Source organism: Melozone crissalis, unplaced genomic scaffold, assembly GCF_028551555.1.
Source record: "Melozone crissalis strain CALT ecotype California unplaced genomic scaffold, PUWL_Pcris_2 ptg000004l_1, whole genome shotgun sequence".
Lineage (NCBI taxonomy): Eukaryota > Metazoa > Chordata > Aves > Passeriformes > Passerellidae > Melozone > Melozone crissalis.
The window spans coordinates 39926882-40184926 of record NW_026535782.1 but is presented as its reverse complement, the minus strand read 5'-3'; the positions used below and the strand labels follow the sequence as shown (position 1 = coordinate 40184926).

Genomic DNA, 258045 nt, shown 5'->3' with positions numbered 1-258045 from the left:
ATTACAGACCAGTGGTCACTGCTGTCCTGGACCTCATGGAAGCCATTGTCTGGCTTCCTCTGGGCTGGACACCCCACAGCAGCAGGTCCAGGGTCCCACCAGAAAGCAGAGCTGTCCTTATCATCAATTATATCTGTCTCCAAGGAGCTTGTTTTCAGTTTCAAAGGCTATTACTACATAATAAGCTTAGGTGGCATGGGATGGCAGTTTGTTCTCTCCTTTCCTTAAGGAGAGCACTGGGATCTACATTAGAGGTAACAGCTGTAGTGGCAGCCAGCTCATAGCAGTGGCAGTCACATCTCCACTGCTCCAAAGTCTCCAAGACAGAGAGAGAATATTCTCATTTACCATCAGGTGCTTCTTCACTATATCCTAGATTTCTTATGGTCCAACCACACAGCTTGTTGATCCTTGTGGTCCTTTCACTGGAACTGCTGCCACAGCAGCTGCAGCTTCTATTTCTGTGTCACGAGATGATACAGCCTGCAGGTAGGTTGGTGTTTCTGTAGCTTTTACTGGAACTGCTGCTGCATCACAAGAATCCACTGCACCAACAATATGGTTGCTGGTTTTCTGTTTAATGAGGATTTCTAAACTCAAGTGTGTTCTTTTTTTTAATTTCTCTTTTCTCTTACAGCTTTACTAAGTTGCTCTCTGCTAGACCCAGAATCAAGAAATAAACCACTTGCTTTTTTTCCAAAATGAAACACCAATGCCTTTCACACATTCAGAAAACTGATTTATCTGCAGGATCCTGCCCCCTCATATTTTTATTATTGTTGTTCTTTTAAGTAAAAATACTGTTTCCAGAAGAATATACCTCTAGCTTTCTTTCCTCAGGAATGTGTATTTAAGAGCTGTTATCAGCAGCTCTGCCACATCCTTGAGAAGTCTGAAGTACACTTTTCAGTGAAGTAAACTGTTTGGAATGACTGTAGACAGGAAGAGAAATGCCAAATTCACTCTAGGAAGGCTGTGTGCATTAGCTTCAGGTAATTAGGATCTCCTTTGATGGGACAGTAATATTAATTTGTCACAATTTCAAGGCAGAGGAACTGTGATAATGAACTTTATCCCATACGTTTTTATTTGCTCCCTGTGAATTGCTCAAGCCCCACTTACTGGAGAATTTGAGCCCAAGAGACACTGAACTCCTCTCCAGAGCTTTAAGAAATGCTTTGAACAAATCTGACCAAAAGTGCAAGATTTCAGTGGCAGTAGGAAGTTTTAAAAATGGTAACAATTTTTATGCAACAAATAGTTACTGCTCCTCTAACTGGAAGCACAGCATTTTTTACCCCAGAAGTGGATTTAGGTGCATCTTTTGCTCACTTGCTGAGATGAGGAGTGGTCTTCCAACACCATGTTTTGTGCCAGAACAACATAAATGGCATGACTGTGTATCTCAGAGGTAGCTGATGGAGAAAAAACGTTGGCTTTTATCTCACTTAAGCTAGAAATCAGGGCAAGTCATCATGTGAAAAAAGTCAAGGGATTTACAGGAAGGGATGTGTCACGGTAGTGTGAGTTCCTCAACCAAAGGTGAGGGTGTTATCATCCCTGCTGTTCAGAAGAATTTTCTCAATGAGAAATTTAACGCTGACACAAGTTCTGAATGACTGGTGATTTTTATGGCCTACAGAATATTGTAACATTCTTTAAGCTAATACATAGGATAAGACTGTTGCCTTAGAGTAACTTCAGAGAAAATTCAAAGCCTCAAGAGCTCTATTTAGATGGAGTTGCAAGTTAGGAAGAAAAAGCAGAGAGAGAAAAAGGAAAGAAGATTTGCATCCTTGCTAAGGAAGAGCAAGCTGCTTGGAGAAGTTTTTGTGGGAACATCTTTTGAGCCTGGAGAGAAGATGAAATATTAAGACATTAAACATCAGCTCTTAAGTAGGTGCATTTACCAAGCAGAATATGGGTCAGTTGTTCCTTTGGGTAACAGTAGCAAAATCAATTGTAACTAACAAGATAAGAACCCTTTTCTAGTTACATCTTATTTTTTACTTAATTGTTAATAATTGTTTCTGCTTCTGGTGTCAAGATTTCTTGCTGGAGCAAGCATGCAACTTTTGTCCTAGTGCTAAGGGTGAGCTCAGTAGAGTTTGATAAATAAGCTGTAAACTTCTATAGTAGTAATGATTCCAGGTGGTGTGTGAACTCTGTCTTAAATGACATTAATTTGGGGATGTCAGCCCTAGAGATATTTTCTCTGCCAAGCAGTTGATCCCTAGGAAATTCCTCTTTGCAGGTTTATTCTTTACTTTTCTAATAAGGAAGAAAAAAACAGGGGAAAAAAATTAGTTACCTTCTAAGTGATCACAAGAAAATTAAAGCCACTGAATTACCAAAATAACAAGCAATAGGACAAAAAACAGTTGACCTCACATTGCACCAAAGAGAGTTTCAATTGGAAATTAGGAAAAATTTCTTAATCAAAAGGGTTGTCAAGCAATGGAACAGGCCACCCAGGGAAGTGGCTGGCTTACACTCCCTGGGGGTATTTAAGGGCTATGTAGATGTGGCATTTAGGGACATGGCTTAGTGGTAGCTAGGGAACTGCTGAGCAAATGGTTGGATTCAATGAACTTAAACTTGTACTTTTCAACCTGAACGATTCAATAGGTTTTTAAAATAACCTTTTAGTTGAAATCCTAGAGGATTTTGTAGAGGAGTACCCAGTAATATGCGTGGGCACACACACACTTTTTTCCTTAAAAATACAAGCATATAGAAAGGCAGCAGACTTCAATGAACTGACAAAGAAACTTAAACTGAGGAGCATCTGCCTGTTACATGTTGATTGTGACAATCACTTAAACTGTACCTAAGCAGAATTTAAAACTGAAGAGGAGCTGTCTTTGAAAAGCACAGACTTCTTTAATGGTAGCTCTTTTATGATTCACACCTGCTCATTTGAAAGTGTAAAAACACCTAGATGTTTACAGAAGTTGAGAGGGATTATGTGCTCTGGGGAGTTGTCCCTCACTTGTTCCTCATTTGCACTATTTCTTTAAAGATATTTGTGGCATGGGATGCTTATCTCCGATGAAAAGCCCGTTCCATCAGGCCAGCAACCCTGGAGGCAGCCGAAGATTACCAGGCTGTCTGAAACTTTGGAGTCAGGTTATTGTCTTATCTCTGCATTGTTGTCTGCCGGTTTTATTCTCCCAATAGCAATGAAAGCCACACAAGAATATGAGTCATGATTTCCTGTAGCTGTGCCACCCACCTGTAAAACGAGAAAGAAAGACTAGCCAGGTAGGGAGTTCTCAGTGTGAATTGCAATTTCTACACTTAAAGCGGTAGTAATGCTGTTTAATGAGGTAAAAGGGTCTGGAAGTAATTCTCAGAAGTATAAAAAGTAATGTGCCACAGATTTGCCCTCTCAAGGGTCTCTTTTGTGGGTGCTGACCTTGGAGAAGATGAACACTCTTGGTGTCCTTGAGAGTGGACTCAGGCAGAGTGCTGGCTAGAGGAGCCTTGGTCACTTGCCATGGTGATATTTCCTAGTTTTTAGTGAAATATAAATATTGTGATAATTATAGGAAACCTATTTTTATTAAATGCTGTAATATATTTTAAATTATTATAGTTACTGTTCAGGCAACACCTGTCATGCAGTGATCATCCTCCCAAAAAGGAGAATTTCATGTAATACATATATGTAGGTGGCAAAGCAACCTTCTAAAAGTTATTAAAACATACAACATAATATTTGCTGTGACCTTGAAGAAATATTTTTCTTTTTTGTTCCTCGTTTCACTTTCAAGCTGGTTTTACCAAAACTTCAATTTCCTACCCAAGTGTTTCAATGCCTCTCAGCACTTTGGAAACTGCTTTTACTGATGTAAGTTCCACTTCATCCACCTAGGTAAGTACACATTACCACAGACAGCTGAGAGTGATTGCATAAACAAATTACTACATTTTTAACATTCATACAAGCTTATGATCAGAATAGTCAGAAGCATACTTTGCATGTGCAGTTCAGCATTTTCATACTTCCACGATTTTATTTCCAAGCCAAACTGCCTTCAAAAAAGCAAAGCTCATATTTATCACTGAGAATTAACTACATACTGAACTTGCAGATTCAACACAAAGCTGCTTTTGATTTGCCACAGTATTAAAATTAGCATCTCAAAAATTACATATGAAAAACGACTTTTCATACATGAATAATTTAAACAGACAAATGAAATTCTTTAAAACTATTTTTTTTCCACCTCAAGTTGGAATTTCAGAAGACATGACATGAAGTTTTTGGAGCATATTAAAACAAGTGTAGAATAGCAGCAATAGAAGTGATGATTTTAAGAATAGACTGGATGCTACATACCCAAAATGCCTGGGAAAACAAACTACATTTTCTGTATAACATTTCTATTTCAGATATAATTTTTCTGACCTTAAAAGAATTACCCCTGACATTGGAAATAATTGTACAGTCCACTCTTATCTAAACCCCTCCTCCCTGTTTTAAGAGACTGAGTTATTCTTAGTGTCATGTTGACTTTTTAGTCTTCCACAGTGTTAAAAATAGGTTAGAAAGTGTTGTAAAATAGTTGATAGATTGTTAAGCATGTACTGTTAGTTAGGTTACGGTAAAAGGGGTTTAAAAGGGTAGTTATAAGAAACACCATACTCAACGTACCATAACACACCTAAGTACAGTGCTCCACCCAAAGCGAAACGAGCCAGCCTGGACAGAATTGTCATGGGCCAATCAAGCCCCTTAAACCTTCATGCAAATGAAGGATACAAAAAGAAACCAATCCAAAGGGACAAAAAACAGGATAAAAAGGGGCTGCTGACCCACTGAATACCTGCCGCTCCATCGGGGACATCGCTGCTCAATAAGACCCAGTGCCGGCCTTGCAGCATCCTCGACGGGAATGCTCCTGGCTCGGCCCGCGGGCCCCCTTGCTTCAGGCCTTTCTTTTTCTTATAATAAATGCTGAAATCACTTTAGTACCGGGAGCCTGCTCTCGTTTTTAACAACAGGACTTAGCGTTTTACAAATCTGAAAATATCTTGCCTCGAATGCCTGTGAAGTGGGAGTGAGGCAAATCATGCTCAGAGGTGGTGCAAGGGGAGGAAGGGAGGAGTGGAAAGCAGCAGTACTTTACAGTAGTCCAGTAGTCCTGTAAGGCCATCACATTAATGGGGAGACAGGAAGGGAAAACACTCAGTAGGGAATGAGGATGTGCAGAATGAAAAGCGGACACAGTGATAAAACCTGCTTGAGAACAACTGGCTAAACTGAGTCAGGAGTCTTGTAAAGCTTGCCTCAGAAATTACTTTGCTGTGACGAGAAAATAGCTCTTCTGCCTTTAAAGAGTGGGGAAAACCACCACAATTTTATATAGACAGCTTCTCAGTTTGTTCAGTAATGACTAAGTTCAGCACATGTGGCATCATGAATAAGTCAGCCAAAAGTAATACTGAACTGGCAGAATGAAAACGTTAGGATAATGATCCATATGGGAATACCAGGCAGTTTATGACTTGGTTTATCAGGTTTTGTAATTTAATTTTTGTAACAGTTTCTTAGAGACAGCTTTCACACACGGATTCATGAGACACAATGACATCATGTGATCTGAGTTAATTCAACAGCTCTGCAAAATAAGACACTGAGTTTTGTCACATAATGGATCCCCATATAATGGCCTCACCCATTAATGTAAGGCAAGAAAAAGAGCACATATAGCTTTAGAGTAGACATGCATAATGATCCCATCATGCTTAAGAAGGATAAAATCATCCAAGAAAATTGTAGCTGTTACAATAAGCAATGCAGCTGTTGGAATTGGAGCATGGTTCTTTACTACATGATGTAAACATGTCAACATTATTACATGTGTTCTTAAAATGTTACCTTTTATAATTCTCCACTGTTGTGTGTGTTTTTTTCCACAGAGCTGACCGCATGCAAGTTGCTTACAGTGATCAAGGTGGAGTCTAAGGCTTATTACTCATCTCCAGTTAAAGACCAGCTTAAGGTATGGTTTAAGGACTGCAAAAAACTCAGTGCAATTCCTAGGTTCATGGAACAGCACATGTAGTATCCCACTTTTTAGTTTGATTCAGCTGTTTCTGAGAATCACTACAAACTATGAGACAGCATATTTCCTGTTCAAATAACTGGAGACCCATAGTCTTGAAGGTCTATTGTAAAAGCATATTAAAGACCATTACTTATTTTACTGCATTATTTTAAATTCTTCTAAAGAATTACTAAGAATAATACCATGTGAAACAACTAAGTACAATTCAAGCATGTAAACATGAATTGAAACAGAAGTTCTCTTTTTATTTGAAGAATACACTGTGTCACTGTGTCTTTTCAAAAGTCACTTTATTATTTAGCTCTTACTAAATATAGACATTACTTTTATTTTTAAAGCTATAAATAGATGCTAGTGTAATTCATCAATTAAGGAAAATCTATCAGGAATTTGGGAGCTGTCCCTTGCCCAGAGATGTGAAATGCCTGCTTTATTTCTTCCAAATGAAAGCTTAAACTCCACAAAGTCAAAGGTGACCTTTTAGTGTGTGCCTAAATGTGATTGCAGGGCCAAAAAAAGAGTTGTTTCAAATTATGCAAAAGGACTTGTGCAACTGGACTCTATCAGTCTCTCTGGGATGCTGAAAGGCTCATTTAATAAAGAATGAATGGGAAATATCTCCTATGAGATGGATCTTTTACAAGCTTAGCTGAATATAACAGTGCTGCAGTTCCTGCAAGTGCAATGCATACATTTCTGATGTCATATGCCTAATTTTAAAGAATAGCATAATACCATATCTGAAAGGTAAACATTAAATAAGTTGAGAATAATAAATGAAAAGCAGCCATCAGTCATCAATAACAGTATCTTGGGGATCCTGGAAGTATGGAGGATCCAACAAACCCCTTGATGACTCATATATAGCTGTAAAACTGTGCTAATAAATAGCTCCACAGAAACAAACTAGTAATTAGTGGGGATAAGCAGTCATGCAGAGTGATCTGCGTAAGGTGGAAAACTAAGCCAATTTGAACAAAATGTATTTTTGTAGAACAAAAGGTAGGCTGTCTCTTCCAAAGGATAGACTGTATTCTGGAAAATACCAATTCTGGAAAAATCCTAGCTATCATGTCCCAGTTAAGAACCAGTTTAGTGCAAGGCTCCCCTGTGATAATATGGCCAAAAGGGTGAATGCAGTCTTTGAGTACCTGTGCAGAAGAATAGCAAGCAGCACTATGGAGAAGCATATTCCAATGTTACATACAGAGATAAATTTTGTCCAGTGCTAAGCAGCCATGTTTTCAAAAAAAAAAACCAACTGCCAATGTTCCAGCCAGCAAGACACCTTTACAGGGGAATTTGTCTTTCATACAAACAAGAATTGACTTGCTGCATTTTAAAAGACAAAAAAAACCTCCAAAAAAAACCACAAAAAAACCAAACCAAAGAATGCTGGGCTTTAATGGTTAACAGCAATGATGAACACTGGAAGAACTGAATAGTAGAAAACAAGGCTAAACAAGTTGAATTTAGAATTAAGGTACAATTTCTAAATAAGCAAATATGATTTAACCATTTGAAAAAATTTCAAAATAAAACTATGGATTTTTCATTATGCATCTTCAAATTAACACTCAAGTTTTTCTGGCAAATATTTTATGGTAAATCGAGTTAATTATTGGATTCAATGCTGGCAAAATCTACCATCTTGCACTACCATAGTCTTAGGCCAGCTTATCTATCACTTGATTAATGACTTGATTTTAATGTTACTGGTAACACTTTCATGCAATTGCCTGCTTATTCAATCACCATGTCATAGACTGAAAGGGAAGAGGGAAATTTGGAAATAAAACTTCAAAAAGAGTGAGTGGAAGTTACTTCTGGAGATAATACAGAGGAAAAATGGTCCAAGAGTAAAGCAGTGGGCAAAATCTAGATGTTTTCTCAATGCATGTATAGCTCCCATATAGTGAAGTTACAAGTAGCAGCAGCCATTTAGGTAATTGTTTACTTTGTGTCTGACTGCCTTCTAGCCAAGCTCCATTCACACTCAGACAGCTTTCTTATGAAGATCAATGAACCAGCTTGCAGCTGAGGGAACCACATAAACCTAAATGCCTGCTATAGTCCAGAGCTATAATGTGACATGACTTTTCTTTCACAGTGAGCTTGTCACCTCCAGTTTAATTCACTTAGGTGTTACTGTCATAGCTGTTGTTCAGGTATTAACAAGTTTAATTCAAGGTTGACTTTCTTATCCATCAGGAATGGGTCAGCACTCAACTAAAAGCAGTTACATGCTGTTTGGGGTTTGGCTTTCTCTACTAGTGACTATTAATGCTATGATTGCTAGCAGAGCAGCTTCTGTGCATTCTCTGTAGCTTACTTTTCCAGAATCAGATGCTTATTCAGAGTATAACTCTAATTTCCATATTCTTCCTTGAAATTATAATGATGCAGCAATTTCTTTCTGCTTTAGTCTTCCTTTCATTACATTATCTGAAATGCCACTGTTTCAATTTTATATTCACTTACTCCTGACCCAATAAATTTACCTATTTCACTGACTCTGCACATGCATTCTTCACTGCCTGCTTGCTCAATAGGTCATCTGCCTTCACTCCTAGCCATCCTATTTAGAGTACCTTGACTCCTTAAATTTCCACAGTTTAGGGAAATATGGAAATGGACAGGGATAAAATTTTATTTATTCTTTACTACCTTTCATTTCTGTATCAGCTAAGGCAACTTCTCATCTCTGTTCTTTGAATATGACCTCAGATTAAACAATGGAAGACACATTCTAGATGTAGTTCTAAGGTAAAATAAACACCAGTATTTCAATACTTTTCTTGTTCTGCATTTTACTAATACCTACATATCTATTCTATTACCAAGACCTAAAAATGCTAAGACAGGATGTAAAATACTTTATTTCATCACTGCTCAAGGCAAAGCCCTGCAGTCCCCTTTTTATCTTAAATGATAAAAGCTTTATTGCCAGTCAATAAAATGCACTGTGCCAAACCCCAAGTTATTTAGCATATTAAATATGACATTATGGCTACAGTAAATAAAGGTGAGTTTAAAAACCAAACTTCTTCCCTTCTGCATTAAAACTTCTTGTCACAGACAAGAGAAGTTAAAATTGGCCCCCAAGCCCTTATGCTGCAAAGCCATCACACTTATTTCAGAAGATTCAACCAACATGTAAAATGATCTGTAACGGATTTGGATGCTCTTCAGCTCTCCTGCAGGTTAAGCTTCAATAAAGGGAGTAATTAGATGCATTTAACATCTGCTACAAAGTCACCAACATGATTTTTTGAAGCTTTGTACCAAGATTCATAATTGTATTCCCAATCTGTTTCCAAGTTAATTAAACTGAGATGGAAAAGAAAAATGCTGCTCATGAGTGAAGTGTAACTACTTTCAGTGAAAATACTGCTCCTTTCACACTTCTTTTGAATGAGTGTAACATTGGCCCTGCTGAAAGGCTCATTGTTGCTAGTGTGATGGATCAGTTTCTAGATTTAAGTGCAAGTAACCACAACTATCAATGCACTTCTAGACACCTGAACAATGATACCCACATTTTTGCCTAAAGCAGTAAAATCAGACACATTATATGGCAGGAGGGTGTGCATGTTCCACATACACCCAGCTGCTTTAGTTTCAGCAAACTACTATAAGATCAGGACCAAGGCCATTGGCTTGCCTCTGACTGATTAATGAACATGCACTTAACAATCAGCCACAAACCTGCTCTCTTCCACAGCAAAATGAATATGCTATTCCAACTTCTGCAATGTGAAGCAACACAGACCAATCAGACATTCAACTGTAGATTCAAATAAGAGCTTTAATCAATGCACAGACAGTAGAGAATATGGTATTCTCAATTCCCCTCAGAAGATAAAAAAATACGTATTTTACAAATTTATAAAATGTAAATTTTCTTTTACAAATAATATACAAATGTTTTTTACTATCAAATGTATAAGACATTTTTATGTTACAACTGTTACCTTCTCTTAGAATTATGTATTCCCTGAACTGTTCTCCTTAAAAAGACAGGACAGTATAATAAATCCATAAGTATAATGAATATATTGCTCATGACAGTGGTAAATGCTGAACAAAATAATTCAAAAGATCTTTTTATCCATCAGATTGCTAAAGTTCTCATGTGAACTATATTACCATGAAGAAATGTTCTGAGTGTTAAATTTCAAAGTGAGATTGAACAATACCATCAGTCAAATAAGTCTCCATGCTCTGACAAAGATGATAAGAGAGAAAACAATCCTTACAGACAAAAAAACCCCAAATTGAGGTATTGGTAATTGAAATTCATCCAGAAAAGGATACTCCTCAGAATACTCAGATAGGTAATCTATAAAAGTCCTAAAGAAGAAAGACCTTTCACAAGGGCATGTAGTGACAGGATAAGAGGGAATGGTTTCAAACAGAGATTATGTTTAGCTTAGGTATCAGGAAGAAATTCTTTACTATGAGGGTGGTGAGGCACTGGAACAAGTTACCCAGAGCAGTTGTAGATGGCTCACCCCTTGAACTGTTCAAGGCCAGGTTGGATAAAGCATTGAGGAACCTGAGCAGCTCTGAGTAAAAAAAAACTGTCTGAAAGCTGTACCTGCCCATGGCAGGTTGGAACTAGGTGATCTTTAATGTTCCTTCCAACCCAAGCCATTTTATGATCATATGATTCTATGTTAAGCCTTTTGTATTATCTGATACCCTAGCAGTGCCTAATGGTATCACTGTCGCCATCTCTATTTGCCTCACTCCATCACTTGCTGAAGTAGGTTTGTCTGAGTCATGTAACAAACTGTTCTTCTCCAGAGGCCAAAAGGCTTGCTGGGGAAAAACCCCACCATGCAGTTCAGTAACTTTTGTGGAGGAATATTTGATGAGCACCTTGATTTTGTAGACAGTTGGAACTAATATTAAAAAGATCTCTGAGGAATAGAGTGGTACAACAGGAAAAACACCAATAAAGTTGCTGTATGTTTTGAATCTCACTGCAGGACATTCTTCCTCAGGTGGGTCAACCTGCTTGAATGCCTAAAGTCCTGCAAGGAAGGAGATACCCAGAATGCACAGGAGAAACCAAGACCCTTGTCTTCCAGCCAAACATCCAGTAGCAACTGACCTGGTTCATTTTGTGACACTGACTCAAACAGGGACTCTGTTCTCCTTGGCCCACTTTTTCATGACGCGAACAATGTACTCTACTTGAGAATTACCAGTGCTCTTCAGAAGGTGCAGAACTTCCCGCAGAGTCTCTCTACAAGGGTGAAAAGCAAAGATTTAAGCGAGGGTTAGACCCAACTGATACAATAAACTGCTCACATCAAACTATTTCACAAAACATAGGTTCTCTGAGACAGAGAAGTCCATTCATCTGCAGTGCTGGAATAGGTTAAAATGCACAATAGATGCGATCCCAGAGACAAAAAAAGCGATCAACAAAAAAGTCTTGTATACAATTGTAAAGAAATGATAAGTTAAAAAATAAAATCATCAAAATGTAATTAGTTTAGTGTCCGCATATGTGTGTATTTGTATACATGCCCTCACTCTTGCAAAATTGTTCCCCAGAACAAACCAAACTTAAAAAAAAATCTTTAATGTTATTTGCTAGTCTTTAGTATGGCAACATCTAGCTTAATGCTGTCAAAGCACTTTACACATAACACAATACACATAAACACAAATAACATGGAAATCAACATTCCTAATAGAATAAACCTATTACTATTATACCTATATAAATCCTGCTGCAGCTTGCCAGTTAGTTTACAATAAGAACTTAATTGCATAGTTTGAAAAACAGGCAAGTTATGTGTATTTTACTGCATCTGCTGCAGTGATTGTTAAAAGGACACTTGAAAGGTATAGTAGTTAATGAGATTATTCCAGCAGAGAAGTGAAAAGAAGGAAGGTGTAGAAGCCAAGATACACACCTACCAGTCATGTAGGAAAGAGCAACTTTGGCCAAAGACAATGGCCATCTGGCATCACAGCAGAATATTCACAAGAGAGCAGTTCTTAAATACAGCTTCACTACTCTCTCTCATTCCCCCATCCAGTGAAATGGGCCGAAAACAAAATTATCAGTAACACAGATGATTTCCTTTAACCTTTCATCAAGTAAGTATATTTGTGTGACACAGTCAGTGTCTTCAGAAGGTAAATTTTAATGAAAGCACAGTCTCATCTACTCTTTGTTTAGAGAAATCATGTCCCTCCTACAGTGCTCAGTAAATGTTTCCTTAGTTCTGTTCTATGCATTTTAAAATGTCATGTGATAGTTTTCCATTCTTATACCATCAAGATGAAATGATGTTGTTTTCCCCCAGTTCAGGAACATACAACTACACTTATAACCTACCTTTTCCGAGTGATGATGACTAAAATGTTTTGGTATTTTATAGTCCACAGCACTTGCTCATAAATTATTCTCTACCATATATTCTATTACTGTTGGTGTGGAAGATAGACTTCCAGCTGAAGACTGCATATGGAGCCTCTGGATGGAATGTCTATTCTCTGAAAGCTCAATAAAAGATTGGAAGGTGATATGTAGTCCTAAAGCTGAGATTATAATTCTGGTTTACAGCTAGGTGAAAACAGGAAAAGAGCAATATAAATTCAGATACAACACAGAATACTCACTTTGCTTCTCGTCCAGCTAAGATCATTTGAAATATACCCACACAAGCACCTCTCTTGCCTTCCCAGTATTCAGGATTATTATCCAGTCTCTCCAGAATATCAAAGGCTTTGGCTGAATAGTAAAACTGACGCATCTGCACAGAAAGTGAAACATTATTCCTGACCACCTTTCAGAAGGGGATTAAAAACACAGAAGCCAGTTTTCTGAAATCAGCAGTAAGCTGTAGAAGCAAAGTGCATTTTCCAGTTTTTCTGCAGGCAGCAAGTGACACAGAACAGGGACACTGCAGTTAAAGAAATGGGAAAGAGGTGGTATTACAACATCTTTTTTTTAGGTGCCCTTATCTAGTGTTGTACCAACTATACCAAAACCCTTGACAGAATATCTACCTCCAACTAGTCCAGACATTTGAAAATGAAACCACATTTCCTCATGTAGACATGGCCACATATTTGTTTATCTTCGGCGTTTAACTTAATCTTTTTTCTTCACTGTTATAATACAGTACAAAAGAAGACTCCGTGACTCTATAATCCCTAATTTTCCTTAGCATAGGAAAATCCCTATGTGTACCCTATCTTTTTTCTGCCTTAGGTTCTCTACTTGTAATTGGGAACCAGGAGCAAGTTGCTTGGCAACAGTCAATGCAAAAGGAGTGACCAGATTAACTGTGGCTTTTGAAGTCAGCACTGCATATCTCATGTGGGCTGTATGAGTGCTCTCCACTTGAGCAAGCCTGAAGGGCAATGGTGTTTGTGACTAGCATTTTCCCATGAGAGATCACAGAAGACAGACTGAGCACAACCTCCTGTCCTTTGGTAGCTGGAAGCCTGCAGAGAAAAAAGTGCAGGCTGTGGGAGCTACATTTGGAAACCTTAGTCAGAGAAACACTGGTACTACAGGATGAGTAATAATTCTCCTTTCTTCACATAAATGTTGATTTTAACCACTGGTGACTGGCAAACACTTCAATGTATGGGAAGTTAAGATAGTGAGTATGAACACTATCAGATGCATCAAAAGAAAAAGAAAAATTAGAGTACTGATCTATCCAAATTAGTATCTGATCTAGTTCCACTAAGCAGGTACAGGTTTAATGTTCTCCTTCTATCTGACCTAAATCTAGGAAATGCTTCGCCCCAAGTCATGTGCTGTTCCCCATATGGACAAGATGGACATAAAAAGCATCAAGAAATTAGCATGAAATACTGTGTGCCAGCTTCCTCACTGACCAATTTCTATCAGCACAGCAATGAGGCATCCAGCTACACCACCTCTCAGGACACTGCTGACCTTGTTCCATTCATGTTCATTCTGTTTTCCATTGAGCAAAGCCTAATGCAACTGCCTTCTTAAGTCACATCTCTGGTGCTGTCTGTGGATCTCCAATATAATGTAATGTTTCAGAAACAACTAAAAAATGCCACATAAAATCAAACAACATGGACCTTGCTATTTAGTTCAAGAGGTACAATGGCTGCTAGTGTAGAAAGACAAATTATATTACTAAAGTAACAATTTTGGAGCAGTCATTTACGGCCATATGTAGACATATAATTAGGCTGAAAAATTTAGCTCTATATATGCAGCTTTTAAGAGCTCTAGATAAATCCAAAATATGGAGATACTTCTCCTCTTCAGGACAAGAAGGTTTTGGAAAGAATTTAGACAAAGCAATCAACTGATTCAAGTGAGACTTTAAATGATCTAGAGAGAGATTTTACATGAGGTCTGATTTTCAACCTGCTTTCGGTTTGCAGTTATGGGAAACACCAGAGGCATAGTCACTTGCTTGAGCATCTAGACTTTTAGGGTGAGATGGTAACTGAGTAGTTGAAAGAAATACAAGCGATAATTCTTTCAGTTTTAGAATATTGCTTTTGAGATCCCAAAGAGTATCTCCCATTGCAAACTGTAAGGAAAACACAATACTGTCCTGGAAAAAAAAAAAAAAAGCAGCATGAAGCATGAGGCATCTTGCTGAATCTATGCTAGATTTTTTTCCTTCAAAGTTTTTTGTCTTTTCTCCCCATAATGAATCCCTAGTAGGAGAAGCAAGTGTTATCATTATTGATAGCTCAAACATGCAGTAATTTACCAACAGTTTAATCAATGGGTTCTCTACCAAGAACGCCTGTAGGTTAAAATACTGACTAATCCTTGCCAACTCATTCACAATATTAGACATCCTGCCATTACAACAGAAAATTCACTAGTGATGACAATGATAAAAACTATCAAAAAATGACTGTTGGTACAATCACTGAATTAACATGTTATACACCAAGCTCTAAAGAGAAAACTCACTTTGTAACAATCATTTGCAATGAGCTGCAATAGGTTAAAGGAGTCCCCTGATGTTTCCATCTTCAGATAGAGTTTCCAGGCTAGCTGTGGTTTCTTATTCATAATATCTGCAATAACAAGAAAAAGCTGGAATTGTGAAAAGAATATGCTATGCACAATATTCAGTGGCAGGTGGAACAGATATTCCTGTATTTCTTTGTTTAATGTAAATGTCTCAGCCATGAGCATGAGGCTGGGAAGGGGAACTCGTCCTTATCTTCTGATTTACTAGTGATAACAGCCAATTCAGCAGAGCATAGCAGCGTCAAAAGGAATAATTATAGTGTTTACATCTTAATTTATATTTCACAGATACGCAACAAGAACAACTCTCATGATTTCAGATGTGATTAAGGAGTAGAATGAAAAGCATCAGAGAAGTTTTTTAGGCAGGACAAATGGCAATCCATTTATGTGGTAAGATTTAGAATTATGTGTCCTTACATACAAAAAAATGTTAATTGGCACCCAAGTGAGGTCTTTAACACTTGGTGCTCATGTCAGTCTAAACCTTCAATTCCCATGATTCATAACAAATCAAAAGGAGAAGGCAGAGGTTGAAGCCCCTCCAAGCATAACAAAACTTGTCATTACTAAAAAAAATGTTTCTAAATTCCTGAGATCCCACACTGGTTTTAAATTTGTGTATATGACTAGAATTTTTCATTGGTCTTTAACTTTAAACATCACAGTTAGAAATAAAGGAGTCTGAATCTTCTATCTCGATGAGTAGAAATTCTACTAGAGTGTTTAAACACAAAGGTTCTATTTCTTGGTGATAAGAAGCCATTCTCTTGAATCTATGGTTGGTATTCATAATTCCAGGTTCATTCAAACACTGGGAGAAAAGAAAATAAAAGTAAGTTTTCCTTTATTTTTCAAGCCTTAACAGCTGCTCTGAGAGTACCTGGCTATTCACACAAGGATCACTGTAGTGTTTTTTCAAAAGAGGGACTGTTTAGCTTGTTCTATCTGTGTCCACTGCGTCTATACTTATATTGCAGGTAGAATGGGTGGTAATCAACAATAAACATATAACACCAAATCACAGAATTTATAGATTCTTCTCATTTAGGAGGCAGCAAGACTTCAAATTGGATTTATCTCTCATCAGCTCCAAATACCATATACAGTGGTAAACAGCCAGTTCTCAATTTCCAACACCAATCTACCTAAAGCAATGCAGTTCTGTGCTAATCCAATGGTTTTTGACCTTCCCTTCAAGAAGAATTTGGTATAAATAGTACTATCATACTAAACAAATATTACATTCTGTCATGTAAAAGGATGCCCCTTGGAAATATTTCAGCATTGAATTGTTTACTACTCAATCCCTAATTATACTCTGACATTAATGTATTATAATGTGATCTGTTAGTAATTTACATACTTGACACAAAAAGATAACTATGTTCATCATTCCCATAAAAAATTCAAATAAAACATTCATATATAAATCACTCAAACACAATCTGGTACTGCAGCTAAATTAAAAAGGAAATAAACTAGCACATTCTAAAACAGAGTCATAGATAGGCATCCCTATGTGTGATGTGCCTGTCTGGAAAGATCACTTTAGGAGATGCTTACTACATCTGCAATATGGCATAACATCCCAAAACATACATATTTACATTCCAGGTATAACTGCTGAAAATGGTTTGATAAGAAAACATTTTTCTATTGAGGCACTGTAAGGAAAACAAATTAGCTCAGGGAGTCTCAGACTTGAGTCCTCAGAAAAGCCCACTTCTATATTATTTTGTATGTGGCACAGCAGTTGTCTCTGCACTGAGGTGTACTCTGCAGTGTTTTAAAAACTGGTAAATAAGATTTGTTACAGAATATTAAACACAGCAAACGTTTCCTAGATTCAATGAAATTCAAGGAAAGAACTCTTCTAAGAGCTTTTGGAAGAAAAACACATGCTGGAGATTATAAGGATATCCCTCAGGCACAGGAGCTTGGACAACATGTAGAGTAACATGGTAGGAAGAAAAATACCGTGTATGCTTGCCTGATCCTTCTCTTCCCTAGACATCTGACAGTGGCTAACCTCGAAGGCAGACAGACTCTTGAGCCTGACCCAGTATGAATGCTTCTATTTTGTGTTTTACTGTGAACATTTTAGAGTTGTAACTCAGTCTTGTAAGACAGAAAGTCTTCACTCATGCAATTGAGTAGACAATTGAGAGGAAAAAGGGTCACTGGTCAGGACAAAGCTGCATTGACAGTACTATAACAGCATTGCACTGAAGCAGTAATTGCTTATAAAAGCCAGAGGTATGAAAGGTGCAATAACCACCCACACTATAACTAGTGCAATCAGCTTTTCACTTTCATAGTCCTGAATCCTCCTACAACATTAAATTCAATTAGGAGAGTGGATTGCCAGGACTGACGCAATAGAGGAGGATCTGTATTCTGCAACGCTGAAAGTAAAGTGACTCACAGCAGCGAGCCAGCCAGCTAAGGTAAACAAAATCGCTTTTTATCTTCTCACTCTGGATCAAAAGGAACACCTGCAGGAAGAAGGAAAAGGAAAGATTACACACGCATGTACTTTTAAAAAAACAGAAGGCAAACCTTCCTCATTTCAACACACAGATAAGATTTAAGTCACACAAACAACTGGTCCTGAGAAGAGTTTGGGTATGCAATTGCAGTGCAGGGGGCATCCCTCTGTGTGGAGTAGGTGGAGGATTCACACAGTGCCCTGTTTGTCAGGGGACTTGTGCAGCTTCAGAACACCAAGCTGTGCAGAGGGTGCGGCCTACCCTGAACAAGCGCCAGTGGGCGGCCATGCAACACAAACGGCACAAAAGAACACTGGCCTGTGGGAAAAGCTATTTGGAATGTGTTTGTTTAGAAAGCAATGCAAGCAATTGTATTAGCATCTTCTTGAAATACTACAAGTTTCACATGTAGATGAGACTTTCCTTCCATACATGTCAGATCATTCCAGGTCTGCAATAAGCCATTTCTAACCATTTCAGTTTCAGTAAAATTCTCAGGCAAAGCATTCATCTTTTGTACCTTACTGAACAAATACAGGTTTGTTACATTCTGCATAAAAAGGGATATGTGGGGGAAGTTATACATTTTAAAATGTACTCTGGCTTTTTTCAAAGGAAGAAAAAACCTATTTATGCCTCTCTCAAGTATATTTGTAACTATACTGGATGCTACTGACAAAAATCAAAATACCTTTATAGGAATAGATGCATGTACTGGAACAGCGAGTTATACAAATTACTGACATTTCTATTGCTTAAACATTCCTGATCCCCTAATTTAGAGGGGGAGGAGAAGGAGTAATAGGGAAGAAATTAAAAGAAAGCAGCATTATCACTGTAAGTAGCACTTTATCACGTTTTATTTTATTAAGTCCAGGGAGGTATGTTTTTAAATAACTTAGTAAGTGCTATATGTAGATGATTTACAAGTTTATGAGACATTGGGGAAGGCTGAGCTTTATATGGAACTGTCATCACGACCCAAGATCAGACATGAGGCCAGATGAATCAATGTAATTATATAATTCTGGTATTTAAATGCATCACCTATATAACATAAGTTTCTATAGAACAGCTTCTAAAAAACATAAGAGGAAAAATGTAGATTAACAGGAGTTTACAACTTTGTGTTTCTTTGTTGCCTAGTTGCTGCTAAAACTTACTTAGAGCATTATCATTTTTATGGAGTTAGAGGAATGAGCATAGCCTGCTAGCATAGTTTTGAAAGATTTTCATGATGCTAAGTGAATTGAAAGCTTGTTGAATTCAAATAGATATTCATCTTCCTTACAGTCTTGGATGCCTTTCTTAAAGAGAGATGCAATTTTGGGTCACAGAAACGAAGGGGTGAGGGTGCTGGATGGGAGGGTAGGTATGGGGGGGAGAGACAAGTTGTAAAGCCAGGGGGGCTCTATTATTGACAAACTTGGATAGTCAAAAAGTTAGAAAGACTGGAAAAACAAAACAAAACATAAACTCAACACCAACCAAACCTCTAGGATTCACTTTAGACTATGTGCTAAGGGATTTTTTCTGTGGCTTGTCTTCTTTTCTGGTCTTGTGGAAAATGTTGCTTCCACCTGCATAATAGTATTTACTTTTGCATATTTTAGTTGTAATTAAGTTTCTGCTGCACACAGACATAAAAAAGTACTGGGTGTAGAAGTTAATCTCTTCCAGCTGCATATGAATGCTGCTGAATAAGATACTGAGCACTTCCTCTTTTCCTCCCACATATCCCAGAGGAAGATTTAAAAAAAAAAAAAAAAACCACAAATTTCTAGAGACACCTAGAAGCTCTTAACTATTCAGTGTCTTTTACTTAGCATGCCCTACTCAGTCTGAACAGAAAGAGTGCCTGGGATCCCAGACAAAGCGTAGAAAATCTGATTAAGAGGCCATTCTTTGATCAATTAGAGGTAGCTGCAAGCACTCTTGTGATGCACCACAAGCAGCATGACTCCCTGTATACCTCACATTACAAGATTAGCAAGATAATCTTTTCTGAATAGTGCTCACTGAGAGTTTCAGTTCCCCTGAGAAGGGGAAGAAGATGTTCCACAGAACCTGCTTATTTTCAATCAACATGAAGATCTGAGTGAAGAAAAGGAAGGAAAGAGGGGAATATGGGGGAAATGTTTCCATTGGTTTTTTTTTCAAAAAAAATAAATACATACCTCTTCAGCTTCACTAAAATTGCCCATTGCAGCTTTGGCTTGGGCATAGTTGAAGTTAAAAGTGTCATTGTTGTAGAAGTAACTCTGAAAAATATGGACAAACCCCAAATAAATACAAACAAAAAACACCTCCTCCCATGATAAAACAACATTAAAAATACATCCTCCCTGCCTCAGTCAGACCATATAAAGAAGAAAACGGGAAGGAAAAGAAAATCCCACATTAGGAACATACGGTATTTTTAAACAGTGGGCAGAAAAATTATGGACTAGCTTTTCCATCCTACAGTCATGACTACAAACACTGCTGACACATTCCACAATATTAACTATGAGAGATCTGGAAAATCTTCCAAGCTTAAAATTGCAGTGGCAGCTTTTGTGGGTATAATTTTCACCTGGGGCATGTGAAGACATGCTGTGCTGGCATGGCCTCTTTCACTTCCTAAGCACTTATTCACCACTAGGGTGGGTAAATAGGCAGGTGACTCCCTTGAGTCTTAAAGGCAATTTAAGACACACAAAACAGTTTGTTCTTCCAAGACTTGTCAAGGTTTATCAAGAGATCCTGGGCATCTGGTTATGTGATGGACGCTAATCTGACAAAATGGATCTCATGTTGGAGGTGAAGCCACAGTACTGGGCTGTACCAGGCAGCACACCAGGTAACAGGACTTCTTTAAGCAAGCCTTGCTTAAAGATACCCTTCTCTCTAGTTCAAGTGCAACACTGAGTTTTTCCCTCCCATAACACTAGATATGAAACATCTGGTTTAGGGCACATCATATTCAACTAGCTGTATCTTCTCTGAAAAGCTACATGGGTCAAAGCAGGAAATGTAACTCAAGGTACAGGTTAGGCTGGTATTTGGAGTTGGTCTGGTCACAGTCAGTCTGAAGTATAACTCAGATGACCAAAAGTCAGCTGTGTTCTACATTCAGCACTGTCCCACACTGCTGGACCAGTAGAGCTGGCAGCGGTAAGATAGAACACAATACCAGATGCAAGCATGAATGGGATTGAGAATCCCTGCCCAGCAGCAGTGCAGTGCTTATGAGAGAGCATGGAGAAATAGGTGGTTTATCCAATATGGTTACTGCATGGAAGCATCTCTGTGTGCATAACAGCAAGGTGTAGGGAAGAGAAATGTTTTTCCTTCTACAATATTTATAAAGAAAATGGAACTTGTGTAGGAAGATCTAAATTTTGGTTTTTTCCCCTCTTCAGAGTGAGAAGGAAGTAAAAAGCATAGTTGGAACTGCAGAAAAGGTAAATGAAGCAAGGCACAAATCCCTTTCCGAGTAGTATCTTGTTTTGTGATGTAGGGATACAGAGGAACATCTTCCTTTCACTGTCACAGGCAGTCTACAAAGGGTACTGATTTAGTTCACCCGCACACATCAAGCTAGTGCCTTGAAAGGAAAGGTGAGGGATTGCCACTATTTGCCAGATGTCCAGGTTTCACCCAAACAGTCTACAGTAACATGCACAAGCCAGCAAATACAGCAAGCTGTGTGACAGCATGAGGATGAACCAATTGGGGTGAACCATAAGCTCAGTTTGTGAAAATATTTCAGTGCCCTTATGGTGAACTAACTATGGGTTTCACCATATGAGGATTACGACACTTTACTGCATTCTTTCCCAACAGTAGTTTCATGTGAATCAGCACAAGTCCCAGGTTAAGCAAAACTGGTGAGCCAGATGCTACTTTTACTGCATGAATGCTTTCTTCTGTTCAAGTAGACACCATTGCATTTTTTAATTAAAATGGAAAAGAACCTTTGTCAACAACCAAACTCAAAAAACATGTCATTCTGTCCTGGCCATATAAGTGTTAGAGCCCAGACCTACTCCAAAACCAAAACCAGAAGAAATTAACAAGTGCTGCTGATAATACATTCACAGCAGCTAATTTTTTTTTTTATTATTTTTTAACCATATTGTCTGTGCTGGACTTTACTCTTTTATGGTCTTATTAGAGATCTTCAATGTTTTCATAAAACCCATTGTCCTCTGAGTGACACCCACTTCAATAACATACTCAGATACCCAGCTTAAAAATGAAGAATTCCCATTGTGGCCACAACTCAGCAGAGCCTGAATCAGGTTGTTTTTTACTCAGTTAATCCCTGACAGTGTTATAATGTCACCCTTGGGGCAGCTGGCAATACATTTATGTCCTCTGAGGCTTTCTTACGCCTAAAGCAGTGTTAATTGATCATGGATGAAAGTGGTATTTCTTGAGAAAATACCAAGCAAATAATCTTCAGAGAGGGCAGCTCTATTTTAAGAGCTGCAGAGATTCAACTGAAGTTTATTCCTGTGAATGAAACACAAAAGTAAATCCATGTACATCTTGCCTATAACATGGTACAGAAATAATAATTTTTGTATTCCTGTGACCTATAAAGAAGAGAAATTACTTAAGTAAATCTAAGCATGTCTAGTCTCAGCTGCAAAATTATGAAAATGATCAATTACTTCAAAAGGAACAAGAAGGAAAAGTTGTAGTAGGCAGTAAATTTTTGTCCCATATACCTTGGAGGTGGTTTGTAATCACATTTAACTTTGACCTTTTCGGTTTAGAACTAGTTGTTTAAGAACCTTTTCAAGGAAATGGAAAGAGCTGAACTTATCTGTGGAGTAGTTAATTGCATTATAAATGTAGCAAATACACAGAATTAATTCTCTGGAAATTACCATCTATACCCATTGGCAATAAACTGAGACCAGATGACTGGCTCTAACTAGAAATCCAACTTTTAGATGGCTCAAGAAAGGCAAAGCAATTCTTACTGTTAATTTCCTTTTCTTCAATTACACACATACTCCAGTTTGGAGTGGTGGTGGTGGTGTATCTCTTCATTCCACTACAATGGAGCTATTCCAGCAGCTAAAGCCACTGGGATGTCTTCAAAAGTCTCCTTTTGAAGTTTAAAAACACTACACCATTTTCCCCTCACCAGCTGCTTTTGGGCTCCATTACAACCACATGATTTTCTTTAGATCTCATATGCCTTAAAACATTGTCGTTATGCTCATCCTGTGTATTTCCCAATTATTTTAATAATTTCTTTTAAGATTCTCATTCCTCTTCCTACTGTATTATATGGTAGAGACAGTTCATGTTATTAATGTATAAAATATTGTACAATCCAAACTATATCTTTTGACCATCCTGGCCGGGAGCAGTTGTCTTATTACATATAGTTCCTGGACGCGTGTTAAGATAAATATCGACGCTTTAATGTAGGAATAGAAGCTTCCAGGGTGATAATCGTCAGCTTCCCGGGGTTGCCAGGCCCATCTGAGAATGATTATCGCCCTGTCAATTGCATCTGTCGAGATAACCCTGATACACGTGAATACATGGCTTCTCCAGTGTTGACTGACAACATCGAGACACCTGGACTGGATCTTTGTCTACCTCTGCACATGTAAATCAAGGATGATGCATGTGAAGAGACACAAAGAGCATTTGGTCATCTCTGCCTCGGGCAGAATAAACTGTATAAAAACTCACTGAGCGAGGCAGCATTGGTGAACTGGGGAGACTCTGACACTCAGAGGTCAGATCCGTGTTCACCCGGCGCCGATCCCGGGCTCGACGCTGACTCTTTGGCTGTGGTGGTTTCAAAGACCAAACTTCGGTCTCGCAGACAAATTAATAAATCTTTGATAAATTTTCTTGTAAGTTTGGCACGTGATTTGATCATTTATAACACTACCAAACAGAGAGTTGTTTCAACTCTACTTCCAAACCACTGGAACAAGACTGCAATCATTTAATCCATAATTACACTCCAGCCTCCCTCTTTCCTCACATCTGACTTTAAATGTGTATCTGTAAGTTATACGCATTCTATGGGTATGCTGCATGTTGACTTCAAGCTTCTCTTATTTTGAAAAATGCAACATGGCCTGCAAGGTACTCAGATAACTTTCACAAAAATAACGTTCCTAACTTACTGCTTTGGTAATACTGCCCTATTTTAGCCCTTCAGCGACTGCTTTCTCCGTAAAATGGAAATGTTATTCCTTTCAGAGCCCTTCATGTCTTATCTTACACAGTCTTGTTCACTAAAATATTGTCCCCAATTATTAACCAGTGACAATAATCTCCATCACTTACTTGATAAGTCTTAAGAAAACATTTGGGGTTTTTTCCTCCATGCTGCTCATTCCATAAATATACACTTTTTTTTCATTGTTTACCTTTAATTATATTTCTTACCTTCTGTGATGCCCCCAGAAAGCCTGATAATGATTAGATTACAAGTGTGATGAGTCCATCATGCCCACCATGCTGCATGGTACATTCTAAATTGCTTCTTTACATTTTAATCCATTTACTGTACTGACCACTTATGTCCTGCTATCACTCCTGTGTTTTATTTTTACTGATTTGTTTCTGTATCTTTTTATGTTTCCACTGTGTCTCACATAGTACAGTTTAAAAGTAGTGATTTCATACATTACAATACTACCAATACAAAATAATGATACTAACCTTGATTGAGTTGAGGTAAATTAGGACATTAGGAAATTGTCTAAGAAGAAAGAAGCAGGAGGACATGCACTGTCTCCCTGGAATGGTATCTAAAATTCAAAACAGAAATGCAAATTTGTAGAATTTAAAAACACATGGTAATGGAAATCACTGCCAAGATTGCTGGCACCTCTGAAAGCAGCTAGTTTCTAAAAATAGTGTAGCTTGCCTTTTCAGGCAAAGGACCATACTGGAGGTTAGGAAAAACCATTTGTTCATCTTGTCAACTCTCTCTACAGTATCCAATAACTTTTGCAAGACTTTGTTCAACAGCAAACTCCACAGAGACAAATAACAATTTTACCACAGGCCTTTCCTGTGACACAATTTATATAGTATAATTTTACCATGAATTATTCTTATTTGTAGGAAATGACTCTTTATACAAAGCCTGGGTTTGCTATTCTGACACCATTAGCCTTCTTTCTTTAAAATTATGCTTTTCAGTTATCCTGGACAAAGAAACTCTACATATTTTAATTTTAGTTTGAGTTAGAGAGTAAACTTGTTATACTGAAAATATTGTTATAAAAAAGAATTAATACAGGAACGGGTAAAATACTAAGTGATATCAGACAGTATGGAAATAAATGTCCATGCATGTGGATTACTCCAATGCTCACAAGATGTAAAGCCATAAATAAGTTAGACATATCAGTTGGAACGAACATCACTCAACTTTGAAGCTGTCTATGTCATCATAAACTCTGCTGTAACCATTTTATGCTGTCACCTACTCTGACATTGCAAACTGTGTCACTGAAAACTATCTCAAAGCTTTTTTAGAGATTCTGAAGTGAGCTTACTAGGACTAATTTTTGTAAGCCAGCTAGCAGACATGGATGAACTCAGGTAGCAGCTGGGAAGGCTTAAATGGAAGTGATATCAAATCAATACTATTCCACTACATCAAGCAATCGTTGGAGAGGATGCTGCTCTGTGCAGTTTGAAAAGGTGACAAAAGATAAGATCTAAGGCTACCAATATCCCTGAGATAATCTGCTTCTGACTGTTGGTTATCATCAATCCATTCACATAAAAAAATTAAAATAACTTCTCCGTATAAAGAAATTTCATGTAACAAAAGACCAATATTTTGACTCTATACCGCCATACAAAATTGAGCATTCAACTGGAAAACAGATTATTCTCCCTTAAATATGGTAGGTAGTAATTATTCCTGGAAAGCCCTATATAAGATGTCAAAATACATTTCAAAGAAAAGCAAATATTCTCATTTTTTATCTTTTAGCACTAGGATATACTGAGCTTGGATGTCCTGTCATTTCCATATGGAGACAATCAATCCTTATCTGTGTCTGAACTATATCATTCAGTTCTCCAACCTCGGAAGATTATTTGGTTATTTATGAAGTGTTCACTTGGGAGCAGAAACTGGCCTGTATATTTATTTGTCCTTTTTTACATGCAGGTATAGTTTTCATGACAAATATGTGCCTTTACTGGACAATAACAGAAACAGTTTTATAAAAAAGAGCTAAGATGCATTGATTAACAAGACTAGAGATAGGTCAAAAATGCCTCTTTTTTCTTAAATTTGATTTCTGAAGTTCATAAAATCACAATTTATTTTGAACAAAATTTAAGAAATGCAAAACATGCAAAGAAGACTTAAAACTGAGGATGCATTTTTAGTAAAAATCAATCACAGTAACAAAATATTAGAAACAAAATATTTCCATAAATGATTCAAGTGTTTCTAAATTTTAGTATTTATTCTTACGTCCACATTTTGGCAGAAAGTTTTATTATCCCAGCACACCATCCTCTACATACTTTACTGAAAGATTCTGTTTAAAAAACCAAACAAGTAAAACATCTGTATATCTCATACAACTCAGCAATGAACACTACCTAGTGACAGAAAAACTACAATTTTCTAATTCACCCCATGTGGCTCATGCAGAAAGAGGAAAAATTTGCCACTTGAAAAAATTACTCAGAGTGACCTAAGAGAACCTTAAAGAAAAAAACTGCATGAAGTTAAGAAGAAATGTTTCATTCCTCTCACCCAACATCAAATATGCCTGAGTTGGTCCTAAAAGAAGACCACTGAAAACAAATGGGGTGCTCTTTTTCATTATACTTGCACTGGTTTTGGGTAGTTTGTAAGACTTATGCTAAGCACCAGAAACACTGCATTTATTGGGAATATTAATTTGTTTTCACTGATGTTCCTCTTGCCCCATTTCCTCCTTAAAAGAAATCTGATCTGTTTAATGTCCCACCCAGTCGATATCCTAGCAGAAAAGAATGAGAACTAGCTATAAAAATCTACTTATATCCTCCTTCATAATGTCATTTCATGTCATTAGAATTAAGAATTTTTATCAAGCTGAAAAAACCCCAAGCTGCTGTTCGGGTGTTATATCTGCTGCTGGAGAATAAATACTGACTCCTACACTCTAAGTGCTGCTTGGATGCTTTTTACTTTTTGTTTTGTCTGTCCCCTGTTGAAGTGCACAACACCCAACATGAGATAAAACTTTTACATTTAATGGAAATTACTTGCACATTAACTCAGTTTACTCCATGTTCCTTGAACTTCCAAGGCAGAGATCTAATTAAAAAAAGCAAAGGGCTTAATTGATGACTACAAATGACTTTACAAATAAATGACACTGTGTTTTTCCTAAACTCCTGTTGTTGCTTTTATTAATGCAGTCAATGGGATTTCTACAGTTAACAAATGCAAGCCACAAAAAATATTCCACATCTTAATTTTAATCCATTATTTCTTGATAAAACACATTAAAAGAAGAAGCCTTGTAGACTGTTGCTGTTTAACCCCAGCTGGCAACACTAAGTACCACTCAGCTGCTTGTTCACTCCATCCTCCCCTCCACTAAAAAACAGTAAAGCTTGTAGGTTAAGACAAGAATGGTTTGATAATTTAAATAAAATATTATTATTAATAATAATAGTAATAATAGTAATGAAAAGGGGACAGAGAGAGAGAGAGAGAGAGAGAGAGAGAGAGAGAGAGAGAGAGAGTGAGAGAGAGGAATAAAACTTGGGAGAAACAAATGACCCAGAATACAATTGCTCACCACCAACCCAGGCCCTCCCCAGAGCACAGTAAGCCCGCCCCTCCCAGCCAACTCCCCCTGGTTCCTGTACTGGGCATGGTATTCCACAATATGAAATAACCCTTCAGCTCATTCAGATCAGATGTCCTGGCCATGCTCCGTTCCAATTTCTCATGCAGCTCCTCACTGGCAGAGCATGGGAAACTGGAAAGTCCTTGACTTCGCAACAACTAAAACATCGCCGTGTTATTAACATTATTCTCATACTACATTCAAAATGCAGCACTGCACCATTCTCTAAGAAGAAATTTAACTCTATCCCAGGCTAAACTGGAACATAGGCCCAGTTGCAAGCAGAGACACAGCAATGGATTTCCTCACTCTAGCACAAAACTACCTGCTTCTGTATTATAAATCTGCAAAGCAGCTAAGCAACTTGATAAAGCTCTTAAAGGTCCTTGGAAGGACTAGCTGGATGGGAAGTGTTGAAGCATGATGTACATGCTTTAACAGCATGGCCGGCTACTTAGGAAAAGCCCAAGTATACAACAAGCAAGAATTCTGTTCTCTGTTCTAAATCCAGCAAATCAAATAACAAGTATTCAACACAGTGGCTAATATGCTAAGCTACGTAAAAACATAAAAGCTATTATATTGTATCAAGGTGTGTCTAGTTCAGTTTGCTGGCTGAAAATATGCAGCTATAGAAAGAAGATATTCTAATTTCACATATAATACATACTGTGGTATGTAATGGCACTTCTGCTAAAGTTTATCCCAGCTTTCAACAATCTACTGAGGACTTCCTAATCACTGCTGAAAATTTTGTGTTAAGCAGCCAATGGCCTTTTCATCGACAACTTTTTTAATACATTCTGGTTCTCACAAGTTTCTCTATCAAATAATTTGTGTTATCTGAAAAAGTAATTAATGCTGTTTATTTTAATTGTCGTAAGTGACAATATACGTCAATGGTCTTTGATTTTTGTATTGTACAGTAAATAATTCTTCCCTATTCCTCTTTTCCTTGTCATTTATGATGTACATAATGAAACTCAGTTATCATTTTCAGCCCATGTATTCTGCTTTATTAATCTCTCCTTTTCTTCTACTTCAAGAATCCATCACCTTTCTTTGATCATCCTTGCTGTATTTATTGTATCCTTTCTTGATCTACCATTTTTTAAAGAAATGTAAGAACCAGAACTGTAGACAGTATTCAAGGAAAGGAATCACATTGTATACAATGACAGTAATTATTTTTGTTTTCTCTTTCCTCATCAATTCTTAAGATCCTCTTCAACTTTTCTGATAATTTTGCTAAATTTAATTTGCATATTATTACCCAGTCTTGTATAGTCTTTCACATCTTTCATCATTGTAGAAGCTTTTATTTGTACTACTATAGGTAATTTTGTACCATTGGCAAACCTTGTCATGTCATTATTTGTCTCCTATAGCTCATTAATTATGAATACAAGCCCTTTCTTTAGAGAAACAAAAGGTTCTTTCAAGTGTTCAAATCAGGTGCATTTTATCCTTTTCTTCCCTATAAATTTTCTAATTTTCTGCTAGAAATGAGGAAGGTTATTATGTATGTAGCTTCTCTTCTTAGGATTAGTACTGTGGACATTTTTTGAGGTATTTGCTATCACACAGATTTTGAATTTGATTATACTCAAATGACTGTAGTACAATTGTAATTTCATTATAAAATTTCAACTCAAGTGCTATGTAATTCAATATTGGTCCAGAGTTACCTGTTCACTTGTTCCTTCTCTAAGAAAGATAGAAACAAAAAGTTCATGCTGTTTATTATGCCATGTAATTGCATTTATTAGGTCGATATGGGCAGAACAAAAGTCTCCAACTATTATTTATCTTTCTATATAAAATCTGTAATCTGTTTAATGTGCCACTCACTCTTCCTATCCAGGCTGGCTGGTGAATAATTTGGCTTCAATATGGTGAGTTGCCTATCTAAACATATAATTGAAAACAATATTATGTTACTCACTGATAAAGAAAATATATTTATTTTGAGAGAAGTTTTCTATAATATTTAGAACCATTTTCCCACTGGCATAATCTACTTATCTATATTTATGTATGTTGATGTACAACCTATGTTTATTTAATACAATCCCTATTGTACATTAGATCCCATCCCATTGACATTAAATACATTAATATCCTACATGTTACTTTCCTCCTATCATATAAAAAAATTATTTTAGTTTTTAGCTTCCTCTTCTAAAATCAGGCATTTCACTTTATCCAATTTCTTTAAAAGCATCTAATATTTGTATAAAAACACTTACATACTTGGGCTTCATGTGCTTGGTTTTTCATTATATCCTACCTAAACAGAACTGTTTGCCTCTTCTATTTCCTATGTACAGTTTGATGATCTCCATCTGTTATTCATTTGAGGTTAAACAAAACCCCTCACACTATTTTACCTTTAAAGGAATTGCCCTGAACTGTGTGGTCTTCTTTATGGCATTTCCTCCCACAAACTTTTAAGAAGATGCAAAAACAATTCTTATGTGGAAGTACCACAAGGGTCAGATACTCACAGTACTGATCCTTCCTTTTACCTCTGATTGGAACCAATCCTTCCCATAGGTTTGTTTTTTTCAAGTAATCCACCTTCCTAAGTGTACTACACTTCTACTGCCATTCCCCCTACTATTGCAAGGTTGAAGTCTCAGCCTCTCTATCTTTATTTTGCATATGAGTTTGAAAGTATTTTACAGTAAAATTCAGACTTTTGGCTTCCCAACAATTTCAATTTTGGGCTATATCTTCGCAAGAAATCCTTCCCTGACTATCTTTTCCCTGACTATCTCTGTATTATTTTTGTCCATTTGTGCTCTGGTCACTCATCACACCTGCATGACTGTTACAGGCATTAAGATGTTCCCCCTAACCGAGTCCTCCACTGCTATAGCTCATATTGTTTCTTCTGTTTTCTGGGATCCCAACTCTAAAGAGATAGCTTCTATACAAAAGGAAGGAGTTAGGGAAATCTCCTCTATGGAACCACTTCCAGCCTTCCAACATGAAATTCTCTGATGCATGACCTCAGTAGTACCAGGGCTGCAAGGGGAGCAGAATAGAATGGCTCAACAGTATTTCTGAGTATTTCTTTCATCAGTGATGCCACTCTGTCTCTGGAGCTCCTTCTCTTTAGTCACCATGGACACAGGAGACAGCATTCACTCTCTGAGGACCATGAGTTGCCTGCACCATAAGCATGCACAAGTTATCCACCTAAGGAAACAATACTAGGTGACAATGCCTACAAAGGAAACTGGGAAGTCCCATTAAGTCTGTATTTCTATGTTACAACTACTGACTTCTTTTCATTTGGGAATTTTGGTTTCGGCAAAGAGAAGGGAAAAGAAGAAATTGGTTTGGTCTATTATTGAATAAGTAAAAATAAATACTGAAACTATACTGATCTTGGGGCATGGTGGTGGGTGGGTTACAATGCCTTTTTTTCTCTCTTATTCAAGCAAGAAGTTAATCCCAGAGCTTTCATTTATCCCTGTAGCCAAAGTCCTCTTTACATTTTTATGACCCTCAGTTTCAGAGCACACTCCATGCTAGGACTCTATGTACTCAACAGGCTTTCATTAGTGGTCCTAGATTTGTACCTGTGTATCCCTGCCTGTAAGGTTTCAGCTGCTCACTTCATCTAATTAATTAGGCTGGTTCCTTCTGTTTCTCTAATGGGATTATTAGGCAAAGGCAAGCTGCCATAGAGTCTCTCAAAAAGACTTGCAGTTTGCAGTAAAGCCTCTTCTCCAGAGGAAGTCATACAGTAAGGTTTGGAATTGAAACTTCTAATTTAAACTTTCAAATTTGTTTTAGACCTTTTGAAACTCATCCTATAGAAACAAAAGCCTAGCAATATTCCTGCTAACAGCCAGCAGTTAGACACAGATATGATGGTATATACTTGGATATTTTAAGATTGCTTACTTAATGGAAAAAGAACATTTCAAACATACCACATTCACTGGCTGATTCCCCCACCAACTGGAAGAACTGTTGAGCAATTTTCAGATGATCTCTCTGGAAGAAGAATAAAAAAGAAATCCAAGATGAGTTACAGGGCTGATGCTACAATACACAGTGAAAATACAGTCTGAGGAACACTTAGGGAGCAACTAACAAATAAACCAGGGCTGAAGCAAAAAGAGAAAAGGTAAATGTGCCATTCCCTGTGGCTCGATAAAGAACAACACCATACAAAGCAAATGGGGGTTTTGGAAGTAGAATAGAGAAATCAAATTCATCTTGATCTACTATCAAGACCAGCAACAGAAATTTGCATTTCACTCATTCTGGACTGATTACTGTACAGGAGGTTAAGACACACAGAGATCCTGCAATCTAAGAAATTACTGCCTCTTTCACTCCATTCCAGTTTCTACAGATCTGTTCACATTGTGTTGTTGGAGAAGTTGGAGAACCTCATGGCTTTACCCACCGAGCCCATTTCTTGTCCAAGTGCTGCATTTACCACCCCTTTGAGGATGTACTCCTGGAAAAAAAAAAGTTAAAGGGATCAGAGAAGACATGGTGAAGATTTCAGAAGACACATAAAAGCCTATGTGTGCATTATTCTTCATTAATTCAACTCTGTCACAACTGGGTTTGGTAGGCAGCTCATTAGTGTGGTATTGCTTAAGCACTGTACTAATTTAGTCCCCCAAAATACATTCTATTTGCTAGGTAGTTCCTTCTACTAAATATGTTAAATGCAAAGGGGTACTGTGTTTTCTGGTAAGTCTTATGGTCAAAGACAATGCACCAGGAGGAATATGGTAACATCCTTTCATGCCCTCTTCATCATCATATCACCAAGAAGTGTGTAATTGTTATACCAAAGCACAGATCTCCTTTCAAATACGCACATTGGTTAACCATAACCACTGACATCCTTGCTGCAAAATTCATAGTGTTTCTCATCAGGGCAAATATGTTAAGAGGTTTGTGCTCTGTGGCCATGTTACTCCAGTGAAATTAGAAACAGAAGTTGAGTACCTTCTAACCTCTAGTAGGAGAAACAACTATAGTTTAATTCTTCTCTGAACAAATTTTTCTCAGTGTGTAACAGACTCTTTTGTCCTACCTAAATCTTATAATTAAGAGTTATATCTATAAATCTGTTTTAGTAGGTACTCTTGATAAATTAGGACGACCCTGTTACAGAGGTAAACACAGAAGAAGAGAGACATCTTTCAAGAGACCAAGAGACCAACGAGAGAATGTAAAGAAATATTCTGAGAGTACTACCCAGGATAGTAAGAAATAATTTTTGCACACCAACTGTCTTAGAGATGCCAAATTATTATCCTACAGGCATTGTGACAAAGAAGAAATTTGAGAAGTACTCAAGTAGGTTTTACGAGTAGTTTTGCAAGTGTTAGCAGGGAGTTCTTTAAAAGTGTGAGTGAGAAATGGAAAAAAAAAAAGCACAAAGATTCTCATTTCAAAATGTGATCAAGAATTAAAAGCCAAGTATATTGGGACAATATCCCACAATAGGAACAACAGCTGCAGAAAACCATTCAAGTAAGTTTTGCTATACTGAAAAATGCAAGGAGTGTAAAGCGCCATCAAAAGATACTGCTCACTCCTCAGCACAGAATCACCGGATCTGTGTTTTTGAGGTTTTCCTTTTCCCTCCCTCCCTCCTTCCCCCCCTCTCTCCATCTAATTCCTTACATAGACTCATGAAAGGTCCCTTTTATGCCCAGCTATGTGACCTTTGGAAAATAAACAGCAAAGAGGAATAAATCAGAGACGAAAGATGCTGGAATAGCCACAGAAGAAAATTACAGTAGCAGCCAAGGAACAACTGTACTTTTCACTCATGGCAGCCAAAGTGATGGGATTAGAAAATACCATTCATTAAAACTGTTTAATCTAATCTAGCTAATTTCAATTGAAATAGCTTCAGGACAACCTATATGAGCATCTGAGCTAGCAAATCTAAGGGATGAAAGCCACACCAGGCAGACAACCAGCTATAGTTGTAAGGGAGCTTTTACCTATGCAGTAATGATCCATTTCCCAAAACCAAGGCTGCACACATCAGAGCTGTATTCTTAGCTAAACCCAGGTGGTACAGTAATAAACAGGCTAAAGTACTCATATAGGCCCATATAAAATACTTCATGCATGTACATTGAATTTATTGTTGATGAAGGGCTGAAAACACAAGGGTTTTAAGAGTGGAAATGGGGCAAGCTGTCCTCAGGATACCAGTTTTGTAAGTGGCAGATTTCATACTGGTTTATAACCTCTGTCTTTATGTGTCATGACATCATTTTCCAATTACCTGTGGAGCTGTAGGTTCCAGGTCCTTAATCAGGTTATAAGCCTCCTGCACATCATCTGAAATGCCAGACATTAGAATGCATGACAACTCATAGCACACTGTATTAGAACAAGTCACTCATCCTCTACAACAGTCCCCAATAGTCATAGACTAAGAAATAAACCACTTAGACAGGAGGAGAAAGGTGATGATAAATCATTGTGCATTTCTATCACAATGGTGATAGTTTTCTAGAACTCAAATAACAAACACAGAGTAATATCTTCTTTACCACTACAGTTTTCCTAGCAGAGATGGTTTGGTCCCTTTGTTCATAATGCAGTGGCTGCCTTCTCAACAGCACAAGGTCAAAATAATAAATCCATCATCTTCCTCTATTTTGTTTTCTCATATTTATTTAGCCCACAAAGAGAATAGGCTAACATGATGCTGTAGGAAAACTTAATCTTTTCCTTAGTAATATTTCAGCATCTGTCCAGCAGATCCAAATTAAAAAGGAAAAAGCACTACTAGTATTGAAGTTTAAATGTGAAGTTTAAAATCTAAAAATAACTTCACTTCCACACAAGAATTATATAAACTGAATAGATCATAAACTTTCCCTGAATTAAAAAATATGTTGGCACTATGGTTGGCTTTGTAAATCAACCTAGTGAAGATCCTCTGCTACTGGCAAAAATTTTGTTAATACAGCATTACACCAACTGCCCATACAAATAAGCCTTATCAAACATAATTCTTTTCACTAGAACATAGAATCCATGCAGCCATTGAAGGCAATATGCACTGGAGCTGCCAGGCTCTCATCCATAACCTCTGCTTTCTTACCTACTCCCTTGAACAGTTCACATAGTAAGGCAGCATTACCTTTGCTTTTCTTTTTTCCCTTTTTTTTTAAATATATTTTTGGCTAGGTCAGACCACCACCACCACAAAAAAAAAAACCCAAAAAAACCAAAAAAAACCCAAAAAACCCCAAAAAACCACCAAAAAAAAAGACAGTAACTCTTATTTTTATTAATCCAGTGTAGACTATCAACACAGGACTATGCTCTTCAGGCTCCAACAGAAGCGACTAGCAAATCTCACGGCAGCAGACTACAGCAGGATACCAGCTGACCTCAAACCCTGCTAGAAGTCACTATGCTGAAGAGTTAAAAAACAGGATGCATTTTCGTGCTTCAGTCATTCCAGTTCAGAGCATATATCATCAGCACAACCCTACGTTTATCAGAAATCTTTTCAGTTTTGGAGAGACAGCTGTTGTCATCCGAAGTAAGAATTTCTCACTTTCCTAAGAAAGTTGCTATCCTAGCAAGACTTAAAAATGGAAACTTAGCCAAACCAGAAAAGAGGTTTTAGTCCAAATTCCCCTTGATCTTTGTCAGTACACGTGTTATTTGTATATCACAGTAAAGAGAAGAATCTAACTAATGAAAATTAGTGCAAGGTTAACAGCATATGAGTGAACATGACTGATTTTTAACTGATGCATGAGATGTACTTTGTTTCCATGTAAGTAGAACTTAATTTGACACATCAGTTATTATTAACAATATTGCTGTGCAAGATAATTGGCAATAGTACCAATATTGCCTGTAAGTGACACTGGTAATAATAATATTGGACAGAAAGGTGGCTGGGTACAGCAGACATGGATTTACCAATGCCAAAATGTACTCAAGGTGTGACTGATTGTGTGAATAAGGAGATAAAGGTTGATGCTGTATACCTTGACTTTAGCAATGTCTTTGAAATGATCCCTCATACAAACTTGAAAGATGGGACTGGCTAAGTAAAACTGTAAGGGGATGGAAAACTGGCTGGACTACCTAAGAACAGTGACCAGTTGTACAAAATCCAACAGGTGGCTCATCACTAACCAAAGCCCCCGCGACTGATACTGTTGAATAACTGATTTTTATTAGTGATCCAGATGATAGCATGGAGTACTCTAAACAAGGCTGCAAATGATGAAAGATTGTGAAGAATGCTCCCAGATATGGAAAAGCAGCTCAGTAGGCTGAAAAAATGGGCTGAAAGAAATCTGATGAAGTTCAGTTGAGGCAAAATTGCATCTTGCTTGGTTTGAAACATGCCTGAGCAGGTGAACTGGCTAAAAAGCAATTTGGCAGACAGTGCAGCCTTGCAGCAAAGGAGGCACACTGGATCATATTAGCATGAATGGAGCCATCACAGCAAGGGAAGGAATTCTTTATTTGGCACTTCTGAGGTTACACATGAGTATTGTGTCCAGGTTTGGGATCTGACAATCCACACTGACTTTGAAACCCTGGAGTGAGCCCACCTGAGGGCTCCCATGGCAGGAAGAGGGCTGAGGAGAAACTGAGAGAAATGAGTTTGTTTAGCCTTCAGAAGAAATGACCTCAGGGGAGATCTTCCCACTGTCTACAATTAACTGATATGAGGATATAGAATAGATGGAAACAGGTTCCAAAGAGTGAGAGAAAGGCAATGGACTCAAGGTAGAACAGAGGAAGTTCTAACTGGATGCTTGTCTGGACAAAGCTTTATCTAATTGGACCTGCCTTGAATCACACAGCTGGTCAACCCACTGTTGAATAAAAGAACACAATGGGAGAATAGGAATAGCTCTGAAAAACTCAGATATAATTCAAAGAAGCCGGCAAATACAGGAAAGATACAAGCAGAAAATCCTTACCAACTGATTCTGGCTACCAACATGCATTCTTTAGGAATTGTAAAGTAGATTTTAATGAAATATATTGTTCACAGTCACTTTGGTTCATATTTTGTTTGTGCTGTATTTACAGAAATGGTTGTCCTTGCCTTTACAGGACATATGCCTATCATTCTCACATATTCAGGCAGAGGAGAGGTCCCCTCACTAGAAACAAATAAACACTACCATCCCCAAAGCCATCCTCTGCAACCCAAAAACTCCAATACTCTGCTAAAGTAGGCTTTTTTGGAGTGCACAGTATTAAAGCCTTCTCTGCAAACCATGGGAACTGTTACTTTGCTATTTTACAGAGTGAAAATAAATTGGAAGGGAAGTGAAATAAATTACATTTTACTGCAAAGAAAAAAAAACAACATTGAATAAGTTGTGATAAGATGAATTAATGTCATGCCTGAAGCTATGAAAGAGCCAGAGGAAGGTGTATTTACCTTGCTGGAGATAGTAAATCACAAGATTCAGTCTTGCCTCAGGAATAACATCAACCAGAGGAGGCAGGACTTGCAAAGCCCCTTCTCCTCCTCGGAAAACCACCTGAAGAGAAAAGCAGCATACTGATAATCATGTATCAGAATCTCTTCTCTGATAAGTTAATTCAAGGAAATTAATCCTTAAATTCCTGCATAAACAGTACTAAAAGGTCAGTGGCTCTGGCATTAGTTTAGTTCCTGCGTTTATATAGCTGTAGATTATACAGTGTGACAATCTTTATTCTGAAAAATAGAAGTATTTAATCCATATGTAAAGATTAACTTATTTCAGCTTTTAGCAGCTCAAAAGAGTGATACATTATATATCAAAGATTTAAAAGAATAACATAGTCTGAGTGAAGGGAACACATACAAAACTATAAACTGCTTATGATGTTTTCATATGAAAAAATTAGGCTAACAACTCCACATTTATTGACACAGGACTGAGTGACACAGGATCCTAAAATGATCAGGAGCAGTTGGTTATACTCTGGTTTCACATGATAGTTCCGCCAACAAGATCTAATGTACTTATTCAATAAAGCACTGACAAAAATACCAACATACAAAATAACACTAACTTTAAAAAGTCCAGTTTGAAAGCAGTTTTAACTCTTGGAGAAAGAAATGTTAGCTTGTGATGACTGCTCTTGAAAAATGACAAGGCAAGTAACTACCTGTCATTAAAGATGAGCAATCTACTGTTACCAGTTGTTCAGCAAAATAGCAATACCACTGAAAGAAAAATTAACCATTAGTTCCTCTTAGTGACTCTTTTACTGCAGAACACAAAAGTATTTTGCTTTTACGAGAATCTTTTTTCCTAGAACTCCCTGCTTAGTACTTTTGGGATGAAGCCATTTTCATGAGCTATCTTTATTCCAGTCAAATTGTTCTGGTACTAAATAGAGCTCAGGGTCATTCTGACTTGTTTCTACAGTGTCTTTACTGAGTGGGCTACACAAAGTATCTTGCATAGGTACCCTTACACAACATACATTATTTTAATATGCCTTCAAGACTAAAAGCAACAGTATTATTATTTTCTTGACACAGTCTCAAACTGTCAGGGAAAAATTCCAGGAAAAAAGTAAATAAATACACTTGATAGCACATTCATTATACTGGTAGGATTCCTGGAATGGGACTTATATGGCAGCAGAGACTCAATCAAGTCTGCAATTTTTCAAAATATTCCAATTTATTAATCATCATGAAAAGCTCTACAAGTGAGTGCAGTTCATATTAAATCCCAGAAATGCTTTACTTACCAGATTGTGCTTAATGAGCTCCTTGCCAAATTCAAAAGATGATGAGGCACTGTCTGTCAAGTTTTTGAGCTCTGCCTGGAATTACATACATTCCAAAATTTTAATATAAAACCAAAAAAGCTCAGAAGTCTAAGTGGAGCTACAAATGAGCTTCAAAGCTGACACCAAAACATCTCCATTGGTGTTGGATGACTAGAAGATTTTGCCTTTCCACTTCTATCTAATTATTTTAGCAATTGCGTAATACATATAAACACAAAACCAAAAGGGCACTGGGAAAATGGTAAGACCACTGGGCACATATGTGGACAGACGGGTTAATGTCAGGGAAACTGAAATAGGTGACATTTCCTATAAGAACAGAGTGGCAAGGTAAAGGCCATCATCAACATTACTGATTAAGACAAAGGAAAAGAAACATGTATGGAATCTTAAACTAAAATAAAGATGAGTTGAAGGACTGTCCAATAGATACCTCTGCAGCCTTTCCATTGTAAAGTCGGAAATGGTTACAAGCCTTAAGGTTAAGAGCAATGGTGCTGTCAGGAACTTGCTGAAGATAAACAGCTAGCACTTCCTGTGAGACATCATAGTAATCCAGTTTGTAATAGCACAGGGCCACATATACATTCAGAGCCAGGTATTCCCTGCAGGAAAGTGGATTAAAGAGAACCTTTAAATCCCACCAGATAGTTTAACATTTCCCCACTACATCGCATTAAAATCAGTAAATAAAAAGAAAGCTTTCACAACTATACATATTTTACAAACACATCAAAACTGGGGCTTCTGAGAAATGCTTAGGGCTTCTCTAGTTTGTCAGCTAGGACACATTCACAGTATTTTTTTCCACAGCAGCTACTGCAGCTTTTAAAAATTACCAACCGAACTTTTGGTTTGCAAGTCTGGGAAATAGCGGCAACTTCACACCACGGAAACGTGCAGAACATGAGCATCATAATTGGCCTGGCAGAACATGATTTTCTAAGCAATATACTCAAAGACATTTAATGTGCCCATAAAAGTTTGTACCAAGTACAATTATTTCAAAAAATCCTTGTCATTACAAGCAGTCAAGCCAGAAGAACTGGACAGAAAAAAGACAAGCATTTGTGAAAACTCTAAGTAAAAGGATAATCGTTATGAAGGTTACTCATTTAGCTTTGAGTGATTATTTCTGCAGGACTTGGAGGTTAAAATCTCTTTCCCAAGCATGACATGATACATGCATCATGATGGATTTCTCTGAAACGTTCAAGAGGAGATTGATAGCAGTATTCTGGGACAGCAGTTTCTATTTTCTTAAAAATACTTCCAGCCACTTAGGAATTCAAATTGTTCCTTGTTAAATTCTGAACTAAAAATTTGCAGAACATGACAGAAAAACTCATCAACAAGTATCACAGAAGATAAACAGAGAAGGAAAGAATTTAAGACTTAAAGGAATGCAAGGAACTCTACATAAAACCCAAGAACTGAACGCTTCTAAGAAAGGCTAAGATGTGTAGGAGAAGTCAATAATTCAAGTCCCGAGATTGGCCATCAGAGGGGAAAAAACAAAAAGACAAAGCAGGTACATAACCATATATAATTTCAGAAGAAAAAAGTAACAAAATAAAAAAGATATCAGAATGAATTAACCAATAATTTCAGAAGAAAAAAGTAACAAAATAAAAAAGATATTAGAATGAATTAACCAATAATTACACAAAATGAAAACAAGAGAGAGCAGACTTCTTTTTAAATGTGGGGTTTTCAATAATATTTTGAATGAACAAAATTAAGGAGCTGCAACTGGTGCGCATTCTGTGATGAGAAAGGGACACAGCAGTTGTTGAAAATGTCTACTTTCAGAAACCAAGCAACGATTTGGAATATAAATGCCACCAATAACACAGATGCTCCAATAGGGATTAGAGATGCACACCGATTGTCCAGCAGAATGCGCTTGTAGATATCAATGGCTTCTTGGTAGTGGGACCGCATGTAGTGGATGGATGCCAGGCTCAGCTGATCTTCTGTAACATCCTGCAGGTTCTGGTGAGAGCTCATCAGTTTCTTTTCATCACTGAACTAAAAAGAGTGGGACACATTGTCAGAAGAATTCAACAAAAAAAGCTTTTTAATTAAACAGGTTAGTTTTGTCCTTGCTGGTAAACACCATTAAATATCTGGAAAACTGCTGTTACTTTAAAGTTAATTTGACCAGTAGAGAAAGACAAACATAAAGAAGCAGGTGAGTTCAAATTGAATAAATGTTAGGCCAAAACTAAGCACACATTTTCCTTTAAGGTATGATTTAGATATAATTACATGTCATGTGCTTTGATGGATAAGAGGGAAAGAGCTGAATTAATTCTTTCACAAATGGAATTTCGCAACACAAAATTTCATTGTAATTATTCAAGCCAGCAAAAATTTTGCTGTTTGTAGATCCAAATCTAATGTCTCATGCATAGCAGAAAAACACAAGACTTGCAAACACACAAGCCCTAATTTTACTAGTCTTCTTAAACAGCACTAACAAGTTCACTTCCACCAGCCTCCAATTTCTAGTTTCATTAAGTAAATAATTATTTTTAAAAGCATTTCTGAATAGCACATATAACACACACACAGAAGGCTAAAAACAAGGAACAGAGTTAAACATGCCCATTATATTTGTATTACAATAGTGAGGTTGAGGCTATTTACCAATTGGTCTGCTCAAATCACTTATTCCACTGCTTCCCTTTGCTGGTTTTGCTGATTCAACAGTAATTATGAATTTCTCTTAGACACAATTTGTAATATTATATATTTCTTTTTCCACCTATCTGCTAGTTTTCTTCAAATGCTTCTCCTCTCTCTTTGAGCCAATCACAAAGTTAAAGGTAAGATATGTTGCTTAACAGAACTAAAGGCATTGGGCTTCGTAGCTTTGGTGAAACCATTTATTTCCAATGACTTACTAGATAAAGAGAAGTTGCATATTTCCTAGTTCATCACAGATGTCTGTAAGCGCCAATGCCACTGAAAAAAAGGCTTTAAGATTTCTCTCTTAAAACTAACAGATATCTAAGTAAAGAGATTCTGACATCAAAGCTAACATTCAAGATTTATACATCCTTTTAAGTCAGTATCATTAGTAGCAGAATGTTTCTTATGTATTCTGGTACAGGATGGTATAAAAGCTAATTTAAGGGAAGATACCTATGTGTAGTAAGTGAAATAAGCACTTAATTATTGTTGAAATTAAATTAAATTTCATGCTATTAACAATATGATTTCCTGGATACTGAACCAGGACCAGTAACAGCATATACACCATTTTGGTCAAATTGCTACATATAAAAGAGCTGCAAGTTAGGAAAACTTGGTACATTTAGGAAAAAAAAAGTAAAATAGTGGCTTCTGCATTTCTGATTCTATTAAGGTTTCAGGCTCCTCATGATCAAAAAATATCACTACATTTCTATTGTGCAACTTATGTGAAGTGTACTGGTAATACTTTCCTTAGAAACATGCTGAGAGCATCTATTCTGAGATCATGTTTTCATACTTGCTTTCTCCTCCACATTTTAATACAGTAGGGTGGTTATGAAAGATGTTTGTTCTTCTGCCACCACAGGCATTTTAATTATTCTGCCAGGCTGCCAGCATAAATTACACATTAGTAAATTGAAAAGAAAACAAACAAAGCAGGAGTGAAGGAAAGACATCATACCTTATGTGCCAGGTGAAAGAGTAAACGGTTCTGGAGACCACTCTTAGGTGCTGAAAGGGAAATTCAGTAAGTATTATTATAATGAACTACTCGCAGTGTATCTCTTTATATTTTTAACTTTCTTTCTCAATAGATATGAATGCACCCTTACTCTTTCATTAGCTAGCCCAAGTACAGATCTTCACTGAGAGCCTTTGCAGATCATACTTTGGGGGAGGTTCTACCAATTTTAGAGTGGTTTAGAGGTCTTCCTCATTCCTGTCTTCATTCCCTGACTATTTCTTTTTAAATCCCTGTTGAAAAAAAATTTTCATTGGCCTCTACCTTCAATAAGACTTAAAACTTCTATGAATTGCATTATTGTTTCCCTACAGCGATTTCTCAATCACTCTCTTTTTGTGGGGTTTTTTGTGAGACTTTTTCAAATTAAAAAGCAGCAGCAGGTAAACTCAAGGCTCCTTCTATATGTGTCACATTTGAAATAAGTTTGGATTTATGATTCCAGGAATCTCGATAACTTCTAGTGTATTGAAAAACCCAGTGCTGCTACCATTTTGTTAGGTATGCACATTACATGATACCTCTAATATTTCTTCTGTCCTTAGGAATGAAAGGCACACAAAAGAATTCTATGGACAGAGCAGATAAGATTCAAACTAAGAGATTAAAGAGGGATCTTTTCTTACTAGAGCCAGTAAAGTGAATGAAATTTCTTGCTCCAGCAGGATTAGGAATTCCATTGATTTCACTCCATATGACACAAATTGTAAACTGCAGAGTTTTAAGTCACTACAGCTTTTTGCTTCACCAAGAGCTGCACATGTCCTGGTCAAACAGAGCTATTCATTTCTTTTGCAAGCAATCTTCCAAAAAGCCTTCCCTTGTTTCCTGTGCTTATCCTAGCCTAATGAGCACTCTCATTCTTGCTCAGACCAACCAGCTGGCAAAGCATGTTCCACAGAAGGGGTGTACATGGAATCTTTACAAAAAGCAGAATTACTTACTGTGTTTATAAGGCCACAAAAGTGCAGAGTTAGCACAGCAATAGCCTGTAACACAAGGCTGTAATTCTTCTGACATCCTAAACCATAAAAGAGGGCTCAAACCACCAATCCCTCTTCCCCACCACCCCCTGAAGATGGAATTTATTTTTAAAGCAATTTAGGGAGAGATTTCCAGGTTTCTTATTCTTTTTCCACATAGTAGGTAAACTTTGTAACACAGTGGACAGTGCCAAAACCCAGGCCATTCTGATAAGATTGTCAGCACAAGGCTGCCCACCTACTTCTATAAGCACAGCAACTATTTCTTCTCTTTTTTCCTTAGCAAGCTGTGTTATTCAACTGTGTTTCTAGAAAAATTAGGACAGTTAATTGTATTTTTAATGAACTACTAGAATAGAAGACCAAAATACAAAGGTGGTATGAAAGCATTCTCACAAGACCACAAAATCTTGTAAGATAGTTCTAACAGAGCATCAAGTTGTTGAGGAGCTAATTGTCTTCAGCCTAGGATATACGTGGGAATTAGGCTATTTATTAAATAACAGAAAGTTTCTGATTTACAATAAATACTGGATAGGCAGCTGTAGTAGTATAACTGACATGATAGTATGTATATTTCATCCAGCGAGTTAGAAAGTGAAGAGTACCTTAATTTAAATGCATGCTTTTTACTCTACATGTTCCCCAGCATTAATTGATAGGTTTCTATATCAAAGTTTAGAAGGGTTGCACATGGACCCTACCTGTGCTTTTGTGAGAAGCTTCAACCACAACCATCCTTCACAATTCAAAACATTTGGTCATCAAAGACTCCAAAAATACAAGCAGGACATATTGTGGGATTTTTACTGAAAATAACATATTGTATAATCAGAGCACCATGGGTAAAGACACCAATGTTCCTTTTTTGAGTAGGTTTTCCTTTTTTTTTCCCCTTTTGAGTGTGTTTTAGCATTAATTTCACTGTGAAAATTGTGACTTTGCAAGCAATACTGTCAAGAATCTAAACCAAGGAATTTTTGTTTCATTGGTCAACCAGGGAGTGCAGGCTACCCTTGCAAACCTGGCATCTGATCTGACATCAAAATTGTTATTTACTTCTTGGCAAAAGCTGGAACGTTACCCCACATTATTTAACACTTAAAACCTGGCGAAAGATGAAATCTGAGTTTTGATGGTGTGCATGGATATATTTAGGGTGGAAAAGTGTCCTGCTTCATAAGATATTATATGATACTAGCTATCTGATATTCTTTAAAATAAATTGCTTAAAATCCCACACAAATATAGCCCTGTCAATATAGTAAGCAGAAATATGGAAACATTCAACATCAGCAGTTTCTTTTCTCTCAGTGTCAAATACATTCTTTAAGGAAGACAAGGCAACATATGAACAAGGTCAGATTAGTTTTCAGAAAGAATGGGGTCATGAATATTGGATAAAGACGCTGTCAATCACTAGAGCAGGAAGTGATACAATTGCCTCATCAGAGACAATGATTTTTAAGGGACATTTAAAGGACATTAGTTTGCTTTTTATTATACTGAATTTCATTGTCACTACAAGGAAGCACAATCTCCTTTGCTTGTTCTACTTTTTCAAGACAATGACTCTTTTTTTTTTTTTAAATCAGTACTAAGAAATCTTAGGATCATAACCTACATGATATAATGCTGTATGGCAACAAACTGGACCCTGCTTCAGGTCTAGTATTGGCCTTGTACTCAAGCACTGAAGTAGCTGGATGAGATTTATCTCTTTACACCTAGGAAAAGCATTGATATTCCTTTGCCAGAATTTTTGTCATGATCAGTGCTGTTTTTCCAGGCACTTATATCATAGCTGTCATAAATCTTAAAAGTGTTCTGTATATCTTTATGTGCTGACACTGACATGCACCTACTGAAGTATTTGGTAAAATTTAATAAGCAATTACAGTAAGAATGAAGACATTGTTGAAGACGTCTTCACTAGTTATTAAACAAAATGTCAAACTTACTAGAAATGGCAGCTCAGATCTTTGTGGGTTCCATATTGCTGTCCCAGGCAGTAAAATGATGATGAAATAGAGTCATGGACAATCTGGAATTTGTCCCCTCTCATAAGAGTGCAAGGCACTGCTGGCCATGCATCCAGCATTAACAAATCCCATCTAGCACATAATGCATATTCTATAGCATATTCTTCACACATCGACAGGCACAGAACACATGTTAAACACACCTGGCAGGAGCTGGTAGCAATGGAGCAGGGCTTAGAAGGCTCCATCCTGATGGTAGAAAATACCACCAGAGGAAACCTTATTCTCCTTGTCCCTGAGAAACAACACTCTGCTCATCTGAACACAGTAGCTGAATGAAGCACTCTGTGTCTGAAACTAAAGCTTCACTGGTGGAGGGGGAAAATGAAAGGGAATGGGAAAAATGTTAAAAAAACCCCATGGGCCAGCAGTGAGGTTTACATTTACACCCATTTGAACAACCCAACTGTTCAGAATTTTCTTAAATGAAATTTATGGAGGATATTCACTGAAATTTTCCCATTCCTACAAAACTTAAATGGCAGCTCAGCTATGTTCAGTTACTTGCAATACACACACATTTAATTTCAGTCATCCTAAGCACAAAGTAAATTAAAGATAATCAGATTAATTACTCCTGGGCTGTAGCTTCCACTATACTTAAAAAAAAACAAAACAAGAAAATAAGGTTAGTAGCTTTTAAACATGTGATATTTTCACTTGTGCATTTTGGAAGTTCCATTTATGAAATGGCTGCTTCAAAACCTCAGCTAAAATGCACCAAAAATAATTGCTGTTCTCAAGACAGAGAGTACAAGCAACAAAGCAGATAAAAATCATGTAGCTGAACATGCAATCATAAGAAAAGAAAAACCCAGGAACTGTTCTGTTCCTGCTTATAACTGAACATTTTCACTAGTGATAACTATTTCACACCTGAAAAACACTATTTCACAAATAAGAAAAACTGGTTTGGAAAAGATCATTGTTCTTACTAACCCATCTCGGCTTTTGTACAATATTGCTCGTTTCAATATAGGCTGTAAAATGAGTTCTCTGTTTAGTTAAACCACATTCAGATCTCACACATGTAGAGATGTGAAGAAGCAAAGTAATTACAAAGCTTTTCCCATCAAAAATTGGAAGGGATAAAAAAACCCCAACTTTAATGAATAGTTCAGCAATACAACCCTGTCTGTGCATGAATCTTAAGTTTAATTCTAAGATTCCATTTATCCTGAAGAGACTGTTTTTCATAACAGACTTAACTGTAGCCCCACTTATGTGCACATTTTGTGGTTTAAAAGAACAATTTTAGTTCTTATGCTTTAGTTCTTAGTTTCTTTTCTTAGTGCAAGCCAACAGCTTCTGAAAGCACTATGCTGGCTTCTAAACACTCGGATCAGTTGCCAGGATCCCAGTCCAAGTGTGCCAGGCTGAGTTTCTGTTCTTGGGCCTTTGAAAAGCAAAGAACTGTAAATGCAACATAAGAGTATTAGTTTGTATAATGAAAAAATAATAATTTGTTATTATTAATATATTCTTAATCAAGATCAATAGTTTAAGCCTCATTCTCTCAAGACAAGATTGACTACTCAGAGCACAGAAAACATATGTTCAGCCAATGCATGAGAACACAGATGCAAAAGGAGTCAGCAAAGCATCACCTGACAGCTTCACTATGGGATGACTACAAAACAACAGTAGCTGACTCGGAAGTAACTCTACCTTCACCTCAGAACTAGGAACATTAATGAGTGCAATGTGAGCGGACAACAGGGGAAAAGGAGAAGCCAGAAATACCTGAAAGGATTTTGGAAGAAAGCCTAGAGGAGGTAAAATACAATTGTAATGAAAAACCTTCAAGGAGGGATTTTTCTTTATTGCCTTTTTGTTCTACTTCTTAGGTTATATTTGCAGTAATTCTTTTTTATATGACTTTTTATATTCAGTCTTATTCTTTCCTGAGAGGATCATAGAATGGCTTAGATTGGAAGGGACCTTAAAGATTTCTAATTCCAACCCCTGCTGTAGCCATAAACACCTTGCTCAAGGCCTTGTTCAGCTTGGCTTTGAACATTTCCAGGGATAGAACTTCTCTGGGCAACCCCTCACCACCTTCACAGTAAAGAATTTCTTCCTTGTATCTAATCTAAACCTACTCTCTTTCATTCATTTCATAAAAGCCATTCCTCCTTTCTCCTATCACTAGATGTTTCAGTTAATGGTCCTTGTTCAGCTCTCTTTTAAGTCCTGTCTAGGTACTGGAAAGCCTCAATGAGGTCTCCCTGAACCCTTTTGTTCTCCAAGCTGAAAAATCCAATTCTCTTTGCCTTTCTTTGTAGGAAAGGTGCTCCATCCCTCTCATCATTTTGGTGGCCTACTCTGGACTCGCTCCAGCAGGTCCATGTCCTTCCTGTGCTGGGGACCCCAGAGCTGGATGCAGCACTGCAGGTGGTGTCTCACCAGTGCAGAGCAAAGGGGCAGAATCCCCTCCTTCATCCTGCTGCCCACGCTCCTTTGGATGCAGCCCAGGATACAACTGGCTTTCTGGGCTGTGAGTGCCACTGCTGGGTTGTGTCCAAGCTCTTGTCCATCTGCACTCCCAAATCCTTCTTGGCAAGGCTGCCCTTAATCCCTTCATGCCCCAGCTGGCGTTGATACCAGGGGTTGCCCCAACCCAGGTGCAGCACCTTGCACTTGGTCGTGCTGAACTTCTTGAGGTTCTCACAGATTGACCTCTCAAGCCTGTCCAGATCCCTATGGCTGGCATCCCATCCTTCAGGTGAGTGAAGAGCGCCACTCAGCTTGGTGTTATTTGCAAACCTGCTGAAGGAGCACTTGATCCCTTCATCTGTGTCATTAATGAAGCCATTAAATAACTCTGGTGCCAACGCAGACCCCTGAGGGACACCACTGGTCACTGATGCCCACTGAGCTGTTGATCACTATCCTCTGGATCTGACTGTCTGACCAATTCCTAATCCACCTAACAGCCTACCCACCAAATCCATATCTATACAATTGTGAGAGAAGAATGTTGTGAAGAACCATGTCAAAAGCTTTACAGAAGTCCAGATAAATGACATCAACAGCCCTTCCCTTGCCCACTGATGGAGTCACTCCATCACAGAAAGCCACTAAGTTGGTCAGGCAGAACTTGCCCTTGGTGAAGCTGTGCTGGCAGTCCTTAATGATCTCCCCATCCCCTCTATTCCATGAAGTTTGAATCAAACAACAAGCTAAGAGATCAATTCATGTCTATTATAAAATAAAGATAAAATCTTGCTCCACAAGAGATTGTGGACTATGTATCTGTATGAATACATTAATTACCTCATGGCTTTTAATGATAGTTTCCTAAATTTTAAGTATCCTGCTAATTTTTCCTCATTAATGGAATGATGGTTAACAACCATTTCCTTAAGCAACAATAGTATATGGCAAGAAAGAACTTGATTTGATTTCAAGATATTTACATGTTTGTGTTGAAAATCTATGCCAGAAAGCTAGCTGATACTTATACTCCCTTTCACACAGATATTCTGTCACTGTAGAAATAGAACTATAGCTAAAACTAAATTAGTTCTCCTGAATTTGTTTTAGCAGTATGCTACTTTCATGGGTTTAGCATAACTGCAGCAATAAACAGCATGCACTACACAAGAATTTAGGCAAAATAATCCCAAAATAGCGATGGTAAAGAGTCTAATATTAACACTACCTATCATTTTTTCAGTGATATTCAAGGCAATATTAGATAAATGGTGTACTTCTAAAGACTTTTCCTCTTCAAAGGAAGTATTTTTATTTTTCTTCAAGGTCTTTGCAAAACTGTGAAAGAGAGCACAAGATGATATGGCCTCAGCTGTCAACACTATATTGCAAACAGCCACCACTGATGCAATCCCAAATTGTTAAAAAAACCTAAAAGAGGATCTGACTTAAAAATAAAAAGGTTTAAACTCAACATAAGAAAGATTGAAAGGGGAATATACCACACTTATAAGCTTACAAGTGGAGAAAGGACAAGTATTACAAATCCTCAGCTGTGACTCCTTCCCCACCAAGCTTAAGTAGCCAGAAATCACCAGGATTACAGTACTCACAACAAAGGTCTGCCACCTCATTGTAAGAACTGGCATGCTGTACTTCTTAAACAATTATGTAAAATCAAGAATTGATCAGGAACTGAACTAATGTGACCACTTCATTATTTTCTGTTCCTTCCCTCAGCTCTTGCTTTCTTAATATTCCCACCCTTGCCTCCAGCACCCAAGTACCACTAACTGCACCCCTTGCTCTGCCACTCACCATATTACTACTAATTAATCTGAAGGGACATGACAAACAGCAACCTTCCCTCTCCTCCAGCTCACAGTTAATAAATGTGCATGCCAGCTGTGTATATGTCATCTCTAGAATGGATTGCTGTAACTCACAAGATGTGAAGCTGATGACAATGGCTCCAACTAATACAGGATGCAGCTGCTTGCTTCCCCCATGCTTTAGGTCACAGTGACATCTCAAAGCTCTATTGCCCATTTACTTTTAGATTCACTTCAAGTTCTAGGTTGCAATCTCCAAAGCTCAAATTTTGGTACATTAAAGATTAAATTATTTGTGAATATTAGAAATTTACACACCTCTGGAACAATGCAGATCACAAAGCTCTGCATGAGGTTTTTTTACAATTGAAAATAAAAAACCCATTTCTAGTTGTGGGATTCAAGCTCAGCATGATCTTTTCGAGGATTTTAAAGGGATATGAGAACCTAATTATTTTTTTAAAATGCTCCAAAGCTATCCTTTTGGAAGACTTTCTTTCACAGCAGAAGAAAGTACACTACTATTTTCTTCCTACTCTATTTTGCAGTCCAAGACAAGAACACTAATGAAAGAACAGAGAAAACCCATCCCTCAATAAGAGTTTTATCCTAAGAAGGCAGGTCAGAAGTGGAGTGGGATATCACTACTACTAATTTTACTTAAAAAGCACTGAGATACTATGGTTATAGAAAACAATCTAAATCACTAAGATACGTGAAAAGTGACGGGCAACAAAATTAAACTACAGAAACATTTTTAGGCAGTAAAAATTGCCCTGGAATCTAATTTTCATTCCTCCTCTTTAAATGAACCCATGCATGTTCAGATTTAAGTAGAACTGTAATAATGTGACTATTGAACTCTATACCTGGAAGAACCAGATACCTAACATCAGACGTACAAGGCAACAAGATCACCTACTAAGTCACTCAAAATACATAAACAGAGCTCTTGTCTTCATCAGGGAGAATGCTTAGCTCTCTCAGATGCTTATTTTTTTATGATTTCATGATTTAATTTGCTTCATCTGCACTGGCTCAGGGACACAGAATCAGTCAAAAGAAAAGGAATCTTTTGTTGCTGGTTGGCATATGCTGGGTTTTGCATTTAGAAATTAATAAGAGAAATTATTTTCCAGATGCTTCTTTTAGTTCCAGCTGCTCCACACGCCCAAGGTATTTTTAGGAAGGAAACTGCATCATAATTCTCCCGTTAAAAGAAAGTTAAAATTAAGTAACCCCCAAACAAAACCCCAAACCCAAAACACTTTGCTCTAAAGTATCCTTTATTGCATCCTTTTCTGGAAATTACTTTAAGTGTTCAAACCAATAAGCAGTCTTTTGCAACAGAGCACCACATCTCACCTTTCAAGGCTGCTTGTTCTGCTTGAGTGTACATCCCCAGAAAGAAGTAGGTACAGGCAAGGTTCACCCAAACCTCTGGTTTGCAAGTTGCTTGCTTGGTTAAAGCCTCATATTCCTGTAACAGAAGAGAGGGTTGATTTTTAAAAAATGTGTTATAGTGCATACTTGTATTAAATATAATTCTTTCTTCCACAATTTTACCATGTATCATTAAATTACTGACATCAAACAATTTATTCTGAAGTTCACTGCAGTCCTTACAACAAAACTATTATTTTAAGCTATGTCCCTACTTTTTTGTTTTAACAATATAACGGACCACAGGAACAAGCAGTGCCATAAATCATCACATAAAAGGAGGACTTCTGTCAATATTGAAGTTACAGAGATATAAAACATATTTATATTGTAAATATATTATAATAAAAATATTATTTACATATATAAGCCCCAATATAAGTAAGCTATTAAAGCATCAATATAATCAACTTCTGTTGCTTTCCTAAGTTCTCCTCCAGTCAAAGCCTGGGAGCCATAATCACCAGGGAAATCTCTTTGTGAATACTTACTGAAGCAAGTGTTAAATGTGTTTTTGTAAACCTGTAGGTAGTGTCTTAGTGTATATTAAACCTGTGGAAGTGTGTGTTAAGTCTGAGGTTATGTAATATAATAACATCAAGTGCCGGAAGAAAAATTTTTTTGTACAACTAATAACTAAAATAAGTATTTAAAATTATATTTCATTTTATCACATTCTTTTTTTAGTTCCTATTTTTGTCTATGTTTTATAATTACATATTAGTACAGTGGTACATATATATAATTTATAAATGTATAGATGTGTGTATATACATTGGGAATGTGTTCTCAAAAATTTTTTACTAAAAGGGTACAGCAAAATTGCTTGGAGACCACTGCATTAAAATGCAAGCCTAAAAATTGGTATTGGGCAAATTCAAGATCTCCTTATAGATGAAGATTAGTAATTTGTAGTAAATATTAATAACCTGTTCCTAACTTTACCATTTCCCATTTTAAGATCTATAGCCAACAGCTACAGAAAGGCTCTTGATGTCATATTCTGATATTTCTTACACATCCACATTGACTACACATCCTTTAATTCTGCCACACAAACTCCTTCATTTCTTGTTATTTGTGAAACAGCAAAACTTAACAGATCAATCTTTCAATCTACTTCTTTTAAACAAAAAAACTTTGCAGCCACTAAACAATTATACTCCTGAAGATAAGCATCTTTTCTCAGAGTAACAACAGGTACTAAAAACAGAGGCACGGAGATCTCTAAATGCCATTTTTTTCCTGTGTCACAGTTCTGATAGATTCCTAGGAAGGACCCTCCCAATGGAAGTGCCTGCTGCTGGTGCTCCTACTCTTCATCCAGCCATGGAGGCATGAAGCATAAAGCAAAGCAGGCAGGGTCATGCAAGGTTCTCATCAGACCTGCTGTAGGAATGTCATCCATGCACTCCAGATCACTGCAAGCCACTCATCCCTCCCAGCAAAACAGCCTCTTGACTCTGTACTTGTTTCCCAAACATGAATTGGAAGCTCCCTCTACCTAGGGAGAGTTTAGCAGATTGAGCCTCTGTGGGTGGGAGACTTCTTACCTCTGGGGAAAAAGACAGATATATATATATATACACACATATATATGTATATGTATATAATGAGCCATGCCCAAAGTACAGAAAATCCCAGTAACACAAACATGCTGATAACAATAAAGTTCAGAGCTTGTAAGCATAAAGAATTAATTTTTCTTTGTTGCCAAATAAAAGTAAACTGCACTCTGAAACAGAGAAGAAACTCGTAAGAAGCACCTTAAAAGCCAGCTCAGTCTTGCTAGTATTTCAGGGACTAGCTGTCCAACAATATTTACAATAAATAAATATAAATATCATAAACATCATCATAATAATGATTAATATTTTTTAAAATAAAACATTTGCATAGAGGCCAACCTTTCCTACTGAGGCCAGTTTAATCTTGAGGTAGGCCTGTCAAGGAGCTCTGAGATATAGGCCACTGCTGTTTATTGGGACCATCTGGAATCTTTCAAAATTCATTCAGATTAAATGCACCCAAAGGTCTCTCTTGACTAGGGCTTCAGGCAGCTTAATTAAAAAAGACAAAGTGCACAAACACAAGTCATGTTATGGCCTGGCCCTTCAAAGTAAGCAATATATAAAGAGTGTTCTAGCAGTACCAATGTGAATATATGGAAACATTAAATAAAAATTAGGACTATTAGTGCTCCTTACCCTGTAGTTCTGGGCCATGTGTCTGGACTATGTGTTGTTGCCCCTTTCCTCACTGAAAGCCATTCAATATCAGTCTTTCAAAGATTACTTCACAAGAACTTTCCCCCCTCCTTTCTCAATAAACCAACAAACCCAAACAAATTAAATACTCTCAAACCTGTCCTAAGAGTCAACCAGTGGCATGCTTTTGCCATCCAGCAGCATTAACAACTCCTTGCTATTTTACTGTCCTCCTCCTCATACCTCTATCACTAGACACATGCAGTTTTCCTCAAAAGCAGGCTGCCAGGTCAATTGTCCACAACTATGGACATGTACTGACCATGTGGAGGGCCAGCTTAATGCCCTTATTACATGTCTGTGTTCTTCAAGCCCATAAACACAGATGCTGAAGAGCCAATAAACAAGCCAACATATATGGCTGCTCAACATGTGCTCAAAGAGATACTTATTGTAACCTGGCTACAGACATCATAGAGATGCCTAGAGAACTCCCAGAGATAAAAAAATCCAGTTCTTACTTTGTCTTCAGCTATCAGGAACTGGAATGTACCTGTATTCTCACACTTCTCACAGAATTATTCAAGCATGACCAGATACTGCCCATGGATGAACAATTACCCTAGTACAGCCCTGGTCCTTCCATGATTTACAATTTGACTAAAATTATCCTGAGCCAAGCTGGCAGGAGGTCCTGATCAGTGAAGTGGTGGAATTGCTCCTACTTCTCTGCCAGGTGGCAGAAGATTGGAGAGACTGTTGCTGGCTGGTTGTAGGATTTTGACAGAAACAATGCATTGAAGGCTCTGGCCCAGGGATCATTCTTTGCTCTCATGTATGCAGTTGATGAACCAAAATGGCATTAGCATGTCCAGCAGCTGCACCATGTGTGCCTAGAAGCAGAGGGTACAGACTGCAAGTGTGAAACTTGTTCTTGAATCCAACCAAGAAAAGTACCTGCCTATGCCAATTTGTCTCATAAATTTTTAAAATATAGGTATAGATATAGGTCTATATATCTATAGACATAGATCTAGATCTATAAATTTTTAAATATCTGTATGCAGATTCAGATATTTAAAAATGTAATAAACCATCACTTTCTTAAGGCCCCAGCTGATTCAATTTATAAGACCAGGCAGCTCAGAAACAGAATAATTGGCCTGATGCTCTAGTTCTGGTACTTGGATGACACTGGGAAATTTTTCAGAAGATTTAAGATTGGAGCCATGAACAAGTGGCAGCTGCTGCAGAAAGACAGATGAGTTTTTTCTACATTTTTTCCCATTATGAACACTAGATGTGGAAGATTCCAGAAAACTAATTAGATGTCACCACATACTAGTAAAGCTCTGGTTGCCATATGACGCCAGGAAGACACAAGCTACTCAGTAAAAAATAAATCTGTCCATGAAGGAAGCTAGTCAGTCCCTCAGGAAGAACTGCACCATCACTGCTGAAGAGTCAAGCCCATTGCAATAGCATTTGTAAACTGGGGTACAGCAGGAGGGATGATCCCAGCAGACCAGTGAAAGTGGCATAACCTTTGAGAAAGGCATCTGCTGTTAAGAAGAGGAAAAGTATGACCCCAGTGAGGCTGAGGTTAGTGCCCTACCCAGAGGACACTTAACTGTTGTTGGTGTGCCTGTGATAAGAGAATGTGAATTCTCTCACTTGAATGTGACAGTGATTTCGCTGTCATTTTCTCTGAAGATATTCCTGGAGCTGGAATGGACATCTGTGTGTTTTTCACTTATTCCCTGTTTCTCCTGGTGATGCATGATGGCCACCTCATCACAACTCCCAAGCTTCTCCAAAAGTTGCTATGCAACCAACACGCCTGGCTCACTGTGAAAGTACCATCATTAATAAAAGCATGGAAAAGTGTGATTTCTGAAGACCCTCATCAGGTACATGGACCATGAACTGTTATACAGTGACACATACTATGTGTTGTCACCTGCAGGAACACACAGCAGTGTGAATCATTTAGGTTATATGCAATGTCATTCTGGATAATTCAGCAGAATCTTTGACCCATAGTATTTTATCTACAGTGCTTTTGGCACTCCCCAAAGAGTGCTCCAAGATCTCAAGGATATAGATTATCAAGGAATTTGTCCTTGAGAATACAGCAACAACACCTCTGGAACATAGCAGATGAGATAGCAGCATTTTACAATTCAACATGGATTTTGATAACTAAAAGGCAGTTCAGCCTCCACGGTGGAATGAGACCTACAGTCTTAGAAATTAAAACTAGAGTGTTCTGTCCCCAGAGAAACTACGTTGAGATGCACAGGCTCATTTCCCACGTCACCACAAAATTACAAAGCTATCGGACTTATCACTGTGCAAAAAAACCAGCATTAAATCCGGGAAGACAAGCCCTGTGATCTCTCACTTAAAACATACACAATCAATCAAACTACAAATCGCTCATACAAACCTTTTATTGTCCCTTCTTGGGCAGATAACCAGGAAAAAGGCGGCTATGTTGCAGTGTTTAAAAGCCTGAATCAAGAGCATCACCTAGTGGTGAATCAAACACCACATGCAAAAACTAATTAGGAAAATTTAAAAAAAAGCAGTCGCCTTTTCGTTGAAGGAAACATGTAAAATCTACTCTGGCTATAAAAGCATCCACTGGGTATTTCTCAACCAGAATTTATTTCAAATTTATTTTCAAACTGCTTCTTATTTCAAAGAAATTGCAAGTTATTTTTCATCTGTATATGAACATTTTTCTTTTTTTAAACTTGCACTGCCTATTAACACCCAATACCTGAATGTAAATTAACTACAGCTACTGATTGTTGTATTCATAATATCTAAATCCCACAAGTCTAAACATGAATATTAATTTACTGTGATGTTCTGCACTACTTCTATACTGTGTTCACCATCCATTTGATTCACTGAGCATTTCTAATAACTCTAACAGATGTTTCAATTTTTAAAGGGCAGAGTGCCTTGTGCCTTTCTTACTTAGAAGCTTTAGAGTTTTCACCTCATGTATGCATTCTTGTGCATGTGACCATTTATCTAAGAGAGAAAATAAAATCATTGTTCTATAATCTATTTCTTTTCTTTTTATTATCTTTTGTTAATACTTTAAATTAACATCTGTTTTTAATATTGATTCTAGGGAAAGCAAGTTCAAAGACTGCAAAACCAGCTATACTTGAGTTACACTTCACAGTGAGGGGACACAGCAGAACTGTAAGAGGCAAACATATTTGAACAATTACCATATATTTTAGTGACTTAAAGCTTTTAGAAAAAAAGACCACCTCATTTAATTAAATTACCTAATACAAGAAAATGCAAAGAAGACCAATAAAGTACATTAAATAGTCAGGAGCATCAACCTCTAAAGAAAGAATTTTTTCATACCTGTCACAGATAAGCTACACAATGAAGACAGAAATATTAAACCTGAAAAATGAAACTGTGGAAACCTAGCTGCAAAAAGGGAATGATGGATTTAGGACATGAACAATGACATTCAACAGAACAAATTAAGCTACCGACCCTAGTATGAAATAAGTCAGTACCTAATATTTAACAAGTTCTATTTTCATAGGCAAAATACCATTTTCCCCCCAATCCAAACTGCTTCCCAGAGCATCTGCCTCATTACTGTACATTTGTACCTTAACTGGCCAGCAGGGCTGTTCCCTACTACAGACCATCTTCCTCCTGCTGCCATTATTTTATCACAACATCCCAGTTTCCAACCTCGGGAAGCAGGATTTCCCCACCTTACCTCCAGAGCTCTCTTGTAGTCACCCAAATGAAACGCGCAGTATCCAATCCAAAGGCTGCCATCCTCCTCCTCCTCCTCCGCCACGTGCTGCTTAAACTTTGCAGAGAATAAAGAATATAAGAATTTTGTCAGCTGCCAGAGTTTCTAAAGCCCCACAGATAACCAAAGCAATACTAGGCTATCATATATCACGGACGGTTTGACAGCTGGGGATGCTGCTGGGATGGAGCTGCTTTCACATTTCCAAGGGCAGCAGCAGGCAGCCCTCACAGGCCAAACCCGGCTCTGTGAAGCGGGGAGCAACAGATGCCGCTGCAGGGCCCCAAGGGGGCGAGAGGGTCCCAAGGCAGGGGAAGGGATGCTCTCGTCCCGCAGCCCTGAGGGCACAGCGACGATACCGCTCTCCCGAGGAGAGCCCGTCACCTCCAGCAAGGCGATCGCGCCGGTGAAGTCCCTCTGGGCCAAGAGTTCTTCCAACTGCGGCACCTCCTTCCCTTTCTTCCTCCGCCTGTCTCCCGGCGGCGGGGTACCCCCCACGGCCGGCTTGGCCCGAGAGAGCATCTGGGCAGAGAGCAAGGAGGAGCCGGCTCAGAGCGGGCTCTCACTCGGCGGTGCCTTCTCCGCCGCGTCCCCTGTCCCGCCGCGCCTCACCATGCTACCATACCTCACCGCGCTGCGATCCCTCACCCATCCTACCATCCCTCACCGCCCTGCGATCCCTCACCCATCCTACCATCCCTCACCGCCCCGCCGCCCCTCACCATCCTGCGATCCCTCACCATCTACCATCCCTCACCGCCCCGCCGCCCCTCACCATCCTGCGATCCCTCACCATCCTACCATCCCTCACCGCCCCGCCGCCCTCCACCATCCTGCGATCCCTCACCGCCCCGCCGCCCCTCACCATCCTGCGATCCCTCACCATCTACCCTCCCTCACCGCCCCGCCGCCCCTCACCATCTTGCGGCCGGGCCCGAGCTCCGCGTTGCGCCGGCGGCGCCGTTGCCGGGGTAACAGCGGGATGGCGGAAGGCCGCGGCGAAAGGGCGCCGGCTGGCGACCGGCGCCGTCTCCAGGGTTCCGCCTCCCCTGCGGCGGGCGGTGATCTCCGCGGCGGCCGCCTCAGTGAGACGCGCGCTGGTTCCTCCCCCAGAGCCCGTGGCGCTTCCTCTCCTTGCCTTTGGGCCCTGGCCTGAACATCCGGGGCCTGCGCTTGGGTCACAACAACAACGCCATGGATTTGGGACAGAGTGGCTGGAAAGCAGCCGGGTGGAAAAGGATCTAGGGGTGCTGGCTGACAGCGAGCCAGCGTGTCCAGGTGGCCAAGAAGGCCAGTGGCATCGTGTCAGATAAAATGTGGCCAGCCCCTGTACACTCGTGAGGCCACACCTCGAACCCTGTGTCCACTTTTGAGCCCCTCATGACAAGAACGACATTGAGGGGCTGGAGCTTGTCCAAAGGAGGGCAGCAAAACTGCTGAGAAATTTGGAACAAAAGTCTAATTGTCCCAAAACAGGGGTTTTTTTCACCCGGTGTTCGAGGCCAATCCACACACAGAGTCAAGGTCTTTGATGTATTTACAGTTCTGCACAGAAGGGGGTGCTGAGTGGCCAGCACACAAAGCCAGCATGACAAAACTTCTCATTGTTTATCCATTTTAGCAAACAAAGGCATTAAGGTCCATTATCTGCAAATTACATAGTTCCCTTAATAATCAGTATTCTTCTATTGATTAATGAGTCTCTCACTTTTAATGCTGATTAGCCCACACAATCTATTGGGTCAGTGGCCATCAGTCAGTGGTCACAATTTACCCACTGCCAATTACCTTGTACCCAGCTGGGGCTGATTCAGCACAGTCACTGAGCTGTCTTTATTAGCTTCTTCCTTTGCTTGGGGGTTCTGCCAAATGTCCTTATGGCCTATAAATTCTACATTCCTTGTGTCCACTATCAGTGGTACATCCTCATTCCCAAGCTTTGTTAACCTCCATGTAGGTCTGAGATAATTGGAACATGTCAAGCCCTAAACCCTGACAAGGCAGTTCTACCAATAACTAATTTTTCTTTCTAACACCTGGACATCACTTAGAGTTTGCTTGTTAGCTGCTCCCTGTTTCACAGATTAAATCTCTTTTTGATTAGTCTTGAAAGTATACAAAGGTAAATATCAAAGAACATATTTTCTTAAGATTAATAATGTAAGGATGAGTGGCTGAAGAAGCTGGAACCTGGAGAAAAGGAGACTCGGATGAGATCTTACTGCTTTCTACAGTTACCTGAAGGGGGGGTTTAGCAAGGTGAGGGTTGGTCTCTTCTCCCAAGTGACAAGTGGAAACAGCTTCAAGTTAGGTTGTTGGAGGTTTAGACTGAGGTTTAGACAATTAGGAAAAAATTCTTCACTGAAAGGATGGTCAAGCATTGGAACAGGTTCTCCAGGGAAGTGATGGAATCACAATCCCAGGAGTGTTCAAAGGACAAGTAGATAAGGCGCTTAGGGACATGGGAACTGACAGACCATAGAGATCTTTTCCAACCTTCTATGATTAGAAATGTCAGTGCAGAGGACTAAAACATTACACTACTGCTGACAACTCAACTAATTAAAAAACACATATCCATGGACAGAACTAATGAGGTATCTGCATTTCTACCTTTATCAGGAAAAAACCTCCAGCTTTTGTTTTTGGTATGAATAAACATATCCTGTCAGATTGCAATCATCTGTAATGTAGACCAGCAGTAAAGAACTGTGTGCTGCTTCTTCAGAGTATGGGTTCCATATTTACTGTGTCCCAATCACTTCAAGATAGCTCGACCCAGCAATGATACACCCAGCTTGGAGCTCTGAGAGATTGCTCTCCAACCAGAAACCACTGGAGCACAACAGCACTGTGACAGTGTCCCTTGATGATGAATGTGCTTTCACACCTCAGGCCACAAAGAAGGAAGGCAGATAATCCACTCTCCCACAAAGGATTTCTCTGTAAGAAATTTATTTTTAATTACTTAGTCAAAGTGATAAAGAATGTTTGCTAGTGATTTAGTCTGCTTTTATAGCTCTTCTCTATTATGTAAGGTATTATTTCTGTCAGGAGAAAATTAATTTCCATAAATAATTCTGAAATTATTTGCTCTTTCAGAGATTTGATTTCATGTGGTCAAGCAGATAGTACAATTAGGTAAGATCCTTTTATTTTTTTTTAAGAAAAAGTAACTAAAAATTCAATTTTACTACATTGCTTTCTTCTGGTTTTTAACAGATTCTTTCAGAAGACCCCGTTGTTCTAAGGATCAACATAAATACAGCTAAAATATTAACTCAAATGAAAGAAAGCTCTCAGCTGCTCCAGTGGTTTCTCCCATTTCCAAGTGGCTCCTGAATTTGTATGTGGTGGATCCAAAGCTGGAGAATGCCCAAGAGCTAACAGAGTGTCAGTGTGTTAGGTGTGGGCACAAAAATGACCATGTCATCTGTGATAAAAAGTGATAGCAGCATCAAATTGACCAAAATATTTTTAGCATGCCTGATGTAGAAATTTTTACTAAGATGCAGTACAAAGTAGGTGGAAATGTTATAGTTTTTCCTCATTTGAAACACTAAGATGACAATTCATAAATTAAAGACAAGTCAAGAAGTTTGTCTACTCTAGAATAATACTGGAAAACTGCTACAGTTCTTACCTCCACTATTCTTTTAGCCAGTGCCATTATCCTGAGCCTATGAGCTGTAAAATTATTAATGATCATGTTTATTTCCACACAGAATTGCTGGGAGAATGGGAATTTACTCACACTAATGGCAGCAAAAGGGAAATCATGCACTCATGACTAAACACCAAGGTAATCATCAGAGGGTGCAATGAGTGTTTAAATAAAAAACCAGAGACCCGAAAGTGAGATTTAAGAAAAGGAGATGAAGGAAATTTTAAAAAATGAAAGAAAGCAAGAAGTGGAAAAAACCTTATCATAATATAAACTAAAGCAAGAGGTTAGGACATGACCTTTGCATCAGCAACAATCATGTACTTCAATTTCCACAATATCTGGGTAAGATCATGTTCTTTCAGTAATGATGCTTCACTGTGTTCTGTGTCTTGTACCTTTGAAAATGCACCTGACAACATCTGACATCTCAAGATAAATGATACACAAAAGTGAGAACAATGAAATGCTCCCCTGCTACAGCTACAAAGGCAGTCCCTTGAGATGAGAAAATGGGAAATGATCCCTTTTAAGCAAGGAACTTGAACAATACTTGGTTCTTTTTTTTTTATGGCTCCAGCAACTTCTGAGTCTTGATCTACCCTGGCTGAACCACCCATGATGAGAGAAGCTGAAACACGTAAGTTGATGGATCATGTGTGCCTTTAATGCTTTTGTTCTATTACCCAGCTCAGGAAGGCAAACAAAATTCGTGTCAGTTAAAGACCTCCAAATGGTGACATGAAAATTCATCATTTTTATCTTTGTTTGGAAAGGGGAAACTTTAGTTTTCATTCCTGTTTATGTCTGTTATTTTTATGGGTCTGTGGAAAATGCACCTTCAGAATTTTTCTGATATTTCCAGCATGTACCTGTCATCAAGATTCAGTCAAGTTAATAAAAAAGCTGTTCTTGTATTTGATTTTAGCACTACATTTAGGTAAGTTTTTAGAAGTTTATATATGTAGAACTGAAGGAGGGGAGGCAAGACAATCCACTGGTCCAGTATGAATCAGTGATAGAACTGAAGATGGAATGCATGGAGAGCTGTGTCTGCACAAACTTATCCAAGCCAGAAAGCCACATCACTGCAGGTGCTGTGTCCAAAAGAATGCAGTGGTACTGGCCCAGGACATGTGCTTATATATCTGCACAATGTTCCACTGCCATCTGGATTTACAGGATCAAGTGGACACTAGCTTGAATATCTCGTAACTCCATCCCAGCACATAGTATAAACACGTGTAATGTTTAATAGAAAGAGGTTAAGGAAACTGAAATATATGTCCAGGACATAAATTATTACACATTTAAGCCATTTACCTTTGTAAAGATAAGCAGAACAGATGTTTGCCCATTAAGGATAGCTTACATTTGTCTCTTTACAGAGATGTATCCTGCTGATACATGTGTAAAAGAGGCAAATCAGTATGCTGAAAAGGTGAATGTGTCCTGTCACTCTGGAAGCAAAGTCCTTTTGAGAAAGAAAACAGTAGTTAATAGGAAAGACTTCCTACTATTTATTTTTGTAGTATACAAGTTAGGTGGATAAATAATATTCATATCAAAATGTATATATGTGTTGGGAAAGAGTTAACAGGAAGAAGACTTTCTTAATTGAGCTAGATGTTTATGACACATCACATATTTAGCTTCATCTTGTGGTAGTGGCAACATAATAGATCGATAGGAAGATGGGGCCACCACCCAAGCTGTTGGTAATATGATGCAATTCCACTTTCCTTATCCTTGTCTGTAGTGTTCCTCTTACTAGATTGGTAACTTCTGATGAGAACAGTCAGTGCTTTGCAGTGTAATTTCATTCTAATCTGTGCCAGCAACTAAATTATGGCAGGAACCTGAACTCTCAATAACCCATGGCAATGGCTATATTATCGTGCTCTACTATCAGGATCATGCATCACATGACCCACTTGTTTTTATGTTGATTTACAAACTTGTTGCTTATCAGTTACTGGTTCCAAAGGATAGTGTTTGCAAAATCTTTCTTTATGTTCTTTTGTAGTAAATGAGAAAGAAAAAAAGATCAGTTCTGAAAAGTCAATATAGCTGCTATGCAGCCTCTATACGTGTATGCTATATCTATGTATAGAGCTGCTATATATGTATACTATACAACTACATTAATAATAATTTACATTATTGTCCTCTAAACCTAGATAGTAGAAGTGTTGTAAAAATAATTTAAAATATGGGAAAACATTATTTCATATCCCTTGTCTCGTCTCTCCTATTGAAAGTTAAAGACATCTTTATATTCTCCAGCTGACACCGTTAAGTTCCTGACATTAAATAAACACAGATGTTACAGTCCTGTATTTTTTTCTTTTCTGTCTGTAACCATATTTGTGATTCTAACTTCTAACAAAACTGAGAAAAGGGAAGCTGAAACATTTCCATTTTATTTTTCTTCAATCTGATTTTTGGAATCTTTTTAAAGACTGGGTAGAAGCTGTTAAAGTCCCAGACAATCAGTATAATTTGGAATCAGAGTAATAGTGGTTAGAACTTGAAAACAACATCAGTGTTTTTCAGCATTTATCCTGTTGGCTAAGTATGATGAACTATGCAACATATAATGTCTCATGCATATTTCTTATTAAAAATTCTGTATTTTGTGCAAAGAATGTTGACAGCCTTGCTTATTCAAAAACATAGACATGATAGATTTTGTGCCACTAAAATAAAGGAAATTTGTTTTCAGAGTTAGTGAGAATTAAGAACATCAGTACATCTACTGTTATTTTTATTTAGAATATTTTCAGATTTTTTTTGTCTCTCCCTTTTTCACATTTCTCAGTTCTGCAATGCTGGAGACTTACAGCATCTCTTTTATTTTAATGGAACCTCATATTCTTGTGTACTGTCAAAGTTCCTGGCTCTGGAGAAAATAAAAAATAATGTGCAACTGTGAAAAACATAAGCTGATCCCAACAATTGTCATTAAGGGAAATAATTGTAGTAAAATATTCAGGGAAAAATTCCATTTTGAAGGACACTGTCAAAATATGTTATTCTGCAAAATAAGATGATTGTATCACAACGCATGCTTCTTTACAAACTAGTGGCTTGAAAAATGTTACCTTGGTTGTCTTTGGTACCAAAGAAATTGAAGGCAAACTGACAATATGTTTGTGTTATTTTCAGATTTATTAGGACTATTGTTACTAAGTACCACAAGTAGCAGTTTGACTGACTGTAGGTACTCGATACTGTCACGTAAGTCTTTGGCTCTTCTGAGATTTCTGGAATTTTCATTCTCTGACTATCCTTGAATTTTCCAGAAGACAGAGAGAACTTCTCAGAGTAGTTTTAGATCAGGAAGTCAGTGCTGATTATCAGTTGCAAATACGCCCTATAATATCTAGTAATTTATTATTCAGTAAATCCTAGGGCAGAAGTAATACAGTGCTTTAAAGTACTGCAGAACCAGGCACTGAAAGTCACTTTTCACTAAAACCAATGATACAGTTCTCTGGTGAGTTAATTTGAGGTGGTATTTCTAATCTAACACTGACTATCAGATTGCCTAAAGAGAGCTGTATTGATGTTTTGTGTCTATACAATATATGGACAGGTAATGTTGCGGAGGAGCTGAATTTTTTTCTTCAGACAAATAAATACAAGACCTGCCTATCTGAATCTGAATCATCCCTGTGCTGCTGAAGCCAAAATAAGTGATAAACTACAGTGATTGAAGGGGAGACCTCCACGAGCTGTTACGCATGCTAGGATTACAATGATGAGCGTCTCAAGCTGATGTTCACCTAAGAACTGACTTCTTGGATAGACACTTGCACATAGTGAAGATCTGTAACACTGAGGATCTTTTTTACCTTTCTGCCAAGATTATAGCAGTAGCTGATGCCTAGAAGCAACAGCTAAAAAGAATTGCACTGGGGACGTCAGATGCTGGTTTTTAGCACCTTATTCCTTCGATAGTGATTAAATCTCAGAACTTTTATGGGGGAATAAATAGTTCTAGAAGATGTGCTTTAAAAATGTTTTGTGGATTGTCAGGAGAGGTTACCTTAGGCGGGATATTGCTGGTGTTTGAATTTCTTGCTCTGTTTCTCCATGCATGAGAGACACTCTTTCAGAGGAAGGCAGAGTTATTTACATGTGCTTTCAGGATGCTCCCATTACCTGTAGTTATGTTGTAAGCCAGTATTTCTAGTTAAAGCTGCAGTCACCTTCAGGAGTCATAAAGCTTTCTTTTTGCCTCCAACACATTATTTGTGTTCTGAGCTTCTGAACTTATCCTTCATTGACTAATCTTGGAAGTGTGAGAGCTGGCTCATGGTTGGAGAAAAGTTACTGAGATAGTGGAGAGAGTGCTCTAGAGAGATATACAAGGTTTTTTTGAGTAGCTGTCTGGTTTGTGTCACTGTTAAACTCTTGGATTTATAAACTGCTAGGTCAGACCTTAATTCCTTCGAATTAGATGAGTTTGGCTCCTTGGGAGCTTAACTGTGTTCTGCAGCCAGGACACTATGAATTGACTGGCATTTGTATCTCTTCTATTCCTCAGGGCTAACAATGCCTTAAGCAGAGGCAGCAACAAGGACAAACTTACAGATGTTTTTTTTTCCTTGTGGCAAGCCTATCAAATATTGTCCTTTAAACATCTGACTCATTTATTTACTTTTTTTTCTCTCCACCCTTATGAACATCTATAGCAACAGTAACTGTCATATTTACAGTGCAATGACACAGCTTTTCTTTGTCTCTCTTATGCCATGAGGCAGATGTTGCTGATCAGTCTGCCAGGCAACTGTGTTTGATGTCCAAAGCCCCAAGGTACAAGGGAAAGTGCTGTTTGGCAGGTTTCATGGAGAGTTTCATCCTAGCTGCTGCCTCTTGCCACATTCCCTGCTGCTCCACGTCACCAGATTCTTCTGTCATGGGAATTCATTGAGAGAATACATACACACCAGGCAATTAAAAAGTTTATAAGTCAACAATTAAATTTATATCATATTTTGGCTGGGGCTGTGGCATTGTGATGGTGTAGGACAAGGGAGAGAGTAAAAAGAAATGCTGTGATAAGGCTATCATTGATTTTACTTTCATTTTAAAGGACAGTTTCAACCTGCTAAGAAAACCAAATAAATACATTAATAGCTACGATGTCAGGGAGACTTCAGTGCCATTAGGTACTCCCTGTGTGACCAGCTGTGTAAAATACTCAGTTCTAGTTGCATTATTCATGCTGGCTGTTTCTCCTAGGTAGGCTAAGAAGAGTATAAAAATGCAAATCCTGCTCTGCTGAAGTTAATGATAAATCTCTTATTGACTTATATGGGATAAGTTTCAAGGACATTGGAAATACCTATAAAATGAGCCAGTGATGAGCAGATGATCTCCACAGGAAAAGCCATGGTCCATTCCCAATCTGTGGCTCTAGCCAACCAAACTAGTCCACATGTTTACATGACAGACTGTTAATTTAGAATTACTGTATTATTAATTACAAATGCTAGATTAAATATGCAGAGATGTTTATATGCTACTTTTAAATGCTGGGTCATGGTCTTCTCTGGGTATTAGAGTCAAGCAATAGTAATTTGGTATTAAAACAGAATCACTTAAAAAGGTCTGTGCAAATATATCTGAAGTGTATTCAATACCTTCTAAATATAGGCTTCAAAAGAAGCCATGAAATTGCAGTATTGTTTTATACCACAAGCCCTGTTACTTATATTGTTTCTGATTATTTTCATTATTTGTCTTAAAGTATTTCAGGAAGATAGTAAAACTTAACTGATTTATTATCTGAGAGCCTCAGTGTAGGTTTCAGTAGAAAAAAAGAACCTCTTGTATGAGTGCATAAACACCCCATATTCAGCAAAAGCACACTTTATACTTTATTTAAATTTGTCTCCTTTGTGCCTAGAATGCCTAGAATTTTCCATAAGGCTTGTGGGTTGGTGGCGTTTGTTTGTTGTTTGTTATTGTTTTGTGGGTTTTTTTTTAGTGATGGCATTTAAAATTTAGCTTTGGTCCTGCAGATCTGAGAGTCTTTCAGCTTTGCTAATCCTTACCTGATGCGAGAGGCTCATCACATAAAGTATGAATATCTGGGGCCCCCATTTGAGGGGGTGGGAAAGGGTGATGAGAGCAGGGGCAGACCCAGGGCACTTTGGTGCACAGTGCTGAGCGAGCATGAGTGGACAAACCTTGTACCGAGTCTGTAAGAAGAAAGAAAGGCTTTGGTCTGAAGGTCTGCAAGTGAGACATTTTTGCCAACACAAAAAGTACTTCACTGTTATAAGCTAAAGGAATGAAATTGGTAACTTATCTCAGAAGAAAATACACCCTCAGTTTATGAGCTCAATCAGCAGAGATGGTGTGGCAATGTAATCAAGAGATGTAGGGCAATGCAAACATGAAGTAACCATCTGTTTTCCTCTAGGCTTTAACAGACCTTATATTTTATTTCCATTTTGGAGAGTTGTCTTTATGGTTCATTTGTCCCCTCCTCTTTCTTCTCTCAGCTTATGCATGTGATGAAGAGTTAGTGCACTTATCATGCAAGGTTTCTGGTAATGTTTCAGTTTATAGCCTCAGCCTTTCCATGAGCAAACATTCTCAGCAACCTTTAGCCTCTCTCTTTTCCTGAGTTTTGTTGCTGCTAGTTTTCACCTTGAAGTGCCACCTAGTACACTGGAGGGACGGGCAGAGGTGAAGGCAAAGAAGGGGATAGGGAAGTGCAGGAGAGAGAATCGCACAGCCTTTGACTCTACGGAGTGGAAATCTCTTTTTTTCTTTCTTTCTTTCTATCCAGGAACAAAATCAATGTAGAGTATCTGAAAGAGAGTTAGAAGACAGAAAGAAGTGGGAGAGCACACACAATGGGTCTAAACTGAGCAACGATGAAGGAACTGGTATTGGTGCTGGCCATTTGGCCTTTGTTTTCCTCACTGCAGCTGCTGAAGAAAGTGGGTTCAGATCGATGTAACAACAGCTATTATGCGATCAATGTGATGCTCATGAATTACACGGATTTCCCATCAAGTACTGATAGTGTGAGGCTAACTGTGGAACAAGCAATGGAAAGGGTACAAAAGGAATTCCAGATGACAGGTAAGTCAATGGATGTTGGTTATCCCTCTCTTCCTGTGATTTCTTGTCACACTTTGTGTCATAGTTTCCTACTCATCTGACCTTTAGTAAGGTGCATTCCTTGCTTGCCCATCTTATGTAGGACTTATGGAAATAATGACCTCTCTTTGTATAAATTGAAGTGCTCTACAAGTGGGCAGAACCATATATATTTTCATGGTGTTTGGGCAGACTCTTCCTGTGTGCTTCTCTGGAGATGTTCAGCTGGGTTTGGTAATGTGGAAATTATTGAACAAGATCAGACAAGACCAGTGATCCATCTCGTGCAGTAATTGGGTTGCCCTTGCTTCCTCTCCTGACTGGATTAGCCTCTACTTTCTGAAAATAATTTTCCTCTTGACTCTATCTGTTGATCACATCACGATCTGAAGTGTGAAAAATCCGCAGTCCATATTTTCCTTCATTTAGAGTCATATAGCTTTTATTTATTTTGATATCTTACTTCTCCTTTCAACATCACCAATCTACTGTCACTCTCTAGAATATTGTAGGAAAAAGAGATTCCAAGGAAATAATAAAAGAAATATTATCTATTCCCTACCTGCCCTCTAGATTAAAAGATTTTGTCCAATTTTATTGGAAAGTGGTGTCTCAGTTACTTCTTACAGAGCCTTAAAAAATTTGTCTAGTAATGGTCAACACTAAAAGTACTTTTTACTAAACAGAAGTCAGCAGTCCACCTTGGAATGGACTTCACAGTCATATCCATAGTAGTGGGGGCTGGGTTGTAGGTAGACGTTGCAGAAGCAGGGAGATCTCAGAGTATAAGGCTGCTCAGACCTGTGTCAGAAGGAGAGGGATAATAGTGTATTAGTGGTTACCTGCAATTCATGATGCTGTTTGCTTTTCTGTTTGTGTTGCAGGAGAAGATGTTACAGTGAATGCCACCTTCCACCTCTTTAATTCATCATTCTATGTCTCCCAAGCCTGCCGTACTAGCACCTGTGAAGGTGTGGAGCTCCTCAGAACCATTTATGTGAGTAACAGACTTCTTTCCTTCTGCCTTGGTGTGCATGTGTGTCTCTGTCTTTCCTTCTTAACCTTTGATCCTGCTATTCAGTTCCAAAGAAATTTGATAGGGAAGTGAAGTTTTTAAAGAGATGTTCCTGTATGTTTTGTGAAAAGAAGTAGGCAAATACTGAAGAGAGGTTCTATGAATGCTTCCAAGAGACTGCCTTCAGCTTTTGACTCCTTTTCCTATGCTTAAGTTACCTCCTTTTTATATCTGCACAATTCTTTGTTGTGGTCAGACAGCCAAAGCAATCCATTAAAAAAACCCCCAAATAACAATTAATTAAAAAAACCAAACCAGCAATGCAAACTCTCGAAACGGCCTGAGCAGAGCAAAAAGGTCAATTTCTAACTGGATCAGATCCTGATTTGGTTCACCATCAGTTTACACAATACACAAAAGAGAGAGCTGTGGTGAGGATGGGGACGTGGGCAGAGAAATCCTTAGGCTGGCACTGTTACCAATGAAGTGGTTATGGAACTATGCCCAAAGGGCAAAGATGAAGTGCTTGCTTCTCACTAGAAATCACAGAAGTCACGTGAGAGAAACTATGTGAATACTTTAATATGAGGAAAAGCTTCAGTTAAAATCAGTGCATTACAAGAAGCCAAGTTTCTGAAGATTTTCACACCTCTGAGTGAAACTTGGTCAGTCCAATGAGAATTTTTAAGTCTACTAATCTATGACTATGCTCTAGTCCTTGCTAAGAAATTGTCCCTCGTGACACACAAAGATACAGGTCAGGCTTCATTTGATGGTCATGGAAGGATTTTTTAAAATAATAGTTTCATATACACTTATGTAATAATTTTTCTGGTACACAGGACCTTGTAATACCAACCACCCTGTCTTCAGCAAATGCAAACTCTTCTGGGGTGTTTAATCTCAAAGGTGCAGCTATAACAATATTTTAATCCTTACATGCTGTCTATGTCTTAACAAATGTTGTACTCTATCTTTTTTTGGCTGTCTGTGATTTTTTCCTCCTCCCCTTCTTGTTTGTTCTTTTAAACTTTTTGTAGCTCCTCTCTTCTCTTGCTTTTGCTAGGTAAATTCTGTGACTCCTCATATCCTACAAATTTCTTCATTCTCCCATCCTTCTCTCTCTGCCAGTCCTCTGCTTTATCCCAAATGACCCTTTTTGATTCCTTGCAGGAATCTGGCAACCTTGGCTGTGCTGTCATAGGACCCGCTTGCACTTATGCCACCTTCCAAATGATCTCGTAAGTACCAATTCTTCCCCCTTATATTGTGATGTTAAAGATGTCAGCTGCTGAACAAAGTTGTTTTGTGAGCAACAAACCTGCAGAGACATTGGTTTAGAGTACATCAGACACCTCGAGGTCTACAGTCAAGGCAGTAAGACTTTTATGCATAGCCACTCTGTTTGGTAGGTGGGGAAAAAACCCTTCCAAAGTCCAACTTTAGTAGGGAAATTGCTAACTCCTGACAGTAAGTTGAATGATTGATTGATTGAGGAGCAACTGGAGAGCAGCCCTGCAGAAAGGGATCTCGGAATGCTGGTTGGCACCCCCAGAGTCAGCAGAATGCCTGGGCAGCACAGAGGGCAAACCCTACCCTGGGGTGCATCAGACACAGCATCACCAGCTGGTCAGGAGAGGTGTACTCAGCAGTGGTGTGGCCTCACCTTGAGTATTTTGTGTAGTTCTGGGCCCCATGAAATTTCAGAAAGATGTGAAGGTCTTTGAGTGCTTACAAAACTGGTAAAAGGGCTGGAAAGCATATTCTTGGAAGAGCTGAGGGCACTGGGTTTTTCTGGTTTGGAGAAAAGGAGGCTGTGGGGAGACCTTGTTGCTTTCTACAGCTTCCTGAGAAGGGCAAGTATAGAGGGAGGTGCTCATGTCTTCTTCCTAGGATTCAGCAACAGGACAAGTGGGAATGATTCAAAGCTGTGTGTATAGGTTGGACATTAGGAAGAGTGTTTTCAGCAGGAGCATGGCTGAACACTGGAACAGCCTTCCTAGAGAGGTGGATCGTACCTTAAGTTTGTCAAGTTTAAAATGCATTTGGACAATGCAGTTAGTAAGTTCTCTAGTGGAAGGTGTCCCTGTCCGTGGCAGGGTGTTTGGAACTAGATGATCTTTAAGGACTCTTCCAACCCAAACCATTCTACGTTTCTATGAATAACGTGCTGTAGCTTTTGGTCAGTACTGAAATAATCAGGACTGTATGATTTTTGTAGGTCCCTTTTAACCAAAATAATCTATTCTCTTCTATTCTTAGTCTGTCAGGAAAAAATAAAAAGCCTGTTTAATTAGTGAAATACTCTCCCTGTCATTATATATTACATCATCTATGTCTGTTTCTATTGCAATAAGTAAAACCCCTGTAGTTGAGTAAGTGAACTTTACCTGGAAAATAAAATTTTGTCACAATAATGCCAACAACACTTACAGCCATGGTTTTTGCAGGCAAAATTCCCTGTTATAAGAAAACAGCATACAAGAACAAAAGCATTTTGAGTTTAGTCTGGTAACATCGCAGCATCCAGAAATATACTTTGGCCCTTAAAAGCTTACTGTCTCTGTATATAAAATGATTTTTGTTTCACAAATTCCTTGTCAGCAGAGGGTTGCCTTAATTTTTTCTCCCTGACTGCTGCTGTTGCACAGCTCCTAAAATACACCTTTGTGAAACAAAAAGATTTTTCTTTTGAATTGTAGAAGTAAAGCTTTTTTGATAGCAAAAAGCTGTCACCCTGCAGCACTGTCCCGATAGGGAGATTAAATCCATCCCATGGGAATGACATCCAGGTAGCAGAAGCTTGTCTTGAGCCTTTGGACTCCTGTCATAACCCTTGGGGCTGAAATGGTGTGTGGTACCCAAAAGGATAGGGGTGACTGGGAACAGTGCAAGAAGATGCCTAGAGCAGTTCAACAGGGCTTTTTGGTACCAGTACAGGCTTGAAATCTGCTTGTGACCTTGAGGAACCTTCTGATTCTGGTTCAAATTCACTGTGTTAAACTAACTCAGGGCACAAAAGGAGAGGGAGGTGAGGAGGGAAATCAGTAGCTGCCTTGGTGCAACAGCAATCTGTTCAGACTTGTCCTCTTATCTCTTTCTTCAGACTTGAAACAATACTGAGCCTGCCTATGATCTCTGTAGGGAGTTTTGGACTGTCCTGTGACTACAAAGATAACCTAACCCGCCTTCTGACCCCAGCCAGGAAACTGAACCAATTCTTCTTCCATTTTTGGAGACATTCTGAGCTGCCATTCAAAACCACAACCTGGGAATCTGTCTACATTTACAAGAGAACTGAAACCTCAGAGGCATGCCTCTGGTAAGATCTGGATCCACCTCTGACCCAGCTGTTGATAAATGCTGTCTCCACCTTCAGACATGGTTTCTGCAAAGTGTTCTCTCAGTCCTACACTCTGAGAGGTGCCTTACTACTACCAAGGAACGAGAGAAGGAAAAGATGGATTGTAGCTTTTAGCTATAGCACTTACCTGAATGTTTCTCTCAGTCTGTTTTAAATATTTGCAAGCCTTTGCTTTTCCTTTGGACAACATAACCCACATGTTATGTTGTGATGAAAATACTTGTTTACAGCCTCCTTAGTATAAATATTGTGATATGAGAGGCTCCTCCACAGGCTCCCCATAGATGCCTTTTTAGGTCAGGGGTCTTACTAAGCTTCTAAAATATTTCTCCACATTAATGTCCTCAATATGTAGGTGCTATTTCCAAAATTCAAGCTTTACATTTCTTCAAGCAAAATTACCCCAGTGATGCAGAGTTTAAGCTATATTCTCACCAGTTTGGAGCAAAGGAGACAGCTTTCATTTTGTGACCTGAAACATCAGGTTGTGCTTGGTTCTCAGAAATGCTGGGTTTTCTCCTTGCCTGAAAACAAAGGCTGCTTTTAGACAAATAGACTCTTTAATATACCAGTACTTATAAATACTTTTCTATTATTGAGTGTTATTTAACTTTCGGCTCATGTGAGTGTGTCTACGCTACTTTGATTTTTTTTCCAATTTTGGGATATTAAAAGCTGATTTATTAAACAAAATTTAATTTCTCCTTTTTATAAATTTTATAAATGTAGCTGAGAAGTAGCAAAGAGTTCATGGAAATAACTATTATATGTATTTCTAATTTATAACCTGAGAGACTTGCAGAATTCTAAGCAAAATTTATCACTATATTTGCTTCAGATTGATAGAAGCATACACTTATGTATTATTTTGGATACAGAATTAAAGAGTTTTTTTTCTGAATTAGGAAACCTAAAACCTGATCTCCATTTACCTCATTTGTAGGTATTTATGGACTTTTATTTTTTCCTTCTTCTTTCTTAGTATAGATAGCAACTTGATCACATGATATAATTGCTATGATTACCTCTCTTTGATGCTTTGAAATATCAGTGCACTTTGTTCACCTCTTACTACAGGCCCTACTCCTCCACATTTGCAGCTGTAATTGCCAATGCACTACACACGCTTTAGCTAAATCCCTTTAATTCTGCAGGTTTCATACCTTTCAGTGAAATAATTGCATGGAAGCTATTTCTGACCTTTCCAAGCTTTTCTTATTTCACTTTTTTAAATGCTTCTGGCCAGGACCTTCTTTATGACTTCAGAATTGTTCGAGTCCCTTTATTGCTGAATTAACAACAAAAAAATTAATTTTGTATCTGCCCACTTTTCATCCTAATTTAGTTGTAACCATGTGTCTCATCCTGCCTTAATAGAAACTGTCAACGTGAAGGTTTTTGAAGTCTAATTTAAAAAGATCCATTTTCTCTAAAGCACAAGTATTGCTGTGTGAGCTAATTGTTTTTTCCCATATACATACAAAAATAAATGAATACCCACAGTGATAACAAAATCAGGTTATGTTTCAACTATGCATATGTTTCTGTAAATTAGCAGTTAATGATTCTGTTCCTAGAGAAAAAAAGGAAGATAAAGGTATTTAGTAGCTCATAGGACTGAGCTCTCCGTGCTGGTAGATCAAAGGTTATGTAGTTTAAAAATAAACAGAGTTCTTTTGGTTTCTCCTCTGCATTAACTTTATTTCAGAGAGAATATCTCTTCTCAGAAAAAAAATATTGAAGCAAGAGTAAAATTGAGGAGCTGACTGTTTTTCCTTAATCTTTTACCAAATTTTACTTGCTTGCTTTTTATGCTGAGCTCATTTTTTCCTTCAAATTTTAAGTGATTCTGCATAGGTTTCTTCTTGCTGCTTTTCTTCCTTTGCTTCTCTCACAGTCAGGGTACATGTGTGATTTTTATCTCAGTTCTTTCTGTAGCTCCTGTTTAGTCCTTTGGACTTTCACATATGCCTTCTTAGATTACCACTGATGTGTTAAATAGTAGAGTGTCCTGGCTCTGCCTCCCTGTTAATCTCACTTCCTGCAGTTTCCTCATATCCTTGATTTATTTTTTCTTAATTGCTAATGTCTTATTAGATTATTGCAATTTCCAAATTCACCCTTTCTATAACCATGCTCAAACACCTCTGGTAGACTTTCCAAGCATTTCTGCATCTTTCATGCCATGTATTGGTTCTTTCACTTTTATTGCTGCAGAAAAGGTTTCATACCAGCTTATAAACACTCTTGTGTGCTCTGAACAGCCTGTCTTGCACATCTTAGGAAAATGTGAGGAGTTGGCAATTTCCTAACAATATCCTTGCTCCTTTGTGCCAGGTACATGAATGCTTTAGATGCTGGAATCACAGAGTTCTCTGAAAAACTCAAGTTCAAGGATATTTTGAGAACTCCAGAGCTGCTTAGAAAAACTGTGAAAAATCCAAACCGGAAGAGCAATGGTAAGGAGGGGTTGAGGCTGCACTGTCCCAGCAAGTGAGTTGCTTTTCCAAGGAACTCAAACCCACCCCTTAGTTAGGTTATAGGGGAAGCCTTTCACCAGAAATGATGGAAACAAAGATATACCATTTTACTTGGATGTAAAGATAAAATGGCACAAAGTTCCTAGATTCCTCTCTTCATCCTCATAAAATATAGGGGAATATCCTGGTTCCAGAGAGCTTTTGGGGTAAATTCTCCCATCTAAGCACAAGCTCTTTTTTGTGAGAGATTCAGAAATCCAAGTATCACAATTTCTCTAAGAAGGGCTTTAAATATTACAAGAATATAGATACTGCAAGCTCTCTATCACTCATGTGTTTGCAGCCGTGGTACATTTATGGACCTCATTTTGATATCGAGGGGCACTTCTGGAAATGACTAATCTGAACTAGAAAAATGAATGAATAAATACCTCATCTTCTCCTAAGACTAAGCACCTGGCATCAGCAGGCCAAGTGACTGTGAGAGTAATCAAGCTAATGGAATCATTACTTGAAGGCCATTTAACCTAGAAATGTTCATATTGAGTAGCTGTTATGGCACCACAACTCCTAATGCTTATTTGAGTGGGATAATGGTAGTGCTCTGGTGCAATCAGACAGAAAATGGGGCAGGTGTTGAAGCACCTTTTACCACTTCCCCTCAGATATTGTGGTTTTACTGCAGAGAGGCTGGAGCTCTGTGCCTGGGCCCCAGTACATGACAGATAATGTGCCTTAGCCCAGAGTTGCTCTACTGCCTGCTACTCAAACATGGGGGAGCAGGCAAACATCCTCTTCTTGTCTGAAAATCTCACCAATCTCTCTCCATTTTTGCCCATTCTGTAGTGATCATCATGTGTGGCTCTCCAGAGAATGTCAGCTCAGACCTAGGGACAGAGAAGGTGGATAATGACATCGTTATCATCTTGATAGATCTCTTCAAGTAAAGTATCACCTTTGTTTTTCTTCTTTTCTCTGCAATTTGCTGATGGATATAGGTAATGGGAATAGTCTGAGTGGAACTGGTTTGTTGAAGAAATGCTCTTTCACAAAATGTTTTCTATTGCCATCTTTCCTCACGTCTTGCCATTTATATAATGTGCGTAGTGTTTAATTCATGGCTTATCCTCTACAAAATCCCTTTTGGTTCATATAATATTTTTCTAAGGCAGTGACAGAGCAGGTAGGTTTAATGCCTTCCTGGGGCTCCTCATTGCAGGAAACCATGAAAGAAGCACAGAGTCCAAAGTCAGAATGGACATGAGATATAGTCCATTTGAGATATGGTACATTTTTCATACACTCTGCTCAACCAGACAATTATGCAAATAGGACTTACAGTATATTTTTCTAGACTCCATTTATTCAGTTTTTAAATTATTTATGTGATATAACTGTTCTCCCAGTTTATAACTCTTGCACTTTATAACCATCTCCTCAACATCTTTATAACCACAGAAACATAACTTCTCAGAGTAGCTTCTTAGCGCATACAACCTTGGTTTTCTATTGTTTAATTTTCTCTTAACATTGCTAATTACAAATTCTTTATAGAAGATGTCTGACATAAATTGGCTTTACCAATGGTATCCTCAAAAGCCTTGGCTATATACGAGGACTGAGAACTGATCACTGGCCCTAAACCTAAGTGACACAGCAGAGATTACACAGTAGATACCTAAACCAAGTGGTTTTTTTGGGTATAATCTCAGTTGCCATAGTGAGTCACAGTCTGGGAGAAAGTTAAGTGCCTGGGGCAGTCTGGTGAGATGGATGGATGGATGGATGGATGGATGGATGGATGGACGGATGATTGCAAGGCAAATATGTGCCCATGCCTTGATGTTACTTCACTGTTGGTGTAGCAAAAAGATTCCATGAAATTCTAGGGCCAGTGGGACTTCCCAGCTCTTGTGTCTAAAGGTGACCATAACAGGTCAGTTCTGAGAAACTCTGGGTTAATGATTTCAGAGATTTAACCTTTGGTTCCTAAGTGGACCCTGTTCAGGTTTTAACAGGACCTTCTCTATCCTGTACGCTTTCAGTTTCACCATATCTATTTTTCAGAAGTGCCTTTAAGAGCTTTTGCATTCCACAATTTTATCCAGGCATTAGAAATTCCCATTTGCTTTTCCTGAGGCAGCTGACCTCAACTCTTTTTCTTTGCAAATGCATAATGGGAACAGTGTATGTGAGTGCTTTACCACTGGTGTTGTAGGTATAGATGTTGCATTACAATAGGTGAGGGTGATTAGGGGATTTTTTGCTGTGATATGCATCCTTCTATATCAGAAGCCAGCTGCCTCAGGCTTTTTTATATGCTGCTCTTCTTAAGCTTTCTACAGACCCCTTATTTTGCTGAGTATCTCAAATCACACTATTCTTCTTAAAAAAACCCCAACAAAATACAGACAGATATATTAGATGAAAACTGAAGCTGTAGGAGGCAGAAGAGGCAAAGTCCCATGCTTCTCCAGGAGTGAAGTGCCTCTGAAAAAGTGATAGATTTAAATTTTCTTCAACTCTGAGTTGTCTGGCAAGCAGGAACACAAACATAGTCTTTAAGTCTCCCTCAAGAGAGGTGGGATGCTGGAGGATTATCCAATCTGGTGGAGATTAATGAGGTTTTCTTTTCAACTGGCTAGTTCAGCCCAAGCTTGGATGAGAAACGTTTTGAAGTTCTTTAGGGTGAAAAGTGTGTTGTAAAAATCAGAAGGTTCAGGGAAAGGCAGGTACAGGGCTCTGGTGTAAGAATCCAATCAGATGGCCAATCAGTACTGACTGACAAAATAAAAGGATGATCAAACATGAATAATGGGAGAAGGCTCACACAATTATTTTCTTTCTCTTAATCTAGCCATAGCAATGACAGATGCTGCCAGTTGACACTAATATCTATTCATAAATTCTTCTTTAACATGTGTATCTGGTGGTGGCCAATTTGTGAAGCATTTCCAGATGGCCTGTCAGGGTGATGGAACCAAGGATACCTGAAAGCTACAACATCTTCTGCTTGTTTTAGCAGAGTTTTCAAGTTGACAGTTTCCTCTGATTTTCCTATCTCACTGAATTTAACAAATGAATCAATAATCTGCTCTCTGCACCTCTGTGATTGTTTCATTCCCTCCTGTTAAATGCTTTTAGTGCAACTCCTGCTGTGCTCAATTCTAGCAGGAAATATCAAAATTAGAAGAACAAGCAAGAAGAGTGCAGAAGAGCTCAGAGACAGGCACAGTAACATGAAGAAACTATGATTGCGGTATTGTGGATTCCAAAGAGGAACTGAGTTTTAATAAATATAAACTCCACTTGAAAACAAAAGAGGAAGTAAACAGGGTAGAAAACAAAGAGTTGCAATAATAACCATTGTTCTCAACAACCTTTGAGTGTCAGATTGGCAGATCGCCTTGATATTACCTTTTAATATATTTAGGCACAAAAGCTAGCATCAGCGAATGAATGATATAAAGAGTTGTGTGCATTATGAAAATTTATTTTTAGAACTACTGTTTTAACCTGTTAAATAACAGAGCTGTTGGGAACAAGTGACTGATTAGCATGGATACTACTGAGCCTGTTGTTCAGTGTTCATAGGGTTCTTGTGCTTTGCTTTGCAGTAACATGTACTTCAAGAAGAACATCTCAGCTGATTACATGCACAACGTACTTGTCCTGACTCTGCCACCAGCTAATTACAGCTACAATACTGTAATTAGAGACTATGTAGAGATGGAGGAGGACATCCTGGTAAGAACACTATTTTATATCTGATTATTGCATTTAGTTCATTCCTGTTCATGTATGAGGAAATGAAAACTAAAAATGCAGCTGTAATCATGCCCTGTCATGCTTCTAAGGTGATATTCCTTTATATTATTGTAGGATGGTATTTTGTCCTGATGTAATGATGTCAAAATATAGTATCATAAGGCAAATCTGCAGGATGTCATGTTCCTGCTTTGTGAAGTTCAACTCAAACTTCTTATTTGTTCTGCAAGTGTCATATTCATGGGGCATGAGGGAGACTTACAGGCACATGCTTTTACCACTCCACATCTGAGTGACTGACACTCTTACATGTAGCTGCAAGGCATCACTCAAGAAAGATCTGTACATGTAATTGAGATGTGAGCATAGAAAGTTCAGAACTAATAATTGTTGACTAATTTGCGCAGATATGTCTAAGAGATGACAACCATTGTAGTTTCTTTCCAGTGGCTTTCCAGATAAGCTTCAAAAACAGGAAACTTTTTTTTTCCATGGGAAATAAGGGTTTTTTTTTTTAATTTCCAGAAAAGCAGAACCTGTGAAAATGCTGTATTTGTTTAGTGAAACTAATACTCCCGCCATCTGCCCAGGAAAGGAACCAGGTTCTTCTTGTATAGTTTTTCCATCCCAGGATTTGTGGCTTTGAGCTCCAGCTCTCCAGCAGGCAGCCTGAAGGTTCTGGCTGGATTTACAGGGCTTCTAGATCCCCCAGCCTGGCCTCAATTCTTTTTTGGGTGCCAGCTCTATGGCAGGCTGCTGGAAATTCTGGCATAGCTCCTTGCCCCTGAGCTGTGGCCACTGGGAAGCCCAAACTTGCTGGCACCACACTGAATTATCTGCACAGAAACTCATATTCAAAGCCAGGGTCTTTGGAACGCACTTAGCAAAGCAGAAATGCCAAGAACTTGCAGTGTAGGATTTCTTGAATCCTTTGCACCAGGATCAGCATGCCAGACCTTTACCTAACTGGCCTCTTATAAGTTTTCAGCACCTTCCTGTCTTCATACATCAAAAATATATTTTGTTTGCCTTTCTTTTTTGAAATGAAAACGCTCACATGGCATTGGCATCTACTCACGCAGTGTTCAGCAGATTCTGGTCTTCTCTGCTGGAGTTTCTACCAAATGGAGCCAATCAAGGTTATTATAGCCTTATGGCAGAAGCAAGAACTCTCAAACAGTCATTTTTATTTTCTTTTGGTCTAGATGGAAGATGATTTTCTTGCTGGCTATTTCAATGCAGTGTTGCTGTTTGGACATAGTGTCAAGAAATTTGTCATCTCACAGAGCCCAATGTCACCTTTCAATTTAATCCGTGAATTCCGAAATACCACTTTTGAAGGTAAAAAACAGTACTGTCCTTTGCAGGGTTCACTAAATTGATGAGGGGAAAGAAATTTCATTTTAAACACTCTTAGGACAAGTCACTTCTACCCTAAAAGAAGTCCAAGCCTTTCAATGAGTTTTATTCCAGACTTTTTTCTTTTTATATAATTTTTACAAGGATGCTGTTTTCAGTATTTGATGTTCAAAATGACTCTGAAGTCACTTGGCTGAGCTTTAATGAAGTAGTCTCAACCTTTTCCAGTTTACAAAGCCATGTAGGCCTGGGTGCCTGCAGTGTGGGTGTAGGCCAGCTGACAGTGGGTTGGCTCCTCTTAGTCAACTTTCTTGTTCCTCTCACAGGTTGTCTAGCACTGGTGGGCTTTTGTTTTGTAGGCCATGGGCTTAAAATCACAGAATTCAATCATTAGGAAAAGACAGAGGCAAAACTTACGCAAAGAACTGAAAATGTTATCTCTCTGGGAGTATAGTCCCAGTTGTTGCTTCATATCAGAGATCTGTACCAAAGCGATGACTCAAAGTTTTGTGTTTATGCCCCACCTACATTCAGCAAATATGTGTGTAGAAGTTTCCCTGATTTTTCTAAGATAGGAAAGGTTGCAGGCTTATCTTTGCTTTAACCATAGTATCTAATACCTAGCAAAATATAGTTTACTAATTCCTTCTGGAGACAGCATCCCTTTCTGAATGTCAGTAAACTTATCTCTTCTGTTTAAGTTGAAAAGTTAAGTTGCACAAACGTTTTTACTCATCCAAAATACAGCACTATAATGCTCATCATAATTTATAGGTTTAGTTAAAAAAAAATTCTGAAAGTGATAGGTTTTGAACAACCTTCATTTTTTTCTGTGATGGAGTCTGGTACAGTAGGGATTTCATACAATAATTATTTTGATATTAAGAAGGTAGACCTTGAAAAAGTTAGCATCAGTTTTTGAGGTGAAAAGGGAGAAAGTAGTGGCAGAACTAAAATAATGCTGATACTGAACTTAGGAGAAATAAAACAAGTCATCATCAAGAGCAGCGAAAGGACAATCTGAAGCTGATTTAAAAATCCTCTTATAAAAAAAGGGTAAAACAAAAGTGAGACTTTCAGGAGTAGTGAAAATTGGCTAAGTTTGTGCTCATGTTGAGGCAACTGACTTATGCAGTCAAGCTGAGTCAAGCTGTGCTGAGGGATTTGGGAAGTTCCACCTTAAAATCCTTGTAATGTGCTACACAGGCAATTTCTCAATGTGCACATTTGCTGATGTACAGAGAGAGGAGGCTAAAGGCAAAAAGAATACGGTAAAAACATTATTAGGCTTTCAAAAGAATAAAGGGAATGAAAGTATCCTTGTATTTCTTTTACTACTGATAGATTCAAACTGCAAGTGGAAACAGACTATTTTGCTTCTCGCTTCCAAAATGGTCTCTTCAAGGGAGGTGACTCTGACATTCTTGGTATGCTGAAGAAATCTGACAAATATATTTTGTTGTAGCTAGAGGGAGACTTTCCTCTTCAGTGCTGTCAGTTCAACACTTTTTATTGGATTTTGTAGAGAAAGTGTAGTGTGGTATTAAAAGAAAAGTTAAAAGCACCACACTGAGCTGATACGTATCTAGCACATACCTGAAGAAGAAAAGTACCCTAAGTATCAGAAATCCTTTTATTTATCCCATCCCTCCTGCCCCATACTTGTGTTTCTGAAAATGCAAGTCCTCTAACAAATTCCTTGTGTCTGCAGGTGTAGTAGGTCCTGTGATTCTGGATGAATTTGGAGACATTGATACCAATCTGACCGTGCTGTACACATCACAGACTGCAAATTATGTACGTATGTGCAGGGTGCAACTGTTCAACCTTATATATGAAAGGAGAAACAGAATGCCCTGTACTGTTGCATAAGAATGATGAAAATAACTGCAGCAGGTGTGGTGGAGTGCCAAGGCGTTCTGTGCATGCCAGAAAGGGGTCATGTGAGGTGTACTGGAGACTGACAGGATTGATGTAATCTGGTGATTTAGTAAGTGAAGTACAGCTGGTATTTTGTGGGATTGGTAAATTTATTTTCAGAGAGAGGGGAGGAATGAGAAAGAATATTGCAGCCAAGCATATGGCTACACTGAGAAATACACCACTATAGCAGGAAAATTAATTTGAGTTTGGGCAATACATTTATTAAGGGTAGTCTGGAACAAGGGACAAAAGAGGGAGAACACAGCTGCTGACTGCATTTCTTCCCTCCTCCCATCCGTAGTTCAAACCTCTCCTGTATTTCAACACTCAAAGCAATGGCACGTGCGCGGCAACTAACAGTCCGGATTTTATTTGGAAGAACCACAAGCTGCCCAGTGATACTCCAGGCACTGGTGAGACACCTATTAAACCTACCACCTACCTCTTTGAAGACAAGTCGCACAGTCCTGAGATCCATCTGCTGTGTGATCCAGCATGCTACTTTCACACTGCCCCCAGCCAGTGATGCAAGGAGCTGGGTGCAGAACAGCGTCTTTCCTTCTCCTGCCTCATCCCCACCATGTTCTCTGTCCCCAGTCCAGTTCAAAACCTTAATTTCTGTTTTGGTGCTGATACTAAGTCTCTTGAAATACTGTACCAGTGATTATGGGGAATATCATGAGGTATTTCAGAAGTCACCCCCAAATGAATAGTCTTCCCTAGAATATGGTAGTAGTGTGAACTGCTTGAAAGAGTGTCCAGGAAAGGCAGCAGAATTAAGGTTATGATGAGTTATCTGACTCTGCATTTCTGTATCTGATGGATCATGGTGGCTTCTTTTTGCTGCTTTATCCTTGTTGCAGGGAGCTGGGGAGAGGATGCAGCACTGTGCAGATTCAGGTGGCTCTGAGAAGAGCTGACTCTTTGAAGAAAGACCATGGGGAAACTAGGTTATAGCTCTGTTTACACCCATACTTTAAATCTAAAATCTCAGAAATCACCACCTTCTTTGCTTTTAAGTTTTTGGTGACTCATGGATAGAATGGATGAAGCTCCTTGTTATTCAGCATAGCAGAGCACAGCCTTAGCAGTCTGATCAGACTGAGATTGTTTCCCCCTTTAAGACTGCTGCCACATGGTGATTGGCAATGGAAGGGCATATGCTTCAGGGTATGATATGCAGAATAAAAATTATTGCAGTGGCAATAATTGCAAGGGTTAGTGCACATTGGGTTAGTGTTCACCTGAGTCATTCCATCAGTGAGAATCCAGAGATGCTGCTGTTAAAAGTCTCTGCTAAAGTAGTCCCATCAATTTGCTGTATTGCTTGCCTCCATTAGGGAATAGGCAAAGCATAACTGGAGAGATCTGGAAACATCTTCTGCTAACTAAGAGTCCATTCACAGTAAGGTGGTAAAATTTAAACATTTTTATTCCTCAGTAAAGTAAATCAGATGCCCTAAAATTAGGCTTTATCCCTTATAAGAGAGGCAGGAGTAGTGGTTTGTTGCCAGAGACCCATGGGAGTTACCAGGAGAAGAGAGGCAGGAGCTTTGATAAGACTCTAGTTAGTTCTGGGAAGAACAGCGAGATTTCAGTGGAGCTTTCATTTTTCATCTCTGGTCAAATCTCTGGTCTCCCTTGGTTTGACTATGAGTGCTTTTTTTTTTTCAGAGACAGCAGCACTGCACACATCAGCCACAAGGTCTCCCTGTACCAGCTCCATGAGCTTTGTGCTTTCTGGCTCCTGTCTTCTTGATGTTGCTCCAGTCCCATTCTCATCCATCCCTTGGGCCCCATAACATGCTGTGTTGTCAGTGGATCTTAAATATCCTTCAAATATTCTCTTCAGTATGTCCTTGCTTGAAGCTGCTTGCACAAGGGGGAAAGAGAATTGCAGAAAGCCAATGTCTGCAAATGTCAGTAGCTTAACATCTAGTGCTTAACTGAAGCCTGACACTGTGGCCAAGCCATACTAAACTTAAAGTGAAACTGCCACCCAAAGGCACTTGATTATTTTGTTTCACATTTAAAAAAAAAAATAACCTTCCTTCATTGTGATTCTAAATAAATATATCCCCCCCAAAAAGGAGAATGGTCAAAATTTAAGTAATCACTGTGTCTTGATAAAGCCAGTCAAAACTTTCCATCCTGGAATATCTTTTTTCCTCCAGGCAGGTGACCAGCAGTGGCAACCAGAGAGCCTTGCTTCTTCCTAAGCCATAACTGAGAACAGCTGACCCAGTTCTGCTGCCTACCTTCCTCCTAGTATTCCGTGAAAAAAACGGGGGCTCATCCATATTTCCCCCTTATTCAGAAAGTTTTAACCCTCATTCTAAACATAGATAAGATCATACTTCAATAAACAAACGTTTCTGGTTCCAGAGGACCAGTTGTCTCCCTCTGCCTCTTGTAAAACTAAGAGCCAGAAGGTGGCAGCAGAACCTCAGGAAAGGGAAATTACGGTCCCACAGCACTTCCACGGAAAATAGTAATCTGTTTGTTGAAGCTGTATGCCACAATTCACAAACCTGAAGTTTCAGACAATTTTTATGCAAAATTATTTTGCCCGTTCTCATTTATCTCTCATTTTATAGTGGTGACTTAACTTGTGGAGGAGAATGATAGTACTGATGATTTTCATCAGAGAGCATCAGACTAATACTAAAATACCTTGAGGCCCTTAGACGTACTGAAAGAGGCCCTGATGAACATACTGAAAGAAAGTGGAGAGATGTGACACCCAGAGCAAGAAAAATCAAAACAGAAATCTGGCTCCAAATTCCAGAGGAGTTCATAAACGGAATCCTATGTCAGATACAGGCACAAAAATTGCTATGTTGAAAATCCTTCCTCAACTGCTGCTTGATTCTGAAGGCAGCTAGTGTGTGTACATTTGGTTCTTATTTCTTTACTAATTTTGATATTTTTTTCTGTGTCCCTTCATTTCTGTTCCTGGGCACAGACGGAAGTATATTAGCCTCAGTAAGGCTGAATAATTCAGCTCTTTTACTGTCCTTGATCAACATGGCAGTCTGCAAAACTGGATTCTCCTCTGCCTTTTTTGCCTGAGACATTTGCTCAGTAAAGCAGGTTCACTCTAGTCATGTGACCACCAGCTGAAGCTCTGTGATAATGGCCTGTTATTCTTCAAATGAAGTTGGTGGCCACCAACTTTCCTTCCCAAGCTCCAAGAACAGACACGAGAGAGGCTTCAGTTTGCTTTTCCACAGTAAGACAATCAACATTAAAACCTTATTCAGTTCCCAGCCTTGTTCATCCTGTGTACCTGCTCAGGATTAGAACCCTTGTGGGCTCTGTAGGTTTGGGGTCTAAGTCCTCAGATGCCTGAACAACATGATTTTCAAACTATTTGGCTCCTAGCAGCTTCCAAGGATACTTTACTGGCTTTGTGCTGCCACCAGATTAATTTCCCTCTACAGGATATTAATTTCCTACTGAAGAGTACAGTCCACACAGTAGCACCATTGCCTGGGTGTGCCCACAGATTGCCCATTCCTCAGGTGGGGATGTAAGACTGCACTAATCTGCGTCATGCTTCATCCCACATTGAAAGAGGCAAGTGTCGTTCCAAGGCAGTGCTGGACTTTACCAAAGCCTCTCAATTTGGATGTGACCAAAAGAGTATCCTTGGTCAACTACTGTGATTTCCATGTGTGTGAGGGTAATTTCTTAAATACAATATTGTTTTTCAGCCTCCTCCATGAAGTTATCTTTCATTTTTTCTTTTCTGCAGGCCCACACATCTTGACTATTGCTGTCTTTACACTCACGGGAATTGTGATTCTGGTTCTGATCATCTCTTTGCTGATTCTAAGGTACCAACCCCTTTGGCTTTCTGTTTGTTTGTCCTTGAACAGTTTTCCCACTAGGACAAAGCCTTTGATCCCTCCTTGAAGAGCCCTTCATTAGCTTACCTTGCAGACCTGTGTGGTTGTCCCGAGTGTGAACTCTGGTATATGCCAAGTAGTGCTTGCATCCATGGTGTTGTTATGACAGGTTAATAATCAAGGGAGAAGATGCAGCAAGGCTCAGTGTTCTTGCATCTGCTAAAAAGCTCTGATTCCTATACATACACAGAAATATGTCTCATACCAATCTTCAGAATTTTTCCACTTTACTACCCATCTTTGGCTTTCTTGGGATTCACTTATATTTCTTTAATGTATTGGTGACATAAAATCTCAATCTAGAAGGTGGTGTTTCTCTTGAGACATCGTTGAGGTTTTGGTGTTTTCATTGCATGGATGCATTCCTTCAACTCTTTCAATACCCTGCATAAAAATTTTTCTAACAGCTTGGAATTTCATGCAGCATTATCATTATGGAAAAGGCAGAAATAGAAATAATTGATGCCTCCTTTTGATGGAAGAAATCCCACCACAGTTCCAAAGTGTAGGATTTTCTTTAATCTTTAAAAAAATCTTCTTACCTGTGCCTCCCTTTTCAATCTGTATTTTTGTTATATAGTGGAGAACTTCAGAAAAAACACGAAAATAAGATCTTAAGAAAAGTTTATTAGAAACAGATGCTATTCAGGCTCTCTTATTTTGAGTAGACCAATCTGAGTTGCTAACTAAAACAAGGGAAAAATTAAAGATAAAGATACACAACTCTTATACATCCAGTTGTACACAAGATACGTAGGAGCTAATCATTGTCACATCTAAGCACTGACATACAAACAGACAGTAAAGTTTGCAATGCCTATGAAAATTAATAAACAAAAGCAGGGACTTGTAAAATATTCTATACTTCTCCATATTTGCAGATGCATAAAATCTAAATATTCTGTTTAGATGATTAGATTATTGTCTACATATCTTTGTGATATTCCCAAGCATCAAATATAGAAGAAATTTCTGAGACTTTTTTAGAATAAAACTTGCACTTTTAGTGTCAAAACAATGGTAAACTTCTCAAATATAATTGCTACTGAAGATTATCCCCTAACAAGTAAAGAAGAGAAATTCCTACGAAAATCAACAAAATGCCTCATTATTTGTTCTTTATCTCCTATGTTTCTAGCACACTTGAACTATTCTACAGCTACCTGTGAAGTTCTGACTGCAAAGTAAAAAGTCTAAATCCTGAAAAACATGTAACTAAATATTAGACCTAGTAGGTTTTAATTCAGTTTGATATGTTCTTAATAACCAGCTGATACCAGTTTGAACTCTAGTGCATCCTAATGACACATAGACACACCTTCCAAGGTAGAACAGAGAAAAACAGTTCTTATTGCAATTGTTGGTCTTCATTTTCTTAAGCAAATATATGCTAAAAAAACGTAGTGAACAAGGGAATACTTGTGTTATTAGTCAGTAGTATGGGTTCTGCCATTTGGAGCATTTGCCAGCAGTTATCAGTGTGTTAGGATTCTCCTGTAAACTCTCCAGTCAATCCTGTGCAGTTTTTTTAGTTGAGGAAGGGCTTGCACAAGTAAGGAGACAATTTGATGAGCACTAGCTCTCTTTGATGAGCACTAGCTTTTCTCTAAGACTGCTTGCTCTGAATTTCTGCAGGGGAGACAGCAGTTTCTTTCTCCCATTTCCAAGGACTCTTCCCTCATTTTTATAAAATGTGCAGAATACAAGGGACACCCACAAAAAGGCACTTGATCACTCAGCACCTCCTCTCCTGGCATTGTATTCACAGCAGTTCTTACTAACCACTGTGGATGGCAGGACTTCCTTTGGCTTACATTTGTTTGTGGGACCTCTCTTCCAAGTACATTTAATAACATGGAGGAGAAAACTGTATAAAATCCAGATGGTCCTTTATGCTTTAAATTCTTCTGACCACCCCCAAGACTCTGGCAATTGCCTAGCAGTTGTTCTGCTAAATCTGTTCTGTTCTGCTACAGAATGGATGAACATTTAGGCTTTCCCAAAGCTAGGAGAATTAAGGAGTTTCCTCAAACTGGAAAACTGGATGAGAGCCACAAGGCTTCTGCTCAAGTCTCATCAACCTGTCACACCATCCTTGTGTCATCCTGATGCTAGATGCTTCCCTGTCCTAATCTGTTGTGGGTTTCGGTTCCCTGGGAGGATGTCCCAGAAGGCTTCTCTTGTTCTTCAGGAAGTACAGGAGAGATAATGAGCGCCGGTGGAAGAAATGGTCCCATATACCACCTGAGGAAATCTTGCCTCTAGAGACCAGTGAGACAAGTTATGTTAGTTTAAAGGTAAGAGAAGCACAGTGTCCAAAGCTGGATCTTGGATTCTGTCTCCTAAGAACAATCAATGCTGGGGTTTTGACATGTTCTGACTACAGCAACCTATGGCTCTGGTAGGATGAGGACCTGTTAATTTTTGATTTTTTTTTTAACCCACACTTGCTGTATTGAAGAAATAGAAATCATTCCCCATCTATTGCTCCCTAATAGAATATACCTGTTCCTATCGGTAAAGCTCATTTTATGATGGGGGAATGGGCGGGGTATTGACTTCCAGTATCTGTTATAAATGATTTCCTGTGCATTGTTATGCCTCTATAATGCCAAAGAGCATGAAAACAGCAGGTGGAGGGCCTGGGAGTGGCATGGATGTCCCACAATTTCTGTGGCATGTAGTGACCCTCCCTAGAGAGAGAGGTTTATGCTTCTCCGTGTGGCACACACAGACATTACTAATCCCTCTGGACCTGTCAAGTGAGGAGTAGGTGATAATTGCAAGTTAATTATTCTTCTTTGTTCTCAGATTGATGAAGATAAGAGACGTGACACCACCCAGAGACTTCGCCAGGGCAAGTATGACAAGAAGGTAACCTGACTGCAGTGTCCATGCTCCCTTCCTCACCTTTAGGAGGGCACGTTTTGGGAGGAGGTCATTCCACCTCCCCTGACCTTGCAGAATGGTTAGTTCTTATGGAAGGAGTAAGCCCTTTGTTCCCGATCTTCTGCTATGTATTTTGTTTGCTGACAGAAGGCTAAATATTAGACTCCATGAACCCCTAGCCCTGGAGTACAGTAGCATAAACACAGGGACCAGAAATCTGATACATTCTGGTACTAAAGAGGTGAATAAGTTAATGGAGGACAGGCCATTTACATGGCAATTCTTTGCATTCAGTAGAGCTATCTGCCTGATTGAGGAATATTCTTGTTGAGTTAAAATCTGCACAACTGATAGATCTAAATCCTTTGAAGAAAATATAGCTCCAGTAATTATTAGCTGATTAACTGAAACTCCAACAGTGAAGCAGTAGGCAGGTGTTTCTGAAGTATTTCTTTGTATGGACATTTCTTGGAAGAGAAAGACTAATTGCTGTTGTACTAAACATATGACTTTTTTTCTCCCACTGGTATTTTTCCTTCAGGTGGTGATCCTAAAGGATCTCAAATACAGTGATGGAAATTTCTCAGAAAAGCAAAAAATAGAACTGAACAAGGTAACTGTTGCACATAGAAACTGGACACAGCAGGGTGGGATGGAGGCTATGAGTGAAGTCATTGCTTTCCACTGTCAACTCCAATAGCCATATGCTTGTGCATGTTTGTGAGGTGGACAGGTAATGAATTCCTCAAAGGATATTGCTTGATGAACTTTATCTTTGTTATGTGATCTCATCACCACTTCAGAGTCTGAATCGTGTGCCAGTCAAGCTGAGGATGAATGAAGTAATTCATGTGCTGTCATATGGCCTTACTTAATCAATTTTTATAGCTGATGCTAAAAGGCACTGCACTCTTTTGGCTCATATCATACTAATTCATCAGTAGTGGAATGTTGTAGTTAAATCTTATTATTGAATGCCAAGTGCAGCTTTTTAAATATAAGTTATTCTCTGCTGACTTCTGCACACAGACTCTCTCAGCATGGGAGATTAATTTGGCTGCAGTACTGCATCTTTTTTTGAATGGTTTTCCTATTACACAACACTGCTATATTGTGAATTCAATAAACTCTAAAAATACCTCAAAGTAAACTACTGTTGTCTATTTAAATGGACAAACTCCATAATATCATGCAGCATCATTAAATTTTTATTACTCGCTCATTTACTGACTGATTCACATCATTCTGTCACTCATAATGGCTATTCTGGTCAGCTGGGAGGTTTGATAGAGAGGCAGTAATAGATACTATATTGGGCTCTAAAATTAACTTGCAGTACCCAACAGCAGCCACTCTTATCTCCCTAATCCAGAAGATTCTGGAATGACAAATGTCTTCAAGTACTTCACTCAGTGCCTTAGCACACTCTGGTTTAAGGGAAACTCATACATCTTATCAGGGCCTGAGATAAAAAGCCATGTCATACAAATATCCATGTCCTATGTTTCTGTACTAAAAATGATTGCTTTTAAAAACAGATTAAATGTCTCTGCTACAGCTCCTACAGATTGATTATTACAACCTGACCAAGTTCTATGGCACTGTGAAGATAGACACCATGATCTTTGGGGTGATTGAATACTGCGAAAGAGGTTCTTTGCGGGTAAAGAATTTTAAGGGTCTCCTTCTACCCCCAAATTATCAAATTTCAAAGTAAGAAAAGAAATCCCCATCTCTCTGTCTTTGACCCTCATGCAGCAGCCATGGACTGAGCAAGAGGTGGCAGGTTTCTGATTCTAAGTTTCCTCCCCCTTGCTTGGCCCTCTCCATCCCTCCCCAGCTTCTGCTGTGTCACTTTGATGGTTCTCAGCAGCAAGAGGACGAGGTGAGGGGGAGCCAAGGAAAAGTACAGACCCAGGCCACAGTAACAGCCAGTATTGGTGTTGTATATCCTATTGGAAGTATATAGGATTTAACTTGTTCTTCATTTTCCAATCTGTAACTGTTGTCTCTGCTGATGTGCTTGTGTACCACAGAGTATGCATGGGCAGAAAAAAAGAATATATTCAATATTAGTAAGGGAGAAAAATGGCAAGTTCTGCATTATAAGGGAAAATAACCCTTATTTTTTGTTTATAAAAAGAAATGGTAAATTGATGCTGGCAAGAATATGGAAAGACTTACTACTTTATTACTGGTTTATTACTACCAATATTATTTCAGTTCTAATCATGAAGTGATAATCATGAGCTCTTCTGAGGGTATATATTGTCTCTGCTTCTGTGATCATACAAAGACTGTCATCAGTAGCAGTGGTCTCTGGAACACACTCACAGCAAGGCAGCAAAATGATTGTTCTCTAAGTTATTTTCTGGTAAACCGGCATACTTATGGAAGTTTACCTTTATCACTGGATGTCATCATGGCTGAAAGAACTGTAAATGACTGGCAGGCAAAGATAAAGCAACAGTTTACTTTGAACTTGTTAGGCTAGGAGTAAATTGGTAGGAAATGGACTGTGAGCACAAAACATGGAAAATCCTCTCCCTTCCTCTTGCATAACTTGACCATTTGTTTCTCAGCTATTTTGTGTTATTAAAAACTTGTTTTGAAAACCGATTTTGCAACCTATTTTAATTGCAGAAACCTTTCTTTTCTGTAGTCCCCACTTTTCTAGCTCTGTCTGAACTTAATATATATTTAATATTCCCTAATTTTTGAGTCAACTTCTGTTCTAGTGCATGTACTTTCTATAAAAACCAAAGTTGCTGGTTGAAAGGCATGCAATTTGTGCACCCATATCTCATCTTCTGCTTTTTCCCTGAAAAACCTTTCTTCTCTTGACAGGATGTTTTAAATGATAAAATATCCTACCCTGATGGCACGTTCATGGACTGGGAATTTAAAATCTCTGTCATGTATGATATTGCCAAGGTAAGTGGACTGCTGACAGTGCAATGTAATTCAGCTTGTCCTGTCTTGCAGAACTGATCCTCTGAGGAGTGTAGCTCTCAAAGTTGTCTTCTCTCCTAGAGCTGTATGCCCTTCCAGTCTGTTTTCCTCTGGGGACAGTTATCTGAGGCAGGAGAAACCAGTGGCTTTCAGACTGAAGGAGGAAATAGGGGCCAGAACTGGCCTGGGGCTATTTATAAATAAACAAATGAAGTGTACCCCAAAGAAATGTGGCCCAGAGATCAGAGGGTTACAATCTGCTGACCAGTGGTTCTGATAAGTAGGGCTTATGCCGTCACAAGCTCTGCAAAACACACTGCTTTGTGGCCTCAGGTAAAGCATACAGAGCAAAACTGTATTTTTTCAAATCACAGACTTATTCTAATATCTATGCAGACATGGGATCAACTTTTTCTAAACAAACTGTTCATGTACCATCCTCATTTTCTCATTAGAGTGAGACACTGGTTTCTCACTACAGCTATCAATTTCAAGCAGTTGGAGAGGGAAAAAATTAGTCATGTACAGAAACCAAGGCTGGTTTTCAGTAGCCTTCAACAGATCTTTGCTTTTTAGGTCCTTGCGGTACGAAAAATCAATATGCACGGTAAAGGAAATTCTGTTCTACATTAGACACTTGTAACTGTTTAGCTAGTAGGTAAGGACCCTTTGTAATTCACTGGTGTAAGAATTCATTATGCCTCTACAGATAATGTAAAGAACCCCCTCCACAATCTGATCTTTTTGCCAGGGCTCAGCTGCTCTCCTCTTCCTATAGCTGGTTTGAGTTGAACAGGCCTCCTATTTCCCTACATGCACCAGTTCAGATTTGGTCTCCACAATGAATGACTCCACTGTGTCTGTTCTAAAGAGATATTGAAAATCTTGTGCTTTATTAAAGCCCACTTAATCCAAATTGTCACAGTTTGTTGGCCTTGTTAATGACTTTCAAGTTCAGTTTACGTTCAGTTAAAGTTTCATTTTAAGTAGCAGCAGAGGAATTTCTCTTCCTCCTCAAAACCCAGAGTATTTTTTAACCCTTTGCACCCTCAGATCACCTTCAGATGTTTCCTTAGAAAATAATGATTAGTACTGTCTCTGTTTATGAGGAAAGAGAAATCCCATTCCCTCTGAAGGGAGTGACCAAATGCCCAATGACTGCATTTATGCTGAGACTGCACAGCCAGTCATTTGCTGCACCATTGGTAAAGGGGACATGGCACCTGAGGATGGATTGGCACAAAGCATCTGTTATGTGGAATGGCTCCTGAGCATTATTAGCTGTGTTAGGAGAGATGGTTCACAAACTCTTCATGAAAACTTGTGTGTACCTAGGATTATCAGGAAAATTACTGTTGTTTGGATGACCTGCCAACTCTCCTATTCCTTGATACTATGGTGAAGCTTCTGGGACCTACACATTTCCATGAAATTCTAGTATTGCTTTTTCCAAACCATATCTTCTTAACCTCCAAGCACCATGTCTATATTTACTTGAATGGCTTCTCTTTTTAAAGAAGTAATTTCATGCCCTCTCAACTCCAGTTCCTCTCATCTCAGTATCTGTCCTTTTCAAGTCCAGCTGCAGCTCTCCAGGCTATTAAAATACTTATGACCTGGTGTTCCTTTGCCTTCCTTTTGAGATGCTTCTCCCTCTCCACACCACCACTTTCATTCACTCTGCTTTTACCATGGCCCAAACAGTCCTTGTACTATGCTTGCTTGAGAAGCTGCTGCCTATGTTTCTGAACAAAGGTTGAGTCTCCTGTATTCCCTGGAGCAAACAGCCAAGTGATGACTATTCTTGGAGCAGTCTCTAATTCAATAGAAAAGGTGATGTGGCCAAAGAGGAAGCCCTAAATCTATTCAGTTTACTTCCCCCCCTCCATATTTTCTTTCTTTCTTGCTATTGTAGCTGCCTCTTGGATTGATGGGACCACCTTATAACTACATGGATCTGGCCATGTGCCCAAAGAGCTCTGATGAAAGGTCTGCTGAGAGGGAATTGCAGTAACCAAGCCTTGTAGTTATTAGTGCATACACTGTCGTTGCAATACTATTTATTAAATAAGTGGCTGCTGCAGGATATTGTGCAAGGGGTTGTAATATTCTTGCATTATGCCAGGAAAAGGTTTGTCAGTCAGAACTAAAGCTTCAGAGCTCCGGGGCAAAGGTTACAAGAATGCTCAAATATTTGGAACTATTGTACTGAAAGCCATTATAAATTTTGAAAATCACATTGTGGGTTTTTAATAGGTTCTGTGTTTTCAGGTAGGTGCATATGTTAGTGGGGAGGAAAGAGGAAAATTTTATCAGGGACATTTACAAGACCTTTGCCTCCAGAAGTTGTTAACAAGAAAGCCTCGGAGTAAGGAAATCTAAATTACCTTTGCCTGTCATTTGATGCTGATACTAATTGGGAATTCTGCTGCAGTAATGGAAATATTTTGTGGCTTACGAAAGTAGGAGCTGAAAGAAGGCGTTGCTGGAGGAAAAAGGGCCTAAAGCAGGCAAAACATCCTGGGTAGTGTCATCAGGGCTGCATGCGAAAAGCTGCTTAATCAAGAAATGTGTTCCTTGGGTATAGTGTGCACACAGTCTCTGTAAATTTGGCATGGTCTAGATAGCTCCAGGATAACCAGTCCAACAACATTCTCCAGAGATTGCATCTTTTGCAGGCAGCTTGTGTCTCAGATGTACATCTACTCTGCCCAAAACTCAGCTTGTATCTCAGTGATCTCTTGTAGCATTTGCTGATCCATTCCCAATTAGGAGTAACCCAGTATTTGAAAAGAAAACCCAGCATGTCATACAGTGTATCATGACCACATGAGCCATGTAACCCTGATGGGATTCTACGAGTTATAGAAAAGGATGAGCTATACATGTAGGAGCCTAAGTGGAAGATCATTCAGAGAAGAAACTGAACAGATATAACATACCTGTTCTGACTTCCACAGGATAGAAATTGCACTTCATATACTGAGCACAAAGAAATGAGGGCTATAGGAAGAAGAACAACCAGCAGTAGGTTATAAGTTGGTGTGAGTTTAAGTCATTCAGAAGAGTGAAATGGAACAGAATAAATAATAGCAAGAGGGTACAAATTAGCATACCTACTCCCTTCTTCAGTTGACACCTACTTAATAATCTTTGCCTGCTGTGCCTCAGTGCTAGCCCCTTCTCATGTATTGCACCATATTTGAGTGTCTTAGGCTAGATAGCTAATTTAGAGGCAATGAGTAAAAAGGGGCGAGCTACACACCTCTGTATGCCTCTGTGTGTTGTGAGTCAGGAGTCTGAATCTCAGGAGATAAAGATGAAACTGTACTGGCCAGGCCTCATGCTCGCTTCAGGTTTAGCTCATGGATAACTGCTGTGTATTGCCTTGTACAGAGAAAACCATAAACAGTCAGGTCAGCAGAGACCTTTATGTCTGTCTAGTCCAATCCTCTGTCTGATCTAAGCCCTAGTGCATCATCTGACACTCTCTGCATTGACTGCTCTGGAGCCCTCGGCTTAACAATTACAGGATCTGCTGCAATGTTTCAGAAAACATTTCTGGTGTATGGTGATCTTCAAAGACAATACAGACATAAGAAGCAATTCCTCTCACACGTCTTGTGTCTCTTGGATGAACGTGTAGTTGGAAGCACTTTTTGTGTGACATTCCAAGAAATCTATATTAAATTTACCCAAAGACATTTATTGTAAGTGAAATTAAAACTTTTGTGGGAGGAAATACATTTCCTTAATTACATGTGCTCTAATATTGACAAAACGAAGATGGTATGTCAGGTTGTTGTTAACTGAGAGTTAAGAATGGCCTCCCATGACCCACTTCCTCATTTCTCAATATTGACTGTTCCTAAGACCTTGGAAAGTCTCCTTTGTAAAATAATAATATGAAAGGGAATTGTGATTTATGCATATCCATTGCAGATGAAGTCCATCTAATTACTTGCACAGATACTATGCTAATATTCACATTCTTGTTGAGTCTGGTAACATCTGAGTGTCCCACATGTAGTTGTGCTTTCTTTCTCTTTTATTCTCAACCACAGGGAATGTCTTATCTGCACTCAAGCAAAACTGAAGTCCATGGTCGACTCAAATCCACAAACTGTGTAGTAGACAATCGCATGGTAGTGAAGATCACTGATTTTGGCTGTAATTCAATTCTGCCTCCAAGGAAAGGTAAAAAAATGCCTGACTGGACTCTCCTTCACAGTTTCCAACCCAGTGGAATTTTCTTATCTTCATAGACCAGTAGGGTCTAATTATGTCTTGTACACAGTAGAAAACAATGCAACTTTGATTCATATTATAGCAGTTATTATATGTTTTTAACTTGAATAGCACAATGGAAGAATTACTAGCAGACAGTGTGAGAACAAAGGAAAGATGAATATTCAGCTTTTAGTTTAGAAAACAGAGATTTCAGTTGTGATTGAGATGTGAGAAACATTTTCAGTATCCAAGTCCTTCATGCAAACAGCTCTTTCCAGCAGTAGTACTGAAACTGTGTGAAGAAAAAAAAAGAGTTAATTTACCATAAATCTTGTAATTGACTAGATACATGTGTTACCACAGTGCTCTGTGGTATCATTTAAACAGTAACAGACATGACTCTGATAATCCTTGAAAAAATCTGTATTGATATCTGATGATAACTCTGTTTCTTATTCCTTAGTTAGGAATCTCATAATATATGCTCAGCCAGATTGAAATAATATTAGTAGCTTTTCTCTACATTTTCTATTCACCTCACATTCATAGAATATTTCTGTAAAATAGAACACTCCTTTCCACTCATCTTTTCCTTCTTACTTGATCTGGAGTGAAAAGATGAGCCCATCTGAAATTATGTCATATGAATATGTAGAGTAGAGCTTGAGATATAATAAACACAGCACTGTGCTGCAACTGCAGCATATGACCTGAAAAGAAACTGGTTGCAACAGGTTTGCAGAAAATTTTTACATTAAGACACAAACATACTTAAGAGCAGCAATAAGAACATTAAAAAAGACTAAGAAAAGTTAACTGAACATAAATGTTCTATTAATTCTTCATTTTAAAATTTTAAGATTAATTTATTATTATTATTATTATTATTATTATTAGTAGTAGTAGTAGTAGTAGTAGTAGTAGTAGTAGATTGTAATGTATTTATCTTCTTTTATTGCTTGTAAACAGACTCAAAATTTCTGGCTACTCAGTCTATGTCCTTGATGAAAACTTAGTGTTTCACAAGAGATCCACAGATTCATTGTGGTTGGATGTTACAGCCTAATATCATAACACTGTCTTCATGGTCACTGTGTTCAGGTCTCTGTTATGTTATGTCACCAGCATGTCACAGCTGTTGTACCATGGCAGCATTCTGGTTTTGAGGTACAGCGGTGCTCATTGCACTAGAAATACAGATTAATAATTTCTGTAGAAGGCAAGTAGTTATGAGCAGGTAATATTATGCCAGACTCAAAAGCACTTGAAAATTATTTCAATAGCTTCATGATATCAAGGTCATTGGGAAATATTGCTGTCTTTTTATCAGACACTGTGTATAAAAACTCCTTGCACCTCCTAGCTCAATAATTTATGGCTCAGAGTATTTTTATTATAGCACTGGCACTCCTTGGTCTTATCCAGATACATAGGCTACTTCTAAGAAGCCTTTGACACGTAGCTAAGAAGAGCAATTGCCATTGCCAATAGTTCATTGCCAATAAACATAACTTTTCTGAAGGTGTAAGAGTCTGCATCTACAGTGGTAAGTAGCAGGGTCAGCAAATCCCAGAAAATTGAAAACTACATCAGAGTTTTATCTAACCTGTATTGATGTCAGCTTCTCAAGAAAAATGCTAAAGTAGGAAATACGAAATACCAGTGGGCTCTGGATTGGATATGCAAAGAGGATAAGGAAATATCATTATAGCCAGTGGATGGTCTGAGAAGGACCACCCTTTTTTGCAATTGCTTCTCTCCTTTTCCCTTTGCATCATTCTGCACTGCCATCTGTATCTTCAGACCTGTGGACAGCTCCTGAACATCTCCGGCATGCTGATGCATCTCAGAAGGGTGATGTGTACAGCTATGGGATCATTGCCCAAGAAATCATCCTGCGCAGAGAGACCTTCTATACCAAACACTGCTGGGACAACAGAGGTAATTCCACTGGTTTCCCATCTATTGCAGCCTTCTGGGATGGTTGTAGCTGTAACTGGCCCATTCTCCATGTTTTGTGAAAGGCACTGTCTCTGATAACTGCTTGAACAGCTGCTCCTTTCTCTATGGTGAATGAAGAGCCTGTTTGAAGGATCTCACTCTGGGGACAAGTGTCCCTTCTTCTGTAACTAAAGTTTGCATTGAGTTTTCTTGCCCTTTATCTTCCTTCTCACCTGGAGCCCAGCATTACAGAAGTTAACATTATACAATGCTGTCCAGACTTACTGTAACATTTAAAGGCCTCAAAGATTTTTCTATTTTGACTTAGAAACAACATGTAATATGCCATTTATTTTAGGCAGCATAAATCAGCATTGTCAACACAGAAAAACAAAAACTCAGCTGCATGACACAAGAACAGTTGGCATTTAAAAACTGGCAATTCAGACTTCATTCAAGCTGGTTATAATTAACTTTAGCAATTTAACTTCTGTCAGAAAAATCATCTCCTCCTGTAGTGCATCTATTAAACCCTGTATTGTGCATTTTGGGACATTGTTTTTGAGTAGCTGTTGTGGTTTTAACCCAGCTGGGAATTAAGCAACATGCAGCCACTTGCTCAACCTCCCCTCTCTACCGTCCTTCCCCCTGCTGGAATGAGGAGGAGAATCAAAGTAAAAGTTACAGGTTGAGATAAGAACAGTTAAATAATCGAAAATAAAGAAACCCCTCACTGGCAGGGGACCTGAAACAAGTTTAAAAAAAAGTCCTTGATTTAGGATAAATACAGCTTAGCAAAATACCAAAACATCAGTGTGTTACCGTTCTTATTCCAAAATCAAAACACAACATGCTGACAGTTTCTGAGAAGAAATTAACTAGCCTAGCTAAAACTGGAACAATATCCACTCCTTTCCAGCCCAGTCAATCCCAATTCCCAGAATCCAGGCATTATTATGTACTAAAACTGACAGAGAAACATGTGTGGGTTTGGGATTTTCATAGTGACTAACAACAGTTACTAACAACAAATTTAGACATAGCCTTTACCTCTGAGTCATTCTGTTAGATCCGCCTCACATTTGTTAAAACACCTAGAGCAGCAGCTCGACAGCCTAATAGCCCTTTTACTGAGTCACTTTTGAGAATAATTTCTGGGACATGTTCATCATCCTACACTACCACAAATCTGCGTTCATGTTTGGGAAAACACAGTTTTTGACATCACCAACTCTATAATAGAAATGTAGATCTAATGGAGATTAGAAATGTCTGTTCTCCTGAAAACAAACTGTTCAGGATTCCATGCTTAATGGAAGGTAGAGAAAATAAAGCCTTTCTATTCCTATTTCTTGGGAATAGGCAGGCACAATCCTTACAAATGCAAGAATTTTACAAATATTGCCAACATGGAGAAAGTGCAATGCCCTGCCTTGCTCATTTTGACTTGTGAAGCAAATCTATAGCAAACTACATTCTTTTAATGGCTTGTTGAGCATTTGCAGTCTTTCTGTGTTGTGTTAATGGTATTAAGTTATCCTCAGACATAGTGTTTCTTTGGTTTTCTGAGATGTGGTGGCATCCTCACTGCTCTGTTTTTGACCCTGGCTATCACAGTCAGAACCTGGTTCCTTGTTTTATCTTTGACCTGTATCTTAATGCTGTATTCTGTCTTTTTGGAAAGACTGTCCCTTTCAAACAGCAAGAGGGCAATCCATGGAATTTAAAGATTTTGTAGCACCTAAGCTAGGTACCTAACAGCACCTAACTGATGTTGCTGGAGATGGTTACATATTAGCATGTGAGGTAAAACAAGAAGAAATTTACTAGATGTGAAATCTGTTTGCTAAGTCTGGGTCCACTGTAACTTAAAAAATAATCTGCTTTGTAAATTTCAGATGAAATTTTACATTTTCCATTCACCAAGGAGATTGTTTTCTCCACAAAACCTTTTTTCTATAAAAGCATTATTAGATGTTTAAGATACACATTGCTGGTCGAATGGCTTCTGGTCTTATTCTTGACTTTTGTTTATGCAAGTTGAGTAAAATATGTTCATCAGTTCATCAAATTTCATGTAACAGAAAGGAATTAGTTTTATTACATATTGCTGAAGTGGCTCCTCATTTAAATGCCTGATTCATTCATTAGCCAAGATGAGTAAGACAGTGAACCAACTTATTCAAACACTTCTGCATTTTGCTTATGGCATCATCTAACTTTGGAAGACAGTAGCTTAAACTTGGGGTGACCATTAATTTACAAGTGTCCAAGATAAAAAGAGGGGGAAAAGTACCAAATTAGAGTCAGTGGTAGTGGACGAAGAAATGTCCCTGTTGTATGTTAGATTCATTTGGTTTTTAAGTCACAAGAGAAACTCTTTCAATGTCTAGGCTATCAGAAGTTAGTCTCTGCAAATTAGAAGACATTATATTAATATTTCAGGATAACTGATATAACTGCTTCTGCAGGCTTAAATGACAGTAGCAAAGATTGTGTTCAGACTTTAAAAGACTTATTTTAAAAAACCTCATACCTGAGCTCCATCCACCAACTTAACAAAATTAAACTCTCAGTTAGTCTGTGAGCCAGTTTTCTCAACATGAAAATATGCATCAATCAACTTAATGTAGAATAATATTGCTGCTAATGAGAGAGAAGAAGTCCCATTACAGGTATACAGAACTGGATTTCTAATGTGTAGAAGTAGGTCATAGTCCTTTTCACTGACATCTCTGCAAGAAGCTGTTCCCCATCTGGTTACTCCACTCTTCTCAGAAACACCTCATTCACTGCTCAAGACTGTGAAATCTTGCCACGTACCAATGCTCAATTCAAGCTGCCTTTCTTGTCCACTACTTTCTGACTAATTGCAGTATTGCTAATAGGTGCTGTTACTTCCTCTCTCAGGTGTGTGTCCAGGCATGGAAAGCCAGCACATTCCTTTTGCAACATGAGCCCTACATAGACTTTCTTGTCTCTTAGCCCACAGAAGACTTCTCAGCAGTTTCTCCCCTCTATAGCATTTGAGGGACTCAAGTTTTCTGCTCCTTCTCTAGTCTGTAATTTCTGTACCAAAAAGTCAGAAGCTGCTGTATCATTTTGGTGTGATCATGCACATTGGCATGTTTAGGCATCTGTAGCTGCCCTAGACCAGTGCAATTATAGATCTTCCTCATGTCATTATATGCTTCCTTCAGCAAAATTGTATCCAAAATATAATCAGACATTATTAATATAAATTATCTGTTCTGATTCACAAATCCTTTTTAATTTCCCTTAACTCCAGAGGTTAAAAATTACTTCTCTTTTTTAAATACCTTCCTTTCCCTGGAATTCTTGAAGTCTGCAGGAAAAAGACAAAGGAAGATGTTTTTGCTTTAGCTCTCTCTTACTGTGCTTAAATTGAGTTGTGCAAATGCAGCCTGATTTTGATGTGTTCAGAGTCCAAATAACTTTTATAGAATGGGTTTTATGACTAGGAGTACAAATGAGTTAACAAACGCAATGCTTTTAACCCATTTCTATGAATAGCTTAGTTTTAAGGAAGTTAAGCATCTGCAGGATGATTTGAACTGCTCTAATGAGTGGCGTATGTCTCCACACTTTTGATCAAGTTGCAATGGGCTTTTCACATTGTTTTTGACTATAATTATGCTTCATGCTGAGAGGCACACTAATAATGCCCAACATTCATTTGGGAAGATGCCATAACCACAGTGTCTACTGTGACCAGTAAATACTCATGTACATTTCTATTTGTTTTGCTTTCAGGGACCTTCAAGCCAACCTTTTTTGGTCTTGTGCCATATATTTAGAAAAGCTTCAAAGTTGAAATTCACATCAAAATTAGGGAACTGTGCTCAAGAGTTCTGTTTGTACAGTACCTTGTAACATCATAGACTGCTATAGACAATGACAATGTCCTTCTTATGCTTTTTTGTTTAAAACTTTGATCCTTTTTTTGTACTAGAGAAACTTTACAGAGTGGAGAATTGCAAAGGAGTAAAGCCTTTCCGACCAGACCTGACCTTGGAAACAGTGGGAGAAAGACAGGCAGAAGTAAGCTAATAATTAACAAAGCCATTTTCTGGGTGAAGAGTGGAAGTCCTGGCCAAACTGAAGCCTATGATCATGGGAAGGTGGAAGCTATGCCTTTTATTCCAAAGGCCCTAACTTGTGGGAAGAAATTGCATTCTATAGCTGTTAGCAGCAATGTGGAATACGAGTAATGGAAATTATTTCACTGGAAACAAATAGACATTTATGCTCTCACTCTTCTGACCTATTTTAGGTATCTTTGAGATGGCATGAATTACACCTCAAGTATACCTCTTTTCACTGGTGTAGTCCCTATGCCTTCTTGCGTGGATGAAAATGTCTGTATTGTAAATATTCACATATTCATCAATCAGCCCCATTCTTTTTGGCTGAATCACCAGTTTCTGAAAAATCCCAAACATGGGATATTGGAAATTACCACAGCATTTACCACCATGTCAGTAACTGTGTCTGACACCAGTCTGCAAGACTGGATCCATTCACTTGCCTTTCATTTGTGTATTGCAAATTCGAGTTAAGATCATGTCAGTAGTCATCACAGAGTTGAGATGCCTGCAATGAGTGTTCTAACCATAGGTTCAAGACAGTTAGTCACACAATTTAATATGTTGCTAGTCAAGAATAACCAGAAATTCCATAATGAACTAGTGCTGTTTAGCACTACTCTCTGTCAATATCCATTACTCAGGTAGACTTTTCCTTAAATTTTTGTTTGAAGGTATATACACTAGTGGAGAACTGCTGGGAGGAAGATCCAGAGAAAAGGCCTGACTTTAAGAAAATTGAGAGTACTCTGGCTAAAATATTCAGGTGAGTAGCAGGGGCTTTTTGTAAGATGCTCCAAACTCCTCCTCTATTAGAAAGCTCATATTTTAAAGTGTGTAAATTGATATGATTATGATTCAGTCAGTGAAAATCCTTAATGCCTTCATTTAGGTTCTCTTTTATTCTTTGGCAGAAAAGTAGGTGAGCATGTGCATATGTTATGTATGCATACATCTGTGTACAATTTCCTAGTTGAGTGAGGGTGAGATGGGCACCATACTTCAGATTGGTACATTATGAAAGTAGCAAGCTGGATAATTAGGGATTTTTACCAATCAAGTAATTCTGTCCTTGTCTCAAGTCAAGAGTTGGATAGTGACTCATGTAATTTAAGTTTTGGTAAATGAATGTACATAGATGTTTGAATGATGATTTGAAAGTTTGGATGGTCCCAAATTAAGCTGACTAGAAATGTTGAGTTGTAACACACAAGTATTAATTACAGGGCTTTGGTGGTACAGGGCTTTGTGGGGAAATAATAAGGCTGACAGCTGGATAAACCCAGTGGGGTTACACAGGCCTTCCACCTGGAGAATGTTGCATTGTTCCTGCAGAACATTGGTCTGAATTAATTATTTCAATGAACAAACTATGAGCTTTTAATCACTTCTCCTGGGATATTGCTTCCAGTTTTTAAGGCTCTCCCAATCAACAAACTCCAACAGCACCATTTTACATTTACATGGGCAGGACAGCTGTACTATGCATAGCAATGTATCAGCTGAATAAACTTTCTACAGCTGAATATAAAGGCCTCCTGGTTCAGCTCCTAAGCCTCCATCCTACAAAAGCAAAGAGGTTACCTCTTGTCACATGCAATATGGGTGGGTCTAAGATGATGAATCCCTGATACAAAATTTGTTTGAAGTAAGAGTGATTTTGAAGTCCTGTTGGATACAATACTAATCTGACTTTTCCAGTCAGCCTGGTCCCAATTACTTTCAGACTGCTTTGGTGAGTGCAGGCTGCCCAGACAAACATGGTTTTCAGTGGCTCATGTTACCACACTTCTGCTTCCAGGGGTTAGTAGGCTTGAGTCTGCAGGATTTTGTGAGTAAAATTAGCCCTGGGGCTGTTCATTGTTCCACTGTATTCTTTGGTCTTCTAAACAGACAGCCCCAAATTGTCTAAATTCTTCTGCTGCAGTCCCCATCTAAACATTATGTGCAGTTTTCTACCTTCTATTTTTAGCCTCCTCTCAGAATCTGAGCTTCCCAGTTACTTTTTATAAATGAATGTTCCTGGGTTACCTAAGGTAATCTGGAATAGACAATATTAGAGGGTTAGGTGATTGAAGGATGCTTTAAGAATTACCAGCTCCAACTGACAAGTGTGGATTATAGACTTTCAATTCATCTACATAAGGCCTCTAAGCAAGCAAAAGAATGACACACTTGAGGCACTTTGCACTCTAACTACAGGGAAGTCAAACACTGGAGAAGTTGTCTGCTGCTGCTTTTTGGCCTCCTTTTAACTGCTCTCAACAATGTCCATCTATCAGTCTTTCTTCTTGACTCCTGTGTAATTCTGTTATTTGCAGTAATTTCCATGGCCAGACCAATGAAAGCTACATGGATACCCTGATCCGGCGTCTACAGCTGTACTCCCGGAACTTGGAACACCTGGTGGAGGAAAGGACAGAGCTGTACAAAGCAGAGAGAGACAGAGCAGACAGGCTTAATTTCATGTTACTTCCAAGGTAACTGGCCAGGAGGATTTTTGCTGGCATTTTATTTACATACATACGATTATTGCAGAGTAGGGGATGGGATTAATGTTTGTGTTCTATTTTCTTCCCATCTAATCTAATCCTGAGAGAAAAGAAAGAAGAAGCAGCTGTCCCTGAGCTCTCCACTCTGTGGTAGAGTTTCATGCCAAGATGGTATTGGGACCCATTATCTTGCTCAACATTTCTTCATGCACAGGATCCCCCTTTCCAGCCCAAGCCTCTCTTTCACTGCCTTCCAGGGAACACAGATCTACAGTGACCCCACACCACAGAGCTCTGCTCTGCTGGTTAGAAGGAGTGTCTTCAGCTGAAGAGCACTGAGTGGAGTCCAGCTTCAGGCTGGGGTTTAGCAATGCAAGAGAGGGGCTGAGGTTGGCTGGGCCATACTGGGTTAGATGGATTCTTTGGAGTATGCTATAGGATAAGTATTATTGACATTCTAATACTGGCAATACCAGTAATTTTGGTATTGTGCACATTTGGAATAGTAAAACTATCCTGGTATGTCATTACTAGTTTAAAGGGTATTTCAGTAGTCAAGTTATTGATTTTATGACTCATCAGCAAAAAAAAAAAGTAAAAAAAAGTGTGTGTTGAGTACAGTTTTGGGGGAAATCAAGAACGATCTGGCTGTATAGATAGTTCACAAGGAATTCATGTCTCCTTCCACTCTTTGTTGTTCCTACCAGTCTGCTACCCTTTCATTGTAGATGGAACACAGCACTGTGCAAAACCTATAATTTTCTGGGTCTCTTTCAGTTCTTCTCTTCTTGTATCACCACTAGGAACAGATATTTCCCTGGATTTAGAATTGCAAGGAAAAGAAAGTCCCTCTTGAATAGACATTGACTGTCATGGTATTGAATTTTTCTTCCATAAATTACCAGACTAAGATACCTCTTCTGAAATCAGGATGAGTTGATGTAATTATTATAATGAAATTACTTCTGTCCTGGGAAAACAGAAAAATATGTCTGTTCTTACTTATTGTATGGGTAGAATGTAGTCTACACATCAGGAAGTTCAGAATTTCAGTTTTAAATTTGACTCAATATCCCTGTTTCTGACCTTAACCAAGAAGCTCAGTTGCCTGGGTCTCAGTTTCCTCATGACTGGATGTTGAAAGTCTGTAGTGCATTAATTACCATTAGTAAGTGCTTTGAGGTCCCTGGCTGAAAGGCATTATGGGCATCTAAAATGTGATTACAATGGCAGTTTTCAGCAAACTATTTAATGTTTCCTACACAGAAAGCAATACTGCAATTAGGTTGCATTAAAAAATACCTTTAATAGTAAACCCTAGTCATCTGTGTTCCTGCCTTCTCTTATTTCCACAGGCCAGTAGTAAAGTCTTTGAAGGAGACTGGTCTGGTAGAGCCAGAGCTGTTTGAAGAAGTCACCATCTACTTCAGTGACATTGTTGGCTTCACCACGCTCTGCAAATATAGCACCCCTATGGAGGTGGTAGATATGCTCAACGATATCTACAAGAACTTTGACCACATTCTTGACCATCATGATGTTTACAAGGTGATTAGCTCTGTACTTCTGCTAATTTACAACCAGTGGACACACAGATCAAATTGCATGATGTGGTAGATTTGGGAATCTGCCTTCTAAGCAAAGCAAAACAAAGAAAAACAGGTCATATTCAAATGATTACTTCATTTAAATATGCTTTCAGTGTGCCTACTTATACCAAATTTCCTACAGTAGGTGGTCAGACATTCATTAATTGGAATGCTGGATATAGTTATAAACACTTATATACCCAAATGATGTCAGCTACCTTAAACTAAAAAAATCCTGTTCTCAGGGGAAGACATGTTTAGTCATGATCAAGAGGATCTGATAAAATCTTTCTGCTTTTAAATAAAGATGTACTCTTCTATGTCTGGAAATAGTGAGTTCTGATTTTATTTCCACAGGTGGAGACCATTGGTGATGCTTACATGGTGGTGAGTGGTTTACCGAACAGGAACGGCAACCGGCACGCAGTGGACATCTCCATGATGGCTCTGGACATCCTCAGCTTCATGGGATCTTTTGAACTGAGACATCTGCCAGGGCTGCCTGTTTGGATTCGCATTGGAATTCACTCTGGTAAACAGTAATGCTACATCAACAGTGACAATGTTGTTGCCTGGTTTTGCACAGAATTAACACCCATACAAGATCTGGTAACACACCATACACAGTGCTGATACCACAGCACTCCTCATGAAGAATCAGGTTGAAAAAAATGTTCATAGAGGAACAGTAACAGAAGTAAATAAGTCACTGTTTTGCTCCTGCTGCAGTGAAATAGCCCATAGCCATTAATTGACAGCCTAAGTCAGTAGCTAGCATGAGCAACAGCCACTGTTCCTGGTGTGATTAAACCAGTTGTATCAAATAAGCCTTCACAGATTATTTCTCTCTGACTGAAGGGGAGATCAGTCATGGCCAGCTATGCTTATCTAGGCAAAAGATGAAAGCCTGTATTTTGTGCTTTTGGAGACAAAACTTTTTTTGAGTTTGTGTGGGACTTTAATGTTTTAATTTATCTATAAAAATACTTTTTGTCACAGGGGAACTCCAGATAGTGCAACAACTTTGGGAAATTCCTCAACCACTTCAACACTAACTGCCAGGGGAGGAACACATCAGAGAAAGTGACTGAGGCACTGGGAAGCCTCTTGAGGCACTACTATTCACCCTTGCAAAATGAAGCTCATTCTGTTTTTCTCTTGCTTCCAAACATGACAGTTAATAAATGTACTTCTTTTTTTCTGCACAGAAATTCTGCTTAAATACAATTAACACTGTGCAGCTGTGTCCTTTTTTATTATATTATTATATTATGCAAGAATAACAGAGCTAGGCTTGGTTTGTAGTGGGAGACCACAAGATACTGTGGGAAATGAGGTAGAAAATATTGCCATTGGTGAGGAATGCAGCGTTCCCCCAGGCGTTGCAGTGCTTTGCAGCAATGAGACACCTGCCGAATAAATCAAGTCTCTTGATTCACCCTTTTTACCTCTCTGCATCCCATTTGCAGGTCCGTGTGCGGCTGGTGTGGTTGGAATAAAAATGCCTCGTTACTGTTTGTTTGGAGATACAGTAAACACAGCTTCGCGGATGGAATCCACAGGCTTGCGTAAGGAGTTAATTTTAGCTATCAGTGTAACAGGACCAAAGGCTATTGGTTATTTGTGACTGAAGTGTCTGTTTCCAGATGAGAACAATATATTATCAGCTTGCAGAAGTTTTAAGGACAAAGAAGCCATATTTGTTTTGATTATCAATTATTTAATTGTCCAGTGTGGCAGTGGGCACTTCACTGGGCACTGAAGAGTTGTTCCCTGTTCATGCTTCAGTGCTGGTAACAGGGAGTTTGTAGGCTGGTTCACTGCCTGAGTTCCTTTGGAAGATATGATACTTATGTGTCTGGAATTTCATTTTACTCTATGAACCATAGATTTTAGTTTGACCTAGAATTGTATTACAGCTTTGTTGTGTAAATATATTGACTCTGTATTTTAAGTTGAAGCAATTATGTCATCAACTTCTCCATTAGGGAACTGTGGCAAGAGCCAGTTTTTCCTCCTTCTGCCTAGTGTCTTCCCATAAGCATTCCCTATATAGGTCACTCACAATTACTCTTTTCCCTTTTGACATCTAACTACTACAGATACCATTGTCACCTGTATTTCAGATCAAGGGCTGTACCAGCTATTCCTGCCTGGATATGCTCTGTAGTGCAGTCAGAGTTTTCATTCAGCAGTGTAATTACTACTCATTTAATTTGGCTCTCAGAATTTATGATGATAACAATTGAAGGAGCTTCTGTTACAGCACCAGTTTTCACATATGCTTAATATATGTGAGATGTTTCCAGGCTGAGCTTTCATTGTCTCTTTATTTTTTTAGCGTTAAGGATTCATGTAAGTGGTTCCACAATTAACATCCTGAAAAGAACAGACTGCCAATTCCAGTACGAAGAGAGAGGAGAAACGTATTTGAAGGTAACCTTTACCATGTGCAATCATGAACACAGAGAAGAGGAATTTGAAAAAGCATTGTATAGCTGAGAGTACCCCAGAACTCAATTAACAGCTGGGGAACAAGGATTACTAATCAAAGTAGGTATTACAGTCTCTAGTGGTTGAAGACACTTCTATAAAGACAATTCAGGCAATGAAAAGCTCCCTAATTCATAAATTAAAGCAACATAAAGATGTTGAGAATAAATGAAACATACCATGTGGAACAGAAGATTGTAGAATGAAGTCATCTGCTGAAAGGGAAGCTGAATATAGTGTTAATTTGTTCATGCTCTAATATCTACCAATCCATTTATTTCAATCTATTCTACTTGTCTGTCCTTGGGAATTGATGGCAGGCAGCACAGCTCACCTCTCCCACAGTTTGTGTCTCAGGTCATGGAACAAGGAAGTGAGAGTGCAGCCGCATCTGCCCCATTCTTCTTCTCACATCTAATTTGTAATCCTTTGCTGTCAGCATCAGTTACTGAAAATAAGCAAAGGCAAACATGGCAGTGTGCAAGAGAGCATTATTTAAGTAAATTAACTACAGGAAATTGCATTCTAATCCCAAAATTGTGCTTTCTCTTCTTTAGGGCAGAGGAACAGAAATTACCTACTGGTTGACGGGTACTGAGGACAAGAAATACAATCTCCCAACACCTCCTTCTGTGTAAGACGGTTTTTTTATGTGAAAAGGGAGGAGAAATTCCCATTCTTTGCACTTTAGCCTTTATTGTTCCTCCTTGGCACTTGTGGATTTTTTATATAATTGAATTTGCCTCCAGTTGTAAGAGGCTTGATAGTATATATGCATAAAAACATGTAAATATTCATTACATGGGACTGTGTGTGTGCTGAAGGTTGTCTATATAAACCTTTAGCAGGTTCTTTGCCTTGGAAATGTTCTAAGAATTACAGGACAAGTTGCTGATGTGATAAAAGCAAGAGATGGACAGGAAAATTAAAAAAATAAAATTTCCACAAGTTTAGTCCTAGTGGCACCTGTGTGTCACGCTACAGGAAGAGGATAACCACAACTGAGTGTGCAGCTCTCTTGTGCCTGTGAACTCTTATGGAGGAATTTGTAAGAGGAATGAAACTTGCAGGATTTCAAGTACTATTCTGCTACAAGAGGTGGACAAAGTTACTGTAATACTGCACAGGGATAAAGCCTTTAAAAATTAAACAAGAGATTACTTTCTAACATTTAGAGAAGTTATCAGTAAAAAAAAAATGAAGTTGATATTTTGGAGCTGAGCCATCATTTTGCATTAGAATTGAATAAAATGTAGCAATAGTGGAAGTGATGTTTTTGAGCAACTGTGCAAAATTGAAGTCAGGAAAACTTGTTGCATTTTCTTAGGGTATATTTTGCATATAAGTACCTCTTTATTTCCTGCAAACTCACTAAATGTGGAAGTTCCTCATTTTCTGCTCTTAACACCTGGGTACAGTTGCTAGTAAGTAGGAATTCGTTGCCATCCGCTTTGAAATGACAATGTTTCCTTACAAATTGAAGTAATGATATTGCAAATTGGTGTTTGCCAGATACATGGGGATCCCTTGTCCTGAAATGCATAAGTAAATGTTACAGCTTGCTCCTACTGTAAGTTTTGAGTCTCACAGTGTGTCCTTTGCACAAATAAATTTCTCAGTCCATTTATTCCCTAAGAGAAAAGAGGAGATTAAGTGGAATATGAGGGTTTTCTCAGGGTATTTGCAAAACAGAAATAATCAAATTTTTAATCTGCTACAGAATCTCATGAGCTTTGTTGTTTTTTAAAATGGAAAGTACAAGAGTCTGGGCTGAGCAGGAAATACTGTCAAGACTACCTCATGATACATCTCTTTTGTAAATTCAGAACTGCTTTGTTAAAATTAATATGATCTGTTGAGACTATCAGAATTATTGAATTGGCAATCTTCTGCAATTCAACAATTTAAAGTACCTCTCGAGCTGTATCACATGATGCTTTTGTTTTCACTTCTTCATATATGATTGCCCCTTAAAAATTGTCATATGTGGGGTACTCCAGCAAAAGCCAAATACACTGAAGAAGTTTCTGAAACAATGGCAACTCTATTACTGAAGGCCACCTGAAGTTGAATAGTTAAAGTCCTGGTGCCATAAAGTAATGATATCGAAAGCTACAAACTATTTTGATTAGGATTGAATTGGTGTCTTCCTTTTTGTGCAAGTGATCATGACTTTTTAAGGTCAATAATGACACAGCTACAGACCTCTTGTGCAAAGACACTGATCCATACTATCTGGAAAACTCACATGAAAATCCTTCTTCTGTTCCTAAATTCAGAAGCCGAATTTGTCCTGTCCCCAATTTTTATCAGTAGTGTGTGAATAACATTAAGATCAACGTGGGAATAGAAATGTTTAAAAATCTCTGGGGACCTGAGGATCACCAAAAACATGTGAATCACTGAATTTTTTCCCCATCCTGTTGATTTCAGGGAGAATCAGCAGCGGTTACATGATGACTTAGCAGAGATGATAACCAACAGTCTTCAGAAAAGGGAAAATGAAGGATCCAAGGCACAGGAGCTTTCGCGTGTAGGTAGCCACCGATCAGGTACCCTGGAATACCTGCAACTGGTCAGCACAGAGAATTTTACCACTTATATTTAAAACTGGATATCTAGCATGACTCAAAAAACTGCAGCAACTCTCTGGACAACATGTGGAGGCTGGAGGCTTGTAGACACAATTAGAGGAAAAAGAAAACACCTTTTCAAGAGTCCTTTTTACCATCCAACCTGCTATCAGTAAATCAAACTGCTCCTCACTGTAACATTGAAATTGTTGGATGACTTTGTTAGGACACATGCAGCATGATTTGAGGTAAATGAAAATATTTGCACTTGAGTCTGGAAAATAGTGGGGGTTTTTGTTTTAGTTAGGTTTTTTTTAAATTGTGATAGTCTGTTCAATAATCCACTCCTGAAAATATTCACAGGAAAATCGTAATTTGCCATGACCTTTAGATGTTGTATTTAATTTGTAATTTTTATGTGAAGAAAGATTTGGTGTAATATATTTGAAAATATAATTAAATATATCATATGTATAATGTGAATATGTTGCTCTTTTGCTTCTTCTGCTATTTTCCTCTGTGTTTCACATGTTTTCTTGAATCAAGCTGACTTTGTTCAAGAGACAACACTTCTATTATTTACATTGGGAGATTATTCCAGAAGTATGGTTTGTAAAGTTTAGCTGAATCTCCTGGGCCTGAAAAATGAAACTAATTCATGCAAAACAAGACACTTTCATATCTTTTCACTACTTCTGCTTCTGCCCCCAAACCAGAAGTGAAACAGAAATTAAGGAAATAAAATTATCTGGATTTCTTAACCTCAGACCTTTGCAATTCAACTTTTTTTTACTGTAAAGCAAATTTTACTCAGATGACTCATTCTTCAACTGACACCATGGTACTGGTATTAATAAACAGCTTTAACAAGCAACAAAAGCACAGGGGTCACATGTAAAAGAAAATCAGCATTCACATGAAGAAATAACATCTAGTGAGTGAAGAATATCTGCTTTTGCAAGGGCCTTTTGTGCATTATTGGCTTTCAAAGCAGAACTACTTTCAGCATTGTCAAATATTGGTCAGTATTCAGCAATAAAACTGGTGCAAAATCATTATTTTATAGTTTTGAACAGCATTTTTGCTCAACTAAACAACATAAAAAGAATTAAAAGAGAGCAATCCAGTTGCCTCTGTTTCTTCTTTCTAAGAGAAGCTGGCTTTGTAAGAATTCACACACACACGTTAAAAGAACAATGTAGATGTAAATAGATCTGAAGTGCAAAGATTACTGGAAAAATTCAATAATGAGGTTCTGCAGGGCTTATACGCTATCTAACAGATGTATATTCCTACACTCAGGAACATGATACAGACAAATAACAGAAAGTGTGTACCCAACAGTCACAGCTTTCACATGATATATAATCAATCTGAAACTCAAACTGGCATTAATGCCATACCATCCTCAATGTCCTAATGGAAACATTAATTGGGGTGAGGATAGAAAAAAAATCCCAAAAACCCTGATGAGCTAAAACTGGTATGTATTGAAAAGAGTATGAGTACAATAAAAATATAAAGTCTGCTATTTCCTACCTCGTGGCGCCAATCCACAAGCTTTGTCTCTGTGTTTTTGGGTGGGACTGCTGAGCTACTGGGCACTGCTGGGCTATTCTGGTTGCTGTGGCTGGAAAACTCAGCAAGTGGAGCTGTATTGTAGTGACAAGTGCTGGACTCGTCAAGCCTGAAGATGACCACTATGATTACCCCAAGCAGAGCCGTTCTGATCTTTGAAGTGATACAAGTGACCTACTTCCTCTTTTTAAAGAAGAGTTTTATGGGTTCCTTGACACCCCTGAGATACAAATTATTTTAGAGCATGTCTGCTGACAATGATTGGGAAAATTACTTTTAAAAAAGTGCTTAGTTTTCAGCAGCCCTTCTCTTTCCAGTGTTCTTCAGATAGTACATTTTGTATCATTTTGTGAAGAGAAATAGTTACCTTAGCAATGAGTTGATGGAATTCTGGTAGATTTCTTTTTCACATGATTCTGTCCCTGCACATATCTGTTACCTACACACCACAATAAAATCAACATTGACTACTCTTTTAAAAAATCCTGGTTTCTGGTTTGAATGTCTGTTTTTTCCTTCTCTCTAAGTGAAAAGTAACCCAGAACAAAGCGGTGCTAGGTATGGAAGCATCCCTGCAGCCTGGTGACACAGTGCTCTTACCCAGGGCTTGGGGCCAAGGCTTACTACTTGGCCTGAACTGGTTGGCATGTGATCGTGTTATATGGGGCTATTACAGGCACCGGTATCAAATTCAAACTGTCTTAAACAATTACTGAAACACAAAGTCCAAATAATGACCCTTTTTCAGATAATGGCAGAATATCCAACACTGGGTGAGACAAAAACGCAGTGCCTCAAAATGGTCTGAATCACGGGTGCAAAGGAAAATCCCAAGGAAAGTTGTCTCTATCTGTAAACCTTAGGAAAAGTTCTGTCCCTCATTTCTTCTGCTGGGACACACACAGCAGTTACTGTTCTAACAGGGCTGAAAGCTGCCCTTCGCTATCGTTTCTCACGCTGTGATGCAAAACGCATATTTTGATAAGCATCGCGCAACTCCTCTTGCGTCTTTCCACAGCCGTTTTTGGTAAGCTTTCGCCCCTTCAAGGTTAATCACCCTCGGGAAGTCCAGGGGCGCCACAAGCACCTGCCTGGGGACCCGCCTTCACTACCCTGCGACGCCGGACCTCGGCCAGGGGTGATTCCTACACCTCAGCCAGGCCCTGGGGTCTCCAAACCCGTATCGGAGCAGGAAAGATTCCGCCGCTCCCGGGGCACATCCCGGCGGCCGGCGCGGGGAACAACCGTCCCCGGCAGGGCCACCTCCAGCACGGGCCGCCGCGGCCGGGGCGGGCGCCGGAGGAGGCGGGGGCAGCGGCGAGACCTGCCCTGAGCGAGGGAACTTCTTAAAGTCCCGCCGCCTCCCGGCGCTCGGAGGAGTCACGGGGGAGCGGCGGCATGGCCCGGGCGGGCGGCAGCGTGTGCCGCTGCTGCTGGGCGCTCGTCCTCCTGTGGGCGGCGGCGGGCGGCCGCGCAGGTGAGGCGAGCGGGGGCGCGGGGGGTGGCCGGCCAGAGCCCCCTCGCCGTGGTGGGGGGGACGGCAGGAGTCACAGGGGCTGCCCCGCGAGTGTTGCCAGGCGGTCGGGAGGGGTAGCCCGGCCCGGGCTCGGCTGCGGCAGAGGCTGCAGCTCTCCCGGGGTACCGCCGGGCTCCGCGCCCCGTCCGTGGCAGCCGCGCCTCCGCCCCGTGCTGCCTGGGACGCGGGTGCGAGGCCGCTGGGCCCCGCTCCCCGCGGCGGGACCCCGCAGGCCGGGCTGGCTCCGCTCCCTCAGCGGCTGCTCCGCGAGCACCTCGTGCCCGGCGGCCGGGCCGGCGCGGCCGTGCTGCCTCGTGGGCGTTCGGTGCCGGCGCTTTCTAAACATCCTCCCGGTTCCCAGAAAGGACGCGGGGATTTAAACTGAGGATGCAACAGGTGGGAAATTGCCTTGAGCTCCCAGCCGAGCTGGTTTTCAATGTCATATGCCGGCACGGGAATCGTTCGGGATGAAGACTTCGTTGTGGTGCTGTGGCCTGCAGCGTGCTGCAACTTGTGACTAACAGAGTTTTGGTGCTGCCTTGTGGGGTATGGGTCATGGTCTGTGCTTCAGCGCTCATACGGAATCCCAGAATGGTTTGAGTTGCAAGGGACTTTAGGATTATCTTGTTCCAGCCACGCTGCCTCGGGCAGGGACAGAGTATCTCACTCTTGTGCTGCTTTCAATAAATTCTGAAGGTTTTAAAGGCTGGATTCGGTGCTTATCTTCCAGGAATTTCCCAGTTAATGTATGAAGTGCCACAAACCAAGGAGAAATTAACATAACAGTTGTCTCAACGTGTGCAAAATGTTACAAGCATATCATTTTGTGGGCAGTCCTATCTCATCTTGCAGACATACTTTCAAAACTTTCCCTGGATCGGCAAAAATTTCAGTTAGGAAAGGAAGGGTCAGCTGTAAATTATGTAGAGGAAATGAAAGGAAGTTTAGGCTATGGAGTAGTTTCACCTAATGCCCAACTGATTTCTAGCATCATAATTGAGTTACTAGGAAAGCTACAAAGGAGCAAATAGAAATGCCTTTAGGCTATTTAATAGAGCAAATGGCTTTCAACATTACGAATTGTCTAGATTCCGTTCTTTGGGTTTTTTAAAATTGGTTCATTGTTCTTTAGCACTTTGAATGCCTCAAAGATTATTTGAGTAATACATATTTGAGTAATACTCATACACTTTGGAAAATGTTTCTGGAGAATGTTCTTTAATATGACTTAAATTGAGGTGCTCTGACATTAGTGAAGCTACTTGTTGAATGGCTGGTTTTGTTTCCTCTGGGTGACCTATACTAGGTACCTATAACTGTTTTGGCAAATTTACTGAGCTTTACTAGTAAGTATCCTTGTGAACATGAAAACCATACAAGACTGAAACTCTTAATTGAGAGGTCACATTTGAATATTACTTTTCACTGATGTAAGCACAAATCAGGGCATTAGGATTCAAAGGACAGGCCTGTTGGAAGCAAATTAAAAAAATTACATAGACCCAAAATGCATGAGGAAATAGGATTAATTAAGGCCAGTAGAATAGAAAACACAAATAGCTTATATTCAGGCAGATCAAGAAAGCATTTACTCCTTTATTTGAAAATTACTGGACTTTGTTAATTTCTTGTGTGGCTTAAGCTAATCTCTAAAGAAGCCCTGAAATAGTCTTGTTTTGTAATAGATTCCAATCATAATCATATATTGAAATCTCCCTTGTTCTTTAGAGTTATTCAGTCTTTCAAAAATAGTTTAAATGCTGCTTCTAAATAACCCATGGATAGGCGGGGTCAGAGGAGTGTCACAAAGATGGTCAGAGGGATGGAGCGCCTCTCCTGCAAAGGCAGACTGGGGGAACTGGGGTTGTTCATCCTGGAGAGACCTCACTGCAACCTTCCAGTACCCAGAAGGGAATTATAAAAAGGAAGAAATGGACTTTTTGTACGAGCAGGTAGTGACAGAACAAGGGGTAGAGGTTTTAGACTGAAGGAGGGCAGATTGAGATTAGATGCAGGAAGAAATTCTTTACTGTGAGGGTGCTGAAGCACTGGCACAGGCTGCCCAAGTAAGTTGTGGATGCCCCATCCCTGGAAATGTTCAAGGGCAGGTTGGATGGGGCCCTGAGCAACCTGGACTAGTGAAAGGTGATGAGGCCTATGGCAGGGAGGTTGGAACTAAGTGATTTTTAAGGTCACTTCCAAACTTTAACATTCTATGATTCTATAAAATTTTTAATGGAAAAATAGGTCAAGGTCTTTCAAATTAAAACATTGAACAGAAATGCCCTTATTATGGTTGACCTTAAATATTTAAATGCTATACTGTGATAATAGAATCTTTACTACTGAACATTAGTTGTAGGAGAGAGTATACTGAAATCAAATGTGCAATTTTGTTCTAAAGTTTTTTGTATTTTGAAGTGATGCAAAACTAGTTTTTGGTGAAACAGGAGAGTGCTATCTTCCCTATTTATTGGAAAGTTTATGGGCAGAATCTGTGAAGAACACCTCTACAAAAAAATAGCTTCACATTTGGAAAGCCACAGATAAAAATTAGTAGTTAACTACTGGTTTCCTTAACTACTAAATTTTCATATTAGTAGGAGATGCTGACAATTGTTAATTTAGCTTGTTACATGTGAACTAACCAGTGTTCCATTGCTTGTGAGCTGGCTTGCTTGGCAGACTAAGGAAAAATACGAATATTATTTCTCACCCCCTGACCTTGTAGTTCTTTCATCCAGCAAGGAAAAGAGCTCTACTCATTTCTCTAAGTATAAAGTCCAGTAACCTAACTTGATATATGTATGTTTTAAAAGCAACTTATAGCTGGAAAAGCCTAAGGAAAAGCAACTATTGCATATTGCCAAATAAATCTTACTGGTGTTCTTAATGCATGCCAGGTATTACTTTTTGGGTCTAATTTATTAAATAAATATTACTAGTAGTGTGCTTGTTAGATTGTCTTGGGCCATCTCCATACTGCTTTTCTTTCATTTTTCACCTTCTCTGTCAATTCTTTTATTGCAGATTGCTGCTATTCCTTCATGTCTTCTTCAGCATCTGCTTTCCTTGTGTTTCATCTCATGTCAGTCCTCTATCTTAGTATTTCCTTTAATTGCTTGTTTCATATTGTAATGCACATGTATGTATTTCTACTCTCCAGCTGCCACCAAGTAAAAGACAATATACAGTTTTAACATAACTTTTGAAATGCCTGTACTGAGCCCAAAAGGCAGAGAACAGATTTGGTGTTTCAGCTTAAAACCCAAAGGGACCGCTACCACCTCCAATTTTCCTGGCTGAATACCCTTTCCCCATTATTTAGGGAATAATTTTGACAGAAAGCAGATATTTCTCACTTGCTGTAGAAATTCCAGCACTCTCCCAGCTGTAGTCTCTGTTTCTGGATCTGTATTTGGGAGAAGGGTTGATGTATCTTTAAAAGGAGGCAGCTTGAAGGAAGGCTCCTCCCAGTCCCCTTTTCCTGCAGAAAGGAGAAGAAACACTTTTTTCCAGGCTTATTCTGTCGTTGCACTTCTGCATATCTCTCTCCCACCCCAGCGGTGGTTGTGGTGAACCTCTGTAGTGCTGAAGCTGTGCAGTTCTCCTGGCTGGCTTTTGGAGGGGAAGGATGATGCCACTGGCCCACCCCATCCCCCAGGATTTTGACTTGTTCATTGCAGTAGATAGTGTGTGCTTTGGTGTGTTATTGAGGTTATTCTAAGCAACACTGTTGTGCAATAGTTAGAGATTATCAGTCTCTGATTTGTCAGAGTTCTAGCAGGCTGAACACTTGGAGGTCTTAACTTTGATGATGAAAAGATGAGTTGTGGGCTCATGGAGACATTGCAATTGCTTTCTATGCAAAAATTGACCAATATGACTGCTGGGATAAGAGATGCTAGGGCTCCTGTCTCACCCTCCAAAAACAAATGTAATATTCAAATTAAAATATAAATGTTATTCAATAGGAAGGCTCCTGTTTTCTTCAGAACTCAAACAGAATTGTTTGAAAATGTGCACATATTTCTTGTATATCTGTATTCCGTATTGTACTTCTGGATGGTTTTCTTGGCAAAGGCAGTCCTGCTTGTTTAGATGAATACAGAATAAAATTGGACCAGATTAGGTGGTACTAAATGCTTTGATTATATTGTAGTGTAGACAGGTTTATAAGCTTGTAGTTTTAACTCCAGCTGCAAGGTGAAATGAGATGATGAGTCAATCAAAAGAAAAAGCCGTAATGGGAAATAGTGGTTTGCAGCACTGTTGTGAAACTGTAACAGCTACCTTGATGCTATTCCTTTAAAGGCCTCTCAGGGTTTGTTGCAAGTTCTCCTGTGATTTGATGCTTCTCCTTTTCTCCCACCCACTTTGAGCTCTGGTTTTCTTCAGATTAAATTTGTCATGTAGGGAAGCTGGGCCAGGGCAGACTCCAGGGGTAATTCAAAAGTTTGTTTGGACTTTTGAAAATAGCTCTGCACGTTCATGCTCTGGCAGAACATAAAACAATGGAACCCAGCCCACTGTGCAAGTACCTGTGTCAGATGAGTCTGTCTGGCTTTGGCATCAGCTTTCTTTTCCAAAGGAAAGCAACAGCTCTTTTGATTTAGGCAGGCACAGCTTCTCTATAGGTCTAATAGGTATTCTGACATCACTATTTAGTTTGCAGGCACTAATAGCAATACCCAGCTGCCCTCATCCCTGTTGAATGCCAGCCACCTCTCCACAGCCACCTGAAGAGATGGAAAGATAGTCATGGTTTGCCTTAGTTTATTTCTCTTTTTATCTGTTCCTCAACATCTTTGTTTACTGTGCAAGTAGTCTCTCCTCTGCCCTGCAGTGGGCTTCTTGGTTGGAATCAGCCCTCCCATTTACTGCTGGACAGGCAAGTTGTGTTCTGCTCTGACCCCTTGCATCATCCCCTCGCAGAACTTCCTTTGCCCTGACTTTTTTGTTATATAGGCTTTAGCTTTGTAAGGTGGTCTTTGGCTTTCATCAGTGATGACCCTTATCAGCCTGCTCTTCAGTTCACAGATTTTTCAGTCTGAGTGATTCCCATGTTTGCTTTTAATCTAAAGTAGGAATTACTGCTTCTACTACTAGAAGATAGTTAAGGAGACAACAGAAGACTAAGCTCATAGCTGCTTGAAGAGCTAATGAGTCTGTCATGTCTGTCCTTTAAATAGCCTCAGTACCTGGCAGATGAAAAACATGTTTTTAAACACTGTATTCCAAGTCCCTGAATTACTTCATCTCTGAATAGACTCAGGTAACGACTTCTTTTCACAGAATGTGGAAAAAGCAAGGTTCTTTCCCTACTAAGATTCTCGTTCTGCCAATGCATTTGCTGTTCCCATGAGAAGTGTCTCTAGTACGTCATGAAGACTGACCTAGTGCAGAGTGGTACAAAGCCTAGCTGGAGGCTGGTAACAAGTGGTCTGTGCCAGGGGTTGATACTGGTCAGCATCTTCCTTGATGACCTGGGTGATGGGGCAGTGTTCCCTCAGCAAATTTGCTGGTGATATGCCAGAGGGCTGTGCAGTCATTCAGAAGGGCTATTTATGAATTTATCTCTTAAAACTTTTTAAATGATTCTTGGACCTCTGACATACAATTTTTTAACTCTTCTCACAGTGATGTAGTAGTGATTTGATCAGTCATGCATAGAGAGCTGATGTAATCACAGCTCCTCTTAGAGAGCAGTCAATTAGAATTGTAGCACATGGGATTTTTTTGATGTTGCTTGTTTGGTGGTGTGGTTTGGTTTTTTTTTTTTCAGAAGGCGATTTATGTTGCTCTTTGTTCTTCAGCTTTGCAGGATTGAAACACAAGTAATCAAGAATGTTTTATAAAACAGCAGTCCAAATGGAACTCTGAGAAGTCTATTCCCTTCCTTCCTGTTTGTATCATGCTTAAGATCAATTCTATTTCAGATGCATGATAAACACTGTGTACCTGGTAAAGGATTGCATACCTGCTGTGCTTTTGTCTTTAAGTCTGTGATCCACTGTGTCCTACTGCTTCTGTTATGTCATCTCAGGAATTGGTTTCCCAGATGGTCTGTGTAGAAAGCTTTTAGAAGTTTTTGAATCTTTAGGTGGAAAATTAAGTCAACTGTAGTTTATAATCGTTTGCAGTTCCTAAGGCATGCTGTCTTCTAATGTTGCTTTCAATAAGATTTGTATAGCTTGTGTTCTGGGCCAGGTAAGGAAATACTACTCAGAGTTTCATGTCAACACTCTGCTATGCTGGAGCTGTACACTGAACGAGTTGTAGAAAACTTCCAGAAGAATAACATAAGAATGTTTAGCTGTGAGCTCTTGTAGAACTCCAGTTAGTCCTCATGCCCTTTTTCAGTATATTAGCATTAGCGTTGATCTCTGCAGTAGAACTAAACCTGATGGAAAGCGATGAAATTAACTTTTAAATTCCAAAATACTGTCTTGACATTTCAGTATTGCATAGGAAACACCTCTTATATTTGTTTCCCTTTCTCCTTTCTTCTCCACCACAGAACTCCGCTATGCAACTGTGTACTGGAATAAAGCTGAAAAAATACTTCAGGTCAAGAATACTCTGGACAGGAGTGGAGATGCTTATGGCTTCTACAACAACAGTCTACAGACAACAGGCTGGGGAGTCCTGGAGATCAGAGCAGGCTATGGCTCGCAGACCTTAAGCAATGAAGATATTATGTATGTTGCTGGCTTCTTGGAAGGCTATCTCACAGCTCCGTAAGTACCTCAGGAAGCAACTCAATTCATGGCACTTCCAGTGGATTTCTGTACTTGTGGTGTTCTTTGGTTGCTTTCGTTGTCCTAAATTCCTTTCTTTTTAAACTAATGATACATTTTGCATCTGTGTGGTATTCTTTAATTAGTAGCAGGTACAAAGTATAGCTTCTTCATTATGGGATCAGGATGTGCCCTCCCCTTCTCATCCTGCAGCATCTCCCAAGACCTTGGTGGGATAGATGGGTACTGTATCTGTATTACTGCTTAAGTAATGTAATCACGAAATAATGTAAGGAAGTGCATAAGGAGTAGCAAGAAGTGTGGTTATTTCCCAGCTTGTAGTTTGGTGGCTGATCAGGCAGTTGAGAGCAGCTCAGGCAGGGAGAAATGTTGCTAGGAAGGTCTGCAGTGCTTCCTTAAGGATGTTTTTCAGCAGATAACGTCAAGAAACTGCCGGAGAGCAGATACTAAAACTTCACAGCATGGGGAGTTTTGGCCAACTTAAAAAAAACCCCAAAACAACAGCAACAAAACCGCAAAAACTATAGGCCTGAAGGCAGACTGGGGCGTGTCTAGAAGGGTTAGTGTTCTCCTGAAAGCCCTGAGGGATTGAGCCTTTCCCACAGTTCACATCTATGAAAAGTGAGGGAATTTTGTGCTTGTTACAAATCCAGTGCAGGAGTTTTTTCCTAAAATAAAACAAATAGAAAAATCCAGAACCCCAAAAAACAGCCAACCAAAAAAATTAATCAAACTTTGTTCTTTCTGTGGCTAAGTTGGAAGACAGAATGATATTATGAAATATTCCCTGATAGCAGATGGTGGTGCTAGGTTGGACTTGATGATCTTAAGGGTCTTTTCCAATCTTCTGAGTGATTCTGTGACTCTCTATAGCTGGTGATACAGCTAAGAACATGACACGTGGCTTGTTGTTGAACAAGCTCCATCTTTTGCTCTATCAGCATAGTCATAGGAAGAGAAAAATGCCAAAATTCTGATGCTGGGAGGAGTTTGCAATGACTGCTATGACTTGACTTTTTGGCTTCATCAGCTTTGCTTTCAGAATACTGAAATAAATATTCATAGTCTGTGTTGCACAGGCCAGCAAGGGAAGGTTGTCTGCTGAACATTTCTCAGGTACAGCTGCTGGACAAGATTATATTCATTTAATTAGTAAGATATTTTAAGATCAGTTAATACTTATGGATAGTTCTCTGGGCATATGATAATGTGATTCTCTAGTAGGTTTTACTGGTGAGGCACCTAGGTCTCTGGAAGTTTATAAAGGAAATTCAATAAAGTAATATTTGTCAATAACAAAACACTTCTGAGGGAGTGCAGGAGTACTAAAATTCTTAGTACACAACCTGTACTCCAGACAGGAAAGGACATTAAGCTCATGAGAGATCTGTTATTTGGTGTGAGAGGTTATTGCCTTGCCCTGTTTGGTTAGTTTATGTAAACTATCCCTGAATCTGGGGAATGCTAGCATTACATCTGGAATACTGTTAAAATTGGGTATTGTTCAACACGTTTCTTTCCTAAGGCTTTACCTAGGTGTGTTAATCAATAGGTGATTAAGCTTAAGTTTTGTCATAGTACAGGTAGCCCTGTCCATGCTAAGCTCAATTAGATGGCAAGTAGTGCTGTAGTAGGAACAACTCACACCCTTTCCTCTTCTGCCTCCACAGTAGATTTATGTGTCTTCCTGTGTTTGAAACAAACTTAAGTATGTGTCTGCTTCTTTTTATGTGGTTTGAATCTGGAACAGTGTCTGCAGGGATTTATCTGATATCTTATTCTTGGCTGACTTTTAGAGGAAGGAGGTTTTCTCCCTTTTTTTTCCCATGTGTGTTGAGTGAAGATTCACAGAAGTGAAGTTGTCCAAGTTGTTCTGCTCAAGGTTTTTGCCTCTGCAGGTCATGTGCTTACTGAGGTTGGTTCCTAGCCCTGGCTGCTGTTACTCTGGGGCTAGCAGCTCCAGCACTGAGTGGCTCTTTGTAAAGAAGTGGATGTAGCAGAACTATTAATGAACAGAAGTGAAGCTGAGGGTTTGTATTAATATGGAAAAGTATGGTTTGAGACTTAGGCTTTTAAGCAAAATGGGAAATTCAGCTGTTTGAAAGGAGATTAAGTGCAAGAGTGGGTTAAGATGCAAAATCAGAAGTAGCCAAAGCCTGCCTTTTCTGGGGAGGCTTTTTGAGAAAATCCACCAAGAAATCTCCTGGCAAGTGCAAAATCTGAAAATGCTTGCTGTCAATAAAATGAGTATCAAATATTATACATACTGTCTGAGTTTAACTTTTTTGGCTGTTTCTTTGCCCCACTGTCCATCTGTAACTGCAGTGCAAGCGCATTTCTCTCTGAGTTACAAACAAGTTTTTTCTGTGAGGTTGTGTAAAGCTATTTTGGATAAAGAAGGCTTCTCCAGAAGCTAATGCCTTCTGAAAATGTTTCAGGTAAGGAACAGAGATGAAATAGTGATGTACTTTCTTGTCCCTTGATAAGACAGAGAACCTACTACTTCAGGATTTAGCTGCATGACCTTGGTGGGTTTTTATTTGCCAAACTGCAACTAATGAATCCTTTTATAGACTGTGTTTGCAATTTCTTAAATTGCAGGAGAAGTGAGAACTCCCTGAGTCTGCAGATGTTAAGATTGCACTCAGAACTCCATTTCTCCTTCATCTAGCCTAGAAATTTAGAGAATCCTCATTAACATGCAGGCAGATGTTCTTTCTGTGGGACAGTTAAACAAGTCTTCTGGGGTAAAACTGGGAAACAGCCTTTCTCAATCAGTAACTCCATTCCCATCAGACTGCCTGGCCCATTTAGCCTGTTTTATGGAAACTCTAGCACCATCACAACTTCCCTTAGAGAAGATGTCTCTACACACTATTGTTCTACTTTTGCACACATTTGTGTCCACAGCTCCAGCTTCCCTTTTAAGTTCTTGGTAAGAACGAAGGAGAGTGTAGGTACGTGTTTAGCTTTGGGGAAGGCTTTATTTGCATTGTCAGCCACTTAGCTGCTGCAGTGAAGACCCTTATGTGACTTACCTGTACAAGCACCTCAGGTGGTTCAGGCACAGCCTTCCAATGTGAAAACATGGGGTGTAATGCTTGGTAATTGAAGAGCTTTTTAGTACATGGCTGCCTGTAGTCTGAACAACTCCACGGTCTCCAGCTGTCTTGCATCCATATGTTGTAAGGACTCCATGAAGCAGACCCAGGGTGGCTCTTTGCAGAAATCCTAGAAGTCCTGCTAGGAAGAGCTCTGATGTGATGCATTGATAGGATGGAAATGTTGGTGCCTGAACCCATGTTAAAGTACAGCTTCCTGCAGAAGCTGTTGGATGAGCAGGAGGTCCAGCTTGGCCTGCAATTTGGAGACCTTCAGGAATTCTCAGCTAGCTCAGATCTCGCATTACTTGTAGGGCATGAAGGAGAGTTTCCAGACACAGCTGGGCCTTTAACATGTAAGCAAAAGAGTGACAAAGTATCTCACTTAAAAGTATATGCCTTGCCTATAGTAGGAACCTAAACAGTCTGTAAAATAATGAGATTTTAAAAAAAATCAAAATATGAAACATGCTAGAACTGTTTTATTTTGGATTACTGGGCCATAATTAATTTCAGCTCTAACTGTATAGGTCAGTGGTAGAGAAAACAATAGTCAGACCAGTTTTCCAGTGATGGCAGAAATGTAAGTCTTCTCTAGAGTATGCTTCATCTTTCTATTGTTGACACCTGATTCTGAGTATGAGAGTATCCATGTGTTTTTAAAATGCCTAGTTAGACATTGGATAAATTGAATCCTAGTGTCTGTAGTGTCTGGGGATCCAAGCACTTGTTTTTATCCCAAATCCTTCACCTTTCTGCAAAGTCCAGTCATATCATGTGGCCAAGGTACTTGCTCTGGCTTTCTTAGGCATGAATTTCCTTTCCCCATTTCTAACAGAGAAGTGTTAATGAGGCCTGACTTTACTTAGTGGCAGAACACATCTAAATCTGTGACATTATTTTAAATCAGTTCCAGCTGGGACATGCCAGGTGCCTAAAAACAGCATTTAAATTTGAAGCAACATTAATTTTACTCTTCCTCATATAACCTCAGCTGACCGGAGTCCTGTCATCTTGCTTGCTAATTTAAAGAAGGAGGACTCTGCTTTTCTGGTTTTAGGTTTGGAATTCTTGTCCCAGATTTGCAATTGCCTTGTGTTTGGCCATAGATGTAGTTGCAAAGCCTTACTGTAGTGATCCAAGTTAATTCAGAGAATAATGCCCTTGCAAAACACACAAACAATGCACATAGAAGCTTTGTTAAAGCAAAAAAAAAAGAAACTGAAGAGAGCAACTGGGGGGAAAAAATCTTGATAACCTTGATCATTAAAAAAAAAAAATCAATTCCAGGAATTGTTTGTCCTCTGTTAGCAAATAAGAGTGAAACCATTAAAGGTCTTCTCAGTCACAATTCTAACCTAACCCAGTCTCTACATCAGTCATGACAGCTTAAAGATACTACTGCTGTAAAATCTGCATAACCTCTGAGTGCAGAATAGAGAGTAGAGCTGATGGTTGAGTTGGAAGCCTGATAATTTGTCCTGGCTTAGGCAGTGGTTAGGCCAGTATCCCAGCTGGATTTTATCTTCCTCATCTGGCTCTAATCACTAAATTATCATCTGCCAGACGGACCAACCTGTGCTATTTGCTCCTCTTTAGTGACATGAGAGTTCTGATTTCCAGTATAGAGTATGTTTTGTATGATTTCTAGTATAGAGTATGTTTTTAGTTCCCTTCCTAAAATTACTTGGGATTTTTATTTGCCAAATTCTCTGTGAATGTGCAGGGGTGGAGAATATTGATCTGTTTCTCCAATTTTCTTGCAGTCTTGTGGAAGTAGATTATGATATTTTATGTAGTCTTGCTTTACATGGGAGACAGAAAACTCTAGAACTAAAAATTGTTGCTGCAATTTTGTGAGAAATGTAATGGTGAAAAGCTGTTGAATGCTCCCCTCTTGTCCCAGCATCTCCCTTCCACAACTTAATTCAAACTACAAATGAAAACAAATCACATTTTTGCTGGATTACTGTTTTGCCTGAACGTGTGACACAATTAGATTTGATGGTCAGAATGGTACCAGAGCTGAGATAAGAAGCAGCAGGATCATGCTATCAAGTTCATGCAATTTTCTGGGAATGGGGCAAGGGACAGAAAGAGGGGAGAAGGTCAGTAGATGATTCTCTAGTCATCAGCAAACCATTCTCTCTATCTGTATTCTTTAGTCATGCCCTGAGGGAAACTGGGAAGAGCTCCTGTCTGCATCCCTCCCAGAGAAAGCTGCTTCATAAGTTTTATTACAGGAATTTTGCCCTGCTGGCATTTGTGCTTTCCTTGAGGCTGGTATCTGTTTCTCAGTGCTGTTTTCTTTCTCTCAGCACTTGGTACAAGATAAATGTACTGATGATGGATGTAATTCTATCTCTATCAACTCCAGACCTCAGTGAAATAATTCTCTGTTGATGTCCCCCTTTTTTTTTTTCCAATTTAATCAGTGACTGAAAAAAATGTTGGTTAAGTTTGACTCACATTAAGAGAAATGTTAAAGTGTTTTATTTTGGCTTGGATCAGACAATTACATTTCAGCTAAAAAGGAAGTGTGACTTTAATTCTGGGCTCCTGAGCATTTTTTTAACAGTTGATTTCATCTTGAAGTACTTCACTTCAGGAAAACAAACAAAAAAGCCCTAACCAACAAGCAACAAAGCCTTTTCAACTTCTGTTTTTAAAAGTTAATGTGGATAAAACAGCTAACTGAGTTCAACAACAGAAAAAGCCACAAGAATTTTGGTCTCTATGAAGCTGAATCTATTTAGGACTGCCATGAGTGGGAGTTTCTGTGGTAACATGTACATAAGGATCATGGTACATAAGGATCATCTTATACATGCTTAAAAATTGAGATATTTAGCTTAAACAGAAAGGAACATGGTTACTGGCAGGTAAAACCTGCTAGATATCATGCCGAAATTCTCTCTGAAGAGAGAAATGAACTGAATCAGCAAATTACATTACCTTTGCCTCTGTGTTTCTTGTGATTCCAAATAGCATAGGTCTCCAGCAAACTATTTTTGTTGTGCTTGAATTAATGTGGTAATTCTTTCAAGATGCTTCTGGCCTACAATTATTCCCTGGAGGTGCAGGTTTTTTTATTAAGTAGTTCAATCTCATTCTTGCTTATCTTCTTTCCATTGTGCAGCAGTTTGAGCAGACATTGACAAAGTAATTTAGTTTAAGTCACATTTTAACAATCCTTTTGTGTTACTTTTGCTCTTTGTCATGCACTGGAGTGTTTTCTGTGAGTAGGAAAAACTTACTTTGTGGATTGTGTTGCTTTTGCTGTCAAGGCATGTTAATTAACTGGTTGATAAACAGAAGATGCAAAGGAATAACTCCTGTTACTCTTGTTCTTTCAGGCAAATGTATGACCATGCTGCAAATATGTATCCACAGCTAATTAAGACTCCCACCGTTCGAAGAGGAGTTCAGAATTTTATGGCGTATGTATTTATTTGCTAAAAATAAATCAATCAAGACTTGGAGTTGGAGGATGACAGAATTTTCAACCTTTTTTTATTCTCTTCCTTATGGGCTGAGGGAAGCATATGCTTCCTTTCCCTCTGATTGAATGCCATTATTATTAAAAGAAATTCTAAATGTACATGAAGAAGTGCTTATACCCTTCCCTAATTCTGATTCTTTCCAAGAAATGTTTAAAACCATTGCTGCCAAAGGGTGGGGAAAATGTCAATGAATTCTGAAGGTCATTCTAGTAAAATTCCTTTTTTGAAAAGTTGATATTTTCAATATTACACTGAACAGTGGCCTCCTAGCACCTTAATCTTTTTAGCATTGTGCATCCTTTTCTTCTTCTGTTAGGTTAGTATTTTATTCTACCACCAGTGTAAATTCTATCCTAATCACAAAAGTTGTGATTCACTTTTCACTTTAGCTGTAAAAATCAAAAGTAAAAAAAAAAGTGTAGCTGCTCAAATAATGCAGCTACACTGGTGGGGAAACTACAATAGGAGAAGAACCAGGCCAGGTACTGGGAAATTCAGCTGTGATTACCAATTATTTTAATCTCATTAGGCTTGTGTTTTATTCCATTACAAATGCTTGTGTGAAATGGTCACTTTTGGGGACTAATTTTTTCCATATTTGCCTTGTCTTGCCCTTTCCATAAGGGGTTGAATATCTGACTGTTATTGGTGTGCATATATGAAATTAATTAGTTTTATCTTATCCAAAACATAGAACAAAGGATCTTAGTGCTCCCTTGCTATAATTTTTCAGCATTGCTGTGCTCCTCCTTATGAGAAAAATGGGATAGCTGCTGTATCAGTGTATATGTGGTTTTTTCCTAGAATGACACAGCAAAGCAGCTGTATTCTCCAAGATGCATTGTTGGATGAATGGGGGCAATACTAGTTGGCCTTGTATTGCTTTTCTATTGCCTCTATCCTCAACTCCTGCATCACTGCTTTACTTTATAGCAGTTTTGTAATATGGATTGCTGTGTTGTCTTGAAAGTCCTTAGCCCTAAGTGCTCTGACCATATCCCTCTTTCCTTGGACGTACTTCTTGCATCTTGATGTTTCTAGAAAGCTAACTCTGGTTGATTTTCTCACCATATGCTGCTGGAAGAGTTTGCTTCCTTTACAGGTTTGTCCTCTCAATTTGCTACTTTACATAGTGCCAGATGGATAGATACAGGAGGATGGAAGAGGCTAGCATCTGATTCTCATTTCCTGTGGTTCTTTTGTGGCTCTTTTTGCACAGCAAAAGAGAGAATTCTGGGAGGTCCTTACAATGTTGATGACTCTTGCCCTAGGGTCTGTTCAGCTTGTGTTGCCTCATGCCCTAAACCTGGGTGATTTGGCTCTTGACTGGATCTGGCACAGGGTACAGTTGTTTGGCCTCCCTCCTGTTACTCGGAGGAGCAAAGACATGGTTCTCAGGCAATGTTTGAGCACCACCAGCAGAAAGCCTTCACTGCACTTGAACCCAGGGGAGAGAAGGAGGCTCTTCAAATATCAGTCTATTTTTATTCTTAAATAGACATTTAAAAGGGAATGTTTCATCCAACCTTTCAAGCACTTGTTTCCATTTACTGACTGAATCTGCTATAGCAAAATCCTCCACAAACATGAAGTTCAATTCCTTTTTTGACACTAAAATCTGGTAGAGGCACATGATTGTAGGGTATTTTGCTTAAGTCTGAACATTTACACTTGGAGGATATAATGCTTATATCTGCAGGATTTCCAAAGCGTGATTTGCCTCAGATCTTGAGTAAGACTGGACCATCTGGGTCATAATGTATTTGTCCCTTCCCTGCATTATCAATTGTACTCTAAAACAACCCAAGAAAACCCCAACCTGTTTGTTCCTCTGCAGGAAGCAAGATCAATGGACAAGACAACAAATCAGAAATAATAAGGATGACCCATTTTGGAGGCATGCTGGCTATATTATTGCACAGTTGGATGGTCTGTACATGGGAGCCCTCGAGTGGGCTAAACTACATAAACTAACAGTAAGACTACTGCACGTCTTTTTTAGTAGCTGGGGCTGGGATGTCAGTGGACAAACATGGGAGAAGGGGATCCACTTTTTAAAAATAAAAGCCAGAAATAGGCTACTTAGTGGCAAGCATGTATTCTGCATGTCATTCTGCAAAATCTTTAGTGGCTGTTCAGTGTAGATAATGTGACTGAGCCCTTGGCCCATGTAACCACAGATTCTTCACAAGGGGCTTGGAACCCTGAGCACTCATGTGATGATTAAGTTGGGGGTGGCTTTTGTATCCATGTGAATTTTTGAAGGTCCAACACTTCTAAAGTGCTTGTTGCTGTTACTTTACAATTGTTATTAAGCAGATGACCCTTTGGGTATACCTGCAACAGCATGAATTAAAGCTTTCATTCTTTTTTCCAAGCATTAGATTTCAAATCCTAAAAGCCTTTCTATCCTGGAGTATGTTTTACTTTACTAAATGACTTCTCCTTGTCTGTCTTTTAAGTCTCAAAAATATATGGTTACAAAAGATGTGGTCTGTGTTGTGGCGGGTCAGATGGGATAGATTTTGGGGTTTTGTTGGGTGGTGGTTTAGCTGGGTTTTTTTGGTGTCTTTTCATCATTTGTTTTTCTTTAATTTCAATTAGAATTAAATTCCAGATCATCAGCTTGTATGTAATAGCAGAACTCCCTGAACTCCAGTAGAGATATGGCAATTATAATGCTGTCCTAAAGTCTAATATCTAATAGGTTTTTCAGTGTGAAAAGAAGGACTTGAGTAATTGTAGTTGACCTTCTTACCTAGATTAATCATACCAAGAATTTTGAGAAGCTGGGAGTTCTGAATTGTAAACAATTGCATTTTAGTAAAATGTACATCTTTCTTGCATAGAAGTCACTCTGGGGCTTTCATGGATGGGGAGCCAGCTCAAACTGGGAAAAAAAAAGGTGTTTGTAATCAAAATCCATCCTGAGGGACCTGAGTTTGTAGGGGAAAACACCAGAAACCTTGACTTTCTAGGAAAAGAACACATTAATATCCTTTCATAACTCATGTATCTGAAGAGCCCTGTCAAGCTCATCAGGTTTTTGGCTTTTTTGCTGCTTTAGAATCTTTTCGATTCATGTGAGGAGAAGGGAAAAGTGCTGGTTTGTGTCTGAGTTATTTCTTTGTGATAGGCATGTCCTGCCTGCAAAGTGTGTTCCCTGATGCTTGCTTATTTAACTATGCACTAAAAAGCACTGACCTCTGAAGTGTTTGAATAATTTTTATCCTCTCTTTAGAGATCTCACTAGCATGTCTGTATAAGAATAGTGCATTTGGTGAAAGTTCAGATGTGTGGTTCAGGCTGAAATATATGTGTCCTCCATTCTTGAATTATATGCGTGAAATATTTTTTCTTTTCCTAGACATACTTGCAGCAGTTGGTGGGATTTATTTTGACTCTTTTTCCATGCCAGGCGCAATTTTACCTTTGGAGATTATCACCTATGTTGAGATGCATATACTTTTATTCAAAGCAAAAATATTCACTGTGTATGTATTTCTTACTTAAAATGGTGCTGCTGTTTCCTCTCTTTGCCACAGCCACTAAGTTAACATCAGTCCTTGTCTTGAGTATATTTTGGACAGCTACTCTTGCAGCCAGGTTCTTAGGTTTTCTTGGCATCAAAATGATACCTGACATTCTGTAAAATGTTCTGTAAAAGTACAGGGAGTTCATTTTGTTGGACACCATGATACTTTTCAAGTACTTCGGAGAGATTAGGCTACCACTGTGTGTGCATATTTATTGCTGTTAGCATGTCCTTCAGCAAACAGACCTTGAAGGCTGTTGCTGTGAGCTTACATGGGCAATAAAAACAGGTGCAGCTGCAAAGCTTCTGGCTGGTATTCTAGATTTGGCACATCCATTTATCTGAGAATCAGCTCGGCTTCTGTAAACTGTTGGCACTTAAAAGTCCCAACTAAACTCACAAACCAACCAAACAAGCAAAAACATTACCAGTATCTTCCTTATTCCTTGTGATTAAAGAAATCTACCATCCAAAGTGCAAATAAATTTACCTAGTAGATTACTTTTTTTCTTAAGTATGGTACTTTAGTTCTATTAACCCAATTGTTTTGGTTTTTTTTGGACAACAACTCCAGTAACAAATATTTTTCTGTTACTCAATTCTCAAAATAAAACAATCAAAGAAATTTCATACTGAAAGTCTCGGTAACAAATTCTGCATGTTTTTAAAAGCAAATCTGATTCCTATAGCCCATTTTCCTCAATGCTTTGGAAGTCTCTTCTTACCTCTTTCCTTTAGTAGATACTATTTTGTTTCATTAATAAAAGAATCCTTTCCATGTGTTTATTGTCTTTGGATTATCATCATCAGGAACAAGTCTATCTTTTGATATCTAGTAGTTCAATAGTTTGAATTCATGGTGGTAATGAATATCAGAAATATTAAAAAATACCTCTTGTATGAATTGGGGCATTTTTATTTTCCTTTTTTTTTACCCACACTCAAACCAAACAAAAGAAGCCCCCTAAACCCCAAACCAAGCCAAAACTCAACATGTGACAGTCTGTATTTGGTTGCCTGATGCTCTGATGTTCTATCTGCTGTTGGGAAAGCTATTGTACTTCTAAATTCAACATATTATTCTGTATATGTAGAGGAGAATTGTTCCCACTGTCTTAAGCTTAAAATAAGAGTAAATGCTGTAGAAGAAAGGCTAGGAGGGTTTTCCCCTTAACTCCCAAAATACCAGAGACATGAGAAAGAGAAGGGGAAGAGGAGATAGTTTCAAGGTTCTTATGTTTCCCTGCTCCATGACTGATCATACATAGACAGGATGGTCTCCTGAACCCTGAGAAGGTGTTTGGTTGACATGGATAGGCTAAAAGAGATAAAGGGGGTGAAGAAAAGCAACTGTGTAAATGAAGTCTGTGAATTGTAACACTGGGCATTGGGCAGAGTTTTATAGAACTATTTCCTTTTCAGGAGAATGAAAACAAGCTGTTTCATAACTAATCTGCTTTTAATTTTTAAATTCTGTTTTCTGGTAGTATGCATGGTAGTTTGAAACCAGAGCCAGATACTTCTTAAGTGAGAGCTGGGTTATGTGCACATAAGTAATTCTGAAATGTTCTGCTTTTCTGCTCTCCCCTAAAATTCAGATTGCTTTATTTGAATATTGTAGAACCATTGTGTCTGCCACAAGTAACTGAGCCTTACTGCAGAAAGAAAATCTGGGCTTTGAATGATTTGGTAGTAGCACTAGTATATATATTTTTTTATTCTTTCTGAAGGAAATGCTTTGTATTGTTTTGTTCTAAACTTTGGGTTTTTGTTGCATGGAGTCCTGAGGACTATTTTAGGTAGATTCTTCCATTAAGACCTGCATGAAGGTAATGTACATTGTAAACTTCTGTATTTTGAATTTGATATTTACAGGTATCATTAAGAGTGATGTCAAAATTTGAATACATTTTTATGTTAAAATGTTACATTATTCCATCTGGTTTAGCAACATTTTATATCCAGTAAACAAACCCAGCCCTTTTGTCAAGACAATTTCTGAGGGAGGGGCACTGAAAGAACATAAAGCCTTTTCATCTGCCTAATGCTCTTCCAACACTGTGATTAATCTTGGGCTTGTCTATGCAGGGATATTACTCTTGAATGAGGAGGTGTCAGAGTTTTAAATACTAGAATGACTCCAGGATAGATCTCTATGCTTCCTTATTTTCTACTCAGAGTGCTCAGGCTTGGACAAATTGCTGGAAAACAATTGTTACAAAATAACTTGCCTCTTTTAATGTCCCATGTAAACAAGCCTTTAGGGCTGGTTCTCTCCTTTTTGCTGCCCTTTGTAAGTTTATTTCTGCCTTTCTTGGATTGGCAAACAAATTGATTTTTTGTGTTGCTGTTCAGGACAGCACCCTAGAGGAGACAGACATTCTAGCAAAAGGACTTTTGATGTGGCTTTACCACCTCTCTGCTTGTCAGTTTAGTTCATTCATTCTTCTTCAGGATCTAAATAATGTTTATAAGGAGTTTTTCTGACATTGCTGAGTGAGATGGGAAAAAGTGATTACAAAAAATTGTAATATGCCCTATATCATGCATTGTTATGATGCAGTTTTTTGGGTTTAATTCTTGCTAGTGGACACTGATTAACTCATCATAGAGAAGATTTCTTCACATATCCTGGAAATCAGCTGTAGTTTTTCCAAAACTGGCACTCTCAGCTGTGTTGTGGCAGATGCTTAATACCACTCCTAATTGGGCCTGCAGTGCAGTTCTTGTGTCTTCTGTTCGAATGCATTGTTTTACTGAGGCTCCAGAGGAGCACGGTGCTGATGTGATGTCACATCAGACAGTCTTAAACACAAAACCAGGTTTATTCAAGGAGAGTAATGAATTTTTGGAAATAAACTAGAACAAAATTTGCTTGACCCTCAAAAGAGAGTTGAAAGCAGAACTCTGGGGGGTGCTTAACAACCTAGTCCTCTTGTACATCTCTGATATTTTGGCTGGCTATGGCAGCTGGCAGCCTAATCTCACCCAGTGCCTTAGGAATTTGCATAACCTGTGCTGTGAGTGGATCTTTCCTCCTGCTCTCTGGGCACCCTTCTGTGCCTATTGTTTTGAAAGCTTCATTGCTTGGCACTTTTGTTCTAATTTGAATGGATTTCCTAATAGTTACAGAAGTTTTAATTTGGAGTGATGGTAAGAAAGCACAGAAATGTGAAACTTTTTAAAAATACACAGGCAATTCTGACCATTGCTGTAGCAGTATCAATGTAGCTACCTGTAGATATTACAGTGAATGCAGCTTTTATGAAGGAGAATATGGTTTGGTAGCAAATGGGTGTCAAGTACAATTAAAATATCTTGATTGCTGGAGCAATCTCATGCAAGCCAGTTTGCTCCCTTCCTGGTGGTACTGTACAGTGATGCCTGTGTGAATCAGACATTGGAAAATGGCCTTTTCTTATTGTGTGGTGGGTTTTCAGTGCAGCTGGATAGGGGAAAATGGTGCTTAAACAGTGCCAAGTCTCTCTACATGGATTCCAATGAAACAGAAGTTGTGACTGGTTTGTAACTGATTCATACCTCTAAGTTGCTTAAACCATCCAAAGACACATCTCTTGATGTTGCTCCCTTGTTTGGATCCTTACAGCAAAACCATGATGAACTAAAGCAATGTAACACATGAAAGTTTGTTTTGGATTTCTCCCTCAAACTACAGCTGCTGTTGGGGCTTTCTGCCATGAATGGTTTTAATTGTCAGAATGGCTTATTTCTCTTGTCTGTAAACATTGTGGGAAGGTCTCATTCCTTCCTATGGGATGCATGGACTGGAGTTTACATGATTTCTGGTTTTCCTGTTGGTTATTCTTTCAGCCAAAGCAGGAGATGGATAACACAGAATTCAGAATTCAATATTTTTATATTTAATATATTACATTCAATATAAAAATATTCAGAATACTTTTATTCTGAATAAAAAGTAAATTAATTTGATGCTGTTTCATTTTTCCTTGTCCCCCTTTACTGGGGTTTGTAGAGGTCAGCTATATGGTTTAGTAACAGTGATTTATATTGCAATGTGTTTCTTTGCTAAATGATTATGTGGCATTATAAAATTACTATTCACAGCACCACAGTGATGTGTGTTCTGACTTTTTTCTTAAGCCTTGCCTTAACAAAAGGCATGGTGAAAGCAAGAACAGGAAAGATTTAGAACACGGCATTTGAAGGTTGAGGTTAAACCACTATTAAGCTCTTATTTTTGAAGAGGCAAAGTAAGAGGAGGTTCTAAAGAGCATGTTGCACAACCAGCTGTGTGTAGTTAGCCCTGTTAACCCTGGCTAGCTCTAACCATAAGGAGTTTTCTAAAGCACATAGCAGAGTGCCTTTTGACTGACTTTCCTTATTCAGCTATTTGATTGGTATTTATTATTATTTTTCCCCTCATTTGTTTCTTCCTCCTCAGTCCTGAGGATGTCTTAAATTGCAGTGTTTATAGATGTCTGAGATCTCCCAAGACCATTAGTGGAAGACACTTCAAAGACATCTAGATAAACAAAAAAATTAAATTTTATCTCAGTAAATCATAACAGACTGATTGACATGCTGCTTGCAAACACACACTCAGGTTTCTTTAGTTACAGTTACATCTTCCTTTTTGCCTGAGAAATTGTAGCATTGGTAATGCCACTACAAGGGCCAGATCCTGAAAGCTTCCTCAGTGCCTGGTGCCATAGTGAGTGTGAGCACCTGGGCCTTGTCAGTAGGCATTTCATAGGCCATATGAGAGCTTCCTTCTGGAGCAAAAGAAAAATTCTAACCACTGAGGCTGTCTTGATGTTTTTCTGTCTCAAAGTGTTCTTTGTCATCTTCTCCTTTATTCAGCCACTGAGCAACTTTGATGTCCAGTTTCTGAATGCAGTTGGAGACCTGTTGGACCTTATTCCTGCATTGTTTGATTATTCTGCACGAGGTAGACAATGCAGTGTGGATTCAGGAGGCCATGGGAGATACCAGTGGGACATGGGACACTGCTCTGCACTGATCAAGGTGAGCACCAGAACTTAATCTCCAGTGACTGTGTTGGTTTGCAGTGTCATGAGTCTGCATTTCTGGAGTCTTCCGTCTTCCCTGTTCATGTTGCATGTGCATAAAGAGACTTCTGTCAATGATCAAGATGCATATATGCAGTTGTCATTTGTGCCTCTACAGGATTTTGAGTCCAGTTTTTCTCACTTGAGTTCAAGGGGAGGGAAAAGACTGAACTAAAACCACAGAGATGGATGTTGAAAAGCTGCTAGAACTACTAGGGAATGAGGAACTACCAGGGAGGGGAGACTAAATGGGAATAACTCATTCACCTAGAGAAGTGAAGTCTGAAAAGAGATGTTGTGAGTGACTACAAATACATTGGGCAAACAAGCAGGGAAAAAAAGGAAAAGGATTATTTAAAGTAACGGATAGTGCTAACATAAAAACAAATGGATGCAAGTGGCGGATGTTTTCTGTTAATAGTGATACCTTTGAATGGCTTTCCAGTAGGAGTGATGACAGAAAAAAACCCCACAGTTTTAAGATAAGTGACTGATGCATCATGTTGGCAATTACATTTTTCAGTTAAAATTGCTAAGAAGATTTAATCAGCATCCAGAGAGTCAATGTATGGCAGAGTAACAATATTCACCTTAAATTGAGAAACATGAACTAAAGTATTTGCTTACAGTAAGAGGTTTCTGAGCTAACAACAAATCGTAGAACCAGGGACATATTTTGAAAATATGTACTATCAACATATATATTTACCTTTTCAAATGAAATTTACTTGCATTTGCTTCTGTACTTCACTTTAAAGTGAGCCAGAGCAATTCTCACAGAAACAGCATGTTTTAAATTGATGTCAGATATATTTGAAAAGATGTGATTTGAATGTGTGAATAGAAATATTCCAAATGAAACTGGAGGAAAACCTATACCATGTGATGCAGGTATCCCAAATAACCCCACGATGTTTTATTTTGAAAACAACACATAGGTAAGAATTGTTTCTATAGGTTTCAGAAATTCATTTAGTACAAGCTAAAAGCACAAGAATCTGCTCTTTCTTCAATAATGCAATTAATCAAACTACTTAAAACAAGTAGTTCTCCCAGTTTCTATCAAGTAGAAAACATGCAGAATATCATGAGGTCTGAAATTATTAATCTTTCTGCTTCTGTTTTCCAGGTTCTACCTGGATATGAGAATATATATTTTGCCCATTCCAGCTGGTTTACTTATGCAGCCACACTGAGAATATATAAGCATTGGAACTTCAATATAGTTGATCCATACACCAGCACTGGCCGGGTCTCATTCAGTAGTTACCCAGGTAAAGTCAAGAAAACCAAAAATATGTAGATATTCAATTTAATATGGACCACCTTACTGTCTTGTAGCTGTCCTGGCTGCGAAAGGAAGCACTGGCTTCAATCTACCTTAGAACTTTTAGCAACCAAGAGGACAAAATGCCAGCTTGAATTTTCTGTCTTGAGCATGATATTGTTGTCATTGTCTTTTGTTGTTGATTAATCACCTTCAGTGCTCTGAATAATACTGGTTAAATATTTTACCTCTGGCACAAACATGCTGCTTTGAATTCTGCTTGTGTAGTCTGCAGTCATCTCAAGTGCTGAACTCCTCACCATGCCTGTAGCATTTGCATGTTTGGTAACAACAATTTTGAGTGCTTCTGTTTACCACTGTGACGTGACTCCTACTGTAATAGGATTATTACTGAGTATCAAACACTTGCTGTTTGGAAGTGTATCAGTTTCTTTGATCTTGGGTTCAAGAGCCTTCAGTTGTTTTGTTGTTTTTTGGGGTTTTTTTTCCCTTTCTCCCTACATCTTCCTTTTCCAGCTTCTCTATAAGCTGTTGCAGAGGAGAGTATGTTTTAATGCTTATTTGGTGTGTTAGTAATATAGCCAGCCAAAATATTTAGAAAAATATTCTTTTGGGAAGATTAGGCCAAATGTTAGAAATTGCCAGCAAGTAATGTTTGAGGAGCAAAATATGTGCTCTTGGTAGTACAGAATACCATCAAGAAATGGGAGCGTTAAAAACCAAAGGAAATCTGTGACTCCCTCTTAGAGCTGACATTGCATAAGGCTTTAGAGGTGAAATTTCAAGTTCCAAAATACCTAAACAGTCAAAAATCTTTATAAAACATTTTAAATGAAGTAAATACTATAGCAGACTCTCTCATTCTCATGAAATTTTGTTGGCTGATGATTTCCAAATGTGCTTTGTTGAGTAATGGTGCTTTACTGTAAGGGCAAGGGTTCTTCATGGCAGGGTTTCCTGAGACTGTGACTGGGAGAATGTTTTGAAAAGCAGTTGCATTCATTTCTCATTGAAAACAAGTCTTTTTCTGTGAGAGTCTGAGCCTCCTCAGGAATGCAGTATTTTCTGACATCTGAGATTTTTAATTTGAGGAAGGGAGTAGAGGTAGCCTGAATGTCTCTTGAGTGCACAGCCTTTGAAGAGCTTGGATTATCTGTGCTTGCCTCAGAGGAATTTCACTTGCTTGTTGCAAGGAATTTTGCCGAGTCTGTGTAATTTGGTTGAAAGCAAAGGTTTCTGAGCTCTGGTTATCACGTGAATGTTCATGAGGTTATTCTGGCTCTCATATCTCTCAGCTGAAATACTGATGATAGTACTGAGAGCACAAGAATGTGGCTCTGTTTAGCAACTGTTGTATGTTGCATTGTGTTGCAGATTCAAAATTGGGAATCATGATCAGCCACACAGAGCATTTATTATTTTATTTTTAGTGGATGTCCATGGTGATGTATTTCAGTTGTCCCCTTTTGTGGATTCTTTGTATAAGGAAATAAAAATATTATGGTTTTATGAGACTGGCAAAGCATAGTGTGTGGCAGGATACCTGAAAATCAGCTACGGCTTTGCTGAAATGGTTGGTGTCACTATAGGACACGAAACAAAACAACCGCACACACTGCTGCTCTCAAGGTGAAGAAAAGGGAAAGTTTGTTTTCTGACTCCAACACTTACAATTTTCCAAAAGTGACAGTGGATTAGAGGGTGAAAGTGCCACATCTCCAATGACACTGGACAAACTTACAGTCCATCAAATTTCTCCTCCTCCACAAAAGAATGCCAAACAATAAGTTATTTACAGAAAGTGTGTGAGAAAGTTTGCTACAAGAATGTAAACATCAGAAGGCTTAGAAAATCTTAAAAAATCTGGGCGACAGTTGGGGGTCTGTTCATTGGTATACAAAATCACACTGTGCTTCCCTGAGAGGGCTGAGGTCTGCAGAGGTGGCTGATTTTAAAGCCTGCTATTGCCATGTGGACTCTAACATAGTGGTGTGGGAAGGTGTACTTCTACCAATAAGATGAATAAGAACTGTTGGAAAGCATAGTTCCCATGGCTACAGTGAAGTTAAGAGAGGCCTGTGGCATGCACAGGGTGCTCACTGATGACAGGGTGCTATCACAAGCACTAGACAAGCATGTTCCATTGACTGCAGCATATTGCATTAGCTGTGGGTGTAGTTCACAGCCCTGCAGTTTACCATGGCATGAGTAAGCACTGGCCTAGTAATGCTCCAGGAACGTCACGTAGGAAGGAGCAACTGCCAAATTCCTCTGCTCCATGTTATGATGAGAGATATTTTCAGAACACCTGACTGGAATCTGCAGCTCCTGGCCATGGTTTGGCCTGACAATTGTAATGTCTACTTGCATAAATGTTCCTGCTTTTAGTCTCTGTCCTGATAGACATAAGAACCAGTAAGAAAGGCCTACCTAGTAATCTCACCTGAATAGTATGGACACCTGATCCTATGGACATAGAACTTTTAACTTCTGGGGGAAACAGAGAGCACTAAAAGACAGGTGCCCTTCTAGGCCTTCAGTGACACTTAACTGAGTTATTCAAAGATTGTTGTCATCCAGTAAGATAGGATATAGAGTAAAACTATGCTGCTATCCAAAAGGTGTGTCAGAAAATGTTAAGGGGTCATTTGTCTTCTGAGAAGGGATATGCCAAATCCATGATTTCTCCTGGGGTCACAGAATACAATTATCCATATTATTTCTTTATTTACTGAATTTCAAAAGATGGGCTACTAGATTGCAAAAATTAGTATTACCTGTGACTCAGTTTAGAGGTTCTGAGGCTATTGACTAACCATGATTTGTGTTAGGGTGTGCATTGTGGTGCAGCTGGAGGGCCTTGCACTTCTTTGCTCATGTTGTGAGTGAGCAGGTAGGAGGACAGGCAGGAGTAGAGTCCATCCCAGCTTCCCCAGCAGTTACCAGTGTTCTGCCACCAAGTTCAAATGTCCATTGTTAACAGCATATCTTCTCTGCTGCTTTCTCCCTTTCAGAGCAGCGGTAGTCCTGCAGAGGCACAGTCAAGTGGGAATTAATGGGAGTTGTAATCTCTGTTTTTGCAGAATGATTTCTTTACTTCCTGCTCATTTCCACACTAACTCACCTTAATTATCACTTGAACTCTGCTCATAGTCTTTGTCCGCAGAGCTGCACATAGGACAGTTCTGTGAACCTTTGGAAAGGAGGAATGTCTCTGAACTGTAAGCTTGAGCTTCATTTTCTTCTTCAAGCTCTGGACATGAGTACTTCCTGTGGCTTGTGAATCAATGCATAGCAGAGAGAACTGAAATTGTACAGAGAATGTTATTGTTCCTCACAAATGTTGAATGAAGCTGTGCTCATGTGAGGGAGTAAGGAAGTGATAGAGACGAGGTAGGTTCTATGTTTTGTGCCACATATCTAGTGGTGGATCAGACAGGAACCTGCACTTCTCCCTCTGTGCCCCTTTCCCTCCTCACCTCTGGTCAATTCTTTACACTGCCCATTGAGGCATTCAAAGAAATGAGCCAGACTAACTGATAAAATTTATGATTTTCTTTGGATAGCAGGGGGGTTGCAGCTTCCAGGATTTTCATCCATTTGGATGGAGCTCTTTTGAGCTCCATTTAAGAGCAGGAATGTGCCATTTTGACTAAGCGCTCTGGTTTGGATAGTGAACTACCTTCTCTGTGCTGAGACATGGTCTTTTAAAGTAAGTTAATTTGATTTTAGCAGCTTAAACAAAACAGCTGAAGAAGAACAGTTGAAGACTTTTACTTCCACCTTTCCTCCTCTGGTCCATTATTGGGATCTTTCTGGGTTGAGCTAGGTGTTGATGTGCGAGTAAGATGGCACAAGTTGTCTTGATGGCTGACTATACATGTCATATCTATCCATCTGTCTATCCATACTATGGCAGGAGAGAGAGGTAGTTTGTGTCCCTTGCTTTGAAGCAATCTGGTGTTAATGCAGCATAATCCTTCCCCACAGTGTGAGGAAGAGCTGGGAGGAACAAACCATGGAAAAGATGGTAGCCTTTTTTCTCAGGAGTACCTTGCTCATGAGGTATTGCCAGAGCATTTTCTGCTTTCTCCAGCATGTGTTCAAAACCTGGAGGGAAGCAAAGGAAGGTGTGGTGAGCTTTGGAGATGAGACCAGAGCTGTGGTGTGGTGTGTGCTTGTTCTTAGTGTCTAGGAGAGATGTGCAAGTGGAAGGGAGGCAGCTGATGGGTGTTCAGTCTTGACATGAGAGGCAGTTGCTGATTCTCTGCTAATCCAGAGAATACCTTTATTTTCCCATATTCAAATGTGTTTATACACTAGAGCATTGGGCATCTCAGCTAGGAGCTACTCCCAGTCCTGAGAGGTGGGCTAGACCTCATAGCTTTGACTTCCAGCCAGTAAAGCTGACCCATGCTATACTTGAAAGAGCACAGTGACCTTTTAAAACATCAAAAAAGCTGATGCTGTCTGGTTCAGAAAGCAGCAGTCTACCTCTTTCAGAACAATAGTACCCCAGAACGTGCTGCCACCCACATGCTCTTTGATGTGCTGACTTTCTGGAGAACACTGTGGCTCAGATTGCAAAAAATGCTTTGCTTGGCTGATTAATGTCATGGTGAGTGCAACTCCATGTTCTGGAAACTTCCATTTTCCAGTAGCATTTGGAAATGGAATCTAAATGGATCAGATCCAGAAAATGCAATCAGAAGTACTTTTGCTTGTTTCTCTGTGGAGTTGTCAGGTTCATTGGAGGGAGGGGTTAAAAAAAAACCCAAAAAACAATGAAATAAAACAAATTTGATTGAGTGTTCCTAACAAAATGGGAAGTGGGTTTGCAGAGATGGTTTTACAGGAAAAACATAGAAGAAGCATACAGTGAGATAACACCTTCATTTACAACAGATTCTCATACACACTTAGAAGAATGGCTCAAGAGGACATCAAACATCTGCTGATATCTCTAGACTTCTCTGCCCAGGTTTTATTTTTCTGGATGTCTTTATACCATGGGTAACCTGTTGCTTGTATTTTAGCTTCCCTTTGTTTCAGAGTTGCCTATGCCTTAAATCAAAATGCCATCTTGGAATTATTAAGTTGGTAATGGTGTATAATGGAGGGCATGTTTTGTTATAAAACATTTCAGGATAAAACTTGATAAATACTAAGACCCAGAAGGAAATCTCCTTCTTTTCAGCTTAGCTGAGCTTTGCAGTTTATTTGAATTACAGAGTTCAACCTTCAATTAATTCAGCATCATTCCTTGTGTTAGCACTTGTTTTGAGTCAAGTTTTTCTGTTCTATCTCAGCTGTTGATTGAAATTGGAGAGAGAAATTGCTTCGTTTGTTTTGAAGTAGGACACTTGGCATTGTCACCCGCAGGAATTGATGCTCAATTCACATCACAATTGTTTCAAAAATTTCAATTATTGCCTGTGTTTGGGCAAGCACCACTTGACTTGTTATGCAGCAGATTATTGCTAGAGTATCCCAAGTCCTTGTGTAAAATGGACTGGCAGAGCCAAGTTTAGGATGTTTCTCATTTCCTTACTTATTTGAGGGAGATCTCTGCTGATAATGTACATAATGTATTACCTCTCTCTCCATGAGTAATACCAGGGTGCTCAGTCTATTCTATACTGATATTTTTTTAGAGAACAGATGTCCACACAGTGTATGTTCCTGGATCTGTTCTAATTTGAGAACTTACTTCTTTAAAGAAATTTTGCTGAACTAGAGCCCTTAAAGATTACTTTTGCTTGAAGGTGGTCTGCCTTTTGATAAAAGCCCAGGAGTAGGAGGCAAAGCTGGGTTGTCTCTCATGCTGTTGTAGGTTGGTGACCTTTGCAGTTTGTGTTAATAAAGTTTGCTGTGGAAGATTTCATAGCGGAGCTCAACTATTATGGTGTAACACAGCATTTTAGCATTTTGTATTCTTTGAAGATGGATGCTATTAAAAACTTCTTAACAAGAGTTTAGGCTCTGTATGACTTCCCCATGACCAGATTGCTTAACAACCTTTCTTCCCCAGCCTGGCAGCCATGTATCTGCTGAGTAATCTAAAGGCCAAGTTATTTCTGCTCTACAAGTAGTCCCCATACTATCCAAGGCATATAGCTGACCTTTGCAGCTCTGTATGCCACCTCCTGGCAAAGGGTTTGCAGCTGGACCTAGCACTTCTGTTGGCATGTAACCTGGAAGGGAATCCTGCCCACAGATCCATCACTGTATTGACTTTGCAGAGCTGGCAGGAATAAAAAACCCCCGTGACAACACGTCAGGAAGAGGAGTAGGTAGACCTTCTCCTCATATACAGGATGTGGTTTATGATTTAAGAGATGCCTGTGTCTTGAGATGCTTTTAAGAATACTTAGAAGACGATTAAACTAGAAGGAAGATTGTTCTGCTTGATTTAATACAGAAGGAATTAAGGGGATTAATTCAAATTAATTAAATGAATTTATGTTGTCTTTACAGAGTAAAAATCTAAAACTGATACTGGTTGATGAAAGTGTTTTTGTGGAGTTTGTGCTTTGCTTTGGTTTTCATTGTTGAATTTTTATATGTTTTTAGTTCACTTCTTTGTTAGAAACAAACACTTGACAGGCATTTAAGGTATGTAATCCTTAGCATAAGACATAGGTTGACTTATGGAGAAGCTTCCAGGCTTGGCATACAAACACAAAGCAAATGCTTTAGACAAAGAATTAGGTGTCTTGAAAGCGTGACAGTTTCTCATTTCAAACTGTGTTGACAGGTGGGCCCAAAGCCCTTGCAGAAGTTACTACCTCATCTTTAATCTTTGTACAGTTTAAGTTCGCACACACACGCATGGACTCATCCATATCCTCATCACTTATCTCTGTTTTGTTCTATGAGTATATCAAAGGTTCACAAAGATAACAGGTTTTGTGTTACTGCTTTTTAAGGCTTTTTGGTGTCCCTGGATGACTTTTACATACTGGGCAGCGGCTTGGTAATGTTGCAGACCACCAACAGTGTTTATAATGAAACCCTCATTAAGCAAGTGGTGCCTGAATCCTTGCTAGCTTGGCAGAGGGTCCGCATTGCCAACATGATGGCAAATGATGGCAAAACTTGGGCAGAGACCTTCTCCAAGTGCAACTCTGGTAAGTACACCTGTATATGCATCTTAGGAAAAAAGATGTGTTCCCTCTACCTCTTGTGCATGTCTCCTTCCCTTGGCAGGACATGTAACTCTCTCTGTTCTTGTACCCAGGAACCTACAACAATCAGTACATGGTTCTAGACCTGAAGAAGGTCAAGCTGCAGAGGAGCCTCGATGATGGTGCATTGTACATTGTGGAGCAGATCCCCACCCTTGTGGAGTATTCTGATCAAACAAATGTTCTCCGGAAAGGTAATAGCTCCTATAGTAGTTACTGGCTTAGGAAAACCATCTCTTTATGCTTACTGAGAATTGTGTTTTGTACCAGGGAGGGGTTTGTTGAACACTAGTCCTGAGTTTAAAGTAAGGAAGCTTTGTGTGAGCAACCCTCAGCTTTGTGTGAGCATCCCTCTGCATCTGGGTGAATTGCAATCTATTCATTTATCTGGTATGCTGTGGCAGGAATGCAGTAAACATCTGTGTCTCCTAGAAGCAGAGGAGGGAAAAATAGACTTTGTCTCTTTGCTTGTCTGCATCCTTGCCTTTTTTCTGGTATTATTTTTCCCTGTTGTAGAGACCAATGAGGGAAAATGTGAGATCTGTTTGGGGCAGTACTAAATAACTGTGATGCTATGGGCTACTCAAAATGATTGTTGAGTCGGTCACCCTGCAAGAAGATGAAATTTTGAATACCAAAGAACTTGTATGTTAAATTAATCTCCTGAACTTTTCTGGATCTCTGTTTTCTGATAAATATTTGCTTTTTAAAAGGTTCTTTAATTCCCTAGCAAGACTGGCAAGAACTTGATGGAAAACAAACAAAAATCTTGGTCAAGTAGAACATTCACTGTCAGGTTTAATTTCAAGTGTTTACTAGACACTTAGAACATCAACAAAAAGCCTGAGCCTTAAGTGTGTCTGATGCTTTGTGCTCCTTCCCCTAATCACATGCTGAGGGGATAAATTGATGAATTGCTCATCATCAAAATGATGGGAAATTTGTCTATGTTAGCAGCTGGGGTTAGTTCTCTTTGAAATTTTTCCTTGTGTCTAGCTTCTTGGAAAGTTCTGGCTTATTCCAGGCATTGCCACATTGTCGGTCTCTTTTGGCTTCCTTTGCCTTGGGCTTCTCAATGCTGTGTTGTGTGTGGGATGCAGACAAAGCAGCTGATAGAGGCCCTCTAGCTCTGGCACTGGAAACATTGCAGCCCCAGCATGGCAGTGCTATACCTGTGCAGAGAGGCCAGGCTTGGCAGGTACCTTGAGTTCCTTTTCAGCAATGATTTTGGAGCAGCTGTGTGGCATTCTCTGTAGGACTGAGCCCAACTCCTGGGCTTGGACACATAGTGACCACTTCTTCCCTCTGAGATGTTGCAGCTGCTCTGTTCTCAAAGGTGGCAGCATGTATTAGTAGTTACAAATTACCTACAGAAGTTACACCTCATACCTACAGTATGTCTTTTCCCAGATATCTAAGTGTACCTTGTGCATACTGGATAACAGAGCAGTCATTCTCTGGGAATTTAAACATTAGGAGGACAGCCTTCAACACTCAGGGTAAGCTAAGCCCTGCCAAAGTGCAGGTTTGGAGACCTCAGCTGCTGTAAGCAGCAGATCTGAACTCCTCCATGCCATGCAGGACACCAGACAAGTCCCATCAAGGCCCCTGCCCTGTTCCCAGGTGCTTGAAGCAGCTCAGGTGAAGGAAGTTTATCTTTCTCAATACCACTGCTGGCTTAAAGACTTTGTAGAATAGCTGACCCTGGCAAGCTCCATCATTGCCATGTAACAGGTGTCCCAAGATAATGCACTTTGGGCACACTAGTTTGGTCAGAGTGAGTTTGCCACCAGCATCTGCTTTTTAAGTCTCTTTGAAGCATAAACCTAGAAACAAAAGAGAATGAGAATTGAAATCTCAGGTGAACAAAAGCAGGTATTGCTGTAGTAAACATTGTACTGAGGAAAAATGAAGCATTTCCTTATGCAGGTTTGAAAATGGAAAGATTTTTTTTCTTTATGGCTTCTGTCGTTTTTGTAGGGCAGTGCAGATGAGTTCTCAATACCAGGAATCTCTTACATTGCCCTTTCCAGGCAAAGATGTCTGGGTGCTTTCTGTATATTGACAAAGAAAGCTCAGAAATCCTTTAGAGGAGGTGAGGGAGGGCAACACTGTCTGAAGAGAAGGAGTAGGTCACAGAAATAGGCTGCACTTCATTTTTCTTGATGGTGAATGAGTAGTATATCAACATCAACACATCAGAGCAAAGCCTGGGATCTGTGTGTCTTCTGCCATATGTGCAATATTCTTATTGCTCTCTCTCCATGTTGCTGATACCTTTTACTCTCTTAAGTGCAGAGGAGGAAAGCATTTTGATTCAGGGATTTTTTGCTGTCTTCATGTCATCCCTTCCTTTCAACCTCACAGTCTCTCTTGACTTGTTTTTTGTCACTGTGCACCCTGCCAGGTTTCACTGGCTCATAGCAGCCCTTGAGTAAAGCCTGGCTTAGGTTGTCTGCTGCACTCTTTGCATGGGATTTGCAGTTTGGCAGAGCCTAAGACACAGAAGAGCTCTTGCTAGAGGGGAACTTTAATAGCTTTCTCTGTTTTAGCAATTTTAACAAGTTTTTCCAGGTGGGAGAAAGAGGTCATCTGTACGCACTGTGTTCATGTGAGACAGCAGCACCTTTTTGAATCACAACTAAACCTTACTGGTTTGGAAGCTGATGTATCCGTGTCCTTGGGCCTGCGTCGTTACAGGCTGGCAAGTTGCTCATTTCTGGAGGACGCCTGTGTTACAACACAGCCTGTACACAACCTGTTTCCTTCAGGTAGGCTCTAGGTCACGTAAGCAAATGCCAGCAGACAGGAATACCCTGTCTTCCCTATCCCAGGCAGGACCCAAGCTGGTGAGGCCTCCACTCAGACAGCGCTCCACTGCTTATGCTGTCTGCATATCCTTCGGTTTGTATTTGTGTGTATTGCTCCCGGTGAGTTCCAGTTGATTTTTTTGAGCTTCTTACACCAGACTCTTCACACTATGCTGGGCTGATTTTAATATGTAGAGGCCTGCATTTACCAGTGCCTAGATAGTAAATCTCTAAGCCAAATCCTGATGTGTGTGATTTGAGAATGAACAACAAGGGAATGTTAGTGCTTTGGAGACAACTTGAAAGTGTGCTACTCTGGGACCTAGCTCATGTTATATACTTGCTGCCTAAACAATAGAAAAAATTAAATGTTAAGGTATAGTTATCTATTTTTATATATTCTAGGACTTCCTGTACTCAGATTCTGACCTGGAACGTCTCCTGGTTCTTTACAAGAGCTTTCCACAATGGTCTTCTTTCAGGCAGTTTTGTGCAGGATTGCTTTTGGAAAAGTTAGAGCAAGGCTCTGCTGATCACTTCTTAACCTTCAAAGGCAGCTACTGCCAAATGTGCAGCAATCCCCCATCTTTCTTTATGGCTATGTGCAACCCCCACTGCACAAAGCGTGTGTGTGCTGACCTGCCTCCTGTTCACCTTGAGTGTCTGTGGTCTCCGTGTGTTTGTGTGTGTCAGTCCCTCCCTGACATCTCAGCATGGTGTGTTCTGCTTCGGTAAGATGGGAAGGGGGCAAAACCAGAGTGACTTCAGGCCTCTCACTGTGAAGTTTGGTGGAGGTAAATGATTTTGCAGTCCTTTAAGGTTCAGCAGGGAAACCTCTGCCAGAGGGCTGTGGCCATGCTGCATGTTCAGGCTGCTGCAAGTCTGATCTCAGCTGTTTTGCAGGATGAGTCCTGAGGCTGGAAGTCTGGGGGCGGGTTGCCTGGGTATGCAGTCTCCAGTGGTGTTAGGCTGGGAGTCAGCCCTGGTCATGCCAGTGACTGTTTCCTTATTGTGTTCAAACCAGTTTTCTGTGTTGTTCCTCGACATGCTGGTGAGGCAATAGAACATGGACAATTAATTATTTTCTTTTCTGATACAAGCAAGGGCATCCAGCTTTTTCAAGTGATTAATAGATTGGGATTTGTCTTTGACAGGTTACTGGCCTTCATACAATATCCCTTTCCATGAAAAGATTTACAATCTCAGTGGGTATGCATCGTACGTTGTCAAGTATGGCATGGATTTCTCCTATGACCTTGCTCCAAGAGCCAAAATCTTCCGTCGAGACCAGGGCAAGGTGACCAACTTGGAAAGCATGAAGTACATCATGAGATACAACAGTAAGACACCTGTTTGTGTGCTGTGGAGCTGATCTTAATAAGCAGAGTTACTTTTATTTCTTGGATTATAGTGGGAAGCTGCAACCTCACATACAGATCAGTTATTTTGTCCTAAATGCAGAATACACACAAAGTAAAAAGGTGACACAAGCTTACTTTGGAGGTAGGAAACTGGGCTAAAGTTTCCTATCAAGAGCAAGGCCCCTTGGGCTTGTTATTTGACTTTTCCAGAAAGCTTCTGACTCCAAGAGAGTACTCCAAGAGACCTCATGGACTGCTATCACCTAATACATCTACAGCCTGTCAATCTTGAAAGCCTTAAGTCCTAAGCAACAGTTAGATGTGATCAGACCAGAGAATTTAGTGTAAAACTTGAGGTCTTTTCCCATGTTCAGGCAAATGGTCTTTTGCAGGTGGGATAGCGTTAATTTTCTTAATTAAGTGGTTAATACAGTAGTGTGTTTTGGATTTAGTATGAGAATAATGTTGATAGCTCTATCATTTAAACTCCAATGTTTTAGTTGTTGGTGAGTCAAGGACTTTTCAGTTTCCCATGCTCTTCCAGCAAGCAGATGCACAAGAAGCTGGCAGAGCAAAGCCAGTACATCTGACCTGAAGTGGCCAAAGGGATATTCTATACCATTGAACCTCATACTTACTGTGTAAGCTGTGGGAATTGGCTGGAAGGGGCTGATCCCTGCTCAGGAAAGGGCATTGTATTGGTCAGCAGGTGGTGAGCAATTGCATTGTGAATCACTTCTTTCTCTAAGGATTTTTTCTCTTGCCCTCCCTCTCCTTTTTAATTTTTATTATTAACAATTCACTTATTGAAATTGTTGTTATCTCAACCCATGGTTTTTACCTTTTTCCAATTCTTCTCCCCATCCCATGAGGGGTGGGGTTTGGAGGGATGTGGATGAGCAGTTGTGTGTTACTTAGTTGCCAGCAGGGGTTGAACCAGGACAGCAGGTAATGCTCTGTTGTTTTTTCCTGACAGGGCTCTCCTTAACTGGATTAAACCCCGCTTAATTAACTTCTGGCTAAGCCCATCTCAGAGTACTGATAGCTTTAGATGCTATATTTTTATTCCCAATTACAGGGAGTGTACTGCTTACTGGACTTGAGGTTTGGGAGGCCTCTCCCAGGGTGGGGTGTCATTCCTGTCTGAGCTGTGAGTAGCTGCATGCTCGTAGATGCTGAGCTCACCACCTTCCCCTCCTGACTTGCAGTTACTGCAGTGGGTGTTCAAAGGTTTTGCTTCTTTGCACTTATTTTAATCCAGAACAGGAAAACAAAGGCTCTCATTTCCCCCTCTCTCTCTCCCTACCCCCCACCTGCCACTTCCCTTTCTCTTCTGCTTTTCTCTTAAGAAAGCTTCTACAAGCTTTTGTCATGTAGAATTTCATCAGGTGGTATTGCAGATACTTGTAGTTAGAGGTTGGCAGTGGTGCCCCTGGGTTGCAGAAGTAGCTTTATGGTCTTGAATTAGGAGCTTGTCTACTTAATGTCATGTAGCTGGTACCTGTGGAGAAGCACAAAAGCAATGTGACAGAGTGCAGTTACCCAGTTTTTAGTGGCTCCAGTACTTGGCATCAGCTTTCTGTGAGGGGGCTAACTTTTTTTCTTTTCTTCTGCTCTTCCCACCACATTTCACCCCAGACTATCAGCATGATCCTTATGCTGAACACAATCCTTGCAACACCATTTGCTGCCGGGAAGACCTGAATCCTTCTATACCAGTGCCTGCAGGCTGCTATGACACCAAGGTAAATTGCCTCAATTCCAATATCTGCTGAATGCTGGCTGCAGCCTGTTTGTGCTCCTGTCAGACCTGTAGCATGCTTCCCTACACCAGGCCAAGCATGGCCAGGCATGTCTGTTCCCTCTTTTCATGCTGTCCCAGTGCTTGGGCACCTCCTCAGGTGGGAATTCTCTGCAGAGTCTCATTTCCTGTCCCTGACATCAGTCCTGGCACAGTGACACAGGATACAGGGGGAGATGTATGAAGCAACTTAACCCATGGGAGCTTGTAGTGTTCAGGAGTTAAATTCCAAATCCTTACAGCAAGAAATGAGTCTTCAGCTCACTCAGGGAAGGAGACTGTTGTACAGCTTCAGCCTCCTGTTCATTAGAACTCTGTGGGTGCCTCCCAGAGCCCACAGCAAAGGGGTTGCAGTCTCACTTTAGGTTTACATTTACAAAAGCCTGGCTCTCTAGTAAGCTACCCCACTCTGGGGCTCCACCTCTCTGCAAAACTGCTTTCTCAAAAGTTTGGTGAAGATCACTTTGCACTTTAGGGGTATGTGGGAAAATCCTTAGACCCACTGTTCTGGAGAAAACAGCATTTATTTTAGGCAGGTGATATGATATTTTCACCTGAAGAGCAGTGCCCAAGTAAGCAGCTGTGCTGAAAAGTTGTTCAGTGTTTTATCCTGTGGGGTCCAGCTTGCTGCATTTCTGGATTACGAGTTTGGTTGCTAGGGTGGAACTGGGGGGGCTATTTTAATATCTCCATTGCTGTGTCCAGCCAGCTGTGTGTTGCAGTGGACAGTAGTGGGAGATTCCCAGAGCTGGGTAATACAAGAGGAATGCAGAAAATGGCTTTGTAGAGGGGGTCTGGTAAGGGAGTGGTCAATGCCTGCTGCAGTGCCTAGCCAGCACAGTTAGGCAAGGAGAATGGGCTGGGCTGGAGGTGGAATGGGGGGCTTAAGAGGGGCATTGCAAGAAATGACCCAGAGCACAGGCCAAACCTGTTCTAGTTATAAACCCTACCAACATATTTAGTGTCTGAGTTTGGGAAGATGGAGGAGGCTTGGGGCCTCTTTGGAGACCATGAAGGAGCAGTGCAGAGCCTGGGTAGCAATATTAATTCTGCTGCCCTTCTCCATTCCCGAATTGCCCTGACATGCCCCGGGGATGGCCCAAGTGCTCAACATGCAGCAGAGCTTAGCGAAGACCCCTCATCCACCTGCTGCAGCCCCGTAAAATCAGGGAGGGTTGGCCTGAGGGCAGATGCTCTGGCTCTTTCAGCCTGGCAAGGGCAAGTGTGGGATTGTGGTTTGCTGGTGCCCTTCAGCACTGGCTGCTGTGTGACTGGAGGTGCCTCTGCGCAGGGGAGGAATTGCTGCCTGTGTGTGTTTCCCTGTGCTCTCTTCCCTCACCTTATAATGAAATCTCCCGGAGCTGTTCCTGCTGGCTGGGATGGGGATGTGCCAAGCCTCACGCTGCCCTTTTGCCCCGGGTTCCTGTCCTTTGTTCCAGGTGTCGGATTTCCGCCTGGCTGCAGCGTTCACGGCCTCGGCCATCAATGGCCCTCCGGTGCAGGGCGGTCTCCCGGTCTTCAGCTGGAGACGCTTCAACCGCACGCGGCACCAGGGCCTGCCCGAGTCCTACAACTTCGGTTTTGTCACCATGAGGCCCATCCTGTAAAACCAGCGCCAGCATCCACAAGTGGATTTTTTTTTTAATAGGAATTTTATTTCTTGTGTAATAAATCGACCTGGATGTCCACATCCCTGTGCCTTATACCTGCCTTCCCATGTTCTGCCTGCCAAGCACTTTGTACTGATATTGGCTGCTTCTCTGCAGCCCAAAGCACGTTCCTTTCTTCTGAGCTGTTTGAGTGGCCCTTCTTCTGACTGGGATTGATGAGAAGCAGGTGGCAGAGCTTTCTGTTGATCTGAGCCATCATCACAGCTGTTCCCAGAGCAGGAGTGAGGAGCAATGCCACCAGTGAGAGTGATCTGTTTCTAGCAGCTGGGACAAACCAGGTGGCTGCTTTGGGCTGTGATGGCCTTACCTCAGTGCTGGCTTGATCTCTGCCTTTTGTCTGAGTAGTGTGCTGCAAGTTGCTTCCCATCAAGCGTGCGTTGTCCATGGCAGATCAGCCTGTTCTGTACAGGATGTGACTTTTAGTGGCACTGTCAAGACTTCCTTTGTGTGGCCAGAGCAGCACAGGCTGCAAAAGAGGTTGAAGAGAAGCGGCCTGATGCTTTAGAAATGCCTCCGCCCCAGGCTGCAGGGACAGAAATGTGATGCAGTGGATCTCTTACAAGGGATCTCTCTTGGAATGGATCATGCAGTTGCTCAGTGCCATCTTTGTCTGCTCTCTCAGCTGTAGCAGGGGAATGTGACAGTGAGATGGCTGTGAGGGCCAGGGCTACTCTTAGCTACCTGTGTTTACACCAAGGAGTTGAGTCACTAGGCTGTTTTGTGCTAGATGTTCTATGTTTAATTAAGTAAAACAAAATAAACAGCTCTTTCCTCATGTCCTTGATGGTCCAAGCTAAATAGTGCACAGCACTGCCCTGTGTTATGAAGTTGAAGAATGATGAGCAGTGTGAGATTTTAATGAAGCCTCTAGCGTTTAGCTTGTGTGATGGGGAAGGGAGCAAGTTACTGGGTGAGGTTCTAGCTAAATATTTGCTCTCAGAGTAAGGGTGATTTTTTGCCAAGGGAAGAGGGAGACCAGCAGTTACAGCAAAGCTGCTGTTGATGATGAAAAATTCATGAAAGGACTGAAGTGATTTGTTTGCTGAGGTAGGAGGTAGGTGTGAGATGCTGTGTGCAGAGACCTCCTCCATGTGGGGGTGGAGCCACTGCCACAGATTGGATTGAATTGACCTGGATTGAACAGGCTGCAGCAGGCATTAAGGAGGACACTTAGGGAATGGATCTGGGTCATGAAGAACACTGCAAGGAGCTGAGCTGCCAGCAAGCAGAGGACCAAGAATCAGCTGCTTGTTTGAAACTGAAAGCACAGAGGGGCTGGAGGATGGCTTGATTTCACTGTCACTCCTAGACAATGCAGCAACACTGCAGCAGCATGAATTTACTGCTTTTTCACACAGTTTTATATAAAAATACAAATGGAGAAGTTCTGTTTAAAAGTTGGTCCCCAGGGACCAGGAAACTGCCAATGGATTGCTACAGTGAACAGTGTTCTTGACCCAGGGCACAGCTAGCTAGATGCTTCCACCTGCAGGGAGTGGAGCTGTGTGGCACCTGTGATGTGCCCATGACACAACAACATGCCTGGAAATGGCAGCTTTGCCTTTCTGTCACCTTGAGCCTCCCCCTGAGGTATGACCTTTGTGCTCCAACCCAGAGTTGTGGGACATCAGAGCTGTTCTGAGAGTGCCTTTCAGTAAGTAAATATTTACACCAATGGGACCTTGTGAGCCTTTGGACTCCAGTCTGTGTGACTGTGGCTACTTTTTGCCTTTGGTTGTGCTGCTAAAGGCCACTGCCTTCCTCTTGCTGTGCTGTCCTTTGTGCTTCTTTTGTTGCCAGGCCAGCTAGGGCTGATCTGCCAGTCCTGACCACAGCAGCTAGGTCCAGCTCCTCTTCCCTGTACAGCTGCATCAGTGGCCAGAGGAGGCTTTGACAGCATTGCATGGCCCTGTTGGCAGGTGCAAAAGAACTGACAGACAGCTACATGAAGTTTAAAGGTCTCTTTGAGTATCTTATTTCCTTCTGCAGATGCCACTTGGAATAAAAAAAAATGAAGGTATGGTCTAAGCAGAGGATTTGTGGCAGAAGTTGCCACCTTTTTCATACTGTTTTCAGGTTTTTCCAAGTCTTGTGGCTTCTGATTCTTTGACTTCAGGTTTCCAGGTCTGGCTGAAGAGGGACTTAGTTGGTGGGGAGATGGAAGTGGGAGGTGGTAGTGATAAATCTCTCTTGCCATAATGAAAAAATACTCTTCAGTCAATGCCTAGAGGAAATGACTCCTCTCAGTAGGACCATCAAAATTGTCACATGGAACATAAGTTTTCACATGCTTTACCATTCCCCTTTTCTGAAATTCAGTAGCAAACCTGCCCCTCCTGGTTCCAGTGGTCATACCCTGCACAGCCTCAGCTCTAACAGGGGCCACAGTTTGTCATAGCAGGAGACACCGGGGCATGGTACCAGTGCCTGTCCAGGCTGCACAGCACTTCAGGGAGAAACCAAGAGCAGTGTGTTGGCAGTGTCCTGGTGCTGTGCTGCTGGCTCAGATTTGCTTCTCAGCTGACTGCTGGAATTTTTTCAGTTTCCTTACTAGAAGCATCAGTGGTGTGCAGAAATGGACTTTGCTCTGGGGCTGTAGCACTTTCCAGACCTACCATGGAGTGTGTGCCAGAGCTACTCTGCAGCAAACAATGTGTTCTGCATGTTCACATTCTCACTTTGCTCTACTTGCAGTTTCTCTTCAGCAGGAACTGCAATTACAGCAGTGCTTGAGCAGAGTAGTTATGCTGTATTTGATGATAAAACATAGGTTCTGCACTATGTGCAGTACATATACTTGTAGTTTAAACAGGCAGTTTGAGAAACTCGGGACTTTTAAGTGGGATTGTGCTGAGGCATCACTTCACAAGAGTCCATCATCTTCTGGTCAGTGACTTGAAGCAAATTTTAGTAAGTGCATGGAAACTAATTATTAGCATCACAAATTAATTATATGCCCTCGAAGTACAGGCTTGGCACATCAGTAACTCCATGTTTTAAGTACTCTGAGTTCTCTGCAGTTTGGCAGCAGAGTTGTGTTCAAGAGGCAGATTTTCCCAGACTGCCTTCTAGTCCAGCTGTTTATTGGTCCCAAACGAGTTGCACATCATCTGTCATGGTGCTGCTCCTGGCTTCTACCTTTGAGGCATCTGGGTGGGGGGGGCAGAGCCCTTCATGATGCCTGCACTGAGACATGTTTTAATTAATTATTTATTTATAATTTATTAATCCTGATTTCATAACCCTGAGAGATGCACTTTGTGCTGTGCACAGCAGCTGCTTCCTGGCCAGGTGAGTGGGCCTTCATGCTTGAAGGGTGCTCTGAAAATCTCCAGTACTTTGGTGAAAGCCTCTTGCTGAAAGAATGACCATTGCTTTGGTGGTCAAACCTGGCATCTTGGAGGGCAAGGAGAGCAGCACCAGCAACTGGATTTCCATTCCTGAATTCATCTGGGGCAACTCTGGGGCGCAGGTCACTTTATTCTCTCTGTCCCTGCCTTGCAGAAGTGCATGAACGGCAACTTGGCAGAAGTTACAGCATTGCTTTGGTTTTTTGCTTCTGTGAGGGCAGCACCAGGCAGTGACTTCCTGGGAATGACCACGAGCCAAAGCCTTGCTGCTCAATGTTGGTTGAGCAAGGTGGCAACACCTCTGGAGAGGAGGAGCAGGCTTTGGGCTCTTGTTTGAGAGCTGCCTCCTGCGGTGTCACGAACTAAGCACAAATGACTCAAACTGTTAAAAACCCAGTAGTTTTATTTCAAAGTATAAATTCCAGGCTTGTCAGACAAAACCCCACTAACAGTTAACACAGACACACACTAATCTACAGTACATACAAAAATGGGGAAAGCTGGCAACTGCCCAGTTTAAAGTGGACATTAAATCCGTCCTACATTTTTTCTTTTGTATTTACAAGTCCAGCTGCAAAACAAAACAAGAAATTAGATTTGGAATTTTCCAGCAAAGGATTTTGCACATTTGACTTCTGATATCCAATAAATTACTAAAGCTGAACAGGAATCCCTGAACAACTACTACTCAGCAATTTTATTAACAGCTACACCCTATTAGTTTAAGACAGCAGTACAAATATATATATGCGTGTGTGTATTTATATACACACATCTGTACATATATATAGGCATATGTATATAAAAGAAAAGAATGCTCAGCCTGCATAATGACAATGAGAAAGAAAGATGTCTTTTTAACTTAAAAGGGATGAAAAGGAAAATTCATTGATTTGTTTTCTCCTAGCTATCCTTATTTTTTTCCTTCTCCTTTCAGAAGGTGTTTGGAAGGGAACAGATTTGCATGGCAGGCCTGGCTTAGTGTCGTTTAATTTCTTCTCCCTCCAGTGTTTTCATACAATGCCCACCCCTACCCAAATCAACGAATTAAAAAAATATATATTTAATATATCAAGCTTCTATTTAAAATATCTGCATAGATATTTTTCACAAAAGGAGAATACTCAAAGGGTGTGGAAGAAGGCAGAATCACAGCTTGATTTTGTACAGTGTATACAATACTCATCCTGGAAAATGGCTGTCTTGGGAGCAGCAACAGACGTCACCCATCCCTTTATATAATATTGGTTTTATTTACTGTACATTTAAGACTAACAGCATCAAGGAAGAGCTGAAGTGGTTATTTCTGTTACAGTACAAAATGATGTTCAGATCCTACTATGGAGCTGAGTCATGGTCCCAGTGAAGACTGAGGGTTTTTGTCTTTGCTTTCAATGGAAGCAGGGTAAGACCTCTTAATTTTACAGGGAGAACACAATGAGTGTTTCCAGCCTTGTGCTAAAAGCCTTGGGAATGGGTGTCAGTGCTTGTGCTCAGTGACCTAACATGGCCGAGGGCAGCACAAACAATTCCAAGGAGCAACGTCAGACCAATGCATAGGGGAAGGTGCTCAGAGCATGGAAATTAATTACAGGCTGAGAGATCTGCATCCTTGTGTTTTCTGAAGCGGTCACTGGAGACAGTACTGATGCAGTCTGCAGTCTGTCCCCTCCTAGCATTTATGTTTTTGTATCCAATAGTTTTTTAGCTATACTGCAATAAAACAGGCCAGTGAAGCTGTAACTAGGAGAAATGCAGAATGCCATTTTGCCATCAGCACTCCACAGCAGGGCTACTCTCCAAGTAGAGGAACTAACTCAAATTACTTTCAACTTGGACATCCAGATGCCCTTGTATCACACACAGAGAAAACAATTCAAACCTAAAGCACACCCAAAAGTAAATGAGGATGGGAAACACAGCTGTAGTCAGTGCAGTATTTGCTAAAACATGGGCAACTCAGTCCAAGGCAGTACTGCTGAAATGTCACGTGCCCAGAGGCAGCAGCAAAACACAGAATCACAGAATTCAGACACAGACTCAGGAACAACTTTATACCAAGCTAGTGAAAGATGGAAAATTTTGCATTAAGTGCAGAGAAGAAACCAAACTCAACAATTCCACTTAAAAACCATATAGAAATTTTTAGCATATTTAAAAGTGGATTATTGGAAGGCTTCAGTGATTGATACTTTTCATTAAAGAAGAGACCAGTCTAGAAGCACAGTATTAACAGACCTGTACTGAATGTTGCCAAATATTTTGGTTATACTTTCAAATAAAGTCTATAAAAGAAACAAATTGTTTCTGATTGATTGTTGCTAGCAGAAAGCTTCTCAATAGTTTTAAGCATTCTGGGAGGTAAAGGATAATAAAACCATCAGCCATTCGACTACATGGGAAAAACTGCCATGAGGTAAGGAATTAAGCACTACTCATGTTTGTTAGCAATTCACTGCAGAGATCTGCTCCACAGTGACAGTGACTGCACAAAACTGGGATAGTTTTCTCTTTGGGCATCAGTGATTTAGGGACCAGCTCTCTTGGAGGTCTCCACACCAACTCAAAGTCAAGGTGTGCTTTATCACACATTTCTCCACCAGTACTTGCTCGAGATACTGAAATTCGACCTTTAGCAACCCTGCTGGGATGGAACAACAGCGAAGTGATCATTCACTCCAGAGCTGCAATGTCTTTGGTCAATGAAATGTCTCACAAAATCCTGCCAAAAACCCAGAACTGCTGCCATACAGGCCAGAAATGGATCTGGTAAGACAGAAGCCAGTTTTTACAGTCAGTTCAGTAAAGAACTAAATCTTCAGTAAGTAAGTATGAATCTTCTTTCTCTAATGATGCAGCCCACAAAACCTCCAAACGGAATGACACACCATCCCTATTAATACCTCCACTGGAGGAAAGAAAATACTTTAATGCAGGACTTTCACCCCCTGCCTATCCCAAAGGAGACAAACCTAACAAGGGATATCTAAATGGAAGCTCAAACTATAACAAAGCTCACTTATCGTTTGGGCTGGAATCACAACTAAATAAATGAAGTTCTAGGTTGTATCCTCATGTTTATTTCAACTTTCAAACTGTAAAACTTCATACTACTAATACAGCCAAAGGCTCTTTGGTACCACCTCAAAGACACATTAATAAAAAATTGCCCAAGGACTTGACAGCCATCAACTGGAAATAACTGTTCTAATCTCTATTACAGAACTGTCTTTATAAGGACCGTAATTTAGTCCACTTCCACAAACAATCTAAATGCATTATTTAGTAATTATTCCTTAAAATAAGCAAACAGAATATTTACTTAAACACTGAAAAATTCAAGGAGCTTTTGATAATAGCACCAGAAATACAGGGACAACTGCAGATCAAAGGAAAGGTTACACATTGTTCACATACAGTGTGAACCTTCTCTGAGGATACTTGGATTAAGCCAGAAGTTTTGCTTGCCAAAATCAACTTTTAAATGCAAGTTTTCATACAGAGAATCTCCATAACTCATCTGAGAGAAGTGACACTCCCAGCTACATGAAGTAGTGCAGTAAATCAGACAGATGTCTACATTGCCATTTCTTTCATTGTAAAGGTTCTAAACAAAGGAACCACAGCTACTGAACCCATAATCTCTTAGAATATTTCAGCCCTGTTTGAGGATTTAACTTCTGTGATACTTTTTCAATCATGCTTCACACTTCAGCATGCTGGTTTTGAGAAAGAGAGCACTGAAATGACAAAATGTCAGTCTGCAGCTTTGCTATATGGTGAAGTGGATTAAAAAAAATATTTCCCCTCTAAACCCATTGCTTAGTTCTAGGGGGTAGGAATGCAACTGAAAATTGCCAAAATTCAATCCTCACATCTACTTTCTTGTCCAGGTGCGTTACAGTTGTGTTCTGCAAAAAGCAAGTTTAACAAGACAATGACAGCGGGGGAGATGCACCAATTTCTCAGCTCAGAAACATCATGAAAGCATCTATTAACATTTGCAATCGCTCACAAGGTTCAGGCCAGTGTCTAAAACAGTTTCTAAAACCCCCTTGGCTACGTCTGCTTTCTGCAGAGGCAGGCAGATGATGGGAGAGACGCACACTGGGAAGCAGCTCCTCCTTTTGTACTCACTGAGCATCCAAACGAGTGCAAACAGGCAGAGGCTTTCATGGCACTGCACCACAGGGGTTTCTTCTTTGGCTGAATTGCAGCTTTCCCAAAAGAACCAGGAAAGGCTCTGGTGGAAAATAACGTCTGTATACTCAATATTCTTGACAGGACAAAAACAACTACTCAGTAAGGAAAGGGTTGAGTGATACTGCAGATAAGAACAAATTCACAATCAGCAGATGTTACACCTTCTTGTCTTTACATAAACAGCAATCACTGCAGGCCTGGAAAATGAGAAGCACTGATAAAAGACTAGAAGGGTAAAAGGAAAAATAACTCCAAGCAAATAAAAGAACACCACAAGGTATCTGGCTACATTTTATTTCTGAAATTATTCTTTAAGGCACAAAATAAATCTAAAAAATAGGGCTGGATGTATGAGGGGAGGAACAGAGAAATTGCCAGAACTATCAAGGTGTGAATAGAGACTTTACAATCCAGTTTCAGATCTGGGAATGCTCCCAGGGTGAGTAGGGGAGGATAGTGAAAATAGAGGAGCATTCTTACTTATAAGAGGTAGGAGGTTGTGGGTTGATTATTCTTTTTTCTCCACCACCTCCAAACTTACATGGGTTCCTGGCCAGACTCAAGTTCCCTTCCTCCCCTCAGAGAGCTTATTACAGTTTGTAAGGTAAGACCAGACCACTCAAGCCTCCAGTACAAAAAGTGAGACCTTGAATCACCCTTCATGTTATGTCACAGAATGCTGGGGGGGGCAAGAGGCAGATCGTTTTTGCCCTTGTGTTGGTGTCTCAACAGACATTCCAGATGTATATGTTTTACTTCAGACAAACTGCAATTTACTATTTTGTTTCCATTCTGAAGCAGAACCCCAGGCATTCAGCATGCTCTTCAATAAAGGATAGAAGGTATCTAGGTGGAACACCTGTCATGGAAGGAAAAACAAAATTTTCAAATGGCCAATGGCATGAACTATTTAGAAAAAACAGGCTCTCTTGCTGCAGGTCAGACTTTATTTTTCTGTTGGTTCTGAGTGCATGTAGTGTATCACACAACTAAAATAATCCTGCAGAGTGAACTTAAAGGTGAATTACATGCATGGGATCAACTCCTCCCAGAACTGGGGTAATTCTTGATAGCAGGACAGGTTTCAAGGGTCCAAAGATCTCTAGTTTAACTGCTCTGGGAAGAGATCACATCTGTGGACTGGGGGTCACAGAAGGGTCCAAAGCGTCCATAGACATCCTTAGCCCGGACTGCAAAGTAGTATTTGCTGCCAGACACGAACTGAGTCAGGGTGCACGCCATGGGCAGCGGCAGCGCCTTCACCTCCCCGATCTTCTTCCACTGCGAGGCCATGGTGGCGCTGGGGTCCTCGTGGTAGGCATACAGGTGGTAACTGTCCACGGTGGCACAGCTCCGGTCCACCTCCATCACGCTCCACGACAGCACAATCCCATTCTGGCTCTGTACCCGGGCCAGCTTCAGCTGTGGCTTTTGAGGTGGAGAAGTGTTGGCGGCTTCGGGGGGCAGACGTGGTGGCTGTGGTGCCTCTGGAAGTGGAGCGGGATGTATGGGGCGTGGTGGCTCCTAAGCAGCACAAGAGCAATAAGGGAAAAGTCAGAATCTACAGCAATGGAAGGAGCCTTTAATTCATCATTCCCCAGGTAACTGGAAGCAAATGAGCCTGCAGTCACCCAGTCATCAGAACTCTCAGTCCTGTGTGCACAGGCAAGGCAGCAGCTGCAAATGATGACAAGGGGTGGGAGCAAGGATGCCATAAATTTTTACATTATTAATATTTAAATCCCTAGTTGTGCAAATGACATTGCCACAATAATTTCCCTGTATCTTCTTTACTTCCCAGCCAGGGGGGATGCACTGAACACTGTGCCCTTTACCAGGACTGGGCAAGCAGGTTCACAGTGACTTTGAACCAATCTACGTTTGAGCTGCTGTTCCCACATTACCCAACACCCCAGACAGGGCATTAAGCTGACAACTCATCCTCTCTTCTACAGACAGGTATTCAGTCACAAAAGGAAGACAGGGTAATGATGCCATATAGATTCTATCACTTTAAATTGATGATAAAAGCTCAGCCTCACTTTCCAGAAAATTTTGAAATGAGGGCACAAATGTGTCTTTCCAGTGATACTTCTTTTTTATACTGCAAAAATAGTCCTAGGTCCCTCATTTATATTAGTTAAGATGAATTTAGGAATGTGGTTACCATGCTTCAAGCCTGAGATCTTTCAGCTTGGAATCTGGGGTAGTTTTTGGCATCTTAAGTGTTCTGTGTGATATTTGCTTCCTTTATTCTCATTATTTATCATGGAAAAGTGCACTGAGTTGATTATGTCTAGACTGAAAGGATGGTAAGCCACCTTCTTGACAATATATTTACCATTTCAGGACACTGTAAGTAATGTGACCACCCAACATTGGGTGTACAGGCAATGTAGTTGAAATGAAATTAAATGTGTTAGAGAAAATTCTCAAATTCTAACCAAAAGGGGGTTTAGGTGATGCAGAAGTGATCACCCTCAACACTGACTAAAAACCTCTGGAGTTTGGGAGTTGGCAACCTTGGAGATTTGGTCTGCACCTTGTTCTCCTAACTCAGTTTTGCAAAGAGCTGTACTAAAAAGTGGCCACTCAATTCATAGCCAAACCATGACAAAACATTTTACTGGCAGTTTTTCTGTACACTTGACTCCATGAGTCCCCTGCAGACAACTCATGCACTAATTTTCAGTATGTTCTCCTGGTAATTTGGAGAATGCCAGGGTGAGCTAACAGATTGCACAGCTTTTCCCATTCTGGGCAGGCGCTGCTGTAGGTGACTGGGTGGTGCCATGCCCAGAATTGGCTGTGGAGTGTCAACAAGGCATTTGAGTGCTCTGCAGCTCACACTAAGAGCAGCCTGGGAGTGCCCGTGCAGAGACAAGGCTGTGCATTGGAGGAGGTGACTGGAGAGCCCCACTCACAGTGTGCGCTTGCGGCGGCGGTCGGTGGTGCACCGTGAGCTGCGGCGCTCCCGAGCCCAGAGCCAGCCCGTTGTTCACCACGTAGGTCGTCTGGGGCATCCGCACGGTCACACCTGCAAGGAGCACAACGAACACTCTGAGCATTCAATACTTCATTCAGTACTTACAGGCAGCTAAACAGAACATTGGAAGACCAAGTCCTTGGTTCTGCTGCATGAAGCCAAATTTCAGACAGACTCCTACTGCTGCCAGCAGACTGATGAAGCACTGTGTAACAACAAAGTCACCTCCCATCCCCTGAAGCTGTAAAAGTGAGACAGAGCGAGCGCTTGTGTTTGCAGAGGGGACAGAATGTTGTTTTAGCACTTTGTAGCATGAAAGAAATGGGTGAGGAGGAGAAGCGTGGGAGATACAGGGAGCTTAAGTATGAAAAGAACAATTACATCATTTTGGGATTCAGAAAGGAAAAGAGAAATGCTGCTGCAGCACAATGTTATTCACTCAGAAGGCTGTGCTGTGGATGACACTGAAAGCAAAAAAGCTAAGTCACTGTCCAAGAAGCTTGTCCTCCCTCCCAGAACAGACTCCATCATGGACACTACTCACAGGCATCACCGTTTCAGTCATTCCCACAGCAAACTAACCTGCCTGGCAGGTATAAACTAGACTGTTTTACAGCTTTGTAAATAATAGCCAAAACTCTTGCAAGCTACCAAATTTTCATTCATTTTATACCACATCTAATTATCTTAAAAAACACTTTATCTATTCACTGTTGGAACATTTATGTTCTGTGAACCCAAAGTCTTTGCTCATTGTTATGGATTGCCTGGGTTATCCCTCCATTTCTGCTGAGAAATACAAGATTTGAGGCAATCTCTACGATACCCTAGTTCTACACTTGTGTAAGACTGAAGCATTCTAATACTCCAGAAGACAAGCTCACAAAGCAACACATTATCAGGAAACCACAGTTATTGTATGGCAATTTCTTTTCTTCATAAACACACATCAAACTACAATCCATAGGGAATGACGGTCAGAAGTCTGTGTAATCTGTGAGTGCAAGGCAGGGAGCTCAGTGCTAAATCTTAATGCTTTAATTATAAAGTGCTAAACACTGGGCAGGTGCTTTATATCTTTTTCTTATTGGAGTCTGTCTAAGAAGCTGATGAAGCTTGTGTGAACTCCTGTGGTTTAAACTGTAACCTGAGCTGGCTATTTCTCTATGAGCACCTGGTAAGATACACTGGTTTAGTATGACTGTAGCTCTGTCTCAGGAAACTACAACCATCTGAAGATGGTCAGAAATGCCTTAATAAGATATAAGATACAAACATAGCATCACTTCTAGGTAGGGATACTACTCACTTGAGGCAGAAGTACAAAACTGCAATTTGCAAAACACTTTGGATGGGTTCTCACAATCAATTTTTCAAAGACAAAGTGCAGCAGCGCTCTTACTCAAGAAGCATCTGCTACTGGCACTAAAGGCTGTTGCAATGATAACATAAATCAATATACATCAGTAGCAGCATTACTACCAGGACATCACAAAGGTAGGCACATACTCATAAAACAGGGAAATTTATGTTAAGCATAAAGGTGTTAAAACAACTATAGTGTAGAAATTGTGGGGAGCAAAAAAAAACCAGTTAAAATTCAGCACTTTGTAACAAAATATCATTTAAGTTCTTTATTTTTGACATCTATTACTCATTTCAGAAAATGAGTGTATTGCTAGGAGAAGGTATCACTTATGCATTTGCAAAGTCAAGGGGAACTTGCCAACATTTCAAGGAACCTCAAGCATATATCAATTTCTGATACATCTGGTGAGAAATTTCATCTCTTGAGGCCTTGAGAAAGGAAAGAAATTTGCTGAGCACAGGACATCAGAGATTGCTAAGGAATTACACTAGGATGCCTGACAGAAATATACCTTTTAGACAGGAAATCAAACATCATTTTCTACAGTGATGCTTGTCATATTACCTTCCACTGCCTTGTAAAGTATGGGGTGTGTCAACCACAGATACTTAACTGGCAGAGCTAGTGCCTGGGATGACTTAACTCCAATTTCTCCTCATTCACATAGCTGCAAATAGAATTTCTTAGTAGCTCGAGAATTTTCTAAATTCTATAAACTGGGAAAAAACTCTAAACTCTCTAACTAATACCCATATTGCAAAAAGACCAAACAACACATCCAAATCAAAAACATAAATGCCACATCCATGAGGTAGAACGTACCATGCTGTGTCACGGCAAGAAGCACATGGAAGGAATCATCCCTTACCTCCAGTCTGTGGGGTGACAGGCCTTAAGCCCGGGCTGGTCATGACAGCTCCTCTTACAGGATTCTGGGCTGGTGGGGCAGGAATAGTGGTATAGACCACCTGATGGTTGGCAGGGGCTCTTGGGATAGGAAGCTTGGGATTAGCTGGAGCCACGGGCCGATGAGTTACATTCACCGCTGTCGACGCTGAAAAACAGAGAGAGCACACCCTAAATCTGAATTCCATGAGTCAAAGCCATATGCCTATTCCAGAGTACACATGTCCTTTGGAAAACTGACTCATCTGAGCCATGTCAAATAACAACTGTGTCTGCTTTGGGTACTGCAAGAGAATCAAAAACAGCCTAAACGGTATTTTACTGAAATATTAAAGTCAATATATATGCAGCTTCCTAACAGAAAAGATAAATATAATATCTCCCCCACTCCTTGCAAAGGTCTTGCATGTAAGGACAGTGGAAGAATATAAAATCCATCAAGGAGTCTGCAGAACACAGTAATCATAAGGGAATTCCAATGCCAACTAATCTTCAGCAATCACATACAGAAAAAGAATAAAAGAAAGAAAAAAATATCTATGTTTCTTTAGACAGGGGAAAACAATCACACTGCAAAGTAATATTAAACTAGGGCTAGAACTTCAATGTCAGCCTTGCCATTCCCTCTGCCAAAAGAATTAACTGCCAAGGGACAGACATAGGAGTGATGCTGATAATGTTTTTTCCCCTGTTACTTAAAGAAGGTACAGGTTGCTTCTCCTTCACTTTTACCAACAGTAGTGTATTTAATAACTTCCATGACTATCCTTAGCAGGATTTTTTCCTCTCCATAAATAAAATTGATCCTGAATTCTTTTCAAATCAATAGTACTATCCTTCCCCTTTATCAGTTTAATACAAAAAATGTTATGGGAAACTGGAGAATGAAAGATTATGAAGTGACTCAAACATTCTGCATATTCACTTTAAAAGATTAGCAAAATGTAGAGCACACAGCAGTCTAATTCAAGGAAAAAAGCAGCCACTGCACTCACTCAGTGATGTCAAATGAAGTTACCTGTTGGTAACACATGGATGGTGGTCTGGGAAGGGCCACTTGTTGGCACACCTGGCTGCTGCACAGGGCTTGGCTGCAAAGGTGGCAAAGGCTGCAGGGGTCGAGTCATGGGCTGGGTGGGTATGCTCAGTGCTGGCACAGGAGCCTGGCTCTGGTTCTGCTTCTGCTTCTTGCTATCTGCTTTGAAAGAAACAAAAGATATAGGCAATAGCAAACAGAAATTTTTATTTCTGAATCACAGTTCCAAGCACCACAGAATTTTACAATCCTTTCCACCCTCTCCCATTTACAGAGTGGTGAGGATATTCGAAGCATGACATTTCTCTGACCTTTTTTGCTTATGCAAACAAATCTGCAGAAAACTCATTTAAATCTTCTTACTTTCATCCCTGCAATTTCCCCTGCCCAGACACACACTACAATGTTTTATTCTATTATCATGAAGTCTGCATATTTCAGAGCAATTTGGAAACCTGAATTCAAGGGAACACTGTGCCAAAGTCTTTAAAAGTTGTTACTAAAAGCAAATCCTAAAACCTTTAAAGGCCTGAACAGTGCAGTACTCAAATTTTGTTCCCTAAATAAATCTTGTCTACCTTTGATGTTTACATCTTTTCATTTGCTGACTCTTTTCTTTTTTCGGTCTGTTAGTCCTCTTGCTGCTATTTTGAATTTTCACAGTATTTACTTAAAAAGGGGGAAATTGCTTTATTATTTACAGAAAATTTTAAAAAGAAAATTTGTTTTATCACACTGACACCCTCCCCAACATGACTTACTGACTTGTGATACTGACAAATATTGCCTGTATCTGTAGCTTACTGCTGCAATACTTTTTCCTTCTTTAGTTTATTTGTGACTATATAAAATATTAATTAGAGTGCAAGTCTGTATGTAATCAAGACTTTGCACAAGTTGAACTAAGAAAAATTGAGAAGCTTTCATCTGGACATTAAAGCAGTAATGGGCAGAGCAGGCACCCACCCCTAAAGAACTAAACACCACAAGATAAAAGAGTAGATTTTAAGGACTGATACTCAAAAGGATTCTCCACTAATATAACTGTACATACATCAGCCACTAATTTAGTAAAAGAGCATAGAATATAAAGATGACAATATGTAAATACTCATTTTACTCTTGAGAAAATAAAACAATATAGTGAGGACCACATTTAAAATGTTCAATTAAGTATACCAGCTAGATTTGAAAGCATTAAGAAGAGGGTTAATGTCACCATAGCTCAGAGTGTTGGGGTTTCTGGCAGTTTAAGACTATTTGGATGGTCTCCCTGAGCTGTGTTTAACACTAGCTGCTGACAGCTTGAAGTAGCAGTACCCTTCACAAACTGCTCTATGATTCTATGAGACATAATTACAGAATCACAGAATCATCAAGGTTGGAAGAGGCCTTAAAGATCATCTAGTCCAACCATCAACCCAACACCAGCATAGTCACCCCCAGACCATATCCCCAAATTCAAGACCTCAAGAATAAAACACAGTATGAATTGCAGCCCATATTGTTTTTCAGTAGACTCAACAGCCAAGCTACTTCACTGAAGCCATTGGATGAAAATATACTGTGTTTTTTTGTTTTTTCCAAAATCTATAAAAGGAGCAGTGAAGGGATGCTTATTAGAAAACAAAAGGTGAGATCCTTCCTGCTCTTTGATTAACTAATGAGCCTTGTGATTGGTTCAAGCTTCTTTTATTGTCATCGATTATGAAAGATTTCCCAGTGTTCAATAAACTACTTGACTCCAAAGAGATTCCTACAGAGATGCATACACATCTGTTTTTAACTTCAGATATTTAGAGACTGCTGCACATCTCAACTACCACTGAATAATTTCAGTGATGTGAGTGCCTTCTTACTCATGACTTACAAGATGCACTTACAGTGCAACAAGTACACACCTTTACAGCCTACTGCTGTAAATGTGGTTCAAGGCAAGACGACAGTCTGGACAAACAAGAGGGCTTTTCCAGTTTTGCTTTTGTTTTTGATTTCACACTGAGCAAGTTCATTTACCCTTGACAAATCAAGAAGAGCCCTGCTGACATTCCAGTGACTGGAAACTAGGTCAGCATTGCACCACCCACAGGAAATGATGACAGATAACTAACTAGACTTCATTAAATAAATGGAAATAAGAAGCAAAGGCTATTTAAGCAAAAAAAAAAAAAAAAAAAATAGTGAGGAAGACTGGGTACATAGTAAGCACAGGACTAAGGTTAGAAGTCATTATGGAACAGTTTCCAATACTAAATGTACACAGCATCATATTCACAACAACCTTGGACCTAGAGGACACAGAAAAGTATGATTTATGGAAATAAGCATAAAATGGAAACTGTTACTACTGGGGGTGTAAGCAAAACTCCTACTCTAACACACAAATCAGAAGAGGGACTAATTTCCATGCCAGAACCAGTCTACAACACTGCAGTTATAGCACAAAGGAGTTTTGAACAGTGTTCTGGTTCATAACTGGTATAGGTGGATTACAGAACACCAAGCATGCCACAGGCATGCTCAAGAATAAGAAAAAAATTATCCAGAGAACTACAGATTTGTTAACTAGATAAAACACCTTATAAAATAAAACACTGATTATGTATATAATAATTTTCTTACAAAATAATGAAAAAGCAGAACACAGCTGTTTTAAGAGTACATTTAGGAATCTTTCTTAGACTATAGACCCACTTTAGACTAAATCTAATAATTGTTTCAATATTAATACAAAATAATTTGATGATCCTTTTATAAAAAAGGCCAGCAAGGTCCAAAGTGCAAGTATTGCAAGATACTTGCAGACAGAAAAGCATCTAGATTACTCTTAACATGGTTTCTCAAAAATTACACACCCTCTTCATTCATAATTTTTGCACAAATCAGAAGATGTTATTAGATATTAGCAGATAATAAGATCTATTCACATACCTTTTACAAGTAGCAGCATTAGGCTTACTTTTTATGTGGGTTACAATGCTGTAAAAGACAATCAGGAACTGATGTTCCCAACAACACTATTTAAGTGTTGATCTTGAATTTGAATTAGTATTGAGCTAATATTCCTGCAGGAAATACCATAATGCTGTAAGTATTTTCTATCCTGAGGTTGTGTAAATCTGGGAGAAAATAAAACCTGCTCCACATTTGCTGTAAATGAACTTCAGTGGAAAAAATACTTGGCCAAAGGTATACAGATGATTATGATCATGCAAAAGCTCTTACAACTGTACTCTTCCTCTGTTTAACCTTGAAGTTTTTATCAGAAGACATTCCTGAGAAACTTGCTCCAAAATCCTAAGTGCTGTGCTCTCACTGCAGGGTGAAACTCAAGCTTTTATTAGGGCTTCCTATGTTTCTAACAGTACATATTAAAAACCACTGACTTCTCACACAAATTCTAAACATCAACTAATCTGCACTGGGGCTTCAGACTATCAGCTTCTGCTTTGCAGGGAAGGGACACAGGGGAGCTAACCCAGCACAAAAGTACTCCCCTAACCTTCCTCCTAATGGAAGGACAGCATTTTAAGACCTGACATTAAGGGGAAAGAATCTCAGAATATCCCACTGGATAAATTTTTAAGATACTGGCTCAAGCCCCAACAAAGAAACTGAGGAAGAATTAAGCTGCAATGGAGCTACAACTCTGTACCACTCCTACCTACAGAAGCAGTCTTACAATTGTATGTGTAACTGTGGTATTGATCTTTTGTGGCAATTGTGAGGTGAGCATCTACTTAATGCAATTAGGAAGAGAAAATGTTATTTTCAGAAACTTTTAAGATAGAAAAATATTAGCTGAAATATATTATAATACTGTGACATGCTACTTTAAAATATACCCCAAATCCATTTTCATCTATCTGCTGGGTGTCTTTTACAAAATATTAAATAGGACTGGGGAGGTTAACCTTGTCTGACAGGCTTGCACATTCTTAAGGTAACCACCTTTTTATCCTTTTGAGAACTAACCCTCAGAAGAGATGACAGTGATAAAAACTTGTTTGCCTCAGCTATTCTGCCACTCAGCTTGTCAAGTCAAACTCCTGGCTGAAAAGGACCTCTGGTGGCTGTGTAGTCCAATTTCTCGTTGAAGCTGGATTGCCAATAGCAATTTATTCAAATGATCTGTGGTTTTGCCCTGCTAAATCTCAAAAACATTCAATAGGACAGTTTCTACCATCCCTCTGTGCAGCACTATGCTGATTTCTTTCCTCCTCATTCCTGAACTTGTAGTTCATGGCCACAGTTCCTTAATGTATCACTTGGCACTGCTGTAGAGAGTTGTGCTCCGTCATTTTTGTAACTATCCTCCAAGGAGCTGCAGGCCGCCCTGACATTGTCTCTTGCTTAGCTCTCAGGTCATGCACTCCAGGCCTTCACCATCCTGACACCATCAGTGGGGGCCTCTCCAGTGCTACCACAACTCTTCTGAGCTTGAAGAAAAGGGAGCCAGAACTGGACACCCTATTTCAGCTGTGCTTCCACCAGTGTCAGTTTGGGGGAATACTTAAATTGAAATCAGAACACACTGTTGGCTCATACTCAATTCACTGTGAAAAGCAGACAGTCAGCAATCTGAATTGCATCATGCCTCCCTAATATTTGTGTACCTCACACACTCCCTTTTTGGTGATAACATCACATGGAACTGTTCAAGGCCAGGCTGGATGGGGCTTTGAGCAACATGGGCTAGTGGGAGGTGTCCCTGCCCATGGCAGGGGGGGTTGGAATGAGATCACCTTAAAGATCCTTTCCAACCCAAACCATTCTATAACTCTACGATTTCTCACTAGAAGAAATGCAACCACATGCCAAAATTATTTTCTACATTTGTGTAATACAAATGCAAAGCAAGTCAAGCTATTAAGAATGTTTGTGTAGAACTTGAATGCACAAGCTAGAGAAATAACTATCAAGTTTGTCCAGAGGAATCAAACTTCTTGGTGGCTGGACTTCAGAATATAGCACAGGGACATGCATTTAGAGGCCAAACAGAATGAAAATTTTACCTCCACTAGTAAAAATATGATTTTTTCCCAATGGAAATGACAGCACAGCACATGGCCTTAAGTAGAGACTCATTACTTCTGTAAGTACTACCATTCTTCACTAATCCAATGCTAACTATAATTAGACTGGCCTACATTTACACAAGATTTATATAAAAAGAAATGTGTTCTTTTAAATGATGAAGTGCATCGAAACTGCCAAAGTACACAAGAGCACGACTATATTTACTCTGCTCTTGGCACACAGTCCTAAAGCAAACAATAGTTTGCATTTGGTCTTTAAACTCTTGCACATAAAGTGTTAGTTAAACAAAAGATTAGAAGTTGTAGTACTCTAATGCCTAAATATCAACTGTAGAATTAAAAGGCCTTTAATTATAATCAGTAAACAGAAAAAATAAATACATCTAGAAGGGCTTTTGAAAAGTTCATCAAGAACTCAAACATCTCAAATCACTCCCCAAGCCTGAGGTACGTATGCACAGACAGCCCTAATGCTTAAAAAAAAGAATAGTAAAAATCTTTAAGACTGTAAGCAAAATTCCTTTTCTTTAATATCTAACATAATTTCTTGAACAGGAGTCCTATCTAACTGAAACCCCAAAGAAAAGAATACACTAAGCAGAAAGAGAAGTTGATTCCTTTCTGCCATTCAAAGGATGAAATAACACTTGTAGCTCAACTATCCCTGCAGCTAGGAAAGTATTTTTCACCTACCTTGAGAGCAGCTGTCATCCTCTTCATCCAGTGTAAGATCAATGACACCTCCTGATTCACTTCCTGTGAACTTCCCGCTCTGAAAGACAAAACTCCTTCGTTTTGCAAAAGCAGATCCAGGGAACACAGGTGGAAAAGGGACACATTGTACATTCAGGAGAGATCTCAGAATTGATACTTATTAGAAAGGAACTGATGAAATGATCAAGAGAAGGTAATTTCAGACGAATATCCCAGGATTTGAAAAATGGGCCATAACCAAATGACTGTATTGCAGAAACAAGTATTAAAGTATTTTCAGCTTTGTAAGGAGTAAAAGCCCCTGATGAATAGTAGCACATTGCTGTTTTACAGGTAAATGCATAACAATTTGCTGGTATAAAATATATTTCAACTATGACTCCTAACATTTTAATCTGGTTATAACCTGTCCTTTCCTCTGCATAACTTTGACAGAGCAGTCATCAGGACAATGCATTACTTATCTTGAGACAGCTTTGCCTCTGTACTTATGAAGACACTGACTTCATATTAAGAAAAAGGGAAAACTACCCTGGAACTTGTATGCTTACGAAACACATCAAAAACCATCAGAAAACTCCAATTGTACTCAGTAATTTCATTATTGTGTTCTCACCCATTATGAAAAACTTTAGCATTTCTTATTCTACATACAAATCTATTTTTAATCTTCCCTTTAGAGAGCATAAAGAATTCTTTTAAGCTATTGCCCAGGTTATATGTTTTAACAAGAAACCCTAGAAGACCACCAAACAAGATTTATCTTGTAGATCAATTACCGTCCCCATGGCTGGTCAGACTCTAGAGATCCCTAACATTTTCCCTTAGGTGATGAGAAAAATATGGGGGAAGTCATATATTTCTGTGATTTTAAAGACACTTTCTAGAAAACAATCATGATTATATGAGTTTCTACTTCCTTAAACTTGCTACAAAAAGTAGTTGAGGTTTCTTCTTGTTCTGTGGAGAGATTATCACTTATTCTTGGACTGAACTGCTATACATTTATGGATTAAACAAGTTTCCTTAGGACAGACAAGGAGTTACAAAAGCACCATAATTATCAAATATCTCTGAGCAATTAACATGGGAAAAAGTGTAAGTTATCACACACACATGGTCTGTACAAATGCTGACATGATACACCCTAGGAATATTAGAGAGTTCTGTGCAGTCAGATGGTGACAGATGCACAAAGACTCAGCTTGAGATTATCTGCTCAATGACCTTTCCTTTGGAAAAACCTAGGCATTTAAGGAAGTCCTAAAGGCAATCCTCACACAGGCAAGACTCTGAGGAGAGGCAAAAAGAGGCATCTTATGATTACTAAATGCAAGTAGAAGCTGCTTGAATTATCAGTCAGTGAATTTGGAGTGCCTGACATTTCTCTATATTATCCATGATTACAACCTGATTTCTTTTTGTCTTAAGTACTGATGCTGCCACTGATGAAATTCTGCTAATAAAACAGAATACCAAATTTAAGTAAAAAATATCTAACTACTTATATTCAGTGGTGGTAGAAGAGATCTCTATAGGGATTTATCTTTCCAATACATAGAGAAACATATTAACATATTTCAAAATTATTAACCACAGAATTCCTCTGTTGAGTGGTTGCTATTTAAAATATTTTCTAGCTTCAGGTTTCTTAGTATGATGAGCTGATTTAACTTGAAGCTTAAGAAAAAGGCACATTAAAATAATCACTGATAATTGATTAGCATGAAGTCAAGAGGAATTTCATTCCAACTGGATGATCTTCCCAGCCACCAATGTGTATTTTGAACCATGGCTTTCTCTGCCAAGAGAAAGCAGATTGATAAATGGAGAGGGAGATTTCAAAGGAACTACAGAAAGAAGAAAACCGAGTATCAAGCTATTAATTTCTTCCCACTAAAAAATACATTAGTCTGAAGTAATTTCCTTTCAATTTCCTCTGCAAGGAAATCAAAATCCTTAGAAAAATACTTTGTATGACAGCTAACTGTTTTGAAGCCCCACTTGACTGTGCCAGTGAGAAAGTTCTTTGAATTTCCAAGTCAGCAAGCGTCACAGCATGCATTTCTTTATTTTGATATGTCTGGAAGGCCAAAATCCTGAATAAGCCTTAGTTAAACAGACTTATTAAATCAACTCAGCCAACAAGGTCTCATATGTGCAATTCTCAGGAAGAAAGACCTTCTCTTGGCCAGCCCCACTATTCAAGGCTTTTTATTAAATGACCCTGGACAGCAATCTCCTCAACAGGAGCTATGCAGAAGCAGTCAGGCTCTTTCTGCAGCCCAGCCCAGAAGCTGCAGATCTGCAGGGCAGCCTTTGGGCAGAGCTCTGTGCAACAACCCCAGTCCTGGTTCTGAGACACCCATTCCAGCTACCCCCAGCAGATGCTGCTCTCAATACACAGCACACCATGAAGTCCCCAGCCAGATTCCCCTACTTCACCAACCATGCATTTCCCTCAAATGAAATTTAGGGAAAATCTTAAGGAAACTTGAGAAACCAAAAAGGCTGAACATTGTGTTTCCTACCTAGATGAGCATGGTGTAGGCAGGGCATCCCCAAACAAAACAGACTGCTCATTATGCCTGCCATGAAGGTCAGCATTTTGACTTTTGCAGCATCCACCTACACTCATAAGGAGGAGAAGGAGCATCCATTTCTATAACCCATCGTGCTGACAGTTTTCAGATACTTGTAGATATCTCAAATTCAAGATTTCATTTGAGAATGAAAAGGAAATCCAGGAAGAACTGGCAATCTGGTGTTAGACGACTGGTCCACACTACTTCCACATGGTGAAATTAAGCATCTCTATGATCTCAGAGAGCAACTTTATCACCTTATCCAGATGTTTCTGGAGTACTGACACCACCAGAATGGTTAAGAGCTACAAATTTAACCACAGGGCATCATCTCTGTGAAATGCAAGCAATAATGAGTTTTCAGAAAACCCTGTGCCCAACCACACAAGAAAATAAAACCACCCTTTTTTAGTATCATGACTATTTCACCCAGAAATTCTCTCAGGGAAATTTTTAATAGTACAAGGACTTGTGGCAACTGCAGTTTACAACAGAACTACGTCTGAGGAAAAACTACAGAGAAACAACTGCTCTTTTCTTCCATAAAAAGGAGGGGATGGGATTCTTTGGACAAGATCGCCATGTTAGACAAGAAATGGATATTCAGATAAGAAATGGAGATTCAGACGTGCTGCTCTGAGCAAAATTAGAAGACAACTTCAGAATGCTTGCAGCCCTGATGAAGTCAAGAGGAAGCCTGGCACTGGACTTTCAGTCATATATGAACAACACTTACATATGTGTCAAAAACTGAAACAAGAGAACAAGTCTTTCAGCTCCTAATATTAGATTTCAGCAAGCATTTGGGTAGAAACTGGTAAAGCAGAAAAGTCTAGTCAAAGCATTGTGGTCTGCTATCACTTTTTAGCTATCTCCAAACACAGGAAGCCAGCAACATGAAACTGCTTCAGCTGATCTCAGCAGAAGAACAGATGATGCCATCTTAACACCTTTCTATCAGTGCAGCCATATCAGTGAAATAATGAAAACCATTAATGAGAACCTCAAACATTTGCCTGATGGTTTGGTTTATATACTGCCTAGCCAGACTTAGTAACAAAGGATTCACACACCTTAGAATACAAATAAACTGAAACAGAAACAAAACAACCACATCATAAATTGATCTGTATATATTTAAAATATCACAGTTACAAATAAACACAAAACCAAACAAACCCAACGAAAGTGAACAAAATCACAACCCCACAGCCAACCTGTCAATCCTTTGTCAGAACCAGTGCACCTGTTTCCAGACCAAACAGAAGCTGCACTTAAAACTGATTGTTTAACACAGCATCTGGGCAATTTCTAGTAATCTAGCAAAAAAGGTCTACATTGAGATTTAAAAGAAATATAAACTACCAAACCCACTTTTCCATACTTTTACAGCTCATATATCTTAATGTATGTGCCTTTAAATTCCAAGTAAGTAGAAATCCTCCAAAATATTGTAATTTGCATTGTCATTTTGGACCTGTGTTATCTCAGCAGATGAGCAAAGCTTGTATAGCCTGGAAGTAGCAGCATCATGGACTGAACCATCCAGTTAATTACAACTGTATCTGAGCTGCCTTACTTTAAATATCTCTCCTTTCATATGGCTGTCAGCAGTGTAACAGTCTTAACACACAACAGTGGAATGAGAAAAGTGAATTAAAAATGGAATTAAAAATTCAAACTAACAAATCCCACTCTGAAATGCCAGAGTTTTAAATACATATGTAAAAAAAAATTTAGGAAGAAAGTAAGAAAAATACAAGACTTCATCTTTTCTTGACTTCCCAGTTTTAATATTGCCACATGTTTAGTCTTCAGCTGGTAGGTGCACTTCAAATTGCAATTAAAATGTTTTGCATAAGAGCAATGTGTCCTGTAACTGAACATTTCATACTGAAATCGAACTCCAACCCAAGACAAACATGTAACAACCTGGAGATGAAAGGCAAAACACAAGGTGAAGACTGTAAGTACAACTAAGAGCAGAAACAAAGGTGAAAAAAGGAAGCAGGAGGAAGAAGAAAGGTAGTGGGGGAAAAGAAAATAACAAGCCATGCAGCAACTGAGCCTGCACCACCACAAACACGGAAGGATGGGGCAAGTGTACTGCAAAGTTACTTCAATATTCCCAGCGTTGTGTAATTTCCCTGAAACAGCCCACAGAGGAGAAGGCCCTTTGCATTTACAACCTTGATCTGTTTGGAAAAAGGTGTTCTTTAAAGAAAACCTTGTCAAATTGCAGGCCCTCTGCCCCAGCTGCTTTGGTCTGCAAAGTCATGTGCACACCTATTGCAATTACCCACATGAAATGATCTGTTTGTGCGCCACATGTCCCAGGCAAGCATCAACTTGGCATGTGTGAAGGAAAAGTATTTTAATGGCAAGCACAGAACTTGTGAAAGCAGCAACTGAAAAGACCTTAGAAAAAAGGGCAAAACTGAAAGTGTAAACATTCTTCTCTTTTAAGTATCTGAGGGAAACCTGTCAAGTCCTGAAATAAGACATTATAACCTCTTCTAAATTTCTCTTTATCAGTTACACGGAAACTGCTTTATAGTGCATATGGAAGTGAAAACAATGAAAAGTATGCATTAAATGAATGCAACTACTCAAATTTGTGCATTTTTCCTACTTCATATTAGAAATTGGTACTTCTAAGTGTTCTATTAACTGTAAAACTTTTGCTTGAAACTCACATTTTCAGATTTTCTTGACCATGAAAACTACCAGAAACAAAACTTTATTTGATTACACAAAATCTCTATTCATATTTTAGTAATTACACTTCAATTAAGGGTTTTCTAAAGAGAATCAGTAAAAATTACCTATGCTCACAATTTCATGCATTTTCTACTATTTATGCATAGACAACATAATTGCTTTCTTCCAATCCCAGCCACTAAAGTCTTTTTAAGAATGGAAGAAAGTACTGAGAAATTGATGGACTGACAAATAAGATATACTTGTGGGAATAATTGCCAGGAAAAAGCAGCAATGATACAGTTTCCTTGAGAAAGAAAGTAATTATACATTGACTTTCTAAAACCAGTGGATATCAAAGAAATTTAAACAGTAAGTATAACAGAAATGGGGTTCTTAGAGGTAATAAAAATCATGGAACTTGTCAAAAATGGATAAATACAGAGTCACTTGAACTTGACATTACAATTAAGATAAATTGTAACGTCAATAAAACCAATGCAAATGTTTTATAATTAGAAACTTCTTTCCTGCTATTGGAAGACTGTCATAATATCCCATATGTCATCAACTGCAATATCAAATAATTAATCCACACACTAGAAAACAATATATTAATAAAGGGAAATCAGAGGGGCATCAGCCTTGCAATAAATGAAGGGCTGTCTCTGGCATTCAAGTGGTTCTGAAGCAGTTCCCTCATCTGCCTCTAGAAAAGCAGGGACATTCAGACAGGCTAGTACTATTATATGTGTTTTTCTGCCTGCAGAGAGCATTCTACAGTGTTGTAAAATACAATGGAGTAGGAGAAAGAACATTACATTAGCTTTGCTATCCAGCAACTTTTTCAAATCATTACTGCTGCAAATTAGGTTGATTTATTTGCAATTTTGAAAAGAAAGCTTTTTTACAGACACCCATCCCCACGATTTTTTTCTATTCTGATACTACAAGGAAAACACAGGTAAGGAAGGAGACAATTTAAGGACCAAAGTACAGATTGGCAGACATGATATTGAGAAAAGAAGTTATCTCCCACCATAACTGCAATTGTGAAATTTACCACAGAAAAAGTTACACTACCACAGCACATACAGGTCAATGGGCAAATTACTGTAGAAAACTGGGAAAGAAACTTCTAAAGCTCAAATGGAACAGCTCAACAACATGCACATGTATTGTACCAAATGAAAAACCAAAAGCTACAACTTGGAATTTTGAAGAAAGTTCTGAATATGCACTTCTCTATTCACATATGATATACATTATTTTAAAAGTTTTGGTATTATATAACGCCACAGTTCAGCTCATCACAAAGAGATAAACAAGGTTATTGATTGCAATGCCACCTGCTTTTCATACAGGAAACATTTCAGTATGTAAGAGTGAAAAATTAAGGGGAAAAAATGCAACAACAAAAAAATACATTGCAACGTAAAAAATTAGTTCCAGGGTAGCAAAGACCGAAATTCTGAAGATTATGTGTGGTACACTGACACAGTGCAGACAATTTTATTAATAGTTTCTACTGTAACAAACTAGAAAAAAATCTGGAGGTTGCAAACCAGACAATTAATGAAGCATCACACCACCACAACAATACATGACGCACCAAGGCGTTATATAATAGCAAAATCAATCTTAAATTATGGGGAGTGATGTTAAAATATGTCTTGGGAACGGAATGCATGTAGAGAGGGTGGCAATACCATGTTTGTATGCATAATTATAAGGTCAGTATTTCATTTTGAGTCATCTGTATACAAAATTACAGACTTCAAGCACAGTTTAGGCAGTTGTGAAAATTATTTTTTTATACATTTTTGAGCATATTTCAGCCACAGACTGTTTCAGTGTCAAATTTATCACTCCTCAACCGTTATTTTTTCCAATGCAGTGACTCCCACAAAATTGAAGTAATTATTCCAGCCTTCCAAAGATGTCGTGATAATCTACTCAACCAGGTACCAAACACATTTGTCATCTCTTACCAAGATAAAAGGAGAATGATAATGTAATAAAGGAAGCAGTTTACCAAGATCAAAGTTTACACAAACAAAATTTCATAGTGCTGCAATACATGTTTTGATGGTGGGGTTGCATATTTGTGCAATACTCAAAAATACTTTTAACAGACACTTTATGTGTTGCATTCACACGATTGCTCCATTCCCCTTACCCTTAACTGGTACTGTGCTAACTTCCCACCAAACAAGAACAATACAAACATGGAAAAAATGAATAACCAGTTATATTAACCCCTCTGTATTATATACCCTCTCATTTCTTTGGTGCAAAGAGCAGATACTGGCCATCTTATTGAACAGTAAATATATTTATAATACTTTTCAGATTAGTTTTCTGCAGCTTTTAAAAGCTATTATCCATGCGTGGAATAATGGCATAATCAGTGAGATTGTTTTAATATCTCTCCCAAATTTTCTGGCCTCAAATGACAAATCTGAACCTACAATATACAAGTATATTTACTCATTAAAAACTGCTCTCAGTAGTTAGGAGTAGTTTAAGTAACACAGATACAGTCGCAAGGAAAGACAATCACTTTAAAAGTCACATGAGAATGGATTCACTTTAACTGTGCTCCTTAAAACAGCCATCCAATTCAGCTACATGATGTTCTGCTAACAACTTTATAATTTAGTTTTCTAATTAGTCTCAGGCGAAGGTTCCACCTCACAGAGAGAGCTAGTGGCATTTTAAACAGCCTGAACATAACCCCATGGTCAGACACAAAAGTCAAGCAGCCCATTTGACATCTATAACTGTATATGTTTATTTTGAGTGATAAAACCATGAAATGCAAGGTAACATATTCATCAATAACGCTTCAACAACACAGAATTAACAGCTGCTTATAAACTATACGCTGACATATCAACTTTGTTCACATTATTTCCTAAGAGACACTCACCAAGTTTGTTACACATTGCAGAGTAATGGGATAGGAGTTATAAATATACTTTATTAATGTTTTACGAAATGAATTTCCAATAGTCAGCAAGATAGCTTAAATTAAACTGTAGCTCAACCAAAGAAATCAAGGTGTGTCAGAAACAATGGGAAATGGGTAGGACACTTGTGGACTTTTATTTAATAAACTAATAGTAGCTGTAAAGTGAAATGCACAAATGAAATTTAGACTAAAAAACAGGTTTACTCCTTAAGAAAATAAATTGCACATGAAGTAGGAACAGGAAAAAAAGACTCTTCACCTGACCTGGTGTTTTAATAAATATAATGCAAACAATTCTTGAAGATTGACTTATGCCAGACATTTTCTACCCTGTTAAGATGTGTTCACTGTTACTTTAAGTTACAGTGTAATAAAACTGCTTTCATAGATTCAGTATACCATAGCTATATTTATATATTATATGTAATATATATAAATCCTGTATCTATAACCGGGATTTGTACTAAAATACTTTTAAACCATTCTAAAGATTTGCTATATAATTAAAAATGCCTCTGCCTCTATAACAATAACATTTGTCCCAATACAGTAAAAGTGCTTGTCATGTCTTCAGAAATGCAGCTCAAGGACCCGAGGCACTGGAATGGCCATGGATAAAATAACTGGGACCAAATAACAACCCTTAAATTTGTGTGTACATGGGAAAAAGCTGAAGATGAAAGACTAATACAAGTAGTAAGACATCCCCTTCCACATCCCTGCAGCCACTCCTTTTGGAGCAAGAAGCAGAGAGAAAGGCTGAAAAGAAGAAAACAGTAACACAGCAAAATCATACATCCAAGCTGCATATGGAAAACTTTAGCAACTACTGAAAAGCAGTTCAGTTCAGGATAACCAGAGGTACTAGACTAAAACCACAACAAACCCAAGAACAAAGTCCATTTCAAAGCATCCTTTCAATGCCTTCAGGTATTCGACACTGCACAGTGGAGCACTTCACATGGTACAGAGAAGGCGCATATAAGCAAAAAAAATTTAACATACTTTAAGATACCATGCCAACTTCATATAAACAAGAAGTAATTCGAGTATCCCTTAAAGTAACAGCTGAGATTTCCAAACTTCACAGGAAAGCACAGGGAAAACAAGTCCTGTATTCACAACACTACTATCAAAGCTGAATTATGACAATGAGATGCAAAACTAAATTTATGGAAGCATTATGTAAGGAACCAGTTACTCTTCACTGTTTTCAGGGTCATCTCCATCAAAGAAAATGGAATTTAATCAATAACATAGCAGTCACTATCAATGTAGTTGACTTAGACGAAGTGCTGGGGGTTTGTTGTTGTTGTTTGGGGTTTTGGTGTTTTTTTTATTTGTTTGTTGGGATTTTTTTGGTTGGGGGTTTTTGGTTGGTTTTGCTTTTTATGGATTTTTTTTGCAACTGAAATGAAACTATCTTAATTTTAGGAGAAGATCTAATTAGAAAACTCAAGAAACATAGACGATAAACTTCTTCCAAAGAATATTTCTTATATTTGGATTTTTAAAATTAATTTTAAACAATGACTGGCGATTTTGCATTAAATTTGCAGCCAAAGTATAAATCTAAATTTAGACAACAAACTATATTTAACCTGTTGGTTCACCAAAGAGGTGCACTTATAGCAGAAAAATAATGGGAAAAGACCCAAAACTTGTTACCCTGCTATTCTGAGGTTCTCTGCTGATACTGCAACTGAGGAGTACAATAATGTCCATTTTGATAGAATTTATTATGTTCACACAGCATAACCTGTACTGCCATGAACAGCACTGACTTGAAACTTGACTCCCTGCTCCCTGTACTCACAAACAAAACTGACTTCATAAAAGCTGCAAAATATGCATTTGGTTCATTTTTTCTAGAAAGAAAATACATGTAGGAAAGATTTATTTAACACTTTCGGTGGGAGGGGAAAGAGGAGAAAGATTTTTTCAGTTCTGGAAAGTTAGAAAGATGTTCTACTGATTAGAAATCAAAGTTTACCAGAAAGCTTAGTAAATAATGATGCCAGGTCTTGTGAAGCAATAATACTTCCAGTCCATATGAGGAATACTTTCTTACTAAAAAACAAAAAATAAAAAAATTATCCCATACAAAACCCCAGAAGGTAGTAAGAGGACACTGCATAATTGGTGCCAATAGAACTAGAATTTAACAAATGAGAATCCAAAAATACCCAATTATAAGCCAACAGAACGGAAGTCAAGTTAGAAGCCAAATGATAATCAAAAAGAATGAGAGACATGCCAAGACTGGCCTAGAGTTCCTTTTTCTATTTTAGTCACCAACTAGATTTGTGTTGGAGAATGAAGCCATCAGCAATTTGCTGTTGCACGAAGTCATCCAGATGCAGTAAGAACCAGAGCAGGGTATGTGGTCAGTATGACCCGAGTATGCAGCAAGAGGGAACACAGAATCATCTGGCAACATACTTTTCTTGTTCCTGGAGGATAAATGTTCAGTGCCAATATACTGGAAGAAGCAACTACCTGAGACAAAGATGGTAACTTTTTCCTGGGAGAGGACAGTAATACATACCCATCCTGGTGGAAGTTTAGATTCAATTTAGAGATTAACTTTGCCAGTTTTGCCGAGTTATTAATTCCATGAATCTCTAAAATTTCAAAATCTGTGTTACCCTAAAATATCCTTGAAGAAGTTACTGTACAGTTCTCCTACATTTTGAGAACTGTTTGCCCTTTGTTTTTTCACTTTTTCTTCTTGCCATTAGAAAGGATCACTTTCTTGACCATCTCTAATTGATTTATTTTAGGCTTGACAAAATGACCCATGCTTTCTTTCCTCTAGTCATTTATGCAATGAATTAGCACTCCTACTAAGGAAGCAAGACTGTGTAGAAGTAATTTCTATATTAACAATTACATCTGATCAACTATCTCAACCATAGATGAGTTTAAGATCACTAAAGAACTTTTAGAACCTTTTAACTGTTATCACAATCCATTAGAAAATGGAGCACTGTGTTGTCTTACACTTTGGAAAATTGATACAGTAAGCATGAATAATTGACACAAGGTCACAAAAGTAAATATTATCAGCCAAGATAAAAACTGCAACATTCAGGCATCAAGTCCTCTGCACAGACTATAACAGTGTCTATATTGACTATACACTATAACAGAGTGATAAATCTCATTCAAAATTTGAAAGCCTATCCCAGCAAGGAAGCTCTCCACAGAATTAAGAGTTTACCACGGTCAATTTGTCATTTCAGCTCCAAATTTTCCTTACTTTGTCCACTGTTGAGCAAAATCAACACTTAAAGTGAAGTCCTTAGTATGATAAACCATGTGAAGTGCCTCTGTGTACACGCATTTGAAAAAGAAAAAACAATTTTTATTTCATTGTTAATATATGGAAAGCAGTTTTAAATGCTACGCTGTTTCTTCTTCCAAAGTGGACCAACTATAATGTGTAATTCTATAACCAGTTTTCTATTTTTATTTACTGGAAGATCTCTTGTCAGAATCTATGATGAAAATTATGCACATCCACTATGCTGAGAATTTCTAACCTGTGAAAATCTACAGAAAAGGTAATGACAGGACCAGTTTACCGACCTGAAGAAGTTAAAACCAAAAATATCTGCACAGGGTTCACTGAGGAAGAACAAGGTGTACTTCTTGTATATACTGGCAAAGACTAGAGTGCAAAGATGATGTGACATGTAACAAAGGGGGTTGGTGAGAGGAAACACAAAAAAAAAAAGACCCTCTCACAAGTTAGGCACAGAGACAACACAAATACTAATTACCTGGCATTTAAGCAAGAAATTGTTTTCAGCTCTTTTGAGAATGTTTTCCCCATTTCATGCACAACCAAAGAGATCCCAATTTTAATACTACACATATCAATAATGCCTTTGGAGAACAGAATGACTGGAATCTTAAGCCAAAAATATTAAATACGAAAGACCTCCAATGCAAATCTGCAGCTCACAGAGAAAATCAATTTAGAAGAAGGTTTAAAAAAAAAAGGAAACAAAGGCACAGTCCTCTGGTAGGTCTGATAAGAATTTGAACAGAGGGTGACAGTGGTTAAGCAAATTCCAGGTGTTTTCATGCGTATGTATATATTTGTAGAGCATCTGTATCTATTTCATTCAACTTCTACTTTCTTGGTGCTCTTCAGTAATCAAGTATTTGATTTGTAAGATGCTACATTAGTGCCAGCAGTCACAAAATAGTACGATAAATAACACTCTTCACAAAATATAAAAGCCACACTCTTAGTGAAGAAAGCATATCTTCAGCTAAGTGGAAATCACTATCTCCCTTTAATGTTTTTTAAATAACTCTGCTCAGCCACTTGAAGAGTCCTAGCTGCCACAAAAAGTCATACAAACTCCAAGCCCTCCACAGTTTAAATTTCTGCTCCATAGCTGACATCTTGAGTGTGAACAGGATACCTCTTGCTGAATTAGACCATAAGGAATTTCCTTCATAGACTAAATAAAAAACCAAATCTGATAATTTTTCCATTTTAGCAATTCATCTGAAATCAGTTCTATTACAGAAGCATCAAGTCATAGGTTCTTGTTTTATCACACGCTTTATAAAGACAGGTTTGCTACAACAGCCTTGAAGGGGACCAGCAGTTAGGTTCCCACTGGTCACGCTCTTGGGGAGAAACACCTTGGATGAACTGCGGTTCAACAGGACCGGGCTTTTGTAATTCAGAGCTGGGCGTCCCTCAGGGACTAAAGCCACAGAGTTAGTGCCAGGTGGCACCACAGATTTTGTAGGGAATAAACTTTTGTTTTGTTCTAGAACAGTACGTTTCACAGAGGAGGTGGATGCACCAGATACGGATTCTTTTCTCACTTCATTTGGGGTCTTGCTATATCGACAACTGGGGGCATTGTTTTCCATTATATCTGACCAGGCCCTGTAGCGTACCTCTGCAGATCCCCAGTAGTGCCTAATAGCAGACTCGGAGCGGTGGCCTGTCACTGCCATTATTTCCCTAGGCCCCAGTCCTGCTTCGCACAGTAGCTGGATGGTGGTAGTTCGGAGAGAATGATTGGTGTACCGCTGAGAGAGCCTGGCTGCCACGCTTATCCTGGGCATCATGGTACCCAGGTAGTTCACACCCATTGGTTCTCTTTTGTACCAGACAGGCTGTTCTTGCATTTGCTCTGACGTTAGCTTTAGAGGGTGCAGGTAGAAGGCAGGGGGCTCTGGAGGCAACTTGGACAAATAAAGTTCCAAGGAAAATACAGGACAGTTTGGGTCCCCAGGCATATCATACATTTTACCCATTTTATGAGGATCTTCTCCATTTTTGCCTTTGCCAGGGTATCTAAACATAGCGTATCGACGCCCATTCTTGTCCATCTTAACCACAAATGCATCTGGAGCCAGATCTCTCAGAATTTCCCTCCCTCGCTTGGCAAAATGCAACTGCAAATCAAACCACACCTTGTTGACGAGTGCCAGGGGACTGTGCAAACCCAGCACACCAGATTGCTTAATCTTACGCAAGTCCTCGGCAGCTATAGGAGGATGGTGGTGAGTCTCATCCTTCCCCTGCATGCGCAGCATCTTCAGCACGCTCACAAACACCGTGTTTGCACTGGCAAACTCTTTGTCCTTCATTAAGCAAATCTGACGATTGTAAGGCGGCATTTTGAGATGCCGGTTTAAGCCGGCACGCATTGACTTGTAGCTTGCCACACTGTAGGTATTTCCATCGTGATTTCTTATTGTGTAATAAAACTCTCTTAAGATATCATTGAGTTCACTTACTGGGACCAATTCAAAGCTAGGATCCTTGCCATTTTTGGCCAGCCACTGTTTTAATAGGTTAGCTGCCCAGCCAGTCTGCTTGTGGGTGTTTTTGATGCTCTTAGCATCCTCTTCCTCTTCCTCCAAGCCAAAGAGAACATCCTCAGGGAAGTTAAAATTCATCTGTGCTGCTTCTACTGCTTCTTTATTTTCTGATGGAGTCTCTTCCTGTTTCAACTGCTTTTTGAAACAATTGATCAGAGTTGTACCATCAAATATGCCACGGGTATTCGGCACACAGCGAACTACTTTATGATCTGAGAGCTGCGAAGTGTGGAGTAATACATAATATTTTGGATTTTACCTAACAAAAAGCAGGTGGCATTAACTGGGTTTTTCAAATGAACGGCATGTCAATTCCATGCCTCACTAGCCAATTAAAATGCATCAGGTTCTTCTTTTTTAACCATGGCATTATACAAGCTTTAACTGATTTCACAGAAAGCAAACCTAGAACATACACTACATAACAGAAGACTGAAAACCAGAAAACATCCTGTGTCTTATTTCCCTCCTTCCAGCTCATCTTCCACTGCTAAATACCATTATCATACACAATCCGTTTTTCCAAATTTTTTCCAGGTTTCAGGCTCTAACTGAAGAAAAATTCCAAAATATGCATCTTATACTAAAAATTAAACCTTAAAACTGTACTACTGTCATCCATTATGGTACTGGATTTCCTATGTATCAAGTACTGACAAGGGTTTTGAATAGCTATAATCCACAGGTATCTTTGAAAAATGAAGTTCCAAACAACCATTCTTTATCGTAATTGAAAGATAAGAGTGAGGCATAGTTTATACTCTAAAATACTGACTGCCTTTGCCAGACTACTTTCAGCAGGTGAAAACCAGAATATTGTCCAGTATATTTTCTTCTTGCTTTGAAATACAATTTAGATTAACTGTACCTTGAGACACTAATGAATTTGGAAATGCTGTCTAGGAAGAGTTAAGTATGAGGTGCTTTTTGAAACATCTATAGACAGAAAAAATTATTTATGAAGAATTTCAAATAGCTTAATTTCAAACTTTAAATTTCAAAGCAAGTCCAACAAATTTTAGATAAGGAATCCAGAAGTATTGCAAGCTATCCTTTATGAAGTAGCTATTCCTGAAGAAGGTTTCTTTTTGGTTTTTTTTTCTCCCATGATATATGGCAATCAAACATTAAAATTCTAATTTTAACTTCTGGATTAGTGTAGGAATGAGAGCAGTACGATAATTTATAAAATATTTGTATGTATATAAGTTCAAGCCATTCAGACAAAGACTGGGCAGTCTTTTCTTTGTATGCTAGCTCTGTTTTAGCGGACAACTTTTAGTCTGCTCCTGATTTACCAAGTTGTCTACCTGCAGAAATCCCATCAGAACACTTCTGAAAAAATTATCAGAAGCTCATGCTGTAAGTAACAGTGAATCAAAAGAAGAAGAATATAAACTGAGAGAAACTAGAAAGGAAACTAGAAAGGATGGCACAAAAGAAACTAAAACTGTGCAATTATAATCAATAAATATAATCTCCTGTGGATTGTAACTTTAGAATTTTATATAGAAACAATCAACAGCCTACCTGTGTTGTTCCCTCAGCAGGTCGCTTGTTTGACGAAGTATCTGTTGGTGGCCTGCTTGTCTGGTTTTCTGAGGGGTCAAAAAATTGTTCATTTGCAGTATCTACTCAGTACTACTTATTGCTACCCACTAGCCATATTTGAAGGCAATATTCAAAACTGTTTGACATGAAACATTCAATATGTGACATATTTTACATTTAGCCCCAGTTTACAATTATAAATAGTCAAGTTTGATTGACGTGTTCCTTTTCTTGTAAGTTTGACAGTATATTAAAAGTATTTTATGAGCAATTTCCTTGCCTGGGCACAAAGTATAACTCCAATCTCTCCTCCCCCTGTATGCATATTGATAAGCTATTCAACCAAAAATTAATACAATTGTTAAATATTTCTGTACAAAAAAAGACCTGACTGAAAAAAGGATGCTTAAAGAGACTGCAAAATATATAACTGAGGCAGGGAGACTGAGTATCTTTAGTAGCTCAGCCAACATTAAACTAGCAATTTAAGAAGCTGCTTTAATATTTGATGCAAATATATAAATTCAAATTCGGTTCTCATTCCTTTCATTTTAATTAGAGCTCATCAGCAACAGTGCTGCCCTAAATCAGCATTCCAGTTCTGGTGAGAAAACTACTAGGGTACAAAGCAAATCTATGGAAACTGCATAAAATGAGACATTCTTTGGACACATAGGTCCTCCCTTTTTTCACTGTATCTCATCAGCCACAACCCTTTTTATGTTGTCTTAAATCACATCTTTTTGCTTTAGAGCTACAAGTCAATATAAAACATAAATGTCTAACTCTACAGAGCACATATTTTAGCATAAGTAACTTAGATACAGGAAAATGAAATGAAACTAGTTCTGATGTCAAGTTTTGCTTGAGATCCTTCTAGCTTACATTGTGCCAATGAGGCTATAACTCCAACACTTATAAATCCTGAAATCCCACCTATTAAAAAAATCCAAAATCCCACCGATTATAAAAAAAAATTGAGGTACATAAAATCAGAAATGCAGACAACCATCAGGGCAGGACCAAAGACTGAGAAAAAGTATTTTAAAATAATCCAGCTAATTATTGTTATCTGAACATTTACTGTATTTAGAGACTTTATTTAAATACTGTAAATGCATTCCTTTGGAACTAGGTTCATATTCAATTGCCTTTTTCTACCAATTTGTTTTAAGTGTTGTTAAAATTCAGTTACAATCATACTTTCCTCTCACAGTATGCCTTTACTTACAAAGGTAGCTCATATTATTCTGAGAGGCTATGTTAAAATGAAATACCAAGTTCTTAATGACAGGAGTTTCTTACTTCACGCTAGGAATTATATAAATCAAACTCTAAATAAAACAAAGCTTATAAAGCCACACCGCTGACTTCAAGAGGAGTTTACTTTCAACAATGTCTGAAACAGATCTGTCATAGAGAGTATTTCGATCTTGAAAATTTCAACAGAAATGCAACCTAGAAGAACTATCTCTTTAAGACACATTAAGAAACAATTTCCCACAGAGTGCAGTTTTATGTTTCCCTGTGACCACTATCCTCCTCTGCCAGTGCCAACATTCAAGCATAACTTACCAATCTTGGGTGCTGCAAGGGGGGGTGGCTCAGTAGGAGCTGTACTATTAAATGCAGAGAGAGGAAGCTTCATCTGTAGGGGCGCTCGACTGGCAGTTGCATTATAAAGTCCTGGAGTACCCACTGCAGGCAAAGAAGTCCTTGTGGTCTGGGCAACAGGATGTGAAGTAGGAACAGCCTGTACTGCCAACGTTGTGCCTATTGACCCAGCACTGGCTGCAGAGTTCCTTAGAATACCAGGACTGGGCACAACTGGGATGTTATTTGGTTTAGTTGTGTTAGTTGATGCCAAAGACACTGTCGTTTTGGTAAGGCTGCCAACTGTAGACGAGTTTTGTACAGATATGAATTCAACGTTGCCTGAGGGCTGGTTAGAGACCAAAGTCCCTGTGTGGCCTTGCAGAAGCTGAGTCTGGGATGACACTGCCACAGGTACATGCAGGATTACAGGCAAAGACTGCAATGAGACAGACACTGACTGAGTGCTGCCAGTGGGCACTGTGTTAGTGCCTACAACTGTAGCTGTGTTAGCTGTGGGAAGCACTGCTGTTGTCAAAGAGCTGGTGGAGGACACTGGAGTCTGAAGCTTAGGAAGTCCACTGACAACTGCTGGAGAAGCAGCAAGACTGGAAGCAGGCACTACACATAAAAAATAAATAAAAAAATTAAGTATTTGAATCAAGTGGGAAGTTTCACTGAAACACAACAAATGGAAACAATTTATGATGAGGGCAGTGAGTCACTGGAACTGGCTGTCCACAGTGACTGGGAACATCCTATCATTATAAGTGTTCAGCATCAGGCTGGACAGGGCTTTGAGCAACTTGATCTTGTGAAAAATGGCCTGGCCCATGGTGGGAAGGTTGGACTAGATGATCTTTAAAGGTCCTTTTCAACCCAAATACTTCTATGATTCTGTGAAAAAAGTGGTCTATAATTACTTCTTTTTGCAAATAAAGGCTATAGGTGTTATTTTTCTGTCGTACACTCTCATGTTCAATGACCTGGTTAAAGATACAGTCAATACTGAATTTCTGTTTATAAGAAATATCAGGAAAAAAGATATATCAAGAATTATGACACAGACTTGAAGAAAGCTCCAAGATTTAACTGCTGAAAACATAAAATACAGCATTTTAAGCACCCATTATAGAAACAGCAGAGCAACTGGTGCGTCACAAAACACAAGAAAAGAAAAACTATTTCAGTTATGACTAGCTTGTCTTGTATAGGTAGAACCTTGTATCCAGAAGGTTCTACCAAAACCAAGTATTAATGTGTCAGAGAAGATACTGACTTTAATGCAACAAAATTTCAGGATTAATTCTAAAGATCAGGAGCAAAACACACTACTGAAAGCCAGTACATACAAACTGAAAGATAATCCTGTGGGAAAGATTCAGCATTCGATATTAAACTATTTTAACAACCAAGGACTGCAAACTATAATGAATAAATTAATGGTGAGTTTGAGTCTTTATTCTCTATAAAATTTTAATCTAGAAATTCCAGTTTTCAACATGACTCCTTTAAGAAATGTGCTTTATAATTGCTGTTTAGTTTCCAATTCAATTTCTATAGTCATTAGGTAGAGAGAAGAGTATCATCAGCATCCTATTATGACCAAGTACAATAAGGGGCCTGAGACAAGTCTCAGTTCTTGACAGCCAATTTTGCTGCCATACCCAGCATGCAGTCTACTGAAGCATCTAATTTACCACAAGTTCTGCTTGGCCAACTCAACACCTTTTTTTCCATACCTGGTAAGCACACTAAACAAATATAAACAGGGAATGCACTAGACAACTAAAAATAATGGGTTTTTTGGGTCAGAAAAAAGGAGTAAAATCAGTTTTGCTCGGTTTGGTTAGTTACTTCTTTAATTGAAAGCAATAAAACTTTTAAGAAGTGTGTTTATAGTCCATAGGGAGTTTCTTACCTGGATTCGCAGGGGCTTGAAAAGTTGCTGGTGTGCTGTCTCCTACATTTCTCTTTGACTCCAGCATCTGCCTTACTGTGCCAGCATTTCTAAGGAACAAAGTTGGAGTTGGCATTTCTCTCAAAAAGCCACATAAGATATATTTATGAACAGTACAATGGTGAAAAAAATCCCTAATTTTACAGCTGTTCTCTTCTTTGAGATTTACTTTTTCAAAACTCACTTTTGCTTCTCAGGCAAATTAACTTTGGCTATTTCCCAAATAAAAAGAAGAATGGAATTATTTATAAATTTTCAAGTCCTTGCACCATAAGAATTTTCCTGTTCTTGAAATTAAACTTCCACTATTATCTGTAATTTTTAAACACTGAAACTGATGCTAAATACCATCTAGATTTAACCAAGAATGGGTTCAATTCTGTCAATTTATGACTTCTGTAAAAACAAATCAGATTTTACAAGTGAAGAGCAATGAAGGAAAAGGAAAAAACACTTTAATGAAAAAAAAAGGAAGTACAGAGAGTATCTGAAGTGTCCTATTGTGCATTTTAACGCGGTCCCAGTGATGTGCTTTGCTTACCGACACGTGGCATTGTTTACATTTGCAGGGTCGGGTGCTGCTTTCCCTGGAGATACAGGTGCATTTGCCACATTCTACACAGAATGAGAGAGAGGCCATAACAGAACAACTCTAAGGCAGCTTGCAAACTTATATTTTCATTCTATTTCATATCCATTCACTGCTGTGTGAGTGATTCATTTACTGAAGTCAACATTGCAGGAGAATTTGACATATTTTACAACTACACAAAATCTCCTTGGTCCTACTGTCTCCCTCTCCTATATTCTGTCTTCTTCCCCCTCTCCTCTCTCAGAATCACAGTAGTGGGATGCACTTTTATTTACATGGTACTCTTCATACTGAAGTAAATTTCATTCAGTTATATACAGTTTAAGGTGTTTTCACACTAAAAACAGCTAAAGAAGCTTCTGTATAATTCAGAATTACATAACAGATGTTAAGATTTCTTTAACCAAACCAGACAAATCCAATTGTTAATATCATTGAATAAACAAGTCACATCTTTCTGCATATGAATTTTCTTTGTTTTCCAACACAAGGATTAGGCTAAGTCAGGAAAAAACCCCAGACCCCAACAAATCTAGTTCTTACTTCCTGTCTCTTCTTCAAGTCCTCCTTGGCTGCTCCAACCCGCTTTGTCAATCTTGCAATTTTAGCCTAAACAGGAAGAAGACGAAAACAAACAAAGCCATAAATCCCAAGAACCATCAAAGAAATTTTATAAACTAAGAGATATATAACTAAGACATAGTTAAGTCAAATGCTATTTTCATATCAGGGAAATTATTCTTCCTTGAAATACAGTACAACTATGTTATTTTCAACTATACTATAGCATAAAGACAAATGTATGCATCACAGTCAAGGTATCTTAGAGAAAGGTTTAATTATTTTCCTTCCTAGTCACAACTGCACAAACTGAATCCATCTGGCATGTTCACACAAAACTACATACATGAAAGCCTTATATGATGTTATTCCTCTGACACTCTAGCTGATGGCTAAAGACACTGGTAAACAAGTATATTGAAAGCATCTTAGAAAGCACTTAAGAAGTCAACATAAAATGTCTGTGGCAACAAGAGGAAAGAGTTGTATAGAGAGAAGTGATCTGGCAAACTCCATGTTTCTCGTCATAAAAAAGTAGAATGGCGTTATTGTTTGAATTTGTTATGAGATAAGCTTTTAATTGTCCTGTCAGCTCAAAATCCTTTTTTGTGATGTTCTTCACGTCACCACTATGTACATATTTTCTATAAATAATGCAGGAAAGCATACTGCATTCAACACTAGCTATGTGCCTCCTTGCTAGAACATAAACTATTTACACTCTGGGGAAACATGTGATGTAGAATGTTCCAAGTCCAGCGCTACTGTCCTCTCCTTTCTGCATGTTCCCATTTTTAAGTAACTTTCCAGCTTCATAAAGACCTCAGATATTTTCATACTTGGAATTTTTTTCAAAATGCCTAAATGGAACAGAAGAGTGGAAAAGCAGTCTGCTAACAGCTAATCAATTATTTTGCCACATGGAAGATACCCTTTGGAGTTTCTGTATGATTAACTGGTTGCTTCCCTCCTTCTGAGCAGGAATGTAGTTTTAGAACTCAAAAGGAACATTTGTATTTGCTGCTCCCCCCACGACCTCCTCCTCTTGCAGAGTCAGAATGGTTTCCCAACTACTGGCAACTCTAGGAACCTTACTATTAAACATTGAGGAAGTTATTTTTGCATTTGACCTTAGTATGGAGCTGAACACACAAACACTCACCTGCATTTCAGTAAGCACAGTTTTATGCCTCTTGTTGCATTCTACTTTCTCCATTCGGGTTTTCAAGTCTGCCAGAGTCTTGTCAAATACCGCACACTGTAACGCGGTAAGTTTTTCTTCTAACAGTCTCTGGATAATCTGCAAAATTGTTATATAAAAAATACAACAATGCAATCCCAAACTTTGGGGGACCACCAATAAAAATATTCTCAACTCTTATTAAATATCTTTGCTATAAACAGAACAATGACAACTGTTGTATCCTGTCAATCAAATAAATCTACAGTCAGCAATAAGCGTGTGGTTGCACAGCTAAGTTTTGACATCATTTTGGAAAATACAAATGGTTTTTCATTCATTCAACAAATTAATTTCCTTGCAGTATAATAAGGGTATAAAATATTACTATATATAAAAAGAACCTTAACAACAGAAGGTATTCTTTTAAAGTGCAATTCACTTGTGCTTACAGAAGTTATTTGTTCTTCTTACTTTCCTATTTTTGAGAGGGACATTGGCATTCAAAGAACAGAAACTTAAGACATTCTACAAAAACTTTTTTCTGAGATATATTTTCTCCTAGCAAAAATTCAGTGTTGCCTTTCTTGCAGAAGCTAAAAACGTAAGAAGATTGGTTTTCACAAAGTTTACTTGACAGAAGTTATTATTTAATGTTCTTCTCCCATCTATACCTACTGCACTGTAAAAAGTTTTCATAGGAAACAAGAATAAATAAGCGACTAATGTGGTTCAGTTTTTGCCATCCTAAATTAATGAAGTTACAACACATGCTAGCTAATGAACTAACAGAAGAACAGCACGATTTTCTTTTCTTCATGACCATAGGTTCCTTATACAGCAATAGTGCAATCAGGCTATTAACAGCTCTACAAAAATCTGCAAAATGCCAGGTAGATTACAGTCTTCTTTGGAGACTGCCTCTTTTAAAAAGCTACGCACAGAATAAAGTGCAGCACATATAAATCATCATGGTGAGATATATCCTTTACTAATGTTTTCCACCTACAGTCACTTGAGACTTCAAGTATTTTATACATTTCAAATATAACTCCTGCAGCATAGTCTTCAAATGGTATTTGGTCTCTTCTTAAAAGGAGGGCTATGTAGAGCTTTATATGAATTAAGCACCTTTGTTATTTGAATTACATCCAATGTTCAACCACGAAAAGGAGAAAATGTTTGGGGACACAGAGTGTGTGCAGAAGGACTGCTAATTCAAAGATGGTAACACAAGTGACAGGCATGTGTTTATGTTCTTTGCTCTGCACCTCTATTTTACCTTTTGTAATTTTAGGTCAACATCCTTTCTGGCAGTAATTTTGACTTGGAGTTCTGCTTCATAATCTTCTCCCATGTACCGACGATGTTTAGAATGAACATTGTCCATGTCCTCAGATTTGGAACGCTTTCTCTTTGATGCTTCATCTGGAACAATTAGATAAAACTGCTCATGAGGAACTTGTGAAAAAACAGGTATCTTCAGAATGCCATAATTACCATGAAGTTGTTCTCAGTTTAAGCTTTTTCATGGTAAACCAGTAGGAATGCCTTTGGAAAAACAAGCTTGATGACATCAAAGTACAAAATCCGTCCTTCTGGTATCTGTACGTTACTGCCCTGTCAGTGAGTTCTGCTTTGTGATTCACCCAGTCACTGCCCCAAATGCAAAATGGTTCTACTACCACCAGTCCTCTCTCCAGAGCCTCCCTCCAGTTCATCCTGCTCCTATCAGCACCATCCTGTAATGAAACATGGCTTCTGAGAAGCAAAAGAAAACCTTCTTCTGAAAAAGGAATCCTCTTCTCAGAATTCCAGCCAAATAAAACGACATCTCATTTAACTATGCCAGCAATTAACTGTATTTACTTGCCATGAAGTTTTAACTTGTACCTCAAACACGTGACTGAAAAACCATTCAAACTTTTTTTTTCACTTCTTGGTTAAGATGGAAAGTAAAAAACTAACAAAAGAACAGGCTCAAAACAGAACTAGATTGTTATTAAAAAGGACTTTTACAATGATGAAGCACAAAAGAACCCAAGAGCCCTTAGTCACTCCTCCAGCTCCTGGCACTGTGTCCAGAAGGTTCTCAAAGACAAGAGGGACATCTGCTAAGGACCCAGGGAACTACAGGATTATCAGCTTTACTTCAATCCTTGGGAACATGATGAAACACAAGTACATCTAGATAGAAATCATCTCAAGGCCTATCAAGAAGGAGATGATGGGGAATTTAATGGATTTATCAAAGGGGAAATCAGGCACCATCAGCCTGATAGCCTTCTACAGTGAGACCCCTAGCTTGGTGGATGAGAGGAGAGCATCTTTAATAATGCTTCTGACACCCAAACCATCCTTAAATTCTTGATGTATGGCCTAGATAATTGTACTAGCTCATCTGTTGGGCTCCAGGAGCCATGATTATTGGCATAGTCCAGCTGGAGCTCAGTAATGCACACTAGCAGATGCCACTGGTACCAACACCACCTTTTTTATTCATGACCTAGATAATGGGGTAAGAAGATTATCTGCAGCCACTTGCAGGTGATAGAAAACTGGAGGGAGTGATTTCTACACTCCTAAGTAGTCATGCCACCACTCAGTCACACTGACAAACTGGAGAAATGGGCAAGCAAGAACCTCGTGAAGTTTAAGAGAAGGAGATGCCCAAGTGCTATGCTTGGATAGCAATAAAACCATGCATTAGCACAGCTTGGGAATTCACTGGCTGGAAAACCCCTTCTCAGAAAAGGCCCTGGTGGTCTCCATGTACATGAAGATGGTCATGGGCCAGCAATGTGCCCTGTTGGCAAAGAAGGCCAACAACATTCTTGGCTGCCTGAGAATGAGTACTGACAGCAGGTCGAGGGAGGTTAGAGGTTCCCCTCTAACCAGAAAATGTGAGCCTGAACCTTGAGTCTTTTGTCCAGTTCTAGGTTTCTAAATACAAAAAAAATATGTGAGCATACTGGAGAAAGTGCAGTGTAGAGTCACCAAGATCTTTTTGAGATAGGAGCATTCATCAAGAGCTGGAATTGTTCAATTGGAGAAGGCCACTGGGGGAGATTTTATCATGTGTGTGAATTACCTGACAGGTGGAGAATAACCAGAGCAAGACTCTTAGTGAGTAGCAGTGACAGGACAAGCGAAATGGATGTAAACTGAAATACTAGAATTTCCACTCAAACATTTTAAAACTTTTTTACTGTGAGGGTGATCAAACACTGGGATCAGAACACAGGAAATTTGTGGAATCTTAGCCTGTGGAAATACTCAAAACCTGTCAGGACATAGTTCTGGGCAAACTGCTTTCTAATTGACCTGGCTTTTAACAGGGGCATTGGACTAGATAATCATCAAAAGTCCCTTCCAAACCTAATGATTCTGTGCTTCTAAAACATACAACACAGTGAAACACAGTGGTTTTAACATTACATACTTTTCTCTATTTGTATCTCCTCTTCTTTGTGAGCCTCTTCTTCTTCTTCTTTATCTTCACATTCCTTTTTTCTCTCCTCCTCCACCTCTTCTACAAACAGAAGAAAAAAACCACACTTTCTCAGATCTACAAAAGTCTTGTAACAGTCCTATTTTGACTAATGAATGTAAAAAACATATGAAAAAAAGAACATGTGAGGGAAGGCAAGAGAAACAATCATGACAAAGAGGGAATGCAGATATAAAAAAAATAAGGGAATACCCTCAAAACAAAAATTTGAACTATCATGCAACACATTAAGACTCACTTGAATTTGCTTAACATTTTAACCAGAATTACCGAACGGCAATGATGAAGGAAACATGTTTCAGTTACTTCTGAAATATAATGATATATTTTTAATGCAGCTGAAGTTCTCAACAATTTATTTTAGCTTACTTTCCCACTTAGGGACAAAGCATAAAAATTTCAGTAACAAAATACTAAAATACTAATATCTCTCTGTATTTACAACTGGCAACTGCGAACAGAATCTTAATGGTAGGAAAGGCCTAGATTTAGGTAAACAGATATGAATTTTAATTTGAAGTTTCTTGCTAATACAAAGTATCACAACTGAGGACTAGCCATTTAAAAATATTTAGTTTAGGAAATGCTTAAAAGAAGAAAAACTGGAAGCCACCAAACATACAAAGATAAAAATGGTAGCATTTCCTGAAAAATACTATTATATGCACCATGAGCTTCCATTACATGTTTTGTACAAATGTGAATGAAACAAGCTTCCATTATGTGTTTCTATTGCTTTTAAGATTATAGTAAAATCTATCCAGAATATAAGAGAGCAAATAAGAACTCTTATGCACATCTTGATCTGTACGCTTCATTTTCCCATATTAATTTTGTTATTACAGGAGAGTTTACCAGCTTTTCTAAGGAAAGTTCTAGTTGCAAAGGTATGCCATAAGTCTCCTTCTATTATGAAGAACATTTAAATGACTTAAAATAAGTTACCCAATAAATCAGAAAAAGGAGGAGTCAAAACCTGATAACCCGGCACTACGGGGTTTTAGTTTTTCCTATAAATGTAAAAATAATATTCATAATACAACTTCTTCAATACAAATATGATTTACATTTAAGGTAATAAATTAGTATAATGCCTATGCCACCTGTTTCTTAAGACTTAGAAATAAACTTCATGTATTTAATTGCTATGAATAAAATAGGACTCGTTTACCTATGAATCTAAAGGATTGCTAAGTTTAAGACAACTTTTCCCACAACTCAGAGATTTTAATATTCAGCTGAAAGACACAAATATTCCATGGAAAGATACACATACCTAGAATGTCTATATATATAAATATATATATATGTGTGTGTATATATGTGTGTATATATATATATGTATATATATGTGTGTGTACCTCTATATAGAGGACAAGTAATTTCAGGGCTGAGAAAGCCCTTTCCTTACTAACTTCCATTACTATGAACAAATCTGTCATTTAACTACAAGTGGTTTCAACACGAAGAATTCTCTAGTTAAGGAGAAGATTTCACAACTGGCTATCAGCTTAGTTTCCACTGCTAAGCTGTGATCTCATTATCTTGATGCTAGATGAGCAGAAGCAATGAATGCAACCTTGTCAGCCTCCTATGAGCTTGATGTATCATAGTAAAGTTTTCCTGTTTCCTAGTTGATTCCAATCATTCTTCACTTGATTTCAACTGCCATTTTATCAAGGTTTTGTCAGAAGCACCTACTCTAATACTGAAATATTTTTATTGAGTGGCAAGTCAGTTCTACCTTCTGATGAAGTTATGAGTTTTGTACTCATGTGCACCACTTTGTAGATAACCACTATGAATTTCACCTGCCACATTTGTTTCTCAGTCAATCAGCATTGTAAAATTCTTCTCCAGTTCTCCAAATCAGCAAACTGTGACATCACGAATTACCATTCATTTTAGGCTATTTATTAATTCTGTCATACAGCAAAGTCTCTGGAACTAGTCTCTGGAACTCTGAAATTTTTTTTATTCTTCAGCTGATTATTTCCTCCACAAGGACTTTCCATTTTACTGTTTCATTTCCAAAATTTCTTGATAAGAAATCACTTGTGTTTGGATATCCAAGATAATTCACATCAGGGCTTCCTTGTCACATGCTTGTTTGCTTACACAAAAAGCTCCAAGGCTTTCTGATGTATGATCTTTCATTAAAAAAATCTGTGACAACTTAGCTATTATAGTTACTAATTCCACTGGGGAAAGACATTCCATTAATCGGTACATTTGAATAAAGCCTTGTAGTACCATTTTTTCATTGTTGTTTAGCCATGTTGGCTTTTATCTGGACTTGTTGAAATCCTGCTTCTTAACTGAGCAGTTTGCTCCTGTTTCTCCAATATAGCATCTTGAAATGATCTCCATACAGTCTACACAGTTTTAATTTTCCCAGACTATTTCCAAAAGTTACTCTTTATAAGGTAACTCTACCTGTTTTCTCATACAACTGTTTCCTGCCTATGCAACCTCTCTGCTACTATCTTTGTTGCTGGTTAAGGCAGAACATCACAGTGACCAATTCTGATGTCATGAACCATCTCAGTTTACAGCCACCCAACTGTAAGAGTCATAAGCTGTTATTAGTCAATAAAGAAAACAACTAGTCAAAAGAATTTGTCTTGTCACCAGAATTTAGAATCCTAAAAATCTATTGCTGAATACATTAATTTTAAGCTTCTGCAAACTGTAGCACAGTATTTAATATTCACTTTAGTCTTTTTGCTCCATAGCAAATTCTTCTGTGATCTCAGAGTGTTTTCTCATTGGGTAAGATGAAAAAAGTAAACTTACTAGCTTCAATGAGAGAACTCAAACTGCAGTGAGAGCAAAGATAACCAATTTATTTGTACCGTTTATTTCATAAAATAAACTCATAACCCTACGATTTTGACACAACTACACACAACCTTCCTTCCCCTGCCTCCAATAGTTTCTGGAAGACTTTCAGTGCAGAACAATGGTATCACTTTTTCAATCTCATTGACAACAGCTAATGCCTAAATAAGCATATAAATAAAAGCTATATATGGGTGAGGTGGGGGTGTGGGGGGGGTGGGGGGGGGGGTGGGGGGGTGGGGGTGGGGGAGGAGAGGGCAATGAAAAAAACCCCAAAAAATAATTCCATCTTCAAGATAATCTGAAACATCTCTCTTAATTACATATAAAAGAACACCGTCAACTTCTTTGTAAATTATTCATCTGTTTTATTTTCAATAGTGCAATAGTACAACAATGACTGTCCATTGTCAAAAGAAAAAAGCTTACAAAACTGTATTAAACAGTATACTACAAAGGACATCGATTGAGTTTAACTTAAAAAAATGTTCTGCTAACTACATGAAGAGATTCCACACTTAACATCTAAAAGCATCAATCAGCTGCCATAGTCATCAAAGAAAACTTAGATAAAAACCACTGAGTTAAATGAATAAAAGCTATATAATATAAAAACAATACATGACATGCATTTTTCATGAAACTTTTCCAATACTGTCTTTCAGTGGGGGGAAAAAAGTTAAAAGAGAAGATGAGGCACATCTTGATTATATGCATGCTTCCCTTATCATTTATTTGCATGCTAAAGAAAGCTGAAATACTTTCTTCCCTGTGAAAGCAGTAAATGAATGCAGTTCCTCTTCTCCCAAATCCTTCTGTTCCCTCCCTGACAATTACTCATCTTTCCTCTTTTTCCACCCACTACCTCATCCAAGTTGGCACCCAAATTTAGAGAGTATGAAAAAAACCCAAAGCAAACCAACAAGAAAACAACAAACAAACCCTAACATCAAAATCCAAAACAAATAAACCAAAAAAATCAAAATCAAATGGTCATCTTCCAAATCTGGAAGATGACCATTTTTCACTGCAAAGTCTTTTTCCTGTGCCTCAAATACCAGCCTTAAAAACTAAGACTCCATAACATTATTGGTGGGTAAGATTGCCTCTTTGATTTAGAAACCTGACACATGTGTGTCATTCTAAGAAATGAACAAAATCCCAAACTCGAATGGAAATGAACGATTTAGAAAACTCTTACCTGGAAGACTTGACTTGTTTGGCAATATCCCTTCAACAAGTTCCTCCTTCTCATCACAGGGATCGTCTTCATCAGACAGTACTAAGAAAGCCTCTTTTGGCAGGCTTTCATTGCTTTCCTGCTTGGATGGTGAACCCAAACAATTGTCTATTTTCTCTTCTAAATCTGCGACTGTGTCATCCACTGGAAGCAGAGAACTTTTAGAAAAACAGCTCAGATCATCTTCAGCAGGGGCTAGTTTTTCCAGAATTGGAATAATGTCGTCTGTTTCCATGGAGTCCGTATTGTCTAAGATACTTTCACTTGGCTCATCTATTGTCTTCGAAACAGTGGTTTCTGCAGGTCCTGCACTGCCTTCTTGTTTTTCCTGGTCAGTTTCCATACTGCTAGAGATGGCTGCTTCTCCAACAATCTCTTCAGCAGTTACTTCTTCAGTCCTCTTTTCCTCACCAGATGAACTTGAATTAACAGGTAAATAATTTGTTTCTCCCTTCTCCTCAGAAGAGTCACTAATATCACAGACTGGTTTACTTTCACCTTCCAATGGGATATCATTCTGTCTTTGGTCCAAATGATCTTTTTTATTATTTTCTTCATGGAAGTTATCTTTACTGCTACCAACTCCATTTTCAGCCTCACATTTTACTGCAATGTCAGTATCTTTAGCTTGTTCTGGTGTAACATTTTCTGAAGACAGCACTGGAGGTTTGGATTCTATGTCATTGGCCATGTTTCCTGCCCTATTTTCAGGGCTTTTGGTCTCACTAATTTCATCAGAAGCTGTTCTTCCTTCTTCAGAGTTAACACACAAGTCAACCACACCATTAATTTCTTTCTTGACTTCTGTACAATCTGTATTGCTTATAGGGGAATTTATATCAGAGTCTCCATTCTCATGTTTTCCATTTACCAGTTTCACTTCAGTTGTCTTCAACAGCTCCTCTTTAACCTTATAGACAGCTTCAAGTTGTTGCCGATCACTTACTCTCATGGTTTTTCGTGCTTTAAAGACTTTTTTCTGAGGTTCCTCTGTGCTATCCATCTTAGTCCTTAAAAAATTCAGAAAGAACTGTGAAGATAAAGATTTATCATTGTCATATTACACTGCTACTAAGAAAGACTGTAACATTTAGCACATTTTAAAGTAAACCAGTTGAAAGGGTACTGACAAAAACAAAGAAACATCTGTCAACACTTCATCTGACTTCCCAAAAAGTGAATCCAAGTTTCTCTGTATGCTGCACAAACACATTTATGCAAAGGTCACAGAGGTCACAGTAAGACATCATGCACTAATATTCTAACTACACATTTTACACCACTTGTCTCATAGAATCCAATAAAAATAGATGTTATACTATGGTAAGAGCCAGCAGCCTCTCTTCTCATCAAAAGGTAAAAATAAATGGAAACTGATGGATCAAGAATATTTCCATCCATCCAAATATAATTAATTTCATAAGTTACAAACAGAATTAATAACTGGAGTAAATGACAAGATTTTTTTTATCAAATCACTTTTAAGAAAACTTCATTATATACAAAGAATTTCTCAATGAATCATTAAGATACTTTTTTCTGCATAAATACAACAGACTTTCATCCTCCACCTCTATACAATGGTTAAATGAATTTGGATTTTCAGACCACCTTCACTCAGTTTGTAGTAACATTTTACTAAGACTATTTGAGGCCATAAAAACTACAGCTATAGGAGCACCTTGTAGAAAAACTCCCTCTACCAAGGAAAACTGCTGGGTTTGCCCTCAACAGTCATATTCATTCCATCCACCCGCACAAGTATTAAGAAAAATGTAAATGTTTATAAAAAGTGTAAGAAAAATCTATTTTATCAAATCAAAACCGGGAGTTAAATCCAGCATTACCTAGGAAGCTATAATTGTTGAAATACACCAAAATCTGATTTCAACTATTTCCATTAAACAAAACAAATCCATAGAGATTTTTAAAATATATTTTTTCCCCCCACGTGGTCTTGCTTAATGGCCTTTTAAGTTTTAAAGGATTACATAAGATAACACTCAGAAGCAGAAGGCAGCTACAAAAGTTTCTATATTCTAAATGAAACTCAACAACTAAGATCTTGAATCAGCTGGTGCTAACCAATTTAGGTCTGCTGAAGCTACAAACCACCATAAAGTTACTCCCATCAAGCATACAGCTTTATTAAGTTTCTCAAAAACATACAAAAATTACATTAACAGTAATTAAAAGAGAAAAATCATCAGACAGTTATCTCAATGTGACTTTTTTGCCCACAAGGACCAGATAGACAAATGTTTTTAACAGTGACACAGGAGAATTATTAGGCAAAGGATGCACTTTAAATACTTAGTATGATTCATTTTGTGTCAGCTCCCAATTAATCTTCATTTACAGAGCTAAGAAATTAATAAATAGATTGCATTTTGTCTATTCAGGTGGGATATAAATTATTTTAAATTTTTTTGGGAAAAGAAAGCAGGACTACTGCCAACACTAACTCAGATCAATGACAGTTTTGTGCCGTCGCAAACTCCAGAGCATTTGGACAACCCTCTTGGGCAGGTGGAATGATTCTTGGTGGTGTCCTGTGCCAGGTGAGGAGCTGGACTCAATCTCTGTGGGTTCCTTACAACTCAGGATATTTGACAATTCTATGAACCAAGCTGCAACATTCAGAACACAGATGGCACAGCCTCTAAATAACAATGGCTCCACTCCATTTTGTAGCTGACCTCATCTACAAGTTTTATTTGGGCAATGCTAAGATTGCCCTGTAGCCTCCTCTGCAGCAAACTGAAGCTGTTGAGCTCCTTCAGCATCTCATAATGGGTCACATGCTTTAGCTCCTATCATTTGGGTTTGCTGGATCTTTCCTAGTTTGTTTGGAATAAATTTTTTGTTAAGAAAATTATTTAACATTTGTCTCTAACTACAATATTCTAGATTGTAAGGTAAGAATATATATTCTAAAGTACAATATGAATGCTACTATAAACCTTGCAATCACGATGTACCTTACATTACAATTCTAAGGCTTATTTCATACTTAATTAATGCAACCTGACAAAAACAGGGACAAAGCAATTTTTAATATTTCCTTTTAACATATCACTGAGCTTCCCTTACCCTTTTTTTAGTTATTTTCCACAAACCAATCTAGAATCCTCAGATTTGTGTTATTGATAGTACTTAACAGTTTGACTCACACCTCAGGAACACATGAACAAATTTTGACACAAAGTTGTATCAGGTCTATTTATGAACTTGCAATAATAACCATTATGATGATTTTTTGCCATTCTGACCTAGATTTTCAGAACTGGATTGTCTACTACTGCATTGCCACTGGTGGGAGCAAACTATAACACCTACAGAAACACTGATCTGAAACTGCAGTTTACTTGAGTTGAAAAAAGGTTCTCATCACAACCATTTTCCGTCAGATGACTTAAGCGCTCCAGGTGAGCTGTTAATGCCTTTCCAGAGCTGTCTACACACTAAATAAAATTTCTTCATATTCCTTCAGAAGAGAATACATTTAATGCAAGAATTTTAGACCTGAAAGTACAGAAAACACATCCCAACTGTCTTCCCAAAAACTCAGAATGGAAAGCAGACATATTCACATGATATCAACCCCTTCACTCATATAAACCCCTACAACCAGCACACATGCTGTTACAGATTTTTATCTTGTAAAGGAAATTTGAAAAAAGAAATCAGGCTTGGCTAACGTTGAACAAGTCCAAGAACTCCTAATAGACAAGCCACTAATGAAAACCCTCGGGTAGCACAGTACAAGAACAGGCCTCTGCATCAAAGTTACAATAGGATAGTTCGACCTCCCAGCCTGCAGTGTTTTCTTTTATAGGCATTACCCAGAGTTTGCAAAATATATTACAAAATTGGCAGTCTTACTTTTTCCTATGACCAGAAAATACACTAACAGATTAATGTAACATTTACCGATGTCTTAAAACCAAATATTTAAGTGCATCACTTGAATAACCATATAACTTAAAATAAATTAATATTTGCTGTTCTAATTTCCTTAAGTTACCTAAGCAGTTTTTCATTAACATTTTTAATACAAAGTAAATACAAAGAAAATAAAGGACACTTCTTTTTACATTTGCCAAGAAGAGCAGTCTTAAAAAAATTCAAACATCAGAATCCCTTTATATTGATGCACCCTTAGTTTTTATTTTAAAAAAATGGATGAACAAGTTTGAATTGCTTATATATTTAAAAATTCTGTTCACTTTTTATCTCTGGATATTATCCAAAATCTAGTTAAAAACAAAACACCAGCACAGTTCTAGAAAGAACCTGTAGGAAATACAGGCTTATTAAAATTCCATTGTTAAATGGTTATGGGAGTAACTCATGCACATTTTCCTGCTCAATCCCACAGTCTTTTGAAAACAAAGAATATTTGGTTAAAGCTACCAAAAATATTCCATAAAAACTACTGTGACAAAATTAAAAGCATAGATGAGATGAACCAATATTTTGGGTCCATCTTCAAAAATGATGTTTGAAAATATCTTCTAAGGGCAGACCAGTCTTTAAGCATTTCCAGCCATACCCACAAGGGAGCACAGTGCAGCCAAAGAACAGACTCATGCGAGAGCTGAGTGTAAAAGAATCAAATCAACTGATAGCCAGTCCAGACAGGCTTGGTCACACCAGTGTAAGCCAGCCAGCCACCATTTGATAAATACTGGTTTCCAGTCTTTCAAAGGGGCAAAGTGCACCCCTTCAGGGAGCAACAGAGCAAATTACATGGATTCAGTCATTTTATCTTCAAATAAAACTTACCAAGCTGCTATTATTCTAAATGAATGCATTTTGGTAGTCTCCCTTTATAGTGAACAACATGAAGTTTAGCTGTGTTTGTTAAACACTTCCCTTATCTGATGCTTGGATGTTTTCTTTTTTCACTCATCCTGTGACCAAGCCACAAAGAGGAAACCAACGGCCTAGGCACCAAGCCAACAGAGCAGCACCTTTTATTTCAAAGAATGGCTTTTGTATGCATCAGCACAAAATGACTCCGACATGTACAGCTACCTGTATAAGGGTTAAATGCTGTAAATAAGGACAGAGACTTTGGGCTGATTTTTTTGTTTTATTAAAGTCAACAATTTTGACAGGCCAACATACACAGTGTTCATTTGTTTAGATACAAACCCTCCCTTTTTCATTTTAAGCTTTAAAGTCATATGTAATTAGTCATGTGAGACATGAACACATCATTAGGCAACTCCCTCCAAAATTTAGAAATTCTCACGACGAACTGTGTGCTAAATGGCACAAAACGTGCTAGTGCAGCTAGGGATGTGGGAATGTCCCTTTTCTGAGACATTTTCCCCTCTATTTCTGTATTTTTTATTATTCTTACTCTGTAAAGAGACCACAGTTCTAAAGCAAGAAAGGATTGTATTAGCTGGTATCTATCAGCCTATGATCATGTGCTCAGGTAAGCAGCCCATGAGCTGCTCAGAAAGGGAAGCCAATCAGCATGGAGCTGCCTGAATCCTGCCTAGTGACAGGCAGCAGACAAAGGGAAGGTCATGGAAAAATGAGCGGGGGGGGGGGGGGGTGGAGAGGGAGAAGCTGCAATCTGAACAACAGTGCGTAATGGGGTTTGCATAACATCACGGGTCTAGAACAGCACCAGCAAAGGGCTCCTCGAGGGCATGCAGCACCAGCCATATGCGCCACAACCATAAAATGTTTGTCAAAGGACAAGAACTACATGAAGAAGTAAAATTCACTGATAATGAACATCAGCACTCAAATGTGCAAGCCTACTTAAAATGTAGCATAGTCAAATCAAAGAAAGTGAAGCAGCACATGGTCATGAGTATTGTCTTCTAGATGGAGACTTCCAGAGAATGAAAGTAGTGAATAAAACCTACCTTTTAATTAGTGGTTCATAAAAAGCAGTTGTCAGTTGAAATCCTTCATAGCAGTTTTGATATAAGTTGTCAGAAATTTATGAACTATTTTCAAAGAAGGAAAAAAAAAATCTTGAGACCTATTCTTATATAAGATGTAACTAAATAATGCACCAATAATTTGGTTTTCCACCAATAATACAAGTCTACTGATCTGGCTAAATGGAATGCACACCGCCAGCGTACTGAGCTCCACATACAACTGTGCCTTTGTTTTTAAATGTAATAAACAAAACAGAAATCACATGATTATTGTATGTGCAAATAATAGCTCTTCTAGCACACCAAAGACAATTTCAGTTTTTGTCCCTTTTAGGCTGAAGTTATGTTAGTGTTAGCTGAGAGTAGGGAGAAAAATTTATCATTTTCTAACAAAAAAAATTACGTCACCATCCTGCCCTATTTCACCTAGTGCGCACACACAGCAGAACAAGGTGAGCTGTAATTAAAACCCCCTTCAGGCTCATTGGCTCCCGCCACATCCCGAAGCGCTGCGGCTCGCAGAGCGGGGAGCCAGGCACGTTCCCCTGCGGCGGAGCCCTGCAGTGGCGCGGCCGCTCCCCAGAGGGCGCCCGCGGGGCCCCGCCGGCCGCAGCCCGCGAGGCGACGGGACGGACGGGCAGGCCCGCCTCCCATTGGCCGAACGGAGCGGCCGCGCGGCAGCCAATCAGACGGGAGCGCCTGAAATTCCACCCAGCAACAAGCCCCACGCGGCAGACGTCGGGCGCGGGCACGAGCGCGGGGGCGCGCGTTAAAGGAGCGGGATTTTCCAAAGGGCGCTATAGAAAGCCAAGGGCTTTCCGTCTGAGACCTCGAGCTGCACAGCAGCGCTGACCCACGAGTGCGGGTGCACAGCCGCCATAAGGAACAGGTGTTTAATGCGCGGGAGCATTGTCAGGCGATCACTGAATTCCTGCCATGTTGAATGCTGAATCGGAAAAACCTCTTGAGATCCAGCCTGGGTTTAAGTATGGCATCTGGAAAACCATCCTTTCTTCAGATCCTATGCAGTACCGCTGCCTTCTTTAGTATTCCAACAGAAATCTGGTGTTTTGTCATGACTGCAGTATGACTTCTGCCTTGAAAGGAGAAGGCAATCTCCCCCACATTTGCAAAAAATTGCCTTCTGAAATTCAGCAAAACATTAAGGCCACATATGTATCGCTGCCTAAGAAAAACAAGTATCTACATGGTTAATGCCTTCTTAAACCAGAGTAAACTCACAGTACAATTTCAAAGAGGTTGGTCTTGTTTATTGTATATGTGATAGCATCATGTACTAAACTGAACGATGCTCTCAACACGTTGACATCACAGTAACTTAAGCACTTCTCTTGTGTCTGCTCTACCTCAGAGAATAATAGCCCCTCTGACACTGGCTCATTAATCTATTCCTCATACCAAACTTAGGAGGTTTTTTCCCCCATGATGCTTTGATGCCTTGTGGGAAAAATGAATTCCTCATGGGACAAAAATGACTCACAGGTCTATTTACCTGGCTAGGATACTTCATCTGCTGCTGCTTTTGCAGAGTTGTTCTTAAATGTTCATCACTTTATGCCTAGATAACTGGATTCTTTGGAACATGGAAGAATGAAAAACAAGTGGAGAGTCTCTCCTACACAACTTGTACAAGCAACCCAAGTCCTTTAGAAACACCCACTATTTAGCACACGGAGCTTAGGCTGATTCTCCAAGATAAAGTTTATCTTTTTCTGTATACTGAATTGTAACAGCTACTTAGTTTATTAAACGAATAAAACTGCATGACTGGAACTCAGCAATAGCAACAAGGCTGTGATAATGTGCTTTCTTACTTCCCACATGTGTTAAAGATTCCAGCTTTTATCAACAACTCAAAACATCAGCTTTCAATTCAGCTGTGACATCTCCAAACACTAAACAAATCCTGCTGTTTTAAACAGTGGTAACAGCAAAATTCAGCTTTCTTACTGAAAGATTTTTTTTAGCACAAGCTAAAACTCTGAAGAAGTTGGATTTTTTTAAATTAAAAAAAATATTTCCAGACTGTGAAGTTGAATTTGTGTATTTAAAAATACATTTGATAAATATTACTATGCACTGTCTCAGATTACAGTTTCATCTCTGGTTTAGGATAAACAGCTTGAATTTCCTTTCCATTATCCTTGAATATGAGTAGGGCCTAATAATTCCATAGATATGGTCAGCAACTACCAAAACACATCTACAACAAAAAACTTACTCAAATTCTGATATTCCAAAGTTTAAACCTGAACAACCTAAGTGAATTGTTCATGCACATGTAGATGAAAAAATATGAGACACTCTGTGGAAAAAGAACAATCTCAGAAAAAAGGCAAGATGTTCTGATCATGCTTAAGCTTTTCTAGGCATTATAAAATACATTTTTTTCCTTTCATATGGAAGTTCTTTATAAATTTTAAATGTATAATTTTCACTAATGCAACAGGCTACAACTTTGACAGGATATCACTAACATATGCATATTTGCAACCCTTGTCTTCTGTTAAACAAAATGCAGAAAAACACTATTGTAATAAAAACCCAGACATTTACAGTCTATTGTCTAGATTAGTTGCCGTATCACATATGCAGCTAGCTGTGGCAATGTAACCTTGGATTTCCAGCTGGCACCTCAGTGACATCAGAATTCAGAGGTGAGCTACCTGATGCTGACAGTGATCCCAAGAGTCACTTCTCAAATGCCACAAGAAGCAGAAGTGAAAACAAAACTTGCAACAAAAGAGGCAATGCTGCATTGAAACATTACTAAGCGTTTGCCAAACACATAAACACCTTTTACGAAGTTTTTTTTGCAAAGGTTGCATTTGAAAAGCAAGTTTAAAGTGGAACTGAACCAGCAGTTGGTACGCTGGGTGTTGGGAGCGTTTCCCCCAGGGAAGACAACGTTTGTGGCAGGGGCAGGACACCTCGCCTGGCCCACACCAGACCTGTCCCATGCACAGGATGGATGGGGCACGCTGCCAGGGCGCCAGGAAACCAGCTCTTCGACAAACTGAAGCCTGGTGGGGACTCGGAGCTGTTCGGGGCAGGGAGGATATTCCCCGTTTCCCACATGAAAGAATGAGTTTTCTATCCGTGTCTGAGGCAGGCCAAGGCCGCACTTCGGCAGCCATCTTCTCCTGTCGTCGGCTCTACCCGATGCCGGGGACTGCCAGAGATTTGCATACCCGCTCGGGATTGGCTGCCGCAGAGCTGCTTTGCATGAACCAAATCTGCCTGGCAACAGGCTAAAAATAGCCCGCGCTGCTGCTGCTGGGAGCGGCCCCGCAGCGGGGCGCGGCCAACGCGAGGGGCCAAGGCACGCGCAGCCACCCTAACGTGACGGTACGTGCGGACAGGGCGCACTCAACTCCCTCAGGGTTTCCGTGGGGCTTTTTGAGTGACAACAATAAATTCTGAAGTAATTCTCTTTTCAAATCAAAACAAACTATTATAATCTGCATACTATCTTCTTTCTCACTTTCGTTTCTAGGCAAGCTGGAACAGAAACCATCTTTCTGACTGTAATACCCCATGTCAGTTTGGTGAGATGGCAATGGAGTAATCCACAACACCTGCAACAAATGCCACCTAATCCTTACTAGATGTGGACTCCCGCACGAAGTTCTTGGCTCCTGAGTTAGCCCTTGTTAATCACACCTCACCAGAAACATCTGTACCATTCCTCCACTTGAAACTAAAGACTGTGGGGGATTTGGAAGGGCAAGCAGGATGAACTAAGAAAAGAAACTCTGTCAATAGAGAAGGCATTTTAAGAATAGAATTTAGATACAAAATGAAGTCCGTAAAACTCAAAATCTTAAAGATGCTATGTATGTACACGTTCTATGATAGTAATTCCAGCAGTAATCTACATGTACATAATTTTATGACTTCAACCATAGTTTCATTTTCACTGAAACTGATAGCATAAACTCTTCTGACTGCAGCACAAGCGAGTAAATAGGTTCCCACACCCTTCTATTCAACACATCCGCCCCCAGGTTTCTGTTTCACAGAACGGATAAAGGCAGGTGAAACCAACATCATAAGGTGAATGAAACAGCCAGTGCACAGAGGACATGTACACTGTCTAACCTAGCTCTTGGGCAGCCTGAAGCGTGCCATCTGATACATGAGATGCACACAAGCACTGCTAAAATGAAAAAAACGTATTTTCTCTGTTCATCACCACCACCCAACAGACCAAAGCACACAAATTTTCTTGTGAAAACTACAGTTTACCCAAACTTTATTACCTGTACCTAGTGTGAGGACTGTTTGTCCCAAGCATTCTTAAAGGAAAGGTAGCTTACTGCATTGATGTTAATTAGCTCCTCCTAATGCATTTTACTAGAAGCTGTCTCCTACCACAAGGCATTTTTTCATTTATCAGACGCTAAATATTTTCCAAAGGAAGCTAATGTTGTGAAATGATGGGAACCAGAAAAGAAAATGCCAACCTAATATTCTAATCATTACTAAATACAGAAAAAGGAAGAAAAAAATGTGCATTTTTAGTACCGGTAACACATTGTATTAATATGCTGAGGATCCCAGATAATGCATGTAATTCATATTTTTACAATGATAAACAGTTGCTTTCTAATGAAGTTCTATGGCACTCAATTTCTTACAGTACAAAGCATGCAACCAGAGTAAGACTTACTTATTCTAGTAAAAGTCTATAATGCCAGATTAAATTCACTTGGGTCAGTGGGTGGACAATTATTTTTCTGTATTTGCTCTTAGGCAAGGATCTGTCACATCTCACATTTGTAAAGACTTGTAACAAAAACTACCTGATATGCCACCCAAAAGGTCCTCTAAATGTTTCATAAGCTAATATATAAACAACCATTGCATGGATGATTCTTTAACTTCAGCATATCTGGAACAAGCTCCAGAGACACAGATTGCCAGAGATAATTCTTTGCTAAGCTGCCCAAGGAACAAGAGGCAGGAAGTAAACAAACCTATGATTTCTTTATGTAGTTTCAATCATAGAAATAAATGATAAGAAAAACAGAACCAGCTTTGAAAGGGGCTTTAATGACAAAATGGAGCCTGAAAGGGTACCAGCTCTTACTGAATTCTTCCTTTCTAGAACCTTCAACACACCCACCTACTACCACACTTACGGCATAGACAGCAGACCTATGATCTTGCTGTATACAATTTCTCTGACTCATTAGGAGACCAAATGCAATATTCTAGATTTAATTGTTACCATGTGAGAGACACTCTTTTCTCATTATCACCTTGTGGCCAGACTTCTAAATTCAATACCAGTAGGAGTAAGTTTTGAAATGATGCCACACTAGTTTAAAGTGACACAGTTGTATTGACCTATATCAGTAGCACCTCAAGCAACAAAGCACAGTTATGTTCATTTCTGAGATGCTTACACCTAATGCTAATAATTCTTGTCAACTCACATCCTCTTAAAAACAAAGCTATTTAAACACAGGAAGATGAGAGTAGTGTCCTGAAAGTAAATACACAGTTGATGGGAAAATCTTTTTTTTTTTTTTTTTTTTTTTTTACCAGAGTGTAAAAACTTTTTAAAGTTTGGCTGAAATCAGTTGGTGGGTAAAGAATCAGGAAAAGACAAGACTTGTGTGTCAGTATAAGACAGATGCTTCTCTTTTTTTTTCCCTTTTTTTTTTTTTTTTAACAAGGAGAACATGATTGATTGAAACAACCTCCCCAAGGATGTGGCAAAATCCCCATCACTAGAAGTTTTCAAGATGCAATTGGACAGGATGTCAGATAATCTCATCTAGGCTCTCTTTCCCAAGAAAGACCAGATCACATGATCTTTTAAGTTTGTTTCCAATCTAAGATATTCTATGAACTAGTTCATAATGAACTGTACAACTGATTACCAGAAAATCCATATTAGCTGTCAGATATTAAAACCCCTCTAAAATGAGACTTTTAAAGGTGGTCAGATGACAACTCCACCAGTCTTCTGAAGGACTGTTACATCTTCAGCAAGAGAGCAGTAATTGCACAGTTGAGAAGGTACTTTTCAAGATAAGCCATCTTCTACTAATAAGCTAAGTCATTAAAGAACAACAACAAAACACCCTTCTTCTTTGAATATATTATGTCCATAGACCTTTTAAAAGCTTAATGCATTTTGTATTTATATAGATACATACGGTTCAGGAAAACATGATCAGATGGCTTATAATAAGAGAAGTCTAAAATGGTAATTAGGTTGTGAACTTGAGAATCTAGTTTTATTTGTATAGGGCTTTAAATGTAATTCATGTATATGGAAGCTAAAAAATATATGGAAACAATAGATCATCAGGCTGAAATAAGCATAACTGATCTTATCCTTAAGGCAATTTCCTCCCAGAAGAACAAATTCATCTTGTTTCCTACCTCTGGTCAGGTATGCAAAAAACTTCATACAGCTAAAGCAAGACTGTTTGTGAAACTTAATTTCTAACTCATATACGATACTGACTTTTATCACACCTGAGATATGAATTCCAAGCACCTCACTTCCCGTTCTTCGGTCAATCAATAGAATGAGTGGCTCATTTTGCATTTTTTCCTTCAATTCTTTTTTTTTTGACTCCTTAGTCTTCTGACGTGGCAATATAAACTATTCATTGAGTAAATACTGCTACTAAAAATATAGACAAAAATATTTAAAGACGCTGCAAAGAGTAACAGGTTCAACAGGCTCATACAAAGTTATTTTCAACTCTTATTTATGAATATACATAATAACAACATAGACAAACAGGATGTCAAACAGAAACTGCTATGAATGTGTTTGATTTTAGGGCAAGGTACACTGCAAGGCCCAAGAATCCAATTCTACACGGGAAAGGTTATTTTTGGAAGTCCAGACTAGGGAACATCAAGCAACGGACAAATTCTTTAAGTGCCTGTCAGAAACGTCTTTTCCGGTGGGTTTTTTAATTTTAAGAATTCTCATGAAAAAAATCAGGATAAACTTGAAGTGCAATGCAATACAACACGTTTTTTGTATAAGCTCCACACACCTACAGAATTTGATTAAAATGAGCACTCTTAAAATTCCCACAAGCCTGAACTGTTTTCATACATAGGTTTCAACCATCACAACCCATCTTCCACCTGCAAAATTTCATTTCAGAAGAATGCTTGAAACAGCTCACAACAACTAAGAAGTTAGATTTCAAAATATGGTGCAATGAGGAAAAATATTGAAAGCAATTTATATTATTCAGATATAATGAAATACTTTTTTCTCCCCATTCTGCAACTGCAGCCCGTGCATGACTAATCCAGTATAATTCTGCATCAATTGTGAAGACAAGTCAAGGAACAGGAAAGCTGGTGCTTATTGCTACTAGAATATAAAATGTAAGACCAAAATACTTGGCAGAAAGTCTTGTTTATCTCTAGAAAAACATAAATTTGCAAAATAAGTTTAATTGGCAGGTTTTTGTTTCCCATCCCAAAAGGTTCACCAAAATGAGGAATAAATTGGTATAAAATTTCATGAAGTAATTTCTTTAGAAATCCTGCTTCAGACAGACTCACTTTACAGCAGCAGTGTATTCATCTGTGGCTACCACAGACTACCACAGTTGCTAAGCAACATCTTAGTTTCATCTCAATTTTGATATTTGCCATTTTGGCATATTCACTGGAACCCTACTTATACTTTAAATAACCTCATCTCATTCCACTCCTTTCAAAACTGTTTTATGAAAGGCAATAAAATAGATTTTTCAGAGGGGAAAAGGGGGTGTGGGAGAAGATTCTTTCTTCCTATGCTTTTCTAAGTATCTATGTGTAGACAAAATATCTTAGAATATTTGCATGGTACAAGAAATAACCACCACAAGTGCCACAGAAATCCCACAGACATTCAGCAATCATCCTGGTTTCTCCAGCTAAGTTCAGCAAGGACAGGAAGTAGAGAATTTCACACTAACAGGAATATAAAAAAATTCATACCACATAGCAATTAGCATATTATCTAGATTTATTCTACAATGGAGTAAAATACTACTCTGATACATGAGACTGAACTCCCTCAGTTAAAGAATGCGACACACGATCCCATACATGTTCTTCTATCTTACAAAAAAAGAACCAATATAAATGACCTTCAGTGACTCTACCAATACACAGACATCAAGCAGCAGATGTCACAGTGGCAGGAAATGAAAAAAGACTGCAGGAATCCACACAGTCAACATATTTCTGTAGATAATATTGCTATGAGGTTACTGATCCTTGAGAGACTGCCCTCACTGTCATCTAATCCAGAGGGGTTTCCTATGCAACAAGGCAGCATCTTATGCCCTGGACAGCTACTCTGCACAATTTGCATACAGTTATAAAATTCAAAAGAGGCAACAAGCTTTTCAGAACTCTAGCAAAATAAGCAGCACCACTGCTATGCAGTACCATCTTAAATAGTTTAGTCAATATCCATACACAGAGTCCCATTCTCTCCTGCCTTTATTAAGTAGCACTTAAGCATTAAGAAGTACTCTTTAATGTCTTCTTAAAAGGGTTCTGTTACATTAACTAAATACTGTGACATCTCTCTTTGGATTAATTAATGATTGAGGAAGAACGAGAAGAGGACGAAATGCTAATGATTAGGTGCAAACTCTTGTGATGAGAACTGCAAATAGCTTTGTTTTTATGAAATACTCAATAAGTGGAATCATGCATGCACTTCAGGCAACAGTTTTTCAAATCATTACCTTAAAATGATCAGGGAAAAAAGCAAATGCTTAATTACCTATTTGAAATAGGAGATGACAAACCTAATGTTACACAGAAGTCTCAAAGATGTAGAGTAAAAAACCAATTATCTAAAAGCAACCCACCTATTGGACTTTCTCATCTTGCACTATGAATCTTAATAAAAGGGAATAAATTAGCAAGTGCTGTATCACTTTAGCTGCTAAGTACTATTTATTTTTTGTGTTGTGGGATGACCAAATGTCAACAGCTATATCTGTAGCAAAATCCTAGTAAAAAGAATGTGAAGTATTTTCTGTGAATTGAAGCTTGGTGTTAATATTACAAAGGAATATGGACTTCTAAACATAAGAAACTGAAATTAAAATCTGTAGTCTGAAGGCATTTCTTTTCCATAACAATGGAAGAATTAATCTTTGTGTTTCCTCAGCTTCTCAGTCTAAGATCCTTGAAGAAGAAAGCAGGAAAAAGATATGCAAGGTGTTCTTTGTCCACAGCAGTCAGCAAGTTCTCATGTTGGGTTTCTTAGAGGACACAAAAGCAAAATAAAAAGGGAGATTGAAGACATGATCCATGTAGTCAATAAAGACCTTTGTCTTTTAGGTTAAGCAGCTACAGGCCTCAAATAAGATCAACTTACACTTCCTAAAGTATTTCTTATGTCTGTTTATTAATGACCTCAGTGAGGCCTGCTATTATGCAAGACGCACAAGTAATTCTGGAAGGCTTTCCCGGGTTTAAACTTCACATCAAGGATGACAGGCTTTACATTTTTTTCCTGATGAATTCTTTTCAAAGCCACCATAAGCCCCAGTTTGCAGTTACTCAATACCATCACCTCTGCAGGGTTGCTGGCAGCAATTATGTGGACTGAAGTCGGCGGTTAATGTTTTGTTCATGCTGACTAGTGACATCATACACACCAACTCACTGAACTTTTGAAATGCACATAGATATATGATCTGTGTAGGACATCAGAAAAACCAGGCCTAGAGCCACCTCCAACTCCAGTGGTGCATTCCTAAGGGGAAAGGATGAAGTGATCAAAAGCAGAACACATTTCTTCCAGTAATGAGGTCATTGTTTTGCTTGCTAATGCAAATTTTCAAAAATAAAACAATATTATAAATTCATGGAGCACTGATAGTCTGCACGGAACATCAAACTAGGATTCACAGTATAATATAATACCAAAAAAAGGAGCTGCAAGTTTACCTCCACCGATACACTACTTGACAATGATTTTGCCCGAACAGTATGTAAAAAGTTTTTGAGCCAAAAAACAGTGGCCAGGCTGTAGTGATACTGTCCAATGCATTCATGAGTTGGTAGTACTTGGTCTGCAAAAGACAACTTCTTCAGTGAAGAGCTCAAAGCAGTTCCACAAAAAAAAACCTTTTTATTTTGCTGATTTATGAGGTGGAAAAGCAGCTGATGAAGCAACAATCCAGTAATACCATTTCAGAAACACATAAGTACGTAAAAATTTATACAGCTATTTTAGATGGCTTGCCTTCCCAAATTTCTTAAAAAATCATATGGAGAAAAATGCATCTGCACAGTTACTCAGGGTGACCATTTACAAGAAACTTCATTTTTCTTGCCTGGAAGTTTCCCAAATGCGACCCAGAGTTAGATGTCAGAAGCAGACAGTAAGAATTATACTTAAAAATGCCTCAATTGATAAAATATATAAAAGACACAAAGGAAAGTATATTTAATTTTGACCATTTAAGGTTTGCTTGTAAGTCAACATCCAGAAAGATTCTGCCCAGAAACCTGTAACATCAAAAGGAACACCTGTCCACAGTCTGTCTCTTGCCTGGTGACCCAGCAAGCCAACATGCTTGCTTGATTCCTGCAAAGGACAGGCTGCAGTTTCACCTCATCCAAAAAATCAAAGGCTAGATTTCTCTTTGAATGAGTGAAGAATCATTATACATCCTTTCTTAATGTGCTGGGACATAGCATAGCTGAACTGTTTCCTGATAACTTTTCAGACTAACTACAGACTGTCCTGATGAATTTGTATGCATGATCACCTCTCCCAGGCTTGCATTTGCAACCATAAGACCGTTTTATTTATATAGCCCCAAGGTTAATATGACCAGGTCATAATAATTTTTGTGGTTTTTGCCAGGACTCCTCCTAATTTTTCAGCATTGTGAAATGCCAACGAAGACAACAGGACTGCAACCTGTATTGAGGCATAATTCACATCATCAGCATTTAATAACATCCAGGAATATAACTTTATGAAGAATACGACTTCTTTTTCTCTGTATGGTATAGAATCTCAGACTCCCCACATTACCCGTCTATTTTGGGCTTTACCTATCTACTTTGTCTGTGTGATCCCCACTTACTTCCAGGACAGAGTGTCCTGTCAAGCAAATGTGTTTTATGCTGGATGATCTATAGATGTAGAAATCTGATTTTAGTGTGCAAAGGCAACACATGCAATTTAATAAATCTAATAAATGGTGTTTGGGTCTCACTAAATTATCCTGATGACTCTGTAAGAGTCAATCTTTCCATCCTTTAAGTTAAAAAATAACTATTTCACAATACCAATCATAAACTCTACTTGGAGCATGATTGCTACCCTCCACCATTCAAAAGCTTTAAAAATCAATTTAATGTTTTATCGATACAGGATTTGAGGAGGGGAAGTTGTTATTTAAGGAGTATCAATGAGTCAGTCCATTAAAGATACTGGGTATTGACACCAAGGAATTTTGATCGAAAACAAATTAATTAGGATATCCTTTTTATAATAGTGTTTCAGCAATTAAATAATTGATTGAAATAATATTCTTTTGCACTGATCGAAATAACAGTTTTTCACATTTACTGACACACGGTTAATCCTCCATGATTTTTCTCCAGACCTTTTCAAAAAGTCTTCAGGGTCTTCCACAGTACCAACTTTATACTGAGTTACTGGGAGGGACATCTCAGAATTCTCAGCCAATTATTTTAAAACTCCTGGATTCAGATTACAAAAACCTCCTTATAACCTTTGCTAAGAAATATCTATCATGGAATCTTTAGTATCTTCCTTGCAACTTCAGTGCTTCAAAAACTTAGGTTGTCTACATCATCTTGTAATATAATCTCACTTTCATAAAAATAATTCTAAAGTAACACCAAAATATTTACTGTGATAGATCCTTTTTCTTTCACTATGATTTTGTTATCATCATCACCTACATTACCGTTAGAATTCTCAATTCTTAACAAATATCACATTTGTTATTGTTTGCTTTACCAGTCAAGGTTTTCCTCCCAGGAACATTTTATTTTAATCAGTTTGCTACTTTTTTCATGCCCCACTCAATGCCATTTCTCCTCTACCATACTAACACACTTCACAGAAAAGAGGGAGGGACCCTAAACTGTTTCCTTCATATAGCAGTGAAAGCAAGATTGGTTCTAACAGAATTTGACATTTATGGAAAACTTTATAGGCGTTAAAGGTTTGTAGTGTAATTTAATGTGGGGATATGTACCATACACTTCTGTTTGTAATCTCTCTCACACCTGCCCCTTTTTTACTTTTTGTAGTCTAGACATGCATATAAGCAGACAAGCAAAATTCTGTCCATATAAAATTTTAAGTTAGCACAAAAAAGCTATCCAAGGTTTCGAAGTGTATGAGCTGTCTACAAACTGCAACTCATTTGGCCCATACTGTAGGCATGCAGCATTTTTCTCTGCCATATGAATGGGAAAGTTTACCTTTCTCTATTACCGTTAATTCCTCCCCTCTGCAATATCAACCAGTTATGGTTCTCCTTCCTAGTATATTTACCCTATTGGCCTTAATTCCCAGGCTATTTCAGAATGCCTCCAATACTTTTAATATCTATCACTACCATTTTAACCTGTAATTATTTATCTGCTTACTTTGTTCTTCTACCTCTTCAGTTTCATTCTCTTCAATTAATCCTATTTTTCCTTCAACCAAAATGGGCGTTTCTACTTCCAGTTGCACATCCCTGTCTTGAGCTGATGTCTGCCTTTAAGTGGCCATGTTTTGTTGGCTTGCTAATGCATCTCCAATTATCTCTTTTCTCTAGGTCAGTGACCATCCTTTCAAATAATTTTCTCCTACCATCTCTCCTTTCCAGTCTTCCATGCTGTCGTTACTTCAACTTATAACATAGAAACAACATAAATGTATTTGTGCAGAACCAACACATCTGCCCCATGCAGCCATTTCATGCACTACATGCATAACCACAATAGAGCATATTATGTAACTAACAACACTTCAATTCTGCTAAAATTTCCTGCTTTAAGGCAAGGTTATTGTCCTCTCAGGGGGAGAGATCATAAGAACACCCTATTCTAAGGTAGTTCCCTTCTTACAAAATCAGCTTTTTTAAATGTACATATAGGCATTTATGAAAGTATATATACTAAAACATCCATGGACAACAGTTCAGCATCTAATTCCTTTAACAGCTTTGTAATCTCAACAAGAAGAAAATTCAAATTACAACCAGGATAACAATGATCCTTCATAACACCATGAAGCCAAAGCACAATTGGTGGATTCAACTTTGTCAACTCTGCACCCCCTCCAGGGTAAGCTCTCACTATTGCTAAGCCTCTGTGTGCACCAACCAGTGTCACTATAGAGACAAAAATAACACACTAGCAAAACAGTAGAGGTTGGAATCAAACAAAAGCAGTAACATTACCAACAAAAACTACATACTGAAATTTTGAATATTTTTTAACTACTTAATTTTACTGAAGTAAATAGTCTACAATAAATTCTAGGTAACATTTCCCCTAAAAACAGCAGCCCCAATATAATTACAACCAGAACAAATGACTTTTGGGTTTCCCAGAAAATGCCACTTACATTGAAATTTAATTCCTGGCATTGTGCCAAGTGAGGGGGTGGGACCTAGATGAAAAATTAACTTCCAAGTTCTCTAAAACATGAATGCAGAAAATGAGTTGATTCTCTTACCTGGTGAGAAGATGGCACGTGCAAAATGAGCTTCCTCCTCTGAGTAAGCCACTGACATGCAGCTCATTTGCATAAGTATTATGAGCTACAAGTAGACTTCCAGGTCGGCCATCTTGATCCTAAGACCTTGTTTTGTTTACACAGCAGCATGAGTACTGGTTTTCAGCCAGCCTGAGCTATGCTGTTACACCTCTCAGCTAGTAGCCTACATCTGTTCGTTAAAGCCTGCTGGAATTCCTACTTCTCCACATAGTAGCTGACTGCGTCAGAGTGCCCCTGCAGCTCACTGAGCATGCCACAGCCTCTAAGGAAACTGTTGCAACTGCAAGTGCCTCCAGTTGTACTCTTTGTACTGCCTTCTGTGCTGCCAACTATGAGTGCTGCAGCAACAATGTGCAGTGAAGTACCTCCCACACACCACACTGTAGTACCAACAGGCAAAGATTTATTACAGCACAGCACAAGACAGCACGCTGAAAAAACCCAAGAAAGCTGAAATTCCCTTAGGATTTTCACTTACTAGCAATCTAATTACACCTGGACTCCTTTGTACATCTTTTCACATTCATCAGTGCTGCTTTTTCTGTCAAGAAACCAGAGTGCTCCAGCAGCCCGTGTGAAGGACAAGTCCATGACACATGTTCGCTGCTGCCGACTGGGAGCCAGACTGCAGTTACAGCTAGCTGGCGCCAGTAAAATTTACATAAAGGGGCCTGATTTCAAGCCTAAATTGCAGCAGGATATTGCTGAGCAAAGCCTTGCCCCTCCCAACGGGTTCTAGAATATATCTTTCTAGGTATTTGCTTATTAATAATCCAGATCCGTGTCAGAAATCAAGTGCCGCTCTCATTGTTCATATAAATAAAATTTGACAATAGTGATTGCAAAATAAATTGCAGCCTGTTTCAACCAGGATGCCACACACACTGTTCACATTCATTGTGAAACAGAAATAACACCAGAAAAATTACACTGCACTCAGCAACTAGGTATTCTTAACCTAGTATTTCCAGTATTTTGCAAATTTCAACAAGAAATAAATATTAGTTCCAAGTAAGACAAATTCATTTTTAACCTAATACTGACAAATAACATGTCTGGCCTTTTAATTTGTTGTCTCTATTTCACATTTAGCTTTTCTTAATTAGTTAGGTGTAGGAGGGAAAGGAAAAAAATCTCTCAATCATAATTATTTTTTCAAGTACCTCTAAGGTAGAGTAACAGGTAGCAGCAGAAGCTTGGATTTCAGCCTCACTTTGAATTTTAATACCTAATTTTAAAATTCTCACCTTTTTTCTTCCAGTCAAAGTTCAATTAAATAGAAGAATAGGTTACGTTTGACAAAAATGTGTTCTAAAAGTCACTGTAATTTTTTTTGGGAAAGAAAAAAGAGGCTAGACTTTAGGAGTGAGTGTGTGTGTGTAAAGGATTAATTCGCCATAGCTCTTCCCTCTTCACCTGCTGCCTTGCAAGAACTCTTAGGGTATGAAAGACCCACTGCAAATAGGTACACTATTATACCAGCTACAAACACAAATTTACCTTAAATAAAATCAACTTTGGCTAGCTAGACATTTAGGCAGCTGTACAAGAAGCTATAGTAGCAGCCTAGCACCACTTAGTGAAAAAGCAAAGTAATGGAGACAGGGATGCTTATTAATCTGAACATGGCAGAGCATCTCAGGACCATAAGAGCCTGCTTTACACCCCTGGTCTCTTCTAGTTCCCTGCACTGTTCTTCTTTAGGATGCCAACAGTGTCAAAGCTATACACAGTCAAATTATATGTCCCATTTTCTGCTGCAAGCATAATTTGTTCATTATGGCTGGTTCTAGATTATTTGAGCATAACGCAATATGCAATCTGTAATGTCAAAAAGATACTGTTTTTGTATCTGAAAATATTTAGCAATGTAAAGTACTCCTAACTTGTTGTTAAAATTTATCCTCACCTTTTGCATCCAAAACACCAGAGTCATTTGTAAGGGAAAGCTAATAATTTTTTCCAGAATGCCTATCACATTAAAGTGACAATCAGTAACATCTCTTTAATGTTACCCATATATTTGGATTTGCTTTACTTTCAGACTGATCTGTGTATGCTAGCGCATCTAAGCCCATGCAAAATACATCTTTCAGTGATTCTGTTGTCATTTGCAGAATGAATCACCGGATTAACAGCTTCTGAGCTTAAAAAGAAAGGGCACCAGTGCTGCTTTAAAAAAAAAAAATTAAACCCCTTATATTTCCAAAATATAACCATAGTCCTACCCTCCCCCCAGCTCTATTGCGTTATGCACGAATACCTGAATAACAGTACGGTTCTTAACACATTAAAACACTACTGCAAAAATTAGAGCCTTGGAGCATTTTCTGTTCCAGGCTCCAGTCCGCTATGGGAAATCCATGCCTGAACTTGCCGGCAGCTCCCGCGGGCGAGCGCTGCATCTGCAGTCTGCGGGAAGCACCACCCCGCTTCCAGAACGTTCGGGCAGAGTCACCCGCACCCCTGGCTGCGCCTTCCTCCCTCTCACACCCTCCCTGGTTATGACAAAGCTCCGTTTCAAACACAAAACGTTTACAGAGAGGAGGAGCCATTGATCTGGGAGTTTGAAACGCACCAACTCGGTTGCGCAGGGCAGAGGGGCTGAGCCCCTGACCAGCGGCAGCCTCTGTCTGCTGCACACAGGGCTGGCAACCGACCCCAAATAATGTACCGGGACCCTTCAGCAGCCTCCCAAGTACTGGGTTTAGGCAGCGTTATTTTCTTTCCAGCTTGGGCTTCCCCCACTCCCCCCTCCCCTCGGGGGGGGGGGGGGGGGGGGGGGGAGAGGGGAGCATGGTTTGTTTTGTAGTTTGTTTTGTTTTTAGTAGGTGACTCTGAGACACCAAATCATGATATACTCAATCATAATACTCCGGTGACTGGCACTACAGAAAAAGCCAAAACGTCTGCCTGCCTTCTGCACGTTTTGCCTATGTCGGTGGAAACACCCAAAAGCTATTATATTCTCAGAGCCAGCACTCTTCCTTCAACTTGCAAAGGACTTCCTACTCCCTCACGAGAAATAACCTTAAACACCAGATATTGCAGTCAAAAGTAGTAAGACCAGCTGTGTTCAAAATAACTACTATTAACTGCATGGGTTTAATAGGTACTAAACAAAGACAACATCTTCAAATATCGGTTTGGTTCTCTCAAAATAGGTAGAAAAAAAAAGTCACACAAAATTATTTCCCCAATCCAGACCATTTTAAATATTGACGCATTTAATTGACAAAGTTTGTCTAAAATAAAAAAGAAAAATAAACATAAATCCAACCATTATGAAATCTATCACTAGTACCTTGACCTAAAAAACCCAAACCAAACCAAAACACCAACAAATCTTAAACAAACAAAAAAACACCCACCACAGAGCAAATGAAAATGAAAGGCCCTGAGTCTTCTGACACTAGTCCAAGACATTCCCTTCCCCGATTTTTCTTCTCTAAACCAGAACAGATCAAATTACTATTCACTAAATAGTCAGCTAAAAGTTTAGTAATTCGCAGAATTTTCTCACATTAGTGTTTGAAAGACACAGAAAATTATGTAGCTTTCTGAAGCAGAAAACTGTCAATCAAATGATTATCTTAGCTACTGTGGTTTATTTGAAGATATTTTACAGCAGAAGGCTGTATCAGCAGAAAGAACAGGAAGAGCAGGAAATGGGGGAGGGAGGACTGAAAATAATTCTATCTGCTTTTTTGCTGTAGAAAAGAGGTGAGAAAGTGTCTAAACCAGGTAAGTTCCAGGCTGTAACAGTCTAATATGTTGCACTCCCTTTCTTCTAGAAATGGAAAATCCTCAGTATGAGTATTCTCATCAACTTCAAAACTCCTACATTTTGCTCACTTAAATTTACATGCAGAATTTTATTTACTAAACAGCTGACTAGTCTCAATCTGAAAATCAAGATGATGGAAGACAGTAAATAATTCGGCTTATTCATAATTCCTTCAAAGACGGTACATGCTTAAAAAGTCTACTAGATTTTACAGCTAAATAATAAAGGTCCAATTCAACTGTTTAATAGCAGTTGTAACATGAGTAAGTATTTAAGATTGCAGACAGTTCTAAGAACTTGGTAACCATTTACTTCCACCTAAAGAACCAAACAAGTCAGCTGTTTTAAAGTGATTGCCATATACTAAACAGTACTGAATTCATTCAGCAGTCTGTTCCAGTCCATTGCAAATCCTGCCTGAAATCATTTGCTCCCAAATTTCTATCAAAATAGAAGATGCAGCTGTGCAAATCAAGACAATTCAGAACTTAAGGAGAATCATAAAAAATAATCAAGCCATGTTAGAATGGTTCTAAGCAACTGTGATTTAGTAGTGAAATACTATCCAAATAAGTTAGTGTATAAATGAAAAAATAAAGTTGTTACAGGAAAACTCCTCTTTTAAAGTACAGCCTTTGCAAATAAAACACAAAAAAGGGGAATACATTTTTTTCAGAGTAAACTACTGGTTTTCTTTTGGAAATGGTATTTCTCTTGGGAAAAAAAAAAATCAAGTACATTTGAAACTACTACCCTAATAGAAATTTATCTAACTCCTGATAGGTAACCTTGAAGGATAGACTATCAGCACTACAAAGCTATTTTTTCTAGAATACACAGACACAACTATACTGATCTCAGTCTGACAATACATCTTGCATTAAAACTGTATAGCAATCAATTCAGCTGAAGTCATTACTTCATTACACACATCTATTTCTAATTCAAAGCATAAACATCTAATTTAGGTATTTAATAAAGATGGTGGGGGGAGGGGGTGTTTTGGCATCCCCTCAAGTACCCTGTTTCTTTGACTTTTGATGGTTTTCATTTTCTTTTTGATTAGTAAGAAAGACCCAAACTATTAGCACCATGGGAGTGAAGAGAGATTATACTTTCAGCTACTAGTACAACCATAAAAAAAGCATTACAATGTACCTGGATTTCTGAAGATGGGAACGTGCCCCATATGCAAAACCTACCATACTTTTAGCATTCTAACACCTACTTTAGTAAAGAAAAAAGAAAATCAACCAACAAAGCCCCAAACCAAACCACACTACCCATGCAGTTCATGGAACAAAACACTACAGCTCCCTGCTGGGCCAGTCACATTCTGTACAGCACTTCCAAAAATGGATCCGTGTTCAAAATGGCCTGTTAAAAAGCAAAGGAAAACAAAAACCAAAGGGAATGGGAAACACAGAGACAAGAATTTTTCTCTGAGCTCTGGCAACCACTCCATACATTTTCTGCAAAATGGGAATAAGCTTACTCAGCTCACAGAAAAAAAATATGGGCAAAAAAAAATTCACTAAAAGGACTATATAAAAGACATGGTCTGAAAATGCTGTATTTTACTCAAACGTAATATATATGAAAAACACTCTTTCTAATGATTGTCTAAAATACTCTACTTTTCAGGCTTCCATTAAAGCACAGTTTAACAGAGACATCTTAACAAAACAAAGAGCACTGGGCAATATTTATATGTCTGCCGTTCTTTTTAAAAAACTCAACCAATCATAAACCTAACTCCCAAAAACCAACAAACCACCAGAGGATGTGTATGGTAAAGTATGTTTCAGATATAAAATTTTATCCCCTTCAGAGATTATGAAGGAGAAGTTTGGTCATCTCAAAGAATGAAATGTTTTTGCTTCCTGTGACCAATATAAGTTACTAACATCTGGAAATAATGAACAATAACTGACTAAACGCACGAGTGTCAGTACTCATTTATAAGACTGGGGTAAGGATAACTCAGTATTTTGCAGAAAACCAGAAAGATTATTGTTGCACTGCATTATTAATTTACATTCATTAGATGAGGTAAATGTATGGTGTAAATTGTCAAATTTTATCAAGATAAATGTGTTTAATTAGGATTTGTGATTTGAATTTTCAGACATTTCAAAGGACTCAAATGTTCCCAGGATCTTAACTATCTTACCCAATCAAAAGAAGCCACGATGAACCAAAATCTGCTGTGAATCAAATTCACCAAAGTTCCACTAGCAATAAAAAACCTACCTACCTACTTTTTATCACCTCTAATCACATACTTGCATTTCTTATCCTAAAGCAGAAAAATTCTATGACCAATTACTTAAAAAATTACTGTTAACTGAAGTCACTAAATCATCTCACCTTAAAAATTCTGGATTTTACTGACTTTATTTCTTTTTATCAAATGAACAGAATAAACATGGATAAACAACATTTCCTGAGAATCTGACATGCAAAGTCTGCACAGAATATTCGGTGTCTTTATAAACAGCGTGTTGCCATTAACTGTGTAACATAATACATGAAAAAATATATTTAATACTAATTTAACCACTGAGTGCTTTGTTAGAGATTATACTGAAAGCACCAAAATAACGTGCAGAAATTCTGAGGAAGGACTAAACTTGTCAGCATTTAGACTAGCTTTCACAGCCCTAGCACTAAGTTCAGCTCCAGCCAGGAAAATACTATGAGCCACCAAGCTCATCTGCTGCTCCTGATATTTCTGGAGAACTTCAAGAAGCTTCCTGTTTACTTACTCTTGGTTTAACCTAAGTGCAGCTTAGAGAACCCATGAAGACCTGAACTAGGTATAAGACACACAACAAAGAAATTATATAGTCATGAACAAAAATGCCTTTTTTCTTCTTTTCTGTTGTCCAACTCCCCAGTGAAAAAAGTTGAGCATTACTTTTCTCCTACTTTCATCTCCCTGGAAACAGTACCTTCTAATGACTTTTAAGGATGACAGCTAGGTCACCATCCAGTACCAACAGCAAAATACCTGAGGCCTGTGAAACCACTAACACTTTGAAACGCAGATTTCAATTGATTTATACAAAAAAAAAAAAAAAAAAAAAAAAAGAACTTCAAAACTTCCATCTTCTCATTTGTAGTAATTCCATAAAATCGCTAGTCTTATTCTGGAGTAGCAAATAAGTGCTACCTACAGAACAGTTAACATTTATATAATCACTGTTTTTCTAATGTATTCATACAAGCATTGTAATTGTCTACCACTGGAAAAGTTCTACATTGAAAACATGATAAATTTAATTGCTTGGTTTAAAAAATGTAATGACGTTCATGAAGTGTTTATTTCATTTTTCAGTAAAAGTATGAGGAAAGCATTCGAGAAAGGGACAGCACAGAATGAGTGCTCTTCTGGCCTGCTAAGAAGGTGAGCCAAAACAAAATAATTCCCTTAGCAAGACAAATATGATATTTGACCTGTTCCATCTAATCTGTCCTGTAACTGAGACAAGATAAAGGTCTGTGAATTAATTCAGTGTGAAAGCAAAGAGAAAACCAAAAAAGCACAAATCAAAAAAATCCCAAATACCAACAAACAAAAAAACCCCCTGAAAACTGAACTCTAAAAATCAAACCACTAACAAATCAGCAAAAAACCAAAACCCACTAAAATTGACCAAAAAAAAAAAAAAAGACAACAGCATTGCAATGTATTTTATATAGCTTAGAATTAATTTTAACTATGCCTAACCAAGGTTTTAAATTGCTTCACAGCAGAGTAGAGGAGTAGAGCTGGTGCTCACCTCTAAGGTCCGGAGCACATGATGATAACAGCTCTGTTCATTTGCACCCAGTCAAGCTACACTGCTACACTGAAGAGCACTTTTTCAGCCATTCTGAAACTGCTTTCTCAGCTGTACTGAAAATAAGACTTAAGATGGCTGCAGCGTTCACTCAAGCCAATCAGTGACAACTCAGCATGAGGTAAAACATTTACACAGCAAAGCACCTCTGTCTTTACCACACTGCAACAAACTGCAGAGGTGGAAGGGGTGGGTACCTGCAAGCAGAGGAGTGGTTTCTTTGACAGGCAGGAAGTGGTTAATGCACAGCTGCAGCACTGCAGCTTCCTTAGCACCACTGGTGAAGGGAAAATCAAAACAAACCAAAAACGAGCAAGAGGCAGCCCTTCTAGGCCTGTGATCCAGGATTTGCGTCACATGCTTTAAATCTCTCACAACTGCAAGGCAGTTCAGAATTCATGAATTCATGTCATATATTAACAGTCACGGATACAGAGCCGGATCACACACAGAGCTGACAAACATTAGGGAACAATTTTCAAGAGCAGGCTCACTTCAATGCTTTTAAAGAAAAAAAAAAAAAACACAACCAAAAAAAACCCCAACAGCAACAACAACAAAAAACCCAAAACAACCAATTTAAGAAGTTAATCTACAGCTTTGTACTGCTGCATCTACTTCAAAATAGTCTGTAACATTAGTTGCCAAATAAAAATTTTACTTGGAGAGGAAAAAAGGATGTCCATTTTATAAGAAAACTAGCAAAAACCCCAAGAACATTCCAGAATTTCAATGCTTAGAGAAATCAAGTATCTAACTCCTTATGACTGCAACGCAGCTTGTTGTCTAAGTTTTTCAAAGAAGGGCTGTATCTGGAATCATTTAAGGAATTTTGATGGAATCTCGTAACAGAGCAGTTCCTGAAGAACTGGTTTGAGAACCTATGGTGGGGACAATGGGGTTGTTAACCAAAGACATAAGTTTAACGCAAAATTAAATCCAATAGAGGTGTCTCTCTACTATCTGTTTATGGTAAAGAAAATAGTAATATTAATTATAATAATATAATAAATAATAACCAATCACGCACCCTCATAGAGGCAACACTGGATCAGTTCTGGAGGGAGCTCCTCTACATCTGCCTCACTTCTGCATAATCCAAATTTATCTACTTCACAACAAAATATTTGTAAGAGTCCATGGGGCAATTCCAAAGAAAATCAGAGTTGAACTATACCTAGCCTTTTAACAAAAAATAATCTTTGTGATCCAAAATTAGCCCAACATAGTAAGCCACTCCCCCCTAAAAAGCAGAACAACATGCCCTCCAACTGCTCCAATTATGAAAAGGTCTAGACTTATGTAACTGTGCATGTCTGTTGCTAGCTGTAGCTAGTTATTTCAAGATTGATTAATCATGCTAGCAGTAGTTGTCTGATGCACTCCTCAGCACTACACCCAGGATTTCTAACTTAAAAAAATGGTGAAACACACCATCTGGCTTTTCTTTTTGACCTTGTATTACCATGATCTGCAGTACAAGAAAGGGCACATGCCACGTATGAGACAGCCCCACTGATAGTACGGTACAGATTTAGAAAACTAAATGAAAATATACTTGAAGTTCAAAAAACGTATTTCTCAAAAAACACTCGTGAACATTGGAGAACAAATTCATTACGGCTAATTTGAAACTATCCATTACAATGAAGCTTTCCTTCACCAACACCTCGTATTAAAGTAAAAATCAGATCTACAACCAAATCAAAAGATAAATTTTGTATTATCTAATTATATACCCCATGTTGCTTACTCTGAGCACCATATCTACCACACCATTAGCTTGTGAAAATTTACAATAACTTGTAAGATTCTAAAATTTTAACTTAAATATTCCATTTGTATAAAAAATATACATATACTTTGATTTCTCCAGTGACAATATTTTTAGTAGAATTCTGTGTTCAGTATGTCTACAAAATCTGTACATCAAAATGTGAATTCTGACTTCAAGTTTCAGAATTTCAAGAATATCATCAAAAACATAGGGATATTCTAACCCAGAATCCAAAAGTTGCACTTGTACAACACTGCGTTTTATGTAACACTGAGTCTTGGAGCTCGACATATGGATGACAATGATTTAAATAGGTTTGAACAGGCAAAACAACAAGTTTGCAAAAAAATTTCACAGAATGCTTTCCCTGAGCCAGAGAAAACAGAATCCACGTCACAGTCCTGTTGCTACAAATATCTTGCTTTGTCAGAAAGCTTCAGGAACATACAGAGGCCATAATACATTAATACAGACACATGGATGCAAAATATCTTTCTGAATAGTAAAGAAATCACATGCATTAACTTCAACGTCCAGTTCCATAGACCTCCATTAACACACAAAAGTGTGTTTAAAATAAAACCTGTTGTTTAAATAAACATAGACTTATGAATGGAATAAGTCCTCTGAAACTGGTTTATTAGCCCTGGAAATGTTAGACTGCACCCACACTAATGTGTAATTCTATACTAGCACGGGACTACAGTTTTTTCATTGCTACCTAGCACGGCATTTATACAGCTTCTCTAGTAAAAATCCCAAGAAAATAAAGCACTTTTGTAAGACTAGAGAATGGAAGTTAAGTTTAACATGTTACAATAAGAACACCAAACAACCTTTAATCCTGGCCTCTTTTGATAACATGCCAAAACATTCCAATATCATCTCAGTAAGTTCAATTACTGGAGCCATAAATTAAAGCAAGACTTCCATTTTCCCAATTTCTCATGGACATCAAACAAGAACCGCAAGAGAATGGCATCCTGTTGTTTCTCTAGGTACTGCCCTGTGTAAATAATGTCACCTTTGCACACACCTCTTAAATACCATTACATAGAGCCACAGTTCATACCAGGGCTCCTTCCTGAAAAATCAAGGGCAGGCAAAAATTTCTGTCCATTCACACAAGATTTTAAGCATTTAAACATAACAAGTGCAGGAGAGAACAACCGAAGCATGAACACTTTCTTTTGCTCAAATTAGGTGCTTAGAAATCACTTAGCTATGTCTCATCCATCAGTCCCTATGTCCAAACCACATCCTATCCACTTTTCTAATTTACTCTCTTCCATTATTGATATTTTTTGTTTTGTTGTGTGGGGTTTTATATGTTAGTTAACATTAAGTAGAAAAAACATTTCTTACATTAATGAAATCAAGGAGAAACTACTATTTGTACACAATTCAACTGTCATCTGTAAATACTATCTACTGAAACCCCTTTTTATTCCTATTTTCACACAGGCCAGTACACTAATTTCAAGAAACATCTTGGCTCTCACTTGGGACATCACATATAAACGGTAACTGAACTGCTGGGGAAAAGAAAAGAGCTCATAATCATGAGACAAGCAGCACTGAAGTTCAGAAAAGCAAAAGTCTGCACAACATTTAAGGACGCTTCATTATTCCAAGCTTCTTGATGGTAGGACCAAAGAGGGAAGTTTTCAGTGCATTGACTGAAGTCAGCAAGCATTTATATTAATGTGTTTAACCCATTTCTGAAAGAAACAAAAAACTTGAATGCAACTTCTTTTAAAAAAGACCTTATGGAAAGTGCAGCATGTTGGAAGCAAAGCTAGAAGTAAGATGGCAGCTTTTGGATTGTTTGGTTGGCGTTTTTCTTTTGACGGAGGGGAGAGAAGGGATGCATTTTTGTTCAGGAAATTGTTCGGGGTTTTTTGACCATAACATTTTTTGACACTACCATGAAATTGAAGATAATGCTTGAGACAACACAAAATGACAGTTGTTAAAATAATCTGTGTCTTTGTTTTGTCTCCCATATCCACAGACATATAATTAATGAAATCTGTGCATTGACTATGGGAGTTTACTTGAAAGCATTTTCAGAAACCATACCTAGAAAAAGGAAAAGATTGTTCCTGTATTACAAAAACTCATGTTACCCACAACAAAAGTACCTCTATTAGTTTAGCTAAATATTTCTGAAAATACATTTTAAAAAGGTACTTTGCACCCAGCCACCTAATTCCCTAAGTTCTCAAATGATTTGATGTTGGTTCACAAAAGAACTAAGTGCTAGTAATTCCTGCATATAATTCTTAAATTATTTGTAACAAGCATAGCTCAAAATATAACAAAAGGCATAGTTTACTTTCCAAAACAGAAGTTTTCCCAGGGAAACATAAAAGGTATTTATACAACCTACATACATTTACACAATGTCGTGAATTCTTCCACTATGATGGGATGCAAACTGACCTACAACTGAAAATCAGGCAGTTATTTAGCATGGTATAGTTAGTACCATGCTCTCAGCTACACCTGCAAGGCAGTCTTTACTTTCAGAAAAAAAACCTGAAAGATGGGGGGAGGGATGGAAAGGGGAGAGCAGACTTGCTGTTGAATATACAGGGAATTAAAAAAATATACACCAGCAGTGCTAAGCAAGATAAGGAGTGAGCAATGGAACTAGGGAATCCACGTTTCTTACATTTTATAAATATTGTCTTGCTGTTTTTCACTCAGATTATCACTGGTGCCTTACTACACCAAGCAAGTGAACAGTGGAAACTGGCCTATGTACTGACTGACAGCAAGTTATCCCCCCAAAACACCACAATTTCAAACCTCCGTCACTACCAACACTGGTAGCTTCTCCTCACTCCAGCAAATTTTTTCACAAGATTTGCAAGTATTAACTATAATAATTATTAATTATTAATAATTAATAATCACATTTGATGCTGACTATGCTTTATATTTACTGAAAACTAACAACTCTTCCAAGAACTACTAAGAACAATTGGCAATCAATGTTCACATAAAACTGGGCTACTGTGCTAAAGATAAACAGGTCTCTTTTAAAAATTTTAGGGCTGTTTCACAATTTGAAATTTTTGCCACATATCTGTATTGCAGTTTTTCTTCTGAGCCAGAAAAATAACCTTGTTGGACACTTAAAAACTCTCCTAGCAGAATTTTTAAGTGTCATTTTAATAACCTTATCCACACAGATTTTTTGAAGTTTTATGCAAGCCTGAAACTTATGCCTGCATGCAAAGGTGAAGCTGCATGTAAGCACAGCCTCTGGTATTGGTACAGGCTGGGGTTGATAAACAGATGGTGAACAGCCTTGCTGAGAAGGTCTTGAGGGGGTGCAGGTGGATCAGGGCTGGACATGACCCAGCAATGTGCACTTGCAGCCCAGAAAGCCAATTCTATCCTGGGCTGCATCCAGAGCAGCATGGATAGCACAGTGAGGAAAGGGATGCTGCCCCTCTGCTCTGCTGAAATCCCACCTGCACTGCTCTGGAGTCCTCAGCACAAGAAGGACATGAACCACTCAGTGCAAAGCTGGGCAACCAAGATGATTAGAGAGATGGATCATCTCTCCCAAGAAAAAATGCTGAGAGAACTGGGGCTGTTCAGTATGGAAAAGAAAAGGCTCTGTAGATACCTTCAGGGACCTTCCAGTGCTTGTAAAAGGAATACAAAAGAGCTGGAAAGAAACTTTTTACAAGGTTATGTAGTTATAGAATAAAAAGTAATGGATTCAAACTGAAAACCAGTAGGCTTATATTAGATATTAAGAAAGAAATCCTTTTGTGTGGGAGTGGTGAGGAACTGTACTGTGAGGTGGTTTAATTGGGAATGCTTCACCTATGTTAAGTTTTTGAGGTCAGGCTGGATGGGGCTCTGAGCAACCAGGTCTAATGGAAGATCTCCCTGCACATTGCAGGGCAGCTGGGAGCAGATGAATTTTAAGGTCCCTTGCAACCCAAATCATTCTATGATTATGATTTATTGCGCACCTACAGCATTTTGGCTTTTTTAACGTTATGTAATACAACACAAGACGAAACCATGAAATACGAAACCATGTAAAAGTCACATGCAACTGAGAAATCTACTTTCAACTTTGGTACGCTTTTTGGCCTACATATATTTCCAAACAAACAGTCAAGGAAGAACAGTGCTAAGAACCAGAGTATTCATTAAAACCAGAATATGCAGTTTAAGAGTTTAAGACAAAAAAAAAAAAAAACCAACTCTCCATACTAACAAAACAGACTCTCCTTTCTGAATCACGCTTCCATTGTTCACCACAATAAAAAAGTAATAACGTATTCTGAAAATCCAGTATTTAGATAATGAAAATCAGTACTTTGTACCTACAATCAATGACACTCTTCTAGTCTAATATGTACACTGATACTGTACTACACTTAAATGCTCTCAAAACTTACCCGCTGTATATATGAAATCAAGAATCTGACTACCATTACTACAAAAATACAACAAAATTAGAAAAAGCTGAACATGAATGAAAAATGAAAACCACCTAAAAACGCTACCAATAATACACAAAAGCTTTTCAGGCTAATAAAAACTAAGATTCTCACAATGCCATGTGAAATTATTCTCTTAACAGGATAACCAGAAGTCAAAAGTAGACACAAACTATGTTCCAGATCCTCCTAACCCAAGCATTAAAAATACTTTAAGTTACTTTCCTTGGCATCATCCAGTAGGCTTTAGTATCTAAACGAAGGCCAAAGTAGAGAAACTTAGAAATTAGGTATTACACAATTCATATCTAAACCATATTCACTGATTAAGACATTCTACAGCTGACTTGACAAGAAAAATACGATTTTAAAAAACACTTTAACTTTCTTTTAATGAACTGTCAAAAAAAAAATAAACCACCAAACAAAAAAACCCAAAAAAACCAAAAGAACTTGACACAAAACAGCCCTATCTTACTTCCATCCTGTATTTGGTTAAGTCACTGCCGCTTGATAAACAGCTTCTTACAGCACAGTGGAACTAGAAAAACTTTTTCATGCAGAACACATAACACAGTGAGTAGAACTGAAACACCAGGACTTCAAATATACATCATGAAAACAGCATTTATGCTGACCAGTTTACAAACTCCCACTTATTCTATGTAAATAGGTCAATTCCTCAGAGTAATATCAGGTACTAGAGAAAGCCAAGGAGACCAATGAGTGATATTCCGCAAAAATAACATTAGATGCCATTGCATTTAAGAGCAGCATTAAATAAAAAACATCAAGGAGGGGAAAAAAATCCCAGCTCCCTATACTGAAATATCTTAACAGTTTTGTAACTTACAACTTCTTCTCTTCACTTATTACCTGTTATGAAAACTGCAATGAGGACGTGTCATTGCTGTAACTCGCAAATTAAAATCCATCACGTAAAGGTGGAACTAACCCCTAATACAAAAACACCCATGAAGAATAGAATAAATGCGAAAGAAGAAAAGCACTAACATGCAAACTATTGAGTAAGGACATACTGGTTTAAAGAATCTTTTGGCCTTACTGCTTATATCCCATAAATGAACTTCACATTTTTGCCACACGTATTGTTTCTGACAATTAAGCTGACATAAACCTAATCAACACTTACATCATTAAAACATCTAAATAGTAAGAAATGATTTTTTTTGTCTTATTTGGAAAACAAAATACAGTATTTGGCTTAGTCAGATCCATTTCATGGTGGAAATATTCCTAGTTAGTAACAAGAAACTAGAAGGAAAGGAAAATGAAAATCGAGTTACTAACAGCAAATCAGTACTTAAGAATTCACTGAACATGTAAAACATTTTTGTTTGCACCGAATTCAGTAAAATCAGTATTTAAACTTAATTAACTAATAACTTTCATTGAGCTCTTCAGGCTCTTGCTTGGCTGGAAAAATCACCTTCCATGATGGTAGGAAAGCTTATGCTTATGTGTTTATGTCCCCAGAGTAGGGATTATTGAAGGAGCTTTTATAGAAAAATTCACATGCTATAGTTAACATTGGTTTTATAAGTTTTTGAAATGAGTACAATAAGAGGCGCTACAGCTTATGAAGGTATAAGAAACATGGCAAAAAAGATGTATCTATTAGAATCAGCATCTCCTTGAAAACAGACTTCAAATGGGGTAGAAGATAAATGATTTCACAAAAAAGTCATCAAAATAACAATTTAAATTGATGCATATAATTACTGCTAAATCATTTTACAAATGAACGGTACTGTGATTAGTTTTAAGTCTACACAACATCCAAAACACTTTCAGTAAATTATTTCATAGAACAAAATACAACACTCTTCCATATTATGACAGAAAGCATCAGCTCAGCGCTGCTACAGTTGGTAGAAAGGTTGCAGCTGATAAAAATACTGTTTACTCCAAGAAATGTACTAAGTTCTCCAAACTAAAAATGTAACAAGAATCCAAAATTGTTAATATAATGCTCCCTCGGTTATACACACATAAAAATTTAACTTGGCAGTTCTGGAGCATATAAAATAGTAACTGCTATATGTCAAGAATAACTAGTGGCTGCAGTTACCACAATTCATAAAATGCATAAATCCTCATGGAATTGTTAAAAATATATTTTACAATTGGCCTGACAACAATCATTAGCCCCATTTCATAGATCTCAAACTGAGAAATTACCTACCCAAGATCACGTATCAAACAGCAGTGGTTTTTGTGTTTGGTTTCTTCTCTTCCAAGAAATTCTTAGTATCTGCAGCAACACTCTCCTTCATACCTTCCTGTAGGACTGCAAAAACCAGCACCTAATTAGAACACCACTTATTTTTTATATTGATAGCTGATGAGTGTGTACAGATTTCATATTTAAATTATTCATTCCACATTTAAGCAGAGATTACGAACATTCTTCACTCTTCTGCTTTTGAAAATACGAACGTAAGTATTATGAACTGTAACAAGCGCAAGCATGTATTTTAACTTGCAAAAGAGGCAAATAGTATGTCTGTAAAATATTCTCATCTTGCAGAAATAAGTTCTAATAAACCTATTTATAATAACGCTGCATTTTCTTGTATAGTTTGGAATATTAAGCAAACATACCCATTAACATGCTCTTACTTCCACTGGTTAGCATAGCAAATATCTAGAGGTGTAAGTGATGTTTTTCTGTGACTGAAGCCTGCATTTTTAAGCTCACTGACTGCTTCCTACAATAGCAGAGCTGTTCACCCCTTTATTTTAAGCAGGTACTTTTCCATCAATGTTTCCATCCAACTTTTCTGCTAAGTCTACCTAGTCATGTGACACTACTTAGAATGATTTCAAGCTTACTGTTAAGTAATAAAATATCTTACTATCAGCATTTCCACTGAATATCTGCCAACGATTAGAAAATCCAGAAAGATGGATTTGCTAGAAGAAAAAACTACTCCAGGGCAGAGCGACACCAGGCCTCAGAATTAAAGAAAAAAGCACTTAACTGGGAAAAGTTTGGATATTTAAAATATTTAACCTTAAGGATGAGAAGAGGTTCGAATGTACCTTCTTTACTTAGCACATGGCTTAAACTCTTTTGCCATGTTTTGATGTGGGCGGCCATGACACCTCGAGGAGCCGCTTGGGCCTTGTTTACTGGTGACACCACACGAGTAAGCACAACTCGACCTCCTCGGTTCCCATATAGAAACTGTTTGGTTTCCAAGGAACAAGCATATCCATAAAGTACAAAAATTGTGCCCTGGTGTCTGCCAGTGTAAAAACACCACCAATACTTTCCCCACGTTGCGTCCACAGTCCGTGCGCTGCGATGTCCCACGCCCGCCGTGCCGGTGAGGCCCTTCCCGGCGGCGCCCAGCACCAACCACCCAGGCCAGACCAAGCCATTTCCGGCAGGGAGCGAGGAAACGCTCTCGAAGCGCCCGACGCGCCCCTGTCCCACCCAAACACGCGTCCTCACCTCGCCTCGCCTCGCCCAGGCCGCGTGAGGCGGGTCGCGCCCATGCGGGTGCCCGCTGCTCCCGGTACGCGCCCCCGTTAGACCCACCTGTGCCCGCGCCGCCACCGCCGCCGCCAACGCGCGAAAGCAACGGGGACGCGCACGCGCGCCACCGCCGCTGCACTGGAGCCGAGTCACGTGCTCCCATGCATGCGCGCGTACAGCGCTGCAGCTTTCCGGCGCATGCGCACTGTTGCTGCCGCCGCTGCAGCCGCCGCCGCTGCAGCCGCCGCCGCCGCGCGGAGCAGCGAGCACGGCCGCCGCTGTGCCGTGCCGTGCCCTGCCCTGCCCGCCCGGCCCCCGCGCCCCCAGCGCGCCCCGCTGTACCTGCTCCCTCGCGTCCCGCGGCAGCTCCCGCCCGAGCAGCCGCTGCCGCCCCAGCTGCTGCCGCCGCCGCTGTGGATTCAAACTCGCAACGCGCCCCGGGCACAAACACCGCCTCCCCCAGTCGCACACGCCGGGCCGCTATGCAAATGAACCCCGTGTCTCCTCCCCTCCCTCAGTTTGCCCCGCCCCCCTGTGGGCACAGGGGCCGGCAGTGGGGCGCTGCTCCGGAACCGGCCAATCGCAGGGCTGGCCATCTTGGTGGCATGCAAATAAGACTCCGTGATATTTAAATGAGCAGTGGCCCCGCCCCTTGGCGCGCAGCCGTGCAAGGGTAGACGCATTAAGCGCCGGGGCGCGCTGCGGCCGCTGCCGCTAGGGGGCGCTGTGGAGCACCGAAGGGCGGCGCCGGGAGCAGCCGGCCCAACCACCCCCCCCCCCCCCCCCCCCCTTTCTTCCTCCCTTCCCTCTCGCAGCTTCCCGCCACAGGAGCTGCAGGCTACGTGGCCCTGCAGCCTCTGTGACACCTTCGAAAGCCCGCCTGCAATCCGCCAGGCTGCTTTATCAGTGACCTGCAATGCTCGCTGCTCGTCCCTTATCACACTTCATGTCCCGCCTCTGGGCGAGGGCTGTGCCTGACCAAAGCCCAAGAGGTTTGGAGTTGTTTGATAATGCGCATTGAGGTTCAAGAGTGCCAAGAAACATAAGGGTGCCTGTTGGCTCTGCTTTTAGGTGAAGCTGAAGCACATGGGTTATCCTGGATGAGCTTCAGGTCAAAACGACAATTTCCCCATCCACCCTCCATTTCTGCCTCCGGCAAGGGGGAGAAAAACACACGGCCTGCTTTGACATGAGCTAGAACATTGTGTTCTTTGAACAGCCAAAGGCAGAACTGAGCAGCAGGTGGTCTGTGCCAGGAGGCATGGGTCAGGTCTAGGAGAGAGACCCATGGCTGTGCCCATAGAAGAGCATGTGTAGACTTCCCAGCAGAAGTACCAGTCACCTACTAAGCTGGTAGTGGAGAATCATGTTCTTTCCCTGTTGAGGCAAAGAAAGGTCACATTCTTCCTGAACTGAAGGTGTGAAAAACATAACTTTTATTTGTTTTCTTGGAAATTAAGCTAAATATAGATAAAACTTCTGTCTGTCATATATGGGCCAGGCTGGGCAATAGGTTTCTCTGTGCACATATGTTGTGAAACAGTATCAGTGACACAGCTGTTGTAAGAGTCTTGTCAGGTGTGCTTGGTGGATGGGCTAAGGAAACTTTCCTGTGTGACTGTCCAGGAACCACTCTGGCAGTCACACTCGCACCACCAAAGCTGGGACTGAAGCTGCTTCACACTCGCGGCTCCAGCAACCGATGGGTGATCCCCTTGACTCCCTACCCTCCCCACACTCTCACAGTCAGACCACGTTTCCTTACTGGCTTGACCCCAAGCTTCCCATAGCAGAGTCTCCAATATCTGGATCCTTAAAATAATAAAATCACAGTGCAGCAACAGAACCAGAGCTGAGGTTGGTGCCTTGGATGGAGGAGGGATCCTGAATAAAGGAGGCCCTGGGCTTTTTTTACCCTCCCATTCTATGCACACTATAGTCTGAAGTGTTCCAGCTGAGTCCTCGGCTCCTGCCATGTCTCTGAGTTTCCCGATCACGTGGCCGAAGCCACAGGCCCTTTGCCTCCATTGTTGTGCAAAGGGTTGCCACCAGTTCACAACCTCTTGCTCCTCTGGGGCTCCTGTCCCCCAGAGCTCAATCTGCAGCTGCACTGCAGCTACACACTGAACTACCTGCATTGAAGGTATTCCTCAACAGATTGAGGGGCAGTGGTTTAGAGTTCCGCCATTCCCAGTGGTTTTCCTGATCTCTCTGCTACATGTTTCCATTGCACAGCCAAGATGGAACAAGGAAATGTACACATGCCCATAAATTTGCAAACACATCTGCAACAGGACCTTAAGAAGAGGTACTAGCCTGGAACTTGAACTGCTGAATGGGAACATGCATCTTTCTCAGCTGTCTTTGCTACAGGCATGACGATTTCTAAGAGGAAGTGTGACAGAAACCTGTAACGTCTTAAACTTTCATTGTTGAAAGTGCCATGGTGAAATGTTTTGTCCTGAAAAAGGGATACATGAATTTGAAGTTGAGCCTTCTAAGCTTGTTTGTACAGTCAGAGGACAAGATTTTTCAGAAAAAAGAGGCCAGAACTACCCATAAGTTGGCAGTTCCTAGCCAGGCCTATTGTTTAACTTGTAAATTCACTTCTGGTGAGCACTTTTGCAGGGTCCTTGCATATAAGTCCTTTGGGAGTCAATCAGGATTGAATGCTTTTTGGCTAAAAGGTGAGTTTCCAGAAAACTGTGAATCTTTTCAATCTCTGTAATCTCTTTGAATAATGACTGGTGTTATTCCAAACTCAATTTAGTATAGAAGCCATTTCAGAAATGTAGTTTTGTTCAATGCAGTACAATTCATGTAGCAAAGAGAGAGTTAAGAATGAGAGCTGGCACCAATCTCTTCTCTCTGGCAACCAGTGACAGGACCTGAGGGAATGGCATGAAGAGGAGTCAGGGAAGTTGTATTAATGTTATAGCAAGTTAGTGCCCTGCTATTGCATTTCAGCCACCAGCAGTGGTAGTAGGACTGCATCCTTAAATTTGAAGAAAAGATAATATTTGAATTACAAGATTAGGAATTTGAGGACATGAAATGCCAGATTTTTGTCAACGACTCTTCCTATGACGGGTCATAAATTTGAAAAAGCAGTAGTATCAGTTTATATTGCTCGGCATCTTTGCAAGAAGAAGGTTAAAATAAAAAATTTTCAGAGAACTGAAACTTCATCAACTTGTCTCTATTTGCAAAATATGAGGGTTTTGCTGTAAAAAGAATGTGCAAAGCAAACAGTACGCTGGAATTAAATGACAACATACAAAATTTTAACACTACAAAAAAGTAGATATCAATCTAGTTTCCTGTCTGATTACTCTGTTAATGTGTTCAAGCATTGTAATGATAAACATAGAGAAGAAATATATTCCAATGGACTTTACAAAAATAATGTTAAAAATTGGGCATCTTATGTGCAACAGAGAATTTCTTCTTGATTTCAATTCTTCAATGAACTTAAGGCTTAAAATCTGCATACAATATTTAATTTTCTTAGTTCCAGGTAGTGTTATAGGACAGTTTCCAACCTATGAATATCACTAGAAATCTGATTACATGATCCTTCTTTCTGTATGTCAGATTGTGGTAGAAGTGTGATATTAACACCATGAATATTTTCAAAATATTAACTCTCCCCATATGATTTAGTAATTGCTAATGGAGACATTGCAGGGTCACAGTGGGAATGCTAAAAGTAAGAAAGGAAAGTGATGCATAAAAAAGGTACAATTCTCAGTATGAAAATGTACTTTTTATATAAAGATAACTGCTGACTATTAATAAAACCAAAATATGATCGTAAGAAACATTTATAAGAGGGAAAAAGTAATTTTATTTCCAGTAATTTTAAATAAATACTGGAGAACATGTATTTAAAGACCTCACTTTGCTAAATGGATGACACTTTTGAGCCAGTAAGATTTACATTTTTTGTTTTTTGGTAAATCACTAGAGTAGTCAGGATTTCTTACGTATTAATTGCCTAATAGGATGGAATGATTAAAACTTATCTGATTATAAACAATTCCTGCACAGGTCTAAAGAAACATTATAATACCAGAAAGTAATTTCACTAACAGATATATTTTTGGTAAGAAAAAAATAAATCCTTATCCGACAACCCAATCTGTGATTTGGCACTGTAACGTTAATGGCTCAACTTGCTGATCATTAGAGGTCTTTTCCAACATTAACATTTCTCTGATTTCAGTCTTCAAGAATTTCACTGTGAAGGCTTAAAATGTCACTGGTATAGTAACTGCATGTTAACTTTCTGGTGAAGAAAACCAGAAAGTTTTTAAAATTCCTTTTTCATACAAGGGCACTTTTTTAAAATACAAAACTTCAAGTACCTCTATGAATTTATGTTAAGACATTTTATAAATCTTTTAAATATATTAACTTTACAGTATAAGAACAAAGAGCAGGAACATGGATAATATAACCAAAATACTTGAGGAAAGTTTCCTGCAATGAATTAAAGCTAGTTAAGGCCTTTGCATTTAGGTTACTGTTCCCAGATTAAGTACCTTCCTGTAAGGTGAATTTTGTAAAATATACTGTTATTATATATTATCTTTAAGGCAAATAAGAGGATTTGGGGAAAATTCCTATGTCTTCTCTATTCCTCTTGGGTTTTATGTTAGTTTTTAAAAATAAATTTTACTAATTATGAAATAAATATTCTCCTGTTCAGCTGTTTTTGATTAAACTTACTTTGTTGTGACTTTGGTGTAGTAACTAACTAATATATTTGCTGAGCAGACATATTTAGTTTAAACACCTACCAGTTGTTTCTCCTATGGAGTTGTCCTCTCTCACTTTGCTACCTTCCACCACCAACAAATTATGTTTAACTTAATTTCTAGTTTTAATAAGAAAATATTATTTTGTAGCAGTGATATTTGTATAGTTCAGTGGTAAGTGCAAAGTCCAATTAATGACAAAACCATGCTTTTACAGCTTTTGAAATTTGTTCTACTAAACTATCAGTATTTTGAGATACAGGCAAGTATCTGTTAATTTTTATGCTAAACATCTAGTAAAGAGTCTATCAGACTTTGAAAGAAAAAGTGATTTTAACAAAATGAGATGTGATTGACAACTGGAATCCATTAAATTAACCTCCTTTCCAAAAGAATCCAAAAATAAAGTCAATTCTGAGCACCAATCAGGTACATTTTTTAGAAGAAATCGCTTGTCTCCTACTGTCTCATTTGAGATGAGAAACTTGGGAAGCCAAGTTCTAAAACCAGTACCTAATATACAGGATATAATCGCTAGAAGTATTCATTTGGCCATGAAATAAGCTGGTTGCCATCAAGTGTGTTGACTGAAACTTAGTTCCTTAACACAATTCTCTTTCCATTACTTCAGGAAAATTGCTCTTGGAATAGCTTGGTTTGGAAGATGTCTTTCTCCCTCTAAAAATGCAAAGTAATACAAAGTAGTCAGGTAAAGGAGCATTGTTATTGCAGTACAAGTTGTGAAATTAGTACTCAGTTTTTGCTCCTATAATACTTCTCAGATGCAGGATGCTTTATCATTAGACTACATAGTTTTCTGAACATGTGTCTCATTAAGTTTTAGCCAATATAAGTGTTTTGAGAATTAGGTAAAGAAATGTAAAGAATATTTTATATGATTCCTCCTTGGAAATACGTTTTGACCTGTTAGAAGGAGTCTGCTTGAACATGTCTGGAATGTAATGCATACTGGATGCTTTCAGTAAATAAACTGATAATCTTATCTGCAAATCATCTGAAATGTGTGGGTTGATTTTTGTCTAGCCTAACATAGTCCAAAAATGAAAAATAAATGAAAAAACACTGACCTTGAATGTTGAGCACAGGAAATATACTGGTAAAAAGGCTTATCCTCAGGGCAAATAATTCTTCTCTCAGTTTTCTTATTCTCAGCTCAAGCCTTAGGCTTTTTTCAATGTCATACCTGCTTTAGATCCTTCTAGAAAGTGGAAGACTCATGGGTTAATTAATTAAAGTGCTATGTCTCAATAAATTATATGAATCTGGAGGAACTTGCCAATGAAGTATCAGATGCAGAGTGATTTAGTAACAACTTTGAGAGGTAAAATATTTGGGCTTAGCCACAGTGAACTTTTCAAGATGATGTTAATTACATAATAACTGGGACTTAGGGTATCTCATTATCTCAATTGTATTTTAAAAGGTCTCTTTTTTTCTTCAATCCCAGTACGATCAACCTTCTACAGACTTGCTGGAGACTTTGTAAATAAAAAAATGGTTGACATATGAATGGTGGAATGTAAGAAAGAGCTTGTTTGGATTTATTTACTTATAATTATCAGTTTTGTTACTTCTGTATTTCCAGCTGGGGTTGAATTTTCTCCACGATGTCTTAAAGCAGAAATGAAGGATAACTTAAATGTCACAGTATTTGTACAAACCAAAAAAAGCAATCATATTTCTAAGAAAAAACCCATCAAGTTTTGGGTTTTGTCTGTATTAAGTTGGTTATTGTTTTTGCTAGAAGTCATTGTCTTCCTTTAAAACCTCTTCCTAATTGAAATTGTCATCTGGTATTTTTTGGCTAGATTCTGAGTACTTTGTCATTACTTCCTCCTGTAGGGTTTTATTACATAGCAAACAAAGATGAATATTTCATGTGTAAATATTACTTAGATAATATCCAACCATTCCTCCAATACCAAGGCATGCAATTAACCAAAACACATAATATTCATTGGTACTGATTAAAGTCATCAACAAATGGAGGTGTCAGCACTGCCCATTGGGAGTTACCATGCTGTTACTTAATCATGCATTTAATTTCCATGACTTAGTAGAATGAGTTTAGATGATTTCTCCAGAACATTGGTGTACCTGGGGAAGTGAGAAAAAAAGGCAGGAAGGCAGGAAAGCAGGCAGGCAGGAAGGAAGGCAGGAAGGCAGGCAGGAAGGAAGGAAGGAAGGAAGGAAGGAAGGAAGGAAGGAAGGAAGGAAGGAAGGAAGGAGCCACCGATGAGAAAACCTACTTAGAATTTGGCTAAGAAGCTAACATGTCCATATAGAAAAAATCTTATGCCCCTACCACTGTAGCAGACCCCTCTCATGGCCTCATTCCCTACAATACAGGATCCTGAAATCACAGACACTTTTGTCATTAAAATAACCATTAATCCCACATTATCCACAAAATTCATTTACAACATGAAAATAAAAGCTTCCCCCAAATTACTGCACTCCCTGGCAATGTCTAGTTCAAGTTTTGTACACTGCCTCTCCCAATTACTGTCATTATCTCTAATTCCTTCAACCACATTTTGGACAACAAAACAGACTGTGGTGGCTTAGCCTTGTTTAACACCCAGCTGATCTCTCACTCCCCCTCTTCAACAGGAGCAGTTGGAAAAAACAGGGTGGACAAGCTTAGGACAGTCAAGATAGACAGTGAAATCACTTACCAGTTACTACTACTGGGAAAACAAATTTGACTTCAGGAACAAATATTTATTGCCCATAGAATTGATTAGGGAAATGAGCAGTACAAAAATTAAAACACCTTTTTGCCACCCCTGTCTCAAAATAAGAAGAGCCCAAAGCTGTTATTGTGTAATAAATAATGTATTTCCCTTTATTCTTTGCCTTTTGATAAAAATACTGAAATGTTAGTTCCTTTTCACACAAGTTAGTACAGGTTCTTGCTTTGTTTCTGTTTTTCTGCTCTATCTTGCAAATTGGAATTTTAATGTCTTCTTGACATAGCTCATCATTTAAGTCAAACTATTAATTATTAACATAATCATCTTTTCAAATGTAGCTCATTTGTTTCAAAATGAGATGAACTACTTAGAAAAATTCAAAACAAAACATTATCTCATCATGCTCAGTTTCTTCATTATGATCGGGTAGAACCATATTTATAATGCAGTCTTTTCTGGAAAGATTCTCCCTGTTGGAGCTGGAGGAAGAGAAATGGCTCATGCAAAAACCCCATAGATAAATGGAAGATGTTATGCTGACACTCACTTTAGGACATAGTTTAATGGTTTAATTGTGAATGTGGTGGTGCTGGGTTAAAGATTGGACTTGATATTAGAGGTATTTTTCAATCTTAACACTTCTAGGATTCTGTGATTCAACAGCATATTCTAAATGCCTATAATATCTTTGAGCAAATTCACACTTTATTTTGCGTTTTCACCCAACTTTCAAATGCCAATGCTACTCTTTAGAATTTATTTTGAAAGAAAATTATATTTTTCTTTCAGTTGTATTATAATAATACCACTTTATGAAAACATTAAAATTTATTTCATTGAAAATACAGACTTTTAAAACTAATAAACACTCATTGTGTGACCTCAGTTTATCTACGTCTTTTGTTTCAAAAGAGAAAACATACAGAGATCTCCAGAACTCCACACCCTAACCAGAACTAAACAGCCCACCCTCATGATGCTAGTGCTGAGTTGCCTGAAATGAGAGGCATGCATAATTTTTTAGTGTATCTGACAGTAATACTGTCAGATACCAAAATAAAAGTTTTTGTGTGATAGATGACAGAGAAGTAAATATATCACAACACTTACAATAACATACCTTCCACACAGTGTTTGATTAACAACAGACTTGGACAACTATAGAAATAATTGTCAGAAACACCACTTGAATATTTGATGTATTTTGAAAGAATATATCTGTTAAATCCTGCTTAACTAATTAAATTTATTCAATTATCTTTTCTTTCTTTGCATCCTCCTCTTCATAATCATTCTTCCATTCCTGTCCCCAAGACTTGACCCACAAAAATATATTTTGAGATTGTATTGGAAACTGGTCACAAGTCACCATCAGGGGACAAAACTCTGATCAAAAGGAATGAAACCCTCAGGTAAATAGTCATCCCGTTTCAGATCACTGAGGTTTTTAGGTGCATTTCTTTCCAGTGTTCTGTGTAGTTCTGCCTTTTGTTCTAGTCTCCTGCTAATATCCAGCCCATTTACTTCTGAGATGTGTCCACAAGGCACGACTGTTTCACCTGCTCCAGCAACTCCAGGGTCTGGTATCTCTTTTGCCTTACTCTTTGCCAGTGTGTCCATGGTTTTCCACTTCTGCCAGACGTGTGAAACTTTTCAGAGTTCTCAGCTGAGGAAAAAGCAGGTTCATTCACAGTTTTGGTGACCCAACAGCAGAACCAGTGAGGAACTACGTAGCTACCAATTCACAAACCTGTAAGCTACAGCACTGGAGCAACAGCAGAAAACCAAAGTTGTTTTATATATATCCATCAAAACTGTAAGAACTGAAATTACCTTACAATTATACTGAAAAGGAGGTGAGGCTATTTATCTAGGAAAGCCACCTACATGTTGCAAAGGGGTCATAGGTTTGTGCTGCTTCAGATTTTGCTTGGATGAATAACTTTCTTGTGCTTTGCAGTCTTGTGTTTTTTTAAGTGGGCTTGGCCCCTCTAATCTTAAAGTGGCTTCTTCAAATTACTCAAAAGCAACATCCATTTTTAAGAAGAGTTTTGGGTTTCCCTTATACCATTCTGCTTCTTGCCAAGGATTAACACCATGGTTTCACTTATTATTTACTTGCAAATTTATTGGTGGAGTGGTAAGTGGTAAGAATAGTTTTCCTAGAAGAAGAAACCAAATGCTTTTAGGGATTTATTTCCTATTCCAGATGATCCCTTTGTGATGTCTCCTCTCTGGCCATGCACAGGCGTGTGCACACACATGTGCAAATGCTCTTCAACTTCCTTAAGTACCTTCAGAGAAAACGAATTCCACCAAGGTATGGCATTCATGGAAATAACACGTCTGCCTGTTGGCTGAACCGTGACCACAGTGGGGTGCATGATATTGGGTAGCCCACCTGCACGCCTGGGTTCTGCTTCTAGTGAACAAAACTATGAACAAGACATTCCCATTGTGCTTTTCAGAGCCGTGGAGTGGCCAGTGGTCCCATACCCGTGTAGGGCAGTGGAGGGAATGCGGCCTGGGCTATGGACAGGCGGGAACCATTCCCTGGAAACAGTAAGGGACTTGGCGTTGCCTGGCAACCGGGGCTCGGGACATGAGGTGCCTCCAGAGAGTTCGGAACATGGCAGGGGTGTGGGGGGCCCCAACAAGGCAAGGAGCAGGAGCAAGGATGGGCTGAGGTGGAAGGGGCATGGCCAGTGTCTGCAGGAAGGTGCTGGGGTGCTGGGCCTGCATTGGCCCAGTGCTGTGGGATCTGGCTCTGGCCATCCCTGGGGATGGCTCCTGGCATGCACAGCTGGCCCTTCCTATCTGCTCTGTGCCCCCCTCTCCAGTCCACACACAGGGCAAGCTGAGAGACTGCTGGGGTATGAAAGGGCATTATAGACCATCCCTGCCCCAATTCTGGTTCTATGGTGGAGACTGAGATCAGAAGCAGCCCATTGGAGAGTATCACTCTCAGGCAGTGGAGATGCTCTCTAAAATCTGGTCATTGTGGTTGTACTTTCATCAGTAGCATTAGTAATGCAGGTAGGTAAAGTACAGTTCCCTAAATCAGAATGTGTTTACAGAGACTTGCTGAGATCTAGACTTTGCATCCCAACAAAAGAGGTCACAAAGTGAGAGAGGTCCAGAGGAAACTAACAGAGAAAGCAAGATGTTTGCATAACAATAACTTTTTTGGTTTTCTGTTCTAGATATTCTGAAAATTCATGACCTGCTCATGCCAAATGAGTAGAGTGGCTAAGACAGAAAATATGTAATACAAGGATAAGTATTTATACATGCATGTGATGTGTCCCCAGCCAAATAGGGACACCCCAATTACAGTTTTATGCAAGGTTCTCTAATCACTAACACAACACTACTAATTGCTAATCATAGTAAAAGTCTGCAAAGCAACTATACTTCTGCAGCATTGTGGCTGCTTGCCTGTTGAGTCACACATCAGTTTGGTACAGTTACTTACAGGTAAGTAGGCCGAGTGAGTTGGAGATGTTCATCCTGGAGAAGAAAAAGCTCCAGGAAGACCATATTGCAGTCTTCCAGTACCTAAAGGGGGCCTATAGGAAAGATGTTGTGATAGAACAAAGTGTAATGGTTTCAAACTGAAGGAAGGTTAATTGACATTAGATATAAGGAATCCGCTTTTTACAGTAAGAGTAGAACAGGTTGCCCAGAGAGGTGGTAGGTGTCTCGTCCTTGGAAACATTCAGGGTCAGGTTGGATGGGGCCCTGAGAAGCCTGATCAATTTGAAAGTGTCTTTGGTTATTGCAGCAGGTTGAACTAGATGGCCTTTAAAAGTCCCTACCAACAAAAACCATTCTGTGACCCAAAGATAAATAAAAATGTATCTACTTTGGATATTCTTGAGTTTTGTTGCACTCCAGGCATTAATCTCATGTCTCTTGCATCCACAAGAGAAACCAATTCTGAGCTTTTTTTTCTTACTATCAAACTCTGCAATGGAAAATAATTTTTTAATTATTTTGTTAAAATCCCTACATGTCAAGCTGAATTTCTGGTACTAGACCTATTCTACAGGACTTCTGTTTAGCATTTTAGAATTGCCATTTTATTATCAACTTTCCTACTGTCTGTGAAGTGGGTACATTAAGGAGCAGCTGATGAGGAGCCACTCTAGAAGCAAGTAAGTAGGCAGATGCACTGCCACAGTCTAAAAGTAAATTTGTGAAGTCCTGGATGCAGTGCTCCCTCACTCCCCAGTTCCTGTACTGCAAAAAACCACTAACTACCCCAAGTACTTCAGCCACCAGAATTCTACTGAGAGTACTGTGACTACAGGTTCTTTTTACGATTCATGAGCACACTTTGTAGCATTTCTGAAGTGTAGAATTTTATTTCTGGTTCCTAATTAATGTGATAAAATGCCCAGCCTTTCTGTCTCCCTCTTTATTACTGTCACCAGCACACATTGGTCAAATTATGGTCTTCTGCATTAGAAAAAATGTATGCTCTTCTTTATCAGATAAATGGAAGAGAGTAATTCCATCTGTAAAGAGACCTTACTTTACACTCACCTTGAATTTAAATTGAAAACATGTTTAATATCAAGCACAGAACAGTAATACTTTTATAGTCAACTGTGCTATTGAAAGCACCATATTTTATTTCATGTATCCAACTATTGCATGTACCCTCGTTTGCTATTTAGCAATGCTAAACAATTACATATGAAGGTGAGGGTTTCCTCTGCTCCACGCTTTACCATGTGTATTGATATATTGATTTGTTAATATACAATTCTGAATTTGTAAATGATGCCATAAACTTTGGAGCAGTGAGGCCCCAAAACCCATAAACAGGGTAATGAGAAAGCAGGACTGTAGAGCTTTACACCTTTTGTTATCTGACATTTGCACAAACAATAAAACATTTTAGGAATAAACAGGCTATGGATCCCTGACTCAGGAAGCTTCAGGCTGACTCAAATTCTTCTTGTCTCATTTTACATCACCCACAGCTCACACACTGCTGGTGCAGTGTGCTGCCTCCCCTCACTTTGGCACCCAGGATCAGATCACTCATGCCTGTCTGCCATGTGGTGAATCAGGAGTGACAGAGCCATTATTCCATGAGGAGTAATGCCAGGCCATGTCCATAATTCACATCTCTCAGTGTGCTCTTCTTCCCAAAAGCAGATTCCCTGGCTGCAGCCTGGGATTTTGTCCTTTCCCTATTGAGGGGAACTTGGCACAGGACAAAATGTAGATCTTCTTTGAACTGGAGGGTTTATTGCAGCTGGACTTGAGAAACTGAGATGCCAATGCTTGAGGAAAACAGTCAGCTGCTGGAGGTTTCAAATAAAGCTGCCATACTGTGCACTAAGAAAATCAGCAATGACGCCCTAGTTTCTGAGCATCCTAGGCTGGGTTGCTCTACTTAAAGAATTAAAAGCTGGTTTTACTGTTCAGCTGCAAAATAAATAGGTGATTTCTCAGGGACATATAACTAAAGTAACTGCCTTTCATTCATGTGAAAAGCAACAGTCATCCTTGTTTATATTAACTCGTAATGTCATTGTATGTTTTGTAAATGCAAGGTTTTGTGGCCAAACACCACTGTAGGGATCCTTTTATTCTCTGTCTCAAGATGCATTGTGATTTGCATGCATCTACATTAAAACAAGATATGGAAATAATAAATACTAGAATTATATTAATTAAAAGGAAGACACAAAGGACAAAACATCCTATTACAGTATCTTACAAAGATCTATTAAAACAAATTTTGGATATTTATTGTAAAACCCTTCAGAAAAATATACATGTAGGATTTAATAATTTTCAATTCTGCATTGAAGAAAATGGCTAATTTTCCATAGTTTTTTTTCTGTTGGATAGGTTTCATGATCATGAATTTTTCAGTTGCTGGATTCTTCTTTTTAACTATAAAAAAATGGGAAAGGTGTTTGCATGGGAGAGAAAGAGGAAACCTTCATAAAATTTAATAATTTTCAAGCTCTTTTATGCAATGGTTGAACTTCAATGTTCTATTGTTGGAATCATTAAAAATATTTAAGTTTTTACAGTGCACTAATACTTTTCACATTGGAGCATAAGGAATGCTTAAAATCTAAGGATTAAGACAGATACAAAGGACAAAAAAGACAAATGTAGAGCAAAACAGTAGCTGATATTTTTGCTCCCATGACTTCTGTCTTGGTTTTTCAGTTTCAGGGTGTGCCTTTATATATATGTCTCTCTGCTTTATATGGCAGGGAGAAAAAAGGAAGGGCTTGGTTGCAGGAAAAACAAAGAGAATGAGAGGCTGTGAAGGACCATTGGAGACAGGAAGTGCAATGCTGATGAAAGAAGGAAGTGAGAGCCATAAGGGAAGCAGTCCATCAGACGGGGTCAGGAGAGTTAAGAACAAAGAGTACTGTGCAATGACATCATCACTGCACCCACTGAAATTATTTCTGTGTCTCCCAAGCCCAAACTCTGGTGGAGTCCTTACAGGATAATGCTAACCCTTCCCCTTAGCTCATATAAACACTGAATGGTGGTGGCTAAGAAAATGACGGCATGGAAACTACAGCACTGAATGATGACGTATGAAATTATGATTTTTCTCCTAGAGCAAGGCTGAATGAACTACAGCTGAGAATAGAATGCAGATAAGAAGGACCTATTTGCCAATGTCCTTGGAATTCTACTTCTGCATATTTTGTAATTAAAGTAGAAATGTGTAGTTAAGCAAGTCAAGATACACATTTACCAATTCAGGATGCCTTTGCAATGTCATCTCTGTTGTGAAATCCCACTGTTCACAACAGCTCAGTTCTAACAACACATTCCTCTAACTTCCTCTCTTGAGAGGCACGAAAGCTAATGCAGCCTTCACACTGCATACTCTCCTGCATTACATGATTGCATCTGTAAGCAGAAGGTTATATATTCAAATCCTTTCATGGCTGCATGCCTGCACTGGAGTATTACAGAGTAGTATTAAATACTACTTAGAATAAGGCTCTCATGAGTGACTTCTGAAGAGAATTACTTTGTAAGCTACCAAGCCTGGTCAGTCAATTAACTACTAACCCTGTGTACTACTGTGCTCACCTTACCTGAATGCAGTAAACTTGGGTTAATATACCTATGAAAACATGCCTCTGAAGTATCCAAACCAAGCAAGGCTTAGCCATATTTATTACCATTACCTCACCATATATATATATATATATATATACACATGTGTGTGTGTGTGTGTATATATTCATCCATGAACAGACTTGTATGTTCCTAATTGGACCTTCAGCAGGTGTCTCACATAGGTAATAATTATTTAATGGGTGGTTCTGTTTTATTATGGCATGCCAAAATATGTAATGCTATTGGTATGACCATCATAGACAGCTGAGGAATGTTACAACAAATGTGTAACGAATCATTTCTGCCACAGACCAATGATCACAGGACTTCATTTCTAATGTAGGAAAACTCTGATTCTGTAACAGAAGCATGTATGAAGTGGCATGGTAGTGGACATTAATTCTATTTTTCCCTTTTAAAAAACAATTCAAGGTCTCTTTAAATCAAAGTTTTTAAAATTAAAAGCATGGAGGAAAAAAATCTAGTATTTTAACTGAAGCAAATGGGTTTTCCTTGGCAGTTTCCCATATAAGCATGCTAGCACATGGGAACTGATTCACTTGAAACCCAACATAAGGTCCTTAAAAATGAACCTCTCTCTCTTATAAATATCCAGTGTCAAGAGGCAGAGAAGAGACAATGTGGAATGCTAACACCAATTGCACCCTGTGTCCTGGTTCCAACCAGGACGGGGTTAAATTTTGCAGTAGAGGGGAGGGGGTGCAGCCAGGACCTGACAGTTTTTCCATACCACCTCAGCCATTGCTGGGGCAGGGAGGGGGGAGAAACTTGCTTGCTTCCAGGGGAGAAGGGTCTCCTGCTGGTTGGGCAAGCATGGTGGATGGAGCAGTGGGATAACGCTGATTCTGAGTATAGGGAATGGTCAGCATGGCATGGCTGTGGTCAGAGCAAACTCTGCACTCTCTCTTTTATACCCTTTTGTTATTAATATTCTTTCTGTTGCTGTTCATTTTCTTATTTCAGCCTGTGATCTTTGCCTTTTGTGCCTCCAATTCTTCTCTCCAATCCGCTGCAGCACGGAGGCAGAGAGGAAAGGGGAGAGCGGACCAGCAATGTGGGATTTGGAGTTTCATTGGGAGCACTAAATGGGGGAGTGCCATTCCTACAACAGCATGTTAATACTAGGGTATCCTACCAGTTGATCAGTGGATGTTACATTTGCCTTCTGATCTTAAACAAATAAATAGCAAGATATTTTTAATTTTGAGATTGCCATATTGTAGGCAAGAAAAAGTGTAAGTCCACAGGAGGCAAGGTCTGTTTGAGAACTTAGAAATACAGTGATGCTATATTTATGTGTACCTGAATCCAAGTCACTTTTTCTAGAAATATTTTTTGAGGGGACAAACCACTAGCTTCCTCTCCATATTGCAGAGGTAATTTTCTTATGTCCTTCCAAAGAGGTGCTTTTCTAGAATTATGTGGTATTTTCCTTCATGTGCCCTTCAGCGGGGTAATTTTCAGCTGGTAGAGTTAATTTTCTTCTTAGTAGTGAATAAGTACTGTGTTTTGAATTAAGTATGAGAATAATAATATGGTTAAACCATGACACCAGGGAATAAAAAAAGATACACAGGAATCTGTGAATGTGACAGGAAAAAATCCAAAGGAACAAAACCAAAACAAAACCCCAAAGCTGGTTCTGGAAAGCAGTGGTAATTATGATGGCCAGATTTTAACACCAATGTATACACCTCTTAAATTACCATGACTTACAAAGAAAAGGCTTGGAAGACATTTTAAAACAAACCAATGAGCCAAAATGAACATACAATTGCCTTAGACGTGTTTAATCTTCTGCCTTAGAACCCACTTATTCTTTTTAAAGAAAACCAAAGGAAAACTAATGAGTCAGTAGGATTCACATAGTTTCAGGAAATGGCTTTATACCCACTGCCAGATTATATCAAGAGGAGAAGGAATGACCTCATTACATCTGAAGACCAACAAAGAAGAGACCTTTCTAACCTTCCTGCTGGTTTCTGGCTTCCCACAGCAGCACTGACAAATATATCCAAGAAGCTGGTTCTGAGTCATCTCACCTGATTTTGTGCTGCACACGTGAGAGTCCTGCAGGAAACAGGGTCATGCTGAACCCGTGTGTGTTTCACATGAGCCACTCTGCTGCCTGCCGCTCTCCATCCGCCATTCCTCTGCACCTGGATCAACCTCATCCATTTGCTTCTGTACAGCTTCCTCCTCAAATTGTGTCAGCCTGATGTCAAAACACAAGTGCACTATGCAGTACAAGTGTTTGCAGTTACAACTTGTTAATGAGGCTCCACAGAAAACGGTACAGACCTCCTTAGAGTGGCCACACCTTTCTCTCCTGTGCTTCAATACAGCCCCATCATGATCCCCTGACAGATCCTCCCTGTGACAGATCCCTGTTCTTTCTATGGAGGATCCTTCAATCATCAGGCCTTGCTCAAGCCTGCTGCAAAGACAATCAAGGGGTCCACTCATGTTTTTCTCAACCAGCCTCATCAATGCTTCACCAACTTAAAGCAACGCTGCTCAATTCTTATCTTATCACAAGGTCTGAGTGTGCAATTACAGTCACAGCTGCAGATTCCTCGGATGCTCTCCAAGTGAATATCAACTCCATATAGGCTTGATGGTTGTGTAGAAATGAACTGCAAATGAAAAAACTATGTTATTTTCAAGTGCACTTCAAACTGGGAAAAGAAATCATCAAAAAGTGATAAAGAAAACAAAATGTCATCCTTGCTGGTGTTTGGCCTAGTATTTGGGCCAATAAAGATTTTTTACAATTTTTTTTTCCTTATTTCATCTGCATACCTCTATAGATAGAGGCTGTCACCTGCTGAGTAGCTGATAAAGCTCCAAGAAAGAGAGAGGGTTGAAGGATAAACTTACTGAGCTCATATCTGGACCTCAGCAAAATGGCCAGAAACCTGACAAGTGAAGAAGGCAGGTATTTCACAGCCCTCCTATGGAATGAGGAAACACTCCTAAGGAAGCATTCCTGTCTGACTATTTGGGAGGACTGGCAATCACACTCTCACCACCAGGGACTTTAACTAATGGGATGGAGGCCCCTTTGCAGTGAGCAGCTTGATGCCCTACACACCTCACTCTCACACAGTCTGACCTGGTTTCCTTACTGGTTCGACCTCAGGGTTCTTACAGCTCCCAGCTCCTGCTGTGTCAGGTTATTTTGTGATCTTAAAGCAAAAAAACCCAGCAACTCAGGATCTGGAATACTGGCTGGCAGATTTATAGGTTAAAGAATTTGCTGGTTTTATTTTTTTTCCTGTTTGTTTGTTTGTTTCTGTGTTTGTTTGGTTATTTGGTTTTTTCTGTTGGAAATGGTATTATGATAAATCTCTTTTGTCTATGGAGAATTTTGAAGAAAATAGAATTCTATCTGTTTTTGAACATCAGAGTTCAAACCTCCTGCCTTTTATTTCCCCCAAGTTTTGTTGTTTTGTTTTTTTTTCCTGTGCTGTCAGCAGAAACTTGAAGGGGACAAATTTGTGTTATTACAGCTGAATGCTGAGGTATATAGTTGTTCCTGAACTATTAACAGGATCTGAAGACAATCAGGAGATGAACCAATGGAGATTATCTATCAGCATGATGAAGAAAGTGTCAAAACCAAAGTCTACAAAATTTCCTATCATGCTCAGGTTCTTGATTGGAAACGCCAAATCTGAAAAGCTCCAGTTCACGCAGCACCAGAGCCTGACAAGTAAACATCATGTTACAATTTCAAGATGTCCTTGGTTGAAATACCCTGCTAATGGAAATTCAGTGGTTCACTAACAGCATAGGAGAAATGGTGCTTGGCAGTTGAAATCTCTTGCAAAACTATATGGATCTATTTTAAAACCTGGGCTAAAGTAATTACATAGAATCCAGAATTTACAGTATAAAAACCAGATGGAAGCCATTTCCAAGACACAGTGCAATGAAATCTGTTCCCAACTGAGCACAAGCACAATCCTCAGCAGATGAGGCTGGCTATGAGAAAGGCATGGCTGAAAGGAATTCTCTGATCTGATGCCTCTCCTTGACATAACTGTTGAACAAGAAGAAGCTGGGTGAAGCTGAAAGAGCTGAGATGGATAGTTTTCTCCCAGGACCCCAGCTGAAACCCCTTCTTTGCAGAACAGAGCTCATCTCAGCCTCTGCATAGTTCATTTGACTCTCTTCAAACCCCTCTCTGTGTGACTTCTCTCCAGTCTGAAGCAGAGTCCTAACCCCTCAAATGAGAGAGGTAAAATCTGCCACCTTACAAGAGGTCTCCTGACCTTTGTAGATGGCTTATGTTTTGCAGAGACATTGTGTGCTTTTGATAACTGTATGTTCTTAGAAAGACACATTTTCAATGCTCCTGAGTATGTCAAACAAGAACCTGCATGATTTTTTATTTTTTTGAGCCTTTCTCTTTCTGTGGTTGACATATAAAAGAGTGAAACTAAGTCAGACTGTCTCTTCCCTGTGCTCCCAACTTTACTTCAAATTGTATGACTGAAAAAAGTTTCAAGGTCTTAAATTTATCGAGCAGCATTTTTTAGTTTTGTTTGCACCAGGAAAGACAGATAAGATTTGGATTCCTTGCAATCTAAGGATTGTTTTAAAACATATTTCCCTCTGATTAGAAATTTTTTCTGACAACCAGTCTTCACAGTTCCAGGATAGATAAATTTTCTGGCACTTCAGGGCTGAATAAATAATAAAAAAGGTAGATTATTTAAAAAATGACCCCAGGAGATCTTAAGAAGCTGAGAGGATAAAGCATAAGATTACCGTAATTAACTGGTGTTATATTTATTCCCAATTCAACTGAGAGAGGTTACTGGCAGTGAAATTTATGCTTTATGAACCTGTAAATTTACCATTTTCTGCACAGTCAGAATCACAGCTCGTCTAACCAGTATTTGTATTGATGGAAAGACAATCTGAAAACCAGAAAAATTTAACTGTCAAAAACTGATACAGTAGAATCATACTCAGGAGTGGTACGTGGAAAAAGTAACTTTGGGATTGACTGCATCAGTGTCAAATTTTCTATTCTGTTTTAAAGTAGTAACCAGCTTTATATCACCCCAAAGTCAGCTATCTGCAAAGTCCTCAGAAGTCTATTTAAGTTTCCCAGGCATGACTTGTTGCATGAAGTGGATGTTGGGACTTCCTGGAAGTGAAATGGCAAACCAAATTACATTATTTGGGCTCTGCAGATCTGGACAAATTTTAAAAGTGTTTTTTTTTTATCTTCATGGCTAGGCTTCGCGCTCATTTCCACATGAGTCATGGCTGATACTGTTGGAAAATGTGACTATAGTGTTTGGACAGAACTTCTCAACAGATGCAGGCTGTAACCCTCTATGAATCATAGATAATTACCTGTCATACAGCAAAGGCATGGAAGCAATGGAAAAAGCTGGACAGTGGAAAAAGTTATTTGGGTCGCCACACAATTTTATCACTTATTTAGTTTTAATCAGAATTTGCACTCTACCTAAACTTCATTATGTTCTCTAGTTTCTGCACCTCTTTGCACAACTTAGCAAAGAGTAATTTGAAACAAAGTGGTTTCTCAGAAAGGATGGCTCCAGATTTTTCCTAGCAAATGACATTTCTTGCTGCTGGATTTCCTTCTTTTTTTTTTTTCTTTTTCTTTTTTTTTTTTTTTTTTTTTTCCCCCAGGACATAGTGTTCCACCAGTACTTGTAGTACTCTTGAATTCTAAGTGTAAGCACTCACAGTGTGGACTGCCTAGCATTCTAGTTTGCAGGACATTCTGTACATGGTCTGTTGACCCAGATATGCCTTCTGGGGCTTGCACAAGCACACAAGGCAGCCCTGTTTCCTGCC

General features: G+C 39.0%; 4 protein-coding genes across 12 annotated transcripts; 2 read left to right on the top strand and 2 right to left on the bottom strand.

The window, feature by feature from the left end:
- Positions 1 to 2704: 2704 nt before the first annotated feature.
- IFT56 (intraflagellar transport 56) lies at positions 2705 to 57679 on the bottom strand. 3 transcript variants are annotated; one of them, XM_054272422.1, is made up of 19 exons: positions 57624 to 57679; positions 57090 to 57227; positions 56667 to 56762; positions 50613 to 50727; positions 41895 to 41944; positions 40116 to 40261; positions 38664 to 38835; positions 38189 to 38263; positions 36876 to 36978; positions 33723 to 33778; positions 31866 to 31919; positions 31384 to 31447; positions 24276 to 24364; positions 19763 to 19846; positions 17522 to 17591; positions 15031 to 15137; positions 12723 to 12856; positions 11197 to 11331; positions 2705 to 3235 (listed from the first exon to the last, which is right to left on the bottom strand). In XM_054272422.1, the coding sequence occupies exons 1-18, from the start codon at positions 57624 to 57626 to the stop codon at positions 11220 to 11222; spliced, it is 1668 nt and encodes a 555-aa protein (XP_054128397.1). In that variant the 5' UTR covers positions 57627 to 57679; the 3' UTR covers positions 2705 to 3235; positions 11197 to 11219. The 3 variants fall into 3 exon arrangements, with proteins under 3 accessions (XP_054128397.1, XP_054128379.1, XP_054128388.1); XM_054272413.1 differs by lacking the exon at positions 2705 to 3235 and adding an exon at positions 9623 to 11116; XM_054272404.1 differs by lacking the exon at positions 2705 to 3235 and having other exon boundaries at positions 9622 to 11331.
- A 9586-nt stretch (positions 57680 to 67265) lies between these two features.
- Positions 67266 to 110614, top strand: GUCY2C (guanylate cyclase 2C). 2 transcript variants are annotated; one of them, XM_054277534.1, is made up of 27 exons: positions 67266 to 67476; positions 68379 to 68491; positions 69683 to 69750; positions 71616 to 71831; positions 74211 to 74332; positions 75200 to 75296; positions 77971 to 78076; positions 79327 to 79462; positions 81192 to 81277; positions 81705 to 81816; positions 85161 to 85242; positions 87506 to 87611; positions 88126 to 88188; positions 88745 to 88816; positions 89762 to 89866; positions 91051 to 91137; positions 95220 to 95352; positions 97189 to 97326; positions 101300 to 101388; positions 102107 to 102198; positions 103754 to 103912; positions 105280 to 105472; positions 105871 to 106045; positions 106983 to 107081; positions 107855 to 107949; positions 108564 to 108640; positions 110440 to 110614. In XM_054277534.1, the coding sequence occupies exons 1-27, from the start codon at positions 67266 to 67268 to the stop codon at positions 110612 to 110614; spliced, it is 3207 nt and encodes a 1068-aa protein (XP_054133509.1). The 2 variants fall into 2 exon arrangements, with proteins under 2 accessions (XP_054133509.1, XP_054133498.1); XM_054277523.1 differs by having other exon boundaries at positions 77971 to 78100.
- Positions 110615 to 113555: 2941 nt separating this feature from the next.
- Positions 113556 to 151678, top strand: PLBD1 (phospholipase B domain containing 1). Its single transcript, XM_054278652.1, has 11 exons — positions 113556 to 113634; positions 120194 to 120413; positions 126892 to 126975; positions 128876 to 129014; positions 135416 to 135580; positions 136754 to 136898; positions 143842 to 144042; positions 144153 to 144293; positions 148064 to 148249; positions 149909 to 150015; positions 151511 to 151678. The coding sequence occupies exons 1-11, from the start codon at positions 113556 to 113558 to the stop codon at positions 151676 to 151678; spliced, it is 1635 nt and encodes a 544-aa protein (XP_054134627.1).
- Positions 151679 to 155474: 3796 nt separating this feature from the next.
- ATF7IP (activating transcription factor 7 interacting protein) lies at positions 155475 to 237714 on the bottom strand. 6 transcript variants are annotated; one of them, XM_054280728.1, is made up of 16 exons: positions 237645 to 237714; positions 236283 to 236387; positions 200456 to 201504; positions 196345 to 196434; positions 194185 to 194330; positions 192885 to 193022; positions 191705 to 191770; positions 191111 to 191184; positions 190531 to 190619; positions 188592 to 189230; positions 186996 to 187063; positions 171324 to 171402; positions 165574 to 165753; positions 164518 to 164703; positions 162219 to 162331; positions 155475 to 160818 (listed from the first exon to the last, which is right to left on the bottom strand). In XM_054280728.1, the coding sequence occupies exons 3-16, from the start codon at positions 201495 to 201497 to the stop codon at positions 160402 to 160404; spliced, it is 3327 nt and encodes a 1108-aa protein (XP_054136703.1). In that variant the 5' UTR covers positions 201498 to 201504; positions 236283 to 236387; positions 237645 to 237714; the 3' UTR covers positions 155475 to 160401. The 6 variants fall into 6 exon arrangements, with proteins under 6 accessions (XP_054136703.1, XP_054136710.1, XP_054136677.1 ...); XM_054280735.1 differs by having other exon boundaries at positions 165574 to 165750; XM_054280702.1 differs by lacking the exons at positions 155475 to 160818; positions 162219 to 162331; positions 164518 to 164703; positions 165574 to 165753; positions 171324 to 171402 and adding exons at positions 182029 to 185600; positions 206386 to 206469.
- Between the last annotated feature and the right edge of the window lie 20331 nt (positions 237715 to 258045).

What these genes read in the sequence shown, in the direction of transcription:
- IFT56 (XM_054272422.1), bottom strand. An exon ending in TCTTTCACCTGGCACATAAG is followed by an intron (nt 40,262 to 41,894) that starts GTATGATGTCTT and finishes CACTCTTTTTAG; the next exon opens with TTCAGTGATGAAAAGAAACT. An exon ending in ACAATGGAAAGGCTGCAGAG is followed by an intron (nt 38,264 to 38,663) that starts GTATCTATTGGA and finishes ATGTAATTCCAG; the next exon opens with GCAGAGCTCAAAAACTTGAC.
- GUCY2C (XM_054277523.1), top strand. Translation starts at nt 67,266, where the DNA reads ATGAAGGAACTGGTATTGGTGCTGGCCATTTGGCCTTTGTTTTCCTCA. An exon ending in ATCTCTTTGCTGATTCTAAG is followed by an intron (nt 85,243 to 87,505) that starts GTACCAACCCCT and finishes CTTGTTCTTCAG; the next exon opens with GAAGTACAGGAGAGATAATG. An exon ending in GCGAAAGAGGTTCTTTGCGG is followed by an intron (nt 89,867 to 91,050) that starts GTAAAGAATTTT and finishes TTCTCTTGACAG; the next exon opens with GATGTTTTAAATGATAAAAT.
- PLBD1 (XM_054278652.1), top strand. Translation starts at nt 113,556, where the DNA reads ATGGCCCGGGCGGGCGGCAGCGTGTGCCGCTGCTGCTGGGCGCTCGTC. An exon ending in GGAGTTCAGAATTTTATGGC is followed by an intron (nt 126,976 to 128,875) that starts GTATGTATTTAT and finishes GTTCCTCTGCAG; the next exon opens with GAAGCAAGATCAATGGACAA. An exon ending in AACAAATGTTCTCCGGAAAG is followed by an intron (nt 144,294 to 148,063) that starts GTAATAGCTCCT and finishes TGTCTTTGACAG; the next exon opens with GTTACTGGCCTTCATACAAT.
- ATF7IP (XM_054280702.1), bottom strand. Translation starts at nt 201,497, where the DNA reads ATGGATAGCACAGAGGAACCTCAGAAAAAAGTCTTTAAAGCACGAAAA. An exon ending in ACTTGAAGAAGAGACAGGAA is followed by an intron (nt 191,185 to 191,704) that starts GTAAGAACTAGA and finishes CATTCTGTGTAG; the next exon opens with AATGTGGCAAATGCACCTGT. An exon ending in CTGCTGAGGGAACAACACAG is followed by an intron (nt 185,601 to 186,995) that starts GTAGGCTGTTGA and finishes TGTTTCAAAAAG; the next exon opens with CAGTTGAAACAGGAAGAGAC.